This window comes from Arvicanthis niloticus, chromosome 21 (genome assembly GCF_011762505.2).
Source record: "Arvicanthis niloticus isolate mArvNil1 chromosome 21, mArvNil1.pat.X, whole genome shotgun sequence".
NCBI classification, from domain to species: domain Eukaryota; kingdom Metazoa; phylum Chordata; class Mammalia; order Rodentia; family Muridae; genus Arvicanthis; species Arvicanthis niloticus.
Genome location: NC_047678.1, coordinates 28581098 through 28829887, shown reverse-complemented (window position 1 = coordinate 28829887; position 248790 = coordinate 28581098). Strand labels below are relative to the sequence as shown.

The 248790-nt window shown below is 46.2% G+C and overlaps 14 protein-coding genes and 1 pseudogene across 48 annotated transcripts; 7 read left to right on the top strand and 8 right to left on the bottom strand.

Annotated features, from left to right (window-relative positions):
- Positions 1-2775: 2775 nt before the first annotated feature.
- Arih2 (ariadne RBR E3 ubiquitin protein ligase 2) lies at positions 2776-56920 on the top strand. 6 transcript variants are annotated; one of them, XM_034483658.2, is made up of 17 exons: positions 2789-2942; positions 7122-7185; positions 7570-7919; positions 25461-25506; positions 39571-39638; positions 41927-41990; positions 42543-42693; positions 44947-45068; positions 46226-46335; positions 48282-48399; positions 49787-49837; positions 49928-49949; positions 51207-51358; positions 51691-51834; positions 52418-52486; positions 54440-54523; positions 54697-56920. In XM_034483658.2, exons 4-17 carry the CDS (start codon positions 25468-25470, stop codon positions 54766-54768), a joined length of 1266 nt encoding a protein of 421 aa, XP_034339549.1. In that variant the 5' UTR covers positions 2789-2942; positions 7122-7185; positions 7570-7919; positions 25461-25467; the 3' UTR covers positions 54769-56920. The 6 variants fall into 6 exon arrangements, with proteins under 6 accessions (XP_034339547.1, XP_076773471.1, XP_076773470.1 ...); XM_034483656.2 differs by lacking the exon at positions 25461-25506 and having other exon boundaries at positions 2776-2942; XM_076917355.1 differs by lacking the exon at positions 25461-25506 and having other exon boundaries at positions 2786-2942; positions 7651-7919; positions 49928-50015.
- A 3818-nt stretch (positions 56921-60738) lies between these two features.
- On the top strand, positions 60739-78543 carry P4htm (prolyl 4-hydroxylase, transmembrane). 2 transcript variants are annotated; one of them, XM_034484000.2, is made up of 9 exons: positions 60739-61218; positions 61459-61540; positions 73163-73353; positions 74082-74178; positions 75067-75229; positions 76526-76711; positions 77337-77427; positions 77602-77725; positions 78117-78543. In XM_034484000.2, exons 1-9 carry the CDS (start codon positions 60862-60864, stop codon positions 78335-78337), a joined length of 1512 nt encoding a protein of 503 aa, XP_034339891.2. In that variant the 5' UTR covers positions 60739-60861; the 3' UTR covers positions 78338-78543. The 2 variants fall into 2 exon arrangements, 1 of the variants encoding a protein (XP_034339891.2); XR_013105692.1 differs by lacking the exons at positions 76526-76711; positions 77337-77427; positions 77602-77725; positions 78117-78543 and adding an exon at positions 74891-74988 and having other exon boundaries at positions 60815-61218; positions 75067-75205.
- Positions 78544-78704: 161 nt separating this feature from the next.
- On the top strand, positions 78705-85050 carry Wdr6 (WD repeat domain 6). Its single transcript, XM_034483995.3, has 6 exons — positions 78705-78928; positions 80791-83272; positions 83381-83476; positions 83560-83676; positions 83764-83882; positions 83957-85050. The coding sequence occupies exons 1-6, from the start codon at positions 78829-78831 to the stop codon at positions 84418-84420; spliced, it is 3378 nt and encodes a 1125-aa protein (XP_034339886.1). The 5' UTR covers positions 78705-78828; the 3' UTR covers positions 84421-85050.
- On the bottom strand, positions 84590-88854 carry Dalrd3 (DALR anticodon binding domain containing 3). Of its 4 annotated transcripts, XM_034483997.2 has the most exons (12): positions 87283-87484; positions 86911-87206; positions 86548-86792; positions 86389-86468; positions 86187-86315; positions 85861-85934; positions 85709-85767; positions 85515-85597; positions 85249-85425; positions 85064-85174; positions 84900-84968; positions 84590-84815 (listed from the first exon to the last, which is right to left on the bottom strand). In XM_034483997.2, the coding sequence occupies exons 1-12, from the start codon at positions 87445-87447 to the stop codon at positions 84696-84698; spliced, it is 1608 nt and encodes a 535-aa protein (XP_034339888.1). In that variant the 5' UTR covers positions 87448-87484; the 3' UTR covers positions 84590-84695. The 4 variants fall into 4 exon arrangements, with proteins under 4 accessions (XP_034339888.1, XP_034339890.1, XP_034339889.1 ...); XM_034483999.2 differs by lacking the exon at positions 87283-87484 and adding an exon at positions 88738-88854 and having other exon boundaries at positions 84590-84968; XM_034483998.2 differs by having other exon boundaries at positions 84590-84968; positions 85249-85332; positions 87283-87486.
- A 1093-nt stretch (positions 88855-89947) lies between these two features.
- Positions 89948-92304, top strand: Ndufaf3 (NADH:ubiquinone oxidoreductase complex assembly factor 3). Its single transcript, XM_034483893.2, has 5 exons — positions 89948-90490; positions 90593-90788; positions 90937-91003; positions 91089-91189; positions 91270-92304. The coding sequence occupies exons 1-5, from the start codon at positions 90414-90416 to the stop codon at positions 91384-91386; spliced, it is 558 nt and encodes a 185-aa protein (XP_034339784.1). The 5' UTR covers positions 89948-90413; the 3' UTR covers positions 91387-92304.
- Impdh2 (inosine monophosphate dehydrogenase 2) lies at positions 91782-96973 on the bottom strand. 2 transcript variants are annotated; one of them, XM_034483890.2, is made up of 15 exons: positions 96666-96838; positions 96214-96262; positions 95749-95850; positions 95417-95491; positions 94905-95111; positions 94413-94500; positions 94013-94212; positions 93840-93930; positions 93656-93751; positions 93364-93435; positions 92574-92717; positions 92343-92487; positions 92108-92251; positions 91943-92026; positions 91782-91865 (listed from the first exon to the last, which is right to left on the bottom strand). In XM_034483890.2, the coding sequence occupies exons 1-15, from the start codon at positions 96761-96763 to the stop codon at positions 91844-91846; spliced, it is 1617 nt and encodes a 538-aa protein (XP_034339781.1). In that variant the 5' UTR covers positions 96764-96838; the 3' UTR covers positions 91782-91843. The 2 variants fall into 2 exon arrangements, with proteins under 2 accessions (XP_034339781.1, XP_034339783.1); XM_034483892.2 differs by lacking the exon at positions 93364-93435 and having other exon boundaries at positions 96666-96973.
- A 127-nt stretch (positions 96974-97100) lies between these two features.
- Qrich1 (glutamine rich 1) lies at positions 97101-134793 on the bottom strand. 10 transcript variants are annotated; one of them, XM_076917833.1, is made up of 12 exons: positions 134653-134792; positions 133130-133189; positions 128273-128334; positions 122780-123109; positions 116422-117453; positions 111361-111538; positions 110659-110813; positions 108880-108994; positions 100825-100933; positions 100334-100485; positions 99811-99901; positions 97863-98059 (listed from the first exon to the last, which is right to left on the bottom strand). In XM_076917833.1, exons 4-12 carry the CDS (start codon positions 123086-123088, stop codon positions 97867-97869), a joined length of 2334 nt encoding a protein of 777 aa, XP_076773948.1. In that variant the 5' UTR covers positions 123089-123109; positions 128273-128334; positions 133130-133189; positions 134653-134792; the 3' UTR covers positions 97863-97866. The 10 variants fall into 10 exon arrangements, with proteins under 10 accessions (XP_034380961.1, XP_034380964.1, XP_034380965.1 ...); XM_076917831.1 differs by lacking the exon at positions 134653-134792 and adding an exon at positions 133979-134120; XM_076917832.1 differs by lacking the exon at positions 134653-134792 and adding an exon at positions 133979-134112 and having other exon boundaries at positions 133130-133253.
- A 1145-nt stretch (positions 134794-135938) lies between these two features.
- Qars1 (glutaminyl-tRNA synthetase 1) lies at positions 135939-143870 on the bottom strand. The gene is made up of 24 exons (XM_034525069.2): positions 143393-143870; positions 143056-143203; positions 142593-142702; positions 142362-142437; positions 141859-141923; positions 141255-141308; positions 141085-141145; positions 140541-140612; positions 140336-140421; positions 140117-140203; positions 139175-139274; positions 138981-139059; positions 138791-138899; positions 138562-138692; positions 138375-138467; positions 137932-138069; positions 137758-137845; positions 137527-137670; positions 137325-137429; positions 137087-137179; positions 136850-136977; positions 136690-136756; positions 136493-136618; positions 135939-136074 (listed from the first exon to the last, which is right to left on the bottom strand). The coding sequence occupies exons 1-24, from the start codon at positions 143507-143509 to the stop codon at positions 136024-136026; spliced, it is 2328 nt and encodes a 775-aa protein (XP_034380960.1). The 5' UTR covers positions 143510-143870; the 3' UTR covers positions 135939-136023.
- A 5111-nt stretch (positions 143871-148981) lies between these two features.
- Usp19 (ubiquitin specific peptidase 19) lies at positions 148982-159984 on the bottom strand. 8 transcript variants are annotated; one of them, XM_034483611.2, is made up of 27 exons: positions 159842-159984; positions 158186-158445; positions 157926-157958; positions 157682-157810; positions 157463-157596; positions 157083-157385; positions 156737-156953; positions 156445-156601; positions 156274-156345; positions 156045-156160; positions 155719-155939; positions 155440-155635; positions 155227-155360; positions 154959-155117; positions 154765-154875; positions 154197-154307; positions 154008-154109; positions 153304-153444; positions 153094-153212; positions 152723-152860; positions 152310-152623; positions 152097-152207; positions 151794-152010; positions 151556-151708; positions 151292-151452; positions 151033-151211; positions 148982-149459 (listed from the first exon to the last, which is right to left on the bottom strand). In XM_034483611.2, the coding sequence occupies exons 2-27, from the start codon at positions 158307-158309 to the stop codon at positions 149343-149345; spliced, it is 3969 nt and encodes a 1322-aa protein (XP_034339502.1). In that variant the 5' UTR covers positions 158310-158445; positions 159842-159984; the 3' UTR covers positions 148982-149342. The 8 variants fall into 8 exon arrangements, with proteins under 8 accessions (XP_034339502.1, XP_034339504.1, XP_034339503.1 ...); XM_034525079.2 differs by lacking the exon at positions 148982-149459 and adding an exon at positions 149622-150109; XM_034483613.2 differs by lacking the exon at positions 159842-159984 and having other exon boundaries at positions 149200-149459; positions 155719-155933.
- Positions 159985-160189: 205 nt separating this feature from the next.
- On the bottom strand, positions 160190-172355 carry Lamb2 (laminin subunit beta 2). Of its 2 annotated transcripts, none has more exons than XM_034483849.2 (33): positions 172244-172355; positions 172070-172155; positions 171761-171933; positions 171540-171675; positions 171385-171458; positions 170805-170993; positions 170651-170714; positions 170211-170413; positions 170000-170120; positions 169520-169708; positions 169157-169336; positions 168928-169040; positions 168581-168660; positions 168370-168502; positions 168021-168179; positions 167817-167944; positions 165405-165537; positions 165029-165221; positions 164810-164953; positions 164375-164606; positions 164135-164298; positions 163829-164053; positions 163523-163740; positions 163325-163421; positions 162866-163238; positions 162588-162772; positions 162274-162515; positions 161846-162194; positions 161346-161553; positions 161128-161269; positions 160772-160948; positions 160518-160677; positions 160190-160435 (listed from the first exon to the last, which is right to left on the bottom strand). In XM_034483849.2, exons 2-33 carry the CDS (start codon positions 172152-172154, stop codon positions 160299-160301), a joined length of 5406 nt encoding a protein of 1801 aa, XP_034339740.1. In that variant the 5' UTR covers position 172155; positions 172244-172355; the 3' UTR covers positions 160190-160298. The 2 variants fall into 2 exon arrangements, with proteins under 2 accessions (XP_034339740.1, XP_034339741.1); XM_034483850.2 differs by having other exon boundaries at positions 172238-172344.
- Positions 172356-184213: 11858 nt separating this feature from the next.
- Ccdc71 (coiled-coil domain containing 71) lies at positions 184214-190132 on the bottom strand. 6 transcript variants are annotated; one of them, XM_076917444.1, is made up of 5 exons: positions 190036-190122; positions 189666-189922; positions 188761-188891; positions 188440-188577; positions 184214-187756 (listed from the first exon to the last, which is right to left on the bottom strand). In XM_076917444.1, the coding sequence occupies exon 5, from the start codon at positions 187702-187704 to the stop codon at positions 186394-186396; it is 1311 nt and encodes a 436-aa protein (XP_076773559.1). In that variant the 5' UTR covers positions 187705-187756; positions 188440-188577; positions 188761-188891; positions 189666-189922; positions 190036-190122; the 3' UTR covers positions 184214-186393. The 6 variants fall into 6 exon arrangements, with proteins under 6 accessions (XP_076773559.1, XP_034340106.1, XP_076773560.1 ...); XM_034484215.2 differs by lacking the exon at positions 189666-189922 and having other exon boundaries at positions 190036-190132; XM_076917445.1 differs by lacking the exon at positions 189666-189922 and having other exon boundaries at positions 188440-188573; positions 190036-190132.
- Positions 190133-191230: 1098 nt separating this feature from the next.
- On the top strand, positions 191231-203808 carry Klhdc8b (kelch domain containing 8B). 3 transcript variants are annotated; one of them, XM_034484528.3, is made up of 7 exons: positions 191232-197547; positions 198631-199052; positions 199970-200481; positions 201604-201768; positions 202096-202320; positions 202465-202566; positions 202961-203808. In XM_034484528.3, exons 3-7 carry the CDS (start codon positions 200106-200108, stop codon positions 203155-203157), a joined length of 1065 nt encoding a protein of 354 aa, XP_034340419.1. In that variant the 5' UTR covers positions 191232-197547; positions 198631-199052; positions 199970-200105; the 3' UTR covers positions 203158-203808. The 3 variants fall into 3 exon arrangements, with proteins under 3 accessions (XP_076773562.1, XP_034340419.1, XP_034340420.1); XM_076917447.1 differs by having other exon boundaries at positions 191231-199052; positions 199535-200481; XM_034484529.2 differs by lacking the exons at positions 191232-197547; positions 198631-199052 and adding an exon at positions 199325-199587.
- A 743-nt stretch (positions 203809-204551) lies between these two features.
- Positions 204552-215823, bottom strand: Cimip7 (ciliary microtubule inner protein 7). The gene is made up of 4 exons (XM_034484584.2): positions 213850-215823; positions 211849-211962; positions 205371-205427; positions 204552-204968 (listed from the first exon to the last, which is right to left on the bottom strand). Exons 1-4 carry the CDS (start codon positions 213874-213876, stop codon positions 204552-204554), a joined length of 615 nt encoding a protein of 204 aa, XP_034340475.1. The 5' UTR covers positions 213877-215823.
- A 6366-nt stretch (positions 215824-222189) lies between these two features.
- LOC117693911 (small nucleolar RNA SNORA70) lies at positions 222190-222308 on the top strand (annotated as a pseudogene).
- A 1875-nt stretch (positions 222309-224183) lies between these two features.
- Positions 224184-248256, top strand: Iho1 (interactor of HORMAD1 1). Its single transcript, XM_034525000.2, has 7 exons — positions 224184-224316; positions 232625-232799; positions 237008-237171; positions 239838-239886; positions 240217-240304; positions 245040-245143; positions 245995-248256. The coding sequence occupies exons 1-7, from the start codon at positions 224261-224263 to the stop codon at positions 247087-247089; spliced, it is 1731 nt and encodes a 576-aa protein (XP_034380891.1). The 5' UTR covers positions 224184-224260; the 3' UTR covers positions 247090-248256.
- Positions 248257-248790: the final 534 nt, after the last annotated feature.

Sequence of the window (248790 nt, the reverse complement as noted above, 5' to 3'; positions counted from 1 at the left end):
AGGCTTCTATAGACAGACTATTCCTCTCTAGTACTCACTGGAGTGGATCAGTTAACAGTAATTCAAAGTGATAGCTGAAAATTAGTTCACAGAAAATATGATTTGGATCCTTTGCCAGTATCATCATGATTTCCATAGATATGTTTTGTCAATTCTAGTACCCAAGTTCATTGCTTGTCCTAATTTGCTTTCTATTGCTGTGATAAAGACCATGACTCAAGACATTTTGGAGAGGAAAAAAAACCTATCTCACCTTCCAATTTATAGTTCCCTGTGGAAGGAAATTAGAAAAGAACTTGAGGCAGCAACCTAGAGGCAGGAACTGAATGGGGGGGGAGGGGCAGCACTGCTTACTAGCTGGGTCCCATGGATTGCTCAGTCTGCTTGCTCACTCTTGCTTGCTTATTTTATTTTATTTATTTATTTTGAGATAGGGTTTCTCTGTGTAGCCCTGGCTGGCCTGGAACTTGATTCATAGATCATGCTGGCCTACTGGTTTTTAGTTTAGTTTAGTTTTTTTTTTACTTGTTTGTTTGTTTGTTTTGAGACAGGGTTTCTCTGTGTGGCCCTGGCTGTCCTGGAACTCACTCTGTAGACCAGGCTGGCCTTGAACTCAGAAATCTGCCTGCCTCTGCCTCCAAGTGCTGGGACTAAAGGAGTGCGCCACCACCGCCCGGCTTTTTACTTCTTTTTTTTGTAAAATTAAAGATAATTACTGATTACGTTCCCCTGGCTGCATTGTTGGGCAGCCTGGAACTTACTATGTAGACCAGGCTGGCTTGGAACTTGCAGTGATTTCCCCAGCCTTCACCCCACAAATACTATTAATTCTTCCTCTAGATTAGAGACTTTTAAGATTTGATTACCCCTGATTTTGGTACATGACCCAAATTTTTATATATTTTAAGTAGAGAGCATGGGGGTACACACATGTGAATTTGTGAGTTTCAGGTCTATATAGTGCTTCAGGTTATCTAGGGATATATAGTAAGACCTTTTCTCAAAATTTTAAAAAAATTTTTTGTTTATGTGTATATGTGTGCAGGAAGAGGGCTTCAGATCCCCTGGAGCTGGAGTTACAGGACATTATCAATAGTGGGAATGGAACTCAGGTTTCCAGAGAGAACAGCAAGAGCTCTTAATGGCCCAGCCAACTCACAAGTCTCCCATGTTATATTTTTTCCAAGAATTACATAAGTCTATTATACAGTCTTTTTTTTTCTTTCTCTCTGCCTCATTTTTCTGGGTGTCTTGAATACCAATATATACACTCGAGAAAAGGTAGAAATAAGTTATCTACAGATTTGCACAAGCATTTACCTCACAGCACCTCTGGTTTCACTCCAGTAATAACATCTCGGTGTAGCCGCTACTTCTCGAGTGAGCATCCTTTCAGTTCACAAGGCTTGGTGACCAGTACCAGATAGGGACTGGAATCCTAATGCAGTCTATATCATGCGTAGAAATTGTGCAGCGAAACACTTAAGATGTATGAATCTCTGGGTCTGGTAATCTAGCAGCAAAGCAAACCAGCCTTGGCTATATAGTGAGTTGCTTCTAAATACAATATCGGTCATGTAAGGTGAGTGGAAGTGGAAAAGTGGGTGGCTAGTAAGGTAGTGTCATGAGAAACCAAAGTCAGAAGCTCACGGGGCCGTAACTCCCTCCTAACGCATGTAGAAATTCCGAGTATAGCTCATCTCAAACTATAGTTGCCCGGAAACTGTGACCCTTTCATCTACTCCAGTGTGTTGGGGTCCACACTAGCCCCACGTTGGGGCGGCCAAAAAACATCGGAGCCCATGCAAAATGTTGAGGCCCAGGCCGACCCACGTTTGGGCGGCCACTGTATCCCAGCCCAAGCTGCCGCTCCGGTCTGCGGTCTGCGGTCTGCGGTCTGCGGGTTGAGGTTCAGCAAGAGCGAGGGTGAGGGCAGACTCTACCTAATGTCTGATGTGTCTGGTTCTCTCTATAGTCTGATTCTGATCTGTTCTGTCTCTGCCTTTTATATGTCTCACTTCTAAGCCACGCTAAGTTACACCTTTAGTCATGCCCTTAGGTCTTGTCTCTAACTCTGATCTCTATACTTCTAAATCATACTCTTAAGTCACACACCTTTAATCTCAATCTCACACACCTTTAATCTCACGCACCTTTAATCTCAAGGTATCTAAACCAAGATTATCGGAGTGTGTTCAGCTGTTGTAGGCTATTGTAATCCAAATCTCATGTCAGGGTATATGGCTCAAGATGGCTGCAAAGCTGATAGCCGCTTTCTGCTAAAAGTCGGCCCCCAACACCAGTGTTGTCAGAATGTCTTCTCACGCTGTACGTCAGAGTATAAACAGTGAAGTGAGGAGACGTCTGGTCAGAAAAAAAAGTTAAAAAGATCTCAGTTAAGGGCCTGATAGATAGCTCAGTGGGTAAAAAGCGCTTACTGCCAAGCATGACACTTGATCCTTGAAACCCACATGGTGGAAGGAGAAAACTGACCCCCAAAAATTGTCCTCTGACCTCTACACACGAGCCGTGGGACACACACAAAATGAACGTAAGAAAACCTAAAATTATATATCGAATAAAGACGTTGGCAGGGTAACGCAGGAAACAAAAGTTTACATCATTCCTTCAAAAGCGAATGCTCAGTAATTTCTCCAAGTGGGTCTCAACGTAAGACCGCGAGGAAGCAATTCCTACGACTACGCATATATTAGAAGCCAGTTAGCCTCACCGACGACCGCAGGCCGACCCCTACCGGAAGTGACGCGCTGCGCAGAGCACTTCCGGAGCTGCGGGGACGACTCTGCCGGAGGAAGCAGCGGGGGCCTGACCCGCGTCCGCCGGCCGCCTCCGCTGCCGCTACGCCTCAGTCAGACTCTTTTGGTCTGGCTTGACCTGGTCTGGCCGGCCTGAGTTCTGCGGCCGCGAGGTCGCGGCTCCCGGTAAGTACGCGGCGTGAGTCGAGGCCTTGTTTACTCTTGACTGGCCGGGGGCGGGGGGGGGGTCCCCGCGCGCGCGCCTCTCCGGCGCGGTCGGGGCTCCGCCTTCGCCGCCGCCTGCGAGGCCGGGGCGTCCCAGGTCCCGACGTTCCCCGCCGACCGATAGACACTCCCGGAGGCAACAGCCGGCGTTGGTGGGCGCCCGGCGTCTCTCCTCGGTTTCTCTTCCTCGTTGCCTCTTTAGCTCACGGAGAGGTCGGAGGCCAGAGCCTCTGGCCCGCAGGCGCCGGTGCACTTGGGCCTGCACTTCTAGGCGCTCCAGGAAAACGCACCACTTCGGAGGCTCCTGATTTATGTCGTGTTTGGGAGCTTTTGCAGCGCCGGCTGCACTGTTTGTTAACGCCCGTCCTGTGAAAGGTCCTCCCTGCGCGTGGGTTCCGTGTCCTCGCGGATCTCCTGAAGACCGGGGCGCAGCGGAGAGACGTGCGGTCACGCCCGACCCCACTGGTCTAGCCTCAAGAGAGGCGGTAGTGTTCTCGGACGAGCTCGCCTTAGTTCTCTGTGTTACTCTGTCTCGTAGAACTTTATGTCGCGACGAACACGTTCTAGACCTTTGCTGTTCAGTATGGTAGCCATTAGGCCACACTTAGCTGCTTAGTGTTGACATGTAGTTAGTATATCTGAGAAACTAAACTTAACTTTTTTAAAGTAAACTGACTTCAACTCCATGTAATTGGTAGTTACGTGCCATTATTAGGACAGATGCGGTGTCGAGTTTGTTGTTTTTAGACGCTGTCTCTACATAGCCATGGCTGTCAAGGAATCACTACGTAGACTAGGCTGACCTCGAACTCACCCTATTTCTGCCTCTCGAGTGTTGGAGTTGAAGGCTTGCACCACCACGCCCGGGACGCTGCCGAGTTTTTAAACAAGTTGCTGATTCATATTTTTCAGCCAAGAAGTTTTCTTCGAAAATAGTTAATAAATGACCACTGAGGGCCAAGCGGTACAACTGGAGTTAAACGGCTGTCAGACCAGCCACATTTTTGTGTTCTTGTCACCTTCACAGTAAGAGATCTTATCCTTTTGTCTGTGGCCATGTCTCCGAAGACAGCTCAAAATTAGTGTCAGGTTTTTTGAAGATGACTTTGACTCTTTGAAAAAGTACTAATTTTGTGCCATTCCTCTCTGAGATACAGACATATTTAACATCTTGAATACTTTCTGACATTAAGAAAATAACACATTGGCCCTTTGAACAAAATCAGGACTCAGTTTTCTTGTGTGCTTGTATTTTGAGACAGTGTCTTGCTGTGTAGCCCAGGCTAGTCTCCCACCTTTGATCCTCCTAACGAAACTCCTAAATTGGGGATCCCAGAATGTGCCACCAAGCTCAGCAAGGCCAGCACTCCTTCAGGAATCTCTTTACAGAGCCTAATGCTTTCACTCACCGTTAGTCTCAGCATTCAGGAGCCTGTGATCTGTGAGTTTGAGGACAGTCAGCCTGGTCTTCATAGTGAGACCTTGTCTCAAAAATGTGTTTTTAAATTTTTTATTTTAAAAAAGCTTTATTTAGATCTGAATCTAGAACACCAGAAAGTATATGAAAGAATCAATTCTTTTAGAGAACCTGGATTCCCATCTACTTGAATATTTGGTGAAAAAGCTCTGAGCCATATTCTGAACAGATCCTAAGGAGAACTCAGAATTTGAAAGGGTATACTCTTTTGTTAGTCAGATTTCTGTAGCTTTAAATCAGGCTCTGAAAGTGATGGCTAGAATCTCCTTAGAATGGAATTCTGATACTGCCTCTGCCAGTTGGCTTTGTATGATCCTAGGCAGGATACTTAGCCATTATAAATTCCAGCTTCATTTGTAAGCCTCTGTTTGAGACAGGATCTCACTATGCAACTCACTGAATTTACCGGTCTTTGGCTTCCCAAATTCTGGATTAAAGGTGTAGGTTTGCACCACCTCACCTGGCCATTGTAAATCCATTCCCCGCCCAACCCCCGCTTTTTTTCTTTCCTCTCTGTACCCCTGGCTGTCCTGGAACTAGCTCTGTAGATCAGGCTGGCTTCAAACTCAGATCCACCTGCTTCTGCCTCCCTAGTGCACCACCATGTCTGGTTATTCCATAATATGGGAAATAATTTTCCATGGTACTTGTTTGGACTTTGATATTTAATTAATTTGTATTTTCCTATCTATAATTGAAATATTCTTAAGCAGTTTTAAGCTCTGGTTGCCCAAGAAATCCTAAAGAAAAGAGCAATAAACATAAAAAGAAAGTAATGTAATATTTTACAAGTCCTGTTTAGTAGGATCCGTGTGTCTAGAAAAACCAGGTGGCCTTTGGAATATGAGGTGACTGGGCATGGTAGCATGTTTTACCACTCTAGAATCAGTGGGACCTGATAAATGAGGAAGACAAAAGTCTCATTAAATAGCCAACTTTATTCACAGCATTTATACTCTGAATAATTATACTTTGAGGGTTAAGAGAAACCATGAGTAAAGTTCTCATGAGTTCAAGCTGTGTAAAATCACAAGGTCCGGGCTGGTGAGATGGTTCAGTGGTTAAGAGCACCAACTGCTCTTCAGGTGGTCATGAGTTCAAATCCTAGCAACCACATGGTGGCTCATAGCCATCTGTAGCAAGAGGGAGAAGGGAAGAGGATTAAAAAAAAGAAAAAATCACAAGGTCCAGCCAAATGTGGACAGTTTACACATTTAATTGAATAACAACAAACAATAATGAGTAAACTATTAAGAAGCTACACTTGGGAGGAGCAGGAGAACGCATTCCAAGAACAATTCCGTGTTGTGAAGAAACTGAGGTCATAAGAATCTATTTTCTAGGAGTTTTCTTACAAGCACTCAGAATTCTCACACAGTTCCATTCATGAACCATGTTCCAGGAGTAGCTTATGTTCATGGTCACAGAGTAAAGTTGGAGACGGATATTACTGTTGCCTAATTAGGTGCATTTTTATTGTAAAGTTGGAGGCATTTTTATGACCCTGATCCTCCTTCTACTTCACAAGTTATAGGATTACAGGCATGTACCACCATGTAAACCTAGGCATTGAAGTGTGTAATTCCAGTAATCCTCCTCAGCTGTGGGAGGTGGAGACAGGAGACTTCTTGGCAGGTCTTAAACCAACTAAACCTGTATTATGCATTGGTAAAACAAACCCTACCTCAAACAAGGTGGAAACTAATAAGCACTAATACCTTATTGTGAGTTTTAGGCTTGCTTAATCAATAGGGTTGGGCATGTGGTGCATACTTTTAATCCCTGCACTCAAGGCAGAGGCAGTGGCAGTCTGATTTCTGAGTTCAAGGCCAGCTTGGTCTACACAGTTACAGGTCAGCCAGAGAGAGCTACTTAGAGTATGGGTCTGGGGTGTGGGGTAGAGGGCTTGAGGAGGTAAAGTGCTTACCTAGTTAGCTCTGTGTGAGATGCTGGATTCAGTCCTACTGCTAGATAAGTAATACTAGTTTGCAAACTGGGTGTAGTGACACATACCTATAGACCTAGGATACATACCAAGATCCTATCTCCAAAAAAAAAAAATGGCCTGTGGGACAGCACAGCAGGTAAAAGCACTTGCTGCCAACCTTGAAGACCTTCTTTATTATTTAGTTATTTATTTTTGATTTATTTACTTTATTTATCTGAGTACACTGTAGTTGTCTTCAGACATACCAGAAGAGGGCATCGATCCCATTACAGATGGTTTTGAGCCACCATGTGGTTGTTGGGAATTGAACTCTGGACCTCTGGAAGAGCAGCCAATAGTCTTAACCCCAGAGCCATCTCTCCAGCATGAAGACCTTCTTTAAATCTCTGGAGCTCAAATAGTTGAAGAGAACTACCTTACCTCAACTGTTCTCTGTTCTCTGACTTCCACTCATGGTGGCCTGTACCCACACCCACTTAAAATGTATAAATGCAAGAAGCAAAACAGCTGGGCATGGCAGGACGAGTGCGAGAATCTCAGGCCTTGAGAAGCAGGGGCAGGTGGTTCTCTGAGTTCAAGGTCAGTTTGGTCTGTAGAAGAGTTCCAAAACAGTCATTATGTGGTGAGACCCTGTCTTAAAAGAAACAAAAACAATAAACTTGAGAAAGCAGGGTATCAATTCTAAAAATATGAATATTGTCTCTCTTCATTTCAGATGGAAATCCTATGACACAGACAGTTTGGGTGATATCTGCAGGAAAGATCTTTAAGCATTACAGGTGATTTAATGTTTTGTAAAGTTGGTATTAGGTTTGAATTATTTCAGGCTTAGAGGCAGTAAGTGCCTTTACCTGTGGGTTTCTGTCTCTTGGAGGAAGGATTTCCCTTGATAAGCATATTCCAGGGAAGGGGAAGGGTTCTCAATGAAACTAGACTTGAGATAGACATCTAGGCATGCCTTTAATTTCAGGACTCAGGCAGAGGCAGGAGAGTTCTAGGACAGCTAGAGCTACACGGGGAAACCCTGTCTTTGGGGGGTGGGGGAGAGAATTGAGATAGGCTATAGTGGGAGCAGGGCTGGGGCTTTGTTATTTTGATGGTTGAATGACTTCTACTTTAACTGTTCATAGAGAGATAGTAATACTTTTTTTCCTTTCTCTTAGAAACAAAAAAACGCTAATGCATTTGAGAAAACGATAAAAGTCGGGGATAGGGAAAAAAGCAACCGCTTTCCTGATTTGCAGCTTGGCTGGATGTTACGATGTCCGTGGACATGAACAGCCAAGGGTCTGACAGCAATGAAGAGGACTATGACCCAAACTGTGAGGAAGAGGAAGAGGAGGAGGAGGACCCTGGGGACATAGAGGACTACTATGTGGGAGTAGCCAGTGATGTGGAGCAGCAGGGGGCTGATGCTTTTGATCCCGAGGAGTATCAGTTCACTTGCTTGACCTATAAGGAGTCGGAGGGTGCCCTCCATGAGCATATGACCAGCTTAGCCTCTGTCTTAAAGGTGAGTAGTGCTGCCAGTTCAAATGTAATCTCTTGGGTGAAACTGAAGGATGATCTCTTGTTGATCAATCACTCTTACATACTGATTGAATGGTCTTGTAGCTTGAAACCAAACCCAAGTGTGTATTACATCATTTGGATATTTTGTTACATTTACTTGTTTTAAAATATAAATGTGTCCAGGGTAAAAGGAAGTATAGAATAAATTTAAGATCAGAAGCATATGACAGAATAGCTCAGTTTCAGAAGTGAGGTCTATGAGTTTTGATGACATGATGTGTGTCTGAACCACTGTCTTTTCTACAAATGTTTGATAAAACCTTGGTAAAGGTATCCAGATCCCCTGATTGGCTGTGATCAGTGCCTTCCAGCTGAGATTTAAGGTGTACTGGTGGTTATCTAAAGAGTTTTCAGAGCTTATAATTGAGGGTATCAGTGTAAAAATTTTAAAAAGTGACTGTGCTCAGTTATTCCAAAAGAGTTGTTGGGTGCTTTGTTTTGTTTACCATTTAGGCCAGCATCCTTTTGAATCTTACATCTCAGACTGGTTATTGCCTTTTGGATACCTGAATGCTTTTAAATGCTTAGATATTTTCCCAGTAAGCTTTCTATGGAAGATGTTCACCAAAATGTGAAAATGAGAGCATTTATCCTCTTTACCATTTTGTTGACTTTGCTTCATGAATTACCTTGTGGGCTTTGCTGGATTGCATTGAGGGTCAGTGGGGCTAAGCAGGTTAGAAGCCCTGGCCTTGTACATAGCCTGACCACCTCAGGTCACTCTCCGGAGCGCAGAGAAAGGTGGAAGGAGAACTGTCCTCTGGTTCTGAGTGTATTGTGTTATACATGCTCCTCTACCCCAAATAATGCCAGATTGAAAGTCAGAAGGACTGATAGGCTAGGCATGATGACACATCTGTAATCCCAGCACCGGGGAGGTAGCAGTGGAAAGATCACAGTAAATTCAGGGCCCCAGGTTTACAGTGAGTTCAAAGCTGACTGATGCAGCCGGGCAGTGGTGGCTTTAATCCCAGCACTTGGGAGGCTGAGGCAGGCAGATTTCTGAGTTCAAGGCCGGCCTGGTCTACAGAGTTTGTTCCAAGACATCCAGGACTACACAGAGAAACCCTGTCCAAAAAAAAAAAAAAAAAAAACCTGACTGATGCTATACATGCCAACCAAATTTTCTTATAGTTATTTAAATGGAAATACCAATGTATATCATGTATGAGTTTCTAGAAAGGATTGTTGTATATAATGTCTGGTATCCAGCATCAGCACCTGGGAGGTAGAGGCAGAATCAGTTCAGTATCACTCCAAACTACATAATTTGTTTGAAGCCAGCATGGGATACATACAGTTCTGACCAACATTTTCCTGGTTCTCCTCAAAAGTCCCACAAAGCTGGGTGTGGTGGTATATACAACCGAAGCAGTCGGATCTCTGAGTTCAAGGCCAGCCAAGGTTACAGAGTTAGACCCTGTCTCAAACCTCACATGCCTGTATTATTTGACCACAAGTCTCAACCAGTGCCTTAGGGCTCTCAAGGAGAGTCACTCAGTAAAAAGCACAAGCAACAATCCAGGATAATAAAGGGCCCTGAGAAGAGAAAAGGGTAATACCTCAAGGCTTTACAGGGGGCTGACCATGTGTCACTTTCATAAGAAAAATAGCAAAATGGTAAGTTATATATAACAAACATTTGTGTTATAGTTTAAGTGTGTGTGTGTGTGTGTGTGTGTGTTATAAAATGTTAAAAACAGCCAGGCAGTGGTGGTGTACGCCTTCAGTCCCAGCACTTGGGAGGCAGAGGCAGGCAGATTTCTGAGTTTGAGGCCAGCCTGGTTGATCTACAGAGTGAGTTCCAGGACAGCCAGGGCTACACAGAGAAACCCTGTCTCGAAAAACAAACAAACAAAAAGTTAAAATCAAAACATCGAAAGGATTGATGTTTGAGCCACTTACTAGCCTTAGGAGGGACAAGGGCCAGAAAAGCTGGCACAGTTTGAGAACTTGAGAGTTTGAAAAGGACTTACAAGTTTACCTTTTTCTTTTGTATTTTTCAAGGCACTTTCTGTGTAGCCCTGCATGTCCTGGAACTTGCTCTATAAACCAGTCTAGCCTCAAACTCACAGACATCCTGCCTTTGTCTCCCAAGGGCTAAACTAAAGGCATGTGCCACCACCACCTGGGTTATTTTTTAAAGATGACTTATCATTTTTTTAAAGTTGTGTATGTGTGTGTGTTTGTGGGAATATGTTCATGTGACTGCAGGTGGCTGAGGCCAGAGGTGTTGGAGCTGGAGTTATAGGTGGTTGATAGCTGTCCAATATGGGTCCTGGGAACTGAACTTGGATCCTGTCTGCAAGACCACTAAAAGCTTTTAACCACCCCCCCTCCCAAGCAACTCTCCAGCCTACATCTTCCCCTCCCTCTTTTCTTTCTCTTTTTTTCCTTTTATAGTTTTGTTTTTGTTTTTGTTTTGAAATAGGGTCTCTGTGGAATTTGATATGTAGACTAGGGTGGCCTTGAACTCAAAAGAAGCATGCCTGGGTTTTTTTTTGGGGGGGGGGGAAGTGGGTCTCTCTCTCTCTCTCTCTCTCTCTTTCTCTCTTTCTCTCTCTGGCTGTGTGGCTGTGTGTGTGTGTGTGTGTGTGTGTGTGTGTGTTTCTTTTGGATGATGTACTTCAGCCTTCTGACAGCTTTATGTTTAATCCTTTTGTGAATTTTGGCATTATCTCTTAAACTTTTGATTACCAGATCCTGGCCATCCTTGTGGTCAGAATATTGCATTCACAGTAGATACTGGATAATTTCTTGAATACTTGCGGGTTTTCTGGATTGTTGAGCAGTGGCTGATGCTTTTGGTGGGAGTTGGACTTTCTAGTCTTTGCTGTGCATCTTCCTAAATTGCCAGGAAAGGAATTGTTCTGCCTTCATGACCAAGAAAAGAAAGAACAAGAAGAGCCAGGAACAGAATTGAGAGTTAAGAAATGGAGAGCTGAAACAGAGTACAAAGGTTAAAAGAGGAGAATGAGCCACAGCATAGCTGCTGGAGGCACGTTTTTATTTTCTCTTCTACAGTTCACTAACAAGCATGGTAGCATCTTTTCTCTTCCTGGTTCTGGGCAACAGAGGTTGAGGCTTAGTTGTCATACCTGTAGAGGAACTGTTTCAAGTGGTTCCAGCAGGGCTGAAGAGATGGCTCAGCAGCTAAGAGCACTGGCTGCTCTTCCAAAGGACCCAGGTTCAATTCTCAACACCCAAATAAATGGTAGATCACATTTGTAATTCCAGTTCCAAGAGATCTGATACTGTCACACAGACATACATGCTGGTAAAATACCAATGCACATAAAATAAAAATTGCTGTGATGGCTTATGCTATTAATCCCAGAACTTGGAAGACAGAAAAAGGGGTGGGGGGTGGATTTCTGTGGGCTCATGACACCAGCCTCGACTACAGAGTAAGTTTCAGGACAACAAAAGGTACACAGACTTCTGTCTTGAAGCAAATTAATAAATCATTAAGAATCAAGTGGTTCTAGAACAAGGTAAGAGGTTGGAGGGAAGTAGCCATAATAAAGAAGGAGAAATGGGTTTGCTATTACCTGAGATAGCAAGCAGCACTTTGAGGGGGTGGAGGTGACTACTTAGGTGGAGGCCAGCTTGAGATGCATGAGAACCCTGTCTTTTAAAATAGGAAACAAAACAGTATCCTACAATAGTGCAGGAGAGAGCAAGAATAAGGAAGAGGTGCTGGGTATGGTGACCATGTTCTTACCATGGCCAGTGTCCTCATTGTTGTCTGTACTATTTTGGGACGTATGCGTGTTTCCTATGATTTAGATACTGCTTGGTAATGTAATTTAAAATGAGCTTCATGAACAGCGTTCTATGAACAAAAGCTAAATATCTGCTTTACTTATTAAGTTGAGCTACAATTTTTAAAAAAAAGACAACAGAAACAAAAGACAAGCTTCGATAAAGCCTAAAGTTTAAACAATGTTTTAAATATTTTGGGATTTGAGATCTTTATCTTTTTTTTTAAATTGCATGGGCAGGCATGGTGATGGATACTTTTAATCAAGCACTTGGGAATCAAACAGGCTGATCTTTTGTGAGTTCCAGACCAGTCTGGTTTACAGAGTGATTTCTAATTCACCCAGGTCTGCATAGTGAGACCTATCTCAAAAAATTGCATTTTGTGTGTGTGTGTGTTTGCATGCCATGTGGTTGGTGCCTGTGGAGGTCCAAGGACCATTAGAGGAAGTCAGTAATCTCCATCTGGGTCTTAGATCAAACTAGATCCTCAAGCTGAAAGGCAAGTGCCTTTATCCAGTGACTTTAGTTGTATAGGGTCCTGGTGTTGGAGTGTAACTTTATATATGTTCTGACAGAAGTCTAGTAGTGTCTTAGTCAGGGTTTCTATTCCTGCACAAACATCATAACCAAGAAGCAAGTTGGGTAGGAAAGGGTTTATTCAGCTTACACTTCACTCTGCTGTTTATCACCAAAGGAAGTCAGGACTGGAACTCAAGCAGGTCAGGAAGCAGGAGCTGATGCACAGGCCATGGAGGGATGTTTCTTAATGGCTTGCTTCTTGCTTTCTTATAGAACCCAAGACAACCAGCCCAGGGATGGCACCACTCACAATGTGCGCCGGGCCCCCCCCCCCCCCCCCCATTGAGAAAATACCTTACAGCTGAATCTCATGGAGGCAGTTCCTCATCTGAAGCTCCTTAGTGATAGCTCCAGCTTGGGTCAAGTTGATACACAAAACCAGCCAGTACTAGTAATAAGATAACTTATTTTAAGAGTGGAAGGTGGGGCTGGAGAGATGTCTTAGTGCTTAAGAGCACTGACTGCTCTTCCAGAGGTCCTGAGTTCAATTCCCAGCAACCACATGGTGGATCACAGGCCTCTGTAATGGGATCTGATGCCCTCTTCTGGTGTGACTGAAGACCAAGTGTGCTCACATATGTTTAAAAAAAAAAAAAAGTGAAAGGTGCAGCTGGTTGTGTTGCCACAACCGTGTAATTGAGAATCAGTTACAAAGAAAATCAAAAGTTTAAGGCCAGCCAGGCTGCATAGTGAGAACCTTTTATTTAATCCCACCACCCCCCACTTTTTTTGAAGATAGAATTCAATATTAGAGCTAAAGGGCAGCCAGCTAAAGGGATCCTTCTGTCTCTTGTCTCAGCACAATGATTTTAAGTATGCAACTTTTCCTTGGCTCTAAGGATCAAATTTAAGTCCTCATGCTTGCAAGGTAATTACTTCATAGAACTCTCTAGCTGTAATCTTGTTTCGTGTGTGTGTGTGTGTGTGTGTGTGTGTATGTATGTATGTGTATAGAGGCCAGAAGCCAACCTTAGGTGTTCCTCAGATGCTGAGTGCCTCAGATTGGTATGGGGTTTACCAGGTAGGCTAGACTGGCTGACCAGTTAGCCCCAGGATCTACCTGTTTCTGTTTTCCCAGTCTCTCTTCTATGCCCAGCTTTTTTTTTTTTTTTTTTTTTTTTTTTTATTTGAGGCTGGAGAGATGGCTCAGTAGTTAAGAGCACTGACTGCTCTTCCAGAGGTCCTGAGTTCAATTCCCAGCAACCACATGGTGGCTCACAACCATCTGTAATGGAATCTGATGCCCTCCTTTTAAAGAATTATTTTTTTTTTTAATGTGAGTACACCTTTTCTGTCTTCAGACACACCAGAAGAGGGCACTGAATCCCATTACAGATTGTTTTGAGCCACATATCATATGTATATAATATAAAATATCTTATTCTTCCAGAGAATCATAGTTTGGCTCCCAGAACCCATATCAGGATGTAGGTAGGTAGGTAGGTAGGTAGGTAGATAGATAGATAGATAGATAGAGTGATGTATATCTGCACTAGGTACTTGTCTGGTACCCTCTCAGGCCAGAAGACAGCATTGGATACCCTGAAATTAGATTTACGGTTGTGATTTGACATGGGTACTGGGAATTGAACCCAGGTCCTGGAAGAGCAGATAATGCTCTTAACTGTTAAGCCATATTTCTAGCCCCATGATAGCTTTTTATTATAAAATACAAATTAGTCAAGAATTTTTGTAATTTAGTATTTACTGTCTTTGAAACTCTTTAAATGTTTTTCATTTATGTCTGTGTTCATGTCTGTATGTTTATGTGAGTATTGTGTACATGTGTGTTCAGGTACCCACTAAGGGTAGAGAGTCAGATGTGCTGGAATCTGAACTCTGGTCTTCATGATTAATCACCAGGGCTGAACCATTTTCCCAGTACCCCCACCTCCCTTTGTTTGAGACAGTATCTCATACTGTACAGACTGTTCTCAGATTTGCTATGTATCAGATTTCCTGATCCTCTTGCCTCTTTCCTGAGTGCTGAAAATAAAGGTATATAACACCATACTGGCTGTTCATGATACTCTTGAAGCATTTGCTCGGTTTGTTCAGGAAAAGATGAGCCGGAAACAGGCTGAGTCGGGGCTATAGTAGATGATGATGCGTGAGTTGCAAAATATCCCTCTTCCCCCTTGTGTTCTTAGCATCATATTCAAGGTGTGATCAGCAACACAAATATTCAGGGCCTCATCCACCTGCTGCAGGAAGAAAGAGAAATGGTCTACTCTGCATTCAGTCTGGTCCAGGAACCATAGTGTACTATGTGAATTTAGTACTGAGGCAGGAGAGCCTTAAAAGTGAGGTAGAAAGGGATTAGTAAGATGTCTCAGTAGGTAAAGGTGCTTACTACCAACTCAGATGGTCTGAGGTTTATTTCCCCAGGACCCGCCGGAAAGAACTGTACTCTCACAAATGAACACATATGTACAAACAAAATGTTTAAGTGAATATAATACATTTTTTAAAAATGAGGTAGAAGATATTCAGACCCCACTGCAGTGAGCATGGAAGGAAGATTGCCTTCTGTGCAAGCTTGAGAATATATGATGTATGGGGAAAAGGAAATGAACTGTGAACTATTTGTGAAGTGTTCTTATTACTGGGGGAAAGGAATAAACTTTGAAAACTTGAGGGCTTGAGTGTCAGGGAAGTATATTACTCACTTGTCAAGCCTTGGGGAGAGGAGAATTAAACTAGTTATTATGAGTATTTATAGTTCTTCATGGGTTATTAAATGCAGTAGAGCTGGCAAAATGTTCCCTAGATTCTCTCACCCTCTTGCTTGCATTTATTTTAAAGTCTAGTTTTTGTTCTTCAGGAGGATGTAAGCAAATATGTTATGCTCTTCCTCTGAATCATTCTCCCCACCCCCATTTGCGGGTAAATGATGAGTTTTTAGTGCTTCTGACTTTATATGCAGAAGTATTTATAGTGTTGTGTTGAAAACAACCTGGTTCTTCTATACTTTTATCAACCCTATTGGTTGATATTCTTTAACACAAAATAATTTGTATTTAGTTTTTCTTAGGTAGCATCAGATACATGTATAATATCTGAAGACTTAATTGCTAAATTGACCTTTTATTCTGGAATACTTGAATTTTAAGACCTTTATATTTCTATTATCTACATACTCATTTCTTCCTTTTTTTCTTGTTGCTGCTCATGGGGATTGTTGTTAAGGTTGAGCCTGGTAACACTAAATGTTTCTACAGAGCCTTCTGATTTCTGCTGTGACTTGATACCAGGTTTCTTTGAATGCTTGTATTTAAGTACAAGCTGGAATAAATTCTGTGTTTCAAATAGATGGCCAGCATGTTGATGTATTTTGTGGTTTTAAGTTGGAAATCTTGTGTTTTACTAATGTATTTATTTTTAAAGGGAGATTTAAAATGTATAAAACATTGGGATTTGCCTAAATGCAACTAGTTGAAAATTGTTACCTTCTTGACAGCTTAGAAAGGTTATTGTAATTGCTGTGTACCTGGCATCACAGGCCACTGTGTTCATCACCCTTCAAAAAAGAAGCTCTTCGTCCCCATTCCATTGTGAGGTAGCTTCCTGTGTTAGGCAGACAGCCTTAGAAACTCTAAACTGTGTGAACAAATATGAAATTTCATATTCTGATCTTGAATTTGTTTATACACAAATTTTTACTTTTAGGGTATTACCTACAGTATTAAAGAACATCATTTGTAATTCCATTAATAAATAAGTTTCCTAACTTGTCATCCCCCAGCTCTTGTTGATATATATATATTACTTTACTGAAATTCATTTATTCAGCCATTGTGTATTTAGAACCTGCTGTGTCAGGGACACTAGCAAAATAGCTCTGAACAAAGTAGATAAAAATTTCTGTGGACATTTCATTCTAGAAATGATAGTACACACACATGCAATGTGTATAAAGGTGTGCTTTGTTTTCTTAGCTCACATATTCCAAATGTTTCTGTGCTTTTAACTTTGCCTTTATAGTTAATATAGATTCCCATGAAGTACTGGGCGGTGGTGGTGCACGCCTTTAATCCCAGCACTTGGGAGGCAGAGGCAGGCGGATTTCTGAGTTCAAGGCCAGCCTGGTCTACAGAGTGAGTTCCAGGACAGCCAGGGCTACACAGAGAAACCCTGTCTTGAAACCCCCCACCCCCCAAAAAAAAATTCCCATGAAGCATTCTATCGTGTTCTTGAACCATAGTTTACTTCAAATTTCTCCACTGGACATTTGAGTGAGTACATGTCACAGTTTTTAAGAGACTGATTGTATTGCTTTGAGCATCCTTATGGATGGATATAGTCTTATGTCTCTTAGGCTTTGTCCATAGCCTGGATGACTAGTCATATGATTAGGTTGGTTTTGCCATTTAATATAATGTGACCCTAATCAAGTCCCTCAAAATTGCTAAGCTTCAGTTTGTAATACTTCATTCACACCATTAAACGTGATTATGGACGTACAATGCTTGGCACATAAGTATTCTAATAAACATTGTTTCATCATTCGTGAGAATGGAGCAATGAACATGTTTGCATAGTGACTGTGGTTCCTTAAAAATGCATTCTCCCAGCTGTGCTGAGGTGGCACAAGCCTTTAATCCCTACACTCGGAAGGCAGAGACAAGCACCTTTCAGCCTGGTCTACAAAGTTCCAGGGCAGTAAAGGATACGCAGAGAAACCCTTGTCTCAAAACAAAACAGCATTCTCAGGATGCTTGGGGTTGTATGGTGAGATCTCACTGAGGAAGTTTCCTGGTGTATGTATGGTATTAGGTTATATACTTTGGTTTCTTTTACTTTGACCTAGAACCTGTTCTACCTTCTTAAAATGAAAGTGAAAAGCAAGTGAATTTAGAGGGAAAGGTAACTGGTTCCTCTGTGCTTTTGGTCTACAGCTGTGCTGTTTGGTCTGCTTTGGTTAACATCATTAACTAACAAAATACTTAGTGGATTTGGTGATCCTTGTTGCCAAAGACACTACTTAATTTTCTTCTGGCTTTTGTTATGTTTCTGATTAGCTCTTTGTTTTCCACCTTTGTCTTTGTCTCTATTAATCTAAGAAAAACTTGGGAGACTTGAGTTTTCTACCTAAAAGGAGGAAGAAATAGGAAAGATTGAACAAGGTGCAGATTCAAAAAGCAAGAAGCTTCTGCCACTTCTGAACTATCTCTTCTGAGCATTATTACTTAAACTGAATGAAAACATGGAATCTGTTTCTTTTCTCTGGAGTATCATAACTCCTTATAAACACACATTTTCACAGTGATAGCCTTGAGTTTTCCAGCCTTAGTAGAGAAATACAAATGGGATAAGTGTAGGAGGAGCTAAGATGGGAGGAGTAAGGAGTAAGGAGAGGAAGAGGAGGAGGAGCTAGAGAGAGCAAAGATAGGAGGATGAAGAGCCACACAAGTATGGAGAGCAGTCCTGGGTAACAGCTCACATTTAGGTTCGCTACTTGAGAAACACCTCTACTTGTATGTGCATCTTGTTACTGAGCATACCAAATATATAAAGCCTTTGGATAAAAAAATATATATATTTTGGTAATGCTCAATACCAAGATGCCCACATAATCAGAGGTGTAACCCAATACCCGACCTAGATATATCAACTACCTTTGACTGCTAGAGACAGGTGCATGTCCACTTCCATGTTCCCCTCTCTCTGGTGCTCTCTCCCCTAGCTGCTCCTCTTCCTCTCCTTACTCCTCCCACCTTAGCTCCTTCCAACTTTCCGAGAAAAATATCCCGCTACAGATAAGACTTTGGAACTAGAACAGAGGTGGCTGGGAACAAAATGTCTCTATCTAGAAGCATTGGCTGGCAGTCAGTTTCTTTATTCCGTTCTCCTTCTTCCTCCCTCTTCCTCTCTTCTTTTTGTTTGTTTTTTATTGTTGTTGTTGTTGGGGTTTCTCTGTATAGCCCTAGCTGTCCTGGAACTCCCTCTGTAGCCCAGGCTGGCCTCGAACTCAGAAATCCACCTGCCTCTGCTTCCCAAGTGCTGGGATTAAAGGTGTGCGCCACCACTGCCCGGCCCTCTCTCTCTCTCTCTCTCTCTCTCTCTCTCTTTTTTTTTTTAATGTATTTTATTTATTTATTTAGTATGCATGGGCAGGAGCCTTTACCAATAGAACTGTCCAGTCAGCTTTTTTTTTTTAAGTGTTTTTTGAGATTAGGTCTCATGTAGTTCAAGGTGGCCTCAAACTTCCTATGCAGCTGACAGTCTTGACTTTCTCATCCCTCTGCTCCCTACTTGCAAGAGTTGCAATTACCTCCATCCCTTCCTTCCTCCCTCTTTCTCTCTCTCTCTCTTTTTCTTTCTTTTTCTCTTTCTAGCTGTGAGTTCAAATTCATGGCAGTCCTCCTACCATGGCTTCCTAAGTTCTAGGATTATAGGCATGAGCCTCCACATCTGGCTTCTGGATGTATGCATGGAGGCCAGAGGTTGATATTAGGTGTCTTTCTACTATTGCTCTTTACTGTTTTGAGACAGCATCTCACAGGGTCTCTTTCTTAGGGTTTCTCTTCTTACAATGAAATGCCATGACCAAAATACAAGTTGAGAATGAAAGGGTTTATTTGGCTTATGTTTCCACATTGTGGTACATCATTGAAGGAAGCCAGGACAGGAACCTGGTCAGACAGACAGGAATCTGAAGGCAGGAGCTGATCCTGAGGCCATGAGGGGTGCTGCTTAGTGGCTTGCTCCACCTACTTATTGAAGGACTGTCAGCCCCGGGATGGTACCACCTACAGTGGGCTGTGCCCTTCCCCGATAGTCACAAGTTAACAAAATGCTTTATAGCCCTATCTTAGGGAGACATTTTCTTAATTGAGTTTCCCTCCTTTCCAGTGACTTTAGCTTGGGTCAAGTTGACATAAAACTATCCAGCACAGTCTCACTATGTAGCTAGTCCTAGCTGACCTAGAATTCACTATGTAGATCATGGCCTTAAACTGCCTGCCTGTGTCTCCCAAATTCACTTTAGTTTTCGAGCTCTCTGTTACCACTGGATTGGTGAGCAAGCACTCAGGATCTGCTTGCTTGTCTCTTACCCTCTGTCCTCCAGTTCTGGGGTTATAAATAATGTACCCCTATTCCTGTCCTTTAAAGGGTGCTGAGGATCTAAATTCATGTCCTTTGCACACTAAGACCTTTACCTAGTGAGCCCTCTTCCCAGTCCCTTCTCTCTGTGTCCCTCCTTCTCCCATCAGTCCCTTCTCTCTGTGTCCCTCCTCCTTCCCACACTGTTTCTCCTCCACTGTGACCCTCTGTGTAGGTGCTAGGAATTAAACTTAGGTCCGGGAAAAACAGCCAGTATTCTTAACCACTAAAGTCATCTCTCAAGCACTGAGATCTAGTTTTGTTTTGTTTTTTGAGAGAGTTTCTTGGTGTAGTCCTGGCTCACCTTGAGCTCAGAGATCTCCCTACCTCTTCAGAGTGCTGGGCTTAAAGAAGTGCACCACCACTGCTGGGCATGAGATCCAGTTTTTCTTTACACTTAAATACTAATAATAAAAAATGCCTTTAATCCCAAGACTCCTGAATCAGGAGCAATTGGCTTTCTGAGTTCCAGATCAGCCAAAGTTACATGGTGAGACTTAAAAACAAATTTGAGATGCAAATCTAGTTTTGCCTTAAAAACAAATGAGAAGTTTGGTTGGTTGTTTTATGTTCTAAGACTGGGGTTGATAAGGACACCAATTGAAAATTTGAGCCTGGTGTGGTAAATGTCCTAACCCCACTCAGCACTAGGAAGGCAGAGGGAGGCGGGTCTCTGTGAGATTGAGTTCAGTACATCAAGGACTATGTAGAAAGACCCTGTCAAAAAAAGAAAGAAATGAGAACACTAAATGCTAAAAGTTGTACTTTTGTATGTTCCTATTTGTAAACAGAAAATTGACTTGTCAAGGATTTGTTTCCCATAAAGCCAGTTGGTATGTTCAGCAGAGATGATGTAAGAGGCTATGGGTTCCAGCTTATGGTACATACTAGAGTTAGTTTGGACAATGGGAACTTAAAATTTCATCCAGCCATAACTGATTAGAATCTTCAGGAGGGAGGCCCAGGCCTTTATGTTATAGTTGATGATTCAAGTTACTGAAGTGAGACAGGAGTACTTGCATGCATTGAAAGCTAAATATTGTGTTGTCAGCATTCAAAATGAGCTGATTTTGTAGTCAGTGTGGGAGTTTGCTGTGAACTGCACAATTATGCTTATAAGTTGTTAGACTTCCTGTAATCCTTTTTTATCACTTGTGTATACATACATGATACAGGTGTTGCCGTCAAAGGACAAAGAATGACATCTTTCCTTCTGTTATGTGGGGCCTGGGGATCAAATTCAGGGAGAAAGCACCCTTCAGCCACTGAACCATCTTGCTAGCTCCTTTTGTGATGTTTTTGATTTCTAACTGTAACTTCCTATTACATTGTCAAGATAGAAGTAAGTTCTTATGCCCTTTTTAATAGTAACAGAAAAGATGATAAATTCTACAGTCATAACAGTATGTTTCAAACGTTTTGAAATTGGGGGCTGGAAAAACAGTTCAGCAGTTAAGACCTTGATGGTACTGCTCTTGTAGAACACCTAGTTTCAGAGCCCTACCCTAGTGCAGTTTTCAGCATCCTCATTTCAGCTCATAACAACCTGTAGCTAAGGTCCAAGGGATTCATGGAAACCTGCATGCACAAGCACATGCACCTAGTCATACGTACGTAATACCATATACACATCATTAAAAATGAGACTCTTCAAAGTGATCTTCTTGCCTCTGTGTTCTAAATGCTGAGATTATAGACACGTGCCATCTAGCCTATAAATCTTTCCTATAACTGTTGACACAGTGTGAGGAGGAAGGTACTCTGTACATAACTCAGTTGGTAGAATGTTTGCCTTAGCATACACAGAGCTCTGGGTTCAGTCCTTCTCACATCATATAAAACCAAGGGTTATGGCACAGGCTTTTGCCACACTTGGGAATGTTTGCAAGATCCAATAGAAACTTTTTAAAAAATATATTTTAATTTTTTTGTGTTTAAGTGTTTGGTTGTCATGTTAAGTCTATGCACCATGTATCTGGTGACCACAGAGGCCAGAAGAACGTATTGGATCCCCTGATGTTGAAGTTAGAGGTGTTGTGAACTATCCAGTGGAGGGTGCTGGCAAAGCTGGATCTTCTGGAGGAGTAGCTAGTGGTTTTAACTACTGATCCACCTCTCCAGCCCCCAGGAGAAACTTCTTTAAGGATAGGAGCAAGGTTACATCCCATTAAATGAAGAACTTGGCAAACAGGGTATGGCAAAGGAATCTTATGGAACTATTTATAAGGGGGACAGGGAGCAGTTAGACTTTTAATGTAAAGCAGAAAAACCGTACATAATCCAGGTGGCCATGGTGGTACACATCTGTCATACCAGCATTTAGCAGGCTGTGCTGGTTTGAATGAAAATGGCTCCCATGGGCTAATAGGGAGTGGCATTATTTGAAAGGATTAGAACGTGTTGGAGTAGATCTGGCCTTTTTTAAAGAAGTGTCTGGGGCGGTGGTGGCGCACTTGTTTAATCCCAGCACTTGGGAGGCAGAGGCAGGTGGATTTCTTTGTTCAAGGCCAGCCTGGTCTACAGAGTGAGTTCCAAGACAGCCAGAGCTACACAGAGAAACTCTGACTCAAAGAAAAAAAGAAAGAAGTGTCACAGGGAGGAGGGGAGCTTTGAGATTTCAGAAACTCAAGCCAGGCTCCTGAGTGGCTCACTGTGTTCTTCCTGCTGCCTTCAGATCCAGATAATGACTTCTGCAGCACCATCTCTGCCTGCCTGCTGCCATGCTTCCTGTCATGATAACAATGAAGTAAATCTCTTTAACTGTAAGCCAGCCCCAATTAAATGCTTTCCTTTATAAGAGTTGCCATGGCCGGGCTGGAGGGATGGCTCAGCCGTTAAAGGCTAGGCTCACAACCAAAAATATAAGAGTTGCCATGGTTATGGCATCTCTTCACAGCAATAATACCCTATGACAGAAGTTGGTACCAGGAGCTGGGGTATTGCTGTGATAGACCTGACCATGTTTTGCCTAGATGAACATGGAACACTTTAGGACTTTGAACTAGGAAATCTATTAGAAAATGTAAGCTGGGATTAATGGGCCATACTAGTAGGAGCATGGAAGATAGTGGTGCTGAGGATGATTGAGCCGGGGGGGCCTGGCTCTAAAGGTTTCAGAAGAGAAGAATATTAGTGTGTGTTCTAGAGACTGTTCTTGGGATACCTTGGAGAGAAAGCAGAAAATCCATGCTGCTTGAGTTAAGACATCCCAAAGTTGAGCCACATGGCAGAGTGGATGGGGCTTTAGAGGCAGGATAAGGAAGCTCAAAGTATCATCCTTAGGCTTTTTTGGTCAGCATTTAAAAGGGAAAAAAGAAAAGAAAAAGTAATAACCTTTTTGAGTTAAAAGGTTAGTAGTGAAGACCTAAGTAACAGGTTTTCCATAAACACTTCCTGAATGTCTTTTGTGGTTTTGTTTCAGGCAGAACGTCCTGTAACACAGGTTACACTCAAACTTATGCAAACAAGAGTATCGCTGCATTTCTTATCCTTCTGCCTCTGTCTCCTGAGAGCTAGGATTATAGGCCTGTGTGCTACCTTCCGAACCTGGTGTTACTACATTCCTGAAAATTGAACCCAAGATTTCTAGCATACTAAGCAAGCACTCGACCAACTCAGCTAACGTTGTGTTAACGTTTAACAGGTGCTAGGAGAGAAGGGGGTGGAAGTATTTTGGGTTCTACCTTAACAAACTTTAAAGGACTTGCTTTAATTGCCCTTAAAAAAAAATAGTGAAAAAGTTTAAGTCTACTTCTGCTTCATATTCTACTCAATTTTTTTCATACACTATATATTTTGATCATATTCTTTTCCATATTTCTACTTCTATAGTGGTAAATCCACTGCAAATACTTCTGAGTAACCTACTGTATTAAAAATTTAAAGTGGCTTTTCTTGAGTCCAACCATTATGACTTATTGTCCCCGTTGACTTTTGCCTTTCCAGAACTCTGAGGTTCTCAGCTCTCCATCTCTCTTAGATAGGATTACTATTGCTGTGATGAACACCATGACCAATAAGCAAGGAGAAGAGGAAAGGGGTTATTTGGTTTATGCTTATAGCTCTGTTGATCATCAAAAGAAGACAGGACAGGAACTGAAACAGGACAGGAACCTGGAAGCCCGAACTGATGCAGAGGCCACGGAGGGGTGCTTACTGGTTTGTTCAGCCCGCTTTCTTATCAAACCCAGAACCACCAGCCCAGGGGTAGCCCCACCCACAATGGTTTAGGCCCTTCCCTATCAGTCACTAGTTAAGACAGTGCCTTACAGCTGGATCTTATGGAGCCATTTTCCCAATTAAGATTCCCTACTTGCAGATAACTCTCGTTTTTATGTCACGTTGACATAAAACCAGTACTGGGAAGGCCCTGGAGCCACCTTGCATTCAGTTGGTTCTGAGTTTACAGTTACTGGAGAGTTAACCACACACTGGTGGGTAGTAATAGCATACGGCCAGTGCTGGCTCTTGCTGTGGGTGCTTAGGCATGGCAGAAAGGGGGGCATTATTTAAAGAGCTTCGAGTCTGTTTCGTCCTGTTCATGAAGTTTACTGTAACAGGAAAAGGTTCTGTGACTTCAGCCTAGCAAAGGGGATTGCGAAGGCAGTCTGTCTTCAGTACAAGTTGTTGGAATTTGTGACTCTCATTAGAATATGTAAGCCTTTGGGTTATCCTCTCTCTGGAGAAGGCAGCAAAAGGATGGTGTGTCTAGTTAGTATTAGGTATGCTACCTTGTTGAAAGAGGCTAAACATTGAAATCATTTTTACATAAATCAAGAACAGGCTCACGTTTTTAGTCCTACTGTGTTCCGACACTCATCTATAGTTCTTTTTACTGGACATGACCTTCATTTGCTGAAATGGTAGCTATTGTATATGCCATTCCTCAGAGATCGTTTTGGACATTAGAAGGAGCTGCAGTGACCTTTTGTACTAAGTGCCGCCGAGGAACTTTTCCGTTGAATGCACCCTTAAAATACATCTGGAGACACAGTTGGCCACAAGTTGATGTTAGAATCGAGTAATGAATAAACAAGTTTCATTACTTTCCTCACTTTTGTAAATATTCATAACTTAAAAAAAAAAAAAAAACTTACTAGAGTGCTTGCCTGCATGCACACACACCTCAGTTTGATCCCCAGGATCACAAAATTGAGGAATAGCGATACACGCCTGTAATCTCATCAGTTGGGAGCCAGAGGCAGGAGGATCAGGAGTTCAAAAGTCATCCTTGGCTATAGAACAAGAGGCCAGCCTGGGCTACATGAGACCCTGTCTAAACAAACAAACATCTCATGGTAAAGGAATAGTAACTTTACTTTTTTCTTACATTTTTTCATAAATCTTTTTGAGTGAAATCTTTGGGATTTTGTGGACTGGTTGGGTTTTTGTTTTTTAATGAACAGAGACCACAGTTGTCAGGAGTGAGTTAGGTTAGACCAGTTAGCAATCTTCAAATTTGTGTATGTTCAGATTTTTTGAAAGCATGTTTTATGTGGATGCCCCAATTAATTACATGTCCCCGCTCTCTCTGACTTTGTAAAGAAAAGTGAATCGGAGCAGAGTTATCAGCCTAAGAGCTGACCTTTTAGAGGCTGAGACTGTGGAGATGTGATGTGTAGGAGAACTTAAGGCTGGCTCATAGTAGATTTGGTGAAGCTCACCCTGGTCGGTGCGACACCTCTATCACTACTGTCACCGCTTTGCTGATTCTGCTCGATTCTTCTGTAACCTTGTTTCCTCTTTTACCCTTTATTTCCTCATCTCCCGACTGCTTTTCTACTCACATGAGAGCCACATCATTCATCTTGATCTTGTTTAGTTTTCCTTTTCTACCCCAGGCCCAGAAGCTGGCTCACCTTTTCTTCATCTGGTCGGTTTAGTGAGTGACTATATTTGTTAACAAATTGGACCACAAAGTGGTTTAACTGAATGAGGCATGGAGACCTACTGGTGTAGCCTTAAAAGATTTCAGGCAGTTGGCAAGTAAGAATTCTAAATAAAAATTGAACTACCACCTGTATTTTTTCAGGCCGTTGATGCTCACTGCCATCGGCTGCATCCTCCTTATGGCACTGGTAAGTGTGGGAAGGGCTGGTGACAGTTAGGGTGGGCTGCTGGCTTTATCTTTTCTGGGGGAAGTTTTTTAATTGCAAGTTTTGTTAACTACTTGTTTTTGAGGATAGACAGTTTGAGTTGTAGGTAACTGAAAGGAGGAAGCAGATGATCATGGTCATGGATTTTCTTGAAGTGTTATCTGGAGTAGACATTACTTAGTATGTGCCTTGATTCCTGCGTACAACTAGTGTGTTATATACATTAATGCTTTGAACACTAAACATCCTACCCACATGTTCTAAGATGTCAGGTAATACTTTGTAATTTCTAGAAATTCCTTTAGGAATTTGTTCCCAAGATACACACTTGGCTCTTACCAGAAAGGTCCTGAATGTCGATTGTGCTTTGTGTTTCCTTAAGGAGCAAGATTTATCTTCCTTGGTATTTTTAGTTCTCTGCAGGCAAGAGATGCAAATGTTTACTCAAGTAATTAAAATTTTAATAATGGCTTGCTTGAATTTGTGAGGAGGTTGCAATTTGGTGGGAACTAGGAAAGAAATTTGAATTTGTGGTGTTGTTTACTAACAGCCTTGAGGTGAACTTGGAATTTGGAACTTGTGATTGAAAAATAACTTTACTCTAAAGTATTCTCTCTTTTTGAGAATCTAGTGGTGCCAGCACTCAGGAGGCAGGTCTCTGTGAGTTCAAGACCAGCCTGGTCTACAGAGTGAGTTCTAGGACAGCCAGGGCCACACAGAGAAACCCTGTATTGAATCCTTCCTCCCCCAACCCTCCCACAAAGAATGAAGTGCTGAAAAGACACAGTGAATAAAATTGAAAACTAGAATGGGGCAGTGAGTCACGGAGCTGTGTTGTGGTGCTGTTCTGTTGCTGTGAAGACACCTCATGACTATGGCAACTCCTATAAAAGAGAACATTTAGCTGGGACTTAGAGTGTCAGAAGTTTTGAAGGTTCTCCTCATGGCAGGAAGTATGCTGGCAGGCAGGCAAACAAAGGGCTGGAGAATTTGCTGAGAGGTGTACCTCCATTGGAAGAGAGAGACTATTTGGAATGGGCTTTTTGAAAACTCAGGGCCCACCCTCCGTGACATACTTTCTCCAACAAGGCCACACCTCCTAATCCTTTGTGCTACTTCCTGGTGACCAAGTATTCAACTCTGAGATTATGGGGGCCATTCTTATTCAGACCACCATAGTTACCAAGATAGTTTCCATCCTGAGCTGGCTGTTTGACTTTATTTTGATCATCTCTAAAATTCTTAGCTTATGAGGGAATGAGTCTCTAGAACAACAGTTCTTAACCAGTGGGTCATGACAGGTTTAGCAAACCTCTATCTCCAAAAATAATTTTCATTATGATCCATAACTGCAGCAAAATTACAGTTATGAAGTAGCAATGAAAATAATTTTCTGGTTGGATCACCACAGCATGCAGAACTGTATTAAAGGATCACAGCATTAGGAAGGTTGAGAACTCCTGTTCTAGAACAGCTTATGAAATGGTGAGGCTATAGGCTTTTGTACTGTTAGCCTTGTTTGGAACTACTTGCTGATTGATAATAGCAACTAAAGTATTTGTCTCAGTGAGGAAATCTTAATGATACATACCTAAATCCTGAATTTCCCTGTGGTCTCTGCTCTTCATCCAGCACCCTTGCTTTTGAAGTATTAATAAAATCAAGTGGCACAGTCACTAATTCTTTAACATCAGAAAGGAAAACTTGACTCCCATACTGCTGCCTACTTCTGTAGGTCTCTCTGTGAGTGAAAGTCTGTGGTACATAGATAACTTCAATTTCCTTTACAAACACAGACTATAAAGGATGTTGTTAGATGTTTGTCTGTTACCTTTGGGAAGTACTGATGATCAGAAACACTCATTTTGACACATGTAAAGTAAATGTTTTTTGAAATAAAGATTTGGAGATGGTGTGTTGGATTGAGGCCTATAGGCAATGCAGAGTATTATATAGGGTAAAAGACAGCAAATGACAAAAGTGTCCTTCAGGTTGGAAGGAAAGGTTCCCATCAGCATCTGGTCCATCTTGTTAAAGGTATTGAGGGCTCAGGGAAAAGGGAAGAAAGGCAGGAAAGATGGGCTGTACTTGATTTCTGCTCTAATCCCATTGTTTATTCTATGAAATGCTCTTCAAGCCATGTGAAAATTGAGGGTATGCCTACCCCACCCCCTTTTTTTTTTTCTTGTTTGTGGTATGTTCATGTGCATGCATGTTAACAGTGTGTACAGTGTGTATGGGTTGTGTATGTGTGTGAGAGCATTACTGTGGAGACAAGGGGTCCCAGTATTCCTCCTCTTATGTAGTTAGGGTCTTTGAATTCAGAGTTTGCTAATCAGTGTGCCATGTCTGGGCCTTTTGAGCATGCTGGGAATATAGGCAAGCTGTCAAGCCTATTCCACACTTAAAAGGGTGCTGGAGATCCAAACTCTGGTCTTTGTACTTGCTTGGCAAGCACTTTACCCATTGAACGCTCTGCTCGGTGGCCTCCTTCTCACTCTCCAGGGAATTGCCAGTGTTGGCTCGCTACTGCTTTGTGCCTTTGCAGTCACAGCGTTTTCCTAGATCCAAGTCAAATGACCTGATTTTGGTATGTGTGTGTGTGTGTTCACACTGAGTATGGTTTAGGCACAAATATGATAGATCACACACAGGCCGATAAGCAAACTAACCTGATAGACATTCCTTGTGAGACATTGAGTGACTTTGAGGATGTGGCAAGTTGGTGGCAAAACATTCAGTGGAACATCTTAGAAGGCTTGGTCAGGTAAATTGTAATAAAGCCAGTGAAAATTACATGACCTTCTAGAATTTATAACATATATAGCTAGGACAGTGCTATATACCTACATTCCAGTACTCAGGAGGTGGAGGCAGAAGAATCAGTTTACAGTTCAAGCCAGCCGGTATACATACCAAGTTCTAGTCTCAGCATAGGTAGAATGACATAATAAGACCCTGTGTCAAGAGCAAACAGGGAAAGGAGAGTTGACTCAGTTGTTTAGAGCCTAGATGCCCTTCTTGATCCTGGATTCAGTCCCAGCACCCACATAGCATCTCACACCCTCTTTCTGTAACTCCAGTTCCAGGAGATCTGATGCCTTCTTCTGGCCTCCTTGGTTACCAGTCATACAAGTGTTGTGCAGACACACATGAAAGCAATGCATCCAGGACCAGAACATTATAAAATAAAATTAAAAAGAAACAAAAAAATAGGACCAGCAAGATTACCCATTGGGTAAAGACACTTTGCTGCATAAACCTGGCCATGACTCAAATTTGATCCCTGAAGCTGGGAGTGGTGTCACACACCTTTAATCCCACCCAGTACTTGGAAAGCAGAGACAGGAGAGTCTGTAAGAAGCCAACCTGGTCTACATAGTAGTGAGCTCCAGGATAGCCAGGGCTATGTAAGTGAGACCCTGTCTTTAAAAAAAAAAAAAAAAATGATTTCACAAATTGTCCTCTGACCTCTACACAGGTCACATATACATCATCCCCAATAAGGGAACTGCAGTTAGAACTCACTATGTTGGTCTCTAACACACAGAGATATTCCTGCCTCTGCCTCCCCAGTGATTGGAGACTTGCACTTCTGTGCCCAGCTAAACTTTTAGAAAAATAAAAATCAGTGCTTTAAACAAAGTCTTAAGAGAAAGTTTAAATTATTATTATAAGTAAAAATTCATGCCAGATGTGGTAGCACATGCCTCTAATACCAATATCTGTCTCAAATATAAATAAATAAATAAATGCCAAGATAGGCTTGATCCCAGCACTGGGGAGGCAGAAGCAGGATCATCTGGGTCTAAGGCCAGCCTGATCAAAAACAAAACAAACAAACAAACAAACAAAAAAAAACAAATTAGTAAAATAAAGTGATAAAGTACATAAATATACTTTTCTTATTAAGGTATAAAAATGCAAGTTTCTTTTCTAATACTGTGGATAAGCAGAATGTGTTTGTAATGGTGACTCTGCTTAGCTGTTACTGAGTGGGCCAGGGAGGATGTGTGCTATAGTGGACACTCTAAAACAAATTAAAGAGTATACAAGTATAAGACAAAGGCAAAGGAGACTTGATACTCTAGCAGTATTCAGAAGGGATCACATTTAAAGCAGTTCACCCTGTTTTGATGAGGCCATGTCTCATGAGAATGCTGACACAGTGTCCTCCTAAACAGCAAACCGATTTTATCGGTGAACCCACTTTGCTAGCTGTGTCTGAATAGGACTGATAACTAGCCACTATCTTTGGAGGAAGTTCTAACCTCCTTGTGTCCCTCCCTGTATGTGTGACAGAGCCTCTGATTGCATGTTCTGCAATGCATATTTCCACCTGCAGCTTCACATATCTTAATCATTGCTGTAGTCATCTTAGTATCCAGTAAAGCACAGTAGATTTCTACTGTTTATTCAGTGTGACTAGCCATCATCCTGTTTTTTTTTTCTCATCTTCCTGCATAGGCTCGATACTATCCTTAAAGAGTTAGTAGTCACAGCCAGACATTAAATTATTAAACAACCTGCTTGGCCCGTGGTGGCACCCATCTTTAATTCCAGCACTGGGGAAGCAGAGGGGAGGCCATCCTGGTCTACAAAAGTGAGTTCCAAGACAGTCAAGGCTATACAGAGAAACACTATCTCTAAAAACAAACAATGAAGCAAGTGGCTATGGTTATGCAGGCTGTTCTGTGAGGGATATTGCACATGTTCTGAGCCTCCTGATGAGGTCCTCTTTTCCTATGTGGGATTAGTAGTTTGAGTGGCTTCTAGTTCCAGAGTTGCCATCTAGAGTCTGTCTTCTAACTTCTTTCATGAAACATTTAAAAGGTTTACATATGTCTCATCTTGGCCTGAGCATCCTCTTTTAACATTATTACCATTGTGTATGGTGTGTGTGTGTTTGTGTGTGTATACGTACACCTGTGGAGATTTGAGGCCCGCTTGTAAGAGTGTTTTTCCTTCCACCCTGGTTTCCAGGGATTGACTCCAGCTGTTGAAGTTTACATAGTGATCAGTCACTTTTACAGCTATCTCATCAGCCCAATCAGGTTTTAACTCGATTTTTATTTTTGGAACATTTTCATGGAACCCAGGCTTGCCTTGTACTTGCTGTGTAGCCAGGACTTTGAGTTCTTCTAATCCTCCCACCTGCTGGCATTGTAGATAAGTGCTACAATGCTTAACTTTATTGAAACTTTTTTCTTTTTTTAAATATGGACTTTATGTGAAGCCCTGCTAGCTTGGTACTCACTTAAGTAGTTCAAGCTAGCCTCAAACTCAGAGAAATTCTCCTGTCTGGGCCTCCTGAGTACTATTTGGGACTACAGGTGTGTGGTAGCATGTCCAGCTTTGCTTTATAGAAACTTTTATATAGGAATAAGTTCATACAGTTTTAAAATGTTTCATTATACATTTTAATTTATACGTCTGTTCAACAATTACTATAAACTTAGTTCCCCTCCCCAGGTGTGTGTGTGTGTGTGTGTGTGTGTGTGTGTGTGTGCTGACCTTGAACTCACAGAGATTCACCTGTTTTTGCCTTCCTGAGTGCTGAGATTAAAGGCATGTGCCACCCCACCCAGCTTTGTTTTATTTCTTGAGACCAGGTTTCACAATGTAGACCAGGCTACCCTTGAATTAACAAAAATCTGCCTGCCTCTGCCTCTCAGTACTAGGATTTACTACCATACTGCCATTAACCCAGCTTTGAAACATCCATCATTCCAGAAGTTCCTTGTGTCTGCAATCAATCCCCACATTTAGCCCCAAGCAACTACTATTCTCTGCAACAATTTTGCCTCTTTTAGATATTTTATACATATCAAATCATATAACAGTCTTTTATTGCCTGATTATTTCTCATGATTTTTTTTTAATATTTTATGTATATAAATATACTGTAGCTGTCTTCAGACACACCAGAAGAGGGCATCAGAGCCCATTACAGATGTTTGAGAGCCACTATGTGGTTGCTGGGAATTGAACTCCAAACCTCTAGAAGAGCTTTGAGTGCTCTTAACCGATGAGCAGTCTCTCCAGCCCCCTCTTGTGATGCTTTTGAAGTTCATCTGTATTATATGCAAGTAATGGGTTCTTTTTAGTTCCAAATAATTATTTTCATAGTATAAATAGACATTTTGTGTTTCGTCTATTCTATGGAATTCTATTCTGAATTCTGGATGTTTATAAATATTTTGCTATAGTTATCCATGCCCTGGATTTAATGTGGACATTGCTTTCATTTTTTCTTGTGTAGATGTAGATACTTAGGGGCAGGGTTGCTGGGCTATGTGGTAAATGTATGTTTAACATTTTAAGAAATTACCAAACTAGCCAGGTGTGGTTGTATAAGCCTTAGCCTCAGCACCTTTCTGAAGGCAGAAGCAGGTGGATCTTGAGAGTTCGAGGGCAGCCTGGTCTATAGAGCTAGTGCCAGGACTACACAGAAACTGTGTCTTGAAGTGAGGGTGGCAAGGGTAGAGTAGAGAGGAAGGGAGAAAACATGGGCGGGCAGGAAGGAAGGGAAGGAAGGAGGGCAAGCCAAACTCTGTCTCTAGGTGGCTGTTCTGCTTTGCATTCTGTAAAAGCTCTAGTTTCTCTACATCAATAGGTGTTTCTAGTACTGTTTTAGATCCCCTAAGGATTTTCTGCTTAATTTTTATTTGGGAATACATAGAATGTTTCTTCTTTTCCTATCTCCGTTTTCATTTCTTTCTCTTGCTTTACTGTATTGTCTTGGGCCTGTAGCATAATGTTAAATTAAATGGGAGTGCTACTCTGCTACTTCCATAATATTGAATGTAATACCCAATCAGATACTGTGCTTTTATTCCCTGATTGGATGACATTTTTGTTTCTATGTTTTAGTCCAAGGATAATTTGTTATTCAACAGTAACTGACATTTTCTCCCATTCCTACACAGTTACTGGATACATAAGTGCTAAATAAATTCCTAGTTTAGGGTTGATAGAAATCAGGTGTGGTGGAGCAGGCTTGGAATCCTAGCACTTAGGAGGTGAAAGCTGGAGAACCAGGATTTCCTCAGCAACTAGGGATTAGACCAACCTGGACTGCATGAGACTTTATATCAGATCAGCAAAGCAACACTTTGGAGGCAGAGTTCCTGGCCACTCTCAACAAGACAATACCACAGCAGCAAAAGCAGGACATGATAGCATAGGCTTTTTGTCCTAGAGGAGGCAGGTGGAGCTGTACAAGTTCAAGGCCAGCTAGGGTTACACAATAAGAACTTCCCTCAAAAAACAAAAACACACACACACAAATCTAGTTTTAATGCTGAGTAAGTAGGGTGGCACATAACCTGTAACCCAGCACTCAGAAAGTAGATGCTGGAGGATCAGGAGTTCAGGCTAGACATGGCTACCTCATGAATGTGAGGCTCATTCATGTTCATGTTTTTCTCATTTTCTTTACTCTTTTTTTTTTTTTTTTTTTTTTTTTTTTTTAAAAGACATGATCTCATTATGTAGCCCTGGCTGTCCTGGAATATGTAGACCAGGTTCGCCCAGCATGCACAAGAGATCCATCATTGTCTGCCTGCTGGCTGCTAGGGATAAAAAGTGTATGGAGCTGTGCCTGGCAAAAGCTCCTCTGGATTCCACTGAAGGCAGAGTGAGCATGTCCTGCTGGCTCTTGGGAGCTGAACACATACTAAGTGTATTTGCTTTTTTAAAAGATTTTTTAAAAAATGCGTGTGCATGTTTTTGCCTGTGTGTATGTATATGCATGATGTGTGTACTGGTCCCTCTAAGAGGTCAGAGGAGAGTGTCAGATCCCCTGGAACTAGGATTACAGGTGCTTGTATGCCACCGTGTGGGCGATGGCAATAGAACCAAGGGCCTCTGTCAGAACAAGTGCTCTTAGAGTTTGATTGTCTCTCCAGCTCCCAGGAGAAGTGACTCTAAAAGGTTTGGGGTAAACGGCTACATTCTTGGAGTATTAAAGAGCAATAGTATGAACACTCGTTGATTCATGAGAAAACTCACCTGTTTAACTGAGGCTGATTTTCTTGTTCTTAGTTTCTATTGATATGAAGAAACACCAGGACAAAGGAAACTGTAATCAAGGAAAACATTTAATTGGGGCTGGCTTACAATTTCAGAGGTTTCATTTTCGTAATTGCGGGAAACGTGGTAAACATGGTGGTGTACAGGCAGCAGAGGCAGACTGTGTGCCACACTGGGTGTAGCTTGGGCATATAAGACCTCAGAGCCTGATGCCACAGTGACACACTTCTTCCAACAAGGTCACACCTCCTAATAGTGCCACTCCCTGTGGTCTTCAACCTTCCTAATACTGTGACCCTTTAATATAGTTCCTCATGTGGTAGTGACCCTAACCATTTGTTATTTCATTGCTACTTCATAACTAATTTTGCTACTGTTTTGAATTGTAGTGTAAATATCTATGTTCTTTGGTCTAAGACAAAGTGACCCCTATGATAGGGTTGTTTGACACACACACCCCCAAAGGGGGTTAAAACACAGGTTGAGAGCCATTGATTTATACAAAACCAGGTGTCAACAACCCCTCCAGGAAAAAGCACCACTGGGATGGAAGAAGATGGTGTTCCTAACAGGGGGTTAGTCTCCACCCAAATACTGATCGTATTCCTTCATCCGCTTGAGAACCACCAGTATAGAGCCTTCTTTTAGATGGCTCTTCTGGAGATATCCAGTCTTGCTACATTTTGTGGAAATTAATGGTTCCAAAATTTTATCAGATTCATAGTGGCTAATTGAAGCAAAGAGTTTTTGTGGACATGATATAGGCACTTTTCCCCCACCTCTGGTTTTTTGTTTTTTTTTTTTTTTTCAAGACAGGGTTTCTCTTTATAACAGCCCTGGCTGTCCTGAAACTAGCTTTGTACACCAGGCTAGCCTTGAATTCAGCCTGCCTCTGCCTCATGAGTCCTGACCTTTTAGGCACCTTTCTTAAACCCCACATATAATTTGGAAATCATGCTAGCACCTGCTACAGAAAGCTAAGAGGAAATGTATGTTTCCTAGTCCTGTCTCTGCTGACCTGAGTATACTGAGGTATTTTTGCCTCTTTGCACTTAATAAATCTATCTTTACAGTTGTTTTTTGTTGGCTGGTTGGCTGGTTGGCTGGCTGGCTGGCTGGCTGGCTGGCTGGCTGGCTGGTTTTTGTTTTGTCATTCTCCAACAGGGTCTCTCTGTGTAGCCCTGGCTGTCTTGGAATTTTGTAGATGAGGCTGGCTTTGAACTCAGATCTCCTGCCTCAGCCTTCCAGATGCTAGGATTAAAGGTTTGTGCAAGTACTTTGCGGCCCTTGTTGGTTTTGGTGGTGGGTTTTGTTTTGAGGAAGGGACCCCTTATTTAGCTTTAGCTGGCCTGGAACTCAACAGGAGACTCGCTGACCTCAGACTCACAGAGCTCTGCCTTCGTAACTGGGACTAAAGGCCGGAGCCATCATGCCTGCCCAAACAGGGTTTTTGTTTGTTTGTTTGTTTGTTTGTTTTGCTAGTCTTTTTTTTTTTTAATTGACTTATTTTTATTTTATGTGTATGAGTTTTGTCTATCTACATCTGTAGTTAATGGTGCACCATGTATGTGCCTGGTATTCATGGAGGCCAGAAGGGGGTCAGAGCTTAACTGTTGAGCCCCTAGTCGTCTTTTTATCAAAATTCAACTGCTAGTATACAGACTTGTAGTCAGTACATTTCTGGCTCTAACAGAGCCATGTTGTTAGTGTATTTGAGCTTTTTCTCTTGTGCTAATTCTCAGGCTTTGTAGCTATTAGTGTTGAATTCAAGGAATCAGAGTAAGTACAGTGTTTAAGTAAATGTTTTGAATACTTCTTTTAAAAAAAAAAAGCCAAAATTTCTTTTTGAAAAGCCCACAGATTTCCAGACACACACAAAGGTACACACCTTTGATCCCAACAGTCAGGAGGCAGAGGCAGGCATATCTGAGTTTGAGGACAGCCAGGGCTACACAGAGAAATACTATCTTGAAGAAAAACAGAAAGAGCGATGTAGCCCACAGGTTAATAACAGTATTGCAAGGGCTGGACTAAGTGGGTAAAAACCTGAGCTCAGCTACCCAGACCATGTCTCAATCTGCAATCTCATATCTGCAATCGCACACTCAAATTCACAGGTGGAGACAGAGCATCTAAAGAGGCTTGTGAAGAAGGCCAGCGAGCCTGCTGTATTAAGATACAAACAACAAAAGATCTCTCAGAAAAATGCAAGACAGAGACAGGACTGACACCAGAGGTTGTCATGTAACCTCTGAGTGTGTGCATACACATATGAGCACACATGAAGTAATCACTAATCACCATTATTGAATTGGTACCTATTTCTAAACCAATTGTGTGGGCTTTATGGAATTCAGGGAGGGAGCCCTGACCCCTATTCTTAGTTTAAAGATTTCACCTAAGTCATCTGTAGTGATTTTAATGACTTTACTGGGCCCAGGCCCACTATAAGATACATTGAAATCAGAACAGCTGGGTATGGTGGCCCACATCTGTAATCCCAGTAGAAGAGAGAATTTAAGGTTATCTTTGGTTACTCTCCCCCCACCGTACCCCCCAAAAGGAGTAAGAAGCAGTTGATGTGATCAGGCAAGGTTGCACATCAGTCATCGACACTCAGGAGGCTAAAGCAGAGTGGTCTGTAGTTGCAGCCTCTCCCGCCTCTTCCCCCCGCCCCCCAAAAAAAGAAAAGGATTTAAAGGATGGGTGAAAGAAGAAAGGAAGGACAATAGGTGTGAGGTGACTGAGTCTATCAGACAGCAAAGATAAACGATCCAGTCTGGAGAGGACGTACTCCTACAAAGTTGTTCTCTAGCATGGCACAGTACTGTGGCACCTGCACTCCCCTTGTACATACAACTCATACACATTAGAAATAAAAGTAGTTGTAAAGAGGTGTTGTGGAACACACTATAATCCCAGCACATGGTGCCCAAGGCAAAAAGGATCACAAGTTTGAACCAGCGTGGGCTACATAGCTCTGTATAGTGAGGGCTTCCAGCATGGTGGGCACATCTTTAATGCAAGTACTCAGAGGGCAGAGGCAGCTGGGTGTCTAAGCCAGCCTGCTCTCCATCGAAAATTCTTTGCCAAACAAGGCTGAGTAGTGAGGCCTTATCAACCAACCAATCAATCAATCAATCAATCAATAAAATTTGTGCATAACAGCTGTATTTATAAATCTGCTAAAATTTAAAGAAAACAGTTGGTTTATTACTTAATCTATTGAGATGAATTATGGCAACAGTTAAAAGACATTACTATCCAGGATTTAGGAACCTTTGCCTTAAGTCTCCATGAGCCTCAGTTAGAAAATTATTTAGCAGTGTACGTAATCTTCAACTTGGCCGGGCAGTTGTGGCGCACACCTTTAATCCCAGCACTTGGGAGACAGAGGCAGGCGGATTTCTGAGTTCGAGGCCAGCCTGGTCTACAGAGTGAGTTCCAGGACAGCCAGGGCTATACAGAGAAACCCTGTCTTGAAAAACAAAACAAACAAAAAATGTAGTCTTCAACTTCTATGGAAGGTGTCTTAGTCAGGGTTTCTATTCCTGCACAAACATCATAACCAAGAAGCAAGTTGGGGAGGAAAGGGTTTATTCAGCTTACACTTCACACTGCTGTTCATCACCAAAGGAAGTCAGGACTGGGACTCAAGCAGGTCAGGAAGCAGGAGCTGATGCAGAGGCCATGGAGGGATGTTTCTTACTGGTTTGCTTCCTCTGCCTTGCTCAGCTTGCTTTCTTATAGAACCCAAGACTACCAGCCCAGGGATGGTATCACCCACAATGGGCCCTCTTACCCTTGATCACTAATTGAGAAAATGCCTTACAGCTGGATCTCACGGAGGCATTTCCTCAAAGGAGGCTCCTTTCTCTGTGATAACCCCAGCTTGTGTCAAGTTGATATACAAAACCAGCCAGTACAGAAGGGTAGTGAGAACCCTTGCCCAAGTGAGGTTTTCCTTGGTTTTCTCCAGATGTATTTGGCCTGTGGGACAGGAAGGCACTTACTGATTGAACAGCCTTTTATCATGACATCATTCTAGGATATGCCTTATTTAGTCTCAGGGATGACTTGTACTCCAGAGCTGGGGATCACATGTTGGTTACTATGCCTTCCCTGTTAAAAGTTCTTCTCTGTGAACCAGATAGGTATTACCATACAGGTAGCTACTGTTTATAGACTCAGCCCCAGATCAGAGTAATGTCTATATCCTCAGGTATCTACTGGCCTTTCATATTTTCAGTGGCATCCTCATGCTGTCCTGTGCTTTCTCTGGGAAGCCGATCTGATCTAGGCCTCCAAACACATCCCAACCTTTTGGCTCCTACCTAGTCTTGACACTTGAGATGTTTTCAACTAATTTACTTTCCAATTAATAAGATATTATGTCCCCTATGAATCAAATGTTGTATTGCTACTTTAACCTAATATTGAAATGTAAACTTCTCTAGAGCTCAGTTGGTTGAGTGCTTGCCCATCATATACAAAGCTCTGAGTATAAACTGAACATGGTGGCACACATCTGTGATCCCAGAATTGAGGAAGTGAAAGCAAGAGGATTGGAAGTTGAAGGTCATCTGTAACTATAGAGCAAGTTTGAGGTCATCCTAGGTTATGTGGGACTATCCTCCCCAAAGTAAACCTGTTCTGTGTCCATAGCTGTAGCATTCTTTTCAGTAAGGACATTGTTGTCCATTGCATGAATCTGTTACATTATTATTTATTAGGGTCACTTTTCTTGGACATATAAGTTTTTTTTTTTAAGATATTTTGTGTGTGTGTGTGTGTGTGTGTGTGTGTACACACATATATGCATGTTGTAGCTGTCTTCAGACACACCAGAAGAGGGCATTGGATCCCATTACAGATGGTTGTGAGCTACCACGTGGTTGCTGGGAATTGAACTCGGGACCTCTGGAAGAACAGTCAGTGCTCTTAACCACTGAGCCATCTCTCCAGCCCATAAGTTATCTTTATACCTTAATAACCTAGTGGTGCATGTCTCCTCTCATTCCTTAGGAGAAAGAATTTACAGTAGCTCTTGTCATTTTTGTGAGTCTCTTTAATAGTCAGAGCCATATATAAAGACCAGAAAATGATCTACAATATTTAAATGTTTAGTGATTAAGGCTTGTCGGATTTTGTGAATTCAGGATTTAAAATTTGTTTTTAAGGTAAGTGTGGTGGCAGATTCCTTTAATCTATCAGCCTTCAGGAGGCAGATACAGGCAGTCTCTGATCTGAGTTTGTAACTACAGAACACGTTTCAAGACAACCAGGTCTAGCTACATAGAAAAACTGTTGTGAAAAACAATAAACTGGCTTTAATTGTTACTTACTTGAGATTGGGTCTCACTGTGTATCTCTGCCTGGCCTGGCACTATCTGTGTACACCAGAAATTTGTCTGCCTTGTCTCCTGGAATTAAAGGCATTTGGCTTTATGCATGCAGATGGCTCAGAGTCTCACTGTATCGGACTGGCCTGAAACTTTTTAGACTCAGTCTTGAACTCAGAAGAGGTTTGCCTGCTAAATTAAAATTATATGCTACTACATCTGACCTTAAATTCGTTTTGTTGTTCACAGAATATAAATCAGATGCCTGGAGATGTGTTGCTAGTCCTAACTAGAAGCATTATGTGTGCGTGACCTTCTAGAGCAGCATTCGAGAACATTTGTCACATTTGGGAGCCCAGTTGGGGAGCTCTCTTGCTTAATGTTGGAGATCACATTTTTAATTACTGTAGAAAGGATAGTTTTACTTTAGTTTCCAGTGAGAGTTTCTAATGTTCAGTAGAAAACATTAATGAAAACAAAGATGAAGAACAAGAGATGTATAAAATAACTAATATAAGAAATTTAACTTAAAGACAAAAACATAACAACTAAAGAAAAGAATGTGAACCTAGCATAGTTGGTGAATGTATTCATTTCTCAAAGGATAAAACACTATGAGAGACTACAGTTAAAATTTGTTGGTTTTTTTTGTTGTTGTTGTTTCTTACAGGTATCTCATTCAGTTGCAAAACTTATATTAGTTAATTTCCACTGGCAAGTCTCAGAGATTCTGGACAGGTAAGATATGAAATTGCCCATAGCATCCTCTGCCCAGCCACTGCGATTTTACGAAGCCTAGTTTCTTGTAGCCCAGAGGTGTCACTACCCATAATGGGCCACTCCCACCCCTATCAGTCACTAATTAAGAAAATACCTTCCAGGCTTGGCCTACAGCCTAATCTTTTTGGGTTTTTTTTGTTTTTTGTTTTTTGTTTTTTTTAAGATTTATTTTATATGGCATCAGATCTCATTAAAGTCTTGTGTGATTGCTGGGAATTGAACTCAGTACCTCTGGAATAGCTCTTAACTGCTAAGCCATCTCTCTAGCCTCCAATATTTTTGGGGATTGGGGGGGCAGACAACCATTATATGGCTCTGGTTGTCCTTGAATTTGCTCTGTAGACCAGGCTGGCCTTGAACTCAAGGAGATATGCCTGTTTCTACCTCTAAGCCCTGGGATCAAAAGAGTATATTACCACACCAGGCCTATAGCCTGATCTTAGGGGAGCATTTTCTCAGTCAATTTTTCCCCCTCTCAGGTGACTTCTGGCTTTTGTTAAATTAACATAAAAACTACCCAGCATGTATCCTGGACATAGCAAGATGTTCAGTGGAAAGATGAATGAGTTCATAGCATCCTTCAGTGTCTGCCCAACTCACTATGCTTGTTCTTGGCATTGTGGAGTATGTTCTTAACACACACACAGTTGCTAAAACACTTGAACGTATTTTATATCCCTTTCTTTGTGCATATTCTCATCTCTTCAGCATATTCTTCTATTTCAGTTTTAATGCTAGAATAGTTTTTTGTTACTATACAGGTGTCTTCATACATTTTTTTTAAACCTCTGTTGTTTGGTGGCAGATTTACATTAAATCTTCTGTGTCTGTGTGTAATAGATCATTCCCCATAACACCTACCCCCCCCCAAAAAAAAAGTTGGAAAATGGTTAGGTGTGATAATCGTACATGTGTTTAATACTTTTGATGGACTGAGCAAGTGCTTTTCCACTTAGCAATATCTTCAACCCCAATTTACTCTTTATTTTGAAATACGATTTTGCTAAGTTGTCTAGGTACCCTAAGTCTCTCTGTAGCTTGGCTGGCCTTTAACTTGTGATCTCCCTGTTGCTATGTCTGAAGTAGCTGGGAATACAGATCTATGCCGTGAGGCTTGGCTGGAGTGGATAATTCTTTGGGGATGTAGTGTTACTATGTAAACTATAGGAAATTTGGCAGCACCTGGGCTTTACCTACTACATGTCAATAGCAGTGGCTTCTTAGGGTCTTTGACAATTAAGAATGACAGAAACCAAGAATAGCTTCAAATTGGGCACAGTAGGTCCCCCTGTCTCTTCTCCTTGAATATGGAAGACATCAAACCTTGTGCATGAAGCAAATACTCTGCTAATTGAGTTATTTCCTTTCATATACTGTTTATACTCTTATTCTTCAACTATGTATCTTCTGGGAAACTGGAGAGGTGGCTCAGTGGTTAAGAGCACTGACTGCTCTCTCAAAAGTCCTGAGTTCAATTCCCAGCAACTACACAGTGGCTCACAACCATCTGTAATGGGATCTGATGTCCTCTTCTGGTGTGCCTAAAGAGATCAACAGTATACTCGCATACATAAAATAAATCTTTTTTAAAAATGTATCTTCTATTTGTATGATTTTACAACTTTATAAATGTGGTTGCATTTTATATTCTCTCATCAGCTATTTCTTTTCTCTCTCAGAAAACAGTTTTGAGGGCTGGTGGTTCAGTGTTTCTTACTGCTCTTGCTGAGGACCCAGATTCCTAGTACCACATGGCAGCTACAGCTGACTGTATATAAAACTCTAGTTTCAGAGACTCCGGTGCCCTCTCCTGGCCTGCTTGGCACCAGGCACGCATATTGTGCATATACATACATGCAAGCAAAAATTTTATATACATAAAATAAATATTAAAAACCAAACAGAACTACTGAGCATTGTGGCACACTCAGTACTTGAAAGGTAGAGACAGACAGATCTGTTAGAGTTCCAGGACAGCCGGGGCTACAAAGTAAAACCCTGTCTCCAACCTCTTCTTGCCCCTGCCCATCCCCAAAGAAAAGAATGTATTGAGATAACCTGAAACACACTATGTAGAATAGGCTGGCCTCAGATTTGCTGAGTGCTAGGATTATAGACATGTACCATTATTATACTGACAAGGTAAATGACACTTTGCTGTAACCACAACACCTGATGGTCTCTTCTGTTCTTGAGAGTTAAAAATGTCTTTAGATATGATTCTGTTTCTGCCTTTTGTTTTCTAGGTACAGGTCTAATTCTGCTCAGCTGCTTGTTGAGGCTCGAGTTCAACCTAATCCATGCAAACATGTGAGTCTCTGCTAGAGTGAGCTGTCTTTGAGTGTTCATGGCTTTCTCCATGGCTCACAGTGTCAACACCAGCTTTGCTTGGTGCTGTATAGAATGCCCAAGGTCCTTATTTTGTTCCTAATTTTACCCAACCCCTATGTAGATAGGGCTTTGCCTGAAAATCAGATCTGCTGCCTGCCTTTGCTTCCTGAGTGTTGAGACGAAAGGCCTGAGTGTTGTCTCTACAAGTCTGCATGTGTACTACCTGCACACCGTTGTGTGTGTGTGTGTGTGTGTGTGTGTGTGTGCGCGCGCGCGCGTGCGCGCCAGCAGAGTGCACTGGATCCCCTGGAACTTGGATTACAGATGGGTGCAGGCTGTCGTGTGGGTGCTGGGAATCTAACTCAAGTCTTTTACAAAAACCAAGAACCTAGAAGCTAATCTGTTTTTTTGATTTGGGCATGTTTATATGGGAAAACCACTGCTCTCGACAAACGTAGTGTGGACTGTGAGAACCTTTACAGTTCAGCCTTTCAGAACCTTATGTGGTGTTTGTTCTCCCTCTCCTCCTAGGTCCCCACAGCCCATCCCCCTCACCACTGTGCAGTGTGTATGCAGTTTGTGCGGAAGGAAAACCTGCTCTCTCTGGCCTGCCAACATCAGTTTTGCCGAAGCTGTTGGGAGCAGCATTGCTCAGTACTTGTTAAAGATGGTGTTGGTGTAGGTGAGTCTGCACTGAAATTAAATATGGCTCTAAAAAAAAAAAAGTCTTTTGAAAAACATATTCATTTGATTTTATGTGTATATAAGTATTTTGTCTGCGTGTAGCTGTGTGTGTGTGTGTGTGTGTGTGTGTGTGTGTGTGTGTGTGCGCGCGCGCGCGCGCGCGCTTAGTGCCTGCGGAGGTGAGGGGGGCATGGGATCCTTGGGACTAAAGTGATAGGTGATGGTGATCATCATATGGGTTCTGGGATGGAACCCAGGTCCTCTGTTAGAGCAGCAAGTGCTTTTAACTGCTAAGCCGTCTCTCCAGCCTTAAATTATTTGTCTTTCAGTCTGTATTTTTATATACTTAAGTAAACATTTCTTCCAAGATTAACAGATTGACCAAGCCAGTTCAGTCAGTCACCAGGTTTTCCAGCACAGGATTGAGGATTAAAAAGGAAAAAACTACAATTAGACAACATTGTAGCATGACCTCAGCCAGTTCTGAGGCTGAGGCAGGTTTGTTTTTTTCCAGTCTGCTTTTATACCATTTTAATTACATGCAAGTAATAAGGTCAAGCAGTATAGTATAATAAACACAAATAGTCAAAGGACAAGCAAGGCAATAAATAAAGTCCTGTGATTACTGTTTCTAAGGTACCAATCAGGATGACCAAGATTTCTGAGCCTACTTCCCTGTCCTAGTCCAAAAGTCATATTCATGTGTGAAGCCTACTTCTTTGTTCCATCCTAAAATTAGATTCCTGCCTCAAAGTACTTCCCTGTTCTAGCCTAAAATCAGAATCCTGCCTGAGCTTACTTCCTTGTCCTGGCTCAATGTCAAATTCCTGCCAAGCGGCCCTATAAAGCTCTCCACAAATATAGTCAGTCTAAATACAGTTTTCTGTAGTCTCCAGTAAAATGAGAAAATTGAAGGTTTTAGAAATACTGGTGTGGGTACAAAGTGATCTTGTGTCCATTTTTAAGAGATCTGTCCGTAGTTAGACATTGGTGGTGCACACCTTTAATTCCCAGTATTCAAGAGGCAGAAACAGGCTGATCTCTGAATTGGAGACCAAGCTGGTCTCCAGAGCCAATTCCAGGGCAGCCAAAACTTTAGAGAAACCCTGTCTGTAAGAAGGTGGGGACGGGGTAGGATGCTGAGGAAGCTGTCCTTTGAGCTGCCTGCTTTGTCTTGATTCTGTCTGCTGCTTTTGGGCAATGTAACCTCTATCAGATTTCATTATCAGGTGCAGGAGTATTTGTTGTCCCCTGACTTGATAATACTAAGAACCATGTTCATTGCTGCAGAATCTCAGGGTATTAACCTATAGACATGGTGGCACACTGTGATCCCAACATATGAGAGGTAGAAGCAGAAGCATCAGGAGTTCAACGCTTCCTTCAGCTACATAGCTGGCTTAAAGCTAGCTTGGACTATATGAAATAATGTTCTCTGCTTCCCCTCCAAAAAAAGAAAACACCAAAATATCAATATATTACTAATAACCACATGTACATGATATAATAAAATCAATCATATACGTCACTGAGTCTATAATGTTTGTTGTTGTTGTTTGAGACAGGTCTCCACGTGTAGCTTTTTGTTTGTTTGTTTGTTTTAAGATTTATTTTATTTATATGAGTACACTGTAGCTGTCTTCAGACACACCAGAAGAGGGCATCAGATCCCATTACAGATAGTTATGAGCCACCATGTGGTTGTTGGGAATTGAACTCAGGACCTCTGGAAGAGCAGTCAGTGTGTGCTCTTAACTGCTGAGCCATCTCTCCAGCCCTCCACGTGTAGCCTTAACTGACCTGGATCTCATGTAAACCAGGTTGCCTTCAGACTCTGCATCTGCTTTCCCAATGCTGGGATTCAAGTCATGAATCCCTAACATAATTTTATTTAGTGGTGCTTATAATGACATTTGGGTAATTGGGCCCAATATCTTCATTACATTATTATGAAAACATGTTAATTTCTCTTTGAATAAGTTCTTGTTGTTTTGTCTTGTTTTGTGGTTTTTCGAGACACTATCTGTGTAACAGCCATGTCTATCTTGGACTCACTTTGTAAACCAGTCTGGCCTCGAACTCATAACCTGCCTCCGAGATTAAAGGCACTACCATACCTAGCTTTGACAACTATTTTGAACAGAGACTTTCCTGTATGAAATTAGAATTTGTTGGTTGAACGTAGTGGATAAGTATATTGTCTTGTGTCTTCTACAGTATGGTCATCCATCACATTATCTTTGTTCAACAGGAATCTCGTGTATGGCTCAGGATTGTCCACTTCGCACACCGGAGGACTTCGTATTTCCCTTGCTACCCAACGAAGAATTGAGAGATAAATACAGGCGCTACCTCTTTAGGGACTATGTGGAGGTATGAGCAGCCTTGTTCTTTTGCCCTCTGTCTTCTCGACAGTATAGTCACAGGTGGTGGTAAATCACATAGCTCTTGGGTCTGGAGAAATGGCTCAGTCTTGAAGAGGACGGTGGTAGCTCTCAGTACTCATGTCCCATTCATAACTCTAGCCACAGGGGATCTTGACACCTTCTTCTGGCCTTTCTAGGCACCTGCGTGCATCAGCACATACCTATTCATTTCCCATGCTAGATGCATAATTAAATTTTTAAAACTGATAAAGACCTTGTGCTCAGAAAAAATGCTATCTAAATCTCAGATCTGTTGCTTCCTTGTTATGAGACCACTTGCTCATTAGTTTACCTGAGTCTTGGTTTTCACTGCCATAATGTGGACAGTCATCCCTGTCATTCGATACACAGGTGACTAAGCAAGCTGAGCAAGTCATCTTATCTGAGGGGTGAGCACAGGTCAGACATAGCTCAAAAGTTGCTATTCCATTTGGTTTTCGCTACAATTCAGCGCAGAGAAGGGCTGTTTAGTTTGGGTTTTAACAATTTGAAAATTTCTTCAGGATACCATTATGGCCAGTTGTATATTCTGTTTCCTTTTAGGCTGTCAGTCTGTCCAGCTTTGCAGATTCTGTACAGCATAATTTTGAACTTTGTCTGTTGTGACTTAGTTTCAAAGCTTATTGGATTGGCTGTTGTCCTGCACATATGCAGGATAAACGCAAGGCCTTTCCTTTGCATAGTTTGTTCCTGCGGATAGATCATTGAGGGTCTTTGAGTCCTCGAGCTGTCAGATGCACGGGTAACTGAGCTGTGTTCTCCCTGGGTTGACCCAGATCCCCTTGATTAAACTCCCTGGACTCAAGCAATCCTCCTGACTTCGTTTTCCAAGTAGCTAAGTATCTGGAGCTACAGGCAGACATCTTTTCCCAGCCTGCAGGTATACTTCTGTACCTTCTTATAAAATAACTTTGAGTTAGTGGCTCCTTGTTTTAAGCTAAAGAAAGATTCTCTGTAGTAATTAGTTAATATCTGTTCTTCACAACGTCTATCCTAAATTTGTTTAGTTCTTTGATATAGGTCATCAGCTGGAAGTGTGGCACTTGAGCAGTCTGAGACACAGCAGTTACATCTCTTCATCATTTCCCTTTGCTGTGTTTACAGAGTCATTACCAGCTCCAGCTGTGCCCTGGTGCAGACTGCCCCATGGTTATTCAGGTACAGGAGCCTAGAGCTCGCCGAGTGCAGTGCAATCGGTGCAACGAGGTCTTCTGGTAAGAGAGTGAGTGCTGAGCAGTCCTGGGCTCATGGCCCATCTTCCTCCAGAGTATGTGGCTCTGTGTGAGGACAGGGTTGGGAGAGTTGGCACATCTGTCTAGAAGAGTACAGCTCTGGGTGGCCAGGTTTGTGCCCAGCATTTCATGTTCCTCAACGTATTTTTGGTAAATGAACAGACTCTGAAGGCAAGGAAGTGGCAGATTCCTGGCAAGTGTGTTAGGTTTGTGCTGCACTCAGACCCAGACACTGTCTACCTTATTGGCTGTTTGCAGTGACTTCAACACTTTTCATCTTTTCTCTGTTTTGAACTTTTTTTAAGCTAATTTTTACATTTAAAATTTTTTTTTATATAGATTTTTTGGCAAGATCTTATTTAGCTCAGGCTGGCCTCAGATTCAAAGCATAGCCAAGGATGACCTTGAACATCTGATGGTCTTCCTTGTGCCTCCATAGTGCTATGATTCCAGAGTTGCGTCATCATGGTCAGTTTATATGGTGCTAAGAGTTGAACCCAGGACCTTGTTTGTCTTATTTTGTTTAGTTTTGAGACAAGGTCTTGCTATGTAACGTTGGCTAACCTGGAACTTACTTTGTAAACCAGGCTGTCCTCAAAGATCACGAAGATCTACCCTCCCTAGCTGGTAGTAGTGCTAGAATTGACTTCATGTGCCATGCCATTGACACTGGCTGACTTGTATAAAACTGATTCATGGGTGAATTCTACATCTGAGATTCTCCTCATTCAGTAAATTCCAAGTGACAAGCCATTCCCCTGCATCATCACAGCTGTGAGATTTGCTGTCACCATTTTAGTATTCTATGTCAGGAGACCAAGGTACAAGGTTACTAACTACCAAAAAATAACAGAGCCATAATTTAGATCCAGCTTTGTCCTGATTGCAGCTCCCTGGAAGACTGACAGTCCAGCTTCATAGAAGCTTCACAGGAAATGTGTGTATCTTCTGCTGTTCAGAATAGGGAGTGGACTCTGTCCCAGCAAAAGCTGAGAACTGAGTAGTTGGCTGCCTTGGGGGCCTTTACTGTTCACTTGTACAAAAAGAAATCGAAAACCAGAGTCCTGGCTTTGCTTTGTTTAGGTTTGGTTTTTTTAAGCTTCAATTTCTTTTGGGGAGGAGTGTGGGTAGTTGAGACAGGGTTTCTCTGTAGCACTGACTGTCCTCAAACTCATTTTGTAGATCCAACTGCCTCTAGGCTTCTCAAGTGCTGGGATTAAAGATGTGCATTACCACCTATCAGTTTCTTTTCACATATGATAGTGCCCTCGGACTTTACAAGTGCTGGTATTTGTGCATCCTTATGTACACATCTAGCCAGAAGGTGTAGAGAAGTTCCCCAAAGTCTCAGTCCTACCTTAAACCTGAGTGAAGGTACTCCTACCTCACTTGCTTTTCAAGGAGCTGAGCTCATGGCTAAAGTTGTAGCTCAGTTGGTAGAGTGTGTGTATAACAAATAAAGCCCTGGGTTTAAGCCCCTCATCACATGAGCCAGACATGTTGGCTCATGCCTGTAATGCAGTACATGCAGAAAGGTCACCAGATGAAAGAGGGGCAGGGCAGTGAATGGCCTTGGGGCAGAGATTGTAGCTTCATAGTAAACTTCAGGGCCTTGAGTTTAATCCCCAGCAACTCAGAAGGTGGGGAATAAAAGGAAACTGGGCTGTTTGACTCCTTTCGGAAGGGGTTAATACCATCCAAGGGACTTAAGGAGAAGCTAACTTCTGTGAGCCTGTTGAGAGTATCTTGGGCTCAAGATCAAGAAGCATAATGTGTTTCATTATAATCCTAGGTGAGTCCCAAAGACCTAGAGAAATGATTTTGCCTAATCCCTGACTTCGAATTTGTTAATTCAAACAAGAGGAAAATTTAAAACAGGAAACCCTGACCTGACGACTATTTGAATGTGTTTCTTTTCCAATTTTAAGTTTCAAGTGTCGACAGATGTATCACGCTCCCACAGACTGCGCCACAATCCGGAAATGGCTCACCAAGTGTGCAGATGACTCCGAAACGGCTAACTACATTAGTGCTCACACTAAAGACGTAAGGACTATATGTTGCCTGTACTGGATCTTTCCTAAGTAATGCAGCCCAGAGCTCTCCCTGTAGATTAGCCATCTGAGAGAAGAACGTGTGTGTGTGTATGTGTATATATATACGTATATGTACACATGCATATATATATATACACATACATATATATACACATAGACTATATATATATATATATATATAGAGAGAGAGAGAGAGAGAGAGAATATATATATATATATATATATATAGAGAGAGAGAGAGAGAGAGAGAGAGAGAGCGAGAGCCAGCCAGCCAGCCTGCCTAGGGCTCTGACTAGAGACTGGACACTCTGCCATGCTTAGTATAGTTTTATCAATTTTTAATCCTTGGATAAATTTTTCTTAATTTTTAGAGCTGGTCATGGGTGCTCACTCCAAAGGCGGAGATAAGTGGGTCTCTGGAACTTTGAGGCTAGCCTGATCTGTCTACATAAAGAAATTTTCTCTCCAAAAATAAATAAATAAATAATGATAATATAATTATTTTTACTTTATGTATGAATGTTCTACCGGAATATATGTATGTGCACCACTTATGTGCCTTTTGAATATTTTGGAACTAGAATTAATGGATGATTTTGAGCCACTGTGTGATTGAACTCTGATCCCCTGCAAGAGCATCAAGTCCTGTTAACTGCTGAGCCATCTCTTCAGCTCCAGATGCATTTATTTTAATAAAATTCCAAATACTCAGAAAAGTTGATCTGAAGGAGATCTAACTAGAAAAATAAAACCCTAATTTTTGTTGATATTTACTAAGTTTTGATAGCCCTGGAAGTGGAGTGGTTAATTGGCATTGTTCATAAATAGCAAGACTATATAATACAAGCCCAGACAGTCTCAGTGTTCACTAACACTAACCCTGGGAGAAGGCCCCATTGTGTAGCTGCTCACTGACTCAGTCAGGATCACACATAGATTGCTTCACCCTGAGGGGAGGCTCTGCTTTACTCTAGGCTTGCTGTCCTTTTTCAAGTGAGAAGAGTTTTGAGGCAGTTTCCACACCCTCTTCTGGAAGCTAGAGTCCAAGCAAGCTGAGCAGGACTTAGTTTCTCCCAGCAGGCCTGCTTTCTGCTGCCTCAGCCTGGGCTTAATCTGAGTGGTGTCATAGCAAGGACAGATGGTGGAGGACTTAGTGAACCTCAGCTGACAGTGGACTTATTTCGGATCCCAGCATGCTGACCTCATTTCCTTGTATTGCTATTCCAGCCTCAGCGACCTGCCACATTTAAGTGAGACATTCCTCCCCAGAAGTGCTTGCCATGAGCTACTGGGCATGGGTGCTTGGAGTTGTGTGTAGTGTTTCTTAGAACCGGGCTGGTGATGTGTAAGCCTAATGGCACCTTCTGTCTCCTCAGTGTCCCAAGTGCAACATCTGCATCGAGAAGAATGGAGGCTGCAATCACATGGTGAGCAGAAGATGTAGTTTGCTTGCAAACATGGAGTCCTTGGTTAAAGTATGCTTCCTAAATGTGTTCTCTTCTGTTTCTCTCTGACAGCAATGCTCCAAGTGTAAGCATGGTGAGTTCAGGCCTGGTCCAGGGGCATGGTCTGTGTTCCTTGTGCTTTCATCTCCATTACTTCTTAGTGAGTTCTTTTATAACAAATCGGCGAATCAAAGGGGAGTCTCCATCACTTTAAGATCACTGTAACTGGCTTTTGATTTGGGGGTGGGAACATTCTTTTATAATTCCATTACTGTCCTGGTGACATATGTAGTTAAAAGTCAAGTTTGGTGTGACCTCATGATCTTCAGTCATCCAACAAGACTTTTTTCCTTATCTTTCTTTATGGGCAGGGACTGCTGTGTAGGCCTGGGTGGCCTCGGGCTTGCAGCAGTTCTCCATCTGTGTCTCCCAAGTGGGTGGATTACAGACATGTGCCAACACACTCAGTTCAAGGTTTTTTATTTTTCCCAAAACAGAAAGATAACAAGAGAATTAAAAGTTTTTCTTCGAGAGCGATCTCTGTCTTTGATCCATTGGGACCAGTTTACAGAGCTACAAACTGGTAGTTTCCTTTTTCTTCCTGCCAGATCAAATTCCTACAAATTGAAGATATGTTCAGATAGTCTCTCACACAGTTCTCAGTTTCACAATTGTGACATGACCCATTTGTTACCTGGGTAATAAGGCAGGTATATATAGTGGCACATATTTGTAATCTCAGTGTTCAGTGTTGGGGAGGCAGAGACAAGTGGATTCCTGCGACTTCTGCTGGCTAGCCTAGCCTAGAGCTTACCTATCTCAAAGGGTGGGGGTGGGGTAAGGGATGACTAAGCACCTGAAGAACAACATTCAGGATTGACCTCTGTCCTCAAAGTGTATGTACATGAACGTAGGTACACACACACCAAAAAAGGAAGAAATTTGATTTTCAGTTTTGTGTGTAAAGATCTTAGGGCAAGCAAGAATCGTAAGCCTGGGAAGTAATGAGGAGAGCCATCTCTATAGGCAGCCTATGTTCTAGATGACCAGATGAGATGCTTTTAGGCACATTTTTGCTTCTTGAAATGGTATTGACAGAGTTGACCAGTGACCTTGTCCAGCATAGTAAGGTATATGATGTTTGCTGTTGGAATTCATAGGCCATTGGCTATGCTAACAAGCCTGGGGACAGGAGATGTGACAAGAGTGAGAGTTGTATATCCCTCTCCAGAGAGGCAACTTTGGGAGTCTGTGTTTGGGTTACCCCTTCATCCTGCTCTCCTGCCTGTGCCTTGGAGGAGTTTGTGGTTGTCTTGTGAAGATAAAGGACTTCACCCTTCTTTCTGTGCAGACTTCTGCTGGATGTGTCTAGGAGACTGGAAGACCCATGGTAGTGAGTACTATGAATGTAGCCGGTACAAGGAGAATCCTGACATTGTCAACCAGAGCCAGCAAGCACAGGCCAGGGAGGCCCTCAAGAAGTACTTGTTCTACTTTGAGAGGGTAGGTATCCTATCTTACACCAGCCCTTTCGGGGTTGGCTTTCTCCACTTGGCCTGCTGACATAAGAGCACTGGGATGCTGTGTGCATATGTGGAGGTCAGTGACTGGCTCCAGTCACGTGCTTGAGTATTGCCTCCTACAAATGTGGTTTCAATTGTGCAGGATGATGGGATATTCCCTTAGTTGAGTGATGAATCATGGTCTGTCTGTTCCATAAGAAGATAGAGCAATCTATGGGCATGGCCTACCAGCCAGTGTTTGTCTTAAATTTCTGTGTTGACCTCTGTACCTTCCTGGGACTCTGCATTTTTTCTTCTTTCTCTGCTTTGTAGTGGGAAAATCACAACAAAAGCTTGCAGCTGGAGGCACAAACATACCAGCGGATTCACGAGAAGATTCAAGAGAGGGTTATGAACAATCTGGGAACGTGGATTGACTGGCAGTACCTGCAGAATGCTGCCAAGCTGTTAGCCAAGGTATCCACCATCTCACTCTTCCATCACTGGTCCCTGTTGGCTGCAAACATTAGGGTAGGAGGCCATCTCTGAAAGGAGGGAGAAGGAAGGAGGAGTTTGGTGCCCTGCATAGCTTTGCATTCATGTCTGTGGGGCCACATTTCCCTGTGCTGAAAATACCAGAAGTCTTGGCCCTTTGCTAGATGTCTAAGAGAGTTCTGAGCAGTTTTACTGTCTGCCAACAGAGAAAACTAAAGCCTTTTTCTTCTTTGTTCCATTTATGGATAACTGAAAAGATAGTATATAATTGATAACTATTGAGATATGTAGATTTTAATGACCACAGAAAAGCCCTGAGGCAACTGGTGGCGATTAATCAATATGAAGGGTGGTGATTCTGTGACCATTGTTTCCAGTTTCCCTGTCTTCCTGTAGTCCATCATCTCTGTAGTTTGGCCTTGTTTCTTTAAGGTCCCCATGTCTAAAGTCCCATTTGCATGGTTGGATATGAATTGTAAGAGCCACCTAATAATGTGTGGGTCAAGTAGAATCAAAGATAAAACTTCTTCTTCTTCTTTTTTTTTTTTTTCCTTTCCTATTATAGTGTCGATATACCCTGCAATACACCTATCCATATGCATACTACATGGAATCCGGTCCCAGGAAGAAGCTGGTAAGCCATAACTGCCTTTCTGCTGTTCCATGCAATTTTAAAGGGGCCCATTTTTACAGGCACTGTACAGGTGAACATAGTCCTGACCTTGTCATTGGGAGAAAACAGTGAAAACTCTTACTGCAAAAATCCATTCTGCCAGGCAGTGGTGGCGCACGCCTTTAATCCCAGCACTTGGGAGGCAGAGGCAGGCGGATTTCTGAGTTTGAGGCCAGCCTGGTCTACAGAGTGAGTCCAGGACAGCCAGGACTACACAGAGAAACCCTGTCTCGGGGGAAAAAAATATCCATTCTAGGGCTGGAGAGATGGCTCAGTGGCTAAAAGCACTGACTGCTCTTCCAGAGGTCCTGAATTCTAATCATCTCACAATCATCTGTAATGGGATCTGATGCCCTTGTCTGGAATGTCTGAGCAATGGTGTACTCAAAAAAAAATCCATTCTAGCTTTGCACCTCAGATGCTATAATAACCAGATGCACCTGATCCCTTAAACAATGATATTTAAAGATCAGTGGCCTCAAAAAGTCTGTGATCACTTGAATAGTCAGTGGTCATATCGTACACATCCTTACATTATAGTTGTCTGTTTTTACTTTAGTTCTTCTTCTTAGATATGGTTGTTTCTGCTGATGATAAAATTTTTTATTTTTATATATTCTTAAATGTGGAAAAATATAGCATTTATGTCATGCATTTTCTAGTCTTTAAAATTAATGCTATGGAAAACTCTGTTGTAAGTTCATTAAGGCTTTGTGGTAGAGCACTTGCCTAGCATGCATGAGCTCCCAGATTCCATCTCAGCACAAGGAAAACACAGCTATGGTTGCACAAACTTTGTAACCATAGTGATATAGAGGGATTAAGTTTTCCTTCCGGCCTAGACTATAGCAAATCCTTATCTCAGAAACCAGAGCACAAAGATGCATGCTTGTATCTTACTGTTACAAGTTTGTCACCGTCTAGGCTCTCAGGCTTACCAGATTGAATTCTTCTTTACATAAATGCTCCAAATGCCTTCCTTAGTGTGTCATTTGAGACGACAACTGTTTCCACTTTCATTGTCTCAAGTAAGACTAAGGAAAGTCTTTTTGTGTGGCATTTTATTCCTCAGGTGTTATTGTTACTAAGTCAAACAATTTGATTTTTTTCTTCTGAGTCTTAAAAAAAATTAGCCCAGGCATCCTTGAACTTAAAACCTTTCTGTCTCTGCCTCTAGTGCTGGGATTACGGGCACACACCACCACATAGGGCAAATTGTTTGGTTTTTTCAAAGGGTGTTTTTCTGTTTGGTTTTCTTTCTTTCTTTCTTTCTTTCTTTTTTCTTTTTTTCTTTTCCTTTCCTTTTCTTTTCTTTTCTCTTCTTTTCTTTTTTCTTGGTTGGTTAGTTATTTTTGGAGATAGGGTTTCATGTAGCCCATGCTGGCCTCAAGCTTGCTAATAAGGAGGGGACCTTGAACTTCTGATACTCTCTATGGGATTACTGTACCATGGTGTGCTACCATACCCAGTTTATGTTGTGCTGGGAACTGAACCCAAGGCCTCGTGTACATTCTCGGTGTACATTTCACCAGCTGAGAGGCTTCTGTACACCGCGTTTGAAGGCTTTGTTGGCCAGATGACTGTGGAGTAAATGCATTATCTTGACAATATCATCTTAACTGTTGGCAGTATCTGTCCGAATGTTTTGGGACCATTTTTCCTGTGGCTTTAAGCTTCTCACCTTCCTTTGGTGGTGGATGGGATGGCACATGTTGCTTTGCCGTTTGCTCCTCTCTTCTGGAAGGTCTTTGGATGCTGTTCTCCAGCTCTGGGCATAAAGGGTGGCAGGCTGAGGACAGTGTCAGGCGTGTTGGTTGCTAATTGGAGCCTGAGGTGCTGCGTGTACCCTCCGTCTGCAGGCCCTGCCCGGCTACAGCCCTCTCTCCTTTTGACCCTCCTGCTCTGCCCATACAGTTTGAATACCAGCAGGCTCAACTGGAGGCTGAGATCGAAAACCTTTCATGGAAGGTTGAGCGTGCAGACAGCTACGACAGAGGGGTAAGTGCTTGCTGCCTTCCTTCAGGTAAGGGAAGGATGTCATTTTAACAGTGATTGTATTGGGAAGGGCAGGTATTTAGACTCCGTGGAGCATCTGATACGCTGCCTGTGGCTTTGTGTACTCTCTGCTCCTGGCATTGGAACTTATAAAACCTGTTGTGTTGTTTGTTCAGGACTTGGAAAACCAGATGCACATAGCAGAGCAGCGGAGAAGAACCCTGCTAAAGGATTTTCACGACACCTAAACTGGGCTGTGGATGTGCCGGGGTGAGGAAGATGTAGCTGTGAGGCCACCCGGCTACCGTACTGCATGCTGCAGACTCTGCCTTTCACGACCCAGGCAACAGCCAGGGCCCCACTCCTGAAAGACACTGGCAACACACCTCTTAGTCGATTTGTTTTTTCCTCATCTTTTTGCTTTTTGTTTCTACCAGGGTAGAGGCCATGTTAAATTAAGCTGGCCTCTAGTGAGGACTTTAAATTTCCCCTGGATGGTTGTTGGGCGGGAGGGAACTTTTTTTTTCTGAATGGCTATTAATAGTATTAGATCATTACAACTTATGTAATTTTCAAAGGTTGTACGATTATAAAGAAAAGAGGCAAACCATAGATAACACAGAGCCCGATTAAAATAAATTGGCATTGGAGTGCTTCACCCTTTAGCTATTTGACTTAGAATGTAACTTGATACTGCCCACCCAGCCTCAGCTTGTCTGCACTGCCGGGGTCCCTGGGGTGGCCTCTGCTTTCCAGCATCATGTTTGACTGGAGCTGGAGTCCTGGGGAAGAGCACGGGTGGCAGAATAGGGAACTGAGTTGGCCTGCATAATAGGATACAGCACAGAGTTACATACCTCTGGCCTTAGCTGGATAGCCAAGGCACAGAGCAGAGCAAGGTCTCACTGCAAGCTTGCTTTTATTCTTGAATGTGAGGTTTCCCTGAGTCAGGCCACCCAGACCAGCATCCACAGCAGAGGTGAGCTAATGCACCTCTGGACTGGGAGACTGGTTCAGCATGGTGCTTCCTTTTGTTTCATAAAGATAAGAAATCCACCTTTGAAAGTCGTTGTTCCCCCAGATGAGTTTCCTTTTCCTTGGTCGTTCCTTTTGATCCAGTATTCAAGTGGTGTACTCTGACCCAAGTCACTGTCTTGTGTTCTTATGAACAGAGTTCACAAGGTCAGAGTTCAGCATGGCTCTTAGACCAAGGGCATGGGCCTTGTGGCTCAAGAGCTAGGTTTGCACAAGTTATTTTTATGTTCACCTAGAGTGTGGCCAGAAGCTGCTCCAGGGTGGGGTGTGTTTCCCTTTGCCTAGTTGCAGTTGCCAGAAGTCCCCATCTCTGTGGTCTGGGAGTCTGAGGCCAGGAGAATCCCTGGTTTGTGGTCTCAGTTCCTATACTAGAAGGGGCTGGCCAGAAGAAAGGACCAGTTCTTGCACAGTCAAGTGCAAGGGAACAGGCAGCTTGCCTGGTGTCCTTCCTATCCTGAACCTGGTCCTGTGGGCCTTTGAAAAGTTAGATCTGTGATCTCTGGGGTTTCCTTGGCTTTGTTCAGTGCCTCCCCTCTGAGACTGGCAGAGCTGTCTATACTTGACAGGACCTCCTTGAACTCCTAGGAGAGCCTATAGAGAAATCTGTGAATATTATGATGCAGATTCTTTGATATTCATACATTTTCACCTCCAGTCAGCAGTTTCCTAGGTACCATGTAAAGCTGTAAAATTGAGTTATTCTTGAAGTCAGGTGACAGCTGTGACTCTTGGGTACATGACCAGCTGCACATCCTCTTTCACCTCCTCAGGTTTTGTCTCTTCATGTCGTCCTGACAAGTGAGATTGTGAGGTGGATTGGGAATAGTAGTTTGGGGTATGGTGAATGGACCCAGAATACCAATGGGAGTTGATTGTGTACCTGCTGCAGAGTCCAGGGTGGCCTGTGATGCTGTATTAGTGTACACAGACCTTTCCATCAAGTCCTGTTCGTGGCACTGCCATGACAGGACCAGAGTTGCAGCTCTGCAGCCTGACTCCCCCTTGGGTACTTTTTGAACTGCACAGCTGCCATCATCCACTCCTCAGCTGTGACCCTGACCCTTGGCACTGCAGGAGGCTCTGCCAACCTGTAGCTGGTGGCACCTCACCTGTGGAGACCTTTGTTTTGCACCCTCAGTGGTTGTCCTTTGTTAATGTTATCAGAACATCTGAAAGGTCAAGCAGAGGTAGGGTTTGGTTTGGTTTGGTATAGTTTGGTATTTTTGCCCTACAAAGGGTAGAGAAAGGTGTTTTCATGAACTGACCAGATCCTTGTCTTTCTTCAAAGAAAAGTTGAGGTCATGTCATCTCACAAAGTTAAGTTGAGTGGTTTATTCAAAATAAACTCATTTTCTGATTATAAAATGTGTGGAGTCTTTTTTTTTTTTTTTTCAAAGTGTACAGGTGGCTACCTTTTGTTCTCTGCTCCTGCAGGGTCTCTGAGGGCCCAGCCAGACTTAGCACTGCTTTTCTTGAAGTTTCTTCTCAGTAGGAGAAGGCAGCTCTAGGTGCCCCCTGCTTGAAAGTGTTAGTTCTCTCCTTGGCGAAAGATTGAACCATTCCCACAAGCATCTTGGGATTGAAGCAGGAATGCCCTAAGCCCTGTCATTAAAGACCTCTGGGTCCTGCCAGAGCAGATGCAGAACCATAATACAGAGGACATTATGGCTCTTGAGAGTTAAAACAAAAATTGGAAATGGTTTTGGAAGTGTCAGGCATGCAAGCAGCACTGAGGAGAGCTTTCTCAGGGTTTCCTTGCTGTGAACAGACACCATGACCAAGGCAACTCTTACAAGGACATCATTTAATTGGGGCTGGCATACAGGTTCAGAGGCTCAGTCTATTATCAAGGTGGGAACATGGCAGCATCCAGGCAGACATGGTGCAGAAGGAGCTAAGATTTCTACATCTTCATCTGGAAGCTGCTAGGAAAATACTTCAGGTAGCTAGAACAAGAATATTAAAGCTTATGCCCACAGTGACACACTACTCTAACAAAGCTATACCTCCTAATAGTGTCACTCCCTGGGCCAAGCATATACAAACCATCACAAGAGGTAAACTAGCACTGGGGCCAGGGAGGGTGTACGAAACTCCACACTGCTGGTCCTGGCCTTGAGTGTGTTGGTGTTATGCTTATCACTGGATACACAGTGAGGTTCAAGAGGACACTACCCCCTAGAAGTACCTTTAGTTCATGGCAGACATAGGATTGGTCACTAGGGGTTTTTTTTGTTTTATGTGTGTTGGTGTTTTGTATGCATGTGTACTGTGTCTCTATTATACACATACCTGCTACCTAAAAGGTATATGGGTGTTGGGAACCAACTCCCCCAGGTCCTCTGCAAGAGCAACAAGTACTGTTAATGCTGAGCCTTCTCTCCAGTCCCACTAGTGAATGCGTTTTCTGGGCAGCGAGGACCAGTTAAGATAGGGCCATCCTTGAAAATCATTCGGTATAGGGTAACGTGGTGTCTCTACTACTGGTTATCTTTACACATGATGTCCCTGGCAAGATGGTTCAGTGGTTAAAGGCATTTGTCTGACAGCTGAGGAAGAGTCTCAAGATCCTTGTGGCAGAAGGAGAAAAACTAACTCCTGCAGGTTGTCCCCTGACCTCCACACTCTTCCCGTAGCACAAACGTATGTGTGTGTGTATATATATATATATATATATATATATATATATATATATATATATACATTTAAATGTAAAAAATAAAATGCCTTTTTAGGGTCTGGAGAGATGGCTCATCAGTTCAGAACACTTGCTGTACTTGCATAAAACTGGGTTCAATTCCCAGCAGGCATATAATGGTTCACAGTTAACTGTAAATCCAGTTCCAGGAGATCCAGCACCCATTCCTGGCCTGCATAGGCGTTCATATGCTACACAGGTTTTTCTCAAATTTTTTTTTAATAAGGCTAGCTGAATATAGTACATACTAATATCCAAAAGTCACAGTATCTTTGGTAAAATGCCAGGTGTTGTAGTACATACACACCTATAATCCCAGAGCCAGGAAAGTTAAAATGATAATTCTATTAGTTGATATTAACAGTTGAAAAGTATAGTTTTAGAAATTGTTTGTTGTCCCTATTACACAAGAAACTGGCTCCTGACCTGAGTAAATACTGAAAACTACAGAGGGAAAACCCTGGAACCTGCTCTGGAATCAGGCCTGGAATTGGGGGGAGAACCTCTTGGCTCTGCCTCACATGTACTGGGGTTACAGGCGTGTTCTACTACACCCAACTAAGAAATCGGAATATTCCTAAGTGGTCAGTAGAGATTTGTCTGTTTAAATCATTAACTTTTTGAGGCAGGATCTGCCTTCACCTCCTAAATGCTGTGATTAACTACAGGTGCGTACCACCATGCTGATTCGAGACTAAAACATTGTAGCAGTAATTAACATTCCTTTGTGAATTAACTTTAGGCAGCTGGGGAGATGATTCAGTGGGTAAAGCTTGAGGTCAGAGTTCAGATCCCAGCATGTAGATAAGGCTGAGTAGGCTTGGCAGTCAGCCTGTAATCCCGGGACTGGGGAGGTGGCTCTAAGATCCTCAAAGCAAGTTAACTAGTCAGACCAGCTCAGTTGGTGAGCTCTGGGTTCAGGTGAGAAAGCCTGTTCAGTGAATATGGTGGAAAGTGAAGGAAGAAATGAGCCTTCAGCAGCCATGAACACACACGCGCACTAAAAATAAATTTAGGACAAGAGGCCATGTCCTTACTGCTTTTGCTTCTGTATAGGGACAACTAGTTGGGCCACTAGAGATCTCCGGTCCCACCTCTTATGAAGATGGATGACCATTGGTGCTAATTGTTCCATTGGACCCCTGCTTTTTTTTGGGGGGGGGGAGGAGGAGCTAAATCAACATTGCTACCTGTTCCCTTCCGACCCAGAAAACTCAGGTACCTATCATCTTGTGGGTTAGGAAGATTAACAAAGTACTCCTTGAAGTTGACTAGATTAGTTAATAAACTTCTGGCAGTTAGTGACTCTGAAAGAAGCCTGCCATTGAAGACTGCTGGAAAGAAGTGAGCCGTGATATAGTACCTTACTGCATTGGAAGAGTGGGGAGGGGTCAGCTGCACAGCTGAGGGTAGCCCAGCCTGAGAAGAGAGCAGAGTTCAAAATTGCCTTAGCTGCTGCTTTATAATTTGAGTTTTATTTTCTTCAGAGGCCAGAGTGTCCTGATTAGGGAAAAACCTTCCACCCTCCCTTTTCCTGTCCAGTAACTTTAAGGCAAGAGTGCACCAAACAGCACCTGCTTCATTTTGAGAGATACTGGGTGTATCTCAACCTGAGCACACTGGGCAGCTTCTTACCAAAGTTTGACTTGCAGGATTCCCTCGGTGGTCCAGACTGACCACAGAAGGGCCTTCAAGAATATCTACAAGGTCATGGGGGCAAGCTGCAAGAACATCTGGTGGCGCATGCCTAGTAATTCCAGCATTTGAGAAGTGGAGGCAGGAGAATAAACTTATCCTCCGCTCCTTTCGAGTTTGATGAGTCAGCCTGAACTATATGAGACCATGTCTAGGTTTTTTTTGGTTTGGTTTTTTATTTGTTTTGATGTTATTGTTAATTTTTTTTTATAAAAAAAAAAAAAAAAAACGGAAGCTAGAGAGAGACTCTTTGGTTAAGAACCCTAAAAGTTGTTAGTGGTCTTGAAGAACACACAGGTTCTAGTCCCAGCACCAACATGGTGACTTACAAACATCTGTAACTCCAGCTCCAACGCCCCTTCTGTCCTCAAACAGAGGCACGCATGGAGTGCACATACACATATACAGGCACTCCGTATACATAAGCTGTTTTAAATAAACCAAACTCGTGGGAGCTGCTCTATCATCTCATCATCGAGTGTACAGTCATTGGTCTCAGCAGCCCACTATGTCATAAGACGCTGCCTCCCATTTCTGTCACTCTCTCTCACCCAGGAGTGAGAAAATGCCCACTACACTTTTCTGGAAAGAGGGAAGGGGGCGTTTTCTCCCGAGAACCAAGAAACTACTAATGGCAATGGTGTCTGTCCTAACGGTGCTCCCCTGAAGTGCCTCCACATTCGCGGATGGCCTTCTGCGATGCAGTGTATACAGCTCCGGGAGCGACTAGCTGGGTGCGGGCGAGGTCCCAGGGTAAGGACCGATGGGTGCGGCTCCGTGTAGGCGCAGCATCCCGAAGCACCGTCTCCTAGTGACCGCGGTGCGCGCTGACTCCGCCGTCCTGGTCCCAGCGACTGCGCAGCGCGAGCACCCCCGCGGCCCCTCCCCTGGGCGCGCGCGCGACCTGGGCGCCATGGCGGCAGCGGTGGCGACCGTGCAGCGGCCTGAGGCTGAGACAGTCGAAGAGGCCTCGAATATTCAGTGGCCACTGCCACCGGAGCATCGCCCTTCCGTGACAGCGACCAGATCAGGTGATGGTGAAGAAGCACCGGTGCGGCCGCTGTGCAAGCCACGGGGCATCTGTTCCCGTGCCTACTTCTTGGTGCTGATGGTGTTCGTGCACCTGTACTTGGGCAATGTGCTGGCCCTGCTGCTCTTCGTGCACTACAGCAACGGGGACGAGAGCACAGACCCCGGGCCCCAGCGCCGCGAGCAGAGCCCCCAGCCAGTGCCAACCTTGGGTCCCCTCACCCGGCTGGAGGGCATCAAGGTAAGAACATCCTCTCCACCCCCCGCTTCCCGCCCCCGCGCTGAGCGAAGCTTCAAGCCTTGCCAAGCGGAGCCAGAAGGAACCGTGGCTCAGCTCTGGGCCACCACGCTGCCCCACGCATCACTGTGTGCGGGTCACGCGCGCGCTTACTTACTTTTCTACTATCGCGCCCTGACACGGGACTTTTCTTGAGCAGTGCGGACTGGCACACCAGCTGCCTGCTGTGTACTTTTCCTTTAGGTGGGATATGAGCGGAAAGTCCAGGTGGTCGCGGGCAGGGATCACTTCATCCGAACCCTCAGCCTCAAGCCATTGCTTTTCGGTAAGTCTGCAGGACACTTCTGGGAAGGGTCCGGGAAGGGGGGGGGGGGGGGCGGCGGCTGCAGCATCCACCCCGAGGCTTCTTTTGACCGTGTGTTTTCTATTTTGAACATGGCTGCTTTGCACAGGCGCTCTCTGAATCCAGAGGATTACTAAAGTAGAGAGAGCTCCCTTTTCCGGAACATGCCAGAAGTTCCCTTTCCACATTTCCCTCCCAGCCCCATGCTCCCCTCAGTGGACCCTTCTATCATAGGCTGGGCAGCATGACCCTGAGACAAAGGTTCAAACAGTTTATTGAAATTATCTTAGGACAGTCTGTGCTACTAATCTTTCACCTTCCAGAATCCAGGGCAAGGTGAGAAACTGATAACCAGGTGCCAGATGTCCTTGTCCTGGGGGCTTCTGGGGAGATCACTTTCCCAAAGCTACCCCTGTGGTCTGGTGAGACGCAGGTTGTCCATGTTGGAATGAACTGATAACCCTCAAAGCCAGCGGCTCCCAAGAGGGGCGCTATTCAAAGGCCCAGCAGCTTCTTGCTTCCAGTATTTGAGATTCCTAGGATTCTTGTCTTTCACCCTTCATGGGCAGAGCCTTTTAGGGTGACTCTTTGTAGCCGTATCACACACAACTCCTGTTTTCTGAGTTCTTATTAAATGTAAGGCTTCAAACACAAAAACATGGTGTTGTGAAGACCCCCAAAGTCCTCCAAAGACTACCAATGTCAACATAGTGAGGGCACTTGCCCAGGTTAAATTTCTGCAACCCTAGCTGTGCAGTGTTGGCACCTGCCTTTAATCCCAGCGGAGGCAGAGGCAAGTGGATCTCTGAGTTCAAGGCCAGCCTGGTCTACAGAGTGAGTTCCAGGACTACCAAGACCACACAGAGAAAACCTATATCAAAACAACAACAAAAACAAACAAAACAAAAACAAAATCTGTACAGACACATGGCCTTGGTGGTATGAATTAGCAGACCCAGGGCTGTCCTTGGCTGCTGGGGAAGGAACTTTGTAGAAAGTATTAAGAGGTCTCTGGGCTGGAGAGATGGCTGAGCAGATAAAGGTGCTATAACGCCTGACCATCTAAATTCAACCCCTGCGATCCCCATGGTGGAAAGCAAGAACCCACTCCCACAAGCTGTCCTCTGCCCTGGTCTCCAGTATCCCACTCTGCCCCAGTTCTGGAAGGTGACAGATTAGTAGCACAGACTGGCCAAAGAGAATTTCAACAAACGCTCTTAACCACTGAGCCAAATCTCCAGCTTCTTCTTTTTTAAAGAGGATCTGGGTCCCATTCCCAACATTCACAGGGAGGCTCAACACCTCCTCAAGCCACAGACACACATGTAGGCAAAACATTAGTAATACTATAACATAATAAACATGTCTTTAAAATTTTAAAAGAAGAAGCGGTCTGGGCAAAGCTGAAAGCATGCGTCTACTGTAGAGCTGAGAGGGCCCTGGCTGGCGCTCTGGATAAGAGCTATAAATAGCACCGTCCCATGTGTTCTGTTCTGAGAAGGGCCCTACAAGGCTGCGAACTGCTATCATCAATACTACTGTGATAACACAGAGCCTGTATCAGGTCCTAATTCAGGTATTGGAAACGGCTTTTTCTGAAGCTGACGTTGAATGAGGAAGAGACAGACATAAACAATTAGCTGGATGTGATACAGTAGTGAGCACAGAGGAGCAGAATTTTTCCCTGGGCTGAGACTTCTGGTAAAAGAAGTCCTTCTTCTGGGGGCCTTTCTGGGGGACAGTGAAGATCCAGCCTGGCAGCTCTCAAGGAAGGGAGATCCAGGCCTGTGAACAGACATGTTCAGGTGTTGGATTTTCTTTCATTAGCCGCCAGCTAGTTCCTGTTAGCTTAGGTGAGCTATCAGCCTAGAGCCCTCTGAATTTGCAGTTTGTCCTATAAAGAAGATAATTAAAGACCCAGATTTAAAGTCCCCAAGAGTAAATTACAAGAAACAGAAGAGTTGAAAGGATAGTAAACCTTCTGCTGGGGCCATCAAAATGGGTCCCAGTTTCTGCCAAAACTTTCAAAGGGTACAGCTAAGGCTCTCGGCAACATCAGGAATGCTGGGTAACTCCTGAATGTGGGAGGGAGAGGCAGGAGGATCCTGAGTTCGAGGCCAACCTGGGCTACACATATACAGCAAGTCTGTGCCTTGGCTACATGTCAGGAATGGATGTAAACAAGCAAAACAACACCAGGACAGACAGACAGACACTGGAGGCTGTGTGGCTTCCTTTAATCTCAGCACTGGGGGGGTGGGGGGGTGGGGGTGGAGCATAGAGTGCAGAGGCAGATACATCTCTAAGTTCAAGGCCAACATGGTCTAAAAATATAGTTCCAGGCTAGCCAAGGTTATCCGAAGTGACCAAGTCTCAAAATTAACCAATCAAACGAACAAAAACAAACAAACAAAAAACCAAGAGGCTGGAGAAGTTGTCAGTTAAGAGCACTTGCTTTTCTGCTTTTCTTGCAGAGGACCTGTCCCGGCACCCACATAGAAGCTCACGACTGGCTTTAACCCCTGTTCCCGAGAACCCAGCACATCTAGGGTATAGGCATCATACGTGGTGCACATCACACACACAGCCAACACACTCGCATAAAAATGTTTTAATTTATTTTTTTAAACCAAGCTTTAGGGGCTGGAGAGTTGACTCAGTGCTTAAGAGCACTGACTGCTCTTCCAGAGGTCCTGAGTTCAATTCCCAGCAACCACATGGTGGCTCACAACCATCTGTAATGGGATCTGACACCCTCTACTGGTGCATATGTACATACATAAATAAATCTTTAAAAAAGCATGGGGGAGGAACACACCCAGCTGGTAGTGCACTTGCCTATCTATCTAAAGAGGCCATAGGTTTAATCTTCAGCACCAAGCACAACCACACAGTAGGGATTGTAGTGCAGGCCTAGAATCCCAGCACTCAGCAAGAAGAAGAAAGAGGATCAGGAGTCTAAGGCCATCCTTAGCAAGCCTGAGGCCAGCCTGGGCTATGTAAGACTTCTGTGAGGCGCCGGGCGGTGGTGGTGCACGCCTTTAATCCCAGCACTTGGGAGGCAGAGGCAGGCGGATTTCTGAGTTCGAGGCCAGCCTGGTCTACAGAGTGAGTTCCAGGACAGCCAAGGCTACACAGAGAAACCCTGTCTCGAAAAACAAACAAACAAAAAAAAAATAAAATAAAAAAAAAAGACTTCTGTGAGGGGTTAAAGGTCTGGAGCTCAGACATGTATAGCATGTATAGCCCAAGCTTGCTCTCTGAGTCCTCATTCCCCCCCCCCAAACATTTACATTGCTTATTGATCAGTTGGTGGGAGATATCTCAGGTTTTATCATGGAAAGACCCAGGGCTTGCTGCTTGGCAAATGGACAGGGGCTAAGGAGGAAGATTTCAGGGATTCATTCATTCATAATTGCTAATCCCAGCACTTGGGAGGTGGAGGCAAGAGGAGGATTGGGAGTTCAAAGCCAGCCTGGGTGTTTTAGTTACTTCTCATTAGCTGTGAAGAGACACCATGACCAAGCCAACAGAGCAGAGTTTTATTGGGGCTTAAAAGTTTCAGAGGGTGAGTCCATGAGCGTCATGCTCAGGCTTGTGGCTGTAAGCAGGCATGGTGATGGAACAGGAACTGAAGCTTACAGCTGACCCACAGCCTCAGGGCAGAGAGCTAACTGGGAATTGGCCTGGGCTTTTGAAGTTTCAAAGCCCACCACCCCCAAAGACACACCTCCTATTCTTTTCCAAACAGTTCTATCACCTGGGGACCAATTATTTAAACAAGAACCTATGGAGGCCATTCTAATTCAAAGTGTCATCCTGGGCTACATAAAAAAGAGAAACCACAGGGCAAGCGGTCTAAAGCTGCAGAAAGCTAAGATAACGGGAGTTGGATGGTCCAAAAAACACTTCATACCTGGAAAGAGCAGAGTGTGCCTGTCTTCTGTACTTGCCTGTCTGCCATCCATTGGCCTGATGCCCACTGTCATCCTCAAGAGGCAGGCAGAGCTAGGAAGAATGCCTCGCTCTGAGCCTAACCCTGCTGCTCTTAGCTCCCAACCTATGACATAACAGATGCCCAAGGGATGTGAATGGAACAAGGTCCCCCCATTTCTGTGGAAGAAAAATTCTTCAGTGCAGAGAAGAGTCCACACAAGCTCTAGTCTCTCTCTCTCTCTCTCTCTCTCTCTCTCTCTCTCTCTCTCTCTCTCATCCTGCCTTTATTTTGCTTGTTTATATTTCATGATAATTAACTCAGACATGGACTTAGAACTTGCTATGTAGCCCAAGTTGGCCCTAAACTCAGGCTCCTCCTGCCTCTTCCTCCCATCTTTAGGGGTTACAGGCCTGTACAGAAACTGAATCTTTGTTGTTGTTTGAGACAGGGTAGTATTGGCTCTGCTAGAGCTTGCTATGTAGACATGCTTAAAACTCACAGCAATCCTCATGCCTCTGCCTCCAGAGTTCTGGGATGAAAAGCAGGCACCACAATACCCCAGGCTGGAGAGATGGCCCAGTGGTTAAGAGCACTGACTGCTCTTCCAGAGGTCCTGAGTTCAATTCCCAGCAACCACATGGTGGCTCCCAACCATCTGTAATGGGATCTGGGTCTCTCTTCTGGCATGGAGGTGGACATGCAGATAGAGCACTCATATATATAAAACAAGTAAATAGATATATTTTTAAGAATAGCATGCACCACTACACCATGCTGGGAACAAACAATTCTGAGTGGTCATCACCGCCTTGGGGATGTTGCTTTCCTATAGTGGCTCTGTTTTATCTTAACTGGCCCCTCCTCTTCTGCTTTTTGGGGTAGGGTCTTCTTGGGTAGCCCTAGCTTCTAGCTAGTTACTGGCTTGTAACTGATGGTCCTCCTGTCTATGTATCCGATGCTGGAGAATCACAGGTGTATGACACCATGCTTTTTTCCGGGGTTGAGGAGTGGGATTTTTTAAAATTAACATAATCTCTCACATTATAGCTCAGGCTGCCTCGGATCGGAACTCTCTATGAACTCATGATAGTTCTCTCGCTTCCCCTCCCAAAAGCTGGAATTTCGGACATGAGCCACCATGTCTAACATGTATGTGTGGACATGCACAGGTGTATGCATATATGTACAGAGGCTACAGGTCAATACCACATGTCAATTTTTTTTATTTTATTTTTTTTATTTTTTGGTTTTTCGAGACAGGGTTTTTCTGTGTAGTCCTGGATGTCCTGGAACTCACTCTGTAGACCAGGCTGGCCTCAAACTCAGAAATCCGCCTGCCTCTGCCTCCCAAGTGCTGGGATTAAAGGCGTGCACCACCACTGCCCGGCCACATATCAATTTTTATTTATTATTATTATATATGTGTATGGACATGGATCAAGGCACACACACCAGAACATGCCTGTGGAGGGCAGAAGATGACTTTCTGGTGTCAGTTCTCTCTTTCACTATGGATTCCAGGCATTGAACTCGGGTTTGTGGTGGGTGTGTTTACCCACTAAGCTGTCTCACCCACATCTTCGCCTTGGTTTTTAAGACACAGTCTCACACTAAACCCGTAACTCACTAATTAAGCTTGGATGGCCAGTGGACACCTAGGGTCATCCTTGGCTAGATTTTTACTTGGGTGCTGGAGTTCCAAACAGAGGTCCTAAGCCGTGCAAAGTTTGCAGGCCTTTTATCCCAGCAACTGGAAGCAGAGGCAGGTGGACCCGAAGCTGCATAGTAAGATCCTGTCTCAAGATAAATGAATGCAAGTCAGGTCCGGCCCTCATGCTTGCTAGGCAGGAGCTAACTGTGCTGTCACCCAGCCTCAGGTTATCTTTCCTTAGGGAGTTCTTGCTCTGTGCTCCAGTCCTACCTGCACGTTAGTGATCTTTGGAGCCAGTGAGATGGTGCGGATGATTAAGATCACGTGCTGCTCTTCCAGAGGACCCAGGTTCCGTGCAGCTCATAACCTATCTATAATTTCAGTGCCAGGGGATCTGACACCTTCTTCTAGCCTTTGAAGCCACCAATTGTGCCCATGTGTGGACAGACACAATGGCAAAACGCCCATATAATGTAAAATAAATAACATTCTTTTCAATTTGGCAGTTTTCCTGCCTTAGTCTTCTGAGCGCTTGGGGTCCCCTGCGTATGCTACCAGACCTGGTAGAAATTCTAGCCCCTGTCCTTGGCACCGTGGAGAGCTAGCCACAGGATTTGATAGTCTCAGCTTTACACATAAATTGTAGTTACCAACAGGTGGCTCCCTGCACCTTCCTGCTAATACTTCCTGTATGCAGTCCTGGAAGAGCTCGTTCACATGACATCCAAGAACAGCCATGTTACATGGTGAACATCAACTCTGGTGAGGGTAGGGACCGCAAGTTCAACAACTCTGGTCTCGAGTCCAAATCACAGTGACCCTAGGCAGAGTATGTACGGTGGTAGCGGTCTGGTCTGCCCTTCCCTGCAGAAGGGCTCATGGAGCTAAAGGACTAGCTACATTGTCTCTAGGAGTGCTCTCTCCGTCCTCTGCACATAGCTAATTAAGATGCTGTGTTCTGACTTTGAAGCAGGCTCCAGGGAAGCCATTCTCCTTACAGAGTTCCTGTTTGTTGAAAATCTCACGAAGCCAGGAACTCTGTAGAGCCAGGGATGACTCTGATTTCCTGATCCTCCTGCCTCTACCCTCCATGTGCTGGCTTGGCAGGTGCCCACCACCACTCCCAGTTTGTCGTTAGTTATTTGTTTGTTTCTATTGATGTTTTAGTGGCACCACACTACCCTAAAGAAATATGGTTTTTATTCTGTTCGGGCATAGAATATAGATATCTCTCTTACATATGTCATGGTTTGCACACATGTTTATAATTCGTAAACTGGGGGTGGGGGCAGAAACTGGAGAGATGGCTCAGTGGGAGACTGCTTGCCAGGGAAGTTCACAGAACCCACGTAAAAGCTGGGCACACTATGACACACCTGTAGTTTTGGTATTCTGATGACAAGATGAGAGGTAGAGACGGGAGAATCCCGGACTTGCAGGCCCCTAACCTATTGGCACATGCCAACAACCAAAAAAGAGGCCCATCTTACACAAGCCGGAAGGCAAGGACAGATGCCTGAGTTTGTCCTTGGGTTCTGGCCGCCATATTCATACATACCCACTCTTACACGGGCACCCACCCCCACACATAGCATGTAAAGGGCACCACATACTCAGAACTCTCCAGAGTCACTAGAACAGAACATGTCCAGGACACCTTGGATGAAACTGCAAGTCATGGTCCCTATTACAGCTGCCATGATGCACAGTGGGGGAAGTGACGAAAGAATAAGGATTCAGGCCAGCTGCCCAGCCTCTACCTGTGTACCCTCCACAGCAGCCTATTATTGGGGTCTCCTCCCCAGCCCAAGGCTAATTTACGTGATCCCCACAGGACTGATTTGAAAGGGGTGTGGTTTGACTATGACATTGAATATAGGGGAGACATTATGCCAAGACCCACTCTGGGCACTCTGGGTGGGAGGTCTTGACATCTGCTGTGACACAGATAGTAGCCCACAGGGAAGTCTCTATGGTGGATCATTCTCTAGGAAAGCCACAGCAGGCTATGAAAGCCACACAGCTGGCTTACAAGGCTTGTCACTGGCTGCAACATGTTAATGACTCTGTGGTGTGGGAGAAGCGGGGTGATCAAGTGGAGCCTTTTGTGCTCCTAGCACTGCCTGGTAACAAGGAATACTCTGTGGTTGCTGGGCAACAACACTGTGGTCACCTAGCAACAGCTCTGCAGCCTGGCTTACTGCTTGGGCCACATCTCATACCTCAGCCCTTCCCCCCTTTATCTCCTGCCTCCTCCCGCTAACCCAGGCTTCTTTCCAGCCTTCCAGTGCACCTCCCCCACCAGCTTCTTAGTCATCCCCATCCAGAGAGGGCTAAGGGAGGGCCCTACACCCTGGATCTTCGCCTCCAACCTAGATGGAGCATGCAGCCCACCCCCAACGCCCAGCACCCCCTCCCGTACTGAAAGCTCTTTGACACCGAAGCCTCTGGCACAGTGTCCTGCGTCCTGGCCTTTGAGTTCTGAAAGAACTCCATTCTCAATGTTACTGATAATCCAGAGGGGCTTGCTCTGCCCAGAGGGAGCCGTTCAGAGGCGAAGTTAAGTTGGGATGGAACAATCCGCCTTGTGACCTTTGGGCTTCATCTTTTGCCAGCATCCTTTGGGCAGACAGAGCTTCCACGATTTACTGGAATGGCGTCCGGGTCTATTCCAAAGTTGCATACCTCTTGTCCTATCTTGATATTCAAGAGACTTTGATAGTTTCTGGTAACAGACCAAGACCCCAAATGCACAGGGGTCTCTGTCCCAGGGTACTTGCTTCCTTCTGCCAGGAACACTAACAAAAACAAATCTTCATTTCTTCCCTTCCCCACACCAACACCCAATACTGATGGATAACTGAAAGGATTAGTGAGGCCTGGGCTTCCAGAGCAGGGCCTGGCTGGGGGACCACACCCTACCTACTCTGCACCTGGGAGCCTCTGCCCCTTTTCTCAAAGCACTCATGGGAGGAGGATGTAAAGAGGGAGCAGAGGAAGACTCACAGGGCATTGGGTGGGATCCCTTGGGCAAGGTGAGGCAACAGGTAATCTCCTATTGAATCTGCTGTCATGGGCTGGGTCAGATACATCTCAGGGTGTCCAGTGTCATGGTATATCAAATCCCTCTATCCTTCTCTCTCTTTTTTTTTTTTTTTTTTTAACTTCTCTTGGTCTTAATGAGCTGAGGTTAAAAGCTTTTAAGGGCTGTGCCCACCCAGAAAGTTCTGAGGGTTTTTTGCAAAACTCTCAGGTCCCTGCACCTGCTAGTTAGGCCTCGACTTACTGACTTAGCTGTTTGCTTATTCTGTTTGGTTTTGTCTGAGACATGGTCTCTTGTAGCTCAGGCTAGCACTGAACTTGCTATGTGGCAGAAGGTGATCTTGAACTTCTGACCCTCCTCCAGCTCCCAAGTACTGGGATTGCAGGTGTGTCTCACCACACCCAGTTTTATGTGGTGCTTGGGACCAAATCCAGGGGTTTATCATCAAGGGGGTTGGGCAGGGGCTAGAATTATCTCCACTGGACTTGCAGATTCCTGGTACTTAATAAAGAAATCCAGGCTCCCGGCCTGTGTTGTCTTTCTCCAGTCCCCACCCCACCCCCCCCCCTTTTTTTTTTTTTTTTTTTTTTGGTTTTTTTTTTTTGGTTTTTTTTTTTTTTGTTTGTTTGTTTGGTTTTTTGGTTTTTTCGAGACAGGGTTTCTCTATATAGCCTTGGCTGTCCTGGAACTCACTTGGTAGACCAGGCTGGCCTCGAACTCAGAAATCTGCCTGTCTCTGCCTCCCAAGTGCTGGGATTAAAGGCGTGCGCCACCACCGCCCAGCTTTTTTTTTTTTGGTTTTTTGAGACAAGGTTTCTCCGTGTAGCCCTGGCTGTCCTGGAACTCACTCTGTAGACCAGGCTGGCCTAGAACTCAGAAATCCACCTGCCTCTGCCTCCCAAGTGCTGGGATTAAAGGTGTGTGTGCGCCACCACCGCCTGGCCCCTCCCCCCTTTTTTTTCTTTTCTATTTTAAGTTCTCTGTCTTTAGCAACCAAGAGATGAAAACTGATAAGCAACTGAGCCTGGCCTATTGTTCAGCTGTGTACCCAGAATCTGCTCACACCCTTTTAGGGTCCTGCAGGTTAGATGGGGGTCTTTATCCTGTTCTATCTTCACTGTTACCACATCTGGGGCCCCAACACCTACCCTTGGAAGCTAACTTTGATCTCCAATCTGGTTCTGGGTATAACATCTGGGCAGCCCTGGACAAAGCACTGATCTTTCTGTGTTTGGGGTTCTTCACGCACTGGAGAGGTAACAGGGCCTGGCTGAGGAGATTACAGAGCTGTCAGGAATGCAGGGATGCTTAGAGCTGTGCTCGCCGTTGGCAGAGTGTGATGGGCTGTGGTCATTATTAAAAATGGCTCCCATCATGCTACAGGGCCAGTCTTCTTGGCAGCACTGCTGTGTCATCTTAGAAGCATGACAGAGAAACGGCAAACTACTCTGCAAAGTACAGCCTTTTTCTCCGCTCACGTCTTGTCTCTCAATGGTGTCCTTTTCTTTCTTTCTTTTTTCAAGTTATGGAGGTGGGGGGCAGAAAGCATCTGGGCTATGAGATGTAGCTGTTCACATTTGAGGCTCAGGGTCTAGCTCCTTCAAACCACCTGCCAGCGGTGGCTGGTGTGTGGACAAGTAGACACAGAGCAAAGTCCTAGAGCCAACAGTCTTTACTCAAGGTATGAAGCGTCCTAAGTGGTACTCACTGACTACTCAGTACCAATACTTGAACAGAATAAGAGTAAGGCCCTTCAGTCTGCCCAGAGCAGTGGTTCTCAACCTGTGGGTTGTGACCCCTCTGAATATCAGATAATGAACATTACAATTCAGAACAGTAGTGAACAAAAAACAATTATAAAGTAGCAAAAATAAAATTATGTCTGGGGACCACTACAACAGGATGAACTGTATTAAAGGGAGGTACCATCAGAGAGGCTGGGGACCACTGCTCTAAAAGATGGTAAAAGGAAAACTGAAAGCAAGATCCAGCCACGATCCCTCTGTCTGATCTTTAAATATAAATGCAGCCAGTGTCGAGGCACAAGCCTTTAGTCCAGGTGCTTGGAAGGAAGAGACAGGCAGAGACCAGCCTGGTCATCAGAGCAAGTTCCAAGCTAGCTAGGGCTATATAGTGTGACTATGTCTCAACCCTCTCCCCGCCATAAACACACACACACACACACACACACACACACACACACACACACAAGCTGAGTATGGTGATACACATCTGTAATCCTAGCACTTAGGAGACCAAGGTTGAAGGACCAGGATAGTTCAAGGATATCCTCGGCTACATAGCAAGGCTGAGGTCATCTGGACTCTGTGAGACACTGTCTCAAACACAATAGCAACAACAGAGTTGTCTGGGAGTTGGAGTGTACCTCAGTGGTAGAGCATTTTTCTAATATGTGCAAGGCCCTGGCTTCAATCCCCAGCACTGTCAGAAAAGGAAAAAAAAAAAGACGCCACCCCTCTGCTGTTCAAGTTCACCTTGTGGCCTTCAGTTTGATGCAGAGGCGGTAGATCATCGCTAGCTAGGGCGAGCTCACCCCCGTGAGCACCCTCCCTCCTTGAAAGTGTATATTGTTACTGATGAGACAGGACAAACACTTATCCCAAACACTGGTACAAACCTCGGAAGGCAACTCAACCTTAATACACAGTCCTGCCAGGTGCCCACACCCTCAATTCCAGCACTCAAGAGGCAGAGATGGGTGGATCTCTATGAGTTTGAGGCCAGCCTGGTCTACAGAGCAAATTCTAGGCCAGCTAGGATTATACAGTAAGACCCTGTTCTCAAAAACAAAGTCCAGAGTGGATGGAAATGGAAAAACACAAAGTCCTCCAGCTCTGGTGGCCACTCAGGGACAGAAAATACCTAAGAATCTTGTAGGAGTAGGGGGAGTACTTGGTGCCCAGTGGCCCAGCTCAGTCGTCAGCATCACCTACACACTCCCTCTTCTGCTAGAAATCCCAGGCTTCCTGAGTGACGAGGAGTGTCGGCTTATCATCCACCTGGCACAGATGAAAGGGTTACAGCGAAGCCAGATCCTGCCCACTGAAGAGTATGAGGAAGCTATGAGCAGCATGCAGGTCAGCCAGCTGGACCTCTTCCAGCTGTTGGATCAGAACCATGATGGTCGCCTGCAGCTCCGAGAGGTTAGGACCCTGGGGTGTGGGTGGGTATTGGAGGTGATACCTGAAATTACCATTCTAGTTGCCATGCGACTTGACTAGCTCAGCCCTGGCCTCTGCAGTCAAATGCTACCCCAGGCTTGCTTGGACATGCTCCGGTCCATTCTACTTTCTCCTCTGACAGTCCCTTACTGCCCCAGAGACTCCAGAGGATGGCAAGAAAGTCCCTTTCACAGGGAAGACTGTTATCACTAGGTTTTGTTTTTAGTAGTGTACCTTCTGTGGGCTGAGTTTCTTGCTGCCATGTCAAAGGTGACAATGAAGTAAGGTCCCACCAGCCCCCATCTTTCTCTCCCACACCCTCACATAAGGGCTTCTGAGAGAAGGTGTAGTTCATGTCTCACACTGGGCCTGCTTTTCCTGACAGTGGTGGTAGTAAGGTCCCAGCCACATGTCCCCCTGGTTCCTGCCCTCATCATAGCCAGGTCTTTGCCTTTCCCTTATCTGAAGTGTCCAAGGATGACAGGGGCCTGTTTTCATTCTGCCTTTAGCAGGTCTGGGAATGGACATGGCCCCCTACCACCACCACATGTATACCTCCTTTCTGGCTTCCTTCATGGCTATCACTGAGACAGAACCTTGGCGTTCCTGTGTCTTCTTCACTCATGCCCTGGCCCTGAAACCTTTAGCTCTACAGCAAGACTCATGCCTTGTCTGTTTTGGTGATACTGAAGGGCCTTCCTGTGCTTTAGGTCCTGGCCCAGACTCGACTGGGAAACGGACGGTGGATGACTCCAGAGAACATTCAGGAGATGTACTCTGCGATCAAGGCAGACCCTGATGGTGACGGTGAGCTCACACCTTCCACTGTTCTGTGCTTGTGAGCTGTCTCCTCCCAGGAGCATGCGTGCCCTGGAAAGTGCGGGCCCTTCCCCTGCAGCAGGCAGCTTCCACGCCCAGCTTTGAAAGTGCACGGACATAGGGAGGTGAGGATCTAGGTTTCTATTGAATGTAGAGTGAAAATTCAGCTGGAGCCTGTGGCTGGATGGCTTTACATCCCTTTAATATGATGTCAGGCTCATGACATTCACTTTGAGTAGAAACTGGGCCATAGGATAGAAGAATTACAGCAAAGCCACCCATTCCTCCAGAGCCCCAGAGGGATACCCCTGCTTAGTGGTTTGAACAGAGGAGTCTTCTCCTCTGTGAGGTGGTCAGGATTATTTTTTCCCCTAGGGTAACTGGTATTGTAGGAAGAAGGGCTGGCCAACAGGGTTGCTCCCAGGATGGGACTTGAGAGAACTGGGTACTGGTCCTGCTTTCACACTATAGTGTGAATGGCCCTGGGGGAGACTCAGCATAGGCTGTTCTCTCTCCTCACACTCTATAGGTTGGAACATAGCTCACACCACTACAGGGCAGGTGGCAGAGCCTGCAGAGCCTAGGGCCATCTTGGTCATGTGGCCCAAGTGTCCCATGGAGACCCTGCTCTGGCTGTCTGGGTTTTCGGGACCAAATCAAGGTTTAAACAGAAAACAAACTTCTCTGGGTCTTCCCTCAGGGCCCGATGTGACAGAAACCAGGTTCATCTGACCCGAGTCCAGGTGGGGACACATGGCCCCCCAGTGCCTGAGGCCAGGGGCTGCCGCTACCTTTGGGGTAGGTAGGGAGGTGCTGCCTGCCACTGTGCTCGCTCCACATTGGCCTGACAGGCACTGATGAGGGCGCTCTGCGCAGGCGTGCTGAGTCTGCAGGAATTTTCCAACATGGACCTCCGAGACTTCCACAAGTACATGAGGAGCCATAAGGCCGAGTCCAACGAGCTGGTGAGGAACAGCCACCACACGTGGCTCCACCAGGGTGAGGGAGCCCATCACGTCATGCGTGCTATCCGCCAGAGGTGAGCACCTGAGATCATTCTTCCTGGGGCAGGGTTCCCACACACGTCCTTTGCCGGAGCCAAAGGGATGGAACTGATGAACTAATCTGGGATTGAATTTCAATTGTTAAGGCAGGAATGAGAAACCCTGAAAAACAGGCAGCTACTGAAGGTACATTAGTTTGGTTGTGGGCAAACAATCTGTATTAGAAATAAATCAAGCCTTGCGTGGCGCACACCCTTAGTCCCAGCACTCAGAAGGCAGAGGCAGGTGGATTTCTATGAGTTTGAGGCCAGCCTGGTCTACAAAGCAAGTCCAGTACTGCCAGGGCTATAGAGAGAAACCTTGTCTGAAAAAAAAAAGCAATCAATCAAATATTTATTTTCTGTTAATTAGAAAAACAAGGACTTATTTTTGATCAGAGAATCCCTGTGCCTTGAACAGATAGCTTCACGAGCCAGGGTAATACCTCACACCGGTCATCCTGCAGTCTGTAGCTAAGGCCTGGACTGGGGAGTGAAACTGTCTCAGAAAACCTGGAAAGATGAGGACATGGCTTGGTTGGTCAAGAGCTTGCCTAACATGTAAAAAGCAAGATGTGATTGATCACCACACTGCAGAAACCCAGGTCTTGCTGCGCATAGCTCCAATCCCAGAACTTGGGAGGCAGAGACTGAAGCGTCAGGAGTTTAAGATTGTCCTAGGTTACAGAGTTCCAGACCGACACGGGGCTACCTCAGACCCTATCTAAAAAAATGACAGAAAGAACAACAACAACAACAAAAAAAAAACAAAAGCAGAGGTTTTTAAATAAACAATTTTATTCTAGAGAGGAGAGTCTCAATTCTCCTCCTCGTCCCCCTGAGTATACGGCCATCTTGTTGTCTCTATTAATTGGGTACCTCTGAGTCTGGTAGCCTAGGATATAGAGGTCATCACTACCACCACAGATCCAATTCTTTGTGATCCTTCTGCCCCCCCCCCCCGTGTGTGTGTGTGTATGTGTGTGCGTGTGTAAGGTCTCATGAATCCCAGACTCACCTCAAACTTGCTATCTGCTTCTACCTCTGAGTCCCAAGTACTGGGGTTACAGGCGCACACCACATCAGTTTCTGTGCTAGGATTGAATCTAAGGCCTTGAACATGTTAGGCAAGCCCACTACAATTAAATGACATTCCCAGCTCAGCCTTCCTGCTCTTAGAAATCAAGCATGGTTCATGGGCTTTCCAGGGGAGGTGGCCAGGGGTAAAGCTTGTGTCTGGCCCAGGACCCACCTTGGTCAGCTCCTTTAGGTAGCCATCCTGCTGCCTACCAGGGTGCTGCGTCTCACCCGCCTCTCGCCGGAGATTGTGGAGCTGAGTGAGCCACTACAGGTCGTTCGATATGGTGAGGGAGGCCACTACCATGCCCATGTGGACAGCGGACCTGTGTACCCAGAGACCATCTGCTCCCATACCAAGCTGGTAGCCAATGAATCTGTACCCTTCGAGACCTCCTGTCGGCAAGTACCTCCCATGGCGGGGTGGCTTCAATTCCCAGACCGGGCACCTTGAGGATAGGTATAACCTGGTATGGGGCCAAGAATACACTGGGCCATCCTGGTCAGCTATGCCCCTGCCTTTCCCCCAAGTCTCTCCTTCATGGACTAACAGGAAAGTGGTTGCTCCTGGCCAGGTCATTGTATCTATTCAAATCTAGATACAGATCTAAAACAGATCCAGATATCCACAGATACTGATACTCGTCCCTGTAAGCACTGACCGTGACTTCATTGCTGGAAGTCTCTGCCTCAGCCCCTGCATCCGTTTCTACAGTTGTGTCCTCCTGCCTGGACAAAGTTAAGTTTTCTCATGGCTTTCTGGATCAGTCCTTCCAGTCTCCAGGAGACTTTACGTGATATTTCAGCTTCTACAAGCTTACGTTTCCTGGCCAGGTCTTTAGTTTAAGGTCACAAACTTACCTAAGAGCACTGTGATCTTGGCCACATAAGGAGAGAGGCTCTGTAGGGAAAAGGGCTAGAGAGGTCTTAGCCATCCTAGCCTGATGCTGTGGCCCCTGGGTATCCTGCCCTGCAAGTGGGCCTATCCACAGTTGGAGATCCGCTCAGTAGTCCCCCTGCCTTACAGCTACATGACAGTGCTGTTTTATTTGAACAATGTCACCGGTGGGGGCGAGACCGTCTTCCCTGTGGCAGACAACAGGACCTATGATGAAATGGTAAGAGCCAACGGGCTGTTCTATTACTCTTGGGCTGGTAGAGCCTTGGGCAAGTGTGTCCACACCCTTCCAGGCCCTGGATGAGGGCACATCTGTTTTCCCTCCAGCCAACTTTGGCTGCCTGCTCATGCAATGGCAGGCAGTCCAAAAACCTCATCACCTTGTTGCCCACAGAGTCTGATTCAGGATAATGTTGATCTCCGAGACACGCGAAGGCACTGCGACAAGGGCAACCTTCGTGTCAAGCCCCAGCAAGGAACTGCAGTCTTTTGGTACAACTACCTTCCTGATGGGCAAGGTGAGGGCTTACTTATGGCCAGGTCTTGGGCTTGTCTGAGGGAACTCAGCTCTCCCTTCTGCTACCCTGGAGGGCTGTTTCTGTCTGCTATAACCAGTGAGTTCAAATCATAGTAGCAGTAGTACTAGATATCTTAGGTTATCTCCGCCCATCTTCCTTATGCACCAGCCTTCCTGCTGTCTGGGGCAGGGAAACTTCTCTCCACAACCCAGGCTGGAAAGAACTATGGCCAGGCTCAGAAGCAAGGAAGCTTGGTTTTAGAGGGCCTACTAGTATGTTGACCATGCCTTAGTGGGTGAGATGCCAAGTCCTTCCATGGGGATTAGATGTTTGCACAGCTCCGGGGTTTCCCCCTAACTTGTCCTTTGTTCATGTCACCTTCTTATCCCAGGCTGGGTGGGTGAAGTGGATGACTACTCGTTGCATGGGGGCTGCCTGGTCACCCGCGGCACCAAATGGATCGCCAACAACTGGATCAATGTGGACCCTAGCCGGGCACGACAAGCCTTGTTCCAGCAGGAGATGGCTCGCCTGGCTCGGGAAGGTGGCACTGACTCGCAGCCCGAGTGGGCCTTGGACCGGGCCTATAGTGATGCCCGTGTGGAGCTCTGACGCGATGCCCTAATGAGAATCACCCGCTGCCCAACGTCAAAGACCCTGCAGGTCCTCTGCCCTATTGCAGACTGAAGTTCTGGCTGACCTCTTGCCCTACCCCTCCCTGCCTGCAGCCGCGATGAAAGGCGCAGTTCCCACATTCACATTATTTATTGGTGTACAGCCTCCATGCTGCTCCGTTAAATAAAACTACAGGGCTTCCAGCCAGGGGCCGGCGAGTAAAGCGCCCGCTTGGGGGAGGGGAGGCCCGCCGCCCCTCCCCGCTAGTCTCACGTGGGGGGGAAGGGTGACTCTCTGATCGGGCCAATCAGGAGCGGGATCGCGTGTGGCACAGGGTCGTCATTGGACGTCCGCTGCCCAGCTCCAGGGCTTTGCTACCTGTAGCTAAGGGCTCCGGAGCTCTGCCGCTCGGCTCTCCAGACGGCTGGTTCTCGCGAGAACGCAGCTCTCTCCTTGTCTGTGGCAGCTACAGCAGCTTAAGGACCATCATGGACGCTTTCAGCGACTATGTCTGGCCGCGGGCGACCTCCGAGCTCATACTCCTCCCCGTCACGGGTCTGGAGTGCATTGGGGACAGGCTGCTGGCGGGTGAGGCTTGGTCGGCTCTAGTCGTGCTAGCGGGCGAAGAACTAGCCTCTCCCCTGGGGTGGTCGCACGGACAAAGGGATGCCCTAGGGAGGAGAATGGGCAGCGGGCTGGGGACTGGGCGGGGGTGCGGTGGGGGGGGGATAAGACAGGTTCGGAGGTGGCGGGAAACACAGGCCAGCGGGAGGAGGGCGGGGCTCGAGAGACAAAAGTCTGTGGCAGCAGTGGCAGCTCCTCAAAAATTGCAGCCAGCGTTGAAAGGGTGGACAGAGACTCGGGAAGGTGTGGGGGACGCAGTCGTTCCATGTTGGGGGAGGGGCGGTGCACCCGTAGGTGGACTCAGATGATGAAAACCCCTGGGGCGGAAAACAAAATGGGCAGCTTCAGGGGGTGTGGCAGGAGTGTGGCTGCTGGGGAGGGTGAAGCTCCGCCCCCAAAGATGAGGGGGGCCAAAAAATTGCCTTCTGAGTAGAGCAGTATCCAGAGAGGCTGGGGTTGAGGTTCCTCTTGAGATGGTTGGGGTTCTGAGGCAACTGGGTTAGTAATCATATGCCCCAGTGTCTGGTTGTAATGGGCCGAGATGGATCTGAGGTGCCAGGTGGCCTGGAAGCAGTACGGTCTGATATGAAACCATTGGTGATGGTGGTGTTGGGTTTTATAAGGGCCCTTGGGTCAGCCATTATTAGCCCCGGCAGGGTTGTGTGTGTGTCTTGTGGGGAGGGTGGGGGGAATGTGTGTGTGCCAATATTGGGTTGCCCCAGTGAACTAAACTCTCTGGAGGTGGGACCAGCAAACTTCAGGAAATAAAATCTGTAGAATTTGAAGAAAGAGACAATAGATATGCAACATTAAGAGAGGAGTAATGGTGAGCTCTCTGGGTTTGGGTTGGGGGAGGGGAAGGGCTGAGGCTGGGCAGAGGCCCCGTAATGGTTATTGGGATGAGGAACACTGAAAAGCCTGGGGAGGATGAGATCGTGGAAGACGGCTGCAAGATGACCAAAAAGGAGCTGAGAGTCCCATTCTGGAAAATGTCTGTGTCGATCTGGGTCTGTGGGTTCTGTACACATGAATGGGGTATAAGATTGCCCAGGAATATATGAATTTGTATAGAGGGAGGCCCTGGACAAGCCCCTCTGAGCATAAGCTAGGAATGTGCCCAACTCAGAAGACATTAGTTTTGTTTCTGCTGTCCAGCACCCCATCTCTCCTTCCAAGGGTTCTTTCTTGTTGCTTCTAAGCCTCAGTCCCATACAAGGGATGGTCTCACAGCTCTCCAGTGGTGGGGCCAGAACGCAAGCCTCACCCCTGCCTGCAAAGTGTGGGCTGCCTCTGCACCCCAAACCCCTGTCGCCTCTGACTAGGCACAGGAACTAGATTGAGGAGGGGCGCTGATGATAGGCTGGAGGGTGGGAGGGTTGGCACAGCCTCTTCCCTAAGGGAGGGAGAATCAGGAAGATGCAGGTAGAGGCAGATGAAGCCGAGAATTTGGACCAGAGCAGACGAAGGGTTTCTCATCTGAAGTGTAAGAATGATGTGCACCAGAGGAAATCCTAGTATCTGTCCACTAAGGGGATGGACAGCCAGGCATAAGAGCACACTGCTAGTCCCAGCAGATTCGTGGCTGAGGCAAGGGGATCTTGAACTCAAGGCCAACCTGGGCTCTCCGAGAGAAGCTTACCACAAAAAACAAATGACTGGGAGGAGTGTGCATTTGTAATAGAAGTCCAGCTGAAGCTGAGACAAGGGTTTAGTAGGATTCTGTGTCCTGGTATATTCTGAACCTATATGCTAAGAAGTAGCTGGCCCATCTCACACATCCTAGAGTTAGGCGCGTGGCCCTCATGTGGCTCTTTACCTCCGTCTAGGTGAGGGGCCTGATTTACTGGTGTACAACTTGGACTTTGGTGGGCATCTCCGGATGGTGAAACGAGTCCAGAACCTGCTTGGTCACTATCTCATCCATGGGTTCCGAGTGCGACCAGAGCCCAAAGGAGACCTGGATTCTGAGGCCATGATAGCTGTGTTTGGGAGCAAGGGACTCAGAATTGTGAAAGTAAGCTGGGGTCAAAGCCATCTTCGAGAGCTCTGGCGCTCTGGCCTGTGGAATATGTCCGACTGGATCTGGGATGCACGCTGGCTTGAGGGTAACATAGCCTTGGCCTTGGGCCACAACTCGGTGGTACTGTATGACCCAGTGATAGGATGCATGCTGCAGGATGTCCCCTGCACAGACAGGTGCACCCTCTCCTCAGCCTGCCTGATTGGAGACACCTGGAAGGAACTGACCATAGTGGCAGGCGCAGTCTCCAATGAGCTCCTGGTCTGGTATCCAGCAACCGCTCTAACAGACAACAAACCCGTGGCACCTGACCGGCGGGTTAGTGGACATGTGGGTGTCATCTTTAGCATGTCGTACCTGGAAAGCAAGGGCCTGCTGGCAACTGCTTCAGAAGATCGAAGTGTTCGAATCTGGAAGGTGGGCGACCTCCGGGTGCCTGGGGGTCGGGTTCAGAATATTGGCCACTGCTTTGGACATAGTGCCCGTGTGTGGCAGGTAAAGCTCTTAGAGAATTATCTGATCAGTGCAGGAGAGGACTGTGTCTGCTTGGTGTGGAGCCACGAAGGTGAGATCCTTCAGGCCTTTCGAGGCCACCGGGGCCGAGGGATCCGGGCCATAGCTACTCACGAGAGGCAAACCTGGGTGGTCACTGGGGGAGACGACTCAGGAATTCGTCTCTGGCATCTGTCAGGCCGGGGCTACCCAGGCTTGGGTGTCTCATCTCTGTGCTTCAGATCTCCTAGCCGGCCAGGTGCCCTCAAGGCTGTGACTCTGGCTGGTTCTTGGCGAGTACTGGCAGTGACTGACGAGGGGGCCCTGTACCTCTATGACCTTGAGGTCAAGAACTGGGAGAAGCTTCTGGAGGACAATCGCTTTCAGTCTTACTGCCTGCTGGAGGCAGCTCCTGGTCCTGAGGGTTTTGGACTCTGTGCCTTGGCCAATGGGGAGGGTCTTGTGAAGGTTGTCCCTATCAACACCCCCACTGCTGCTGTTGACCAGAACCTGTTCCAGGGGAAGGTCCACAGCCTGAGCTGGGCCCTGCGTGGGTATGAGGAGCTGCTTCTATTGGCATCAGGCCCCGGCGGGGTGGTAGCTTGCTTGGAGATCTCAGCTGCACCCACTGGCAAGGCCATCTTTGTCAAGGAACGTTGTAGGTATCTGCTTCCCCCAAGCAGACAAAGGTGGCACACATGTAGTGCTTTCCTACCCCCAGGTGACTTCCTTGTCTGTGGGGACCGCCGTGGCTCTGTGCTGCTCTTTCCTGTCAGACCGTGTCTGTTCAAAAAATCTGGGGCGGGAGGCAAGGCTATTACTGCCGCTGAGGCCTCTGGAGCTGGTAGTGGCAGCGGTGGGTCCGAGAGTGTTGTAACGGGAATAGGCCCAGTCTCTATACTCCGTTCTCTGCATGGGAAACAGGGGGTGACCTCAGTTACCTGCCATGGCGGCTATGTATACAGCACAGGGCGTGATGGCTCCTACTTCCAGCTCTTTGTACATGGTGGCCACCTCCAGCCAGTTCTAAGGCAGAAAGCTTGTCGAGGCATGAACTGGGTAGCTGGGCTTCGGATGGTGCCTGATGGAAGTATGGTCATCTTGGGTTTCCATGCCAATGAATTTGTAGTGTGGAGCCCCCGGTCCCATGAGAAGCTACATATCGTCAGTTGTGGTGGAGGGCACCGCTCCTGGGCCTTTTCTGATACTGAGGCAGCCATGGCTTTTGTCTACCTTAAGGATGGTGAGGTCATGCTCTATCGGGCTCTAGGTGGCTGCATTCGGCCAAACGTGATTCTCCGGGAGGGTCTGCATGGTCGGGAAATCACATGTGTAAAGCGTGTGGGCACTGTAACACTGGGCCCCGAATTTGAGGTACCCAATTTGGAGCATCCTGACTCCCTGGAGCCTGCCAGTGAGGGGCCTGGTCTGATTGACATCGTGATAACAGGCAGCGAGGACACTACTGTCTGTGTCCTAGCTCTTCCCACCACCACAGGCTCAGCCCACGCCCTCACTTCTGTCTGTAACCATATCTCCTCTGTGCGAGCCTTGGCAGTGTGGGCTACTGGCACCCCAGGTGGCCCAGGGGATACTCGACCAGGGCTCACTGCTCAGGTAGTGTCTGCAGGGGGTCGAGCTGAGATACACTGCTTCAGCCTCATGGTCACTCCTGACGCCAGCACCCCCAGCCGCCTTGCCTGTCACGTCATGCACCTTTCATCCCACCGGCTGGATGAGTACTGGGACCGGCAGCGCAACAAGCACCGGATGATCAAGGTGGACCCTGAGACCAGGTACTGCGGCTGCCTCCCTGTCATGGGTGTGTCGTGGGATTGTTATAGGGAAGCTCCTCATGTCTCCTGACATGCAGGCTCCACCTGACAGTAGTGTTCTCCCTGCAGGTACATGTCTCTTGCTATTTGTGAGCTTGACTCCGACAAGCCTGGCATTGGCCCTGGCCCCCTTGTGGCTGCAGCCTGTAGTGATGGAGCAGTGAGGTGAGCACATAGGGCAGAGGATGAGGAGACAAAGGGTGTGAGCTCTCAGGATGGGTTCTGAGATGCACCCCCCTCCCCCCCAGGCTCTTTCTCTTGCAGGACTCTGGGCGAATTCTGCATCTCCTTGCTGAAACTTTCCACCATAAGCGGTGTGTCCTCAAAGTCTATTCCTTCACACATGAGGCACCTAACCAGCGTCGGTAAGAGGCAGTCCTCCATGGATTGGGTAAGGGCTCTTGTTGTCTTTCTCCGTTTTATTGATCTGGTTGCCCTCTCCTGGCTTCCAGGAGGCTGATCCTGTGCAGTGCAGCTACAGATGGCAGCCTAGCCTTCTGGGATCTCACCACTGCAATGGACCGAGGCTCTACTACCCTGGAGCCTCCTGCACATCCTGGGCTTCCCTACCGTAAGTACCACGACAGCCCTCATCACCTCTCACACAGGATGAAAACAAGCCTAACAGCCACTCTCTTCCTGCAGAGATGGGCACCCCCTGCATGACCGTCCAGGCCCATAGCTGTGGTGTCAATAGCCTGCACACTTTGCCTACACCTGAGGGCAACCATCTTGTGGCCAGTGGCAGTGAGGACGGGTCCCTGCATGTCTTCACACTTGCTGTGAAGATGCCAGAGCGGGAAGAGACTGATGGGGAGGCTGAGTTGGTACCCCAGTTATGTGTCCTAGAGGAATATTCTGTCCCCTGTGCACATGCTGCCCATGTGACAGGTGTCAGGATCCTTAGTCCCAAGCTTATGGTCTCAGCCTCCATAGACCAACGGCTGACCTTCTGGCGTCTGGGACATGGTGAGCCCACCTTCATGAACAGCACTGTGTACCATGTGCCAGATGTGGCCGACATGGACTGCTGGCCTGTGAGTCCGGAGTTTGGCCACCGCTGTGCTCTGGCAGGTCAGGGACTTGAGGTTTACAACTGGTATGACTGAGTCATCCCAGTGGTGGGAGAATGGAGCATGGGGCCTGACTAGACAGTGGAGCAGGGATCAGCTGTCTGTGTCAGGCTCAGTGTGCCCTGAGGAGGTGAGGGAGCACCACCATAGGTGCTCAAGTGTTCCTGTAGCTGTTGCAGAGGTGGACCAAGAATAAGCCTCTCCACAAGAGGATGAAATTGTATTTATTCTGACTTTTAGTGTCCAACATCTGTGAGGTTTTGTTTTTTTCCCAGTTGATGCTTTTATAAACATTCCTAGCTATTGGGCCATTAGATGTGGCTCAGCGGAGGGAGGCCCAGCATAGCCAAGCCTGTGTGGAACACCTCACGTACTGCCCTCAAAAGCTGTAGGCGAGCAAACATCTGACCAAAGAGGTGTGGCCGAGGTTCCTGAAAGAAGCAACCAGGCGCATCCTCGTTTCCTGTGCCCCCACCCTTGCCCACATTTCCCACAGACCCTCGCTGTATGCTCACCCCTAGAATGTGTACTCGGTTATAGTATGAGCTGAAATCCATGCTAAGCTGCACCAGGAACTTGCACACCTAGAGACAGAGGTTGAATTGTTGAGCTGTTGTCTTTTTTCTTGTGTCACAACCCAGAATAAAGAATAGTGTGTGTAGTGTCTTCTGTGCCTCACCATCTCCGTGCGAACAGGGATGTGGAGCCCTGGGGTGCTGGCCAGACTCACAGTCTGGCTCAGCAGGTCCAGGAAGGGAAGGACACTGTTGAAAAGCAGCAGCCACTCACCCTGTGGGAGACAAGAGTGCTAGGAAGACAAGTCCAGCCTTCTGCCTGTGGCCGTTTATAGGGACGAACACTCACCTCATCATGGAGTAATGAGAAATCCAGGCTGCTCACAAGCGGAAAAGCGGGATACAGACCTTGCTCCATTCCATGTTCGTAGCCCTCGAAGAGTGTGGCAAGGCGGGCACAGTTATACATGACAAAAGTCCCACTCTTTGTGCCCTTTGTGGAGATGGTGCTGTGGGCTAGGAGGAGCTGGGGAATGGGAAGACAGATGCAGGGGGCACTGGCTCTCTCTATACACTGTCTCCTCAGGCTCAGTACTGGGAGGCACCCAGGCTTACCTGGCTCTGGGGGGCTGTGCTTAGCATCTCAAATTTGATGGTGGCCACAGAGAGGATGTCAAAGGTCTCGGTCCAGGCGGGGTCTGGGGTGAGAGATATAGGCTGGTCAGTGTCTGAAGACAAAGCACACAGGGTAGAGGTATGCATGACCTGCTTCTACTTAAGAGCACAAGCAGGGTCTCTCCCAGGTGTACCTTGTGCCAGGTCTCCATGCTTCCGTGCTGAAGCCTGGCACACCTGTGCATGTCTGAGCCTAGAAAAGAAAGTCAGTGAGCACTGTCCCAGTGAGGGCTGCACCTACCTCTCTGCTATTCCTGGCTGTGGACGGCATCCCTTCCAAACTCACCTGTAGTACTCAGGGGCCGTCATCTGGGTGCCAGGTACACCAGCTACTTTCACTGGGCCACACACCAGGTGCTTCTGTGAAAGATTGGAAGGGTTCAGCCCAGTTGGCACTACCCTTCCACCTCCAGGGAGCCACATCACTTGCTTCCCTACCTCGATTTTCCCTCTGTAGCCACCAGCCTTACTTAGTACCTCCTCAAGACACAGTCACACTTTTTCTTAAGACTAGTCACAGGACCCCTAAGGTCACGTCAGTTTCTAAACCCATGGTCTTCTGGGTTTCAAGGGCCTTCTGAGGTTGGAGGTGGTTTACCTTTGGTAACCAACCTGCTTGTGAGGAGCCTGGTCATCCAGCTTCTGCCAAAGCAGATCCAGCTTTTGTTGCTGGAATGTCTCCTCACAGCTTACCACATGTATAACCATGCAGTCATCTACACCAGCATCTGGACCCCCAACCTAAGTAGAGATGGGTCAGTTACTTACAAAGATGCAGAAAGCAGCTTGGGTAGAGGTCAAGACAGCCACTGACCTGTCCTGGGTGGCCATCCTCTGGCCAATGGCGCACAGCCTCCTGCAGCTCAGACAGCACAGAGAGCAGATCTTCAGTCACTACAGAAAACAGAGGTGTTGAAGTGCTTGGCAGTGCAGAGAGACTACTACCACACCCATGTTCTGACTGTTGTCCTACCCAAACAGTGGTCTATGCTGGGGTCATAGCCAGCAGGCTGTCTCTGTTCTACCAGTTCCTTTAGACACAGTCGGCCTAGGACGCCAGGGGGCAGTGTCTCCTCAGAACCATTAAGGTTTGCAAGAACACGGGTCCTCAGTGCTTCTGTCGTGCTCTTCGAGGCAGTGGGCCATTCCACCCGAAGTTTCTGGAGGAAAGTTGACATGTGAGGGTCCCGCACCGGAGGCACTGAGCACACACGTACCCTGAAAAGCAAGGGAGGCTGTCTCACCCCGCGAACCAAGCTTAGATAACCATGATTCCCACCTTTTCTGCCCCAAAAGTTTCGGCCTTTTCCAATTATAGCTTCGAACACGCACTTACCCATGAGCACACAGCACCCGTACTAGGTGATCGGCTACGAGCACGGCACGCAGCTGGCTCAATCGGAGCGTACCCGGATCACAGCGCAGTGCTGGGCAATGTAGGACAACTCGCGGGCCTGGTGAGGCGGGTTTGGCGGGAGTAGCATAGGAGGCCAGGGCACCGAGTACATGTTCGAAGACTGCCGGCCGCTGGAGCTGGAGCGATAAACCCGCGGGTGTCGGCGCGCAGCGCAGTACAGGGGCCACTCCTGGACCCTGCAGGCAGGAGAGCGCACGCAACACGCACTCTGGCACCTGCAGGCAGATGTGTGTGTAAGTGGACTGTAGTTCCGCGTATCCGGCTAGACATGCCCGACCGGCGCGCACCCACCTGCCCATCCCTGAAGCGCGCCTGTAGCGCGCTTCGCGGTGCCAAGAAGTCTCGGACACGAAGGTGCCGGGCATGCGTTTCCTTAAACCACACCGGGCTACCAGGCCCTACAGCTGCATTAAGGGCCTCCAGCGTCTCCCCAACCCCAAGGCGCCCGGTCGCCATGGCGACCGGAAGAGTAAGTGGAACAGGAAGCAAGTTATCGGTAGAGCTTCCGGGAGGTCCGCCTGGTGGGGGCGGGGATCCGGCGATGGATTCTCCTGAGTGGACCAGAGCGCTTGAGCATGCCAAGTGAACTTAGATTCTACCCACGTCTCCAGCTCTCCCTCCCGATGGCCTTTCCTGTATTCGTGAGCCCTAGCCCCCAAATCTGAGGATCCTTTTTTCTTCCTACGTTTTTTTTCTTTAAATCGTCACCCCGAATTAACTTGGTAACGGATCTTTGTTACCACTGATGAGACTTTGCCACCAAAGTTTCACATCTTTGTGCTTATGTTTCTTTTTTGCCCCATTTAAACAAATTAAAGGTCAGACGCACTAGAGGAAATGTCAAAGGAATAAAGCTGTACCATTAATAACACTTCTGTTTTTTGACATAGGGTTCCTCTGTGTAGTTGTGGCTGTCCTGGAACTCACTCTGTAGACCAGAATGGCCTTGAACTCAGAGATCTGCCTGCCTCTGCCTCTTGAGTTCTGGGATTAAAGGCGTGCGCCACCACTTCTGTCTTCCACTAAAGGCCCTTTACCGCCTACTTGAAAAATGAAACAAAACAAAATTTGACTTCTGGTTATTGGCATGCCTTTCTTTGGCAGCGGTATGGGATGTCTTTATTCTCAGTAAAAGCCCAATCTGACAGAATTGCCCATCTTGATATCTGAGGAATTAGAGTCATAATTTCCAGAATTACCAGCCTTTAATGTTTTTCTTTTAAACTGGTGTTACTGGCACCTTTGGTTCTTTAGGCAACTGGCCAGTTAAAACAATTAAATGTGATTCTGAGAAGACCCAAATAAGCAGAGATCTCAAGTAGAGCATGCTGCAGGAAAGCTTTTCTCTGTCCAAACGCTTTCGTTTCAAAGTAACGTAAAACTCCACTTCCCCTAGTAATGAATGAATCCAACTGGTGAACTTCGCTCTGGAGAGGAATGAAGTCTAGAGATAGGAAAAGTTCGGCAAGGCCGGGCTATGAGGCCCTGTTTGGGAGGTGCCGAAAGAGCACTGGGCGGACACGACATTCCCGATGGCTTCTTGGGTGCCCACTCAACGGGAGTGATCGTGTCATTCCAAAGCACTTTCCATGCTGTGGGCTCAGCTGCTAGCAGTGTTGGGACCCACCGGCAGGTTGGTGATTTTTAGCTACTCTCCCTCCATCAAGACGGTTGGGGTGGTTTTTCCCCAGGAAGTGAAGAGCTATCTTTAGCGAGCTGCGGGCTGGGCGGCCCTGAGGGACTCACCGCCATTGCAGCCCTACAGAGAGGACCTTGGACCTCCCTCGTCAGAATTCTCCAGGGATTCCAGAGAGGGCCATCAGCCCGAGCTCTTTTCGTCGTCTCTGCCTGCCACCATCAGTCTGGGAGTGCACCTGAGAGATGGAGATGAGAATGGCCCAGTAGTGTTTCTGAGGATAGGGACCACCTTATCTGGGACAGGGCGCTGCTCAGGCAGGAGAGCAGGGAACGAAATCCAAGTGCAGCTGGAATGCTCTGGAGACAACAGCTGCTTTTGGGATTCCGTTGCCCGCTGTCCAGCCATTGGAGGAGGGCTCCCAGGTCACTCGCCCTGAGGCCAAACCGGAACCCGCCCATCCCTTCCCAGTGGGCTGACTAGGAGTAGGTGTTTTAAACCAGTCTAGTGAGAATGAGACGCTCACCTGGGCCCCAGAACAATAGGAGAAGGTGGGGGCATCCCCCGGGACGAGGTCCTGATCCGGATTAGATCAGAAGGGCAGGATTAGCCCTGTTGAGTCCCAAACAGGAGCCACTTGTACCGGGCGGGCTTCGGAATCCGTCAAGAGGGAAGCGATCCCTTGGGACCCGAGAGGAAGTAAACCCATGTCCACTTCTGGGACACCCCAAAGCCTAGGACCCTTTGTCTGATGATGCTGCCAGATCACGAAGTGCCAGGGGCCAAACTGGCCCATATAACAGCCGTAGGACAGCCTCCCCACCCCCAAACCCATTGCAACCGGCCCTGCAAGAACCCCACAGCCAAGCCCCAATTGTGTCGAGCATCCCACCCGTCTAGTCCAGCAGATAAGAGAACGCGACAAAGTTCCTCTGAGGCCAGGACAGAACCGGTGCGCAGAGATGCCCATGCCGCGGGACGCCAAGGACTCATGCGCCAGTAGGCCCTAGACTCAGCTCAAGATAGGGGGAGGGAGACTCTCGGTACGCGCACGCAGAGCGCGTGAGGACGGGGTGGTGCTCCAGGCGCTGTCTACTTCACGTCTGGTCCGGTTTGGCCCAGTCAGTCCCACCCGAACAGCTACTCCAGCACTGCCACGGCGTGCCCTTCCGCTGGCTCTAGCTGTCCCCCAGACTTGGAGCCATTTTAAGGAGAAACCATCTGGCCACACCCCCTCGCGCTGCCGGGAAGCCAATCCACGCTCGACCACGCCTCTCATGGAGCGCTGCGCCGTCGCCAACGGTCGCGCGGGTGACGGTTGGGGAAAGCAGCGATTTCGAGACTAGCTAGGGAAACCTTAGCCATCCGCCCCGCCCAAGGAGCCCGACTCTCCAAAGCCTGGGATTAAGGGCCTGGAGGCTGGCACCACACCCTGGCCAGGTGTTCATAACAGGACCAGGTGCGCAGCTGCCCCGCCCTGGTCCCTGGGAGCCCGGATAATGGCTGAGAATCCGAGGAACAGGCCTTGGCGGTGGCCTAAACAATACCCAGAGGGCACCCGTACCAGCAGGTGTTTCCCTCCCTCCTCCTTAGGGACAGTCGCTGGAGGCTTGGGGCGGGGTGGGCGACAGGTGCTGACACACCCGCACCGGGAGACAGAGGCTCTGTATTGCTCCACTGCATCGGCCAAGGTGCGCGGTGCCCTCCTGGACGCAGGGGGCGCTGTGGCCACTTTGAGACAGACAACTCTGCCCCTGCGACCGGGTCACTAAACGCCGCTGCAGCCATGGCCACTGCTCTAGGATTTCGCTCCCTTTACCAAACGCGGCATGCGCCGCTCTGTCGGCACGTCTATCGGCTGTGGTGAGCATCCCCTGTCCAGCCTCAGACCACATGGCCTCAGACCTTTCAGTCCTGCATAGTAGTACGGCCTGGCCATGAGTTCCTGACTTTAGCCCTCCGCAGGAGGAACCCGCGTCGAGGACACCGGCTCTCTCCGGCGGACGATGAGTTATACCAGCGGACCAACATCTCTCTGCTGCAAAAGGAGTTCCCTCAAGCTACTTACATCGACAGCTACAATAGCAGAGGTTTCACTATCAACGGAAACCGCGTGTTTGGCCCTTGCGCGCTGCTCCCACAGACGGTGGTCCAGTGGAACGTGAGCCTTCCCCTACATTGAAACTTAAACATAGCGCCCAAAGCCACTTCCTCCTAGCAAATTTAGCTTTATTTTGTTGCCTATTAGTGTCACTGTGGGTAAAAACTGGACAAATTTGATGTGTTGAATGGCCTCTGCTCCCATACAGGTAGGATCTCATCAGGATATCACTGAAGAGAGCTTCTCCCTTTTCTGGATGCTGGAACCTAGGATAGGTATGGGGCAGTGGGTAGCACTGGGTCCTAGGAGACCACCTTCTCTATCAGATCCTCAACGTTTGGTTGCTTCCACATTCCTTAGAGATTGTTGTGGTGGGCACCGGAAACAAGACTGAGCGGCTGCACTCTCAAGTCCTACGGGCCATGAGGCAGCGGGGCATTGCTGTGGAGGTACAGGACACGGTAGGTCTTTGGATGTGAACATTCTACCTAGTTCAGGCCCTACTTATCCCAGACATGCTAATTCTCCATTCTCATTGCAGCCCAATGCCTGTGCCACCTTCAACTTCTTGTGCCATGAAGGTCGAGTGACGGGAGCTGCCCTCATTCCCCCTCCTGGAGAGACTGCACTGGCTTCTTTGGGTCAAGCCTCAGAATGAAAGGAGCTGTCAAGGAGGGCACTGTGCATGGTATCCCAGTGGTTTCCCTACTCGCTGCCTTTTGGCATACCACACTTGTCATGCCTGCTCAGGATAATAATTTATGCTCTTACGTATTAGTTGTGTTGCTGGGTTTGGCTGCTGACAGGGTGGGGGTGAAAATTAAGGGTTGTTTCACTCAATTTAGGATTCCCTGGCCCCTTATCTACTTTGCTCATATGCAGATGAGGAGACCCCAATAGCTCTCCCAACTTCTTTAGAAGTACAACTACAGGTCCATGAAGTACACACAGCATGGCCCAGGCTGTGTCACAAATGAGGAGACTATAATCTGTGAACATGTGTGATGGTGGTGACCGCGAAAATTCCAAGTGTCCATTGAACTCAAAGATCAGTTGTCAATTTTTTTTTTCCCAAACTTTTATTGAAAAATTCAAGGCATATACTGGTTCTGTTTTCAGAAAAGCCGTTTCTCGTACCTGTAGGCAGAAAGCATCTGAGTTTAGAGGATGTCTGAGGCTTGCAGAAGCTCCCACCCAGGCTTAGGACTACTTACGAATGGAGGCTGTGGACACCACCTTCCACCTGGGCTGAGGATGTTCTCTTCTCAAACTTAAGTTCCCCCGAGTACATCATGGCTCTGAGGAGAAGCAGGTATTAGATACAGGCAGTAGCACTTCTCCTCCAGTCTTAAAAGTTCCACCTACTCACCCAAGCTTACCTGACTTGGGTTAAACTCTTGGCACCAATGTCCTGACAGGAATGCTGGATGCCAGCAATCAAGTAAGGGACAAACTTGTGGATAGACCCTTTGTCCTGCACTGCCCCTGAAACTCCTTGGGCCACTTTGATTTTGTCAGCTTCACTGTTGGAAGAGGCAGAAACATGAATAAAAGTTGCCAAAGGGATGAGACCAAATGCAGGACGTTGGGGGTTGACTTGTCTGCCTGTCCTACCTGAAGTATCGGTTCTGGCTGCTGAGATGTTTGTCCATGGCATCAAGAGAACCCATACCTCGGTACTTCTTCAGCCGGATCCCATCTGAGAAGAAGTACTCACCAGGAGCCTCGGTGGTGGCAGCCAAGAGGGAGCCCATCATGACTGTGGACAGAGAAGTGAGCTAGGGGCAGAATCTGAGACGTGCAGGAAAGGGGACCCCAACCAGGCCCTAAGGCCCTAGGCCTCACCTGTAGAAGCCCCAAGAGCCAAAGCTTTGGCAATGTGACCCACATTTTGGATTCCTCCATCAGCAATAACAGGAACACCAAAGCGACGTGCATACTCAGAGACCTTGTACACTGCTGTCGCTTGGGGTCGCCCGCAGGCCAACACTGTTGAGAGATGGAGGGACAGATGGGTGTGTAATACTGGGATAGAGGGATGCAAGGGCCACTCACAGGGCCCAGTAGCTCTGAAAGACACCTATACCAAGTCCATAGCTGATGAAGAGATGTGTCTGGGATGGTTACTACCCATCTGCCTTAAATAGTACAAACACCTGTGCGGGCTTCACCTCTGCATGTGCTCGTCGTGCATGTGTGCAGGGCCCAGGGCAGCCTCAGGCACATGCAGTTTATAGCAGCCGGGAAGCCCCGCCCAGCTGGTATCAGATGGGGCAAGAGTCACCGTGCAGTTAGTATCTAGAGACACCAAGTAGGCCTTGCCTTTCCTGCGTAGTGGGCAGCTCAGGCAAGATCAGGGCAGTGGTAATAGAGAAGAGAAGAAGTTCAAGAATTGGTGAGCCATGCCTACTGCAGAGTGTGTGGACAGAGCAGGGCCTGCCTCAGGAAGGAGGTCCTGCTCCATGAGCACCCTAGGAAGGAGCTGTGATCTCAAGCAGCCCCCAAACCATGGTCTGTACATCTGTTTGCCCTGCCCACCCAACAGCACCACAAACCCTGGGAGCTACAGCTACAGTCAACCAAGCAGCCGGGCAGTGGGCAGCTGGGCCGGGCCAGTGGGCCGGGCCGGACTTACTATAGCAGCCCGAGACAGTAGAAGGGCATTTGGGGCTGTGGGACTTTATGTCTGGTGGGATCTTGGGAGCCGCTAAATAAAACAAACAGACCAGAGTTTAGAGAGGGCACAGAGCAGGAGCAAGGAGGCCAGGCTAGGCAGGGAGTGGCAGGTGAGGGATGACAAGAACTTGTCTTGCTTCCAGCCATGTCACCCATCCAAGAGGCCTGTTTGGCCCTAGAGTTGCCCACGTTGGAGGACTCAAGTGTAGTTCCCCTAAGAGGCCATGGCCCCAATCAAAGCGTATTTTTACCTTCTTGGGTGATGCAGATGGAGCCACTTCCCATGCCAACTCGCAGAGCGTCCACACCTGCATCTATGAGGTTCTTGGCTTGAGCAGCAGTGACTACTACAGTGAAACAGAAAGGCTAATGAGGGTCCAGGTGGCAGGAGAGCCTGCATCTCATCACCAGCTTGCTCAGTGCTGTGTCTCTTACCATTGCCTCCGATGACCTGGAGATTCGGGTACTTCTCCTTAATGTATCTGATCATATTGATTTGGAAGATGGAATTTCCCTGGGAAGAGTCCTGGAACAGGAAGGAAGTTCTAGCTATACTGTGATATGGCCAATCACCTGTTGAGCCCCACCTTACTTATACTGTAACTCACCAAAACCACCACATCCACACCAGCGAGGGCCAGCAAGTCCAGCCGATACTTGTCATCCTCATGGGTGCCAATGGCTGCCCCACACAGTAGTTGTTTTTTGGCATCTTTGGAAGCCAGTGGGTAATCACGGTTCTTCTTCAGGTCTGTCCGGGCAATGATCGCCACCAGCTCATCATTTTCATTCACAATGGGCAACTTTCCTGAAGGCAGAAGAGGACAGAGTCAGGGTCCTGAATATAATTCCTTTGTTTGTTTTTCGAGACAGAGTTTCTCTGTATAGCACTGGCTGGTTTCAAACTCAGAAATCTGCCTGCCTCTGCCTCCTAGGTGCTGGGATTAAAGGCAGCGCACACCTGAATATAATTTCTGAGCCCCTTCCCACCTTTAGGTTAGGACTTACCCTTTTTACTGCGCTGCAGAATTTCATTTGCCTCTTTCAGAGTGACGCCGGCAGGGGCTACCACCAAATCTTCCCTCTTAGTCATGATCTAGGATATGAGTCATGAGGCAAAGACCAGTCAGATCAGGACCCCCCTTGCCCATAGGCCATACTATACTATTAAAAGACCACCAGGATCACATACAGAAACCCAAGCCAGCCCTCCTGACAGGCACTCAGTAGTTATGAAGAACACAGTACAGGGAGCAGCCTCTCCAGAGAAGGGCCACACAAATGCAAGGGGAAGAAAAGCACAAATGTTAGCAGACAGTGACCAGAGTCCCTGATGGAGAAGGGATGCAGAAACCACATGAACTAGTAAGAAACATAGCAGGACATTCTTCTTGGACAGAAAATAAGGCCACCAATAGCACCATATAGGTTAACAAGAAACTGCATGCTTTCTTCAGTTTGAGCTTAGACCTCGGTTTCTCCTCAACCAGGGTCACCTACCTCTTCCAAGAAACGGTCATGCTCTTCCTCCTTGAGAAAATCAATGTCCCTTGAGGAGATGATGCCCACCAATCGACTCCCCATCCGGCCTGTATCTGTGATGGGGATACCACAGAAGCCATGCCTGGCTTTGGCCTCAAAAACATCGCGTACACGATCCTTGGGGCTAAGGACCACAGGGTCAGTGATGAATCCCTGTTCGTATTTCTGGAAGGTATGGTTAGAAGGTCACTACATCTTTGAAATCACTGTCATCAGGCTCCTGGTCTAAAGAACAAGGTCCATGCCTAACTGTCCTGGATAGCAGAGCCACAGAACCAAAGCAAACCCTCAAACAAGGACACAGGTGGTCTGGAAGGACTGTGCACTTGCTTAAGAAATGGGGTCTTGGGGCTTCCCCCTCAGTAACTGAACCTCACAGCAGGAAGAACACTTAGCAAAACAAACCCTCCACTCCTGCCCCATGCCTGTAATTCCCAGGAACTCTTAGCCATGATTCTTGCCCTTCTAACCTTCACTTTCCGAACTTCATTGGCCTGGAATTCTGGTGTGCAGTTGTGGTGGATGAAACCAATACCTCCTGTAAGCTATAAGATGAACACACAAGTAAGTGATAAAAATAAGAGGCACAATGTTTGGCTATAAGATGGCACCCATGAGCCGGGCGGTGGTGGCGCACGCCTTTAATCCCAGCACTTGGGAGGCAGAGGCAGGCGGATTTCTGAGTTCGAGGCCAGCCTGGTCTACAGAGTGAGTTCCAGGACAGCCAGGGCTACACAGAGAAACCCTGTCTTGAAGAAAAAAAAAAAAAAAAAAAATGGCACCCATGACCCTTGAGCCTCACCGCCATTGCGATGGCCATTCCAGCCTCTGTGACAGTGTCCATAGGCGAGGAAACCAATGGGGTCTTCAGTGTAATCTTCTTAGTTAGAGCAGAGGTCAAGTCCTGATAAGATAAAGGACCAGCAAAGGAAAATACAGCTTATTGCTCAGGGTCCATCACAGGAGCCCTGGTTGATCTACGAGTTCACCAGGAAGACAATTCCATTAACTCTACCTCATGGCCCAAAGCCCAGTCTGGCGCAGAAGCTTACGGTGAAAACTAGCAGCATCTTACCCATCCTAGACGTTTACCAACCCAGTTCCTAGAGTGGGCACAGTGCCACATGCCTACCGTAACACCAGAAACCAGATGGAGGTCTGACACTAATAATTAGGGGTCAGCCTGGTCAACATAACCAGTTCGGGAACAGCCAAGGTTATATAGGTAGGCTGTCTCAAAAACAAAACAGAAACACCCAGTACTCACCACCTGATCCGCAGTGAAGTCGATATACCCAGGAAGAATGAGAAAATCACTGTAGGAGGGAAATAGGCAGGACTCTCAGGCTTGTGACACCAAGAAACTTCAACTCCATATACATCCCATAAAACTCTTGAGCAGGGAGACGTACCGAGCACGTCTGACATAGGCAAGATGTCACTGGGTGGATGCCACCGAGGTGTCATTAGTGCTACTGCACACTAACAATTCCATATATCCAAAACCGAGTCTCAAGACTCAAGTCTTAAGTACTATTGAAAGCACCCTCTCAACCCCCGCCCCACATGTCATCAAAGTTATTCTCCGGTGATACGTAATTCCCGGATCCTGTTTCCCATCCGCTCCCAGGAGAGCTTCAATGAAGCCCTCCCTCCTCCGGCCTTCTCGCCAGCGTGCGGCCCCCTCGCCTCGCCCAGATGGGTGCCCTAGACCCGCACTTGTAGGTGAGGCCGTCCCCGCAGTTGAAGAGCTGCTGTGCGGTGAGCCCGTCGTCTGGCACGTAAGAAGTGCCTCCGCTGATCAGGTAGTCCGCCATGACCAACGAGGAACCCGGACGCGCGCCTCCGAGGACCGCGCCGCAGAGGCCTCTGCCGTCCGGACCGCGCCAATATAAACTAGGCTATTCCGTCACACGTTGCGTGCGTCGCTGACGCCAGGGCGTAGGGCGTGCGTATTGAGTGCCACGCCCCGCTTCGAGGCGGAGCTAGCGGAGCTGGATAACCGCGTGCTCACCGCGTTCACAGGCAAGGCCACGGGGCTGTTTCCTGTCCCACCCGTCGCTGCGCCCCGCCCCCGCGAGACCCGGCCCATTTAATTGTTTCCACTTCCCCTGCAGAGCTCCTCCCCCAAATAAAGACACGTTCTCCAGTAGCTTGTTGAAAAGACGTGCTTGTCATTCTTAATAAACAACTAGAATAAGAATACATAAGAGAAAGAGTGGTATCTTTATATGATACACAAGTGTATGTTACAAGAATTCCATCAGGCACAGGAGCCTCAGTTTTAAGGCCTCAATGTTAGGCCAAAAAAAAAAAAAAAAAAAAAAAAGCATGGTAAAGTTTTTACTTTAACATCTATGTCACTTGTCATAAAGAAGGGTGTAATAGAAATTGTCTTTAATAAAAATCATAATTAAAGTTCCCCTCATTTTTCTTCCATCAAGATGCTAAGTTTATGTTGGAGCATTAAAAAAAAAAAATTGTGGCTCTGAGTGGTCAGTAAAGTTTGCAGGTCCAGAGAGAGAGTCGGCTGGAGATTTCCAGGAGGGTTGATTCATCAGCAGCTCCATCTTCCTTGAGGAAGGGAAGGGCCTATATTTCTTCATACAGTCCAAGTCCCTTTCCCCATGCCCCAGACAAAAGAAAAAAAGAGAAAGGAAAAAGCCAACCACTTCCTAGGTTCTCAGAAAACCCAGATCCCCATGAACCAGGGGTCTGTCCCAGTTTATGAAGATGCAAAGAGGGCAACATTGTCTTTTACATTTTTAACAGAAGTAGCCTGAAAAGTATGGTGACTACAAATTAAAAAAAAAAAAAAAGGAAAAAAAAAAAGAAAAAAGAAAAGGAAAAAATGGAGGCCTCTCCTTTAGTGTAAAAGTCTGTCTGGTTTTTCCTGGATTTTTCCTGTGGCTGAGGCACCTCAGTGCATGGTGGTTGCGTTGGCCACGGCAATGGCTTCTTGAATTTCTCGTATAACCAGGATCCGGGTCAGCATCTGTCCCATCTGTTCTCTGCTGATAGGCTGGACTGAGTACCAGATTGGGCTGTTGGGAGCTACAACTGGCTCAGGTGTCAGGTAAAAGGTGTCATTTCGGCCTTTCACACTCTGGGGGCTGAAGAATAATCTCAGTAAGTAACAGCATAATTTTAACCCTTTCAGTTTTGAACTACTTAAATCTATCTATATCCCATTTGCAGCAGACTTCAGCATCTACAAGACCGAGCTCCAGCTGTTTAATCACATTGTTTTTCAACTCAGCAGGAAAGGCCATTAAACATCTTATCTGGGCTCATTTTGCCTACAGCCTATATACAGTGTTGTATCTCTTCAGTACTCAGTGCACGCCAGCATCATCTACAACCAATCATGCATCCATCCAAAAATTTAGTGAACATGTGTCAGCTCTACACTAGGTACAGATGTTAAGTGGGCAGGGTTCCTGACAAAGTCAATACGAATATGTATGATAAGTAAGTACAAGAGAGGAAATAGCTGAGGACTAAGGTAGGCAACCTGAATATGATTTATTGGAGCTGCTAATGTCCAGAGAAAATGTCCTTGGATGTAAAGCAGGGCTTGCAAAGCAGCAGACACGACCTAGCAATGCCAATGCATTAGCGGATTGATTGTGTGTTATAGAAGAGGATTTACCAACCTATTGTGACAAGAAAACAATCAGAAACCCAAAGGAACACCTCCCACCCCCTATGCTGATGGCACCAGTGACAAGCATTGAGCCAGAGTGGTAGTAGACCATGTTCACTACGTGACTCTAAAGAAAAGAGCTTTTGTACCCTTATGCCTCCTCTGAAAAGTCAGGCCAGAGCCTGTCGCGAGGATGCACACTCAATCCCAGCACTGTCAAAGGCAGACAGATCTCTTGTGAGTATGAGGCCAGCCTGGTCTACAGAATGAATTCCAGGCCACCCAAAGCTACATAGAAGAGACAATGTCTCAAAAGAAGTGGCTATCAGAGTTCATGAAGCCTTTTGTATTATAGTGTTGTGTATAGTACACATGTTGGCAAATCAAACAAACTTTCCTCTTTGGCTAGGTGTGGTGGAACAGACCATTACTTCCAGTACCCATGAGGCAGAGACATTAAAGCCTGTAAAACCCCATAGACTTTCTCATGTCATTTGGGCTGTGCTGTGAGGAACTGTGGAGAAACCTTTAATAAGCTGCTGTAGCCACAGTCACTGTGCCTAACTTCCCCCTGGAGGAACTCTCAGTGATTCCCAGCAGCCACTACCCATAGAAGGTAGACTGTGTGAACTTAAGTCTGAGGCCAACCTAATCCAGGTCAATCTCAGGATAACCTGGGTTATAAATGGTTTGTTTTGGGACTCCAAACAAACAAAAAGTTCTTTCTTTGGCAGTACTGGGGATTCAATTCAGGGCACACCAATCACTCCCTCTAATCCTGAGCAACACCCCTCACTTGTCGTTTATATCTGTGTACGTGTTTATTATTTTTGTTGTTCAAGACAGGGTTTTTCTGTGAAGTCTTGACCGTTCTTTTTTTTTTTTTTTTTTTTGGTTTTTCGAGACAGGGTTTCTCTGTATAGCCTTGGCTGTCCTGGAACTCCCTCTGTAGACCAGGCTGGCCTCGAACTCAGAAATCCGCCTGCCTCTGCCTCCCAAGTGCTGGGATTAAAGGCGTGCGCCACCACCACCCAGCTTCTTGGCCATTCTTGAACGCAGAGATCCATCAGCCTCTGCCTCCAAAGTACTGAGATTTAAAGGAGTGACACACCAAAGTTTATCTTGTCATGAGGAGCCAGTCTCTAGTTCTTTTCTGAAATCAGAAGTTCACGGTCATACTCCCATAAGCACATACATACAGTTAGCAAGTCTCCTTACCATTTGAAGAGGTAGAAATCGTAGAGCTTGATGGGACACCTTAATGGGTTCTCTGGATTTTCGGTCTGTTCTGCATACATGTCATCTGTAACTATTGAAAAACAAACAAACAAACAAAAAAGTTCAATTCCCAGGATCCAACAGGAAGAAAAAGAAAACTGTTTCAAGTTATGCTCTGATCACCTGTAAGGTGGCATCTGTGCAAGGACAAGCATGCGTGTGGGCGTAAACAAACAAACACACAGGACAGACCTGGCACGGTAATGCAAACCTACATACTAGCTTTAGGCATTCAGCTACCTAACAAAGAAATACTGGGTTAAGAAGAAAGGGATGAGGAGCAGACAGTGCTGGGGGAAAAGCTATGTTCCCAGGGCACACTTCATTCTATGACAACTGTCTACAGCTTTAGGCCAAGAAAAAGAAAGTAGATAATTTCTGCCCAGACAACCTCAACCTCCCACAGGACAAAGTCAGCGGAGAGCAGGCATTTTTGGCTGTTATTCCTATGTCCAGCCCCCACCTTTCTGGCCAGTCTGATGTATTCCAAGGGCCTTCAGGTAGCGGATACTCGTGCTTTTATCCTTAGGATTTGAGGGGCTCTTCTTTGTCTGTCGGAGGACCTTGGAGAAAGCCAGCTTCATGTGCTGATCTACTGTCTTCAACAGGAAGTACCTGGATCACAAGTACAAGCAAGGCAAAAAGAGGGATGCCAGGAGGATAGGATAACTCACCTTCTGCTCATCAGTGACTCAAACGAACCATTCCCCACTTCCATCATCTAGGTAGGGTCATGTCCAAGCATATTGTCCACAGAAAGAACCACATGAATATAAACTGAAGGGGGTCTGGCAAGGCTGTTTGCACCTTACCATTATTCACTACGCAGAAATGTAGCCAACTGGAACTCAAACTAGCTCAAAATTTCTCAAATGTATCAGAGGAATATAGAAGTCCTCCTGGTTTCCCAGTCTTCATCGGGTAGCTGCCAGTAGTAGCTCCTAGAGTACTTACTTGGTGTTAAAGAACATGAGGGTGGTCAGCAGTGTGGAAGGGGAATGTGCCCCAAGCTGCTTGCATTCCCACAGCATCTCTTCAGTCACGTGGCTGGGCAGAACATAGCCTAGGTGGAACAGAACACCACTGCAACAACTGGATGACAGAGGTCCACAAACACTAGGACCAGAAGGGACAAGGACTACACATGGACAGTCTTAATTAGGGCAAATACCACTAGGGTGTAGTTAAATAATCTAGAGCTAGTTAAAACAGATCCAGGGTTGGAGAAATGGTTCATAGGTTAAGAGCACTGACTCCTCTTCTAGAGGACCCTGGTTCAATTCCCAGAACTCTCATGGCAGCTCACACTTGTCTGTACCTCCAATTCCAGGGGATCAGACACCCTCAACAAAAACATACATGCAAGCAAAACATCAATGCCCATAAAAAATAAAAAGAAATTATTAAAAAGAAGAAAAGTTAGAGAGATGTCGCAGTGGTTAGAGCCGACAGTGGTGAAGAGCACTGACTGCTCTTCCAGAGGTCCTGAGTCCAATTCCCAGCACCCACATGGTGGCTCACAACCATCTACACTGGGATTTGATGCCCTCTTCTGACATGAAGGATATATCCAGATGGAAAACATACATACATATATATATATATATATATGTAAAACAACAAAAACACAGATCCCTGGGTTATAATCTAATTTCTGTAGTAGGCCCTGATAATGACTACTTGTTTCTAATTAAGTTTCATAATGACAGAAAACTGTTGCTACTTAAAATTTTTCTTCCTACTTGCCCCCAAGATGATTAGCATAAAAGGACTGTGATTAAGGAAGTAAATGACTTAAAGCTACAACCCAAGCTCTGCTTCCATGCTCTTTACGTCTTTATTTTATGCAGATGAGTGTTTCACCCTGTGCATGTGTGTGAATCCTGTGAATGCCTGGTGCCTGTGAAGGTCAGGAGATGGTATCTGATCCTCTGGAAGTGGAGTTACAGATGGTTGTGAACTACCACGTGGTTGTGGCTGGGAGGTGATCTGGGTTCTCTGCAAGAGCAACAACAAGTGCTTATAATAACCCATGAATTATCTCTCCAGCCCTTAGACCATATTTTTAGGGTGCTACGGCACAGAGACTTGGAACATATATACCTTATACATCTACTACCTCTGGTTAGCAAGGCAATTTTATGAATAAAAGAGAAGACTGATACTTAAATTACTACAAGTTTCCTCCAAAATAGCACTTATTACTAATACCCAAGTAAACTTACAGCTACAGGGTTTGGAAAGGGCAACAGTCTGAACCTGAAAAACTACCAACACACCATTTGATTTGACAACTATGGCACCTTCATGTGCTCAAGTCCTTTAAAGATGTGCAAGTATTTGTATACTGGGGACATGTTCAGCAGGTGAACTGCCACAGTCTACATCTCCAAAGACTTTTAAAACGATACAGTCAGGAAAGTGAGGTAACACTTCAAGAATTAAAAACAAAACCAAAACAAAAGTAAAACTATTACTATTTTAAAGCACATTTATTTCTTAAAGACATAGCATAGTAGCAATGGGAATTGCTTTGTTTCCCAGACATATCTGAAACTCTTTCAACAAAAGATGATCAGCACAACATAGCCCTCGCCTCAGGAAAAGCCATCTCATAAGAGCAGTTTCAGCAAAATGACTACATATTTACTCTTCTTGGATTACTTTGCCATCAAAACTCTCAGCTCTTGCTGCATCCTACCTGCCTGGGCACTGCCATGTTCCTTGCCTTGATAATGGACTGAACCTCTGAATCTGTAAGCCAGCCCCAGTTAAATGTTGCCTTGGTCATGGTGTCTATTCACAGCAGTAAAACCCTAACTAAGACAGAAGTTGGTACCAGAGACTGGGGTATTGCTGTGATAGGCTGACCATGCTTTTGTTTGGAAGAATGTGGATTTTGGGACTTTGGATTTGGAAAGCAGTGAAATCCTTTAAGTGGGGGGTCAATGAGCTATCCTAGTAGAAATATGGAAAACTTTGTTTCTGAGAGTGACTTGAACAGTGCAGACCTGACCCAAGAGGTTTGAGTGGAGAAGACTTTCAGTATGTGGCCTAGAGACTGTTTTTGTGATATTTTGGTGAGGAATGTGGCTGCTTTTTGCCATATTCTGAGGAGTTTATCTGAGGCTAAGATAAAGAGATTTAGATTAATTGCTTTGAAAGAGTAAGTCTCAAAACCGTCTGGAATAAGTTCTGTTGTGTGGTTACTAAAGTTCACTATTATAAAAAAAGGAAAAATACAAAATCTGTGGCTCAAGGGACACCAACAAGTAGAATGAAGCTGAATTCTATGTTCTAGGAGATAACAGATTAAGGGGTGGGACCTTGGGGCACGATCACACCCAGCTAACTTTAGGTCCAGGCATGGTTGCTACTCACCTTTAATTTTAGGAGACAAACCCAAGCAGATCTCTGAGTTCAAGGCCAGCCTGGGACAGAGCAAGTACTAGGTGAAAAAAAAAAAGCTTAAGTCCAGGCATGGTGGTACACACCTTTAATCCCAGGAGACAGAGCCATGCAGATCTCTGAGTTCAAGGTCAATCTACAGAGCAAGATCCAGGACAGCCAAGTTTAGGCCATGAGGGAGTTGGAAACCAGAAAGCCGGTAATAATGGGTCAGGTTCCAGCCACAGGAAGTAAAACTCCACAGCTTTGGCCTTGTGGCTCTGGCTTTAGAGCCAAGAACAGAAGGGACTACTGGGACAATTGCTGCTGGTCAGCTGGAGCTGAGAAACTAGTGGTGACTGAGACCAGCATCACTGAGGTGAAATCTTCTGGGAAGTGTTTTCTGAGAGCACAAAGAAGCTATGCTCCAGAGATAGCAGAAGTTGTACCTTATGCTGCACCTGTACTTGGTAAAGTGTAAGTCACCCAGGTGTTATTGGTTTTGAAGGCATGAAGGGGTCATAAGAACAGCTGAGGCTTGGCACTGTGAGAGGCCAGGGAAGGACACTGAAGAAGGTGTAGCCTCAGTTATAGATGATGGCCCAAGACTGAAAGGGGTCATGCAAAGGAGCTGAGACTTGGCACCACAAAGAGAGCCTATCAGAGGCTATGAGAGGTGAGGCCTAGTTACAATATAAGACCCCAGTGTCTTGGGGATGCCAGCATCAGGGAATGATCCCCGGGAAAAGCAGTAGCAGTGGAGTGGATCAACCCGAGCTTAGAGTACTACAGAGGGCAGAGCTGAAGAAGTGATGCCAGCCCTTTGGAGAAGCCCAGAAGATCATGTGTGGATCCCAGACATTGAAACAAGAAGCTGTAACATTGAAGTTGTCTTGGAGACCCCAAGATTTTTGAGATGCTAGAGCTGTGGGCTATCTGTTGAGGAAAGCTACTAACAGAGAGTGGAGCCAGCCCAGGAGAAAAGTTTGTTACAAGTTACAATCAAAACCAAAAAGGAATGGGAGATCTGAAGACTACTTTAACATAAGATATGGATGCTGCCATGCTCCTGGCTTGGTGACAATGGACTAAGCCTACGAACCTGCAAGCCAGCCCCAATTAAATGTCATCCTTATAAAAGTTGCCTTGGTCTTGGTGTCTGTCCATAGCAGTAAAATCCAAACTAAAACAGCTGGCTCAGTGGTTAAGAGCACTGACTGCTTTTGCAGAGGTCCTGAGTTCAATTCCCAGCAACTACATAGTGGCTCATAACCATCTGTAATGGGATCTGATGCCCTCTTCTGGTGTGTCTGAAGACAACTACAGTGTATTCATATATACAATAAATAAATAAATAAATAAATAAATAAATAAATTTCTTTAAAAAAAAAAAAAAGTAAACAAGTTGATGTCAGACACATTTGTCTCCTTCCACCATCAGGGTCCTAGAAATCAAATTTCAGTCCTCAGGTTTGGAGTTAAGTGCATTTACCCACTGAGCCAGGTTCCAAATAGGAGGGTTTTTTTTTGTTTCAGTAGGACCAAGAATACAAAAAGACTCAGTAGATAAAGCACTTGCCTCACTGGCCCAACAAGTTCCACCTGTAAGATGCACCAGTGCAAGAACAATCCCTGCAGAGAGTCCTGACATCTAATCTTACCCTAGGCCTTGTGTGTGTGTATGTATATACAAACAAGACAGTAAAAATAAGTAAAATAAAAACAAAAAAGTTTTAACAAATGCTGCTCCAGGATTAAAATTCAGGTAATCCACATGGACTTACACGTCCAAATTGTTTCAGTAAATAAAAGTTGTATAAAAATTTAATAAGCCGGGCAGTGCTGGCAGACGCCTTTAATCCCAACACTTGGGAGGCAGAGGCAGGCAGATCTGAGTTCACTGCCAGCCTGGTCTACAGAGTGAGTCCTAGGACAGCCAGGGCTACACAGAGAAACCCTGTCTCGGAAAACCAAAAAAAAAAAAAAAAAAAAAGAATATAGCCAGGTGGTGATGACACATGCCTTTAATCCCAGCACTAGGTGGATCTCTGTGAGTTTAAGGCCGATCTCCTCTATACAGTGAGTTCCAGAACAGCCAAATCTACACAGAAAAACAGTCTCAAATTCCCATACCAACCTCCAAAAAAATAAACTAATGAAAGCTCTGTGGGAACTGGGCTAGCCCCACAGTAGAATATTTACTTAGTATGCAGGAAGACAAGCAAACCCCCAGCACTCCAATTACAGAAGAAAACCAATCAAATAATACATTTACAAATACATGTTTAGAAAGACCCCCCCCACCCCACCCCCAGCCAGGCGGTGGTGGTGCAAGCCTTTAATCCCAGCACTTGGGAGGGAGAGGCAGAGGCAGGCGGATTTCTGAGTTCGAGGCCAGCCTGGTCTACAGAGTGAGTTCCAGGACAGCCAGGGCTACACAGAGAAACCCTGTCTCGAAAAAAACCAAAAAGACCCCCCCCCCCAAGGGTCTCAATTTGTAGTAGGTATTGGCTGTCCTGGAACTGGCTACTGCCTAGAGACTGGCTTCAAACTTCAGAGATTTGCTTGCCTCTTCAAGGTGTGCTACTGTAACAGCATACAAAATTTTAAAAATGGATGCATGCATGCACGTATGTGTTCATGTTCATGTGTGTATGGGTCCAAGTGTGTATATGTTTGTGGGATGAAGAAGACAATCTCTGGTATCATCTTTGAGAATGTGTGTTATCTCCTTTATAACAGGATCTCTCATTGGTCTAGAAATCACCAATTAGGCTGGAAAGATTAGGTGGAAAGTACCAGGAATCCTCTGTCTTCCTAGCAAAGGGTTACTAGGACACATTACCATGACCTGGTGCTCTTAAGAGGGTTCTGGAGTATTAAAGTCATGTCCCTATATTGGCAAGGTAAGTGATTTATCAACTGTGTCATCTCCACAGCCTTACAAAGATTCCAACCCCTATTCTTTGATACATAACACCCTCTCCCCAACCCCCTTTCTCTCACACACACTTACTTTATGTGTGTCTGTGTTTGTCTGCATTTACAAGTAGGTGGGGCTTCAGATCCCCTGTTAAGAGCAGTAAGCACTTTTTAAAACCATTTACCCGTCTCTCCAGTACTCTCCAATGTCTGATTTCATTTTGTGGTTAATGGGGTAATTTTTGAACATAAGGCCAAATGCATGTAGGCAAATACTATTTATTTAGTTAGGTGATCCTGTCTCTACTTGAAAAGTACTCAAGATTATGAGCATGAATCATGTCTAATTTAATTCTGTTAAGATTATTTTGCAAGCGCTGGAGAGATGGCTCAGCGGGGTTAAGAGATTGCTCTTTCAGAGGTCCTGAGTTTAATTCCCAGCAACCACATCTGTAATGGAATCTAATGCCCTCTTCTAGTGTATCTGAAGAGAGCAAAGTGTACTTACATACATAAAATAAATCTTTTTTTTTTTTAAAAAGATTATCTTGCAATAATTAAGTTAAAATTTTGAGTTACAAGTATTATATATCACCATGGTGGTTGCAAACTCATAGGTTCAGTTGATCTTCCTGTCTTAAGACTCCAAAGTAGTACAGTCTACAGACATGTATACACTGATTATAGTCTTTTTTTCCTCTTAAACTTTTTCATTTTATGGGTATGGGTGTTTTGCCTGCATGTATGTCTGTGTATCACATGCATATTTGATACCTACAGAACCCAGAAGAGGGCATTGAATCTCCTATAACTAAAGTTGCAGACAGTTGTGAGCCACCATGTGGGTGGTGGGAACTGAACCTAGGTCCACTGTAAATAGAGCAAGTACCTTCAACAACTGAGCTACCTCTCAAGCCCCAATTTGTTCAAGTTACTAACTTTTCTCCCAGATTGTGCTTCTGGTATTATCTTAAAAAGTCACCACCAAATAACAAAGATTAAATGATTTTCCCCTGTTAATTCATATGCATGCCTGGATGTGCATGTATAGAGGCTGCAAATTGAAATGAAGTGTATTAATTGCTCTCTACATTATATTTTGAAACAGTGTCTCCTTTATTATTTATTTATTTATTTATTTGTTTGTTTGTTTGTTTATTTAGGTCTTTCCAGACAGGGTTTCTCTGTGTAGCCCGGGCTGTCCTGGAACTCACTCTGTAGATCAGGCTGGCCTCGAACTCAGAAATCCACCTGCCTCTGCCTCCCAAGTGCTGGGATTAAAGCTGTGTGCCAACACTGCCCGACACGGTATCTCCTTCTAAACCTGGAACCCACCAAAATTCAGCTACACTTGTTTTCACATAGTGTTAGAAGTATGAACTCAGGTCTACATGCTTGTGCACCAAGCAGTTGGCTCCTGAGTCATCTTCCCAGCCTATTTTTTTTTTTTTTTTTTTTTTTTTTTAATTTTACTATTTAACAAGAATGGGTGTTTTGCCTTCACCTATGTCTGTGTACTACACGAGTATCTTGTGATTAAGAAGTCCAGCAGACGGTATCAGATTCTCCCTATAAGACATAAATCTGTTTTACATTTAAGCCTGTGATTAATCTTCAGTTAATTTTGTGAAAGTTTTATGCCTGAGTTTAAATTGACTTTTCTGAATATGAATGTCTAGTTCTACCTTCATTTATTGAAATGACTATCTTTTGTCAAATGGAGTTTCTCTTCTATCAAAAGTTAAATTTATCATATTTGGATAGTTCTATTTCTAGAAACTAGAAATGGTTGACAGCCATGTAATTTCAGTTCCAAGGCCAGGTGTTGGATCCAGTGGAACCTGAGTTACAGATGGTTCTGAGTTACTATGTGGGTGCCAGGACTAGAAGATGGGTCCTCTGTAAAAACAAGTACTCTAACCACTCTCCAGCTGCTCAGCAACATGTTCTGATAGCTTGTAATGACGGTCTAAGCTTCACTGTTTCCTTCGTTTTTTTTACTCAGATAATGGTATCATAATTTCACCCACTCTGGTCTTAGCCTTTTGACTCAAAGCAATCTTCCTGTTTTAGGCTCCCAATGACAGGTGTATTCTATTATTCCTGGTAATGACTCTTAATTAATAAATTTGGACAAGTGGAAAAGTTGGTAGTAATTACATGATGACCAGTTCTGCAAGCCCCATGTGTCACAGCCATGTAGGGACCAGCAAGGGTCTCTGGTGAACACTGCCTTTCCTAACAGAGAAAGCACCAAAGACTCATGCTATTGCTTGTGAATCATCGTCCCTTTCCTCCCACTGTAACTGCAGCCAGCCAAAGATGCCATCTATATTTTTGTTCTCTGTGTGTGTGTATGCATTTTTTATTTTTGAAGTGAAGCCTTGGCTGGCCTGGAAACTTGTAGAGATCCATCTGACTCTGTGTCCTTGCTGGTGTGTATTGGCCATACCCAATTTAGCTACTAATCCTCTTAAAGCCCAAGTGGAGGGCTGGAGAGATGGCTGGCTCAACGGGTAAAAGCACTGAGTGTTCTTCCAGAGGATCGAGTTTCCCAGAAATGACATGGCAGCTCACAACTCTCTGTAACTCCAGTTCCAGGGGATCAGACCCTCTCCAACAGACAGATACACATGCAAGATACCAATTCTGATTTAAAAAAGAAAAGAAAAAACATTCAAAGACTAGGGTAACTCTTACCAAGTGGAGTGACCCGGGGCTGTACATCCTTCAGAACTTCATGTAACCATTCGGTGAAACGAACATAATAAAGATCAGAAAATATGTCATCTACTCTTCCATTTTCAAAAAGATACTAAAAGAAAAGTAATTGACAAATGTTACCAGTGGTGTTTTGAGTACAACCTTTGAAAAATAAAACACATTTTTTTTTACCAACACCACTGTCTTACCCTACCCATTCTTTCCAACAAATACAAAAAGTAGTAAGTCAGAAGAATCATCTAGCTTGTGTCATTTCCATAGCACACCTTAAATGACACGAGCAGATTCCTATGTTACTAAGGGCTGAGTCAACGAGGGATCTTTTGTGAATTCATGGTAGCAAATACCATGGGGAAGGGGGCTAAAACATGGCTCAGCAATTAAGAGCACTGAGGCTCAGTTCCCAACATCCACACAGCCACTACTGCATGTAGTTGCTCATGCCTAGTCACACATATATATGAAATAAAATGTATCTAAAATTAGAAAAAGCAGGAATTGAACTGAGAGATTTATTTGCCTCTACACAAACCCCACCCACTTCCAGCCCCTTGCTGGTATTAAGGGCAGGGACTACCATGTCCAGTTTTAATTCTGTTTAAATTTATGTATGTGTTTCTGTATGTATACCTGGTACCCCTGGATGTTAGAAGAAAGCATTTGATCTCCTAAAACAGAAGTTAGGGATGGTGTGAACTACCATGTGGATGCTGGAAACTGAACACAGGTCCTCTGTAAGAGCAGTAAGTATTCTTAGCTCTAGCCCCAGCACATGCAAGTTTTTTAATTTCCTTTTTTGTAAAGGAGATTACAATACTATAGCAGCCTTCTATGAACAGAGACAGCACATAAAATAACTCAGGTAGTTCTTTCTGGGTAGGATCAGAAGGAAAAAGGAATGAATAAAGGAGGCTGACTTCTCTCAGAAGCAGGCCACAGTTGAGTTCCAACAAACAAGTCTTTGAGCATCACACTGTGATGTTCTACTCTAGAGCCTTAGGGTTTGAAGAAATCTACTTCTCCCCCAACTCTTGTCTCCATATCCCTCTGTTGTTATCCTTCATCTCATATCCCCAGAAAAACCATATGTATACAACTTTAGTCATATTCCTTCAAACAAATATTTTGTATTAATGTAAGGTACAGCAAAACCTATTCTTGAGCACTAGATTTTGAATAACTTAATAAAAACTATACATATTAACAAAATGCATTAAATAAATGCTTTGTAATTAAAGAAGAAAGTTACTTTACATAATGAGTTCTGTGAATCAAATTCGGGTAACCAGGCTTGGAGAGCAAGCATTTTCATGGGCTGAGCCACTTCACTGGACCTCATTAAATATATTTTAACTCATGGTTTTCTAGGTGGAATTATACATACTTACTTGCATATAGTCTTTTTTTAACGTGAACATCTAAGCCTTTAAAAAAAAGTTGGCCAATGGAGTCTATGCCTTTAATCAAAGAACTTGGGAGGCAGAGGTGGGCTGATCTCTAGGTTTCAGGACAGCCAGGGGTATGTAGACAATTCCCGTCTCAAAAAAAAAAACCAAAAAATCCCAAACAATCGGCAGGATCCATGTAGCCTTGGCCAGCAGGACTCAAAGATAAGCCTGCCTCTGCCCCACGTGCTGGGATTAAAACTGTGCCACCAGTTTTTTTCTCACTTGTCATTTAAGTAACCTAGGCTAAAGTGAAAGCATTCAGTGGGAACCCAGTTCAAACATGATCACGTGAAGATCTGTTTCCTACCTTCTGTATACACAAGAAAATGTAGTAGAGTACATCTGGGTCATAGGGTTCCCCTTCTCCATTCCGAGCTTCTCGTGTCATTAAACAAAGGCCATAATTCAATTCAGCCACAGCAGAGGAGATGAGATCTTCTTGGAATCGTAGTAACTGGCGCCCTGCAACACAAATCCTAAGGGTGAGTGGGAGTCCTGGCCACAGTGATGTCCTAACTGGTTACTACATTGTTGAAAGGAGGGCTCAAAGAGGACACTGCCCACCAGGGTTCAGGCTAGGAATGTCCATTCACATCTGTGATCAGAACTTCCCTATTAATGCACTAACATATGCTATTACACCAACAAGTTCTTTTCTATAAGAGTCAAGAAATATAAGTAGGAAAACCCCAGCAACCACACTAAATGAGCCCAAACCAAGACAAGTTTAAATATAACCCTCTGGCACCTCCCAGGTCTTCCCAGAAGCCATTCTTCCGTGGTGCCTTTTGTTGATGCTAGAAACAAACAGATCTCAAAATCTGGTCTTGGGCCATCCTATAAATCCTGCTCATTTCATGATGTGAAGACTGCACACTGTTCATCATGACACAAAGTATACTTCCAAGTATATTCTCCTTAAAGCCAGGAGTGCTACCTGCCTGCATTCTGTTTTCCTTGTACTTACATTTTGACACACCCCATCATCCTCTCCCTCCCAAACACTCACTCCCAATAGGGGCCAATCTGTTTTGAGCATCCTTTTCTAGTTCAGCATTCTTGGTCTGAGCCCAGTTTTTCCATACTTCAAGCCCTTCTTCTGGCTTCAAAGAATTTGGAAGCAAAAGCTCTGGTGAAGGCTGTGGTTGTGACTGTGGCTCAACTTCAGCAACCTGAACAGTCTGTGCCTGTGAGAGGGAAACCATTACAACTGTCAGTATATGTCATTAGGACCTTTGCTAAAAATACCAGAAAATGAAACTTAACTGCTTATTCAATTGGGAAAAACAATACCAACAACAAAAACCAACTCTTCCTGCTGTCCTGTTTTCATGCTTTGGAGAGTTTATTTGGCTACAGGGACAGCAAAGGCAGCAATGTAATAACTAAGCACACCTCAGCTCAAACTGTACCAGTTCTCACTGAATGTGTTAATTATATTTTAAATTGTTATGAGCGTGTATATGAATGTATGTGGGTGCATGCCATTGGTGTGCCTGTGGAGGTCAGAAAACAACTTGTGGAAGCTAGTTCTCTTTCCACTGTATGGTCCTGAGGGACTGAAAGGACTGACTTGAGGATGTCAGACTTGGAACAAGTGCAGTTACCCACTAAGCCATCTTGTTAGCCCTTGATTCTCATTTCAAACTACCAAGGATGGCAATACACGATTGTACTACCAGTACTTTGGAGGCTGAGGCAGGGTACAGGGTCACCTCAAGTTTAAGACCAGCCCAAGCTTTATGGCAAATCCAAAGCCAGCCAGGGCTTTAAGTAGGACTTGGTCTCAAAAAAGAAGAAAAGAAGAAAGAGCTGGGCAGTGGTGGTGCCATCCTTACTCCCAATACTCAGGAGGCAGAGGCAGGCAGAACTCTATGAGTTCAGTTCAAAACGAGTTCCAGGACAGCCGGAGCTATACAGAGAACCTCTCTGGAACTGCCCCCACACCACATCCTGCTGAAAAACAGCCAAGAAAACCAAACACACATAAAAGAAAACAAAAAATCTACAACACTAATACTGCAAACTGCCCAAAGGGCAGAGGCCAAGTCTCAATCTTTTAAAAACTACCTAAGACAGACAGGCAGTAGTGGCACAAGCCTTTAACTCCAGCACCTGTGAAGCAGTGGCAGTCGGATCTCTGTGAGTTCCAGGACAGCCAGAGATACACAGTAAAACCCCATCTAGAAAAACAAAAAAACTCCCTAAGAAAATAAATCTAAATAGAAGTTAATTTTCAAACACTGCTTCAAAACTTCATTATGCAAATAAAACACTTAGGCATTTTATTAAACTGTTTATAAAGTGACTGAACACATCTGGCTGGAACCTGAGAAAGCTCTATTCCCAGACTATGATCTGAGTGATCGTCCATGAGGAGAGACTGGAATCCACAGCAGTAAGGCTGGAGTAGAACATAGGTGAGTGCTTGGTTTGCAACTTATGCAGTACCCTTAGAGGCAGTGTCCAGCACCTTAGGAGACTGGATATGGTAGCTCCTCCTACCTGCAATCCAAGATGTGCAAAGGTAGAGGCTGCAGAAGTAGAAGCAAAGGGTCACCCTGAACTAACAGCAAGTTTCAGGAAAACCCCATCCAAAACAAGTTTTCCTGTTGAGGTGGAATGATACAAGCCTCTAATCCTAGCATGGGGGAGTTGGGGGGAGGGAAGGAGCAAATGTTCCCAAGATTATTTTAGTCTAGAAGAATCATTCACAAAGACAAGACAAATAGTGAAGACATTGTTGCCATTGTAAAATAAAAGGAAAAACTTCAGAATCTTCATGGATGATTTTCTAGTTTATAAGATCATTGTATTTTTTCAGACCGAACAGGTTTAGACTGACCTTAAACTCTTGATCCCTAAGTGGCTCTGAAACTACAGGCACATGACACCATACTAGCTACAAGTTCAAACAGTATTTTCACCCCTAAGAACATGATCCATCCTCATTATTGACACCCACCTCGCCTCCCCCCGTTTTGTTTTGTTTTTTTGAGACAGGGTTTCTCTGTGTAGCCCTGGTTGTCCTGGAACTCACTCTGTAGACCAGGCTCAGAGATTTGCCTGCCTCAAGTGCTGAGATTAAAGTCACGTGCCACCAATCTCAACTGGTTGGTCTCTCTCTATAGTCGCGGCTGTCCCTTAACTTGGTATGCAGACTAGACTGGCTTGGACTCACAGAGGTCTTTCTGCCTCTGCCTTCTGAGTGCTGGGATTAAAAGTGTGCACCACAATGTCCAGCCTTTCTTCAGTCCTCTTAGAACTATCAGGCACACACAGTGTGTGAACAGACATGCATGTAGGCAAGACACTCATACATATAAAATAAAGTTTAAAAAGAACAAAAAGAGGGGCTGGGGAGATGAACCAGTACCCACGTAAAAATGCCAGGTGTGGCCAAGAATGTCTGTAACTCCAACAAGAATCCTAGGGAACTCAATGGTAATCATCCTAGCCCAAAATAATAAACTTTAGGTTTAGTGAGATATCCTGTCTCAGGGGAATAAAACTTAAAGAGTGACCGAGTAAGCAGAACCACTGTTCTTTGTCCTCCTAAGATGTGCACATGGGTGTATGTATCCCAATGCACACTACACACACACACACACACACACACACACACACACACACACACAAATCTTTTGAGCACTACTTTGATCGTAGCACTTCAGGAGGTAGAAGCAGACAGATCTCAGAGTTCAAGGCTAGCCTTTTCCCTCCCTTTTCTAAGTGTTAGGATTTCAGGTGTGCTCTACCATACCCAAGATCCTTTTTGTGTTTTCTAACATTTCTGTAATGGAAGAATAGTTCACAAATGTTCCTTTCCCCCAATCAAGAACTGTGGTAAGGCAGCTGGAGAGCTGACTCAGCAGTTAAGAACACTAGCTTAAGAGTGTGGCACACACCTTTCATCCCAGCACTCAGGATGCAGAGGCAGGCAGATACTGCGCTCAAGGTCAACCTGGTCTACAGATTATGTTCTAGGACAGCCAAGACTACACAGAGAAACCTATCTTGAAAAACAAAACAAAAACAAAAAAAAAAAAATTAAAATAATAAAGTAAAGAAAGACAAAAACACTGACTGTTCTTCCAGAAGACCCAGGTTCAATTCCCAGTACCACAATGGCAGCTTACAACCAACCATCTGTAACTCCAGTTACAGGGGATTTTACATCCTCTTCTGGGTACACAGGCAACACTCACACATGGTGTAGAGAAATACATACAGACCAAACACTCATATACATAAAATAAAAATAAGTTAATCAGCCAGACACTTGTGGCCCACACCTTTAATATCCCAGAGGCAGAAGGAGGTGGATTTCTGAATTCAAGGGCAGCCTGGTCTATGAGTAAATTTCAGGATAGTCAGGGCTATATAAAGAAACCATCTCAAAAAGACAAACAAAAAAGGAAAAACAAAACAAAACATGACTTAACAACAAAAACAACTGAAGCCAGATGCAGTGGTGTACACACATTTGGCCTCAAGTATTTGAGAGGCTATAAGGCAAGAGAGCTAGTTACACCTCAATAGAAAAATGGATAAAAGTAGAGATAGTTTTCTACAGATAACACTTAGAGTAAAACAGATTGGGTTAAAGTGCAGTCAAGAGTGGAAGGCTTCTCTATTGAACACAGTTAGAAGACAGAAACAAAGAAGGAAGGCTTTCAGAAATGGCACCACTTTTCCCAACTCACTGTAACTGGAATTCAATGCTTTCTCACCAGCTCTTCCTGAGGGTCAATTCACAACACAACTGTCTTCCCCACAAACTATTAAGTGGTATAAACATAAAGGAAACTGTCTTGTTCTGTTTTAGACAGTCTTGCTATGCGGCCTAGGCTGACCATTAAGAACCTGTGATCCTACTCACTCATTTTCTGAAGTGCTATATTATGCAGATATGTGCAACAATGGACCAGTTGCTATTTATTTTTGCCATTTTTCCTCACCTTTGTTTTCTAAGACAAAGTATCATTATGTGTGGCCATGGATGGCTTGGAACTTGCCAAGAACAAGCTGGCCCTGAATTCAGTGATTTACCTGCCTCTGCCTCCCAAGTGCAGGCATTACAGGTGTATACCCCCACATCCAGCTCCTTCCAATAGATCTACTAAGAGGTATTCTTATATCTATTTATACCATATTCAAAGATAACTAAAGGAAAAAAGCTATCTATCTTACAAGCTCTCTACCAGGAATTTACTACTTGTGTGCTAAATTAATGGTTCAACTACAGCTGTAAATACAAGTAACCTATGAACAGTAAGTAACACTTTGGGGTCTTCCATTCTTCATAGCATTAACTTTACTCATCATAACAAGATATTACAAAGAAATATTATAGGCATCTGTGATGGTTTGTATATGCTTGGCCCAGGGAGTGGCACTATTAGAAGATGTGGCCTTGTTGGAGTAGGTGTGTCACTGTGGGTGTGGGCTTAGGACTCTCATCCTGCTGCCTGGAAGTCAGTCTTCCACTAGCAGCCTACAGATGAAGATGTAGAACTCTCAGCTCTGCCTGTACTATACTCACATCTAGATGCTGTCATGCTCACACCTTGATAATGGACTGAACCACCTCTGAACATGTAAGCCAGCCCCAATTAGATGTTGTCATTTATATAAGACTTGCCTCTCCGGGCAGTGGTGGTACACACCTTTAATCCCAGCACTTGGGAGGCAGAGGCAGGCGGATTTCTGAGTTCCAGGCCAGCCTGGTCTACAGAGTGAGTTCCAGGACAGCCAGGGCTATACAGAGAAACCCTGTCTCGAACCCCCCCCCCCCAAAAAAAAGACTTGCCTCGGTCATAGTGTCTGTTCACAGCAGTAAAACCCTAAGACAGCATCCTACCCAAATATTCTCTAAATTACCGATCATTTTGCTGAATTCCAAGAATGATAACCACCTCATCTACTGTTTCTCTCTCTTCCTTCCTCCATACACTATCATTGTCGCAACAATCATGATGGAATAATTCAGACACTATAGGTGAGTTCTATGTTACACTGGAACCCAAGGAAGCAAAATACCCTAAAAGTTAGATTAAGTCTTACTTACTGAACAAGTGACCTGCAGCTGCTGCTGCTGCTGCTGTGGTGGTGGTGTCTGTTCTTGTGCAGTTTGCTGTTGTGGCTGCTGCTGTGGGTCCCATATATGTACAGTCTGAGCCGTATTCTGGTATGTGCCTGCTACAGCCTGCACAGCCACTGGAATGTGGATGTTGCCATTCATGAACTGTGCTGGAAAGAGAGAGTTTGCAAGGGTCTGCACTACCTCTTCATGGGAGTTTTTCACTACAGATGTGGTGCCCACCATCTTCTCCTTGTCATCCTCCAGCTTTACAGCTGCCAGGGCCGTGGGTGAGCCACTGACATGAACCGCGTTGTAGGCTTCCTGGGGAATGGCAATGTGGGTAATGCTCTGCTGCTGAGGGTCCCCCCGGGGCTGGGCAGAATAAACAGGGATGGTCCAAGTTTCTCCTGTAGGGCTAGTTATGGTCCCAGTGGCACTGTACAGGTGGGCACTGTCTACTGTCAGTAAGTCTGGCCTCAAAGACACATAACTCTGTTGCTGGCCTTGTGGAATGGCCAGCACGGTGGCCACTGGCTGCCCTGAGATGGCGTAGGACACGGTGATGGGCATGTCCACTTTGCGTTTCTTCACCGGCTGAAGGACACTGGCTGTGCCAACCCTCCGTTCCCCTTCCCTGGGTGAGCCCTGCTGGGATGGTGGTGGGGAAAGAGCACCCACAGTCTGAATTTGAATCTGCTGGCCCCCAGCAAGAGATTGGCCAGCCACCAACTGAGCCTGGATTTGTTGATGTGGGATATGCTCCTCTGGGATTTCTGCAGCCTGGATCTGCTGGGCTGCCTGCACGTGCTGCACCTGGATCTGGGCTGCTTGCAGCTGCGAGGGGCTGGGGCTCTGCAGAGATGGAGTCTGGATGGAGGGGGCTGCAGACTGTGGTGCTTGACCCTGGATCTGCACCTGGACCTGGATGGGTTGCTCAGTAGGCTGGTGAACGGTGAACTGCGGGGAAAGTTGCTGAGCTGAGACCTGTTGTGGAGACTGCTGTACCTGCACCTGTACCTGCAGGAACAAGATTTATCAGTGAGAAAAAGCAGGTAGCACGAAAATCCAGCTCCCAAAAGAAAACTCTTTGGCAGGACACTGTGTAATGTGAATAAGGGGAACTGTATCAGTCAATGCTTCTACAGTCATGATTCCTCAAACCAAATTTGACATCACACTGAATTGACTGTGAGATATATCCATCCCAGAAGTAAGACAATATGATCAACAGGGAACAAGAAAAAAAGATTACAACTTTCTTTTCTTGGTTCTTTGTACATTAATAAAGTGGTATAAGCACACACCTAAAGTGCATGTTTTCATTTATTAGGGTTTGAGTGTTGGCTCAGTGTCAAATTATAGAAATTAAAATTTTATGTATGACCCGAAGAGATGGCTCAGTGATTAAAAGTACTACTGGTTGTTCTTACAGGACTCAAACTCTATTCCCAACAGCGCAACATGGTGGCTCAAAACTGTTTCTAACTCCAGTTCCAGAGATTCTAATGCTCTCCTTGGAATGCCACAGGTACCAAGCACATGCATGGTACACAAACATACATGCAGAAAAAAAAAATGTAGAACACATAAAATAAGAATAAAGTTTTCGGGCTGGAAGATGACTCAGGGGTTAAGAGCACTGGTTGCTCTTCCAGGGGTCCTGAGTTCAATTCACAGCAACCACATGGTGGCTCATAACCATCGATAATGAAATCTGGTGCCCTCTTCTGGCCTGCAGGCATATATGCAGGCAGAATGCTATATACATAATAAATAAACCAATCTTTAAAAAAAAAAAAAAAAAAAAAAAAAAAAAAAAAAAAAAAAAAAAAAAAAACCTTTCCAAAAATAAATAAATGGCAGGCAAGATGGTCCATCGAGCAAAGTATTTGCTGCCACACCTGAGTATTTTTTTGATTCTTGGTACGCACGTGGTTGAAGAACATAAACATACATACATGTATGTACACGCACAAGCATGTAAACAATAAATTTAAAGATGTAATAAAATACAGAATTCTGAGCTGGGTGGTAGTGATGCACACCTTTAGTCCCAGCACTCCAGAAGCAAAGACAGATGGATCTCTGAGTTTAAGAAAAGCCTAGTATAGCCGGGCAGTGGTGGCGCACGCCTTTAATCCCAGCACTTGGGAGGCAGAGGCAGGCGGATTTCTGAGTTCAAGGCCAGCCTGGTCTACAGAGTGAGTTCCAGGACAGCCGGGGCTACACAGAGAAACCCTGTCTCGAAAAACAAAAAAAAAAAAAACAAAAAAAAAAAACAAAAAAAAAAAACAAAAATAAAGAAAGAAAGAAAGAAAAGCCTAGTATATAACAATCAGGACTAAACAGAGAAACCCTGTCTGGAAAAACAAACAAAAAAACCAAAACAAAACAAAAATAGAATTTTCTAATGGTAAAAATCGGATATGATTTTTAGGACTACTTGGGAAAAAATTGTTTCACCTATGTATTAAGACTTCGTATTAATGAAGTCCATGGTAGACTAGGTCTTTCATCACAGTACACAGTGAGTTCTAGACATAAATGTAGCTAAACAGCATTTGCCCAGCACATGCAATACATCAGGTTCAACTCTAACTCCTTCACAAAAGAAAAAAGGAAGCATTAGTGCAAACATTTTCAGAATATGATCCACTTGCTATTTTAGCTTCAGAAACTATACACTGAAATTTTTCCTTTTGTTTCTCTGTAGTGTGTTTTTCTCTTCTCCTCTAGTGTGTACTCAGTGGTACAAGGAATCCAGGGCAAGCCCTCTAACACTGACTCTACCTCTAACACTTGCTATACCCACCAAGTTCCATATATAATCCTGCGTGTGTGCATGCATTCGTATACGTGTGTTTTGTTTTTGTTTGAGGCAGTGTCTAACTACAAAGCCCTGGCTGTTCTGTAACTCACTAATGTAGACCAGGCTGGCCTTGAACTCTCAAAGATCTACCTGCCTCTGTCTCCCAAAATGCTTGGATCAAAGGCGTGCACCACCACAACAGGGGTAATTTCTTTTTTATAATCATTTCAAACACATTAACTCTTTATGTTGGGCACATTTAAAATCCGAACAGTGGCCCAGTGGAATGGCATTTGTTACATAAGCCTGGAACAAGGTGAAATGGCTCCACAAAGTTGTCCTTTGACCTCCACATGTGCTCAATGGCATATACATGCATACATCATGTATACCCACATGTGCACACACACAAAATTAACTAATAAAATAAAAAGTCCTGTTTTTGACACTGGGTGGGTGATAGTAGCACATACCTCTAATCCCAGAACTAAGGAGGCAGAGGCAGATGGATCTCTGAGCTCCAGGCCAGCCTGGTCTACAGAGTAAGTTCCAGGATAGCCAAAGCTACACAGAAAAACCCTGTCTTGAAAAACAAAAACACCCAGGCAGTGGTAGCACATGCCTTAAATCCTAGCACATTTTCTTGGTTTGGTTTTTGTGTTTTTGTTTTTCCTCTGGAGATGGGGGTCTATGTCTCAAAAAAAATTCCTATAACTATATTCAACTTATAATTTTCTTTTGACTACTACTCCCTCAATGTAATATAACAGCTATTCAGATTGTATTAGAGGGGCAGGTGAGATGAGTCAGTGGGTAAAATATTTCTTGTGCAAGCATCAAGACCTGAGCTTAGAATTCCAGCATCTACATAAAAAGTATGATATGCAGGTAATTCCAAACAGGGGATTCCGCCGGGCAGTGGTGGCGCACACCTTTAATCCCAGCACTTTGGGAGGCAGAGGCAGGCAGATTTCTGAGTTCGAGGCCAGCCTGGTCTACAGAGTGAGTTCCAGGACAGCCAGGGCCACACAGAGAAACCCTGTCTCGAAAAACAAACAAACAAACAAACAAACAAACAAAAAAACCAACAACAAAAAAAACCAAACGGGATTCCAGGGTCTCACTAGCCAACTAGTCTAGTCAATCAGTGAGTTCCAGACTCAATGAGAGAGAATGTCACAGGAAGGGGGGGAAGAGGTGGTAAATGATAAGCAAATCTCAACCTCTGACCTCTACAAGTCCATGTACAAACACCTTGTGTGTTTAAGAACTGTTTTGGATAATATACTTAACCTAGACAAGATTTAAAGAAAGAATACAAGAATATATATATCAGTTTATAATGCAATTTTAATTTGAGCTTGCAGGAGATCCTGAAAGAATCCCTCACAGCTCTTAAGGAATGAATGTATGCTTTAAAATGCTTGTTCAATACCCAATCTTTGTCCATCTATAGGGGATCGTTCTGAGTAGCCTTTAGATCTCAGCTTGGTAAGTCCAGAGAAATGTTTCATCTTCCCAACAATTCTCCTAAAGTACCATTCTCTTGTTATCTTATTCTGTATCTGTACTTTATTTTTAGCAATTTTTCAGATTTCATGGTTTTGGCCAAGATGGACGCAGAACTCACAATACTCCTGCTTCTACCTTCCAAGAGCTAGAATTACAGGCATGTGCCATCATGGCCAGAAGACTCAGTGGCTTGCTTTTGCTTTCTTTTAGACAGGATCTTACTTTGTAGTGTCATCGGTCCCCAGTGTTCGAAGTGCATAAATTACACTTGAGTTACACCTGGTTAAATTTAGAGAGGTTTAAAAACCTGTTTGTTATTACATGTGTGTTTTATGTAATATATGGGTGCATATGTGCCACAGTGCATGTGCAGAGAAGTTAGGAAAGGACAATTTTGGGGAATCAATTCTCTTCTTTCATCTATGGAACTCAGGTCACTTTATGCTACAGGCCCTTTGCCTGCTGAGTCACTCTGCCAGCCACATCTAGTGGGTTCTGACTTTATTCTTTTCCCCCTGGCACTGTGAGGAATTTTCTTACTCTCTACAATCACTAATGAAGGAAATGTAGTTGGGCATGGTAATACACTTGTTATCCCAGGCACTAAGAAAATTGAAGCAAGAGTATATTGTGAGTTTGAAGGTAGCCAGGACAACAAGGAATACAGTATGAAATCCTGTTTCAAAATAAAAAATAAAAATAAGATATAAAGAATGAGAAAAAGAATTTGTTCTCAGGAACCTATCTTATGAATTATATTTCTACTTCTTTTATAAACATGAGTTTTAGGGAAAATATGTTAGAGGTGATACTACTGAATTATCTTGATTATCACAAAGTTTCAAAAAGGTCTGTAACACCCAAAAGCTCAACCTCTTGAACCTTAGTAAAGAAAAACTTTAAAAAACTAGAGATAGCCTGGCGGTGGTGGCACACGCCTTTAATCCCAGCACTTGGGAGGCAGAGGCAGGCGGATTTCTGAGTTCGAGGCCAGTCTGGTCTACAGAGTGAGTTCCAGGACAGCCCGAGCTACACAGAGAAACCCTGTCTGGAAAACTAGAGATATTTTTCTTGTCCATTATCTCATTTGGTCTCACTTAATTGGTATTTTTACCATTTCTGACAGATCAAAAAATTAAGACTAAAAAAATTAAGATCAAGTGTTGTTTGTTTGTTTTGGGGGGGGGGGGTTTCAAGACAGGGTTTCTCTGTGTTGCCCTGGCTGTCCTGGAACTCACTCTGTAGACCAGGCTGGCCTCTAACTCAGAAATCCACCTGCCTTTGCCTCCTAAGTGCTGGGATTAAAGGCGTGCGCCACCACCGCCCGGCAAGATCAAGTTATTAACAAAGAAATCAAGTTACAATTTATAGCCAACCTTTAGTTTCAGAGCCCAGTTTCCCACAATATCTTCCCTGTGACTACATAGTCAACCCTTCTAGCGCAGATGCATTTCTGCTCTTCCATTATGTTTTACATCCTTCCTATTATCTGGTGTGAAAAGCAAAATGAAACTAAATCATAATACAGTGCCAAGAAAACTACTGTAGGACGTAAAGATCCCTAAAAAAAGAAAAACCTCACCAGCCCTAAAAAAAGAAAAACCTCACCAGCCAATGTACTCGCTCCTCCATTTTGAATAAGCTTAATGTCTAATCACCCATACATCAGACTTTAATTTTAAAGCAAGTTCTGAATTCCACACTTTCCACAACTAGTCAAAAGGAGGTATCCTGCCCTTTCTGCTAAGACTGTTGCAGAAAGCTAGAAAGGCTTCAGTCACCTGAAGCTCTCACATTCAAATTCAGTGCTGGCCTCTACTTTTCTGTACTATTCAAGCCCTCTAAAGCAACTAGCAAGTATCTGTGGTCTTTATAGTTTACAGTGACTAAAGATATTGTCAGTCCACATTAAATATCAAAGATTCCACACTTCAACATCTGTATAAGTGTGTTGTAGCTATCCTAAACTGTGAGAGAAAATAAAAGTTTATTAACAGGCTCCAACTAAATATTTCCTCTTACCTGAACCTGCTGTGGCTGCTGAACCTGGATCTGCTGTTCTTGCTGAGTTTGTGGTTGAACACTGGTTGTGACTGGACAAGCAAGTTCAAGCAAAGACCCAGCCACTTCTGTGCTGTCTGTATAAATGCAGTTCCCACCCTGCTGGTACACCATGGTGGTAGTGGCAGTCTGCTGGAACTCCTGAAGAGCTTCTGGTCCCTTAGAAGCCAGTGAGTCCAGAAATTCCTTCATCCTGTGTTGCGGGACAGACCTCGCCTTTACTCGGATGTACTCTTCAAATGAGATGGTGTTCTCTAGAGAATTATTCATATTGCAGAGTCCTTAGGGTTCCTAAAATTAAAATGGATAGTCAACACTCTGCTACTGTTAACATATCATTTTTATATTTTTATATTTTTACACTAATTATTGGGGTGTGGGCATGCACATGCCAAGGCATGCGTGTAGAGGTCAGAGGACAACCCACTTGACTTGGTTCTCTCTTTCCACCATGTAGGTCTCAGGGATCAAAATCAGGTCATCAGGCTGGACAACAGATGGCTTTACCTACCGAGCCACCTTACCAACCCTACTATTTGTATATTTTTTTTTTTGTTTTTCTGTTTTTTGTTTTTGTTGTTGTTTTCTGAGACAGGGTTTCTCTGTGTAGCCCTGGCTGTCCTGGAACTCACTCTGTAGAGCAGGCTAGTCTCGAACTCAGAAATCCGCCTGCCTCTGCCTCCCAAGTGCTGGGATTAAAGCCGTGCGCCGCCACCGCCCGGCCGCTGTTTGTATATCTTTAAATATATAGACACAATTACTCTGGCAATGAGAATGGAATGCGTGTAATATATATATATATATATATATATATATATATATATATATATATACATATATTCACACACACACACATATATACATACATACATACAGAATGCGTGTAATATATATATATATACACACACACACACACACACACATATATACATACATACATACATACATACATACATACAGATAGATAATATATATAAAAGTTTTATTATACTTTCTTTTTTTCCCCAAAATAAACTGTGGGGTTTTTTTCGTTTTAAATAAAGCTATTACTATGAATCCTTAGATAGCCTGCAACTTGCTATGTTAACTAAGCTGGCCTCAATGCCACAGAGATTTACCTGCATCTGCCTTTAGAGTGTTGTGCCCATCTCTGTGAGGTATTTTTGTTAACGTTTAGTGTGTGTACAAGAAAATACAGGGCACACATGCCATGACAAGTGTACAGAGGCAGAAGACAACTTTGTACAGTTTGTTTTCTCCTTCCACATTTACATGGGTTCCGGGGATGAAACTCATAGGTTTATACAAGTGCTTCTTATCTGCTGTTAAAACTTCACCAGCACTTGTGCCTAGTCTATGCTAGAATTCCATGTAGCTCAGGCTGGCTTTGAACTTAAGGAAATTCTCTTCCTCCTTCTCCAGTCTCTTAAGTGTTGGGATTACAGGTGCAAGTCAGTATAATATGCTAATTATCTTTCAATATTTTGTTTGTTTTGTTTTCCTAGACTGGGATCAGCCCTTTGTAACAGCCCTGGCTGTCCATCTACAGCCACTGTGTAGACGCGGCTGGCCTTGAACTCATAGAGATTCACCTGCCTTTGCCTACTGAGTGCTGGGACTAAAGGCACAATGCCACCACTGCCAAACTATCATACTAAAACAAAAAACAAGCACATTCAAGTACCAGATAGAATAGATTGAAATCATATTGTCCATCCATCAACAGGCCAATTTCATCCTCTCTATGGAGTCAAGCATTAGACAGTAACGTTGCATGCAAAACCACTTCCATGCCTCTTTGTACACACCTTTATTGGAAGCACCTACCAGGCAGATCCAGGTAGGTTTGAGACTAGCCTGGTCTACATAGAAAATTACAGGCCAGTCAGAGTTACAGAGTAAGACCCTGACTCCAAATAAATAAATAAATAAGTCAATAAATAAATAAAAAGTGTCCTCATAATACCACAGAAAAGAATACCACAAACAAGGGGAGAGAGCTATGAGCAGATTCTTACTAACTGTTTTGGTTGTTTTTTTCTGAAACAGGGTCTTACTATGTAGTTTTGGCTGGTCACCTGGCCCTTACTGACATTTTATTTCCACTATTAAGTACTACTATAGTAAGATTATTTATGTATACCATCTTGCAAGACCAAAGAGACAGGGAGCATATTCTTTACCTCCCATTAGAAACACCAAAAATTCCTCAACTTAGTGGTACACTCCTTATTCTCTAAACACGTATAATCCCAGTACTTGGCAGGCTGAGGCAAGAGAATCTCAAGTCAGAAACCAGTGAAAACTATATGCTACATACACGAATCACTAAAAATAGAGCAAAAGATCATTTTTAAAAGGCAAAAATACAGAGAAACCCTGTCTCAAAAAACAAACAAACAAAAAAAGCAAAGATAAAAGAGAAGTAACAATCTCATTTTCAATACACTGCTTGCCTTCTTTTGCAGGCTGGCTAAGACAATCTCTAGAACCATATTGCTTGGTTTCAAACTGCACTCTGACATCAACTGTGTCTATTTTAGGCTAACTAGTTAACTTCAATATTTATCCTTCTATTAAACAGGAATAAAATAGCACTTACCTCAGTGTTAACATGAGAGAATATATGTGTGTTACAGTGCTTGGGAAAATATGTGAGAAAAAGGAAGTATCATATAATATTGACTAATTTTATTAAAATAACTAGAAATGGGGCTCAGTAGGTAAGAAGCCTGACTGCTCTTACAGAGGACCAGGGTTTAATTCCCAGAACCCACATGGCAGCTCACAAGCTCCTGTAACTCCAATTCCAGGAATCTGACACCCTCGTCTGGATTTTGTAGCACAAGGCTTGCATGTGGTACCCGTTGGCATCAGTACAAAACACCTATATCCACATAAATAAAAATAAATAAATCTAAAATAAACTGGAAGGCCGGGCGGTGGTGGCGCACGCCTTTAATCCCAGCACTTGGGAGGCAGAGGCAGGCGGATTTCTGAGTTCCAGGACAGCCTGGTCTACAGAGTGAGTTCCAGGACAGCCTGGGCTATACAGAGAAACCCTGTCTCGAAAAACCAATAAATAAATAAATAAAATAAACTGTAAGAAATTGAATAGTTCCTTAAATAATTAAGTCACTACTAAAATTCAGAAATCAATTTTGCACATTTTTTTTAAATCAAGTATCTATAACAAAAATGATCTGGACCCAGGCATGGCCACAATCCAGTAATTCCTCATGAAGCCAAATCAGGAAGATCATGAGTTTAAGGCCAGGTTTCGCTAGATCCTTTAATCTTGCTTCAAGAAACAAAACTAAGAGTTAGGGATATAGCTCAGTTGGTAGAGTACTTGCTTGCCTAGCACACACAAAGTCCTAGGTTTTGACTCAATACTACACAACACAACAAGATGCTGTAGATCTGTAAATTCAGCACTTAGCAAGTTCAAGGTCATCTGAAAAACCAATGAAAGCAAATTGATAAGACTTTTAATTGGGCCAAAGAAAAGGGCCAACAAGATGCTCAAGGGTAAAGATGCCTGCGTTCACGAACTGTGACCTGAGTTCAATTCCCATGACATACATGATGGAAGAAAGGAACCAACTCCATGAGTTGTCCCTGACCTCCACACACATGTCCTGGCATGCAGCCACTAAATAAATAAATAAAGTAAAAAAGTTTAGAAACACTCCAACAACAAAAGCACCGTGACCTATAGATACTAAGCTGTCTGGTGACACTGTCTTTGCACTACCTTCTTTTAGGCAGCACTAACTCAAGAATAAAAGTAGTCACAGGTGATGAGTAACAAAATGGGAAGCTTCTTGCCAAAAAGGGCTCTCAGTTGATCTCAGATGTCTGGAACATTGATTTGTTTCTCAGAGCCATCAGACAAGAAACACTCTCACTGCTGAGATGTTCTACTCCACATCACATTTACCGGGAACCATCTACTTTCTTCCATCTGACTCTAAAACTCCTGGCAGACAAAACCATGTAAAACTGTGCCCCATTCATCTCTAAATAGTTCATACATGGAAGGTGCTTCTCATAGACAGAATTCTAACAAGAATTAGGATTCTTTCTTTCATGGCTAGAGAGATGACTTAGTGGTTAGAGCATTTGTTCCTCTTCCAAGGGCATAGGTTCAAATCCTAATACACATGAGAGGTCGCTTACAACGCTGGCTTCAGGGGAATCAGTGCCTTCTTCTAATCCCTATGACACTGTCAGACACTTACACACTTGTGTAACAATTAAAAAAGCCGGGCAGCGGTGGCGCACGCCTTTAATCCCAGCACTTGGGAGGCAGAGGCAGGCGGATTTCTGAGTTCGAGGCCAGCCTGGTCTACACAGTGAGTTCCAGGACAGCCAGGGCTACACAGAGAAACCCTATCTCAAAAAAACAAAATAAATAAATAAGCCAGGCGGTGGTGGCACACGCCTTTAATCCCAGCACTTGGGAGGCAGAGACAGGCGGATTTCTGAGTTCGAGGCCAGACTGGTCTACAGAGTGAGCTCTAGGACAGCCAGGACTACACAGAGAAACCCTGTCTCGAAAATAAATAAATAAATTTATTTTCAAGACTAGGTCTATGTAGGTCTATGTAGTCCTAGCTGTCCTGGAACATGCTCTGTGGACTAGGTTGACATTGAACTCAAGAGATCCACCTGCCTCTGCCTCCCAAGTGCTGAGATTAAAGGTGTGTGCCACAGTGCTATCTAGCGTTAAGAATAAAACTTTGGGCTGGAGAGATGGCTCAGAGGTTAAAGAGCACTAGCTGCTTTTCCAGAGGTCCTAATTTCAGTTCCTAACAACCACATGGTAGGTTACAACCATCTATAAGTTCTGATGCCCTCTTCTGGTAATGCAAGTATACATGCAACTAGATCACTCACATATGTAAAACAGATATATAAATCTTTTTTAAAAATTCTTCCTATTACATCCGTAACTCAAGGAAAATAAGGGCACTACTTTTCTCAAATAGTCAGTATACTTCTTGGGAAGGAAAAAACTACCTATCCAGGGCCAACAAGTGAAACCAAAGAAAACCAAATAGCCTTCTGGTTATTAATTCAGTGACATTGTTAACATTTCTGTGGGACAATATGTAAGTACAGTATACTAATTATACTTGGGACTTGGGTGCTTTCAAACAGAATAATCCAATGACAACTCTTTAAAATAAAATAATGCACATATTGTGAATACTTCTCTCCATATAAGCACAATAACAATGGGACTGAAGAGATGGCACAACAGTTAACAGAGGACTTGTGTTCAATTTCTAATGCTAGTGTCAGGTGCTGGAACCAACTTAACTCTAGTTCCAAGGGACCCAATGCCCTCTTCTGCTTTCTGTGGGCAACTGCGTGTAGACATGTAGACATACATAAACTGAAAAAGATAGAGTCTCACTATGTAGCCTTGGCTGGCATGGTACTCACTATGTAGAACAAGCTGGAGATCCTCCTGTCTCTGTCTTCCATATGTTGGGATTAAAGGCACACTTGGTCCATGATTTAAAAAGAAAAACAACAACAATAGACCATCATCCTACAGAGACACAGTATTTCCACAAAGAGGAGAAGAAAACAAACCAATAGCTATTCCTTTATCCTATAGAAACTCTGTCTTTCCAGGCTATTGTAAACTTCAAGACTACCCTTCATACTACAATATCTCAATAAACAAAAGTTCATCAAGCTAGCTTCAACCTGACACACAAATGCTGCTCTGAAGAAAAAAAAAAAAAAAAAAGATAGGAAACTTTCCTAAGAGTTCATTGGAGACACACACACACAAACACAAACACTTTTTTTTGAGAAAAGCTGTCACCTACTGTGGAGTTCTGGAGGGCTGGGAATCAAATCCAAGACCCTACACATAGGGATAGCTCCAAATTGTATTTTAAATCAATACTGTGAGCCAGGCTTACTGGTGCCCACTCTCAGCACTCAAGAGGTAGAAACTTGAGGATCTTTTTGAGTTCAAGGCCAGCCTAGTCTACACAGTAAGTTCCAGGATAGCCAAGGCTACCCAGAGAAAACCTGTCCTTTTTCTTTTCTTTCTTTTTTTTTTTTTTAATTTTATTTTATATATGAGTACACAGTAGGTGTCTTCAGACACACCAGAAGAGGGCATCAGATCCCATTATAGATAGTTATGAGCCACCATGTGGTTGCTGGGAATTGAACTCAGGACCTCTGAAAGAGCAGTCAGTGCTCTTAACCGCTGAGCTCTCCCTCTCTCCAGCCTGAAACCCTGTCTTGAAAAACCAAAACCAACCAAACCAAAAAAATTCCCTGTTGAATTTTCAATAAAATTCCACTGCCATTTATATAACCAGAATTGTTTTTGGAAAATATGTTAACCTAGACTGTATAGCAAGCTTTAAGCAAGCCTGGGATATATCAGCCTGACTCAAAAAAATTTTTTTTTTAAATTAAACTAAGAAAAGCAGGGCAGTGGTGGCACACGGCTTTAATCCCAGCACTTGGGAGGCAGAGGCAGGTGGATTTCTGAGTTCCAGCCCACCAGCCTGGTCTACAGAGTGAGTTCCAGGACAGCCAAGGCTACACAGAGAAACCCTGTCTCGAAAAACCTAAAAACAAAACAAAACACTAAGAAGAAAAGTATGTCAAAATGGAATGAATGAGATGTTTCTTACCCCAACGCTACATACAACTTTAAAAATATTTCATGACACAGAAACACACATTAGATGTGTTTAAAAAAATAACTTATATATACCAGTATGTTTTTTAGGAGAAAAAAAAAAATCAGAACAGTAATACTTAGCTGATCAATTTCTCACTGTGTAATACTCTACTGTGTTTTCCATAAATTACATTGACAGAAAGGTATTTAAGTCATTCTTTCCTATTTTTACAGTTATATTACAACAGTAGGACAAACAATCCTTTTGTGAGTAGTATGCTCTTCCCTAAAAAATCTTCAAGTCCCCCAAATTTACATAATAATGGCGTTAAATTCTTTAAGATGCTGCTCAGAAGATACAAAGGCTGAGCCTCCAAAATCAATTACCCCCCACAACATTCAGAGACAAAAGACTCCTAATTAGTGCCTTATAGTCTAAGGCAAAGACCTGGTGAGAAGCAGTAAAGAAATTAAGACTTCTAAAATCCTGAAGCTGTGGGAAGAGGCTGAGTACCAGCCAGTACTAGGAAGTCAGATGAAAGTAACAATAGAAAACAAGAGAACACAACAGAGTTCATAGTAGGTAGAGAGTCCTTAAACAAGACCTCAAGTATAGCTGCTTTGCAGGACAATTTAAAGACAGGTCCACAGCACTCTCTCTCTCTATGCTAGTTATCTGCCTGAGCTACTTAGTTTACTAAAGCTATTACTAACATACTACCTGACTGGATTCATGAAAAAGATTACTCAAAAACAAAACACTGCCAAGGGCATTGTTTTCATTTTTACTTTATTTTTACTTCATTTCACTTTAGGTATTAAGAGATGACTCAGTACTCACCTTCTAGAGTCATTCATATCTGCCTCCTGTTGTTTGACTAGTCAAGCACAGCAGTAAGAGGGGAAAGCGCATGATAAATTCAGTCTAATGACTGACTGCAAACAATTAAGATAACTCACTACTTTTGGGCAAGCCAAGTTTTTTTTTGAGGTTTTAAACTTGTAAGAGAATATAGCCTGAGTTGCCTCTGTCTCACTTCTTTGAGTCTCAAACCTGTTACAAAGTAAGGTGTTATTGCCAAAGAAGCAGAGTGGAAAACCCAGTTCTACTGTTACAAATGCTAATCCACTATAAAGTTTGCCACTCACCCACCCCATGCCTTTACTGAGAAGTACCAGATTTAAGGGCATTTTCGTCATGGTTCCATTTTTAAACAACACACACTTTCAACCAAGAATTTAAAGTCAAAGGCTGGAGAGATGGCTCAACAGTTAAGAGCACTGACTGCTCTCCCAGAGGTCCTGAGTTCAATTCCCAGCAACCACAAGGTGGCTCACAACCATCCATAAAGAGACCCAATTCCCTTTTCTGGTGTGTCTGAAGACAGTGACAGTGTACTCACATACATAAAATAAATAAATAAATCTTTAAAAAAATCAAATACTAATGGTCTATAAGTTAGTACAACCACTTACATTGGCTTGTGAAGTTGAAAATATCCCTTCCATAAAACCAAGATCCCTAACCTTAAATGTGTATGACATCCAAACATATGCAAACCTTCACAGCACTGATTATAAACTAGAAGCAATTTGGTAGTTTACCGATGTGGGATAGAAAAACTATGAAATATCAACAAGACAATGCAGAAATGGGCATCAACTACCACAAGTGCACACATAAAAAGCAATGACAAAAGCAAAAGACAATAACTAAGCCCGGGAGGCAAAGGCAGGTGAATCTCTATGAGTTCAAGGCCAGCCTGGTCTACATAGTAAGTTTCGGAAAAGCCAGATGTAAGTAGTAAGATCCTGTCTCAGAAAACAATATAATAATGTGTATTTACATGGAATTCAAAGCAAAAGCTATGCTTAGGGATACAAAGGTTTAGGGTAAATATAAAGACAAGATTATCAAGCTGAAGAGATGTTTCAGCAGTAGTCAGGCACACTGGCTGCTCTTCCAGAGGCCCTGAGTTTGATTTCTGCACCCAAGTAACAGCTCACAATGGGCTCTAACTCCAATCCCAAGGGATCCAACACCCTAATCTCTTCTGGTTCTAAGGACATTGCAAGAAATGGTGCACAGACATATATGCAGATAAAAGACAGAGAGAGACAGAGAGAGAGAGAGAGAGAGAGAGAGAGAGAGAGAGAGAGAGAGAATATGAATGAGAATGAATGAATATGAATGAGACTGAGATTATTATTCAAACCAGAAGACTAGTTTGTCTCCACAAACTGAAACACTATGAGGAGGGATGAGGGTGGCTGCATTCTATTTCTTAGAGGCAGTTACACTAATCTGATCTGTAAGCAGGGCCTAAATATTTCACAACTTTAAGGGAGGGGTTGTAGTGTGCTTGTATAGTATACACAAACCCCAGGGTTTGATCTCCAACCCACGTAGAATGGGCCTGGTGGCAGCACACCTATAATTCCGACACCTGGGAGATAGAGGCAAGAGGATCAGAAGTTCCAACATCATGTCCTACTTCAACAGGCCAGTCCAGAATTTCTAAAATAATGTCTCAAAAGAGAAAAAAAAATCAGCTTTCTAACACATCTCATCAACCTATAGTTACGCCTTAGTGACTGCAAAGAACCATTTCTTTCCCCTTTTGAAGAAAGCAAAAATTTCCATCTTTTTCTTCATGCAACCAAGTCAGTTTAAAGACAAATCCCAACCCAGAACCAGAGTTTAGTGGTAAAGTGCATGCTTAGCATGTGCAAGACTCTAACGTTCAATCCTCTGCACCAAACAACAAACAAAAAAAGCCTGCTAAAAACAGAAATCACAATTCATTATAGGGAAAATAAAGAAGCTAAGAGAGAACTTATACCTGCAACTAAACGCAAGAGAGCAAAGTAAAGAACAGAGGTTCATGTAACACTTCATTTTGAGGCCAATTCAGAAATATTCACAGAAAAAGCATGGCCATTTAAAAATGACAGAGGTAAGAAGCAAAGCATACCAAGTACAAACCACTACTGATTACTAAAAGCATGCAAGCTTACAGAAAGACATCCTTGGTTTTGAATCTGCTATAAAAAAAGAACAGCCACATCCAAAGTCCCTAACTGGGTTTTGATTTGTGTCGTTTTTGTTTTTTCAAGTAACTCAAATTCACAACAAAATTCAACCACTCCTTGAGCTTTTGTTTAAAACATCAACATAAGCTTTGTAAACAAAAGATGTGAACTGTATAAGCTCTTGGAGAAATATAAAACCTTTTCCCAGAGAACTAGAAGTTAACTACCAGATAAATACTAGTTGATGGAAACATTAGTTTAAAAAAGAAAAAAAAATGTGTAAATGGCATAAAAAGTTCATAAACACATCCTCAATAACCCTGACAGGTTTTTTTGTTGTTGTTGTATTTTGTCTCTTTGTTTTGGAAAACCATTTAGGTTCTTAGTTGACATTTGCAATGTTAATCCTGAATGTTCCACCGACTTTGGTTTTAAGAGACTGTGGTCCAATGAACAAATACAGTTTCCCTCATCAGCAATTTTCTAGTACGTAGCAGTTTCTGGCAGACAACACCAAGAATGAACAAGATTTGTAAAGTTTCGGTATTACCAAGGGGTTGGGGGAACGGACTGCACACATATTTCCAGCGTATGAATGATTTGTAACTCACCAGTCACCATGTTGCATGTATGTCTGCTGCTTGTCCTGAGTTCTTAAGACTTCTAACATTCTGAAGAAGATAGAACAAAGAAGTTCCTTCCATCCTCAGCCTCTTTTTAAGTTTTAACTTTGTTCTTAAAAAAATACAGTATATTAAAAAAGTCATTACTATGAAATTTGATTGCTACTAAAGGAATAATCCCTTTAGCTTGCTTTTCCTCATCCTTAATGTAACAAAACTGCAAAATAAACTAGCAGATGTTTTGTGTGAAAGAAAAGAGCTGCGGATTCTCCATCACAAACCTAGAATTTCCTAGAGAGCAGATCACTGCACGGGATCAAAATGCTTAAAAATAAATTTAAAAAAATTTAAAAAGGTGAGAAGGACTTCAGTTACATACTTTTCATAGTGACGCTGGCAGATTTTAGAAATTTCTGCTGGATATTTTAGAAATTACAAAGAAAAAAAAAGCACAGCATTGATCAAGTTAATCAAGGTTAAGAACCAGCCCTTATCAAGAACAGAAAAGCAAGCCCCTCCCACCCACGCGGGGGTGAAAAAAAAAAAAAAAAGGCTGCATTTAAGTAAGGATTTAAAGCGGAATTTTAGAGCTCGGAGTGTTTGATACCATACACATAGGAGGATCTCTTTCCGGAGCGCACAGAGGTGACGTGTATCAACTGCGCTTATGGAAGAACTGGTTTCTAATGGAAGAAAAGCGGGGCCTTGTAATGTTAACCTTCTCTCCTCGGCACAAAGCACCAGTACAAGGTGAGGAAACCCATGGGGACCCAATGCCCTCTCCGGCCAAGAGGACTCGGTTTCCCAAGCAGAGTAGCACCCTCCCCAAGCACCCACCCAGTACATGGGCCTCGCTTAAGTAACAGCATTCTTCAGTTAGTACGAGCAATCCTGTCCGCCTCACGGAGGAGCGGAGCCGCAAGCCAGACCGCAAAGCCGCTACGTTTCTCCGCAGACCTAGGCCACCGCTGCCCCGGACGTCACGAGGGCAAGGGCCCAACCCTCTACCCTCCACACTCAGCCGGTCGTCCGCCCGGCCGCCGGCCCTCCGCTCGGAAGGGGCGTCCGGCGCACACTCCGGGCAGCTCGAGCAACCAACAGCAGGGCGCGCGCCGCAAAATAGGGGGTCGAGGGGAGGCGCGCGCCCCGGAAGCCGTTCTAGCCCACGGGCCACAGCTGAGAGCCAACGGGAACGCGCACGTCGGGCGGCTACGCGCAACGGGAGCACCGCACAGCGCGCGCGCTACCGCGCGCAAAATAACACGCTCGTGCGCGCGCTCGGCCCTGCGCGCACTCGTGCGCCGCGCCCACCTAAACCTCAGGCCCGCCCCTCCCCCACCCGCGGGGCGGAGGCACGCGAGCCGAGGGACGTTCTCCGTTCCGAAGCCGCCCGGAGGTCGCCTAGGCCCAGCGGCAGCGGCCCGCCCGCCCCCGCCCGCCGTTGTGTGGGGTGGGCCTGCTGCCCCAGACCCACAGCCTCGCTGCATTCCCGCCCTCACCAGAGCCCTCACCCGGCGACGCCACCGCCGCCGCTGCCTCCGCTCTACCCGCCGGCCCCGCTTCACCGCCCGGGGCCTCGGTTCTGCCGCCGCAGCTCCAAGACCGACAGGATTTTCTCCTCACAGCTCCCTGGGCGCCATCTTACATTCAACCCTTACGGCCAATGGGAGCCGAAGGCCTCTCTCGCGAGAATCGAAGCGTCGGATCCCGCGAGAGCTGCCGCTCAGACTTAAAGGGAACGCTTCAGACCGAGGAGACTGTTGGCGCTGAGAGCGCACCCCTCGTTGTGGGAAGGAGCGCCACGCCCATGGGCACCCCTCCATGCGGGGCGGAGCCTAGGCCTGGGGTTCAGTATCTCGGGGATATTTTGTCTCTGTCCTCCGTTTGGAAGCGTGCTTCTTGAACCCACCTACGGTGTCCCGCTGGCACCTCCTCTAGTTGCACAGCTCCACGCGAGGCGGGGCCGGGCCTAGCTCGGCCTCGTGGTTAAGGTGGCCCCCTCCCAAACCCCTAAACTGGGCCCAGCTTTAACAACTGTACCGCACCCGGGAATCGCTCGGGGTGTCGAAGTACTAGAGAGAACAGCTTCAGGAACACCCACCATCAGCCATCATCTGAGATCAGTTTAACCACAGTCAGGTCCACCTTAAAGCGGGCCTTGGGTAGCCTAGTGTTTGTATACAGGGAAAATGTGGAAGGCTTTAAAGCTGCAGGCGCTCACCTACTGCCTCACCAGCAGCTCACAGCAACCCAGAGAGCCTTCACCCTGAGGTAGACCTTTGTGCCTTCCGCACTTGTTCCTGCCCTAGTAAACTCTCATCTTCAAACTCCTCAGAAGTCAATTTCTGAGACAGGGTCCAACCTAAGGGCCACCATGGTCAGGAATCTCATCTCAGCACTACAAAAGCATCCAAGGAGTTTTCTGGGGTCCCCAAGCTTGAAAGGCCACAGCAGCATTTATGCTTTATCTCACTGTGCTTAAATAGTAAGACACTGGGGATCATGTGTCTCTTGATCTGCCTAGCCACAGAGACACAAAACTAGATCCCCCCATAGGGCTGATAACTGTGGAACAGGGTCTCTGGGGCTCTCAGGTTTATCATAGTAAGTGCTGATCTAATTCCAGCCATGAACCTGCCTTTGAGAACCAAGAAGTCCAGTAGTGATTTTGTGACTGCCTCTTCTGGGGAAGCCCACTCTTCCAGAAGACTTATGAGAACCACCATTGCCAGCTTACAAAACATGTCTCCAGGATCCACAGATACTAGAAAGGCAAATAACATGAGACTCCAGGGGATTGAGTTATTGTTTATTGAAACGGAGTGTGGGGTGGTGAGGGCACCCCCAGCCTCCAGGATGAGGTAGGGCCACATGGATTCAATTCATACTTTGCCTGGGTCTTCCTTTAGTGTGACAGTTCGATTGAAGACAAGCTGAAAAGCAGTAAAAGAAAGATCATGAGGATTATGACAAACTCTAAGCATGTCTGCTACTTTGAAGAGTAAAAAAGTTAGGGTCGGGGCTGGAGAGATGGCTCAGAGGTTGAAAGAGGCCCTGAGTTCAATTCCTAACAACCACATTGTGGCTCACAACCATCTGTAGTGAGATTTGATGCCCTCTTGTGGTGTGCATGAAGACAGCAACAATGTACTAACAAAATAAATCTTAAAAAAAAAAGTTAGAGCCCTATAATATTTTGTGCTTGGACTTAACTGAAAAGTAACACATGAAGCCCCTCCCTCCTTATCTGGAGACCACTAAAGGAAGGTAGGGACAGTGTTTATCACGGTGAACCACTGCCACCATTAGTACTGCAGAATGGTGAAGGTGTAGGTGGGTAAAATTAAGTACCTGTCCTTGATGGCTGTCTGGATCCACAGAGAAGTACCCAAGGCGCTCAAACTGGAACTTGTCAAAGGGCTTTGCCAAAGCCACAGAGCAGTCCACTAACGCTCCTTTTACCACTTGTAGCGATGCCTGCAGACAGAGAATCCAAGTGGCTATCCAGCTCAGAAGCCCACCACCTTCACCTCATTCCATGAGCCTACCGGGTTCAGGTCACTTAGGAAGCCACCAGGCACTTCGACAGGGTCTTCAGGGTTCTTATGCTGGAATCTGTAGCCAGAGAGAACATCAGGCCCTAGCTGGATAGCCACAGCATGCAATTCCCATCTTGTGACGGTCCCAATTCCAGTTATGTCCACTCACAGTCGATCATAGAGGCGAATTTCACACACCAGAGGCTGTGACACCCAGTGAATGAAGGCCTTGGGCTTCTCTCCAGCATCAGCTCGCCTACAGGTCACCTCCAAGCATTCCACACAGCCACCGGAGCCCTAGAAGCGAGGAGATGGAGTCAGATCAGGGACCAACACGAGCACAGCTGGCTACACACAACCTTGACCCTAGCAGGCATCATATAGAAAGACTGCGGCTGTCTCTTACCCTGACAACATTCTGCAGTTCGATGATGTAACCAGTATGTCTCAGGCCCACAGGCTGGCCCCTAGCTAGGCGCTTATAGCCTGGTTCTGGCTCCTAAAGAAAAGAAGCACAGAAGATACTGAAGCTGCAAACATCATCCAAGAACAAGGCTTCTCCCAACCCCATGTTTGTCAGGGATCAGCTCGTGTAAAGCAGGAAGATGGCTATTAACAACAGACATAGCAGTAAACCCATTTACCTCCTTAAAGTCAGTTCTCTCAATGAAGACAGTGGAAGCAAAAGGAACCTGGTGGAAGCCCTTGGTCTCATCAGCTGGGAAGTTTGGCACTCGGATGTCCAAGGGCTGTAGCAGGAGACAGATGTGTCATCCCAGATACTAGGCATTTACACACACACACACACACACACACACACACACACACACACTGAGGTAGGCCCACCTTGGGAGCAGGAAAGTTGATGATGACAACTTGTAGTGGCTCTAGCACAGCCATGGCACGTGGGGCTGTGTCATTCAGCACATCACGCACACAGGCTTCCAGAAGATGAGGTTCCATTGTGGTCTGTGCCACTGTGACCCCCACCTGTCAGGAAAACTCATCAGTCAAAGCCACTAAGTACAAATCACCACACTCAGCCTGCTTTCACCCACTAAGCCTACTGAATTATACCCGAGCACAGAAGTTGTTGATAGCCTCCGGTGGAAAACCCCGTCGTCGTAGGGCAGTAAGTGTGAAGAGCCGTGGATCATCCCAGTCCCTGTAGGTAAGAGGAGAGTCAGAAAACCTTTAACAGCACATGCCACTAGAGCTACAACCTCTGGCGAACCCGGTGGCCACACCTACCGAACAGCACCAGCTGCTACAAGCTGGAGAATCTTCCGCTTTGAGACAACAGCATAGTGCAAATTGAGGCGGCCATATTCCCACTGAACAGGGCAATAGACATCCAGCGCATTACATAACCAAAAGTAGGAAGACCGTCTAGGATGGAAAAAATGGCTTAGAACTGGCCATCTGTGGGGTCAGAAAGAGACCACAGAAAAAGCACTAGAGGCCAGCAAGAGGGTTCAGTTTGATTCTCTGGAGAATCAAATTGGATGCCTGGAGCCTACATGCTGGAAGGAGAAAGCTAATTTCCACAAGTTGTACTCTGATCTCAACATACGCTGTGGCACCCACACCACCACTTGTGTGTGTGTATACACACGTACACACACACACACACACACACAAAACAGATAAAGAATCCCCTAGCTCTACCCACTACATGACCTCAGTCTCCTCACCGAGCCTGGAACTCCTTGGTACACAATGAGTGGGTGATGTGCTCGATGGAGTCACAGAGACAGTGTGTATAGTCGTAGGTGGGGTAGATGCACCTGAAGAACATAAGCAGTAGATTCCACCAACCAGTCCCTCTGCCCTAAGCCACAGCCCCACTACCTCACCACCCCTCCCCATGCCAACGTGTACCATTTGTCCCCTGTGCGATGGTGTGGCGTGTACTTGACTCGATAGGCCACAGGGTCCATCTTGCCATCTTCCATCACCAACTTCATTCGAAGTGTGGCCTCGCCCTCTGCAAATTTGCCCTTGCGCATTGCCTGAAGAGAACAAAAGCTCAGGCTATCTCTAAATCCAGGTGCATCTCATCCCTTGCACACTGGCCTACCCAAACCAAGGTGCTCTTCTGGGAGCCCACCTCAAAGAGCAGCAGTGATTCCTCAATAGGCCGGTCCCTCCATGGTGAAGGTAAAGGGTTATGACCTTTGAGCTCGTCCACTCTCTGGTGACACACATAAGCTTGACCCCTGTAAAGAAGGGATATGAATGTGCAGGTGGCCCATGACCTGGTCAACTGACCAGACACAAGATTATGGGCCTAACCTTACCTTCGGATGAGTTCCATGGCCCAGGCATACAGCTGGTCAAAATTGTCAGAAGCATATGTCACTTTGTAAGGTGTATAACCTGGAGTGACAGAGACAGTATGAACAGCCAGCAAAATACACTAACTGGCAAAGCCATGGCCCACAAAACAGGTCCACTCCCTACCAGCCCTGAGCAGGGCTCAACCCATCCATACCCAGCCAAGTCACCATGTCATAAATAGCCGTGAAGAATTTTGCTTCTTCCTTCTCAGGGTTGGTGTCATCAAAGCGCAGAAAACAGATACCATTGTTGGCCTAAGAGAGGACCACATCTGTCAGCCTCACATTCTCAGAGCTCGAGTTTATCAAAACGTAAAAAAGCAGCCAATGAGCTAGCTCACCAGATAAAAGTAGATGCCGTGCAAACCTAAAGACCTGAGTTTGATCCTCAGTCTAGGATGGAAAGAATCAACGCCCCAAAGTCCGTCTTTGACATCCACATATATTCAAAAGCATGAGTGTGCATGAGTGCTTGTACACTCAAACACACATGCACCATTTTTTCTTTTTAGATTTATTTATGTGAGTGTTTTGCCTGCATGTATGTGCTCATGTGTGTGCCTGGTGCCGTCAGAGGTCAGAATATCAGAAGAAAACATCCCCCAAAACTGGAGTATGGACAGTTATAAACCACCATGTGGGTGATGGGAACTGAACCAAGTTCTCTGCAAGAGCAACAATTGGTCTTAACCACTGAGCCACCTTTTCAGCCCCCTAAGAATATTTCTTTTAATTAATGTTTTCTTTTGATGACTGCCAAAAAAATAAATTGAAAAACTAACAAAAGGAATTCAAGAAATGCATCTTCCATGGGGCATAGGGGTGCACACCTCTAATCCCAGCACTTGGGAAGCACAGGCACGTGATTGCTACAATTTAACGCCATCAGGACTATACAGTGAGACCCGATCTAAAGAACCATTTCAGTGTTTTCCCATAAACCCAGTATTTCCTGGCGATAACTTTTACATGTAGTTTTCCTCTATGGCCTCTGTCATCAGCTACAAACGGCAAGACAGAAATCTACCTTTCTGGAATGCAGTTATGGGAATAGATAATGACAATATTACTTACCAGGGACCTAGACACATGCTTACCTTGGCATAACCAAAGTTAAAATTGATGGCTTTTGCATGTCCAATATGCAGAATTCCATTGGGCTCTGGGGGGAACCGGGTACGTACCTAAGTAAAGGAGACCAGAGCTCAGATCACCCTACAAAAACAGATGCCCTTCTGAGGGAGGCCATGAAAATGGATGAGATGAGGCAGCCTAGGCACTCAAACAAGTGTCTTCCTGGCCACATCCCTACACACCTGTCCCCCAGTGATCTCCAGGTGCTGTTTCAGCAGATCCATGGTATGTGGCGTGGTCACATAGCCTGGTGCCTTGTAGTTCTCACCTGTCAGGATCAAAACAAAGCTAATGACCAGGCTGTCAGCCAAGGATCCTGACTCTACAGGCCTGGCTGTAATAGTAACCATCAGCCCACCACAGAGTTTCAAGGTCCCCCCACCTTACCTGGTTTATGAAACTTAAGGGCCTCCCCCCGGAGCTGCTCCATTAGAGACAGGGTCTGGCCAGCCATGTCACCTTCAGGGAAAAAAAGATCAAGAACCTTGTCTTCTGTTTTGTGCTTTTCTTCTTGATTTTTCAAGACAGGGTTTCTCTGTGTAGCCCTGGCTGTCCTGGAACTCACTCTGGAGACCAGGCTGGCTACAAAACCTAACATCTGCCTGTCTCTGTCTCCCAAGTACTGGGACTAAAGGTGTGGGCCACCACTGCTCAGCTCTTATCTTCTAGATACCATACCCACTCAGGAAAACATCCATGGCTGCTACTTATATCCTAAAACCAGATATGAGGTGACCCCTCTTCTCCAATTCCCAGAGACAAAAGCTACAGAGCCAAACTTCTCAGGTCTCTAAGCAAAGGGGATAAAGGAAACTGCAGAATCCAAGTCTTGAGAATACAGGGAGGGCCTGAGAAGCCTGTATGTACGGTCCTTCAGATAGATGGTGCAGAAGTCTGGAGCTGAATATAACAGGAACCTTGGGCTTCTCACCGTTCTCCACTGCATCTTTTGCTGACTTCTGGTCTGTTTCTTCCAGTCGTGCCTTTGCCACCTAAGAAAAGCATAGAAATTGCATCATTCTTGTTCAGACACTCCCTTCTCCAACTGTAAGTCTCTCTCTACTTCATACCCACGTTATCTTGGGCAATTCCTAGCCTTACCTTGGGCTTCTTCTCCAGATCAGCTTCCATCTTGGGTCCCAGAAGGTGGAGGACCTGAGCAGACAGATACCAGACACAAGGGTGTCCTCTCTCTAGAACCTCTTGATGGAGTCCTCTGCAACCAAGGGCTTCTTGACCTTTCTGCCAGCCAGTCTATCCACCCCATCCTGCTATCTCTCATTACGTTTTGCTGTTTGGCATGGGATTTTACTAGGTAGCCTTGGCTGGTCTGGAACTCACTATGTAGACCAGGTTAGAACTCATAGAGATCCATCTGTCTCTGCCCAGCTGGCTTCTTCACATGGTTCTACTGGTCTTGAATGCTTTTTCCTTTCTGAGGACTTACCCTGGGCCCAGAGAACAAGTGGGCCCAGCATCATGTTCAACGATCTACCTCAGTCACATGCTTTTGTGATTCCTTGCCAGCATAGCAAAAAAAGCCGCATTATGCATTTGTGAGAAGAGGAAACAGCTTCACAATAAAGTGATTCACCCTCACAAGTCAGGTGCTGCCCCTCCACACTGTGCTCTACTTTCTCCGTCAGAGTAAGGACAGGATCTCTTTCCCTTTATCCATCTAGATTCATCTTAGGGAGGTACCCACCTGCATATCCACTTCGTGCTTGATCATTTTGCCATCTGCCCATCTGAGCGCAGCCCGAGCCTCTCCTAAGAGTATGGATACAAGAAGCTGCAAGGAGGGAAAAGGGGGACTTCTTTCCCTCCTCAAGGAAGGCCTGGCTGACACAGGGGTCAGAACCTGGGACCAGTCAGAACACTAGGAAGGTGTTCCTTGCCGGCAGTGGTGGCGCACGCCTTTAATCCCAGCACTTGGGAGGCAGAGGCAGGCGGATTTCTGAGTTCGAGGCCAGTCTGGTCTACAGAGTGAGTTCTAGGACAGCCAGGGCTATACAGAGAAACACTGTCTTGAAAAACAAAAAAGCAAAAACAAACAAACAAACAAACAAAAAAACAAACAAACAAAAACAACAAAAAAAGGAAGGTATTCCTTGCTCGTCCTCCCATCTCACTTTTCTTATATGCCCAGAATAGAAGGAACAAGCAGAATGAACCCACAAGTAACTCCCCGCCCCAGATGCTACTCACCCATTAGCAGCCCCATGTTGAAGCGGTACCGTTCCGCCAGGAGCTGGAAATGATGCTTATTTATGGTGGCCTCCACCTGCAGAAAGTCAAACCATATGGTTCATGAATCCCTCTTCAGAAACATTCTTGAGACCAACACTCTCACTCTGGGTCTGTATAAAGAAGCTACACTACTCTTTTGCAGGGGCAGGGGAACTAGAAGGTATCTGATGCCTGGAGGAAAGGACCTACCGCTTCCTCAATCTGCTCTGGTGTCACCACCACACCCACACCACATTCCTGCTCGAAGTCCTTGGTATCAATGGGATCCAGGGGATGACTCCGAACATATTCAAGAGCAGCTGAAAAAGGCAAGGCGATTAACTGGACAAGTCAGCTCCAAGAAGTGGATAGTTAGAGCCTTAGTACCATGAAAAAGGTAACTATTTTGGTTACTTAGATGCCTAAGAGGTTTGGCCGTGGCACCATTGGAAAGAAGCCCTGAGGCCATAGAAAAGAAAAGCACGTGTTCTGAAGCAGGCTTCTCAATGTGGTGACTCTCTGATCCATACCAGAGGTCTCTCCCTCCATGCCCCAGTGCCTGTCCAGACCTGATGTACAGAAAGCAACTGGGGAACTTGACAGGAAAAGCAAACAGGAGTCTTAGCTAAGGGAGGGATCGAAGGTGAACAAGTATTACAGGAAGGGGTCTCACCGCTCAGCTGGAGCTCAGTGTGGATCTTCTTATTGGCTATGTAGCTCACAAGGAAAGAAAGACGCCGAGTATCCCTGAGTCGGGAGGCCAAGCCATATAGTAGGGTCCCAGTAGCCTTGTCGATGGTAGCGCCCAGAGTCTGCTGCGCCTGGAGTCGGGGGCGGGGGAGCAGGGAAAAAGACCCATTCCCAGTGAGATAAGATGAATCACTCTACAGTCTTTTCCTCTTCCCACAAGGCAAGAGCGGGACACCCGGAGTAAATCAAGATCTGGACCCAGTTCCACGTTGCTCTGGAGCACAGCAGGCAACTAAGGCCAAGAGGAAAGGAACTCGCACCTGGGTCGCCGCCTCGCGCAGCTGAGTGCTCAGAGCCGCGTTCTTCAGGGTCTCTCGGGCCTTGTTTTCGCTAAGGCCAAGGCCGGTGAACAGCGCCAGCGAATCTGGAGTAGCCATAGCAGGGACACCGGAAACCAAAAGAAACTTTGGGCCCCATCTGCACAACGACCTTTGCTCATTGACCAATAAGAATACGAAGCCTTGAAGAAAACCAATGGTGGCCTTCCTCAGTGAAAGGGGGCGGGGCCCGCCAACTAGTGCACACCATTTATGAGCCAGAGAGCGGCCCAACCGGCTTTTCCGGGCAGTTAGCTTCCGCCTTCCCAGTTTTAAGGAGTTGGCAGGGTTGGGTCCATGCGACTTTAGAAAATTTGCCTCGGGCGTGGAAAGGAAAAGTGTTTAGCAACAAAGCTGCAGATTGACTCAAGCACGGCCTCTTTTCCCTCAGCCCTAAGAATCCAAGCCTATTCCTGTTGTCGGAAAGCAAAAGTGAGTTCCGGTCGCGTTTTCAACGTCACAACTTTATAGTTGTCATGGCAACATAAATGAATTCCCTGAACATCCTGGTCCAGATCACTGCAGAAAATGTATAAAATGGCCTATCTAGAGATCACATAAACCTGGTACTTTTTAGGTGCATACTGGGGCACAGAAAAGAGAAAGGAAAGAAAAGGCTAGGAAGTTCTGTGATTTCTTTAAAATCTCATGCGAACAAGATGCATCAACATGCCACAGGCAGCACTGATTGGACCAAGCGGGTAACCAAAACAAACCTGGTGAGGTTTCAGGGACTAGTAAGAGGCAGGTGTTCTGGAGTGGGATACATTGTTGCTGGGAGAGACTTAGTTTAAGCCTTTAATTCCAGAGGCAGAAACAAATGAATTCCCTGCAAGTTCAAGGCCATCAGGGCTACATAATGAGACTCTGTCTCAAAAAAAGAAGAAAACAAAAAGATACATTGTTTACGCATCTGAAATTGTCAAGGAATAGATAAAAGATATTTTGGGAGCTGGAGAGAGCTGAGCATTTAGGAGTACTGGCTGCATCGGGCGGTGGTGGTGCACGCCTTTAATCCCAGCACTCAGGAGGCAGACGCAGGCGGATTTCTGAGTTCGAGGCCAGCCTGGACTAGAGTGAGTTCCAGGATAGCCAGGACTACACAGAGAAACCCTGTCTCGAAAAAAACCAAAAAAAAAAAAAAAAAAAAAAAAAAAAGTACTGGCTGCTCTTCCAGAGCAACATGGAACTGGGTTCAATTCCTAGCACCCACAAAGTGGTTGAAATACATGTATTGCCACTTGCAGGGGATCTAATGCCCTCTGACCTCCTCAGATACTAGGCACTTGCACCACACACACACACACATATAAGCAAAACACCCACACACAAAAAAATGTTTTGGGTTTTGACACAGGGATTCTTTGTAGCCTGGCTGTCCTGGAACTCACTGTGTAGACCAAACTTGTCTCCAAGCTCAGAGAGTCACCTGCCTCTGCCTCTCAAGTGCTAGAATTAAAGGCATGTGCCACCACCACCTAGCTGTAAAATAAAATTTTTAATGAAAAAGTATCATTAACAATAAAAGATACTCAGGCTGGAGTGATGACTGAGAGGCTAAGAGCACTGGCCACACTTCCAGAGGTCTGGCAACCACATGGTGCCTCATAACTGTCTATAATATCTGGTGCCTTCTTCTGATGTGGAGGCATACATGCAGGCAGAACATTGTATACATAATAAATAGATCTTTAAAAAATAAAATAAAAGATACTCTTTTTTTTTTTTTTTTTAAGAGAAATCTTGTGCCAAGTCCAGTACATTGGACTTCCCCAGTTCAAATTTAGAGGCTATCCTGGACAACATAGGGAGTCCTGTCTCAAAGCACAAAGGGTTAGTGAGTGACTCAGCATGTAAAGACATCTGTGCATAAGCCTGACAAGCTGGGTTCTAGATCCTTACATCATCACACATAGTAGCAGGAGAGAACTGACTCAGAGTACTGCACATGTGCGCAAGTACATGCGTGTGTGCAACACACACACACTTTTATATATCTAAATTCAATTAATAGCACTCAGTGGTCTTGGAAAAGATCGGGGTTTAGTTCCCAGCACCCACATGATGGCTCACAATGAACTGTAACTCCAGTTCCAGGGGATCCAACACCCTCTTTTGGCCCCCTCTGGTACCACACAAGTGGTTGGTACCCATATAAACTAATACAAACACCCATACAATAAAATAAATTTGCATGTGTGTTGACATAGGCCTTTAATCCCTGCATTCAGGGTGAGGCAATCAATCTCTGTGAGTTCAAGGCCAGCCTGGTCCCTAATAAAAACTGTAAAATATAGTGCCACACTTAACCATTTCAGAACAGGTAAATATCACACACACAGGCAAACAAACCACACAACCCACAAACAAATTCCTCCACAGGGAGGGACTTCTGAGGTAGGGACACTGTAAAACAGAGATGGGGTAATCCTAGTAGTGGCTATAGTGCTTGGAGTTCTCCATGGGCTTCTGACTTCCAAGATTTGCTAAGACAAAACACACAAGTTGTTGTTCATGTGGAAAGTGAGAAAGTCAGCCACGGTTGGTAGAACGTTGAAGAAATTCCCACATGCACAACTGGAGTTGAGGCTTTTGGAAGCCTTGATGATCTGGATCTTCAAGGATGGGCAGAAGATTGAGAAAACCATATCCTGCTTTATGCTGACATCCCATAATGACCAAAGGTCATGTCTGAGTTTACATGTAGCTCTCCCATAATGACCACCTTGCCAGGTTCTGTCCAGAGCCACAGGTCCTGTATCTTGAGGCCTCCACCTTACCCTAGTGTGCATGTGGAAGGCCAGGTGAGCTGGAGACATAATGCAGGACAGCTATCATAGACAGGTACCAGGCAAAGCCATGGCCACACCAACACTGTGCCAAACCTGCAGCTGCAGAAGCCCAGACAGCACAACATAAAGGAGCCCATAATGAGCACAGCCATACAGAACACCTTGCCAGGCACAGCGGTACATTCCTGTTATCCTAGCAACTGAAAGGCAGGGCTGCCATGAAATTGAGGCCAGCCACAACTGCATAGCAAGATCCTGTCTCAAACCAAAATAAAAATAACCTGTCACTGCCAATGTTTCCTCAACACCTGATGTCACCCAAGCACTCATTCCAACTTAGTTGCCACCATCACTAAGCCCTGCAGGTCTGGCAATGGCCTCCTGAATGGGGTCAAAACCTATACTCCCTTACCTAATCTCCCAACCCACCACCCACATGAAGCCAACAGCTCAGTGTAACAGCATGAGACAGTAGCTCTTCCAGTGACATGTCACAAGCGATAGGTGCCAACCACATCTAATCAGACCTCAAGAACCATGACTTACATGGTTCAGAGCAGAAATGAAAACAGTTGTATGACCCTAGCCTATAGGTTAGCCTTTCGGTAGGAGTTCCACATCCAAGAAAAATGACCAAGTACAAAAGCTAGGTAGCAGCCAGCAACACCCATTGTAGCATGGGGTCAGGCAGGTACATAAACAAGTATTAGTGGTGGCACAGACTAATAGTACAGAGAATGATGTCACGGGTTTAGCAGTGACAGTGCTGCATGAAGAGCAAACACAATCATGTTGTGTACCCCATACCTACCAGGTCCTCCAGCAGTCATAGCTGACAGCACTAACACACTTCAGCATCTGCTTCTCTACAAGACCCCACTCTGCTAGTTCTGCAACGCCAACACCAGCACATGGCCTTTTTCATAATGTGTTCCCAATTGTGATCATGTAGTTAGGATTCTCCAGTAACTCACTGCTACCCCTATCTCCCAACTCTGAAGAGAAGTACTGATGAGCTACATTTAATGGGCTCCACAGGCTTGAGGATGCTGCTGACCCTATTCACTCCTTGGTCTTTTGTCTGCCTTTGGCTTCTCTACGTATAGATGTGTGGGGAGAGTGGGGATGGGGAAGAGATTGCAGGTACCCCAGGAAGACAGAGATGTTCAAATTCCCTGAAGCTGGAATTTTAGGCAGCTGTAAACTGCCTAAAATGCCACATTAGTGTGGGCATTGGGAAACCACTGTAGAAGCTCAGCAAGCAAGCCCTTAACCCATCAAGCCATCTCTCCAGCCATGCTTCCAAATACCTGCTTCCTAACCGCCTTTGCTCCCCTCACTGTCTAAAGATGCCCATTCTACTCTTATGTCACTGGAGGATATGGAGAGACAATATGATCTAGACCCAAACAGAAGCAAGGTTTTGTCTGTTGAGGAGTTGAGGACTTAGCTCAGCCAGAGAGCATCTGGCTACACAAATCCCTAGTACTGGAAGAAAGTGTGTCAAGGTTGCAGAGACCCTGAAGGTAGGTATGCCTGCTGACTCATAAGTGAGTAGCCTTAGGCAATTGCCAAGAGCCATGGTCTGAAGGCCCGGAACCCCTCCACCAGAAGGAAGTCAACTAAGATTATCTGTCCTCTGCTTAGCCTCTTGTCAGAGCCTGCAGGATCTTTTCTCTCAAAGGATGCAGGTTTTTGAAACTACTGAAGAGGCTTGAGGTGGGATGTTCGCCTCATGGACTCTCCCTTCCCTCCTAGTCTCTTAACTTGTTATGTGGTTATCCCCAGGCTGCTACAGGGTTTGGGTCTTTTAACCCACGTTATCAGCTCTAAAGTTTCATGGGTACTACTCTATCCTTGGATGTACTATGATCTTAATGTCAATTACAGCCACTTTAACTTGGGAGCCAGAACCAATGGGATGCCAGTTAGCAGGCAGCCTCCAGGGAACTGACACTACAGGGCTTCATGATTGTGATGGTTAATGTTGTCAACTTGGCTGGGTGACGTTGGTGCACACCTTCAGTCCAAGCACTTAGGAGACAGAGGTAGGCAGATCTCTTTTTTTGTTTTGTTTTGTTTTTCGAGACAGGGGTTCTCTGTGTAGCCCTGGCTGTCCTGGAACTCACTCTGTAGACCAGGCTGGCCTTGAACTCAGAAATCCACCTGCCTCTGCCCCACAAGTGCTGGGATTAAAGGCGTGCGCCACCATTGGGCAGATCTATTGAATTCAAGGACAGCCTAGTCTACAGATGGGAGTTCCAGGACAGCAGTCAGGGCAACAGAGAAAAACCCTGTCTCCAAAAAAAAAAAAAAAAAAAAAAGCCTACTTGGAACAACGTAAAATCACCTAGGAGAGCCACCCTAAATGTATGCTGCAACATTTATTCCACAGGCTAGGGTCTGAATAAAGTTAGAAAGTAAGCTGAGGTGCCAGCATTCGCTGTTCCCTACTTCCTCACTTCAGATGGAACGTGACCAGCTGCCTTATGCCTTTTCTGTCATGACTGTACCCTCAAACTACGAGCCAGAACAAACTCTTAAGTTGCTTTTGGCAGTTTGTCATAGCAACAATTAAAGTTCTACTTCTACAATGACCCAGAGAAAATGAGCTGACTCTATCTTCCCAGACCAGAGGATTTCAGGTTCTATAATACAAACACACATACAACCAGATTGGGGGGGGGGGGGGGGGAGGAAAAGGTGAGGGGGGAGCCGTGACATGTTGTGGGTCAGTCACTAAGATGGCTTATTTATTATTTATTTTTAAAATATATTTAAACAGCAGCAGTCACTTCCAAAATGCAAAAAATTACAATTTTTAGAATAAAATTATGTTTATAATGCAGGTCAGAAAGAATTGAAGGTACAACTGAGAACCAAACACGCATCACCGAAGGCAGCTGGAAAAGCCAAGGCCTACTAATCTGGGGACCAAGTTGATACCAGGTCACAATTTGTGAGGTTCCCACCCCCAAATCATGCCCCCCAAATTCCCATTGGTAGAGCCAGTGTCCTCTGAGTGACAGAAGAAAAACTGTCAGAGATGGCCCTCTGTAGGGGATCTCCCAAACCCAGTCCCTCCATCAGCCTGGGACCTGCTAATCGACCTCCTCCATGTTGCTGTACGTGGGGGCTGGGCGGTCCACAGGGGGGGCGAAGCGTTCAGGGGCTGTCCGCGTGGGGGCCACCTCGGGGGCCTGGCCAGGGCCTAGTCCCTGCAACAGAATACGAGGACAGGGGTTGGGGGTTGCCCAGCATACTGCCTGGCATCCCGGGGGTGCTGGCTCACAGCCCCTGCACCCAAGGGAGGGCCCCTAGGCAGGCGCAGACAGCAGCGGCGTTTAGACAGAGAGACGAGATTGGGCCTGAATACTCACTTTATTAACACTTTAAATACAGGAAATAGTTCCAGCAGGGCCAAGCCCTAGGACAAGGGTCAGAGAAACAGGAGGACAGACAACTGGATGGACACACACCCTAGGATACTCTGCCCCTGCAGAGGCTGCAGTCCCAAGAAGTCTCCCACCAGATACATACACTGAGGCTCAGAGCCCAGAGTTGTTTCCCACCACAAAGGTAGGCATAGCCTGGTGAGCAGACAGGTAGGCCAGCTCACAGCAGGTGCCTGCAGGTGAGCTCATCTCCAGCGACTCTGAGATACCAGAGGATAGAATACGTTGAGCACAAGGGCCACCAAAGCCGCCACGGTACCCAGGACAAAGTATCGGAGGCAGCCCTCGTCTGGTGTGGTAGGGCCACGTGGCGGGGGCCCCACCCAGTCTTGGGGCCCCCAAGGACCCAGAGGCCCAGGCCCCTCGGGCACCATCTCCTCCTCCGCCTCGAGCTCCTGCCAAATCCGGGAAGCCTATGGTATGTGGAAAGGGCCATCAGCACCCAGAGGATGGGGAGGCCCAGTTTCCCTGAGACCCCTAGCCAAGACAGTCACATCAAGGTGACTGGGTCTAAGCCCCCACGTTCCAAATCAAGCAGCAGGAAGTAGGTAGGTAGCTAGGATGCAGGTTTCTAAGGTGATAAGATGAGGGTATAAGAGTCCTGACAGCCTTGGACCTCCTCCAGACAGCTTTCAATCCACATGGAGGTTTTCATGGGCAAGGTTATGAGTTTACCTGGTCAGATTTTAGTCCAGAAATCCCACAGAAGGGACCAGCTCACAGAGGAAAGTAGCCAACCCCATGGCAATCTCCCCAGGATTACCAATGCCAATGTCCAGATCCTGACCACTGTGTTGTGTCTCTGAGCCTGACAGAGGTCTCAAGGGAGTATGGATAACAGAAAGGAGGTTCCTGGTCTAGAGAACAAAGTGATCGTGCTCATGGGCCTATGGAAGAGTGTGGAGCAAATGAGACAGAAGAGCCTGAAGGTTCAGTAGGGACATTTGTTCACTACAGAAAGTGTGACAGCCACTTGAGGCAATAGCCATCTCTGACAGGGAGTATCTTGAATAAACACCAAAACACTGGGGTGATCACAAATGAGGGTCTCTAGGTTGGCATATGGAGAATGTGGGGGCGAGCTGGGAGACATCAGGTTTAGTCTGCTTACAGTAGCTTGCCTGGTGAGTTCAGGGAAGTTTTTTGGCCTTTTCTTTTGTGCACACTGGTGGCAGCATGTTTATGTATGTACACCTTTGACTGTGTCCCTAGGCTATCTTCCAGGATGTCTCTGGGTGAGGCCCGATTGTCCAAGAGCCCAGTCTCTAAATTCCGTAGACTTGAAGGCCCTGACTCTGTCCCCCAACTATCCTGTAAGGCCTCCCCGATGCCTCACCTGGCTGGCAGCAGCCTCAGCTGCAGGGCCTAGGTCTGGGTGGCGTTCAGCGTGACCTGCCCTGGGGGGTCTCTCCACAGGAGAGTTCCGCCGGCGGTAGAAGAGAACATAGGCATAGCGCGTCACCACCTGGCTCTCGTCTACTGTTGTCACCGTGCTGTCATCAAACAAGCGCCAGCCTAGGGCAGGGTGGGAAGAGTATGAACACAGCCTGGACCACCACCCTACCACCTATCCTGCTGGCTGTGTGTGCCCTCACCCACGTCACTGCGCTGGCTACTGCGGTCATTGGGCAGCCGTGCACAGGCAGTATAGTGACCACCGATCATGCCTCCGTAGTGGTTGATGACAGCATACAGGTCATAGCTAGGTAGCTGCTCCTCTTTCTGACCAATACAGAACTTGCTCAAGTCCAGGTTCCTGTAGTTCCAGTCAGAGAAGGGTGAGGCAGTTAGTTGGCGGGAGCCCAGGCTGTCCCCGATACCTGTCCCTGTTCAGTCGTCAGGGCTCACTCATTGCTCACCGAACAGGAAACTCCACCAAGTCATTGATCTTGTCACGCCAGATGAAGCTTCGGAAGGAGAAGCGCTTCAGCTGCACAATCAGCACATTGGGCAGGCGCCACAGCAGCAGCTGTTTGGAGGCCTCTCGGTGCTGTTTGCACTGTGGGCAGTACCTGTGAGGGAGGGACAGAGAATCCGTTAGAAGCAGCAGGTTTCCCTCCACCCTGCCCCATTGCCTGCTTGCTGCCCAATCCTCACCAGGCCTCCTCAGGCGCCAACACTTCAGGCCGAGTAAAGAGGTTGAGGCACTGGTCCAGGGTAAAGTGGCCAGCACGGGCAGCCTCACCAGCGGAGCCTGGATCTTCAGCACACTCCAGCTCCTTGGAGGCTACCAACACAAACTCCTGCAGGCGTTCATTGTTCCGCCACACTAGAGCCAGGCTACAGTCATCACCTAGCTCCAATGGTGTCTCCCCTAGAGATGAACAGAGACTGGTCACACAGCTGTGCAGAGCGGCTGGTACAAGCTACCCTATGACTCCCACCCACAGCATCAGGCACCTTTGTCCTCAAGCCGCTGCTCACGGTTTGACGCATCAATTTTATAGATGAAGAACTGGGGTGTGTGAGTGTTCATAGATTCACTTGAGTGTTGGTACCCAGGCACAGCAGCTAAGACAGAGCAGGATAATCAGTGCTCACCTGTCCATTATGGTCTTAACAACCTTCCCCAACTTTTCACTGCAGTACCTAAAGCATTTCAATAGATCCTACCTTCAGGCCGAGACACCCTCTCACCAGCAAGCAAGGAACAACCTTCAATAGGCCCACTGGCAAGCATCTCTGAAGAAATTCCACTGGTGCTAGGCACAGGACCCCGATCAGCAGGCGGCCACATGCGATGAGCCCCTGTATCCCCCTCAGCCACAGGAGTCACCAACTGGAGCTCAGAAGGCTGGATGGGTTCTCTTTCACTATCCCCAGCATCCAGAGAACTGGTTGAAAGCAACGTGGTACAGCCTGGGCTCTGGGATTCCAAAGCCATGCGGCCAGGCTGGAAGGGCGGTTGGAATACACTCACAGAGTACCTGGCAGCAGACAACGAGGCAAGTAAGAATTCTGAGCCACTGGTGTAGCACTTGAACACCTGCTCCCCATGCATGCTAGTCCAGCCTCTGGGCTCTTACCGGGCATAACCTTCTAGTAGCTGAGCAAGGCGGGCATAAGTGAGGCGTGAAGCAGGTACACTGACCAGGAAGGGGTAGCCAATGTTCTCAGGGCGGCAGAGGCCTTTGTGGTCAGGCCAATGGGTTTTCTGACAGAACCTGGAGGGAAAGAAAAGGTAAGACAAGGTCTTTACTCCTAAGTGCTGTAACTCTATTATCAGGGACTTATCTAATGCCCTTGAAGACTAGGTCAGCAGCCCTGCCTCCCCCAAGGCCCAATAAAACGGAGAAGTGGGTGGAAGGCTTAAAATCTGTGCCTGTGTGTACAGAGGAGGACAGGAAAGCAAAAAGGCAGGTGGGGAAGATAGGGGGGAAAGCCACAGGTTCCTCACTGGTTGCAGTAGCCCACACGATAGCAACGGGTACAGCGCTTCAGTTTTTCATCTTCTGACTGCTGCTTCCGCTGGCAGGCTGCGCACTTGGAGATAGGAATGCTGGGTACCTGGGGGCGCTAGGGTGGGTCATCTGGCTCAGCAAGGGCAGGCATGAGTGATTAGCCCCCGCCCCCAGGACTCTGTGGCATCAGGTTGGCCCCCACTCACCTGCTGCACCTCTAGCACCACTACCCGCTCCTTAGCCAACTCTGGGGATAGTAGCTCAAAGCAGAGGAGCACATCCGTTGGGGAGACAGCGTCCAGTGAATGGGAGGGCAAGAAAACACGGTGGAAACGATTCTTAATTACCTGGGGATAAAGAACATACAGACGGCATGTGGTAAAACCTTTCTCTCGGCCTGCTTCACAACACCAAGGAGGGCTCAGTCCTGCACTGGAGTCTATTGAGATAGGGCAGGACAGGATACGTGAACTAAAAGAGGAATATGCTTGCCCAGGGGCAGAAAGTACATTAGCAAACCCAAGAGACAAAGCCTGAGCATGGGTCAGCTACACTGATCCTCCAGACTGAGGGCCTCTACCCTGTGATCACTAGCAAAATCCTTATCCAGAGAGGAAAAAAAGAATACATATGTGATACATATGGAAAAATGGCTCAGCATAACGAGCACTGGCTACTCTTCCAGAAGATCTGGGTTCCATTCCCAGCAAATACACAGCATTGAGTTATATCTATTATAACTCAGGTTCCATGGGGTCTAACACCCTTTCCTGGGACCAGGTCACAACACACTACACATATACATGCCGACAAGCAACCACAATACTCTAAAATGTTTAAAAAAAAAAAGCATCAATAACAAACCCATAAACATACACAGCTTCATATGCAGAAACCAGGGAAGATATACCTCAGCCAGGCGCAGGTTCTCAGGCTTCACGTGGACACTCTGAGAGAGGGAGTCCAAAACTTCACTTGCGCTGGAGTTCTCCTTGCTAACACTCACCAGGAACTTTGGCAAAAAACATCAAGTCAGTATGGAGGGACAAGAAGAGTCATGTTTTTTATGACAGCCAGTGGGAAGGGGCTTGTTACTCACCTTGATGGGTTTGCTGTGGGGCTCCCTGGCAAAATAAAATATGGGGAGAACCTTTTGCTTTTGTGGCAAGGGTACCGGCAGATAAAGAAACGGGTCAAAAGTGATGGAGACCTGCGGATGCAGAGGTGACACGAGGATCACATGGGTCAAGGTGCTCATTCCTGGAGAGCCTAATCCAGGCTCTCTGCTGGCTCTCAGAGACAATCAGCAACCTTCAGTGGTAAAGCACTAGACTGATTAAGGGGATCCACCAGGAGAGACTGATGCCCCCTTTTCCTGAGCTTCTCTTCATCCGCTCTCCACATGCCTTTCCAACCTCACCCACAACATAGGCATGCCTTACTTATCCTTGTAACACCACACCTATGCATCCACACACCTCCAAATTCAGTCAGGAAGCCTACCTTGCCTGATTTCTTCATACCACAGAGAACATAAGGCACCTTTAGGTTCTGCCCACTTCCTCCCCAAAATTTTGCCCAGCATTCCCCAAAAATGCACATGCTTCAAAGTACTCTGGCCAAACCAGCCCAACCAAGGGGCATCTCTCTAGGGGAACCCGCCATACCTTGGAACACACAGGGCACACCAGCTTTGACTTGTACTGGCCCTGAAACAGGTCCACAATGAATGAGTCGTTCCTCATCTTGTGCCGTTGCCACGCTTCCTCAGCCACCACCTGAGGAAAGACAGTGAGAGCACTAAGACAGGGCAGCGCTAAGGCTGGGACACACAATCCCCATTCTACAGCCCCCAACTGACCTCATCAGGCCGCCCGTCGGAGTCCACAGTCTCTGTGTAGGGTTTGTTTTGGATCCGATTCAGGTCTTCATGCAGCCCATCCAACAAAAAAGCCATGAATTCTTGGGCATCATGCTGTGCATAGCCTGTGAACTGGCTGGCCTTGCTTGCTACAATGGCCTAGATGAAGACGCCAAAGTGGTAGTGAGAAATCTTAGTACTTATTCACAGGACACCTCACTAGTTCTCCCATCCCTCTGTAAACAAGGTGGGAGTGAGCACAAATCACCTTTAACTTGGAGGGCTGAAAGGCTTGGTGAGTACCCTTCCACAGGGCCCGGAGAAGCACAGCAAAGCCAATGGCCAGACGCCCACCAGTCCCCAGTGGGTTATTGTAGTTAATCTCAGCTTCAAAGGATCGGTCTAGGAATAGTTGAGTAGAGGTGTGAGAGACAGAGCTACCACTTCTGCCTAGGCCCCAGTCTCCTGGCCCTGACCTCACCATGGAAGAAGTCACGAAGTTCCCGAGTGTTGGACAGTGACTGAATGACACTATTCATGAAGCAGGTGTTCCCTAAGTTGACAAGGCCGGTAAAGCCCGGCAGGCACACCTTCTTCTCTTCCTCTTCGTCCTCCTCCACACTATCTCCACTCACCGGACTATGAGGCATTGGAGGCACCATACATGTGGGTTTGGGCTGTGGAAGGAAAAGAGACATGACAGAGGAGCCCTGATGCTCTCCAGCCTTGTTCAAGGCCCATTCCAATGGAGGGTTCTTACCGAGGCCAAGTGTGGCTCTGGCTTTGGGGCTACATGCTCCAAAGGGGTGCGGGACACCACACCATCGAGCCCTGAGTCCTCAGATCGAGCCTTAGGTTTTTCCTTCTCCACAGCCCTGGCTTCTTCTTGGCCTGACAGGGGGTGGGGGCCACCTCCTGGAGGGGTTGAATCCAAAGGGGTTGGACCTGTCGGCACGGCAACCTTTGCACCACCCACTGCACCTTAAAAAGGGGGAATGAGAGGGCTGGTGGTTAGCAGCATGTGTGAGATCGAGGGAAGTCATAATCATGTGGGGCTCAGGCAATGAAGGGAGCTCGTGTGCAGACCTCGTGTAGCAGGGGCCTCCAGTCCCCCCCAGCGCTGACTCTGCCGCTTCCGGAGGCAGATATCGATTCGAGAGGCCGTGAAACAGAATGTGCATTGCTCTGGCTCAATCAAATTCCTGTCAAGGAAAAGCTGAGTTCAGAGATTTCAGGCGAAGCAGGTGAGGCTGAACAAGCCAGAGAGATGGAAACCCAAGTGAGACCAGCAGTAACAGGGCTGGGCACCACCCACCTGAGCTTCACCTGCCAGCGGAAGATGGTGTGGGGCCCACAGCCCGGATGCAGCCTCAGAAAGTTTCCATCCCTGCAGAGGCAGAGCAGGGGAGAAGGACAAAGGAAAACATTTGAAGCACATCCCCATCTGAGGCACACTGATGCACCTTTCCCAGCCTCAGCCACACACCTGGTCTGGAAAATCAACGTGAAGTCCTGCTCTCGGAAAAGTACTCGGGAGGTGTCCCTGCAGATTGCCTTCACGTACACGTGTACCACCACCGAATCCGGCCCCTTCTCATAAGAGTCATTCTTGACAAATGCCAGGTTCACCATTGACTCTGGTTCTAGGTTGAGACCATGGCTCAGCGCCACCAGCCCAAGACAAATTCCAGCCTGTTACTATCTACTCCCTATCCACCCACCAACCCTGCAACCCAACCCAGGGGCCGGCCTGCCTGCCTGCCCAGTCCCCATGTTACCATCCACTAAGGCTGTAGAATCAGCTCCGACTGCCATCTCCTCTTTGACATGGTCATCTTCCTCAGGGTCTCTGTTCTGGACCATGACTGGGGTGACTGGGTCATTCCTGGGGGACACCGTCTTGTCTACTGTCAGAAGGGCTAAATTCTTCTCTGCACCCAAGAGACCTGTTTGATGGTTCACTGGTGGAACATGGAGCTGCTCCTCAGCTTCAACCTAAACACACAAACAAACACACACACAGGCAAGATTAGCTCTGGGTCTGGAGAGTTGTACCCACTCTTGTCCACATTCCTTCCCTAATCTCCAAATACCCAAACAGAAAAACAGGCATCTAACTCTTACCTGGGTAGCTGAGTCAGACAGGAAGGATGGGGCATCGCCCTGGGGGCCAGGGCCATCCATGGACCCTTCCCCTTCTGGCCCTCTGTGAAGATGAACAGCCCTCTTGGCGCTGGGCCCTGCCTGTGCCCCAGGGCCAGCCCCTGAGCCTACCTCACCACGGCCCTGGGCCCGCTTCTGGTTTCGGGCTTCCTGCTTAGCTCTGCGGGGCTCAGAGCCTGGCTCCAGGGCAATGGGAGACAGCTCTTGCCCATTCTCCTGGCACCGCAACCCTGGCACCAGCTCTTGGGTCCCTAGAGGTTTCTTCTGCCAAAAATACAACAATTAGGCACTGTTGAATACACTGGGTATCCACAACTCCCATACACTTCGCTGGAACTTACCAGGAGAGAGGGCCATGTGAGCAGAGGCACCTTCTTGGGTAGTGTCAACTGGAGAAGACCACCTTTGCGAGCCTGCACTTTGGTGCAAGAACTTTGTATTTCAGCAAAGAAGACACCACCCCACTGCCGACCATCTGGGAAAAAAGTGGCAAAAGTAAGCTGGAGTGGGGGTATCAGAGAACTCAAAGGTGATCCTGTTCGAGCGGTACATGAACACACCTGGAAGCCTCAGCACACAGTCTGTGTCTGTGAAAGCAGCGTCTACTTCCTCCAGCCGTACAGGACCTGTTCCCACCCTCAGCTTAACAATCACCTCATCTGCATTCTGCTTCCAGTCGAGCAACAGTTCTACAGGCAGAGCAGCAAAGAGATCAGAGCAGTCTGAACAAGGTGCTAATGGTGACAGACAGGTACTCGAGCCAAGCCTACTACTGCTCCCAACGGGAGCTAAGTTCTTACTCACCATCTTTGGACGGCTCCTTTTGAGGGATGGACACTGGCAACAAAGAACAGATAGCAATGAGTGAGCCAGATCCCAGACCCTACCACCTCCCTCAGGTTAGCCATGTCCCTCAGGTTGAAAGCTGAGGTTCTACCGAGCTTGCCATGGGTCTTTTTCTCTGCATCAAACCAAGATAAAGGAGGGAAGAAATAGATCCCCTATTTGCATGTCCAGTGATAAGGGAAGAGGAAGCCATAGCACTCTGGAAACGTCACTCCTACCTCTCCTGGGATCTCCATCTTTACTTTCCTGGTTTGCTTGATCCTTCTGTTTCTTCTTACTAGTGGCCTCCTCCAATCCTGGAGGCCCCCTCCTTGGGCCTGTAGCACCGGCCCCAGTAGACATCTTGAGCCGCTTGGTAGACAGCCAGAGTGCCCCAGAGTCCGCAACAGCGTCTGGGTCAGGGCTGCGGCGCTTTCTTCCTGGCCCAGCTATCTTGGCAACTCTTTGTGGCCAAATTCTTCAGCAAAGAACCAAGAGCCTAATGAAAATAGACCACGAATCACTGCCAAGGCCAAGCCTTTGCTCCCTGCCTACAACTAAGGTTCGGCAAGGCAGGACTCTCTTAACCCTAAAGGGTAGTATTTTCACCATTGGAAGCAGCCATGCATATTGTGAGGCTGCCCCATAAGGAAATAAATAATTCAAATAACAGCAAGTGCTTCAGGCCACAACTCCTGGGTATCTACAAAAGACCCAGAACGCTGTAAGCTGCACTAAGGAAGTGTGAGGTCAAGGCCATCATGGCCTGGGACCAGAATCATCTTCTGGACAGGAGCCATGGCTCCAACCCACAAGACTGCACTCTCAGTAGCCTGCTCCGATCCTTCACTCTCACCAGCTGCTTAGTCACCACCAGACAAGCAGAAGGTGAAAGAGTTAGGCAGGAGAGAGGGAGACCCAGAAGCAGTAGCAGGAAGGCCAGCCTCTGAAGCTGAAAATGGACCCAGGTGCTGCCACTAACCAGAAAGTTCTGGAACTAAGGTGTCCAATCTGCTTTCTGCCAGCTCCTATCTTTGCCATAAACCTGCTCCAGAAACTTGATCTTTTGTTTCCACCTAATGGGGAATGTCTCTCCTTTGCCTTAAAGAGGAGTGGACTCCAGTGTTGAGACACGGTCGGAGGCATCCAGCTTAACAAGGAAACAGACATCACTCCTGTTTCCAGGTTCCTTCATTCATCAGCTCTGAGCCACGGAGGCCTAATCAGTTTCCCACCTGTGAGTGGATTCTGGATCTCTCCATCCAAAGTGAAGTTATCAAAACCGGTGAGGGTGGAGATGGAACGTAGATCTAATACCCCTGGCAGCCTCAAGCCCGGCTTGCGAGCCAGAAGAGATATGACTAGCCTGTGATCCCTTTGAGGAGAGGGAGTGATAAAAATACCCTTGTACGATAAGAGTGATGAGCTGAATCTTTACTGACAGCCTGTCCAATCCTGTGGGCAGAACACCCGCCGTTTCCTCCTTACACCTAGGCCCAATTCACAGGCTGAATCCCTCCCCCATGCTCCGAAGGCGGCGAGGCGGCAGAGGAACTATCCGGAGATCCCAGCTGGTCAAAAAGCTGCGCGGAGTTACTGAACACAGACCAACGCCCCAGATAGGCTGCTACCCTACTCCGACCTCCGAATCCCAGGCCTGTCACCACCCCCTCCAGGAAGCCACCCTCGCTCGCCGCTAATCCTCTTAAAAACAGGCAGGCCGGCCACAGGTGTAGGTAGCATAACGGCTCAATCAGCATCGGTGGGCCGAGCACGCCGCGAGGCTCAAGATGTCGGGGCTGCCACGGCCCGTGACCTTGAACAGGCCGCCCCGGGCCAACGTTGCGGCCTTCCCGCTGAGGCCAAACCGGCGACTTGAGGCCCACACCACTCACCGAGTGAGACCGCCGCCACCAGCCCTCTTCGGGCCCTGGCAACACGCTCTCGATTCCGGTTCCGGCGTCGGGTCGGTTCCGGTTCCGGCGCGCCCCTCCCCCGTCCCGGCTCCGCCGCCGCCGCCTCAGCCGCTTGTTTTGTTTCGACTTCTAGATACGGCTATGGGAGGCGGAGTGCCGAGCTGATGACGCACTTCCGGCAAGAGTGGGCGTTGTGGTGAAGGGCAGCTCTGGGGAGGGCCGGAAAGAGGAGGGGTTCCGGTGCTTTGGCCTTTGCTAGAAGCCTACTGAGGATTAGCGTATATAAAGGTCCTTCGCCCCTCCCATCAAAGTCCGGACAACACAGAAGAGGTTCACACTGGTTTATTGAAAGCACTTGCTAGCCAAGAACTCTTTAATGTGCGGACAAACGCGTGTGTAACAGTGCTTGGAGACAAGGCTAAGCCCTAGGGAGTGATCACTGGCAGGTGTTGTAGATCTGGACCTGCAGGTTGATTGCCTGAAGCACACTGCGCATCCTGGCTTCCAGCCCATCCAACTGGGCCGCTTTGCCCTCCAGTTGACGCTCATTCTCTTCATATGTGCCCTCCAGTTCTAGAAGGGTCAAGAATTAGTTTAGGTCTCTCTCACACAAGCAAGCCCACCTTTCTAAGCTCCTGCCCGCCACGGTCCTCACCCTGTAGCCGCTGCAGCTTGTCCTGAGCATTCTGCAACAGGCCCCGAGCCTCATCCCGCAGTTGTTCTGCCCTGGCTTGTGCAGCCAGAACACCTTCAGCCTTCCGTTCAGCCAACGCCCTTACAGTTTGGTACTGGTCACCTACTTGTTCCCGTAGCTGCTGCAGATGTAAAAGGCAGGGTCAGTATACTAGTCTAGTGGAATTCTAACTACAATATGCCTACCCCCATCCAGATCGCTTTGCCCCAACTAACCTTCTCAGCCTCCCTGGCACGGCTCTGAGCACTGCCTGCCGTTTCTTCAGCTGTAGATGCTGCCAGGCTATTTCCTGCCCGTTTCAGTTTCAGGGCCTCCAGGAGGGCATCTAATTGCCGAGCCCGCTCACTAGCAGAGTTCAGAGACTGCTCTGCACCTGCCATCCTCTCCTGGACCTGCCACAGAAAGGCCCAGTTTTAACAAATCCACCGTTAGTCCCAGCAATTGAGGAGAAGCAAGTTGATCTTCCAGGCCAGCCAGGGCTACATAGTAAGACTCTGTCCCAAACAAAACAAACCAGATCTATAATACATGCCCATTACTTCGTCCCACTGATGTCCTAGGGAAAGCATACCTGCTGCAGGGTCTGCTCTGTGTTTTGTGTGTCAACTACTGCTCCCCGGATGGCACCCTGAGCAGCTCCCTGTGCCCTCTGTGCCTCCTCCAGTGCAGCTTGAACTGTCTCTGCCTTCTGTCTCTCACTCTCAGCCCGGCTCCTGAGGAAGAGGGGCGATCAGGGTCTACAGGACCAGAACCAGGTGTCAGGAATGGGGACCAGGCTTGGGGTCACACCGTGCCCGCTGTGCATCTTGCAGTAGCTGTTCGGCCCGACGCACATCCCCCATGGTATGTGCCAGGATTGTGTCCACGTCAGCCAGGCTTCGGACACGTTCTGCGATCTCACTTGCTAGGCGCTGGATCTGCTCAGGTGAGGCTGGGATGGAGATGTCCAGCACCCGCGTCGCTACCATCTCAATACTATCAGGATCAGCTCCCTCCTCTATGGAGACACAGGCAAGGGCTTAACAGACTCTCCAGCATGACCTTGGGAACACAATCTTGGTATTCTGGGGTCTCAGATTGCACATGCAATAGGAGTTTGCTAATAGGCACAAGGACGTAACCAAGGAACAGGGACTATATAGGGGACACAGACTTAGGGACGATGAATGGACAGGGATTCAGGGCCAGACATAGGGTCATAAACACATGTCCATTGCAGAACCTGAGACTCAAGTACACACAGACACAAGGGAAGCAACCACATGGCCTGGGCCACATGGGAGGCTCACGGCTGAGGAAGTCCTTCACATTCTGGATAAGTTCTCGAAGCTCCTGATTGGCCTGCTCCACTTGGCCCCTGGAAGCATTAGCCTTGTCCAGGGCTGCCTGTGCTCGCTGCTGTGCCTCCTCTGCCTGCCGGCGAGTCTCAGACACTCGGCTGAGGATGCCACCACCTTCTACCAGTGCCCGCTGCAGCTCTGCCTGTGTGTGCCGAGCCCGGCCCAGCGCTAGATCTGCTGTGGCTGCTGCCCCACTGCAACCGAGGCCACCACAACGGGGCTGCCCATCCTCATCCCGACATCCGGCACCCCCACAAGGGCTGGTAGCACAGGGTGCGTCCCCTGGGGCCCCACACACCTGCCAGGCACAAAACAAATCAAGGTTCTGTGGGAAGGACACCCACACCCACCTGTCCCTCTCCATACTTGCACCTCACCAACTCATTTACGCCTGTCAGGCTCAGGGTACGGGCATGCTCGGAGAGCCGTCCCAGTGCCTGCTGGTTGGCCAAGTGTTGGCGGTTGAAGTTTTCTTTTTGGGCACCCATCAGCACTTCCGTCCGATGCCTGGTATCTGCTGAATTGCTCACAGGGCTGGGTACTGCAAAGGTGGAGGTGTTGGCACGGCGTTCTGCTTCTGTAGACTGGCTGTGGGCCTGTCGGATGCTGTCATAGGCACCTAAGTTGGGGCAAAGGGGTCAGTCAGCTGAACATTGGCCTGGCCCACCTGCCTAGTTAACCAGCAACTCACCTAAGAAGTTTGAATGTTTGAGGATATCCAGATGCTGTTCAAATTGCCTCAGTGTGAGATTAAGCGCAAGCCCGTCTCTCTCCAGACCACTGAGTGCATGGTTGGCATTGAAATTCTCATCTTGTACATCTGTCAGCTCTGCTTCTAACTGAGTCAGGCGCTCAGTGGTCTTCCCAATTTCATGACTGTATCAATGGGGGACATGTTTAGAGAGGCTTCAGTCCAGATCTCTTGGGCCCTTGCTCCACCCCACCGTATTTATTTAGCCCTGTCCATACCGCAGTCCCTCTGTGGCTTCTACAAGTTTTGCAGTAGAGGCGGCTGAGGTGTTGCGGGCACTCACGATGGCCTGCACCATGCCCAGCTTCCCCTGCAAGTTCAAAAAGCTGCTCTCAAAGGCACCCAGCACACCCGTTTGCTGCAGCTCCTGCGCCCATTGCTCCAGGCGCCGTGTACGAGCAGCCAGGTCCTGTACCACACGATCCCAGTCTCCAAAGCACGCGTGGCAGGGGTGACAAGCAGGAAAAACACCCGAGAAGCCACGAGCACACTGGTCACAGCGCACGCCAGACACGCCTGGGCGGCAGCTACAGTGGCCTGTGGAACGGTGACATTGAGGTTTGTCTATTCCTCTAGGATCACAATCACAGGCTGCAGGAAAAGATGAACCACAGTATGAGGCCCTGGTGATGCAGATGAAATAGTCTTTATCCACCCTGTCTGTCCAGATTTCTCACCGCGGCACTGCAGACCAGGGTCTCCCCAGTGGAGTTCTTGGCACTCAGAACAAGTCCTCCCACCAAAGCCAGCGTGACAGTGGCATTGCCCTGTGAACTGGGGTACAAAGAGAAGAAGGCTCAGAGTCTCTATGAAGAGTAGAATCCTTGTGGCAAATTGCTGGCTCCCTCTACCCAGATATCTCCAGGACCCCATACCTCATTGCAGGTAGGTCCTCTGGCCCGGCTTGGGTGGCAAGCACAAGGCTGACAGCCACGGCCACTGGTGAAGTTCCAAAAGTTGGGGGCACAACGGTCACAACTGAGGCCTTGGACATGGGGGAGGCATGGGCACTGCCCAGTGCTTGGGTCACAATAGCACAGGTCGGTAGACAAGCACCTCTGGGGATCTGTGCCCAGAAGGTTGCAGGTACAGCCTGGGCAAGCCAAGATAGACACAACAATCAAGGGGCTCTGTCTCCAGCAGAAGCCACACCAACCATCTTTTCCCACATTCCTACTCACGGTGACAGCTCTGTCGAGCAGCTTGCCCATGGAAGCCAGGCTTGCAATGGCCACAGTGGGGCCCCTCTGTGTTATGTAAACAACGTAAGCATTGCCCCGTGTGGGGATCACAAGCATCAGGGTCCGTGGGGTCAATGTTTCCACTGCACTCACACAGTTGGCACCTGCCACCTGGCTTTGATGGGTCCCCAAAGTGCCCGGGGGCACAAGCTTCACACCGAAGTCCTGTCCACGGTCAAGAGGAAACCATGATTACTTAGCTTAGTCACCTCACCCTGATCTCATACCCAGGCCCTACCCACTCACCTGTGTAGCCTGCTCGACAGTGGCACACAATTTGCTGGGAATATCCATCCCGATGGCAAGAAGTAGCAAAGTGTCGCTGGCTCCCGGGGCCTTCAGGGCAGGGACAAGGCCGGCACTGGCCCCCATATGGCAGTCGTGGGTCCCCATGAAAACCAGCAATGCACCTGCAGAGAAATGAATAAGTGTTATCTGCAGGCAGCCTGCCCACCCACCAACCACCCATAGCTGCTCTAGGCTCACCTTTCACAGTGCTCACCCCCTGTGTAATCACGGCAGCCCAGGCAAGTGCCTGTATGGGTATCACACTCATCCGCACGCCCGTTGCAGACACACGGACGGCAATTAGGGAATCCCCACTGGCCACGTTGACAGTGGTCACAGCGAAGACCAAAGGCACCAGCTCGGCAGGGACACTGTCCGCTAGTCCCTTCACAGAGGGCACTGAGTGCTCCATCAGGACTACACTGGCAGGCTGGGGACAAGGGAGAGACTGAGTTGGCAGGAGGCAGCCCGGCTGGGAAGGTTGGGGAATGGGAGAAAAGGTTAAGGGACCCCAATCTAAGAGTGTGGGATCCAAGTCAGAGCTAAGGACAGATGAAGCAAAGCCAGAGGAAAGAAGGAGACTTGTAGTGAGAATGGGAAGAGAACAGGGTAGACCAAGAGACAGACACATACCTTGACAGCCTGCAGGGCCAAAGCCATAGTAGCCAGTAGCACAGACGTCACAGCGGCGTCCAACCACTCCAGGTTTGCACCGGCACTGGCCACCGTGAGGATTGCATTCAGAACTCAGCGAGCCTTGAGGGTCACACTGACATGCTATGAGAAGGAGAGCGGATTGCAGATCAGCTAGGTCCCTACTTCTGCCGACCAATCCATATCAAGAATACTTACGCAAGGCACCATTGTAGATCAGGGAGGACACGCTGATGAGGAGGGGGGCACAGGCCTCATATAGAGGGGTCTTGCTGGGCATCAGACCTTCCTCGTGGCAGCGGTAGCGTTCAAAGGTGGTGCGGCGCTCCAGGGCAGCGGCATCACCCCCACTAAACATCTCTAGCACCAAGACGTGGGGCTGCAGCACCAGCTAAAGAGACGGGCAAGAGTGTATCGCACATAGGACCATGTCAGTACCGCCAGAGGACCTGCCTCAGCACAACATGGGCCTGCCTTTCCTGTCACAGACCCTTCCCAATCATCACCACCACCATAATCTCCACCCCATCGGCCCTGCCACCTTAGCCGATATGAGCAAGAGAGACTTGTTCACCGAGTCAATGAGCAATCCAGATCTGGAGTAGGAGGTTTCAAGATGGGCATGACCCCCTGTTCTAATCAGTTTCAGCTTCAGCTTGTAGGAGATACCAGGCTCAAGGCAGACAGGTCTGGGAAAGACCAAAAACCTGGGCATGGGGAGGAGGGAGAGAGAGATAAGATACCACTCAGGGTCCATGTACCCATCATCCTGGGCCATTTACACTGCCACTCACAGCATTCAAACATGTTGACCAAGGCAGAGATGACAGCTGGGCCAGAGCAGGCCAACTTATACCTGTAGAGGCTCTAACATAATCTCAACCGAAGAGTCCCATAAACATGGCTTTCTGGAATCATACAACCATATAGACCAGCATCACTGGAAGCAGAACCTGGCAACCCCACATCTCCTGGTATTAGAGTTGTCAGGTTTTCTTCTTTTCATTTGCATTTATTTGTGTGTGTGTGCACTTGCAGCCTCCCAGTGTGAATGCTGGGAACCAGACTTGGCTTCTCTAAAAGAGCAAGTGGTTCGAGGCCAGCCTGGTCTACAGAGTGAGTTCCAGGACAGCCAGGGCTATACAGAGAAACCCTGTCTCAAAAAACCAAAATATATATATATATATATATATATATATATATATATATATATATTTAATAAATAAATAAATAAATAAAAGAGCAAGTGTTCTTGGCTCCTCTCCAGCCCTGTTTTTTTTTTTTTGTTTTTTGTTTTCTTTTCAGTTTGTTTGTTCTTTTCTTTCTTTGTTGTTTTGCTTTATTGTTTAGACAGGGACCCAACTAAAACATCAGTAGTGCCTGAGTATTTACTTATTTTGTAGTCCCAGAAATTGAACCTAGAGCTTTGTAGCTACTAGCTAAACAGGTGCCACTGAACTACATCCCCAGACCCTTGTTCCCTTGCCCCTGAAACAGTGATCCTGCCTCTCTTCCTACCTCCTAAGTGACTTTCATCATCTGGTAAACCCATAGACTCAATCCCTGAATCTTCCCCAGCTGCGATTTGTTTTTGCTTTCCTACCCAATAAATCCATACAGACCCCTGTAGCGACTGCAGGCAGCCTTCTACTCCTGTGGACTTCTGGCCCACTGTGTCAAGGGTGCCAATGACCTTCATGTAGCTCCACCCAGTGGGAACTGCGCTCTTCTTACATGGCTCCAGCGCTCATGTGGTGAGTTCACTATAACTTCCTCTGCTCTTTTCTCTTAGCTTCTGTGCCCTGCCCACATCCCCCATTTCTCCTGTTCCCCACTCATTTCTCCTTTTATGGGACAAGATTTCATGTCTTCCAGGTAGACTTTGGCTTTTCTGTGTAGTCAAAAACACCTCGAACTTCTAATCCTCCTGTTTCCACCTCCCAAGTGTTAGAATCACAGGCACAACCAGTTCATGCAAACCACATTTTTAGTCCAAAATGACTCCTCTTAGTAGTCATTTTGTCCTCTTAGACAAAATGTGTCCTCTTAGACACAGAAATCTAGCCACTCACTGGCCTTATCCCTCAAATCGGAGAACCTCAGAACTGTTCCTTCTCAGTCACTCATGGTGGTGTATCACTTTAACTCGCACTTGAGAGCACTTGAGATGCTAAGGCAAGAAAATCACAAGTCTCAGGCTAGCCTGGGACCTATCATAAGATCCTGGATTGGAGCTGGGTGGTGGTGGTGATGATGCACACCTTTAATCCTAGCAATAGCGAGGCAGAGGCAGGCGGAGTTCTGTAAACTCAAGGCTAGCCTGATCTACAGAGCGAGTTTTAGGACAGCCAGAGCTACACAGAGAAACCCTGTCTTAAACAAACAAACAAATATATATATATATATATATATATATATGCATTGCAGCACACTCCTTTAATCTCAGCATTTGGAAGGTAGAGATGGCAGAAGTGCAAGGTCATTCTCAGCTACCTAATGAATTCAAGGCCGGCCTGGGATATATGAGATCCTATATCCAAAAAAAGAAAAAAGAAAAAAGAAAAAAAAAAAAAAAAAAAAAAAAAAAAAAAAAAAAAAAAAAAAAAAAAAAAAAAAAAAAAAAAAAAAAGCGGAGCGGAGTTTTAGCATGTGGCTAACAGAGCAATGAAAAAGATACAGGAAACAAATATGCCTAAAATGAAATCAACCTTAACTAGTGCAGTCACATCCTACTCTCACACCCCTGCCTGCAACCATCACCATCAGAAGGCTGTCCCAGGGTAACAGAACAATTAATGTCTTGCCTTCTGAAACTTACACCTTGAGGAAGCAGGCCCCGTGTTATCTATGTCTTTCCTGTGAGCATAGCCATGGGCCTGGCAAACAGCAGCCAGGAGGAGGTACTTGAAAGAAGGAACAGGTGAAAGCACAATGTTGTCTTTTAGGTGATCTGCGGGCAAACCTTCCCGCCGCCACGCCACCTCACCTGGTGTTCCGGTGAAGCATTCCCTGAATGCGGTCGTCCTTAGGCAGTACATGCCCACATGGACTGTGAGCAGACACAGGCCCTGGACGCTGCACCATCAATTCCAGCTCTGCCCATTGCTCAGGAACCTGAAGAAAGAGGACAGTGGAGAGGATGCTTTCACATCCAGAATGTCAGCACAGGTCAGCCACCACAGGGTCTAACCTGGGGCTCCCAGCGCAGTAGCAGGTCATAGTCCATGGCTCTAGGCAAAGAGGTCACCAGGAACTCCACTTCCTGACCTTCTCGCAGCCGCACAAAGCCTGGGCCAGTCCAGGATGGAGTCTCTCGGTTAGTCACCAGACGCTCTACCACCTCGAGCCCCTGAGCCAATACAGTCAAAGCAGGGATGAGGACTCAGGTGAACCACTGTCTCTTCTGCCACAGCTAGCCCCAAACACCATGTCTCCTGCCAAGACCTCCCCTAAGACTGGATAGCACCCTAGGCTCTCCAAAGCACCACCCACAACCCCTTCTCTCTACCATACCACCCACACCCTATGAGTGCTCCCACCTGCCCTTCGGCATCCTCAGCCTCTAAGGTTAAATGGTCTAGATAAGGCCGGAAGTAGCCAGGCTGTACTTGTTCACAGCGCCGTCCAATCATGTGTTGACGGCAGCGGCACTGACCTGTGGCCTCATCACACCTGAGGAATGCAGTGGTTACTTAAGGACGGATGCTTCGCTGTCCCAACCACCTCCCAAGCACCTGTAACAGTACTCACTGAGGATCCAAGGCACCGCCCACATCGCAGTCACAAGGGCGGCAACCCAGCAGGTCATGGCTCAGGCCCCAGTGGCCAGGCTAGAGAAAAAGGATGGCTGGAAGCCAGGAATGGAACAGACCTTGCCACCCACCAAGGAATCCAATCACACTCCCAGCATCTACCATTGACTGGTGAATGCAAAGTCCCTAGACCACACTGCTCTATACCCTTGGCCTCCCAGACCAGACACTTCTCTTCCAGGACTAGACTCTAAGTTCTCAGTGCCCACCCACTGGACTTTGCCCAGAGACATGTGCTTTGAGAACAAGTCCAGGATCCCACAACCCCAGATCCCTCAGTTGTACCAGACAGCGGTCACAGCCATGTCCAGTCACCAGCCGCTTGCAGAAACAGGTCCCACTACTGGAATCACAAGGGGTGCCCCCAGGCACTGTGCCCCGTGAATTACACTGGCAACCTGTAGTGACAGCAGCCCATTTTAGGGAGTGAAAACAGTGCTTAGATTCAACTACATCAGAAACAAGAGGCCAGGAGTTAAAGATCGACATAGGAGTTAGGACAGGAGGCACATACGCTGGCATCCTCGAGGGTCACTGGCACTAAGTCCAAAGAAGCCATCACGGCACTGCTGGCAGCGAGTGCCAACCACATGTTCTTTGCAGCGACACTGGCCTGAGACCAGCCCTAGGACAGGGTCATCATGGGAATCACAACGACCACCATCTTGAGAACCCATAGGGTCACAGTCACAAGCTGAGAAAAAGGAGAGTATAAAGTCACCAATCCCAGTGACAATCCTGAGCCTTCCCCTATTCCTGTTCTGGTTCTACCCCTAACCCTAACCACACAAATTCCCTGAAACTGGGACTGTAATCTAGCTACCCAGTTCTGACTCAGGCTCAGTTTTCTCTCCCTCATGCCCAATCCCAGCCTTACGACGGCACGCAGCTGGATCCCGCATGTCCTTGCTTGGGTCACGGTAGAAGAAGGGCCGGCAGAGCTCGCAGTGGCGCCCAGCTGTGTTGTGCTGACACCCATCACATACACCTCCACTTACATTTCCAGATGCCAGGTAGACAGCCATGTCAAAGTGGCAGCTATGAGTATGCCCATTGCACTCACACTCTGGAGAGAAGGCAAAGAGCAATTGGGAAACCAGGTCCCTAGGATAAGGGACACGGGGAGGAGGGCCAGTATCATCACCTGTGGTGCCATAGGCTAGCATCTGTGGGAGGCAGCTTAAGGACTTCAAGGCTTCAGGATCATTTGGGAGTGGGAGCCAGAGCAGATTACAGAGGAGAGTTGAGGGTCATCAAGGCCTACCCTCTAGACAAAAGCCTAGGTATTTAGGGCTTGACCAACTAGCTTTTGGCTCACCCAGGGCATAGACAGGTTAGAGTTCTGTGTCTCACTCACTCCGACAGGCATGAGTATGGCCGTCCTCAGCAGGATGCCAGGGAAGGTCCTGATAGAAATCCTGACACTGCTCACAGTTGAGTCCACGAGTGTTGTGCTTGCAGATACAGGCCCCATGTACCTGTTTAGATACTCGGTAAGGTTGACAGCACCATCTAGAAATGCCTGTCCCTCCCTGGCCACCCTGTTCCAGTCATCCAAAGTCCCTTACCATTCCCTCAGCATGGGCCGGTGCCCCTGGTGCAGGCGCACACTGTGAGGCGTGTCCATAGCAGAAGCAGTTGCCACGGATGACGAGCTCATAGAGAGCATAATAGTATTTTTCCCGGATCTCCCGCCGTGGATCAAGCAAGTTGTCTCCCAGTGTGTGAAGCCGGGTTAAGTTCACTCGGAGATTGGTGATCTTCAACAGGTCTAAAAGGGGGAGAAGGTTTCATCCAGCTAGACAGGAGGGCCCTTTTTGCCTCATACCCACCAAAGCCACCATTGGTTGCAGCTGCCAAGGTCACCTTGGGAGACCTCTTTTCTATTGCTACCAGAGCTAAACTGGGCTTGGCATCTGCCCTAGGAAGTACCTAAAATAGTTACTGAGGCCCCAAATAGTCCCCATCCGGACACTGAAACTGCCAGTCTCCACAGTAGCACACTCACTCTGAATCCGTGGGCTGTAGGGGTCTGGAATAGGAATAGCAGGGTCCAGCACTCGATAGATGACCTAGCATGGCAAGAAGACGACAGAGACAATGGACCTCGCTTCAGGTCCATCCCAGACCCCATTCATCCCTTTCCTATCATTATCCCCTACCTCGCCTTCTGTAGATGGCTCGATTTCTGAGTAGCGGGATTCACACACTACATCATCCCAGCGACGTGGTGGGGCCAACGGGATTCCTGGGAAGTCAGCCCCGCAGTCATAGGAAAAATATCGGTACACGTGCCAGGTGCGGCCAAAGTCTGCAGAGCGCTCCACCAGCATGGCAGCAGGGCGAAACGTCTGTTTGGGGAAGGAGGACATGTCTGGTTAGCGGGAACCAGCCTAGGTTACTGAGAGCTTTGCTTAGCCATGATCACTGCCAAGCAGCTCAGACAGGTGGGAGAGATTATGAAAGCCAGACAACGATCAGACCAGGGAGGACAGCCACCTCTAACAGGCAGGTTAAAATACCACGAGGCCCAGAGAGGTTGTATCTGACCTAGTCTAGGAATGGGGCACAAGAGAGCATGTGCAAAGGCTTAGAGGTGTTCAGCTATGGAAGCTATGCAGGAAATGACCATGCTTCACACATAGAACACAACACACGAGCTCAGGGAAGCTTGGTTGGGGAGCTAGGGTACTGAGGAGCAAAGCAGGGCATGTCAGGCAGGTTCGCTGACATGTAGGCTACCTTGAAAGTCATAATGAGGTGGGTGAAGTGGAATTCAGCTTCCAGGTCCAATTGGATGGTGACCATTGGAACACCTGCAGAGGAATCAGGGGTCAAGGTTTGGAGGTTAACGGTTATAAGCCCTAATCGCTCTACTGATCTACTCACGGGCTCACCATTCTCTGATTGCCACCAGGCTGTCCGGCGCTGTGGTGCAAAGCTGGTGACTACATTCTGGATCCGATGGCTATTTGGGTTGTCTCTGGCAGAGAAGGGACGTCGGGAGTCACACAGGAAACACTTCTTCTCATCCTGGATTGGGTGGAATTTAGGACAAGTACCTTAGACAGGGCCAACCCCACCCCAACCCAGCCTCACATCCAGTCCCCAGCAGCACCTGCAGGTGACTGACAATACAGTAGGGTTGAGGGCTATGCAAGCCACACGTGGATGAGGCCGTCAGTCTGTCCGCACGGCCCACCAACAGGTCACCGGTGGCTGGATAGCAGCTTCCTCGAGAACAGCCAGGTACATCCAAGGACGGGGCCTGGGCCAATGTGGCAGCCAGCACTGAGGACAGTGGGTCAACCGGTTCAACAGCAGTGCTCCTAGTGGGTAGCCCCATCCCTTGGGCCCCTGGGACAGCCTGCCACCCCCCAAACTACCATCACATCCCACAACCTTAGGCCTCACCAGGCCCCCTCACCACTTAGAAGTAGGCCCAAGCGAAGTTCCCATGGCACAGGCTGTCCCTGCCTGCCCCTCCCTGGCTCTCCTGAGGCCCACTCCATCCTGAAGAGAAGTGAAATGGAGATAAGGAGAGATAAAGAGGCCAAAGACGAAAGCCCACCACCTCCCTTGGGTTGATGCTGACCCTGACCGTGTGGGTACTGGGCTGGTTTCCCTTCAGGCCCTCAGTCTGCCCCAGGGTCCGACCAGCAGTCACTCCTCCACAATCTGAGGGACTCTGACGACTTTGAGTAAAGTTGGAAAGCAAGGGAAAGAAGCAAAACATGGAGTGGATCTGAAACAGGATTATAACTGAGGATAGACCCCCACCCTACCATACCCCTACCCCTGCAGGTGACCCTCATCTAAAGAACTGGGCTTCGGTTACTTCACCCACATTTTTTTTTTAAGCTGAGGTTTATTTAGCAGAGGTGTATTTGGCAAAGAAGCAGGTTAGTTAGAGGAACTGTTGGAACTGTTGACTAAAGGGAACATCCAAAGAGAAATTGGAGTAGGCTGCTCAAAGACAGAACAGCCTGACCCACAATCTTCATCGTATCCCTTTAAGTCCAGATGTGTACAAAGACCAGTGGTAGATAGCAAGCATGGCCTTTCGGTGACAGGAAGAGGGCTCGTGGAGTTGGGGGATGGCAGAGGGAAATAAGAGGTTTGTGATCTTTGCGAGATCTGGAAGGAGCTTATGGCCTTTGTCCTTGGTGTCACTACGGAAACCACTATCAAATCAGCCACGGGACTCCCAGGGTTACAGCATCAACAGGGCGATGGTAAAGGTGCAAGCTGGAATCCTATTGGGCCTGTGGGAAGGCTTAGGATTCCCCCAAAAGACAGAATAGGACTGAGCTCTAGGAGATACTGGGAAAGCCACACACTACGGCCTGAAACATAACTCTAAGGAACTTGACCGTCCATAATCACTTCAGCAAATGGGTTGCGAGAAAGGTTGCCTGTTTCCTGATTAAAATGGGCTGTGGCTACTCAGTTACCCAGAGCTGGGTTCTGGGTGACAGACTCTGGACCAGCAGCAGCGAGTGAATCCGAATCTTGTGACTATCCATTCCGGACTTTCCAGTCGTCTGGCAGCCCGGGAGCGGAGAGTTGGAATGCGCGCACCCACTAGGCGCGCGCCCCACCCAGACCCCTGGGACTTCAGGCGGGAAGAGGGTGGGTTCAGGGTCCATAAGGCTTGCTTTGAGTGCCACCGCTATGAACAGACTGCTGGAGATCAAGCAAAGATTACTGGAAGCTGCAGGCGCCTGTGGGAAAGCTGAAAGTTCTTCTGAGGAAACTTTCCGCTTCACAAAGGAGGATGGGGGCGGGGCAGTCAATCTGCTGGATTTTCCCCGTCACTTGAGTCTCCACTCACCTAGAAGAGTTCTGTGGACAATCTAGGGAAGCCCTGGGATACTAGAGGTGATGGGTCAGAATTTTAGAGCACTGGGAGAGAAAGGGGTGGGATGGGCTTAAGGGCATTAGAGCGGGTTGCGTGATAGCTCCATTCTCAAGGTTAGACAGCGGGCCAATGAGGGACATCATAGAGTCACATTTAGAACAGAGGGTACTCACTAGGGTCTCCGGTCTCTCAAGATCAAAATGAGAAGCCGGGCGGTGGTGGCGCCTTTAATCCCAGCACTTGGGAGGCAGAGGCAGGCGGATTTCTGAGTTCGAGGCCAGCCTGGTCTACAGAGTGAGTTCCAGGACAGCCAAGGCTACACAGAGAAACCCTGTCTCGAAAAAAAAAAAAAAAAATCAAAATGAGATTCCTTGGTCACTGTAGTGTCACCCAGGTGTTTTTAGGGTCTTTTCCTTTTATTTTTAAGTGTATGAATGTTTTGTCTGTACAAACATCAGAAAAGGGCATCAGATCCCTTGGAACTGGAGTTACATGTGGACTGCCATGTGGGTGCTGGGATTCGAACCCAGGTCCTCTGGAGGAGCAGCCTGTACACCTAACAGCTTAATTTCTCCAGCTGGGCCAGGTTCATTTTTTGCCGGCATTTGTAGACGGCCGTCAGCAGCTAGCATGGCTGTAGCATGTACGTTCTTAAAGTTTTGCTGCTTTGAGCCAGCAGATTGGCTGCTTTGTGCCCAGGATCTGGACGTTCTGTGCCAGGCTGTGCTCAGAAGTTACATCTCAGCCAGGACTGTAACTTCTGACGGTGGCCCAAATCTCTATCACAACTCTGACCCCAGCCCTAACCTTCAATGAACCCTGACTCAAATCAACATTGACACTGTCCTGAACTTCACTGCCTCCCACATCTCCACAGAAGTTTGAATCTGATAATGACTTTTAATGTTTGTTGTAGCCTCAACATTCCTTCTGATTTAATGCTACCCCCAGTCTGCACCACTAAGCCCCAGCCACATCTCTCTCTAGGTGGCTCTGATAGCTCCAGCGGCTCTGCCTTTCACCCTAGTTCCTGATCCTCAGTTTCTGTCTGAGCCAGCTCTTCTGCAGCATGCCAGCAGGGTGCGTGTACCCTTCTGCAGATCCACAGAACTTCTTTGGCCATCTGCAACTTCTAGAACAATGTTACACATCATATCCTGTCCAGACTCTAGTAACCTGAGAAAAATCACTGCTCAAGGTTACTGGGATGTAGGGATTTTAGAACTGACCCCACCCCCCACCCCCATATAGCTTATCCTACCTTCTACTGTTCCTGAAGGTTCCCTGAGACCCTAATATCCCAATTCACCTAGCCTAGGCTACTAGATATGCCCATGGCCCATGTTGCCTGCTCTTCCACCTGAGTCTGCTTCTAACTCAGTGTGAAATGTGTTCTGAGATCCTCAGCCACTGGACACATGCTCCAGCTCAGGGCCGTATCTACGAGCAGTGGAGTGCACTATCATCTGAGTATCCACTAGCAGCAAAAGAATGGAATTGTAGACAAGCCACAGCAAGGTGGTTACCAGGTCAAGTATTGATCTCATGTGGGTGATTAGTACTTGCTGGAGGATCCCAGGAGTGGAGAGGGATCAGAGTAGGGGTTTTCTAAGTTTGTAGAGGGTGTAGGTATCTGTGGTGTGTATTGGGGTGGGGGTGGTAGTGTGTGTGTGTGGTTGTGGGGTGTATATGTTTGTGTGTGTGTGTGCATGGGGTGTATGTGTGTGTGTGCATGTGGGTGAAGGTATGTAACCTTAGCCTTCATCTATCTAGAAAGGTGTAGGGATCAGGACCTACACAAGAACTTTGATGGATAACCTAAGGGACCCTCATCCCAACCTCTCACTGACCCTTCACCTGCCTGTAACAGTTCTGAGGTGGTTTGAGGTTTACAAGAACCAGTTGTTATATCTGGGCCTGGTGCCAAGGCCTTGTAATCTCAAGATGCAAGTGCAAGGAGAATCTCCATGAGTTCAGGGCCAGCCTGGACTACATAGTAAGACTCTGTCTAGAAGAAAAAACAATAGCCGGGTGGTGGTGGCGCACGCCTTTAATCCCAGCACTCGGGAGGCAGAGGCAGGCGGATTTCTGAGTTCGAGGCTAGCCTGGTCTACAGAGTGAGTTCCAGGACAGCCAGGGCTACACAGAAAAAAAAAAAAAAAAAAAAAAAAAAAAAAACCAATTAGGGAATGTGCAGAAAACCTTGCAAATTAGTTGTTAAGTGTCACAAATACTACAAGCCACCATGGTAGGTTACACCATGAAAATGGATGCAGGCTTCTAATCAGTCCCCCTAAATACCAGACGATTTTTTTTTGTTTGTTTTTGATTTTTGAGACAGAATCTCCTGTTTCTAGGGCTAACCTTGAACTCACCCTCCTGCTTCTTTAGTAAGAAGTATGTGTGTGCCTCCACATCTGCATGGTATTCAGGGGATAAAGCCCAGAGCTTCATTGATGCCGGGCATGCTGTATCAATTGAGCTATGTCCCAGGCAGCTGTTAAACACTCGCCAGCTTACTAGTGTTCCCCTGTGAAGTCTGTTCAGTCCTGTGAGTACTCCTTAACAGCACCATGACAATATTCTGGGTACCACCCATCTCTGTCTTCCACTCTGAACAGACATACATGTACAAGAAAACATAGCCATAAAGACACACTAGATGATCCGAATAGCTATTTGCAGGGCAGCCGTATCCCAAAGCCTTATCACATAAAACCATGTTTTCTAGACCTGGATCCCTGTAAAGCTTGCTGTGGCCTGAATATGCTGTAGTTAGTAAGGCTGGGTCAGATGTGGACCATATCTTCCTGCAGCCCCATGTCTAAGCTATAGTCTCCAGAGGCTCCCTGTTATGGCTTAGTAACATTGTACCCATTCTTGATAACTGCTCCAAATTTATGACAGCTATGTCCAGGTTACAAGATATAACCTGTGGGAGGCACTTAGAGTAGCCTATCCAGTAGACAGGGCTCGGGGGCAAGGAGGGACTCCCACAAAGCCCAGAAACACAGGCTCTCAAGTCCCTGGCTCCTATAGGACTGCAAACAAGATGGGAGATATAAGAAGAATGTGTGTCTCAGATCTCCTGCTAACCCTTACCCAGCCTGCCCCTTGAAGAGAGAGGTAACATCTCTCACAGTAATCCATATTTCCATCCACTTCTCCAGTTCTGTCTATGTGGGTCCAACATCAGGATCCAATGATCTACTCTTCAGCTCCCACAGACACAAGATAAATAAATAAAATGTTGAAGTGGAAACTTAAGAGTTCTTTGGAAAGTCGGTTGGATGGTGTTTCCCTGGGGCAGACAGGAGAAGGAATATTTCATTAAAGTGGACACATGTGAAAGGCTCAGACAGACTCGTGAAGAAATGTTTCACTGAAGCAGACACAGGAGAGAGGATGTTCTGCTAAAGCAAGCATGTGAAAGGACACGTGATGAAGGATTCTTTGCTAATGACACACGTTTTGGTCCTCCTTACACTGTGTAATTGAGCTGCATTTGTCAGGACGTCATTGAGAGAAAGGCACCAAAAAACTTCTGGTGGTGTGCTGCAGTTTCTTGCTGCTTTCCAGACTCGGGCTGATTGGATGCACGTGATGAGGCAAGGCACGTGGAGGTCATGACGTTTAGATAAAGAGGACTCCACTGAGTGACAGAGAGATTGACTTGCTGGTACAGCTAGCTGTGCAATGCTTGTGGGTCTCGCATCTTTGCTTTGCTTCCCTGAGAGAGGCACAGCTGAGAACTTCTGGTGTTCCTGTTGGTCCCTCCTGCTGACTCAAGCCAAGCTGGGTCCTGGCTGTCTCTGCTAGTGTCACTGCTTTTGCTAACCTGACTCTACTGAACTGGACTGCTGATGTATCTATGAGGTGTTTGCAAGTGGATCAAGCTTCCACTGCCTGCTGACCTGTGAACTGAACTGCTGATTTCCAGACAACACAGACAGGAGTTGTTCCAAAAAACCTTTCTAAATAGGTCCACTTCCCCCTCCCACTCCATTTACATTGTATCCATTGTATCATTTCTTTCCCACTAACTCTGGTGGGCGGTGGGTTACAAGGAAGGTTAAAGTGTTTAAGAACCATCATTAAATAGGATTGAGTGCTGGACTCTGGGACGCTGACTAGAGAGTCCATCTCTCTGGAAACCAGATTCCTTGCCTTAACCCCCATCTATTTTATGGGTTGCTGCATCATCCCCACAGACAGGAGACTGTCTGTTAGTACTTGCACCTGATGCAGTACTTTCTGAAGGACCTGCAAGTGTCAGAGTAGTAGATCTTTTTGCACAGGTGACTATGTCCTGGGCTGCCAATCCAGGAGAATCAAGCACTGGTCCCAGAATGTAAAGTAGGCAGGGCAGGAAGTATAGTGTGGAAGAGAACTGCTGGGACCTGGGGCACATATCTGGCACCTACAATGGAGACGTCCTTTCTGCTGTGGTAGATACCCATGTGATGGTCACAGCTGGTGAAGATGGAGCCTTGGGCCTAGAGAGATGGCCCAGTGGTTAAGAGCACTGACTGCTTTTCCAGGGGACCTGGGTTCAACTCCCAGCACCATCATGGTGGCTCACAAGAGTCTATAACTCCAGTTCCAACCAGCTCCCATACTCTGTGTACACAGACATTCATGTACATATATAAAAACATCCATATACATATATAAAATAAATAAGTATGAAGCTTTGTAGGACACATGTGTATAGGCTGTAGGAGAGAAACTAGATCTGGACAGCAGATAGTACTAGCCTTAGCTTCAAGAATGACCTTGTGTGGTGATACCTATCTCTAATCCCAGGGTCTGGTGGAGATGGATTTTATAAAACTAACTCAGGCAGTTTTAGCTACATAGCAATTTCAAGGCCACCTGAGCTCAAGACATCTCTCTCAAAACGAAACAACTTTAAAAAGCCAGGTTTGGTGTACGCCTATAGTTTCAGTACTTTAGAAGCCTCTGAGAGAGGGTCACTGTGAGTTCAAGTCCAGCCTGGGCTTATTTAAGAAGTACTAAGCCTGTCAATGCTACATATCAAAATCCAATATCAAAAGACAAAAAAAAGATTGAAAAGCAAATAACACACTCATGCGGTCCTGTTTAAGTGGGTGTGTGCATGCCTGTCCCTCCTGCTTAGGATTCACATGGGCACTGGCATCTCTCCTGACAGGCCAGGCCGTATTCACAGCAGCCCTTGGGCAGGGGTGCCCAGGTTCACAGGTTCTTTTATTTGTTTCTTTTGTTTCATTTTTTTGTTTGTTTGTTTTTTTCAAATGTATGTAGCCCTAGGACTACTGGAACTCTCTCTGTAGACCAAGCTGGTCTCAAACTCAGAGATCTGCCTGCCTCTGCCTCCCGAGTGCTGGGGTTAAAAGCAGTGTGCCACCACACACCCTTCTCAGAGAGTCTACTAACACTGTATTGAACCAGGGTTGAAGGCTTACAGACAGGACTAAGAATGTGCTGGGTCTTCCTCCAGGAAGCCACCACCTGCTCACTTGTTCCACGTGCAATGACACTATAGGGCAGCTTTATTTTCACGGGGTGTGGGGGGCTATGGAAGTGTCCTGTTCACTTCTTCATTCCTACTCTGATAACCCTACTCTCCTGACATGAGGAGCAGGTGGAAGTCCTGAATCTGGCCAGTAGGGGAACACACTATGTCCTGAGAGATGAGAGTGAGCATTGCAAACTCCCTCCCTCCTGAGGAAGCAGTGACCAGGAGTGCTTGACATACACACACCTGTGTGCCTTCTTCTTCCTGACAGGCTCTGGCCTCTGGTCTCTGCATTCGGTGGCAGGCTCCTCACCTACTGCTTTCTTTAGCCTGGCCTGGTTGGCCAGTCCAATCTCTGCCTCCCATGAATCCTGACCTACCCTTTTTTGCTTCAATATGTCCTGCTGAGTCCCCATGCCTCTCTCACCCATTAACTCTGACCCTGATTCCTACCTCACCAAAGACACAGAACATACTTAAGGCTTCATTGGGCAGGTTCTTTCGAGAAGTGCTTGCTTCCCAAGGATCTGCCTGTACCAGATCTCCATTCTAGCTCGGCACCTGTGCCTTGTCAGTCCATTCTCAGCCCCACCAGACCATGCTCACTGCTTGTCATGTGTAATTGTAACTTTTATCCGAGTAAAGTAATTGTCTTGGAGGCTTATGCCTGTCGGCTAACCTAGCCCTAGTAATGGGAGCTTCTAGACGCCATACAATGTAACCTAGGCCAACCTAGAATGTTTCAGCCTCTGAGACTTGCTGTTGAATAAGCCCATCCTTTCTAGTTCTTTTTGAGCTCTGTTGGCTGGCTTAACTCAACTGTTCTGATTCAAACTCCTCTCCAAGCTGACTGATTCGATCTGCGCTCTCTCTCTCTCTCTCTCTCTCTCTCTCTCTCTCTCTCTCTCTTGCGCTCTCTCTCTCTCTCTTGCGCTCTCTCTCTCTCTCTCTTGCGCTCTCTCTCTCTCTCTCTCTCTCTCTCTCTCTCTCTCTCTCTCTCTATCTCTCTCTCTCTGTGTGTGTCTTGACCCCTCCTGCTTGGCCTCAAACTAACTCAGACAATCTGTTCTAATATTCTGGCTGCTTCTCATTTTCTGGCTCATTCTTCCTTCACCAGTGTCTAGCTTCAGTTTATCTCTGTAAAACTCACCTGTTTAAACTTTCTGTCTCTCTCTCTCTCTCTCTCTCTCTCTCTCTCTCTCTCTCTCCCTCCCTTTCCCCCTTTCCCTCCCTCTCCCTCCCTCTCTCCCTCCCCCTCCTCCTCTTCCCCCTCTCCCTCTCTCCCTCCCTCTCTCCCTCCCTCCACTGCCCCTTAACTTAAGTAATTTCCCTTCTCTCTTCTCATGAGAGTATATCCTATTCTGTCAAATCTTTCTCTATTCATTACTTTGTCTGCCACTCAATTAGACATCACTTTCAAACATGGGTGCTTCCTTCTACAAGCTAACTTTACCTTCACTGCTTGGGATGAAAGGTATGTACTAAGGGTGTGTCTGCATTCCAACCAGAGGGATTAAAGTTCTGTGCTACGGGCTGAGACACACCACAACTCGAAACAATTTTCAGTAAATAACAAGATCTGGGTGTTCCCCGTGTAGACAACAGTCTATCCTGCAACAGTCCTGACCCATTCCTAACAGTTTGTCCGCACAATAATGCATAGCTCTACATCCAGCTGGGCACATGCATCCTCAGACAAAAAAGACTCTCCCCACCACCTTCCCCTCTCCCTCTTGCTCTATCTGTAATGAGATCCGATGCCCTCTTCTGGTGTGTGTGAAGATAGCGACAGTGTACTCATACATAAAATAAATAAATCTTTAAAAAAATTTACTTATGTATTTGAATACATTGTAGCAGTCTTCAAACATTACAGATGACTGTGAGCCACCATGTGGTTACTGGGAATTGAACTCCAGAACTCTGGAAGAGCAGTCAGTGTTCTTAACCACTGAGCCATCTCTCCAGCCCCTTTGTTTTAAGCACAGTAATTTAAAACTTAAAACACAACTTTATCCCTCATACTGTCTCTTTACAGCTGCCTTTAAATAATCTAACTGTTCTTTCTGTGTGATATTCCTGGAGAGATGTTAACAAAAAGTCTACTCACTCCAGGCAATGCACTGGGAACAGAACAAAGTACAGACACCACCAAAGTCCAATGTGGTGAACTAGTGAGTTTTATTGGGGTTCCTACAGAAACAGAAATGACCCAAAGACAGCTGCATCACCAAAGCCAGTTTCAGCATGGGTGACAATCATGAAGTCTGAAAACCTGGAGCACACTCTAGGGCCTGCAGGCAGCTCGACCAACTGAAGAATCAGTTGGTATGAGCTTCTTCCAGGGGGCTTGTTTTATCTCAGCTTCCTCTGGTTGGCTTGGCAGGTCTGTTTGCTTGAGACAGCCTAGCTAGTCTGAGCCTAGCTGGTCAGCTTGCCTGAGAGTGTCTTTAGGCAGTCAGCCTTTACTACTTATATATGCTTAGGGAGGGATGGAGGAAGGGATCTAGTGAATTCCATCAGTTTCAAGGACTTCCTGAATTCCTGAGCTTAAGGAGTTTCCCTGTAGACAGGAATTTTTCTCCTCCCTAGAATATCTTGCATCTTAAGGAGCCCCCCTAAAGGATGGGATGTTGTACTTCCACTTAGAACACCCTGTGTCTTAAGGATGGACTGTTTTCTCCTCCCTTTAGATTGTAAAGTTCAGAACAGCCAGTGTCTTAAGGAGCTTCCCTGCTAAATGGATGATTTTATCTTAGAGAAACATGCTATGCAACACACAGCTGCCCTGGGTGGAGTTACAAGGCAATTAAATCATTCAGATAAAGGAGGTGACTGGTCCTCAACCTCAAACCTACCTGCCTTGAACTTCCCGTTGTAGATGGTAGTTCAAACGGCACACACTGATTCAGGGGACAGTTGGGGCACTGCCCACTCAAGACACATTTAGTGGTCAGGGAACTGTATGGGTGGCCCCCAGGATCAGGTCTCAGTCACAATGTTGGTAAGCCTTTCTTCATTATTCCCATGCAGCCTGCTCGGAATTTCTGCAAATGTTCTGTGGCCCCAGCATCTAACACTTCAGCTCAAGTGTCACTTTTATCAATGACAGACAGGAGATCAGAGAACAACCGGTGGCACCAGGTAGTTCGGCCTCATTCACCTGCTCCCATCCTCCTCTGGCCCTCAGAGCTAATTCATACTTCATCTCTGCTTCCCAAAATCTCCTTAATCTTCACCTCCTATCTCTCCAAAGGTGCAAGTTTATCCCAGACAATGCAGGCCCTCACACTTCGAGCAGCCTCCATTAGGTTTTCCTTCCTTCTAAACAACCCATTTGGTTCTCACTTCCTTGTGCAAATCTTCCCCATGGTTCATGTCTCCTAGTCTTGTGAACTCTGACCCCTGCCCTATTCTCACCTCCCGCCCTTCCTTCCTTCCTTTTTCTTTCTTAAAAGATTTATGTATTTAAGTACACTTTCACTGTCTTCAGACACACAAGAGGCACCAGATCCCATTACAGATGGTTGTGAGCTACCATGTGGTTGTTGGGAATTGAACTCAGGACCTCTGGAGGAGCAGTCAGTGCTCTTAACCCCTGAGCCATCTCTCCAGGCCCCCTACCACCCTCTTCCTACTTTCTCCATGGGTACAATCCTAGACCTGTGCTTCCCTGCCTCCCTGACAGCTTCACTGCAAAAATCCTGTCTTGTTATGATGTTTCCACAAGAGGTAGGGCAGAGCACCAAGAACTTCACAGAATCCAGAAGGATGGTGATCTATAGGCAGCTGTAGTCCCTTCATTCTCCAAACCCTCCAAATGTCTTGAGTGGGAATTGTTCCCGGTGGAAAGCAGAAGGGTCTGAACAGAACCACTGCCTGCTTGATGTGGTCCTAAGGATACTCTGCCCCCTTTTCATTGGCTGTTTTTCTTTTCTGAGAGTGTTGTGTAGCCTAAACTGGTCTCAAACTTGAGATTCTCTTGCTTGAGCCTCCCTAGTTCTGGGATTACATGCAAGCTTCCCTTCTCTCTCCTCTTGTTTTGGTCTTGTGTAGTCGTCTCCATGTGTGTACATGACATACAGGCAATCTTGTCCATGTAGGTGCATATACGAAGGCCAGGAGATGATTGGATGTCTTCTTCAATTGCTTACCCATCTTATTTTTAAGACATATCTTTTTTTTAAAACTTTTTAAAAAAATTCTTATTATTTACTATATTATCTACACACACACACACACACACACACACACACACACACACACTGTTGCTGTCTTCAGACACACCAGAAGAGGGCATCAGATCCCATTGCAGATGGTTGTGAGCCATCACGTGGTTGCTGGGAATTGAACTCAGGACCTCTGGAAGAGCAGTCAGTGCTCTTAACCACTGAGCCATTTCTCCAGCCCTCGACTTATATCTTTTTATGAATGCTTTGCTTGCATATATAGTATACACCAGACACATGCACTACCCTTGGAGGCCAGAGGGAGGCATTAGAATTGCTGGAACTGGAGTTACCAGTGTTTGTGAGTTACCCTGTGGATGATGAGAACCTAATCCTGGTCCTTTGCAACAGTAGCAGATGCTGTTAACAACAAAGTCATCTCTCTGGTTCCCAATCTTGTTTTAAAAAAATTATTTTGGACATAGTGGTGCATGCCTTTAATCCTAGCACTTGGAAGGCTGAGGCAAGTAATCTCTAGGAATTCAAGTTTAGCCTGGTCTACATAGCAAGCACCAGCTCCTTCAAAGCTACATAGTGAGACTCTGTCTCAAAGAGAGAAACAGAGGCATGTGTGTGTGTATACACACATCCATCCAACACTTTTTACACAGCACTGGGTATCTTGGAACTCACTTAAGTTCTTAAGCACTAAGCCATCTCTCCAGCCTCCCTCATAGATTTCCAGAGTTTTCATTAAAGGTAAATTGTCATTTTCGCTGGTCAGTGTGTCCTATGCCCTGCTTCCACCTGGCTAAGTCAGTGCTGCAACTATACACATGTACCTGGAATTTCCTTGAGTTCTGGAAATCTGGACTTACCTCTTCATGCTTGCATGGAAAGAAATTTACCTACTAAGCCATCTCCCAGCCCAGTCTATTATTAGTATTCTTGTTGTAAAGCCAATAAATTTATCTTCTTACTCATCTATGTGTATAGGTGTGTAGTGAGTATTTTGCCTTAAAAAAACCACAGAAGCCGGGCAGTGGTGGCGCACACCTTTAATCCCAGCACTTGGGAAGCAGAGGCAGGTGGATTTCTGAGTTCGAGGCCAGCCTGGTCTACAGAGTGGATTCCAGGACAGTCAGAACTATACAGAGAAACCCTATCTCAAAAAAATCAAAACAAAAAACCAACAAAACCCAAAACACCACAGAAATATAAGAATATGCTTTCCTTTTAATCCCAGGTATGGGATATGGGGCTGCTTCAGATCATTCACAGCAGCTATAATTTTCCTCATGCTCTATCAGGGGCATGATTTTGCTAGCTGTGGGAAGTTCCTGCAATGGTGTGATGTTTGAAATTCTGGAGACTTTTCAGAGGGTATATAAATACTAGTCCCCAAAGGTGGTTGTTGACCGAGGTTTGTTAAGTAGTCCTGTGCAAAGAAGAAATGAGATATCCTGATGACAAAGATCAAACTTCTTCCAAAGAACTCAACGCCCCTAACCAGCAGGTAACTAGGCTAACGATAACTTCACCCCTTTCCCTTTATCCTTTCTTTCCTAGTGTTAGGGTGTTGAAAGGGTAGAAGAAAAAAAACCCCACAAATTAGCCAAAGTCTGGCTACAGAGGTGTTTTACCTGCACGCATGTAACCACAGATCTGTCTAGTGCCCAGTGAAGCCAGACAAGGGTATCAGATCCTCTAGGGCTGGAGTTACAGACAGTTGTAAGCTACCACATAGGCCCTGGGAAGTGAACCCAGGTCCTATGTTAGAGCAACCCGCGCCCTTAGCCTTGCCTCTGAGCCATCTCTCCAGCCTGGCCAATACGTTTTTAAGGTATTTCACATGATTCTTTTGCTTATCAACATCACTGAAGTTCAAGACTCTTACTACCACCTTTTCTCAAAGAATTGATGCTTAATCGACTTGTGCATTAGTCTTTTTGTTTTTTAAGATTTATCTGTATGCGTGTGTTCGTCTGCCTGTGATCAGGGAAGCCGTTAGAGGATGTGCGATCCCTGGAGATGGACAGCCAGGGCTACACAGAGAAACCCTGTCTCAAAAAACAAACAAAAGACAGGCAGACAGGGTCTCACTATGTAGCTGATACTGACTTCAAACTCATACTCAAATTCCCAAGTACAAGGATTACATGTTCTCTACCTAAGCAATACCTTCTAGTAGCTGCTTCCACTGAGGGCCCAGCTTCTCCAAAGCAGAAGGTACCAACAATGTCCAATGCACACAGGTCATGTTAGGAGACATGGTGAGGTTGGACCCCAGAGTAAGATGGAGCTTGTGGAAATGAGTCAGACAGCACTGCTGAGGTACAGGTAGAGGCCTCCTTGGTTCCATCACCAGTTACCACAGAGAAAATTCTCTGGGCAGTAAGGAAGGTTTTGTGGTCCAGATACAAAGCCTAGTCTCTTGTCACCAATTGGGAAAATTGAAGCTAGTCACTTTCAGCAGAAAAGCGGCACTTCAAGCATTTTAAGCATGTGCCCTCCCCCAGGGGAAGACCAGGCAAAACCTTAAAGCTTGGCCTCTAGAGAGCAGTACCACAAAGACTTCTTTCCCTGACCTAAAAACCTGCTTGGTGCTGGATTTCCCGCTGAGCTGCCAACAATTTTGAATGGGGCCCATCAGGTTCAAAACTGGGACACTCAAGGAGAGGTTCTTACCTCATAGTGGCTCTGCCCCTCCCCTCAGGATCTCTCTAAATACATTCATAGAAACCAGCACCTGAATTTCCCCACATCCCTCCAGAAGCCTGAGAGCATCATTCCTTTAATGTCACCCTATCATTTAAATTAATGACCTGCTTCAAGCTACCAGAGCACTTTCTCCAAGCTTGCTCCTAGACTTCTGATACCCTATTGCCACTAGCTCACACACCAAAATCAATCGATAAATAAGACCATGGAAGGTGAGCAGGGAGACCGGAAGGTGGGAAGGTATAAAACATGAAAGATGAACGGTAGACATACAATTTGAAGAACAAGTCACAGTGCATAGAGCCATGAGAACACCCCTACCACAACCCACCCCACCCAAACCCTCAGTTTCTGAAAGGATGTTGGTGAGCACAGGGGTCCTGGAGGTACCCGGAGTCCAGGAAGCTGCAGAGTTCGTGAGCACTGCACACTGCTGCTAGACATACAGGCAGCTATCTCCCCAAGTACTGCTGCAAGGACTCAAGATGTTGAGTATGGAATCAAAGCGGTAGCAATGGCTGGAGCCAGACTATGGGAGAGAGATTCACACGGAGGATCTGTTGAGCACACTGTCGGACCTCATCATCTGAGCATTTCCTGTCTACCTTTATGGTCTGGGACTTTCGAGGTTTTGCTGTTCCAGGCCCCAGCCACACCTTCGGAGATCGGAGTGCACACCGTGCTCTCTTCTTAGGAGGAAGACCCTTGGTCTCCTCGGCCTTCTTCCTCTTCTGCCCCACAGTCTCACAGCGGTTCTTTAGGCTTGGCCTTCCAGTTCTGGTCTGAACAGATCCCTTTGGCCTTCCCCTGTGCTTGGTCCAAGCTGCTTTGGCCTTGGCCTGGACTACCTTGTCTTTAGCCTTGTCCCTCACCACAGTGGCCTTGGTTTTGGCTCTGGCTGCCGTGGGCTTGGCCGGTTTTGCTTTGGCCTTGACTCTTACTGTCTTGGTCTGGGTTCGAGCCACACTGGCCTGGGCACGAGCAGCTTTAGTCAGGGTTCGAGATGCCTTGGCACTGACTGCTTTGGTACCCAAAGCAGAGCGCCCTTTCATTCGGGAGCCATTGCTCTGGGTTCCAGCACTTCGTCGGAGACCAGCCCCAGGGCCTTTGTTAGTCAGATATTTGAGGCCCTTGCTCGTGATTCTTCGGGGTGCTTTGGACTGTGGGTTCCCCGAACCTTTCCTCGGTTTCAGGGGTGATTTTGCAAGTGACAGCTGCCAGGACTGTGTCCTGTGCTTACCATCCAAGCAAGGAGTCTTGAGTGGGACCAGTGCTTCAAGGACCACAGAGAGCCGCATGGCAGGGTAGACACCTGGGTAGAGGTGGGCAGGGAAGCCTACTGTGCCACTGGTGTTGCTGGTATTTGACTGCTTCAGGGAGCTCAGCAGCAGGTTAGTGGTAGTGTGCTTGGCAAGGGCTGGTGTGGACCCTTTAGCCAGCCTGCCAGACAGTGGCACAGGGAGCAAGGTGGCCTGGCCTGCACGGACTGACACAGCAGTCTTGGGAGCCCTAGCAGGAAGTGATGTGGCAGGTGGGTTGATGGGACGAGCTTGTAGCTTTGTCTGGCTAGGGGGACTGGCTGTGCATGAACTATAACCATAGACATCCCCACTTCGAAGAATGGTCGGTTGGAAGCCATCATCTCGCAGACCCTGGAGGAAGGCCACGAGCTGGGCCTCTGTGGCACTGAGGTCCTGACTCATGGGATTAAACACCAGGAGGGCCTCTTCCAGGGCTTTCTTCCCTGCCGTGGAGATGCGTGACCATGAGTGCACAGCTTTCTCCTCCACATGCTGCAGTACCATGCTCATGGCATTGGGCACAGCAGGTCTGCCTGGGTATCCACAAACCAGCACTTGGCACCTCCAAAGCAAGAAGAAAAGAGTTGATGAGAACGATACCAAGATACAGAACTAAAGAAGGCTGGCGGCTTGAGCCAGGCTCCCTCTCTCTGCAACAGAAGAGCCTGGCCAGAACAGATCTCTCCAGGGTCTCCTGACCTCCTCTCCTATGTTGGTACATGTTTTGGGGATACACACTCAGAAGCACCTCAGAGCATCTACCCTACCACCGGGCTTCTGAGGAGATTTAGATCTAGCTCGTCTTAATTCAATGGCATTTTTCTTTTCTTGCTTTAAGACAAGGTCCCTCATAAGCTAGGCTGGTCTCCATCCAACTCCATATACAGCTGAGGCCAGCCTTGAACCCTAACCCCTCTGTCCCTATCTCTCAAGTGCTGGGATTACAGGCAAGTGCTATCATCCAGCCTTGGCTGTTCGGAACACAGGGTCTCACTACACAGTCCTGGCTGTTCTGGAGCTTGCTGTGTGGTCTAGCCTGGCCTCAGATTCAGACTCCTCCTCCTGCAGCCTCCCAACTGTTAGGATACAAGCGTATGTCAGGAGCCTGGTCTTGAACGGGTGGTGCAAGCGACCTGCTGCTTGGCCTCCCAAGCAGTGTGTACAACAATGCCTGTTCTGTTTTTGGTGTTTTCTTTCTTGGTGCCCTAAATATCTAGACCCAGTTTCAGGAATATAGGCAAATACCTCAATCCTCAAAGAGCCCAGTCCGGAAGTGAAGACACGGCTATCATTAAAGGTTCTTGGGAGTATATGGTCTTATCCAAGTCAGCTTCTAACAGGTTAGGGAAGGGCTCCTGGAAGCAGTAACATCTACCCATCTGGCTGAGTGGCAAAAAGAAAAGGAGCAGGTATGAATGGAGCAATGAGGGTGACAGCTCTTGCAGAGGCTATCAACTAAAGGAGTGTAAGGAGCTGAGTGAAGGCCAGGCTGGAGCTGAGGAAAACAGACTAAAGTCTTTGAACATAGGCCCAAAGACCCAGACTTATAACTCATGTTCACCTCACCTCTAAATCCAGCTGCCAACGTTCCAGTGCAGGGGGTGGTTGATCTCCTGCTTACCAGTCGTAGACAGGGTACTCAATGGCCTGATTCCTAGCTATAGTCTTGGAGTTCAAACCCAATATAAGACACAGACCTTCCAAAAAAAAAAAAAAAAAGTACAGTTGCAAACAATCTCTAAGGCAAGCAGGAGACCAGGCAACTAGAGCAACCAGTCCAAGGTTTGAAGACAAACGACAGATAAAGGTTCCAACCAGGAAGGTAGATCAAGCAGCCATTAAAAGTCTACACTGTCCTAACCAGAGCTTAAAAGGCAACAGACGTCAGATTAGCAGATGCAGCTGTGTGGAACCACTCAAATCGCCCTATGCTTCCTTAAAGAAGCAATGACCATCAATCAGGAGTTACATCCAGCGCCCCCACGCAGCATCTGAGTGTTTTTGAGGCAAGAAGTAAACTCCCCCGCTGTACTGGAGCATTAAAAAGATCAGCTGGGGTGAGACAGGTCCCCGGGGACTAAAATCCCGTCTGTGCTGCCGCTTTGCACAGCTCTAATGGGGCAGATATACAGTCTTCGGAATCCCCAGAGAAAGTGCCCTGGGGCTCTTTGTTTGGAAACATTCTCGGATCCTCAGGTGTCTGAGGCACTTCCCCTCCCCAGAGGGTGCTCTCCAAGTACAATCCTTGCACATGACTTTAGTTCTTTCATTTATTTATTTATTTTTGAAGGGGTAGGCTGTGAACTGTAGGACAGAGGGAGACGACCTACCTCCCACCCCAAACCTCCGGCGCTTATATTGGGAGGCCGGGACCAAGGAGCTCTTCGCCTAGGTCATTCTGAGCCCTTGGGAGCGTGCTTCTTGGCTTTCAAGAAGCTTTGTAAACAGAGGCTGCAGCCAGGCTGACTTGCCTTCACACATTCCTTTGGGGCCAGCACAGGAAGTTGACAGAAGACTGGGGGCGGGAGAAGTACTAATCAGGCAGACTGGGATCAGGGGCAGATCGGGGCCCTCAGGCGGGGAGACCGCGTCCTCAGGGCCCGAACGACGACAGGGAGTCGGGGTCACGGCGGCGGCGAAATGTGTAAGGTGGACAGTGGTAGCCCGACACGATCCTCACAGCCCCAGGGTGGGGTCCTGGGTGGGGGTGGGGTGTCTCAGGCAAGCCCTGGGAAAATGAGGATCCGGGAAGGGTCGGTCACCCAGTCCCTTCGCCCTGCCGCCCTGTGGCCTCATAGGCCGCCACTCCGCAGCCCCGCTAGGCCCGCGGCTCCAACCTACCGGCGCCGCCGCGGGGACCCAGGACGCACCTCTGCGCCGCCTCCGCCGCTCCAACATGGCCGCCCGCTGCGCGCCGGAAGTGCACTTTGCTTCCGCTTCCGGGACCTGGCCCGCCTGGTGACCCTTGACCCCAGCACTTCCCTCCCACCCCCAGTCTGGGGGCGGAGCAAATTGAGTACCAGGGAGGGCTGCCTGGAGGTGGTGGCCTAGGAGGTGACAAGTCCAAACCTATCTGATCCAGTATGGGAGCCTGCGCACATAGATGGTAAAAGTCACAGTAGCCCAGTCAGGATTGGACTAAGGGCCATTTGACATTTTTCTAAAATGTCCTATGTCCATAGTGTAGGACATCAAGGTGACTCCTGGCAAGGTCTAGGCTATTCAACACCCCAGGACCTTATTCTTTCTCTGGCACCTGATCAGCAGGTCAAAAGGGAGTGTATCTGACAGGGAGTATCTCAGGAAAGTTCCCTGTTTCACCACAAAAGTACATTCCAAAAGAACAGTAGGCCCTCCTCTTTAGGAGAATGGGCCTAACCCTGGCATATTGCATGAAAACATGGTATACACATGTAGGTGCAAGTAATATACAGAACCCTGGGGCTCTAGATGTCCAGTCTGTAAGTCATAGAACATCAATGTGGGCCTGAATATACTTGCTCAGGTATGTATATACAATGAAATGCCAAGATCTGGCTTAGCCAAAGCACCTCAATGGCACAAAGTCCTACTTTTCAGTCTTTACAGTGCCAAGAATCCCTATCTGATGGCCAAGGAGATTGCAGACTCAGTCCTACCTATGTGCTGTAGGCAACAGAAGATGGTTACAGAGCCTGATGGCCAAGGAGATTGCAGACTCAGTCCTACCTATGTGCTGTAGGCAACAGAAGATGGTTACAGAGCCTGATGGCCAAGGAGAGTGCAGACTCGGTCCTACCTATGTGCTGTAGGCAACAGAAGATGGTTACAGAGCCTGCGCCTCAGCACTACTTAATCCGAGGACACGGGTCAAAATTAACTCTAGGAATCTGAGACCTCAGATGAACAGTCAACATGGTTCCAAAACTTTTTTTTTTTTTTTTTAAGACAGTGTGTCCCTAGCCGGGCAGTGGTGGCACACACCTTTAATCCCAGCACTTGGGAGGCAGAGGCAGGCGGATTTCTGAGTTCAAGGCAAGCCTGGTCTACAGAGTAAGTTCCAGGACAGCCAAGGCTATACAGAGAAACCCTGTCTCGAAAAACAAACAAACAAACAAACAAACAAACAAACAAAAGACACTGTGTCCCTGCATAGCCCTGAAATGCTGGGATCAAAAGCCGCATGTGCTGCCATGCCTGGCTCCACGGCTCTTAATGGATCCACTTGTCAGATGTTTCCTAGTCAGCTTAGGAGGCATCGGGAAAGCTTTGGTTTCATGGATGAGGGAGACGAGACATCTGGACCTGTCTCAGAGTCTGGGATAGGTAGGACAGAGTGTTTGGAATGCTTCGTGTGGGAGCTGGGTACCAGCCTTCTTCCTTTTTTATATGACCGCAAGGTCCTTCAGCCGTTCTCTGTTTCCCAGCCCATATAGAGGTATCTAGCATCCTTAAAGATAAGTATCCATTCCACTCAGAAATACCCAAGGCCTCACTGAGTACCTGTTAACTTCTCAGAGCCTTGGCACTTACAGAAGAATCCTGAGTGTCTTCAGGGTAGCCAAACTGCCTAAGAAGAACCGCAAAATCTGCATAGTCTGGGGTCAGTACCTCCAACTATTTGTCTTGGTAGAGAAAAAGGGCCTTATGGGCCTACACCAGGATGAGCCATGACTATGCAAACAGAAGCCACTTCTGTGAAGAGGCAGAGCTTGGTGCCTCCAGGGATAGTAGCAGGACAGATGAACCCGAGGAGGAGATTCCTCTCTTGTGTTGTCCAATCCAGAGGTCAGAGCCAAATGGAGAACAAGAAGGCTATGTCCATTCTATCTCCGACCCTTCTCTCTGCGGTTACTGAAGGAATGGTGAAGGCTAAGAGAACCAGCTATCAAAGGGAAGTCTTGCTGTTAAGCCTGATGTGGGACTCTCAGGGAGCGCTCATTAGAGCACAGTTATCACTTGACCTGGCTCTTGATCACTGCTGGCTCTACATCAGGCGTAACCCAAGGCAGTGAGGATGAGGTGGGGAGACACCCAAGGTGTTTCTCTCCCTGATCCATTCCTTGCTCTCCACTTGACATCTTACATGGTCATTAGTGAGGTGAACCCACATCCATCTTATCAGACAACTGGTGACCAGGGGGAGAAAGATACAGTTTGGGAAAGATTTTCTCAATAGGTTCTAAGTTTACTACTTTGAAAAGCCAGAGCCAAATCTGTTGTGAGGTGTGGGGTAAGGTGAGTGAAACTGGGCCCCATGCATGCTAGGCAAGTAAATATGCACTTAAGCTTCTCTCTGTCCTCTGTGTGTGTGTGTGTGTGAGTGTTTGATGTCTGTGTTTGTATGTGTATGTGTGTGTTGTGTGTGAGTGTGTATGTATGTATGTGTGTGACTGTGTGGGTCTGCGTGTGTGTATGTATGGTATTTGCATGTATGTATGTATGTGGCATCTTTGCGTGTTTATGTGTGTGTGCATGTATGTATATGTGTGGTATCTTTGTGTGTATGTGTGTGTGAGTGTTTGTGTATTCATATGTGGGGGGGAAGGATGCATGTATGTATGTGTGTGGTGTCTTTGTGTGTATGTGTGAGTGGTGTGTGCATGTATGTGTGAGGTGTCTTTGTATGTATGTGTGTCTTTGTGTGTGCACATGTGTGTGTATGTGTGTGTGTGAGAAAGAGAGATAGAGAGGGAGTGTGTGTGTGTGTGTGTGTGTGTGTGTGTGTAGGCCAGAGGACAGATTTAGGTGTCATGGTTACTCAGGAGTCATTATCTTTGGTGTCGTTTAGAGACAGAGTCTCACTCTGCAGTCCTGACTGACCTGGAACTCACCTCAGAGACCAGGGTGGTCTTGAGCTCAGAGAAATCAGTTCTGGATTAAAGGTGTGTACTATCACACTCCGTTTTTAAAAAGTTTCTCATCTGGCTATTTCGACTGGTCAGCAAGCCTCAAGGACTTGCCTGCCTCCACCTCCCCAGTACTGGGATTCTGACATGCACCACTCTGCCTGGCTTTTTCGTTTATTTTGTTGGTATGTTTTCATTCTCAGTCCACTCACAGCGAATGAAAACAGGAAATAAAAAGGAAAGGACCTGATTGCTCCTATGTACGGTGGAGGAGAACGTTTATTGTAGGTAAAGGGGTGCTTGTAGGCAGAGACAGGGACATCTGTGACAGTCCAGAGTAGACTGGAACCTGGGCCCATGCAGGGAGAGGCAGAGGGAAAGAGTGAGGGAAAAGAGGGGAAACCAGGTACAGCTGTCAAAAGGACAAAGGGTAAAATGGGCGGGGCAACCAACATGGTTGGATTACATAGGCAAGAACAGCCCAGCTGGAGAGTTGGAGGTGTGTAGGGGGGTGGCTAGAAGGCAGACATGCCAGCCATACCCTGTAACAGGCAGGGACTAAGGAATGCTGGGAAACCTTGTGGCCAGGTCAGCTTTAATGTGTGACCTAGGTACCTTAGTCGTTTGTCCCAGGTTTGAAACTTAACACATATCATGGGTGTACAGGTCAAAGGACAACTTTTGGGAATGGGTTCCCTTTTTCTACCTAGTGTTCTCTGGAGTCCAGCTTGGGTTGTCCAATGGTGGCAGGCACCTTTACCCTCTGAGCCAAGTCACCAGCCTCCTTTCCCCCATATATATTAAAACAAAGTCACTTGCTGAACCTGGATCTTATCACCTGCCTAGTCTGGGTTCCATGCCTCTTGCACTCTGGGATTTCGTGCAGGCTGCATACCTACCCTGCTTTTCTAGAGGGTTCTAGTGGGTTCTAGAGATTCTTATCTCCAGTTCCACTGCTTACAGGACCCATGCTTTACCTGCTCAGTCTTCTCCACAGGTCCATACCTGGGTTTTTGGTTTTGTTTTTTTCATTGTTTTGTTTTCCAAGATTGAGTTTCTCTGTGTAGCCCTGCCTGCCCTGGAACTCAGGCTGCAGAACTTAGAGCTCTACCTGCCTCAGCCTCCCGAGTGCTGGGATTAAAGGTGTGTGACACCGTCACCCCACTTCATCCCTGGATCTTCAAAAATGTAGGTTCTAAGGATTGAACTTAGATCCTCATGTTTGCACTGCAGTTACATTGCTACCCGAGTCAGCTCCAAAGCTCCAAGCCCCCCCATTTTGAGACGGAATCACACTAAATTACAGGGTTAAGTCTTGAGTTGCTCTCTGAGAAGGGTGAGAAGGTCCTGCAAAAGAGAAACAAACTGTCAGCAAGGATTCAAGGTCACAAAGGGTGAAACTTTGATGAGCCTACAAAATCTCACTTAAGAGAGAGACCACAGGGGTCTAGTTTTATGTTGTGTGTTGTGATGGTTAATCTTGGTTGTCAACTTGATTGGATTGGGCTTCTCTCTCTCTCTCTCTCTCTCTCTCTCTCTCTCTCTCTCTCTCTCTCTCTCTCTGTGTGTGTGTGTGTGTGTGTGTATGTGTACATGCAGTGCCCATCTTGTCCAAAAGAGGGATCCAATTCCCTGGACCTGAAGTTACATAGGCGGTTGGAGCAGCCCAATTCCAGTACTGGGAACAGTAAATGCTCTTCAACGTTGAGCCATCTCTCCAGCCCCAGATTTTGTTTTTTTTTTTTTTTTGAGAGAGGGTCTCACTAAATAGCCCTGGCTGACCTGGAATTTCCTGTAGAGCAGGCTATCCTTAGACTCAGAGATCCGATTGCCTTTGCCTCCGGAGTGCTGGAATTAAAGGTGTAGGCCACCATGGTGGGCCTTGACTGCAAATGGAATGAACTAAGAGACAAACCGCTGGACACACTGTGAAAAAGCACGTTGTAATGTGGATGTTCTTCCTAGTGGCTGCCCAGCTCAAAGGAGGTCTGACAGAAAAGAGTTTGGTTTTGCCTTCTTATCTTTATGCGTCTTGATAGTAAATTCTTTACACTGTTGCTGCTGCTTCTATGGTTACCACTGCCACCATGACTGTGGGGCCGGGGAACCAAGGGATCAGGTGATGGGGATGTGGGGAGTCAGCCCAGAGCAAGAGAGGGTTCAAGGTATGCCAAGCCCCCCCCCAAATCTCAGCAGAAGTAGGATTGCCCCTCCCGAGCCCTGCACCCCCACATTTGCCTTGGTAGCCAGGTTAAACGTCTTCTCCTTATAAGGTCATGTCTAGCAGCAACTGGAATGCCCCCCTTATGAGACATCCCCAGTGCCCTGGCCCTGGCCAATGATGTGTACACTCACCCCAAAAGCCCCTACACACCCCAGCAAAGGTCAAGTAACTTCTGTTCTCCCAATTAAATGAGCTGTCTACTGAGGCTGTCACCCTAGAGTCTGTTCTTGTCAAGCTCACCCACCACTGCCTGAGGTCTCTTCCAATACAGCCATTCCCACCCAGCTTCTTCTCTTAGGTCTACTGGTTGCTATCTTGGGTCAATCATGCAGTGAATGGTGGGGAAGCAGAGCCAGAACAGCACATTGCCACCACTGCCACCACGGCTACTACTGCCATCACTGCTACCACTGCCATCACTGCTACCACTGCCACCACTGCTACCACTGCCACCACTGCTACCACTGCTACCACTGCTACCACTGCTACCACTGCTACCATTGCTACCACTGCCACCACTGCTACCACTGCTACCATTGCTACCACTGCCACCATTGCCACCACTGCTATCACTGCTACCACTGACACTTCATTCCTTCACTGATATCAGAACCCAGCTCTTTGGGATTTCAATATGGATTGAAGACTAGTGGTTTCTCCAGGAATCCTTCAGGCTCTCAGTGCCAGATTGTGGTTCCTGAACCATCCAGACTCCAGGACCAAATCACTACTGGAATCTCAGCTAGTGTGAAGAGAGCCATAGTCATAGCACCCAGACTGTCTGATGTGAGCCAGTCTATTAAAGTCCCTTTTATCCTTTACATTTTCTGTTTAAGGTGTATGTGTACATGTGTGCCATGGCCATGCTTACTGCCTGCAGAGGTGAGTAAAGGGTCTCAGACCCCACAGAACTATATGTAGTTCAGCCACCATGTGGAGTCTGGGAACCACACTCAGGTCCTCTGGAAAACCAGCCAGTGCAAACCATCTTTCTGTCGTCTAAACCCCTGTAGTTAGTATTCATTCTGTTGGTTTTGTTTCCCTGGAGAATGTTGATAAATACACATGGTGACTTTTCAAAAGCAATTTTGATGCCTGGAGATATAGCCCAATTGGTAGACTACTTGTCTAGCATGCAAGAAGTTCTGAGTTCACTCCTCATCACAGATAAACTGGGCAAGGTGATATGTCTGTAATCTCAGCAGTTGGGAGGAGAGAATAAGAGAATCAGAAATTCAAAGTCATCCTTGGCTATGTAACAAGTTTGAGACTAGCCTGAGCTACAGGAGACCCTGACTCAAAGAAGAAAAAAAAGTTTCACTGGGGCCATTTAATCTCGTACTGGGGTTAGCGGGGAGGAAGAGTCAGACAGATCGCTGTGTGTTACAGGCTAGTCTAGTCTACAAAGTGAGTTCCAGGACTCCCAGAACCGTTACACAGAGAAACCCTGCCTAGAAACAAACAAAAAACACAATTGTTTCAAAAACAATTTGGAGGAAAAAGTGGCAAGAGACCGAGGTGGCAGATAACAAGGCAGTGGCATCTGGGGACAGATGGCTTCACAACTCAGAGAGAACAGAAAGAGATCTCCTTGACTTAGACTGGGGGACATTAAAAAGCAAATGTTTGTAAGTTGTAAACACCTGGAAAGAAAGCAGAGGGAGCTTAGAAAGGGGACAGTGGAGAACATGAAGACATCCCCAAGTGAGGAGCAACCTGGGGGTGGGAGATGTGGCACTAGATGGTAGGGACAGGCCTTTTAGAGTCTGTGCAGTTTGAGGCCAGCCTTTGCAACATCATTTCTGGGCATGATCTCCACTTCTAACTGCCAACCACTGAGAGAGCTGTAGGCTCTATTTATTCATAAGGGAGGACTTATCCACATTTTGGGCAGGCAAAGGCATTAGTACCCTAAACAGCTCTCAATGTGTGGTCCATGGGAATGTGAAGATGTGTTTCTTAGGCCCCCTTGCTCTTGGGAGCCAGAACAATATAAGGCTCATGTTTCTAACCACCTCCCAGAATCCCCAGGTTGCAGTCACCCACTGTGGTGACTGATGGCACCTCCTTTATTGGCTGTTTTCCTTGGTCTTCTTGCTACTCCTCTGCGGGTGCTTCCTGGCTTCACCTCCTGCACTAACCACACACACTTGTGTCATTGCCTCAAGATCTGCTTTGGGAAAATTAAGCTAAACACTGTACACAAAAGGGTCCGAATCAATGAACAGATGCAGACAACTGTAGGAGCTGTCCACCCCAGATCTCCAACTGGAAGCTTCAGCTGATCAGAATGCACATAAGGTAGGCTGAGCCAAGGTGTGAATCAGAGATAGGTGGGTGTAGCTGGTCTTTGCTACTTTGTGGGTTCTTATTTTTCCCACCCTTTTATCCCCAAGTTTCAACCCCTATCACTAGACAGGAGAGAAAGAAGGATAGAGGGGAGAGAGAGAGAGAGATCCTTGAATCTAATTTATTTTGACTACTAACAAACTGCAACCATTCCTCTCCCACCAATGACCAACAGTCACCCAAGGCACCGCTCAAGGCCCTCAAATTTATATACCCTCTGAGAATTTCCCAGAATTCCAAACACAATCACAGAAACGATCTGCAGCTGGCAAAACCATGTTTTTGCTAGAACACAGGCAACTCAGAGTCAGCTGCTATAAGAGCAGTCCTGTATCTCCACACCTGGGAGTCAAACAAAAACATAGTCCTATAATAGTTTCTCTGATTTTTAAAGAAATCAAAGGGCTGGAGAGATGGCTCAGCGGTTAAGAGCACTCGCTGCTCTTCTAGAGGTCATGAGTTCAATTCCCAGCAACCACATGGTGGCTCACAACCATCTGTAATTGGATTTGATGCCTTCTTCACAATAAATAAATAAATCTTTAAAAAAAATAAAAAAAAAGAAATCAAAATTTCAGAATTCTCACTACAGGTGGGTCTTTGTCACACCAACTTGCTATCACATGACCACAGAGTTGGCTAGAGAAGAGCTCCATACCCTGAAGTTGAACAGTTGTCACCCAGGCCTCAGAGTGGCCCCAGAGTAGTATTAGTTAGAGACTCCTGGCATCTGGCTGATTGCGCTCATCCTCTGCTCAGATCTAACCAAAAATAACCTACTTTTCTGTAAAGAAGGTCCAGATAGGCCCTAAGGCTAATACAGTCTGTCCCTCTGCCCTACATGCTACTAGTCTCTATGTACACTTTGAGATCTATTCTGTGTCTGGCATTGTGTCATGGTTAGGACAGGGCAGGTGGGCTCACCAACCAGAGGCCCAGGCTTCAGCGCTAGTAGCCTCTAGGGGGCGCCGCTGGGAAGCTTGTGGTTGGGCACCTCCAAGCTCAATTGTGATGGGCGGGCTCCGACCCCTAAAGGCCCCAGGTTCCACTGGCTAGCTCCTGGCGGATTGCAACCAGAGTGGATCCGACTCAGAACGACGCCCGCTTCCGATGCCATCATATCGGTGTTGTGTTGCTCGCCGCTGCCTCATTTCTATCACCGCCTAGATATAACCCTAAATCCTGGCCGGCCGGATGTCCATATGCCTATCTGTTCATTTTGGGTGACCGTGGGTCCGTGCGCCCTACTCCTGCCGTGGCATGTGCAGAGTTAAGGCGGGAGGAGGTTTCCCCGAATCTGGGGAGGGGGGAGCGAGGGGCGGACCTGGTCCAGCCCCGCCCCACGCCGGAGCGGTGCGGGAGCCCCACCAGAGCCCAGCTTCAGCCCTAGCCAGAACCAGCGTCAGCGGAGGCGGAACAGAGGACCCCGTGCCCTGGCGACATCTGAGATTCGGCGGGTGAGTCCCGCGGGAGCCTCGCTCAGGGGAAGTTTGGGACATGAAGCATAGAGCCTTAATTAAACCCACTAGCCAGACCCGCCCCCCACTCTCCTTTGAGTTGGAAGTTTGGGGCTAGGAGGCCGTCCTGTCAAATCCTGGGACTAAGAGTGGAGACCCCCAGCATACACATAGACACACAGACACACACACACAGCAAAAGGAGAGGCCAAGGAATGTGCTCTTGGAGGTGGGAGGGGGGGTGTCAAGAATCCAGCTGTTTATTCCTACAGGAAAAGCCCTGGACTCAGGGACCTTCTAATCCCATACTCAAGAGAGTCTCCACACCAGCCCTCTAATAACCTCCTCAGCAGGAAATCTGCTGGCGTCGCCACACCCATGAGGATGGACTTCAAAGGGCGTGTGGAATCCTGGAGTCTATCCCCTTTGAGTCTCACACACGAGACTGGCCTTTTGCTGATCTAAATGGTTGTACCTTGTAGAAGCTCCTTCTTGTAAGGACGACAGGATGAGGGACCCTGACGGCTGGACCCAGGTTGTTCAAGGCACATTAGATGCCAGTGTGTGGAGGATGCAGAACTCTCTTGGAGCACCAAGATAAGAATTGTTGGGACAGGAAGGGTACAAGGATGGAAAGCTGGGTTCTATCTTCCCTTCCACTCTAAATTGACCAAGTTACTACTTGCTAGTTCTTAGGGTTGGGATGGGAAGAATCCCTCATGCTCCTATGAGAATCAAGAAAGCTGTCTGGATATCTGGAATCTATTCTTCCCACTATTGAAGGACCTTTACCAGTAGAGTGCTAGTCAAAGGGATGGGTCCTTCTGCACGAGTGATTTTGGGCCTGGCCTGCCTTCATCTTGTTCATCTGTTTCTTGACAGTGGCACTGACCCTTTGTTTTCCATTTCTCCTCCAGGTGAAGGCAAGGTCCTTTGGACTGGTCAGAAACACCCATCCAGCCCTGACAGAATCAAGATGAGGCCTTATCATGTCCCTCCAGTGAGGCCCACAGCCTAAGCAGATAGCATGGCCTACCACTGGCAGTGAACAACATGGCTGCAGGAGGTGGCCGAGCCTTTGCTTGGCAGGTGTTCCCCCCCATGCCCACTTGCCGGGTATATGGCACAGTGGCACACCAGGATGGACACCTGCTGGTGTTGGGGGGTTGTGGCCGGGCTGGGTTACCTCTGGATACTGCTGAGACACTGGACATGGCCTCGCACACATGGTTAGCATTAGCACCCCTGCCTACCGCCCGGGCGGGGGCAGCTGCTGTGGTTCTGGGTAAGCAGGTGCTAGTGGTGGGTGGCGTGGATGAAGTCCAGAGCCCAGTAGCTGCTGTGGAGGCCTTCTTGGCTGATGAAGGCCGCTGGGAGCGCCGGGCTACCCTCCCTCAAGCAGCCATGGGTGTTGCGACTGTGGAGAGAGGTGAGTGACTTAGAACATCCCTCAGGTGCCCCAACAGCTTTCTTTTCTTTTCTCTTGACCGAGTCCATTATCACAGAGACTGGATAAGCACCGCCTTGGACGAGGCTTTGCCTCCTGTCTCTTCTCTTACCTAGGCTTGCCGCAGCTTACTCTTAATTGCCTTTTCTGGGCAATGAGGTGGGGGTCAGAGCCCAGAAGGCCCCCCAGAAAGATGAGAGACCCCAGCCACTACCCTGTCCTGTTCTTTGTAACTAAGAGACAGTGGGGGGTGTGGCCAAATGACTCTCTTATAGTTATAAATAGTATGGAGGGGGGAGGGGAGAAAGGCCTTGGCTCTGAGCCCAGCAAGTGCTTAAGTGCTTAGTGTCCCCCCCACTCCCAGCACACACCAGGGATCCTGATGTGGACAAAGGCCAAGCCGACCTGGAGATGGTTGCCATGGAAGCCCCCAGCTGCCTGGCATATCACCCAAAGGCCTGTGGATATGCCCCTAGCTGACTCTAAGCACCTAACAGCTCTATTGAAACAGCGCAGTGTATAGATGCTGACATGGTGCCAGAGGCTGAAAGCTGTGGCCAGCACCTCTATCCTATGGTCCAAGCTCATCTCCCAGCCCCAAGCCTTCACCAAGTTGATCCCCTAAGTTCCCTTCCCAGGCTGAGCTTCATGCTGAGCAAATCTCCTTATAGCCTGTCTTAAGATACCCCTACCCACTTAGGGGACCTGCCCTCCCTCTACACACACACACACACACACACACACACACACACACACACACACCCAAAAAAACAAAACAAAACAAAAAAAACTTGTGGTCTCCAGGTCTGACCACCAGTCCCAGGCTAGCCTGTTAAGATGCCAGATTTGGTTGCCATAGCGTCTCCAGGGAGACCGTGCTGGATTATAATTAGATCAGCTGCCTCCTGCTCTTCACTTGGAGGGGCCTAGGCCAAAGCTGGAATCCCAGCTCTCCTAGTTCCTACTTCAGATGGAGCAACAAAGTTTTTTGATAAACACATGGGTTTCCTTCTACCCCTGGGTCTGACGTAGGGAGCTGCCTGGGTGGGTGGGGTTCACCAGCCAGACATGATTGTACAGTCTGAACTACTCTTTTCTGTGCAGATGGTATGGTGTATGCTCTGGGGGGAATGGGTCCTGACACGGCCCCCCAGGCCCAGGTACTGGTATATGAGCCCCGTCGGGACTGCTGGCTTTCGCTACCCTCCATGCCCACACCCTGCTATGGGGCCTCTACCTTCCTGCACGGGAACAAGATCTATGTCCTGGGTAAGGGCTGAGGGACGTGGCAAGGGGGGGGGGTGGGTTCCAGAAGGTTGTCTAGATTAGGGAATCAGTCTTAGTCTGAGACATTAGGATTTGAGATGTTTTGTTGGGGGGCGGGTAATCTGGGCCTATTTTAAAGCCTTCTTGGTGGCCCAACTGGGGTTGGAAAATCATATTCAGTGCTGAGGGTTTATGTGGTCTCATGGCTAATCCATGGGCAGATATGTACACAGCTGGGTGTAGGGGCCTGAGGAGGATAGTTCAGCAACCTGTTAAGGATACCACCAAGCCCTTTGAGCTCTGTCCCAGGTGCTTCGATTCCTTTGACAGGAGGCCGCCAGGGCAAGCTCCCAGTGACTGCTTTTGAAGCTTTTGATCTGGAGACCTGTACATGGACCCGACACCCAAGCCTGCCCAGCCGCCGAGCTTTTGCTGGCTGTGCTATGGCTGAAGGCAGTGTCTTCAGCCTGGGTGGCCTGCAGCAGCCTGGGCCCCACAATTTCTACTCTCGCCCGCACTTTGTCAACACTGTGGAGATGTTTGACCTGGAGCATGGTGAGCAATGTCTGTTCTACTCTCCATGGGACAGAAGGGAGTGTGTATGTGTGTGTGTAAGCGCGTGCACGTGTACACACGCGCACACACTTTTGCATCTGTGTATGTCTGTGTACAATACACCTTACATCATCTCTCTTTCAGGATCCTGGACTAAGCTGCCTCGTAGCCTGAGGATGAGGGATAAGAGGGCTGACTTTGTGGTTGGCTCCCTTGGGGGCAACATTGTGGCTATTGGGGGTCTTGGTAAGTGTCTATGGGGCTAAGAAAAAGATGTTATAAAGCAGGAAAAAGTATCTCCTAGCAGGACCACCTTCCCTAGACAACAGTGTCAGAGCTTCTGGTGAGCTCTTTGTCTATCTATAAGTCAGGGAACTTGTGATTCGTCTGGCCCAGCTCTAGGATTGTCTGCGGTGCCTGACTGGGGACTCTAAGACACAGAAGCAGAACAGATGATTGAATGTGACCAAATAGTCAAAGCATGAATGAATGAATGAATGAATGAATGAATGAACGAACTTGGGCAATGAGGTGCAAAGCATTGCTAGGTCATGCAGGGGTAGTACTTACTAGGCCATTGTCCGGGAAACGGTACAAAGGGGTCTTCAGCCCCTTACCATCATCTATCTGCATCCTCCAGGGAACCAGCCATGCCCTTTGGCCTCCGTGGAGAGCTTCAGTCTTGCACGGCGACGCTGGGAGGCACTGCCTGCCATGCCTACAGCCAGATGCTCCTGCTCCAGCCTGCAGGCTGGGCCCCGGCTGTTTGTTATTGGGGGTGTGGCCCAGGGCCCAAGTCAAGCTGTGGAGGCACTGTGTCTACGTGATGGAGTCTGAAAACCTGGTGAGACATGTCTACCAGAGCAGCTCAGTATAGAAGCAGACCAGGCTCCTTTTTGCTGCTGAGGGTGCTCCCCATGGCTCTGTAGGATGAGGGAGGCACAGGAGAGGGCACCTGAGTTACCGCCTTAGGGACTTGGGCTGGGGAGCCTTTGTCTTTAGCACAGGACACACATGCTCACACCTATTTTTATTACCATCCACTCAAGTACCATAGCTAGCTCCACCTACGCCCTAGAAGTTACTAGGCCCCCTGTCAACTCTGACAAGTGAAGAGCAAAGCATCGGCATCACAGGCTACAGCATAGGACCTAAGAGCTGACCAGGCCCTCTCCAGTGGCCAGTCTAGGAAAGTCTGAGCTTTCAGTCTTCCTTCAGAACTCCTGTGGACCCCAGGAGTATTCTGAGAATAGAAATCACAGACGAAATGGAGAAGAAAATGTGAGGACTGCCAAGGGGTCAGCGGATCGCTGGTCTTCCCATCTGTACTATGGCTTGTGTGACCTGGGGCAGGTCATTTCACCTCTCTGTGCCTCAGCATCCTCACCTGTAAATGGGGATCTCTGAAACTTTCCTGCCCAACCTACCTCACAGGGCTGTTGTGAGGACCCAGGGAGTTTTGATGTAGAAATAAAAATACTGCTCAAATCTGGTATGTGGCTTCTTGTGCAGATTCTCACGTTGTTCTTTCAAGCCTCAATTCTGTCAGGGGTGAGAGTCCACAGGGAGCCTCAGAAACCTGATAACCATATCTGAAGTCACCTGGCATCTCAGGTCCACATAAGCCTCAGCTTTGTCTTAAATGACAAAGGATGTCTTGAATGTTTGGGGACTTGCTAGGATGACCAGAAGAGGACTTCCAAAACCAACATTTCACAAGGTTAGGATGACCTCTAGACCCAAGTCATACAGTGTCTCCTCAAAGCTTCTGCATACCCCAGAGTGTTAGCAGTTGGGTGGCTCATCTGGGTAGTGCCCAGGGCAGTCTCCTTGTGAGGCATCTCTTGAGCAGGACTGTGTAGCCAAACTGCCAAACACATCAAAGGCACCTGGCTCCTGGAAGAAGCTGCTAGTCTTTGCCCCTCTCTCAGCCTTGACTGTTCTAGTAGTAATTTCCCTGAAACTACATTGAGTACAAGAGGCTACAATTACTGAGGAGTTATTGAGTCCCTCAAACCTACCCATGGTCATGACTTTTTTGGACTCTGGAGTCTGCTGCATACAGGCTTATCTTTTCTTAGTGGCACGGCTCCCTAGACAGCACCTCCCCAGCCCAGCACACAGAAATCATACATACTTCATGGGAGCCAGACACAGGGCCTGCTAGTGAGCTTGTTCATAAGCACCCCCAGATAGATATCTTAGACTGTGAGGACAAACAGCCTGCTATGTCAACTGAATCTTTTTAATGCTTGGGACCAGTTTAAACACTCAGAAACTCCGGCGTGAAGGTAGTGCTGCAGCAACTTGGGCTTTGGGATTCCCGGGAGGCCTGGCAGTGTTTCAGTGACTGGCTCACGGGGCCTTACCTTGGTGCTACCACAGTGACCACCCCGGGATGGCTGGCAGAAGTTGTGTTGATAGGTGGTATCGGCATAGGGAGGCTGGACCTGCACAAACTGGACAAGGCGCTGGGGAAGCCTAGTGAGTCCTGTGCCTGACCGGAAATCAGTCTGGTAGGATGATTCCAGAGGCGGCTGCTGGCTCAATTCCAGCTCGCAGGGTGCCCAGCGCAGGAAGGTGTGTCTCTTCCACAGGCGTTCCAGGTCTTTCCGTCTTCCAATTCCCTGCAGCAGGCAGTAGGGACCCTTCTCAACGGTATGGGCTCTTGGCCCACAGTCTTGGCATCCAGGATTTGCTTGGGCCCCATCTAATCCCAAGTCATCTTGGTAATGTTGAGATTGTGCCTGGCCTCCCTAACCTGTGCTCACATCCTAAGTAATGCTATCATCTTAGCATGAAGCCCCTGAGTGACCTCCTGGGATGGTTGTTCACAGTTGAGCAAACTAGCTAAGAAAACCAAGGCAAAGTTGCCTCTGTCTGGGGGATGAGATTTTTAGCAGTGGAAAAGGTTATGGGGAAATAGATGCTCTTCTGCTTATGTAAGAAACCCGTTCCCTAAAGGTCTCAGGTCTACCCTGCTGCCTGCTGCTACATCCCCTGCATCAGCCAAGGGGCTTCTCCCCCTTCCTCTTTCCTCTCCGACTCACTTTGTCGAAGGAAGTGCGGTTGTCGTGCTTGGAGAAGAAGTGTTGTTTTGCAGGCTCCTTGAAAGAAGATGAGAAGGGAGGTGAGGGCAGGGTGTGCTCACCGGCTCCTGCGGAGACGGAGACTGCCTTGGGAGACACCACTTCTAAATGCTAAACTGCCAACACCCTGAAAGGGTAGAGACAAATCAAAGTGACATGTCACCACTGCCCCCATCCCTACCCAGAAGCTTTGGGGCCATAGGCATCTCTGCCAGGACATCCTGCCATCAGTGGAAGGCTTAAATCCAAGTTGCCTAGGACTGGGCTTCAGGCTGCTCCCCTCTACCCATACTACCTAAGAGCATAGCCAGGCTTGGAGCCCTAAGTGACATCTGGAAATGAATATATCTGTCTCCATTTGAGGGTATCTGCCCAACTCCAGGCTCAACAGCCAACTGCCGGCTCCACATCTTCGTGTCCAGGCAAGGCAGGGCACCTCCAAACACATCACTGAGCTATGATTCACTGCCATTTTGCCTACAGCTCAGGCTGTGGCACCTGACAACTAGATTAAAATATCTGAGTCTTCTTTGTTTTGTTTGTTTGTTGTTTTGAGACACAGAGTCTTGCTATGTAGCTCAAGCTGGCTTGGAATTCACTATACAGCTCAGGTTGGACTTGAAGATCCTTCTGCCTTGGCCTCCCAGGGGCCGGGATTACAGGCATGAGCCCCCATACCTGGCTTGTCCTAGTTAAAACCACCATCCTCTCTTTCCTGAAGTATCAGAGAGTTTCCCACCTATGTCTAGGCTTTCAAGATCCCACATTGAGTCTGGTATCGTCTCAGTAGCCAGAAATTCCTTAAGTACATAAATCACATCTTGTTTGCCAAAAAAAAAAAAAAAAAAAAATCTGTAAAAGCTCTTCATGTTTGTAACAATCAAAACCATAACAGTGATCTCTGAGAGCTATAAGACACACATCCTCCCTCTGACTCTACTCCCAGCCATGCTAGACTCCGCTCTAAAGGCCAGTGACTGCTTCCTCAGGCCTGATTTGGTGAGATCCACCATGGCTGGGTTGGTGGTGTTACCAATGGCTGACAACAGGCTCAGATGCAATGCAGAATTTGTGGTATTTCAGTCATAGAGTGCTAGCCCAGTTGGTTTGAGGCTCTGGATTTTTATCCCCAGACCAGAGAAAAAGAAAAAGAAAAAGAAAAAGAAAAAGAAAAAGAAAAAGAAAAAGAAAAAAGAAAAAGAAAAAGAACAAGAAAAAGAAATAAAGATAGAAAGAAGAAGGAAGGGCAGAAGGAAGGAAAGAAAGGGAAAGGAAGAAAGGAAAGGAACTAGCTGCTCCAAAGACTGATGGTTCAGGTAAAATGACATCTGTGGCTTGTCTTTAGCAGTCGGTGTGATAGCTCTATTAAGAGAGGAAGCTGGCCAGACTTCCTATCTTTCCTTATAAAGAAGGTGACACATTTGGCACTAAACCCCCAGGGCTCCAGAAACTCGGGTTTAGCTCAGTGGTAGAGAGTGGGTTTCCAATTTGCATTCAGCACACACACACACACACACACACACACACACACACACACACACACACACACAAACACACCAACTAATAATCAACCAACCGAAAAAAAAAAAAGGAGAAATTCTTCAGAATTTAGAGCAAACAAAGAGTTCTTAACAATTGACACTAAAATCAAAAGCCAAGAAAAGAAAAACTAAGCCAGGTGTGTTGGTCCATGATGTAATCCTAGCAGGTGTGGTGGTCCATGATGGAATCCCAACAGGTGCCAGGTGCGGTGGGCTACGATGTAATCCCAGCATGTGGGAGATGGGAGCAAGATCAAGTGTTCAAGAATGCACTTTGCTACAGACCATGTTAGAGGTCAACTTCAAACGATATTTAAATTTTTTAGTTCAATTAAACTAGATCTTATAAGACTTAAAAATGTTTTGGTTCTGGGCAACTAGGTGATAGAAGAGATGGCTCAGTTGTTAGGTGTGCTTACTGCTCTTGCAGAGAATCCAGGTCCAGTTTCCATATCCACATTAGGTGGCTTACAACCACTTGTAACTCCAGGTCTAGAAGATGAACACCTTTTGGCCTCTTCTATCCCCTGCACACTCTTGGTGCACATAAAATCATTCACACACACACAAATACACATAAAAATAAATATATCTTTAAGAAAATAAATAACTCTAAAAAAAAAAAAAAAAAAAAAAAAAAAAAAAAGCTCTGCCAGCCATGATCATCATAGCTAGAGTCCCAGCACTTAGGAGGCTGAGGAGGGAGGTTTGTTACCAGTTCAAGGCCAACATGGGCTACACAGGAAAACCCCGTGTCCCCAAAAAGATTTTCCTATGAAAATCCAAAAGAAAAAGATAAAAGAAAGCCACAGAGTGGGAGAAATACACTTGCAAACCACCTATTCAACAAGGGACTAGAATCTAGAATATATTTTAAAGTAATAACATTGCAATAGTAAAAAAAACAAGCAATCCAATAAGAAAATATACCAACAACATGAAGTTATTTCACACACACACACACACACCAAAAAAAGAATATACAGATGGCACATAACATGAAAAGACGTTTGGCATCATTAAACACTGGAGAAATGCAGATCAAAAGCTCAACGACATCTCATCACCCATGTAGCAAAATGGCTAAAAATAACGGTTTGATGATGTCGAATGTTAGTGAAAAATCAGGGAAACTGGATCATTCATGCCCTGCGACTGGGCATGTAAAATGGCAAGGCTACAATGGAGAACAGCTTGGCAGTTCCTTTAAAAGCTAAACATGCAACTACCATATGATCCAGCAACTGAGCTTCTGGGCATCTATCCCAGAGAAAAGAAAACTTATGTTCACCCAGAGATCTGCACAAATGCTCCTAGCAGCTTTATTTATCAGAGCCAAAATTGGAATCAGCTCAGATACCCTTTAATAAAGCAAATGCTCAAACAATCCAATCCATACAAACCAAACCATAGAACACTACTTAGTGATGAAGAGATGAACTATTTATAGTCGAAACAACTTGGATGACTCTCCAGGAAATTACACTGAGCCAAGGAAACCAAGCTCCAAGATTGCATACTGTATTATTATACTTATGTAGCAGCTTTCCCCTTTAAGTCATTGATTTGTTGAGACAGGGTTTCACACTGCAGCCCAGACAGTCCTGGGCTCACTGTGTAGCTTAGGCTAACGTGAAACTTGTAGCAATCCTACCTCAGCTTTCCAAATGTTGGGGTTATAGTGGTGGGCCATAAAACCTGGGTACTTTTTTAAATTTTGAGATAAGGTCTCCCTGTGTAGGCCTGAAGATCAAAGGTCCACCCCCAGAACCCACATTCTAAGCTGGGTATGGTCCTGTAGTAGTGCATCCTTGTAACTCCAGGGCTGGGGTGTAGAGACAGGAAGCTCCCTGGGGACTCCAGCCAGCTTAGCTGAATTAACAAACCCCAGGGCACAGTCAGAAACCCTGGTCTCAAGGTGGATAGCTGTCCTGAGGAACAGCACTCATGGCTGACCTCTGACCTCCATATATGTATGCACATATGCACACAAATAGACACACACACAAATATTAAAATCTGGAACAAGTTCCAACTGACCTCCAAGTTTCCCCATCTTTCCTCAGCTGCAGTCATGCATAGCCTAGAATGAATGCCTCTCTTGTCTGAGGCAGCCCTGACTCTGAAAACTCATTATCCCCACAGTGGCAGGATAATCTATCGACTCCCACTGATTCCACTTTTACTCTCACACAACTGTGGGAGCCTGGTGAGAAGGAGTCATTTCCTCTCCCGCCCAGGCAGTTCTGAATATCCTTGCCCTCGAGAAGGTGTCTTTGTCTCTCAACCATTTAGGCTTCTCTTCTGTTGAAGAGCAGGTGGGTCTAGAGACATGATTCTCAACTAAGAGGCCTTGGGGAGAAAATCAGGTTCCACTGGGAAGAGGCAGGATTTACATGTGGGCGAGCTAAGGGTTCTGAGGAAGCTGGAATTCTCTAGTCAGTAGGGTGCTGAGGGAGGAGCCTCTGGGGAACAACAGGGACATAGCATGAAGCACTGCAACCCAAGGACCTGCTCCATCCATGAGTCTGTGACGCTTCTTGTCTGCCTTTAGGAACCAACACTGATATTACAGTTCCCAGGGGTCAGGCAGGTGAAGGCAAGCGTAAACCCATATGGTTCAGAAGGAAGATAAAAATAGGAAAAAAAAAAAAAAGTTTTTCCCATATCCAAATGTCACAAATGCTTATGTGCTCGAAACCAGAGGAAAGTGTTGCCATGTCTCAGGAAGGATGTTAAACAGTAGCTGAAACCGGCCAGCTGAAGCTGCTCCTTCAACCAAGAAGAAGTAAACTTTGCACCTTTTCCTGGGCAGTTCTATTAATTAAGAGAGGCTTAGACTGAGAAAGAACCATGAGACTTGACATTTATTCAAGCCAAGTGCAATACATGCCGATCATGCTGTTTGGTGCATTAGATAATGCTAGATAATGTCTCAGTCTTCATTTTGATCAACAGCCAAAACATGTGTCCTATATGTCTGTTCCTGAGGGGTGGGATATTTGCTGTCTAGAAGGCAAACCGTCTGAGGGCTACTGTAAAACTCCAGCAGGAAGGCTCTGGATTGCTTCTGTCCCTCTACTACTGTCTCTGTCTCTCATTTTTCCTCTCTTTCTTTTTGGCTTAGAAATACATGACATAGCATGGCTGTCTCTGAACTCCTGACCTTCCTGACTTCACCTCCCAAGTGCTGGGATTGCCGTTGTGTGCCACCACACCTGGCTTCATCACAATTTCAAAAGGAAGGAGGGAGGCCGCTGGTGAGCAATCTGGAGCTGCTTTTGGGCCTGGCTTTGTAAGCATCGCCAATAAGTCCTTCCAACTGGAAATGCTGAGAATGCTAAGAAATATGGCAGCCTCCAAGACCCTGCTGTCAGCCTGAGAAAGCAATTCCTGAAAATCCAGATGGCAGATCTAGGCGGACCTGGCAATAGGCTGAGAAGCGGGTGGAGTGTGTTTCTCTGGGCTTTCCTCCTCCCTGTCCTTGTTTGGAAGGCAGACTGAGTACAGACACCACTGTGACCCCTGGAATGCCCTGGGAGGAGACGAGGAAAATAAATAGGAAAATGCTTCTTCTCCCCTTCTGCTTCTAGCTGACTAAGATTTTCCTCTCAGGAGCATTGACCCTTTCAGGCTCCTCTCTCCACACCTTTCTTTTCTGGACTCCAGCTGCCATGTTGCTGCCCTGTCCCTTCTGGGATAACAGTAAAGGCCGTTTGCCAGATTGTTTGTTTGCTTGTTCAATTTTGTTTTGAGACAGCACCTCATAAATTCTCAAACACACTATAAAATTGAGGAAACCTTTGACTATATGATCCTCTTGTGGGCTGGGATTATAGGCACGTGCTTTGTTTATTCAGTACTCTGGATAAACTCATGGCTTCATGCTTGCTAGGCAGACACTCTACCAACTGAGCTACATCCCCAGTCTGTTTTTTCAAGACAGCATCTTGCTACATAGCCCTTCCTGGCCTAAAGTTTGCTAAACACTCCAGACTGGCTTTGAATTGCTTTGCCTCTTAAGTGCTACGATTACAAGACATGTACAACCAAAACCTGACACTTGGATCTTAAAACAGTGAGACTAGCTAGATGGCATGGCTCATGACTGTAATCCTAGCAGCTGACAAGTTGGAGCAGGAGGATTAGTTTGTGTTCAAGGCCAGCATGGGCTACAGAATGAGACCTTGTTTCACATCTTATCCTCTTTCCAAAACAAACAAAATCTTGTGATATATCTTTTCCTGAGGCCTCCATACCTACTGTTTTGTAAGCAAATAGTTTTCCTATTTTTGCGTATGATTTTTTAATGCCATGACTCTGACTGGTGTACACATTTCAGCTTTGTTTTGTCTGCAGGCATGAAAATGGTGGAGGGCTGGGCCTGCATTTCCTACTGTGCTCTTGAATCCTGGTTCTGTTTTTCTCAGCCATCTATCCTCCCAGTCCTTCCCAGTCCTCCCTAGTCAGGTATGTGGGCTAGTACCAGCCACCACCTGCCCACTAAGAGGAGACTTCCTGCTTGTCCCCAAGTAATAGGACAGGGAGGCTGGCCATAGAGTTTTGTGACCTCAAAGAATCTGAAATGAAGGTAAACTCAGCAAAATGCAAGGTTTTCTTCCTAGGTTCTAAAGGTTCTATTCCCCATTGCTACCCACTGTACTTTGGCTTGGAACCTTCTCCCATTCAAAAGGAGTCTGCTCTTCTCTAGCCTTTTGGTAGAGATCTGGTATATCAGGCCCAAGGTCCCAGTCCTGCTATCCCAGGGTTAGACTATTCCCAGATGACTGGTTTGTCAGTCTGTCTCTGCAAGGGCTGAGACGGTGATCTTGAGGTCTGCATCCTCAAGAGGCAGGAATGGTCTTTTCCTTCCCACTGCCCTCAGGGATGCCTTGTACCTCACATCTCTGTAGGAACACCGCTGGAGGTGGGGGCTTGGCAGCAAGACGGTATTCTCCAGCACTTTCACTCTTGACTTGACCTCGGTAGTGCCCGTAGAAGCCACTGTTGTGCTAAAACAAGGCAGGTGGGAATCATAGTAAAGCCTGCTCAAATCTTTACACCGGCCTCCCAGAAACGAGAAACTCCCCCTTCAGTTTCTGACAGAATAGAATTGAAGAGGAACAATACTCCTGGACTGGAGCTAGCACAGAGTTTTCCCCTTCTTTCACTGGGACAAGTGGCCTCAACATGATGATCTTTCTGCGTTGTGTGTGGAAGGGAAAGGGCATCACGTGGTCATACTTCTGTAAGCTACTGTTGAGTGGGGTGGTGTGACCTTGGGATCCTTTTGTTCCTCTCCTCGCAATATTAATACTGGGTCAAGAATCCCTGAGAACCAAGAAGCCAATGAATATTTCTTTTGAATGGATTGGCAAGGCTATGAACACTCACTTACCATCCACTATTCTGGGGTAAAAATAGGCATGACATGGGCTTTCCCCAAAGAGGCTATAACTAATAGAGAACCCAAGTCAAAAATAGGTATTGCAAAAACAAAACAAAACAGAAATAAAAGCTGGGAGGTGGCTTGATCTTGGGAGGTGCACACCTTTAGTTCCAGCACTTGAGAGGCAGAGGTAGGGGTGCTTCTCTGTGGTCAAGGCAAGACTGGTCTACAAGAACGAGTTCCAGGACAGCCAGGACTACACAAAGAGATCCTATCTTGAAAAAAAAAAAAAGATAAACAAACAGACATATAAAAATCCAGAAATAAATACTTGTCAATCAGGCATGGTGGCTCATGTAATAAAAGCAGTTTGGTGGCTGAGGGTGGGAATGGGGGTGGGGATGAGGGTGGGGGGATACTGTGAATTCAAGACTATACTGGGCTATATAGAGAGCTAGCTAAGCCAGCATGAGCTACAATGTCAGACTGTCTCAAAAAAAAAAAAAAAGTGGAAAGAGACATGTTGGAATTAAGAAAGGGTCCAGGGGCACTCATATGGGATGAAAGACGGTAACAGAGAATAAAATGACCAAATACATGTATATACACATATGAAGTGGTCAAAGGATAAGGATAATTGGGAGGGGCACTGGAGAGATGGGTCAGCAATTAAAAGCACTGTTCGTTCTTTCAGAGGATCTGAGTTTGAGTCCTACCATCCAAATGGTAACTCACAGTCACCTATAGTTATAGTTCTAGGAAATCTGATATCATCTCATCTTCTGGCTCCCTTGGGTACCAGACACACCTATGGTGCACAGACATGCATAGACAAAACACTCATATATGTAAAATGACAAAATATATTTTAAAAAGTAAGTTCCTATGGAAGGGCTGTTCTGTGTAGATATCATTAGGTGGGCGCTCCCGAACAATCACATCAGGTAACTCCTATGGTCGAGTCCTTTTGTGTTGAGTCCTCCTGAAGATCAAAGTTCCCATAATCATAAGCCTAAGCAGAGGGAGCTGGCTGGAGGCTGGCCTTCAGTGACAACAGCAGACTCCTTGACATCTCTTTCCACCTCACTAATCAATCTGTTCCTGTACTGTTTGTAGACACCCCTTACTCTTTACTCAGGTTAATTTAACAATATTTTACTTCAGTAGCATTCACTGTGCTCCAGGCATGGGGATGGGCCCAGAAAATAGACAAAACCACAAAAAAAATATAATTTCCTGATGTCCCCAAACTAGACAGTACTTAGTTCCAAAGTTTTGACAGAGCCTGGGAGGACCAGTGAAAAACCAGATGCTAGAAGCCTAAGAGGTTCAATTGGTTAGCAGGAAGCAGGAAGCAGGAAGCAATGCAGCCTTCAGAGGTATGGAAACCTCCTGGAGGAGGAGAGGGCAGCTAAGACTTCTGCCTGCCTGGATATGGGATGATACCTCTCTTCATCCTCATGACTCAGAAAGATTTCATGCTGGCCAGAGGGTCAGGATTAACTCTTACCCAGGAGCCTATTAAAGCACCTTGCATCTTTCCACGAAGGGAGCCAAAAAGGCAAACTTTCCTCTTGTCCTTTTGAAGCTACATCTTAGGAGAGAGAATCTCTGGAGGTCAGCTGTTTGTTGCTTAGTAACACAGGGAGGCTGTGACTGCACAATGCTGCAGCTGGGGCAGCACCCATCCTGTAGCCCTTTTGTCCTTGTTTCTCCAATTCCTCTGTGTGAGAGAACTCCAGCTCCTGTCGTTGACTTTGGAGAGGCTCTGTACAAAGGTGCAAAGTTCCACAGCAGAGTCTGATGACCTGGCCAACGACATAGTAAAGACCACGTTAGAGGCAGATACTGTGTCTTAATATTGCTAGGGACATAAATTTAGAAAGAATTCTGTGTATTCAGAAGACATGTCATGGGGTGGTTTGCTCTTAGGAAAAATCACCCGCAAGCCCTGCCTACTTGATGAAGCATTTTGTTTGACTAGGAATACCAATTTTTATAGGTGAATGGTAAAAGGGCTTACCTGGAAGAGAAGAAATTGGACATGGTCCAGTTCTGAGCAACTTTGGGTCAATTGTATACAGACATGAGCAATTCACTCCTTTCTTTTTTTGGGGGGGGGGTGTGTCTTGCTTTTAAATATTTTATTTATTTATTTTATATATTGCCCTGGCCTGTGGGGTCCTCAACAGGGCACCCTAAGTGAAAGGGGGAGAGAATGGAAGGGACAGGAGATGCAAAGAATGGGACAAAGACAAATTTTCTGATCAAGGTCCATCGAGCTGTATTTTCTCAGGCAATTTATACAGACAGGGAAGGGGATAATGTGTTTGGGGGAATTTCACAGAAGTTGGGCGTTCTGCCATGTCAGATATCTTGCAGCCCCTATGTTTTTGTCTGGCTCAGGGCACAGCAACCACTCTCCTTAGGGCACAGTGACCATTGTCCACCTGCTTTCTCAGGAGTCGATAGCTGAGGAAAAACAAAACCTAAAACTATTCTTTCAAAATGGAGTAAGGTTGGCTCTCGGCATCTCCCCCCTTTTTATTTAATTTGCATGAGGCTGGCGAGACCTATGGGTCTCGTCAATGAATGAGCGGGCATTAACCAGAGGGGGATAGCATTGACCTGATTCAATGCTTTCCCCCTCTGGGGAACAGAGGGTTGTTCTTCCCACATCTTGGTGTCTTTTGGAGAGGACGGGCAGAGCCTGGCTTGGTGGGAGACTCCCACAATGAGTGGTCTGAGGACCGACACCAACCCCTATGCAAATCAGGTTTGCTTCACGGGGAACTCAGAAGCAGACAATTGTGTCCTCCCCCTGCTGTACCTCGTCACGCACCCCTTGTAGGTACCCATGCTGTGTTTGTGCCATGTTGAACCATTGTGCATAGATCTGAGTTCTATGCAGCTCTTAAAGGAGCTATGTCAACGCAAGGCTCAGCCAAGCCTCTATCAGCCAGACCAAGTCTATTATAATGTACTTGTAGAAGTTACATGCCAAGGAGTCAATTTGTTGTTTTATAAAGCCAGTGAGTCTGTTAAAGGCCCAAGGGCTGAAAGCCAAAAGGAGAAGGAGACGATCACAGGACCCAGGATCGAAGGGAGAAAGGTGGAGGCAGAGAACCAATTTTTAAGCCACTCCTCCTCTTGTTCTCAATGTTTCTTTTGCCATTCTAATCTCTCTCTGATCTTGGTCATACTATTTCTAACTACCCCAGTGTGGTCAGTATAAAAACAGCATTCTCCCTTTAGGGCAGCACAGAGCCCCCTTTGCTGAAGGAAAAGCAGATCAAGCCCTCTGCCATTTTGGAGAACAACTTCAGACAGTGAAACGAGGGATTTTTCTAGATTAGTGATGCCACTCTGTAGCTGTTCGATGTTCTTGTCAATGGCCCATCGAAGGTCTGAGTAGTGCAAGTCCGGAGGCCAGCATCAGGATTAGAACCTCCAACAGCAAATACCACGGGTGGCTCATTTTTATCTGTAAAGGAAAAAAGAAGGGAATTCTCAGGGAGATTTCTCTTCCCTGGATCTTAGTTGTTATTCATCTTATCTACAATTGGGCCTGGCTTTGTGGAGGTATCTATTTGCTTCATTAATCTTTCTGGCAGCCATCTAGCATGGCCTTCTTTGGTATCAAACAGACATATCAATCCTCAGCCCCATATGAGAACTGGGTTTGGTCCATTCCATTTAAAGGTAAGAGAGTCTTTCCACATAACTGTGGCATAGTTTTTATTGGTCTCAGGGTGCCAGAGGCGATCAGCAGCAGACTTGCCATGAGTGTTCAGATTTAGAAAATTGAGAACCAATGAGGCATGATGGAGAATATTTCTAGGGGACCCCTTCTGACCACCTGCTTTCTCAGGAGTTGATAGCTGAGGAAAAACAAAACCTAAAACTATTCTTTCAAAATGGAGTAAGGTTGGCTCCTGGCAATATATATGATGAATACACTGTAGCTGTCTTCAGATGCTCCAGAAGAGGGCATTGGATCCCATTACAGATGGTTGTGAGCCACCATGTGGTTGCTGAGAAACTCAGGATTGCTGAGCCATCTCTCCAGCCCCCCCCCCCCCCCTTCTTTTTACCAAAAGAAGCTGGCTAGAGCTGTTCTGAGGGAAGCTCAGCTACGAAGTCAGGGAGGGAAACAGCTGGGTGAGGTAGGATAGAAAGACAGAAAAAAAATGTGTTTTATGTGTATGAGTGCTTGTCTGCATGTGTGTGTATGATGAGCACCACATGGGTACATTCCCCAGAGCTACCAGAAGAGGATGATGGATTCCCCCGGGACTGGAATAGACAGTTATGAGCTGCCATATGAGTGCTAGGAACTGGACCTGGGTCCTCAGGAAAAGCAGTCAGTGTGCTTAACTGCTGAGCCATCTCTCCAGCTTCAAATTAAAAGAGAGGGAAAAAAAAAAAGCAAACGAACTTTGAAAATAGAAATTAAACCCTGCTGGTGTCTCTAGCAAGAAGTCTGTCCCAGTATAACTGGACACACACGTGGACACATCAGTGTAAAAGGATTCATAGTAGCTGTATATATTTACTGTACTTTCCTGGAAATCCTTGACGCTTGAAATGTTTCAGGACTGTTTTCTGATATTGGAATGGTTCTAGCTACTTTCCTGTTGCTTCTGTAAAATACACTGACAGGAGAGAGAAAGGGTCTATTGTGGCCTCCACTTTACTTCTTCCCAACTAGCAAGCCACAAGGAGAGTTTGAGGTCACTGATGATTCTGCATCCAGTCAACATGCAGAAACGAAGGCTGGAGAGATGGCACTGTGGCCAAGACTAGCTGTTCTTACAGAGGACCCAGATTCAGTTCCCAGGACCCACACAGAACTCATAACCGTCTTTAAGTACAGTCTCAGGTAGCCTGATGCCCTCTTCTAGCTTCTGTGGGCTATGCACATCTCTGGTACACAGATATACAGTGAGGCACTTCTACACATAAGATAAAAATGAAATATCAGAAATAAATAAGAAATAAATAAGAATAAAAAAGAAATAAGAATAAAATAAATAAATAAGAATCTGAAAGCAGCACAGGTGGTAGTGACTTAGTGGGTAAAGGTGCTTGTGGCCAAGTCTGAAGACCAGAGTTCAATCCCAGGACTGGTGTGGTGAAAGGAGAGAACCAACTTCTGTGGGTTGTCCTTTAATCTCCACAGAGCAGTATGCACAGCTCCCTACCCAACACTAAATAAACAATTATTCAAAAAGAGGCAGAGCTCGAGCAAAGGGGGAGGAGGAAGAGAGAAGGTGGTTGTGAACTCTGTGCTCATCTGATTTCCTTCTTTTTATACAGTCTAGGATACCAGCCCAGAGAACAATGCCACCTGCAGTGTGCAGGTCTTCATACCTCAACCATCTAATCAAGGTAATCCCTACAGGCATGGCCGCAGTCTCACGTCCTAGATAATTCTAGGTCTCATGGAATTGACCGTAGAGATTAACAATCCTAAACCTATTGCCAGAAATCTTAAGCCGGGTGGAACATTTGTAATTCCACACTTGGGGAAGTGAATCAAATGTTTAAAGCCAATCTTGACTCCAAAGTGAATTTGAGGCTAGCCTAGTCTACACAGTGAATGCCAGGCTAGCCTTGGCTATATAGTAAGATGCTGCTTTAAACAGTGCTACATATTACTGGTGGTCAAAAAAAAAAAACAAAAAACATATGGGATGAAAATATAAAACAAGCATAAAAGGATTAATTAATAAATTCAGTATAGAAGTCACTTGGGGGAGAAAGAGAAATGGTATTGGCATGAGGAGGACTTCAACTCTTTAATTTATTCTTTCTTTTTTGAGATAGTCTCGTGTGGCCTAGGCTGGCATTGAATTGGCTTTGTAGCTGAGGACGGCCTTAACTTTCTGACTCACTTGTCTTGCTTCCCAGGTCCTAGAATTTTAGACATGTACCACCATGTCTAAGATGATCTAATAAGATTTGTGATGATCATATAATTTTACCATCACCACCACCACTACCTCCATCATCATCATCATCTGTGCTGCTGAGAATCAAATACAGGCCTCCCTGTATTCTAGGCAAGCAGACTACTACTAAACTATTAAATTACAACCCTTTTATTGTTATCTGTGACTGTTATACGAAGTTACTTAGGCTGGCCTTGAACTTACTCTGTGTCACAGGAGAGTCTTGAAATTGTGATGCCTGGAGCCACAAGACCACCTTTTACTTCTTTTTTGTTTTTTGTTCTGTTTTGTTTGTTTGTTTCAAGGACATGATTTCTTTGTGTAGCCCTGGATGTTCTGAAACTCGCTCTGTAGACCAGGCTGGCCTTGAACTAGTAGAGATCCACCTGCCTCTGCCTCCTGAGTGCCGGGACTCAAGGTATGCACCACTACCACCCCACTTTTGTTGTGTTTTGTTTTAAATTTGGGGGGGTTTTAGTTTCTCACTCTGTCGCCCAGATTGGTTTAGAAGTCACAGCAAAATACTATTATTGCTTCAGCATTCTAAGTACTGAGCCCAAAGGTGTGAGTAACTGGGTCCAATTGTCTTTTTTTTTTTTTTTTTTCTGAGACAGAGTATTTTTCCACTCTGTATTCCAGACTTCCCAGAAACTGGCTATGTATCCCAGGCTGGTCTCCAATCCCTGATCCACCTACGTGTCGCTAGGACTACAGGTCTCACCATACTTGGCTAATTTATTTTTTGCTGTGCCAGTGATGGAACCCAGGGCCTTCCATATGTTGCATATGCTTTCCCCTGCTGAGCTCTAGAACCCAAACTAGGTTGTGGGTTTTTGCTTGTATTTTGAGATAAAATATCACTATGTAATAGTCCTGGATAAGCTAGAACCCCTTATATATTGGCCAGGATGGCTTTGAACTTGGATCCATCTTCTTACCTGTATAAGTGCTGGGATTTCAGACAGGTGCTACCATGCCTGACTTGGTTTGACAAAGGGTCTCATGAATCCCAGTCGGGACCCAAACTCAATCTGTAGCCAAAAAAAAAAGACCTTAAACTTCTGATCTTCTCGCCTCCACCCACGCAGAGTGCTGGGATTCCAGATGTATACCATAACTGTCTCCATTGTTTTGTTACTATAGAGAGTGTACATTTTTTTTAGAATTTTATATAAATAGAACCATACAATATGGACTCTTTTGTGTCTGAATTCTACTTAGCATAAATATTTGAGGTTTATGGGCACTGATGTAATAATTGTTCCGTCATTTTTAGTACTTGGGTTTACCTTTGTTTTTTGATGATGGGTTTTTTTGTTTGTTTGTTTGTTTGTTTGTTTTCTGAAACAGGATTTCTCTGTGTAGTCCTGGCTGTCTTGGAATTCACTCTGTCAACCAAGCTGTCCTTGAACTCAGAGATCCATCAGCCTCTGCCTTCTGAGTGCTGGAGATTAATGGCCTGCGACCACTTCCCAGCTTCATTTTTTTTGATTCATTTTGATTTTTGGATTTTGTTTTGTTTTGTTTTGCCTTTGTGTATGTAAGAGTTCATGTTCATGCCATTGCACACACGTAGAGGTCAGAGCACAACGTTCAAGGGTCTCAGAATTCATTTCTATCTTTGTAGGTCCTGAGCCAGGTCTTCGGGCTTGGTGGGAAAGGTTTCTACTCGCTGAACATCTTGCTGGCCCTTGAGTTCTCTGTTGTCTGGATATAGCAAGTCTCTTCACTCTGGCTCCAGATGCTGCAGCTACTCCAACATATCCAGACAATGGTGAACTCAAAGGCCAGCGAGATGTTTAGCTACATATCCTGATCTTTGGCGCCCTGGCCCAACCTACACGCGGCCCTCATAGGCAGCTTTGGGCATTCCTGAGGGCCTCCATTTTTTAGGTTTGAAGTGGAATGGGGCAGTGGGCCCTGAGAAGGCCTGTGCTGAGCATCCAGACCCGAGGGTTCAGGATCGTGGGGTCTGGAGGCTGCCTGTGCCTTAAGGCATTCTGTGGTGGGAAGTAAGCCGACTGTTTAAACCGTTAGGACCTTTAAGACCGTTAAAACCATTAAAAGGCCTCTGGCCTCGTGCAGAAGGGGGCGGAGCCAAGGATCAGCGTTCTCATTGGTGGGCGCAGCCCGGGGGCGGGGCCGCATCTTGGCGGGCTTTCCTAGGCGCCCAGGAAGTTGCCGGAAGGTGTGTGTGGTGCCACGTGTGGTACGTGTGGAGGTGAGAACACGAGAGGTGTGGGCCACAAGGGGCGTGAGGAGTGGGGAGAAATGAGGTGGTTGGGGGACAGCAGGGGACTTCGCAGGCCCAGTCGCCTTAACTGAGGGCCGCTGGGCCACAGGAAGCCTGGCCTGAGGCTCTCAGCACCTCAGACTCTCACAGGACCTGAGCTTCCAGTGGGAGAAGAGTCAAACCTGGGAAATCAGTGAATGGGGACTCAGAGAGGCCAACTGGAAGTTTGCTTTTATTATTTCAAACAAACAAAACTAAAATAAATAAATAAATAAAAATAAAAAGTAGAAATAAATAAAAATAAAAAGTAGGAATAAATAACCAGGAGCCTCGAGGCTCTCTTAAAACAGTTTATTTTAGTCAGGTGGTGGTGGTGGCCTTTAATCCCATCACTCGCGAGACTGGGGCAGGAGATCTCTGAGTTTGAGGCCAGCCTGGTCCACAAAGGGAGTTCTAGGATAGCCAGGGCTACCCCCGCCCCCCAAAACAACAACAACAACAAAACAAAAACAATAATTTTGTTTTTTATTTTCTTTTTTAACGATACTTATGTACAAGGAGGGAGTTTCGTGAAGATCAGAGAACAATTTTCAAGAATTGGTTCTGATCTGTTGTGTGGATCTTGGGGATTGAACTTGAATAGTCATAGTTGCTAACAAGCACTTTTACCCATGGAGCTATCTGTTTAGTCCTTGGAGAAAGCTTCTTGACAAGACAATATGAGAGTGAACAATTCCTTTTGGCAAAGAGTTGCCTGGCGATTAGGTGGAAGGGGACCAGAAGTCTTCGGAAGAATCTAGCCTTTTCAGTATTAAAGGAGGGGTGTTGGGGGGATGTAGAGGATATAGGACACAGTGTAGGGAGGGAGGTGTTGAAGGCTTTCACTCCAGGGCTCCATTTCTCAGAGCTGGAATAGGACTATATAGGGAGTTCCAGATCTATCTCTTGTTAAGTGTGCAACCTTGTCCCCCAAAACCAAGCTGGACATGGTGAGGGGATATATGTAATCCTAGCACTATCTATGGTTGAGAAGAGCCAGATTGGGATTCATAGTGAGATCCTGTATAAAAACAAACCATCCAAGCACTAGCTAGGCAAAAGCAGGCAGGCTCTGAGTTCAAGGTCAGCCTCTTCTACATAGTGACTCCTAAGTAGCCAGGGTTGCATAGTGAGACTAAAATAAGTTTAGTGAACTTATTTAAAATAAGCATAGTGAGACTGAAATAAGTAAATAAAACCTAAAAACTAGCTGGGCAGTGGAGGTACGAGCCTTTAATGCTAGCACTCAGGAGGCAGAGGCAGGTGGCTCTCTGGAGTTCAAGGCCAGACTGATCTACGGAGTAAGTTTCATGACAGCCAGGGCTACATAGAGAAACCCTGTCTTTTTTTTTGTTTGTTTGTTTTTGTTTTTGTTTTTTGTTTTTCAAGACAGGGTTTCTCTGTATAGCCCTGGCTGTCCTGGAACTCACTCTGTAGACCAGGCTGGCCTCAAACTCAGAAATCTGCCTCTGTCTGCCTCCCAAGTGCTGGGATCAAAGGCGTGCACCACCACCGCCTGGCCGAGAAACCCTGTCTTAAAAAACAACAACAACCCAAAGCTAACTAGTGAGATAATGACATAATGATAGCCATACAGACCTATACAGTCAGAGTTCAGAAATACCTGTAGTCTATTAAGCTGACTAGGTTCCTTTCTTTATGGGGGTCTGGTGTACAAAGTTTGCATACGTAAACAGCTTATGCAGCTTATGCGAGTTGCCTTGGGGGACCTTGGAGACAGTGTTTTGGTAGATTTATGTCTCTGATTTCAATGTTGTCCCCAGTCATGATTCTGAGAGGTTATATGGTGTGCCTCCAAAAAGTTCTAGGGCATAGTAATCAGGGCTTACCCTGGTCAGATCATCATGTCCTGCACCAAGCTATAAATAAGGAACATTTGACTAAGGATCTGTATAGCACCAAGTTCACGGTTCCTTGACTAAGTTCCACATTTCAAAGAAGTGGGGCTTTGTCAAGTTTAATGCAAATGAGTCTGAAGATGTGTTAACTGAGAAGCAGCTGTGTGGTCAAGTATATCTCCAGTGGGTCCCCTGGTCTAGCCAAAGGCCCCGCACTCCTGAGCACCTCCACTGTATTATCCTATATCCACCAAACCATGCTCAGTGATCTCACATCCAGTCTGGAAACAAAAACAAACAAAAAAGAGTCCAGAAATACAGAGTGTATGATGGGCCAGAGGGAGGAGCCACTCTGAGCCCAGGGCCACCTTCTCTTCACACGCATTCTTCCTTTATTCATCTAGCTCTAGCCAGAGCCCTTCTTGTGGCTCTGCCTTTCTTCTTTCCTGCTTTCTTTAATAAAGATGAGTTGATAAATGAATCGAGAACCCTGCGCCTGAAAGTTTCAAGTGTGTGCATTTAAAGTGTCATTTACCTTGATGAATAGGCATATTGGAATGAACTGTCTGGTCATTAGTCCATGTCTGGTAGAATCATCAAGGAGAAAGCTTTGGCTGGTAAGATTTGATTCTCTGGAAAGTTAAAAGTTCATTCAGTTAATAGGAGACAAGTAAAACTACAAAAGACTAGCTCAGGCTGAGGACATTAGCCCTTGTGGTCCTTAGACATAGTTAAGAGAGCAGTAAGAATATGCCCTCCCCCTCCCCCATTGGAGACAGCCTGTAGATATGTAGTCCATGGCAGCTTTGATTTGTCCTTTTACATCTACTTCTCTAGTGCTGGAATTGTGGGTGTGTACCACTTCAACTGGCACTATCGCAGGTTTTTAAGTAGAAATTCTATTCATCTGTATAGGTGTTCTGCCTGTGTATATGTCCGTATGCCACAAGCATGCTGTGCCCAAGGAGGCCAGAAGAGGGTGTTAGGTCCTGTCTTAGGGTTTTACAGCTGTAAACAGACACCATGACCAAGGTAAAACAGACACCATGACTCTTAGTAAAAGGAAAACATTTAATCGGGGCTGGCTTACAGGTTCACAGGTTCAGTCCATTATCATCAAGATGGGAACATGGCACAGTCCAGGCAGGCATGGTGCAGGAGGAACTGAGAGTTCTACATCTTCATCTGTAGGCTGCTAGGAGAAGACTGGCTTCCAGGCAGCTAGGATAGGGTCTTAAAGCCCACACCCACAATGACACACTTCCTCCAGCAAGGCCACACCCACTCCAATAAGGCCACACCTCCTAATAGTGCCACTCCTTGGGCCAAGCATATTCAAACCTCCACAGGTCCTTTTGTATGAAGTTAAAGATGGTTGGGAGCTTCAAGCCATGTGGGTGCTAGGAATCAAATGTAGGTCCTCTGGAAAAGCAGCCAGTGCTCTTCACTGCTGAACCATCTCTCCAGCTCCCCCACCCCATCACAGGTTTGTATAATGTACTCTGGCTGGCCTGGAACTCACTCCAGACAAGGCTGGCTTCAAATTCACGGAGCTCTCTATATATGAAACTTCTGTTGGCCATTGAATTCAGCCCAGTCTTCCTGCTTCCAGCTCCTAAAGTTAAGATTGCAGGTGTATAGTTGCCACATCTGGCTCATCGTGCAGTTTGGTAGCAGAAAATGGTCCATTTCTGGCACATTAAGTGTGGAGTTTTTCACCAGATTGAATCAGAACAAAACTGTTGGAATATTTCTACATGTAATATTACATTTAAAAATGTTGTACTGTAGTAATCTTCTGAGATTTCTCTGTTCTCTCTCTTAGCAGCACAGAGAATGAATTTTAATGTCTGGAATGTCAGAGAGATGCTCACTATTCCCCCGGGCTCTGGGTAAGTCTCCTGGTTATGTTCTTGGATATTTGAGTTCTGTGATTTTATTGATTTGTGTAGGAAGTCTTCTTCCTGTAGCTGGAGTAGCTATTGGATAGCGCTAGAGGTAGCCTCCTCCTTCTCCTGTCACTGCTATTCCTTTCTATGTGTGTCTTTTTCCTCCCATCCTCCCACTTTTTTTTTTTTTTTTTTTTTTTTTGGTTTTTCGAAACAGGGTTTCTCTGTGTAGTCCTGGCTGTCCTGGAACTCACTCTGTAGACCAGGCTGGCATTTAACTCAAAGATCCTCCTGCCTCTGCCTCCCCAGTACTGGAACCCAATACTACACCTAGCCACCACCGCCCCACCCCCTTGATTTTTTTCCTTTTTTTGTTTTTTTGGGGTTTTTTTTGTTGTTGGTTTTTTGTTTTTTGTTTTTTTTTTTTGAGACAGGGTTTCTCTGTATAGCCCCTGGCTGTCCTGGAACTCACTCTGTAGACCAGGCTGGTCTCGAACTCAGAAATCTGCCTGCCTCTGCCTCCCAAAGTGCTGGGATCAAAGGCGTGCGCCACCACTGCCCGGCCCCACTTATTTTCTGATTGGAAAAATGATGTCAGTTTGGGAGAGATAGCTGAGGGTAAAGTGCTTGCCTGTCAAGTGTGAAGACTTGAGTTTGAATCCCTAAGCCCACATAAAAAGTTGGACACAGTCCATGATATCTACTGAGAGGAGACAGGAGATAGATAGAGGCAGGAAGAGGCTCTAGAAATTCCCAGACCAGCCAGCTGGGCCTGTGTGGCAGGGTTCCAATGAGAGATCGCATATGAGTGCATGTGTACATACACACACCCACACACCCCTTCACCCATATGAACATGCATTTGAACAACATGCATTTGTGGGTGTCCCCACAGACAGCCACAGATAATATCAATGTAACTCTGTATATCAACTCTGTTTACAACATTCAATCTTGGGATGGCTCCTTAAGAATCAGATATAGGGGCTGGTGAGATGGCTCAGCGGTTAAGAGCACTTCCAGAGGTCATGAGTTCAAATCCCAGCAACCCCACGGTGGCTTACAACCATCTGTAATGAGATCTGATGCCCCTTTTATGTGGTGTCTGAACACAGTGTACTTACATATAATAAATAAATAAAAACCTTTGGGCCAGAGCAAGCGGGAACTAGAGCCCCAAATCATGAAACACACCTGAGGTAGGTAACTTCAGGCAATTTCTATTTTGGAATAGAAAGAAATAAAATCAGTTCAGTGTTCAGATGTTTGTTTGTATAATGTAATTTGTAGCTGCCATGAAGATAAGAGCCTTTCCAGCTACTGCCAAAATCCATTAAGATACTGCGATGTGGTATCTACTGTCCACTGAGGTGGACTAATGTCCACCAGCCTGCAGTAAACCTGCCATTTCTAAGTTGCTGGGAATGGCTGAAAGGAGATATACAGGTTTTTTTTTTTTTTTATGCCTTCATTATTGGATAGTTTCTTTCTTTCCTAACACTCTCTCAAAGTAACTTGCCAATTAGAGACAGAGAGACAGAGACAAAGAAGAAAAAAAAAAGAAAAAAAAAAAAAAACAACAATCTAGGGGCTGAAGTGATGGATTTGAGAGGCCAAATAGATTGGGTTCAGACTTCATCTTAGAGAACCTGACCTAAGGTTGAACTCGAGTTAACTAAAAACTGGCATGTAGCAGCAGTTTCCAGGTTATTCCCTAACAAATTTGCACCTCCAGGTTACAACCCTGCACCTGACACTTCACTTCCTAACAACCATCAATCAGGAGGAAAACAGAAGTTTAAGTTTATGGTTTGGCTCCCAGCACCAGCCAATTATGTTAAAGGCCATAATGGCCCCCCAATCAGATGTGTACCAGGCTAGATACCCGCTTCTGGACTCTATAAATGCCTGGCCGAAACTGGGCTTGGGGCCCCTCCTGTTCTCCTGCATCATGTGGCCCAAGCTGGAGCTTGAATAAAGAGACCCTCATGCGATTGCATCAGAGTCTACTCCTTAGTGCTCTTTTGGGGTTAATGCTTCCTGGCACAACAGCTCCAGTTAAGAGCTCTTACTTTTTTGCAGAGGACTCTGGTTTATTTCCCAGTACCCACATGATGGTTTGCAACCATCTGTAACTCCAGTTTCAAGCCACTGATAGTATACATACATAATACATGCAAGCAAAGCATTCATACACATAAAATTAAGTAAATATATTTTTTAAACCTACTCTTTTTTTTTTTTCTCAAAAGGGCTTATGGCTGTTAGGTATGATGGCCCACACCTTTAATCTCAGTACTCCCAAGGCACAGGCAGGCAGATCTCTGTGAGTTCGAGGCCAACTTGGTCTACAGATCTAGTTTCAGGACAGTTAGGACAGAGAAACCCTGTCTCAAAGACAAAACAAAAGGACATGTTGTTCATACAGAGCAGAGAAAACTCACTTTGTTTTCGTCCGATGTTGCTGTAAGGTATGATTCTCCATGAGTTACGCAGCTCACAGAGCTGGGCTTTGTCCTCATCTCTTCTTCCCAGTGTTACTAATTATTGTGTTTATCCTAAGAGAAAAGGGAAAACACTATTTTGAATAATGATTATGCAGCTGTATTGTAATTTATTATGTACAGCTCAACTTTAGCTAACCTCAGAAAATGATTCCATCAATAAAATAATTGCCCATTCCTATGCTGAACTGTTTCTTTTTGTTTTAATATTAAGTTTGTCCATATCAATATATAAACAAATTTTGTATTGATAATATGATTCCTTTGGCTTAAAATATTTAATTATATGCTATTTAATTTAAGTATTTGGCAAAGGTGTGATTTATTTGTACACTTTCTGTTTTTGTTTTGGTCGTTTTGAGACAGGTTTTGGTAGCCCTGGCTGTCCTTGAACTCACTGGGTAGAACAGGCTATCCTTGAACTGACACAGATGCTTGCCTCCTAAGTGCTGGGATTAAATGCTTATGCCACCTCCACATGGCTCACTTATGTGTTTTAGATAAAGGTATGTTTCCTCAGGTTCTACAGTAGTATTAAATAATGTAAATTGTGGATCAAGTAAGATGGCTTGCTGTGTGGATCTGGTGATCTGAGTTTGATCTCTAGAACCCATGTGGAAGGAAAGAACTGACCGCCAACAGCTGTCCTCTGACCTCCACATGTGTATCCTGGCATACACGCATACACATAAAATCATCACCATCATCATCATCATGGTGCAGTCTTTAATCCCAGCACTTGGGAGGCAGAGGCAAGTGAATCTCTGTGAGTTTGAGCCCAGTCTTGTTTATATAACAAGCTCCAAGACAGCGCTACATAGAGAGACCCTATCTCAAAAAACCATAATAATATTCTTTTAAACAATATTTTAAAATTAAAAAGCATATGCCACTACCCCCAGCTCATAGTAATATTGTAATGTCGACCTCTTCCAAATAAAGACCTGGAGTCCAAAGCTGGAGGTGAAGCTCACAGTTAGAGCTGCACAGGCAGGGCTCAGATCATCAGAGCTTAAGAAACAAAACTTGGAAGTGCAGTTGCTTACAGATTTTTACTGCTAAATCTGCCTGGTCTTCTGAGTGCTACTCCAGGAGGCATAGCTCTTGCTTTTCCTCCTTTCTGTCTTTTAAGATATCAGACACAGTCTTTAGCATGGTTGTCCTAACACTCTGGACATTTCTACTTTTTCTCTTAACCACTTCCTTATATTCATTTCTACAGCTACTTGTAGACATCCATTGCTGACCTGAACTCAGCAAGCATGACTCTGTGTCTTTCTTTTTTCCATTTCCCTCCTGGCAGTTATTGGTATTTACAGCTTGCCTGGCCTGTTGTTTTCCCTTCAAACTCTTGAGAGAATGATCCTCATTCTGAAAAAAAAAATTCTGTCAGCCTACCTGAAAAAGATTTCGCCATTTATTTATTATGTATATATGTATGCATCTGGTTATGAAAGATAGAAAAATCATAAGTTGATCCCCTAAACCCTACTCTTAAAAGCAAAGACATAAAAACCTGTAAGTCAAACACTGTGTTGCCTCAGTTCCAGGAAATTAGCTGACCATTTGAACAGATGGCCCTAACTAAACAAACCTTAAGATTCATGGTGTCAGGATGCTATGGGCCCGAGATTAGCTTGGCCGGGCTTTGAACTAACAGCCCTGAGACAGTTGGTGCCAGGATGCTAAAAGTTTGAGATAAGCCTGACCCCCCTTGAACTGGAGCTCATGATATATAGTGTGAAATTAGTTCGAAATAGCCAATTATAAAGTGACACACCATCCATCTTAGGAATTTGAGATCAAATGTATCGATGACCTAGTGACCTGTTCCCCCTCCTTCCCCCTTCCCTAACTCCACTCTCAGCCTTCCCCCTTCCCTAACTCCACCCCCACCTGGTTTGTAGATTCACCCTTAAAAGCTGTAAACTTCTTTTGTTCTTGTGCTGAATTCCGCTGCCCCTGCGCGGGCTTGAAGGAAAGACAGCCCTGGCTAGCCAGTAAACCTCTTGCGATTTGCATCAAGTTGTGTTTCTCGTGAGTGATTTGGGGTGCGTCTGCAGTTCTCCACGGATCGGTGAGGTCCTTTTCATTTGGGTTTTACATTTATGTGCGTGCATGTGTGCCATATCTCCAGTCCCCAAGTGGGCCACTTTTGTGTTGCCTTTGTAGTGGGTTCTATCCACTTTGTTCAAGTGTGATTGTACCATCAACATCTACTTTAACTCTTCAGATGCGATGCATGTTTTGGTTTTGGTTTTGGTTTTGATACAGGCTCGCACACTGCATTCTAGACCGTCCTGGAACTTCCCTTTGCCTTCTAATTTGTTTTGAACCTTCCTCCTCAGCCTCCTGAATGCTAGCATTCGTATTCAGGCTTTAAGCACTGGCGAGTATTTCCACCAAAAACAAGTTAGAAGTTCACAGCTTCCAGCTGGGAAGCAAGAAAAAACAAACAGACACTAACAGGATAAAAGAGCAGCATCTGCTTCAAAAACAACTTTTGGCCAGATCTAAATTGTTCATAATCTCCACTGTATGGTTTGTTATGAAACAGGATCACACTATGACCCCAGGCTGTCCTAAAACTTCATGTAGATTAGGCTAGTCTTGAGGTCACATAGGTCCACCTGCCCCTGCCTCTCAAGTGCTGGAACTAAAGGCATGTGCCACCACACCTGGCCATAATCTCCATTATATATGGGCCTGAATTAGCCTCACTCATCTGTTTAGCTTCCCATACCCAAATGCCATAGGCAGTGTGTGAACAATGTGTCTTCACAATTCTGGAGGGAGAAAGGGTTGCATGGGGTGTCAATATGGTTGGTTTCTAGTGCAATGTATCTTCCTTTCAGGCCAGTTCCTTCTTTCTGTTTTCACACAGTTGCCTAGGGTTGGAGATGGGGGTGAAATGTTGAGCCTTTGTCTAGTTCTCTGGTGGGTTTTTTTGTTTGGTTGGTTTTTTTGTTTTGTTTTCAAGACAAGGTTTCTCTGGGTAGCTGGCTGTCCTGGAACTCCCTTTGTGGACCAAGCTGGCCTTGAACTCACAGAGATCCCCCTGTCTCAGCCTTCTGAGTGCTGGGATTAAAGGCAAGCATCCAGGCTAAAGCCACACCCACCTCAGGCTCTTGTGTTTGTATTGTTATGGCTCCTTCTCCCTCCAGTCCTGTTGCCATCATTCACTTTCCAAATGATCTGTTGTAAACATGTATTTATATAGGTTTAAAAATTCACGGGACTGGAGAGATGGCTGAGTGGTTAAGAGCACCGACTGCTCTTCCAGAGGTCATGACTTCAATTTGCAGCAACCACATGGTGACTCACAACCATCTGTAATGGTGCCCGATGCCGTCTTCTGGTGTGTCAGCAACAGGATTCTCATATACATTAAATAAATAAATATTTAAAAAATTCACAAAATGATAGATATGTAATAGAGTTCACTTTAAATGAAGTTCTACTTTTTAGTGTGTGTGTGTGTGTGTGTGTGTGTGTGTGTGTGTGTGTATTATGGACACATGTGCTAGGCTATCTGCATAGCGTTCAGAGGAGCTAGTTCTTTTCCACCTTCATGAGTTTCAGCTTGTCAGGCTTATGTGGCAAGTGCTGAGCCATCTTGCCCTAACAGGTTTTTTCTTGTACTCAAAATTATTTTTGAAATCCATCCATGTTTTTTTTACATAAATCCAGCTTATTGCTTCCAATTACTGCATCAGCAAAATGAATGCAGTCTGTAGTTTGTCTTTTTTCTTTATGATGAACTTATTTATTTCTTATGATAGAGAATGTCAAGCTGGGTGATGGTAGTGCATGCTTTTGATCTCAGCACTCGGGAGGCAGAGGCCAGTGTAGATATGGATTTATCAAAACCTGCTTTTAATAAGGGTTCTTAAATCCTTTAACCTCCCTTCTATCCCATCACCCACCAGAGGTAGTGGAAAAGAAAGGTTATTAGGATACCAGGAATGTTGACCTGTTTAGAAATAGTTCTTTGGAGAAAATCTAATCTGAGTTATGAGGCTATCAGCAGTTAAGTTCACATGAATCAGCAGCAGAGGGTCAATCCACTTGCAAACATCATTCATTCGTCAGTGAGGACAGGTTGATCCCGAAGAAACCATGAGGCTCTGCTGTATGCTGTAGTAGTGGTTCCTTGGAGTGATTTCAGTCTTCAGTTGTCAGGATACCAGCAGGCCACTTCAGTAGTGTCAGAATCAACAGTGGTGGCACAACCCAGCAGAAACAGCCAGGCCTCCGAGGAATCAGCAGGGGTCAGCAGGAGTGACCAGGACCAGCAGAGATGCCAAGACAAGTTTTTTGCTGAGTCTTTCTCAGCCAAGTGAAGATCAGTGAAGATGAAGACAAGACCAATGAAGTGTTGCAAAGCTAGCTATGCAAGCCTGCCATCATGGTCCCGAGAGTCCTATTTCTACTCCCTCCATACATGTCCTTCCTTCCCGTGGGTCCTGCCTCAGCAAACACCACGTGAGTCTGTATCAGCTGACATATCCAGAAACTTCACTTCACTCTGCCAATCGGCCAGAGCCCGAGGAAGCAGCAAGAAGGCTCCAGAATACCACCAGAAGTTTTTTGGTGCATTTCCTTCTATGAAATCATGACCGGAAAGGAATGGCAAGGCCTACCAATACCATCCAGCGTCATCCATTTTCCGTTTATTTATCATATTTATATTCCTTCTTAACGCCATGCATCCTTTCATGTGTTTGCTTTAGCAAAACATCCTTTCACCTGTGTGCCCCAGCAAAACATCATTTGACATACCTGACTTTCCACAGAAGCCAGAAGTTTCTACTTCAGGCCAGTGGACCTCTGAGTTCTAGGCCAGCTTGGTCTACAGAGTGAGTTCCAGGACAACCAGGGCTACATAGAGAAACCCTGTCTCAAAAAACTAAACCAAAGAAGCAAACAAAAAGAGACTGTCTCTTAATCCCTAAAGTTTTATAAACTTAGGTCTAAAATGGTGTTTGTTGAGGCCTGCTCCTTTTAACATAACTGTAGCCATTTTGTATTCAGTGTCCATTTACTCATAAGGTGAAATTAAGTTCAGGTTCTCAGAATCTACTTCCCAGAAGTAATTATCCACAGCTAACACTGAAGAATGAATAAGCCAAAAGTTATGGTTGAATCACTTATGTTCTTTTATCTCAATATTCTGAAATTCCCCTGTTCACCACCTGTCCACCACCTCTCTTACCTTACTCAGACCCAATCAGCTTAAAGGTTGGCTGATAATACTTTGTCTAGTTAGCCAAACATGATGTACTTCACTGCTTGCCTTTAAACTTTTGAGACTGTTTTTTTTTTTTTATAAAAATTCTGCCCTGAGGATAGACTGATGTCACAACTACCAGAGTCCTGAACTTTCAGTATTAAGGTATGCCTTCAATAAACTATTCTTGCTTAACTGAGATCAGCGTTCGTATGGATTGTGTGGCAGTTCCTGAACCCCAACACTGTTATGGCTCAAAATGCTGTAATACAAGGAATAGTGGTGTCAATCCTTTCTGTTTGAATTTATATTTGCTTGTTCTCCAGTTGTCAATCAAAGTGTGGGTGGGGGCTTCATCATTTCCTTGTTCTTTATATGTCATAAAGGCAGTGAATAGAGCATGTTGATTTAGAGATTAAAACAAACATGGCAGAGCTACATAACAGAGAGCCTATCTCAAGACAACAACAAAACAAACATGTGTTCTCACCACAATATTCTGAAGTAGTAGCAGTGAGTTATGGTTTAATTTCTTCAGGATGCTTATTTACATAATGTTTTTCTTGCTTTGTTTCAGGATCACTAAACCATCTAACTGGAGTAGTAATCAGACCGACAGTTCTTCTCTCAGTGATTCCCAGTTCCTCTTTGGATCTCAGTTCTGTCCTGAAAATTCAGAGTCTCTGTTACCATCCTTGGAAGCTGGTGCTTATTTAAGACAGCCAAAACAGACACAACAGAATTCTCAGGATGTGAGTCTCATTTCCAGCTAGTTAAAAGTTTCCTTTTGAGATAGAATCTCGATATGTAGGCAAGTCTGGACTCTCCATCTCTGTTTTCAGCCTCCTGGTTGTTGGAATTATAGGTTTAGGCCACCATCACTAGCTCTGATCTCCAAATTTCTCTGTACATAATTCATAGTTATTATGGAGGTAAGCTTAAAAAAGAATTATTCTATTGGAATATGAATATACTTTAGAATTATGAAGATTACTATTCTAGATGGGTTAGTACTTGATTGATGACATTTTGTTTTGTTTTGTTTTTGTTTTTGAGTCAAGGTCTCACTTTGTAGCCCTGGCTTTCCTTAGAACGCCTTATATAGACCAGGCTGGCTTTGAATTTAGAAATCTGACTGCCTGTTCCTAAGTATTGGGAGTAAAAGGATGCACTACCATGCCTAGCTGATTCATGACTTATTAATTAACCTAAAGGTCTGAAATATATATTTAAAAAACCATATATATATATATATATATATATATATATATATATATAGTTTCTTTTATTGCCAGAACAACATAAAATAGTGTCAATCCCTTGAGCATTACTAGGGAGAGGTGAATATGCATATTTCTTCATGATTGTGAAAATTCCTAAGAAGCAATAGCTTTTGTAAGATGGATTTGTTTGTTTGTTTTTCTTAGACAAAGTCTCTCTCTGTAGCCTGGCTGACATGGAACTCACTATGTAGAACCAGGCTGGCTTCACACTCACAGAGATCCATCTGCGTCTGCCTTGAGAACTCTGGGGTTCAAGGTGTGCACCATCATACTTGCTGCTTCTGTAAGAGTAGGGATAGAGGAGGTTAGAATAATGGCTCCGTGGGACAAGTGCTCTCTGTATAAACTTGAAGACCTGAGTTTGAATCCTAGAACTCACATAAAGCCAAGCATGATGGTACATATCTAATTCTAGAGCTCATACAAGGGGATGGGAGGGTGAGACAGAAAACCAGCAGGCCAGCTATCCTGTCCTATACAGTAGTGAGCACAAAAAAATCACTCTTCCTCAAACAAACTGGAAGAGCTCGACAACACCTGACTTCTACACATGGCATACACATGCCTACACTTATGAACACAGACATACACATATAAATATATTTATATTTATTTATAAATCCATAAATAAATAAATAAATAAATAAAAATAAGCCCTTTGACTTAAATAAAGGGACACATTTTAGGTTTTCAGTGCATTTGATGGAATCCAGGGCCTAGCAGGGGAAATGTTCTACCCGTAAGCTATAGACTAGCTCCCTTAATTTTTAAATTTATTCTTGGGGTTGGAGAGATGGCTCAGTGGTTAACAGTACTGGCTGTTCTTCCAGAGGACCCAGGTTCAATTTTCAGCAACCACATGGCATTTCATATCTGTAACTCCAGTTCCAGAGGATCTGACATAGACATACATGCAGGAAAAACATCATAAAAAGTAAAAATTAAAACATTTATTCTTTCACAATTTCATGTATGTATAATGCACTTTGATTCCCCATTATCTTCTCTTATGTGCTTTTTCTTCCCTCTGAACACCTTCCTCCCAACAGGTTTCCCACTGTTTTTCTGTATTGTTTTATGGCCATTATAATTACTTTTCATTTTATCTTTGCTTGTGAGACAAAGAGTCATGTTGCCCTGGCTGGCCTCAAAGGCACTGAATAGCCAAATTAATGTGTAGCCAGAGATGATCACGGACTTCTTAATTATTAGTAATATTGCATTATTGCTTTCCTGGTTATTATTTGTGTCTTTGGACACAGAGGACACCTTGGTAGAGATGGTTTTGTCCTTCTACCGTGTGGGTTCCAGGGATAGCGCAGGTCGGCAGGTTTGGGCAAGCATCTTTACTGGCTGCGCCATCTCCTGGGTATGACTTTGAATTCCTGAACCTCCTGGACTTACAGGATTACATTATCACTTTGTTATCTTTTTACAAAAACTAATTACATTTATTTATTTGTGAGGGTTGAGCACCACTGTCTTAGTCGGTGTTCTATTGCTGTGAAAAGACAGTATGACCAAGGCAACTCTCATGAGAGAAAGCATTTAACTGGGGGCTTAAGGTTTCAGAGGTTTAGCTGGTAATCATCAAGGCAGGGAGAAGGCAGGATGTAGGTTGGTGTTGGAGGAATAACTGAGAGCTACACCCTAATTTGTAGGTAGAGAGAGACTTTTGAGTTTGGTAAGGGCTTCTGAAACCCCAAAGCTTACCCTCAGCTACACACTTACTCCAACTAGGCCAGGCTTCCTAATCTTCTAATCCTTTCAGCACTACTTCCCAGTGACAAAGCATTCAATTCATAGGAACCTATGGGGTCATTCTTATTCAAACCATCATAAGCCCTGGAGTCTGAACAACTTGTGGAAATTAGGTTTCTCCCAGTTCCCAGGAAACAAACTCAGGCAGTCAGGCTTGGGAGCAGGATCCCTTACCTAAATCATCTCACCATCCCATAAAAAAGGGATGATAGCCTGAGCAATTGATGCACACCTTTAATCCCAGCACCTGGGAAACAGAGGCAGGTGGATCTCTGTGAGTTCAAGTCAGCCTGGTCTACAAATCAAGTTCTAGGAAATCCAGGGCTGTTACACAGATTAACCCTGTCTAGGAAAACAAAACAAAACAAAACAAACAAACAAATATAAAAGGATCCTTTAAAATAAAATTAAAAATTATGTTAATTAGCATACAGAGTTTTAGGTGTCATGGCATTATTAAGCAGAATTTGTTTTTGTTGATTTTACCTCCTGTTCCCCTCCTCCATCCTCTAGCCTCCCCGTCCCCTGCTCTGCGCTCCTCAGACATCTGGTCACATCTCTGTCCTACTCCACTCCTTCCATAGTCTTTCTTCCTTCAAGCTCCTGTTTCCTTACTTGGTAGGCGGTAGCCTTGTTCACATCCACAGATACATAGAAGCAAGCATTAAACACTGGGATCTGGCTGGGAGGGTGCTGGTACACATTAATCTCAGCACTGGGGAAGCAGAGGCAGGTGGATCTCTGTGAGTTCCAGGCCAGTCGGCTCTACAGAGCAAGTTCCAGGACAACCAGGATGATACAAAGAAGCCCTGTCTCAAACTCCTGCCAAAACAAACAAACAAAAAAACCCAAACAAACAAAACCAAACCTCTGATCTACATGTCAAAGAGAATAAGAGATATTTGTCTTTTTGAGTTGGAATTTTGTTGTTGCTGTTTTGCATTTTTTGTATTTTAATTCAATTTAATTAATTTATTTTTGAGTCGAGTGTTTGGTTGGTTTTTGAGACCAAGTTTTTGTTTGTTTGTTGTTTTGTTTTGTTTTTGAGACAGGGTTTCTCTGTGTAGCCCTGGCTGTCCTGAAACTCACTCTGTAGACCAGGCTGGCCTCGAACTCAGAAATCCGCCTGCCTCTGCCTCCTAAGTGCTGGGATTAAAGTCGAGCGCCGCCCGGCTGAGACCAAGTTTTACTCTGTAGCCCAGAGTGGCCTAGAACTCACTGTGTAGCCCCAGCTAGTTTAAACTTCAAGACAATGCTCCTGCTTCTACCTCCTGAGTGCTAGGATTCAAGCCATGTATCCCAGTGCTCTTGTACCCTTTCTGGGTTCTAGAGCTACATTTACATTCTATTTAGACTTGCCTGTATCAAATAGGGATGTAATGAATAAGGCTATCTCAGTGCTTTAGGTTAGTAAAGCATTTTTGCGTATAATCTCAAAACCTGATGCTAGTGATATAAAGGAATAGATGCACTTCCTGGATGTTTAGAGCAGGTTTTGCTTAAGAAATGCAGGAAATGGCTCTTCACCACAGCTTGTGCACTGCTTAGGCTGTGTGGAAGTTATCAACAGGTACTGAGTTCAACAGACACTTAAAAATAGCAATTTGAGTTAAATATATTAAAGTGAGACTTTAATACATCCTAAAAGCAGAGAAAATAATTTTCTGTTGTTTCCTATGAGTATATTCAGTTGACTTTGAGTCATTTTAGCTGAAAATTTAATATTTCTGCACTGATAAGGCAGAAACTGTATTAACTTAGAAAGTTGCTTTATTAAAAATATAATTTTCTGGTACACACAAATAATGGGAAAAGCACATGCTTTATTTTCAACCTTATGCTTGGTACTTAAATATGATTCTGCATTGTACAGAGACTAGTATCTGACATTTGGTATTGCTTTTTTTATTTCACAGAATGAACCTAGTATTTTCACAAAATACCAAGCAAAGCCCCAGTTGTTTGGAGGCGATACAAAGGGTGAAGGTTTATTTTCTCTTCCTTTGCCAGTTGGAAAATCAAAAGGACTCTCAAAACAGTTTGAGGATAAAAAACGAAGGGCAACAGACCAATCTGACAGGTAAACACACCGTTTAAGAGGACGAGAAGGCTCATGCTTTCTGAAGGAAACAAAATGTACCATTAATAATCAGATAATTAAATTTCAGTATAATAGCAAGAATTTATGAGAGATGTGCATAGCAAGAAGAAACAGAATCAATATTGCACACACTATTCACATACACATGTGCACACACACATGGGGGGGGTGTTGGTCAATGACAGAGAAAGAGAAACTGATTTATTTTGGAAGTTAGTTGGTCCCATAAATCTTTTGTATGCATGCTAGAGAACCAAGGGCCCACAGATATAATTGAGTCTGAACAGAGGGCCCTAGAAGGAAGGGGAGAGAGCCAGCTCCTTAAGTGTTGAAGTGTGAAGACTCAAGAACTAGGAGCTCCACTGTACAGGGCTGAAGAAGCTGGCTGTCATAACCCACGAGGACAAGCTTCCCTTCCTTTAGCCTCTAGTCAGGTCATCAGTAGATTGCACTTTGATAAAGATTAACTTGGTTTTTTTAAGGGTATCATGTTGCATCCCCACTCCTATATATATCAGCAATAGAGAGAGTGCTTACCTAGAATGCCAGGACCCTAGCTTATTCTCTGTTTCCACAAAATAAACAAATATGAAATGGAAAACAAGGAGGGCAATATTGCAATAAGCTGGATGTTGAGGATGCACAATTGTAATCCCAGCTTTTAGGAGGCAGAGGCAGGAGGGTCATGAGTTTGAGGTCATCTTGGCAACAGTGAGTTCTGCTTACAGATCAGTTTGGGTTACTGATACAAACTGGCTGCACCCTTTGTTTCTTCACTTTGGTTGGGTGTGTATTAGTTTCATTTCTGCTGCTATCTATGATAAAATAACCTGACAAAAGCAACCTGAAGCCAGAGGGTGGTCAGGTACACCTTTAATCCAGCACTCCAGAGGCAGAGGCAGGCAGATCTCTGTTAGTTTGAGGACAGCCTGGTCTACAGAGCGAGTTCCAGGACAGCCAGGACTGTACAGAAAAACTCTATCTCAAAAAATAAATAAAACAAAAACAAAATAAACAACAGCCTGAATAAGGAAGAGTTGTTCATTTAGCTCAAACTGCAGATTATGGTCCATCTCTGTAGAGAAGTGGAGACAGCAGGAACTTGAAGCAACTGATAACAACACGTGTACAGTTTGAGAGAAGTTTGAGAATATACCTGCATGTTCTCCCTTTTTCTACAGTTTAGGATCCACACCTAGGGACTTTTAGGCTTGAATCTTCTCATGTCAATTAATGTAATCATGACAATCACTAAGAAATATACCCACAGATCAACTTAATCTAGAGGATTTCTTACTGAGATTTCGTTCTCAGGTGATTGTACAAGTTGACAGTTGAAATGTGTGTGCCTGTCTATGAAAAGCAGAGCTGGACTTGAGATGTTTCCCTCAAATCAGTTTCTACCTTGTTTGGTTTCCACTTAATTTTTGTTTCAGTGAACTTTGACCTCATGAATTCAGCTTACACTAGCTAACTAGCAAGTTTCAAGGATCTTCTGATTCTGTTTTCCCAGTGCTGGAATTACAGGCATGCATGCCCATGCCTGGCTTTTATGTACATGCTGGGACTCCAAACTCAGGTCCCGTGTTCTTCCAAGGCAAATATTTTATCTACTGAGTTGTCTTTCCACCCACCCTGTGTTGGTTTTTGAAGCAAGGTCTCACTAGGACTTGAGGTTCTCTAATTAGGCTAGTTTAGCTGGCTGTTGAGACTCTGCAATTACAAGAGTATGCCTAGCTGTGGGTGCCTGGTCTAGAACTCAAAACCTTATGTTTATATTGGAGCCATTTCCCTAGTGCTCAAACTCTTGCCTGTTAATTTTTTCTTTTATGGTTTGGTTTGTTTGAGACAGTACCTCACTTAAAATTTGTAGTGATCCCTCTGCCTTAGACTCTCAAGTCCTGGCGTAATAGAAATGCGCCACCAACACCCAGCTAGTAATTACTTCATGCTTTCTTCGGTGTGACTTGTGGATTTTAATGTAACCACTATAATTTTTGTCTCTGAAGTCAAAAACTAGATTTTGTTGAAAATTGCAAAATTCAAGTAATATTATATTGCTTCTGTCTAAATGTTTCCCTTCTAGATTTTATTTCTCGTATCATCTGTAGGGTTAAGTGGAGTCCCAAGTCCACTGTGCCACAGGGCTCGGGAGGCGGGCCGCAGGAAGTTTGACTGTGCTTACCCTGGAGCTGGGTGGGTGCTGCCTATGGGGAGATAAGATGTGTACAATTACCTGTCTCAAACAGTCAGGAAGAAGAGCTGGAAAGCTGCCTCAGCACTAATTGTTCTTGCAGAGGACTCAGGTTTGGTTCCCAGCACCTGTAAGGTGGTTCACAAACATCCTTAACTCCAGTTCCAGGAGAGCCAACAACCTCTCCTGAGCTTCTTGGGCACCTGGCATGCATATGGTACACAGACATACATCAGACAAAACACTTATACATGTGTGATAAATAAATCTTAGAAGGGAAGTAAGGCAACCCAGGAGGGAAGGAAGAGAATGGGGTTCGCATTGGAAAGCAGGTCCTTAGGGTTTGGGATAGACAACCGAGGTTTCTCAGGCAGACTCTCCAACTTACTTATCCGTGGTTTTTCAATAGAGCATAAGGATTTATTCTCTCCCTTTTTCCCCTCAACTCTAGTGAGACGCTGCACAACTTTGTTTCTCATTTTCCAGAAGTCATCCACAAGGTAGGTTCAGCTAAGGTTCAGAGAGTTAGTGTCCTGTAGCGCATTCAGAAGACCGTCATTTTTACTGTTTTATCGTTAAATGACAATTCTCTGCGTCAGTAAGACAACAGGTCGCACTTTCTTTTTTCTTTTCTTTTTTAAAATTTAAGTTTATTTTGTGTGTTGGGGGTTTTGTCTGCATGTATGTCTGCGTCTGTCTGGAGTTGGAGTTACAGACAGTTGTGAGCTGCTACCTTTTGGGTGCTGACCTTATGAAAAGCAGGCAGTGCTCCCAACTTCTGACCAGTTCTCCAGTCACCAAGTTATTTCTTTCTTCATTTTGTTTCTTAGTTGCAGACATCTGTGGAAAAGTCTGAGGAACATCTCAGCTCTAGAGGCCAGTCTATTTTAGATTCTGTGGAGACCATAGCCAAGACCTGTAAGTGTCCCATGGTTTTTGTTCATTTGTATTTTTTAAATTTTTGTCAAGTGTCTCAAGGTTAATGTTAGCAGCAGAGGGCACTGGTGAGCCATGAATGTGAACTTTCTGACCCTTGCCAGGTTTCCAGGGTGATTTCATGTTCACAATAAGAGCTAAGTGCATAAAATTAGGCCTGCATAATGGAGCCCACTGCTATGTGACAACACTTTTTTGGTTTTGTTTCGTTTGTTTTTGTTTTGTTTTGAGACAGAGTATCTCACTACATAGCCCTGGCCAGCTTGGAACTCACCACCAGGCTGGCTACATCTGCTTTCCAGGTGCTGGGATTAAAGGCATGTTTCACCACACCCGGTTTATAAACTTTAGTGCATATTTTTTTATTTTATTTATCTAGAAAAAAGTTTGTGTATGTAGCACTGACTGGCCTGGAACTTGTAAATGACCAGGCTAAAAGTATATATTAGAGACCATCAGGTAGTTCAGACTTTAGAATGTGAACAGGTTCCTAGGATGGAGCTACTGACAGCTGTGCACCACCATGCTGTGTAAGTGCTGGAACCAAACCCAGCTCATCTGGAAGAGTGGAGTTACACCAAGCTCTCACTAGCCCATCCCAACCCTTGGATCCCATGATGGCTTTTCTGAAGTACTGCTCCTCTCTCTCCTCAGCTACTTGCTGTCTCAGGGTAGCTCTGCCAGCCTTCTCACCACATGCCTGATATGAATCAGCAGTCTCTGTTGTCCGCTATGCTCTATGTAGACACACTCCTCCTTAGGAGTTAGAAGTACTCCAGTCAGCTGCTGTTCTTCTCACTGCCTTGGTTTAATGAGAGTTGTTTTGTGATGAGTCAGCCTTAGTCTGGATGTGAGTTATAGAGTGCTGTTTGCAAAAATCCCCTCCTCGGACCCCAACCAATGAAGTGATTTTCTTTTTTTGTTTGTTTGTTTTTGTTTTTGTTTTTGTTTTTGTTTTTGTTTTTGAGACAGGGTTTCTCTGTGTAGTCCTGGCTGTCCTGGAACTCACTGTGTAGACTAGGCTGGCCTCGAACTCAGAAATGCACCTGCCTCTGCCTCCCAAGTGCTGGGATTAAAGGCATGCGCCACCACTGCCCGGCCCAATGAAGTGATTTTCATGTAGATGAATGCCTTTATAAACACTCAACACACTATTCTCCTTAGCTAGACACTTCTCTAAAATTACTATTCTCGAAGAAAATAGATGCTTGTGCATCTGTACTTGTTTGTATTTCTTTGTTTATTTCTTATTTTAAACTAATTCAAGTCAGCTCATTCACATTTACCTTTGTGTCCTCATAAAATACTTTTCATCTGTCTAAAAAGAAGCACTGTATTGTCTATGCACTGACTTCCAACCTGGGCATCACCACACCGGGCAACTGTGCATCTGTTTAGATAGGTTAGAACTGGAACTGTTACCCTCACAAGTAGCAATGCAGAGAGCAGAGGCAAATGAAGGATGCTTCCTTGTATGATGTAATGGAGTGACTCATGTGAGTGCCCCAGTCACACACTCTTTTAGCTTTCCATTGCTTTATAAGTAGTGATGGTGTGTGGGGTCGCAGTGGTGACAACTCACACCTTTAGTCCCAGTCATCCAGAAGCAGATATATCTCTGGGTTTGAGGCCAGCCTGGTCTACAGGGTGAGTTCCAGGACAGCTAGGGCCACACAGAGAGATCCTATCTCAGAAAACAAACAAAACAACAACAAAAAGAAGTGAGGTTTGTTTTGGCTTCTGGAGTATTTAGCGTATGGTTGTTTGTAGGAACAGTGCTTCATGGTGAGGACACCAGTGGAGGTTTGTCTAGCTCATCGCTCTGGAAAGGATTCTGTGTGTTCCATGTATTCCATGTGTGTAAGGAAACATCCCCAATGATCTGCCTTATGTTTACTAGGTCCTATCTCCTTCCTATAAGTACTGCCTCTACCCACTACTGCTTCAGGCAGACAACCAAGTCAGGAGGGTCAGGAGATGAAGGATAGCTTTGGCTGCATGTGAAATTGAAGGCCATCCTGGCCATCTCATTACACAATGAGACCCTGTCTCAACAAAACAAAACCGAATGAAACTTTAAAAAATATATATTTATTTGCTGGGTGGTGGTAGTTCATGCCTTTAATCCTAGCACCCAAAAGGCAGAGGCAGGGGGAATCTCTGAGTTGGAAGCTAGCCTGGTCTACAGAGCTAGTTCCAGGATAGCCAGGACCACACAGAGAAACCCTGTCTTGAAAAAAACAAACAAAACCAAAAGAATTGCCAGGTGCTGGCAGAGCTGGGAGCTGGTAGTAGTAGCAATAGTAACTTTTTAAAATTCTTTTTAAAAAAGACAGGCTAGACTGGAGTTCACCATGGCTTCAAGGCTGGTTTCAAAAGCATGATGATTCTTTTCCTGCACGTTCCTAAGAGCTGGCATTGTAGGTGTGAGCCACCAGTTGGCCTATGTAGTTTAACTATAGAAACAGTGGAGTGTGCTATGTTTACAAGTACCCTCTAAAGATATACACCTCTGTGACCAGCTCTTTTGTAGATTTAAATGCTATCCTTTTGCTGAGTGTGCTGTAGTAACATCTGTAATTGCAGAACTTGGGAGCCAGAGGCAGGATGATTTAGGACAGCCTTAGGAGTTTGAAACCAGACTAGGCTGAAGGGACTCTAGCTAGCTTGGGCATGGCAAACATGGCTCTGGCAGCCCTTGCCCTTCCCCTACTTCTGTTTCTTTGCTAAAAAACCATTAGATTACATTCCTAAAGCTAGCCACCAAGGTCTGTTCCCTTATTTGGCCACTTCCTCCCCCTGAGGCTGATGACCAAGGATCTGCTAAGTGTTGAAAGTCAGTAATCCAAACTCCCCTTTTGGCTGCCCTAATTAACTTGTCCAAGCAAAATTAAACACCTTATCCTAACACAAAGATTCCTCTTTTACCTTTATAAACCACCATTTGCCTGTGTCCTCTCTGTCCAGAAGCAGTCCTTTGTCTGTCCGACTTTGCCTCTCACTTCTGGCTCTTTGTCCTTGTAGTAGAAGCAAATCCCCTTTGTGCTTGATCATGGGGTGTCTTGTGTCAGATGCTGGTTCCTTTATGGGCTACATGAGAACCTGTCTCAAAACAAAAACAAAAACCACCCCCATCAACAGGAACAAAAAAAGCCAGGCACGGTGAGCTTTAACCCCAGCATTCTGCAGGCGAAAGGAGGCAGATATTTGTGAATTCTATGCCAGCCAAAACTATATAGTGAATCTCTGTCTCAAAAAATTAATTAATGGAGGCTGGAGAGATGGCTCAGGGGTTAAGAGCACTGATTGTTCTTCCAGAGGTCCTGAGTTCAATTCCCAGCCATCACATGGTGACTCATGACCATGTATAATGAGATCTGGTGCCCTCTTCTGGGATGCAGGCATACACACACGCAGAACGCTGTATGCATAGTAAATAAATAAATCTCAAACAAATGTCTGATGGTGGTTGGCTCAAATCCTTAATTCGACCACTCAGAAGGCAGAGGCAGGTGGATGTCTGTGAGATTGAGGCCAGCTTGATCTACAGTGAGTTCTAGGACAGCCAGGGCTACACAGAGAAATCCAGTCTCAAAAAACCTAAATACGCCTTTTTTTTTGTTGTTGTTTTTTTGTTTGTTTGTTTTTTCAAGACAGGGTTTCTCTGTGTAGCCTTGGCTGTCCTGGAACTCACTCTGTAGACCAGGCTGGCCTCAAACTCAGAAATCTACCTGCCTCTGCCTACCAAGTGCTGGGATTAAAGGCGTGTGCCACCAGTGCTCAGCTTAAATACGCCTTTAATCCCAGCACTTGGGAGGCAGAAGCAGATCTCTGAGTGTAAGGCCAGCCTGGTCCACAGAGTGAGTTCCAGGCCAAGCAGAGCTACACAAAGAGAAACCTGTCTTGAAAACAAAAAAACAAAACAAAAGTGTGTGTGTGTGTGTGTGTGTGTTAGGGTAAAATGGGGAAGGTGGGGGTAATTTAAGTGGCCTGTACCAAGACATGCTGCTAAGAAATGATGCCAACAACAGATCTAATGTAAAAGGTTTATTGGGGGAAGGGATGCTGTTTAGGAGTGGAGACATGAGGGAGAGATGGAGACAGACAGACAGACAGACAGACAGACAGACAGAGAACAAGACAGAATTTGGGAGAGACAGACAGAGAGGGAACAGGAAAGAGAGAAACAGGGAATGAGAAAGAGATCTGGAGTGGCCTGAGGCTTTTATGCACTAAATCTGCTGCACCTGGCAGCCAAGGTGGGTGACGGTCGGTGTCCTTGGGTGTCAACTGTAAAGCTGTGGCTAGGTCTCTGAGGGCAGACTGGTGGGAATGCCTGGTTGCTAACAACATGTATAAAATTATGTATGCATGTATGTATGCATGTATGTATGTATGTTTGTTCAGTGTTTGGTATGTAGAAAGATGGTCAGTAATTATCGGTGAGTTTGGGGGAAGGCTGTTACTTTATTTTACTGAGACATGGTCTTATCTAGGATTCATAGCATCCTTATGGCTCAACCTTCCAAGGGCAAAGATTGCAGGCCTGTGCTTGTGGAGAGATTATTTGGGCCAAGAGGCCTGAGTCCTGGACATTAGCAGAGAGGATAGGATGCGCCATACTGGGATGCAGCTCCTTCCTTCCCAGTGCTGTGCTCTGAGCAGGTGATGCACAGCATCAGTCCTTAGGAAGATTTTGTCTTTGTTTTGTGTTCAGTTCAAGAGACTTCGAGGGTCCAGCATGACCTGATGGTTGAGGCAATGAAAGACAAAGGCAGTGTGGAGCAGGCCATCCTTGAGATACAGAAGACATGTGCAGCTGTGAGTATGTTTGGTTGGCTTTGTTGTCCAGGCTTGTCCTGAGGTAATGGACTCAAGTGCTCTTGCCCCAGCTCCTGAGGAGTTCAAATACAGATATCTGTCACTGCTTCCACTTGATTTAGGCTTCGTCTCTAAGATCAAGAGAGACATTTAATATGTGAGAGATTTCCATCCAAGATGAGAGCAGAGGATGGTGGTTTTTTTTTTTTTTTTCATTAAATCAGGATATAGCCTACCCCTCAGGGTTCCCTGGCAGGATGTGTACCCAGGCCTTGCCCACAATGTAACAATGTACCTGTGCTTACTCTGTGAGGGACAAGCCTTTGTCCACTGGTTGCTTCTCACATTCTTTTAGTTTTTATATTTTGACACGAGGTCTCTTTCCTGTAGCACAGAGTATTTAGAACTGACGGTGAAGCCCAAGCTAGCCTCAGACCCATGTTAATCCTCTTTTTAATTTATATTTTTAGATTCATTTCTTTTTATATATACAAGTGTTTTGTTTGCATGTGTGTCTCTGTACCATGTATATGTCTGGTTCCCTTAGAGGTCAGAGGAAGGCATCAGATCCCCTCCAGATTGTACTGGAGGTACAAATGGTTGTAAGCCACCATGTGGGTTCCTGGAACTGAATGTGGGCCCTGTGCAAGAGCAGCCAGTGCTTCTGAGCACTGAGGTGTCTGTCCCTCCAGCCCCTCATGGAAATTAGTGCTCCTGATGCAGCCATTTCAGCACTGGGATGAGGGTATGAGCTAGATCCACACATCTGCCCCACCCCCACATCTCCACCTCCACATATGTCCTTATGCTTCATCACGTCCATCCTTCTCCTCTTTCACTTCCTTTCCCAGAGACAAGCAGAATTGATGGAGATGAAATCCACCCTGAAGAACCTTGAAGTTTTAGTTGTCCAGCAGAGTAAGAACTTCCAGCAGCTTTGTGACAACCTGGGCCAGCTCCTTGTGCCTGGTATCCTAGAAGAGCTGAAAAAATTCACCTCTGTGCCTCAGGTGGCTAGGCATCTGAAAGACAGCGCCTCTCAGACCTCACCATCTCTGACCCAGAGCCTCCATTTTACTGGGCAGGAAAAGTATCCCTCTGTAGAGCCAGCTACTTGGCAGGCCCAGGAGTCTCCTGCAGGAAATCCCAGTAGGAGTTCCCAGAGACCTGGGGAGTTTGGTGTCTGTGATGAGGAAGCCTCAGAGAGTGATGTTTTTCAAAAGGCTGCATTGACAACAGGAGAGCCCCATAGAGGCAATGAACATGTGAAGAACAAGACCATGCAGACTTACTGCAAGAACTGGGTTATGACCACCAGAAGCCTCAGTAACTACTTCTCTAGTCTCCCAAGCCAGAAGGCTGCCAGTGACCAGGGTCCAATTGCCCAAGGAGATTCACAGTTGGACTTAAATAAGTCAGAAGCCAGAGTGAAGAATGTCTGTCCTGAATATGAGGCCCAAAGCATTTTGTCTTTTGACTCATTTGAACAGTCAGCAGCTGAACAGAAAGGCAGGACCTGTAGAAAAAGGAGGAGAGGCAAGAAGCAGCAACCCAGGAGAGCAAAGATAGGCAGGCTTCTAGCTAGGGAGCAAGCGCAGACCTCAAGGAAGACCGGTAATTTCATGGCTAGGCATCACTGTCCCCAGTCTCCAGTTTGTAATCCACAGGGGCCCCTCATCTGTTGGCCAACTCTGAGAAGCTCTACAAAGTCAGCCTGCCATATTTTGGGAGGAACAGGAGAGATCAGTAAGACAGCAAGGGCAGCACAAGGGGACCTCCTGCAATCTTCCCAGCACTCCTCCACAGACAGCAGCTCCCAGGGGGACCAGCAGATAAATTGGTTCAGTGACCTCAGCCTTGAAAACCTAGAGCCTCCTCTGTGTAAGAAGGGAGGGAAGAACTTGCTCTGCGATCCGGATTTTGATAGCAGTGATGATAATTTATAACCTGCCAACAATGACTTTAGCTGATGGTTTGTTCTCAGTTAGAATGACAAACTGTAGGACATTGGATTGAGAGCAGCGCACAGCATCTGAAGCTGTCGTATCTAGTCTCAGAGTCAGAGATCTTGGCCGACTGTGGCCAGCAGGGAGAGGGTAGAATCAATACTCTCAGTTAGCAGTTGCTGCTCACAATGGGAAGGTATGGGGAAGGAATGTGTGGAGACAGTGAAGAGAACTCAGGGAGTAGCCTGTGGTAACACATCAGAAAGTGTCTTTGTGTACTTGGTGAAAAGGGCATTGGGGAATATGATTTAGAAGAACTCTCAGAAATGTTTGTGAGCACATAAGTAACTCTCAAAACATCCCCTGCACCTGACTGGTCCTTTCTGAACCTCAGCTTTCTCTTTATCTAGTGCTGTCAGAGAGTTTTGTTTGTTCCATGAGAGGACGTGTTACAGGGTAGGGCACACTATTAGACAAAGTAGCCTTGGCCGGCTTTGAATTTACAATTCTACCTCTGCCCTCAGAATGTTGGTCCCATAAGCATGACTTGATTCTCAGCTGTAAATAAGACTACTTAGGAGGCAGAGGCAGGCGATCTCTGAGTCCAAGACAGCCAGAGCTACACAGAGAAATCTTGTCTCGAAAAACCAAAACAACAACAACACCCCAAAACAACAAGAACAGAGTGTTAAAGCTGCCTATGAACGTGGGATGTGGTGGCTTATGCCAGGATCCAACAGGAAGCTTCCTTCAGCCCTTCCCAGACTGACTTCAGGTGCGTACAGGGTCATCAGAAAGTATCTTTGAGACCAAAGGACCTTGTTCCTGTTGAACAGTTGTAGTATTGGTTATATTTTATTTTTATCTTGTTGATGTTTGGGGTTTTTTTTTACTGTTTTAATTCAAAGTTGAAATCCTGTGAATTTAAATATTTTTCAGTTAGTATTTATGAATGAGCCCTTCTAGAACCATCTGACTGTAAAGTGCCAAAGATGAACACTGTGTTGCTAGTCTCTGCTGTGTAACATGCTCTGTTTCTTCAAAAGTATTTCATTTTGTGTAATGACATCAGAGTCCGTGTGACTCAGTGTCCACTAGTTGGGTGTTTTGATAGAATAAGTGGTAAATGTATCTCTAACAAGACTAAGATAATTACAAATTACACTGTATATCTCTGGCAATCATTGGGGAAGGGTATTGTTTCTAATTTTATTCCTATGGCTTTTTACTTTCTTTCTTTCTTTTTTTTTTTTTTTTTTTTTTATGTTCCTGCCAGACTTGGTGAGCGTGACACCATCCTAAACACGTCCCTGGAACACACAACATTTTTGGCTCTTCAGATGTTCTTAGAGCTGTATGTAGCTACACAGGGGCGGATGTGGTGGGAGGGCTCAGAGAGTCTGCTGTGCTCCGCCCTCTGTTACTCCAGGATGGAAATGAAGTTGAGTACAGCACTTGATTGCCTGACAGTCCTATATCCATTTACGTATTACAGCAAAATGGCCTTTTTAAGTTTTGAGTGTGTATATGTGTGTGAGTGTGTGTGTGTGAGTGTGTATGTATGTGAGTGTGTATGTATGTGTATGAGTATGTGTGTATGAGTGTGTGTGTATGAGTGTGTGTGTGTGTGTGTGTGTGTGTTGGTTCTCTCCTTCCACCCCGTGGGTTCTGAGGACCATTCATCCTCTTGCCCTGTTTTAT

Excerpts from the sequence above, each read along its gene's own strand:
- Qars1 (XM_034525069.2), bottom strand. The coding sequence starts at position 143,509 with ATGGCTACTCCAGATTCGCTGGCGCTGTTCACCGGCCTTGGCCTTAGC. Across the intron at positions 140,204-140,335 it reads TGGAGATCACTGGGGGACAG|GTACGTACCCGGTTCCCCCC; the intron begins GTGTGTAGGGAT and ends TCCTTTACTTAG. Across the intron at positions 137,180-137,324 it reads AGAGAACTGACTTTAAGGAG|GAGCCAGAACCAGGCTATAA; the intron begins GTAAATGGGTTT and ends TCTTTTCTTTAG.
- Cimip7 (XM_034484584.2), bottom strand. The coding sequence starts at position 213,876 with ATGCAAGGTGCTTTAATAGGCTCCTGG. Across the intron at positions 211,963-213,849 it reads GTGCTTTAATAGGCTCCTGG|CACAACAGTGGCTTCTACGG; the intron begins GTAAGAGTTAAT and ends GCCTTGTTTTAG. Across the intron at positions 205,428-211,848 it reads TGTTCCTACAGAGATGTGAG|GAGCCTGCAAAACAACACTT; the intron begins GTACAAGGCATC and ends TCTTCTTTCAAG.
- Wdr6 (XM_034483995.3), top strand. The coding sequence starts at position 78,829 with ATGGACGCTTTCAGCGACTATGTCTGGCCGCGGGCGACCTCCGAGCTC. Across the intron at positions 78,929-80,790 it reads TGGGGACAGGCTGCTGGCGG|GTGAGGGGCCTGATTTACTG; the intron begins GTGAGGCTTGGT and ends ACCTCCGTCTAG. Across the intron at positions 83,273-83,380 it reads AAGGTGGACCCTGAGACCAG|GTACATGTCTCTTGCTATTT; the intron begins GTACTGCGGCTG and ends TTCTCCCTGCAG.
- Dalrd3 (XM_034483996.2), bottom strand. The coding sequence starts at position 87,447 with ATGGCGACCGGGCGCCTTGGGGTTGGGGAGACGCTGGAGGCCCTTAAT. Across the intron at positions 86,793-86,910 it reads CGGGTGCTGTGTGCTCATGG|GGTACGTGTGTGCTCAGTGC; the intron begins GTAAGTGCGTGT and ends CTTGCTTTTCAG. Across the intron at positions 85,175-85,248 it reads TCTCATTACTCCATGATGAG|GGTGAGTGGCTGCTGCTTTT; the intron begins GTGAGTGTTCGT and ends TGTCTCCCACAG.
- Ccdc71 (XM_034484215.2), bottom strand. The coding sequence starts at position 187,704 with ATGAGCATGGTACTGCAGCATGTGGAGGAGAAAGCTGTGCACTCATGG.
- Usp19 (XM_034525079.2), bottom strand. The coding sequence starts at position 158,309 with ATGTCTACTGGGGCCGGTGCTACAGGCCCAAGGAGGGGGCCTCCAGGA. Across the intron at positions 156,346-156,444 it reads ACGTTGATTTTCCAGACCAG|GGATGGAAACTTTCTGAGGC; the intron begins GTGTGTGGCTGA and ends CTGCCTCTGCAG. Across the intron at positions 151,709-151,793 it reads TTGGCGCCTGAGGAGGCCTG|GTACTGCCCACAGTGCAAAC; the intron begins GTGAGGATTGGG and ends CCTCCCTCACAG.
- Iho1 (XM_034525000.2), top strand. The coding sequence starts at position 224,261 with ATGAATTTTAATGTCTGGAATGTCAGAGAGATGCTCACTATTCCCCCG. Across the intron at positions 232,800-237,007 it reads CACAACAGAATTCTCAGGAT|AATGAACCTAGTATTTTCAC; the intron begins GTGAGTCTCATT and ends TTTATTTCACAG. Across the intron at positions 240,305-245,039 it reads GGAGACCATAGCCAAGACCT|TTCAAGAGACTTCGAGGGTC; the intron begins GTAAGTGTCCCA and ends TTTTGTGTTCAG.
- Impdh2 (XM_034483890.2), bottom strand. The coding sequence starts at position 96,763 with ATGGCGGACTACCTGATCAGCGGAGGCACTTCTTACGTGCCAGACGAC. Across the intron at positions 93,752-93,839 it reads CCAGGTCATCGGAGGCAATG|TAGTCACTGCTGCTCAAGCC; the intron begins GTAAGAGACACA and ends GTTTCACTGTAG. Across the intron at positions 92,718-93,363 it reads TACTGTCTCGGGCTGCTATA|TGTTGGCCTGCGGGCGACCC; the intron begins GTAAGTCCGGCC and ends ATCTCTCAACAG.
- Arih2 (XM_076917355.1), top strand. The coding sequence starts at position 7,668 with ATGTCCGTGGACATGAACAGCCAAGGGTCTGACAGCAATGAAGAGGAC. Across the intron at positions 51,835-52,417 it reads CTGCCAAGCTGTTAGCCAAG|TGTCGATATACCCTGCAATA; the intron begins GTATCCACCATC and ends TTCCTATTATAG. Across the intron at positions 54,524-54,696 it reads CAGACAGCTACGACAGAGGG|GACTTGGAAAACCAGATGCA; the intron begins GTAAGTGCTTGC and ends TTGTTTGTTCAG.
- Qrich1 (XM_034525073.2), bottom strand. The coding sequence starts at position 123,088 with ATGAATAATTCTCTAGAGAACACCATCTCATTTGAAGAGTACATCCGA. Across the intron at positions 108,995-110,658 it reads TTTTCTTGTGTATACAGAAG|TATCTTTTTGAAAATGGAAG; the intron begins GTAGGAAACAGA and ends CTTTTCTTTTAG. Across the intron at positions 100,934-108,879 it reads GCCCCGGGTCACTCCACTTG|GCTATGTTCTGCCCAGCCAC; the intron begins GTAAGAGTTACC and ends TGTTCCACCTAG.
- Ndufaf3 (XM_034483893.2), top strand. The coding sequence starts at position 90,414 with ATGGCCACTGCTCTAGGATTTCGCTCCCTTTACCAAACGCGGCATGCG. Across the intron at positions 90,491-90,592 it reads CGGCACGTCTATCGGCTGTG|GAGGAACCCGCGTCGAGGAC; the intron begins GTGAGCATCCCC and ends AGCCCTCCGCAG. Across the intron at positions 91,190-91,269 it reads CTGTGGAGGTACAGGACACG|CCCAATGCCTGTGCCACCTT; the intron begins GTAGGTCTTTGG and ends TTCTCATTGCAG.
- Klhdc8b (XM_076917447.1), top strand. The coding sequence starts at position 200,106 with ATGGCTGCAGGAGGTGGCCGAGCCTTTGCTTGGCAGGTGTTCCCCCCC. Across the intron at positions 200,482-201,603 it reads TGTTGCGACTGTGGAGAGAG|ATGGTATGGTGTATGCTCTG; the intron begins GTGAGTGACTTA and ends TTTTCTGTGCAG. Across the intron at positions 202,567-202,960 it reads TGTGGCTATTGGGGGTCTTG|GGAACCAGCCATGCCCTTTG; the intron begins GTAAGTGTCTAT and ends TGCATCCTCCAG.
- P4htm (XM_034484000.2), top strand. The coding sequence starts at position 60,862 with ATGGCGGCAGCGGTGGCGACCGTGCAGCGGCCTGAGGCTGAGACAGTC. Across the intron at positions 74,179-75,066 it reads GGCAGACCCTGATGGTGACG|GCGTGCTGAGTCTGCAGGAA; the intron begins GTGAGCTCACAC and ends CGCTCTGCGCAG. Across the intron at positions 77,428-77,601 it reads ACAGGACCTATGATGAAATG|AGTCTGATTCAGGATAATGT; the intron begins GTAAGAGCCAAC and ends TGTTGCCCACAG.
- Lamb2 (XM_034483849.2), bottom strand. The coding sequence starts at position 172,154 with ATGGAGTGGGCCTCAGGAGAGCCAGGGAGGGGCAGGCAGGGACAGCCT. Across the intron at positions 165,538-167,816 it reads ATGCTTCACCGGAACACCAG|GTTTTTGGTCTTTCCCAGAC; the intron begins GTGAGGTGGCGT and ends CCCCATGCCCAG. Across the intron at positions 164,054-164,134 it reads CTGTCGAGCAGGCTACACAG|GACTTCGGTGTGAAGCTTGT; the intron begins GTGAGTGGGTAG and ends GACCGTGGACAG.